The sequence below is a fragment of the Aythya fuligula genome, chromosome 1, assembly GCF_009819795.1.
Source record: "Aythya fuligula isolate bAytFul2 chromosome 1, bAytFul2.pri, whole genome shotgun sequence".
Classification (NCBI taxonomy): Eukaryota; Metazoa; Chordata; class Aves; order Anseriformes; family Anatidae; genus Aythya; species Aythya fuligula.
In genome coordinates, this window is record NC_045559.1 from 69,190,162 (window position 1) to 69,478,519 (window position 288,358).

Sequence of the window (288,358 nt, forward strand, 5' to 3'; positions counted from 1 at the left end):
GATTATACCTGAAGAATTTGCAGAACCCACAGTTTATATACATGCATATGGACATGCACATGCACATGCACATGCACAGACAAATATGTGTGTATGAATTGATGTATATCTATGTGCAAGTACACACGCAAACACACAGAGATGTTTTTATATTTATTTAGACTGTGTTGTTGAGAAGACACTAATATCTGTATTTGTCAGCACACTATGTGTTCCACAAGACAACTTCTACCACAGTGTTTAAAAGAAATAGACCAATTGATGATGAGCAACAGACTGCTTGCATGATTGTCTGTTTATATGGTGGGAAGAAATTCTCATTCATAATTAGTCATATGTGCCAAATACCACCTCAACTTTCCTTTTTTTTTTTTTTTTTTCAGTCAGTCCAGTTCTTTCTTGGTTTGATTTTATCTAGGTATTCATAGTTATTAAAGAAAAAATAAATAAATTAAAAAAAAAAAAAAAAAACTAGTCATGGGAAAATCTGAAGGAAAATGTGTTTGTGCTTTGGTGAAATGAGACTATCATGACAACTTCCTATAATAAATACAGTTGTTGGAAAGGCGATAGTGAGATTATTTCTAATTCTTGAAAAAATATTTTATCAATAATACTTGGAGAAACTATTTTATAGTGTGCTTTTTGGTAACCAGTGCTTTTGAAAACTTAACAATTTATACGTTTTTAATTTTATGAAAATGAAATGTTTTTTTCCTGACTAGTGTTGGAAAATGAAAAATAATCCATTAGTCCATCCACCTCTACCACCTCCAAGTCTGGGCCACCATAACCCTCTTGGAATTTAATAACAGAAATTGTTGAAAGACATTTTAACTTCCAGCTTTCAAAATAATATCTGAAATAGACACTAAAGTTTTGATCACTAAGTAAATGTGATTTTAAAAAGAAATGGTTTACCTTTGAACTGAAATTCAGCTCTGGCTATTTTTTCTGTTAAATTAGTTTTGCATTACATTCATTGTCATTGTGTAGCATGTCACTATTTACAGTATGCTTGCACCTTGCTACCCTCCTGTTGTACTTACTTGTAATGGCAGTCAATATTAAAACACCACTGTTCTTCTTCCCCCCCCCCCAAAAAAAATTAAAAACTACTAACAATTATAAGGAAATCAGCCCTCTTTCCCTGATTTCCAACACTCCGTGTGTGTGTGTGTGTCTAAATGCATTCATATGTTCCTTCATGAATACATAAATGTCAATGTTTTGACCAGTCCTGCCTTAAGACACAGGTATAATAGATGTATTATTATACACATATGTATGTATGAATATATACACGTATATATTTCTGAGTAAAGGTTCTTAAAAATGAGATTGTTGCAAGGAAGTGCAGTCACTGATTAACATGGGAGTGGTGAACCACAGAAAATAACATTTGTTCTCAGTGCTGAGGTTGACTGATTCTGCTGTGCTTCTGCTGAGCCCTGGAAGAAGGTCAGATTTTCCTATGATGAATCTTCCTGAAGTGTTGGGGAACAGATCAAGATGCAGTAGGACAGCTAAAGGAGATGTGTATGGAACTGGTGTTAGCTTGTGCTGTGCATACATGTATACATTTAAAAACACAATTGCCGCAGCAGCTAAGGGAATGGAAATGTATTGATTTCAGGCTCTTCCAAAGCAGGTAGATGGAAACATTTACTAGACTAAAACCTTAAGCACAGTTTTGTTATTGTTGTTGTGTTTTTTTGTTTGTTTGTTTTTCTTTTCTGAAGGTTTCATAGCAGAGACCTCTGAGGGACATGGCATTCTCTTTATCTATAAACATACTGACAGAGTTTCTGACCTCAAACCTTGAGACAGGATATAGAATTATAGAATCATAAAGGTTGTAAAAGACCTCCAAGATCATCTGGTCCAACCATCCCCCTACTATCAATATCACCCACTAAACCATGTCCCTAAGCACCATGTGCAACCTTTTCTTAAACACCCCCATGGACGGCAACTTTACCACCTCCCTGGGCAACACTTTTCAATGCCTGACTACTCCTTCTGAGAAGAAACGTCTCCTAATTTCCAAACTAAACCTCCCCTGGCTCAACTTGAGGCCATTCCCTCTAGTCCTATTGCTGGTTATCTGCGAGAAGAGGCAGATCTCCAGCTCACCATAACTCCCTTTCAGATAGGGTCTCCCCTGAGCCTCCTCTTCTCCAGACTAAACAACCTTAGTTCCCTCAGCCACAGGGAATTCCGCTCTGCTGGATCATGTTCAGTTGAGCATTGACCAACACCCCCAGATCCTTTTCCTCTGCACAGCTTTCCAGCCACTCCCGCCCCCCCCCCCCCCCCCCCCCCCCCCCCCCCCCCCCCCCCCCCCCCCCCCCCCCCCCCCCCCCCCCCCCCCCCCCCCCCAGGTCTGTAGCACTGCATGGGGTTGTTGTGGCCAAAGTGCAGGACCTGGCACTTAGCCATGTTGAACCTCATCCCATTGGCCTCTGCCCATTGATCCATTCTGTTCAGGTCCCTCTGCAGGGCCTTCCTACCCTCTGGCAGATCAACACTTCACCCAACTTGGTGTCATCAACTTGGTGTCATCTGAACACTTACTGAGGGTGCAGTCAATTTTCTCACCCAAATCATCAATAAAGATGTTAAAGAGAATTGTCTCCAGCAACCACCCCTGGGAAAACGCCACTCATGACCAGTGGCCAGCTGGATTTAACTTCATAAACTACCATTTCCTTTGGTAGCTGGAGAATTTTGGCTATTGAAGTTGCCAACCATGAAGATTTTTTTCAGAAAGAAATACTTTTTTTTTTTTTTTTTTTTTTTCCAGAACAGGAAAGAGTAAGAACTTTTTTCAAACAGTTCTGAACATACATGTACAGCTAAATAGCTCTAAACAGCTCTAAATAAACAAAACAACTTTCTAGCTACTCCTGCTAGAAATCACCTTGTCAAGGTGGTTTCCTTATCTATCTTACTGTGCCATTGCTTCTAAAACAGCCTTGAAGACATTTTGAAGTACACTCAAGTATTTGTCTGAGTGTATGAATGGTTTTGGCAATCCCCAAAACTGGTAGATTAAGAGTTTGCTCAACAGCCTGAAGTAGTATGTACACTTTTTGGAAATGCCTATAAAGTAATATTAAAGAAAAAGCATACTGTATTTCTATAGACTTTTAAACCTTACAAATGATGTTAACACCAAATGTAAAATAAAGCCCTTACCTTGTAAAGCTAAGAATTTGGGGAATATTCTCAGATGGAAATAGTAAATTGTTCCAGATATTGTTTGGGTTGTTACCAATTTTTCCTTGCTGAAGACCTGTCCCTACCACCTTCTGTAGGGCACGTAGCTGAGATGCTCCTGTCCTGGTTATGAGTGTCTGAATTAAAGTCTCACCATCATTACTTTTAAAAGCTGGGATTTTTCCTTTGCTTATTTCCTATCCTGGCCTGTGCAGGAGGTTCTCATGCTGGCAGCTTCTTGTAGGTGTAGGTGGCGATGTGATTCCACAGAGGATGGGACCCAGGCAGCAGCATGGTATAAATCTGGTACAGATCTGGCTCAGATGCAGCCTGTGCTTAACTGCGATGGCCAGCAAGTAACCAGCTCCTTTAGCAACTAACATAAACTGATGCAAAATAACCACAGTTTTAAAATATTTTGTTTTATTAAATGTTTAAAATAACATAAACATCATAGTAACAATTTTATGGCTGAGGTTCTCACAATTTTTGAATTTAACATTTTATCTGATTTGAGAGCTCAAAAGATTACACCTTTACATTAGAAACTGTAAGTAAGATTCATAACAGTAAGTTGTCTCATAGCTAACAAGAGAATAGAAATATTAGATAGAACCATATAAACTTTGGACAGAGTGAGAATATTTTACTATAAACTAGGGTTTGCCAAGATTATTTAAGAACAAGTAACCTTTTATAGGCAGTTTCATGTTAATCTGAACAAAACTCAATTCACAGTTGACTTTTTAGCAACAGAGAAGAGCCAGATAGCACTTAGAAAGAAGTGTATTTGGGGAATAATTAAGTTGACTCAAGTAAGTCTATATCACCTTCATACCAATAGTTAGCACCATATAATGGGATATTCACCATTTTAACTTATGGGGAATGTACAGTATATTACTTACTCTGAACTAGAATAAAGGGTCCAATTGTAACAAAAATTCACCCTTGCTTTCTGCAGTAGAATATCAATTCTGGAAGAGCAACAGCATGCTTTCAACCATGAAGCTGTAGCTTATTTACAAACAAAAAGATTGCCCCCCCTCCCTCTTTTCCCAGTTGCTTATTCATGATAATGATTTGATTATTTAATAGTACTACAGGTTTGGTTTCCTTTACATTGGAAACTAGGATAGGTTTTATCACTTCATCTTAAACTGAATTAGAAAAGGGCATACCAAACGAGCACAGCCGGCATTTCAATATGAGCTCCACTATTTTACACTCTCTGTATGTTGAATGAGAAGAGTAGTGCAGGAAGATGTAAATACATGTACACCGACAGACAACTATGTTTTCGTGTAAAAAAATGTAAAATAAGGAATCTCTTGAGGAGGTGGGTAATGTGCCAAGAACCAGTATAATACTGGCATGTCTGTTACTCAAGAATTCTTTTTACCAAGAAAGAATTGTGTTTTTCTTAACAAAGTTACTGAAGTGTCGGGAGGGGGTGAGAAATTTTATTTTTTATAACAGACATGCTGGAAATAAGCAGCCTTGGTTGTCAGTCAAATAGCTGTTTAAACTCCGATTAATTTTAGGGATTTTTTTTTGTTGTTACAACGATTTAATAAAAAAAAAAAAAAAGCAACACTTCTTAATTGCAAGCTTATGCTCATTGCTCTTTGACAATGAAATGCTATTCAGTGTTTCATTGCTTTCACACAGCACTTCATAGCTATAGCCTACAGACTAGCATGTGTGTGCATGGTATTAACAAAACATTAATACACTGGATTCAGCAGTAGTCCTTGTTATTTTTGTAGCAGCACTGCAGGCTTCCAACACTATGAGCACGTAACTACAATGCAAGTTCATAGGGTACAAAAACGATAGATGATAATCTCATTATACAGTCTTGTGGCAGATATTTTCTTTTATGGTTCTGCAGAATGACTGTCAATACTGTTCTTTATGCTGCCTATTGCTTGTTGGGGGAAGGACAGGGGAGCCTTTTAATTCATCCATCTTAATAGAAGAAACCAAACTGATGACAAAATGCTGATGGAGCTCTTCCCCTGCCCCTTGGGAGGCAACCGTGGGCTATCTATAATATCTCTAGCCTTCAACCATGAATAGTATTCACTCCTGAATTTTTCATGTTAATTTGTCAGTACCTCTGATCTAACTTAATAAATCTATTTTGCTTTTCTATTGCAAAAAGGTTGTGAGTATAAATGAGAGATGGAATATGAGAAAAAAAAAAAAAAAAAAGTATCTGCAACTCGGCATTTTCTTTTAGATATCTTCCCCAAGATTTGGATTTCTTCAGAGCACATACAAATACACTGAGAAACACAAATTAAAAATGTCAAAGGTAAGTTACAACTTGAGGTGAGAACCAGTTGTTATGCCAGGTCCAACTTTCCATTATTACTGTCAGAACTGGCAGCCAAATGCCATTGCCATGTGTCAGTTTCTGCATTGTCTTTTTTTCCTTTTTTTTTTTTTTTTTTTGTGTCTGCTTTGCTTCAGACAATCACCTGAAAATATATCAAGCCACAAGAGAAAAGATTCAAACTTCACTGCATGTTATGTCTGTGTTGAAACAAGCTGAAAGCTTAATCTCCCCCATAGGCAAGGCTAGAGCTCTGCAGCCAGCTGCTGGCAATGGTGTGTGGCTACAAAAGATCTCCAGAACAGCATACACCATCTGCAGTATCTATGTTTCTGCAACATTCCAAGCAGTGCCTGCTGTTTTTCAGGGATGAGTAGTAGCTTTGCTGTGGCTGTTACCTTCAGCAAAATGCTGAACTGCTTTAGAATGTGATACCACTACTGTCTAAGTGAATCCCAAAGTGTCTTTCTGCACATACAGAAGACAGGTCCGGATATGTTCAGAATAAGATACTTCAGACTTGCTGGGACAATACAGCCTGTGCAAATAACTGTGAATGCCTGCAAGCATATTTGAGGGATGCATGGAGTGACTAGCATTGGTGAAGGGAAGGCAGAAAACTTCACTCATAGCCCAACAATAGTAGGTCTGCTCTACATCAGTCAAGTGTTGTGGGTAGGTGTAGCAGGCCTGCAGTATTTGACTTTTCTGTGACACTGAGCGGTTTTGTCTTATCATGTGGACAGCTTAAGACATATGATCCCCTTAGCTGTTGTTTCTCTTTGCACATAAGTCTGGCACTTAAAAGACTTCTTGGATATGAGATAGCTTTTTTTTTTTTTTTTTTTTTTTTTTTTTTTTTTAATGAAGCTTTTTCAAAATAGTCTGCAGCTTTCTTTTGTTTTTAAGCCTTTCACATAAGAAGTCTGGAAGCCGGCAGATGACCTGATTATTTATTTGAGGGAATGCAGTCTTTTTAGAGGCATCCCTATGATGACCTGCTTTGTGCTGTTAAGGTAGCCACAGTCTCTGCATAGCCCAGTTAGTCAAGGATAATGCAGCTGACCTTCACCATACGCACTGCTAAAGTCAGTGTAAAAGAAATATCTGAGCACCAGCACTGAAACCTGTACCTCCTAGTTTCCCAGGCAGTGACACCTCACATTAGTGCAATGCACAGCATGCACTGCTCACTTTCTGGCATTGGAAAGCATATAGCTAACAACCAGTACAGTTTAATTTTGAAAATATGTTTTCAAGTCAAGAGCTTACAAAAATTGCATCTTTATAAAATGGGTGCTTGACTTAATTGAACACAGATCGGAAGTAATGTGTGACATAGGGGCCTTTGCTAGGGATCCTGCCATTTTGGACACCGTGCTTCTGGTCAAGGTCTGCTACAGGCATCATTTAGTAATGGTTTAAAACTAGACCTCTGGGGCATACAAGGGAAGATTAATTCCTTGAAACTTTAGAAAGACTTCTGAATCAGCTTGGATGCACAAGTAAATATATACACTGTCATCACAACTTGCTCTTGCCTTCACTGCCAAAACCAAGTACAACTTTTAAAGAATGCCAGCTTTGTAGATGCTATTCTCAGTTCTCAAGACAGCACTGTCTTTTTTTTTTTTTTTTGTGATAAAGCGTTCAGACAGCTAGTATGACACAAGACTAGACAAACTGGATGTTGCAATTGTTTCAAAAACTAGCTGTTTTAAAGTCTCATAATCTTAAAGTGCTTATTCAGTGTAATCTGAATAAAATATATTCCAATATTACATTTTACTTTGAAAATCTGATAGCATGAAAAAAATTGTTGCACTAAGTGTAATTGCACCAGCTACTTTGAAGAAACTTCTTTCTCTTTCTCCCTCCTCTTCCAGAGGAATCTATATTTTACTAGGTAAAACAAATATCTCCAATAGCCTTGAGCTTTAGGAAGATCCCTGGATTCCTTTCTAAAATGTAAAGTAGGACAAAATATTACCTTCATATTGCATAACTGTTTTTATTCAAAAGTCAATAAAACCTCTCTTAACTTCAAAAAAAAACCAAAAACACAAGTTTTAGACTCTAGTTCCTCATGACAAGTGGTAGCAGAATTGGCCTGATAGGATTCCCTCAATACATACCTGTATACTTTCTTTTGCCTGTGCAAGTGCTCAACTGCAAAGTTATTTTGCTGTAATGAAATCTTGAAGGACAGTATCAGGCTGTTTTTGAACTACAAGCAGATAAATGGAAGGGGGAAAAGGACTCACTCAAAAATAGTAACAAGTTTATGATTTTTTTTTTCTTCAATCTTGTAGGAAGTCTTCTTTTCATCCTTTGAGTAAATAGAGCATTTTACAAGACAAAGAAATGTTCCAAGCAAAAGTGATAAATGCAAGATCAGGGCTGTTTGGTAGAAGATGATCTGTAATCTTAACCAAAGAGAGAAAAAAATGCCTTTCTGTAAGAAAACAGTTTGTGAGTGAGAACAGTTAACACAGGTATATGAATGCTATGTGTGTCTTCAGTTATGGCTTGAAAGTATCAGTCCTCAGTAGCAATATAATTCAAGATCTGAAAGCTGTTCATTGTGTTCACTGGCCTAATGTAACTGATTTTTCCCCCTTTATGTTTTGAAAAATTGAAAATGTAAAATCATGATTTTCAATAAAATACAATTTCACTGAATGAGAATGAAGAAATAAATAGCTTCTTTATGAAGACCTCTCACAGGTTAATTTCCTTTAGCCTCTTTATGAAGACCTCTCACAGGTTAATTTCCTTGACTGGTTCTTCTCTGATGGCATCCCTTTCTTCTAAGGTTCTAAGCTTTAAATTTGCTTCCTTTAAAAAGGAAGATTGAATTAAGATAGCCTAGATAGTACATGGGAAGACTGTAACTTTGGTTAATCCTTACTCTTGCACATTGGGCTCTGGATGAAAGGTTCCAGCTTGATCTGTTCCTAAAGCTTTATGGCTTTAAAAATTGGTAAGGTCCTATGGAAGAAAGACCACCATGTATTAAAGCATTAGTTAAAATTAAAAAGGTGAACACGTAACTGTGCACAATAAATGCAGGCTGCAATTAGAAGAAGTGGATTTTTCTGCTACTTTCAGACCCCGATGCCCATAGTTGCTGATTAGAAGGGATGGAGGTCCTTCTGGAAGAGGCTGGTTGCTGATGGATGGCTTCAGTGCCTGAGGGTGCTGGATGCCCTGAAGTAGGAAAGGAACTTGTAGCAGAGGCTCACCACAAAGTACCAGATGTTTCGAGCCATCTGTGACCTTGCAATGAAAATGCGCCAGATGATCACAAGGAGGGTGGTGTTGAATGCATATCGGATATTCCTCAGTCTGAGAAAAGAGAGAGACATATTACGGAGGAAGACAAAAGCAACAAAAACTTTAACAGCTTACTTCATTTGCTACAGATAATTTTCTAAGAAATCTTGTTTATAAGTGGCTCTTGGGCTTTTTACCTCTACTATTTTAGTAAAAATACTGTGTCTAAGATGTCTCTACCAACCACCAAGACTGTGTTGAAGTTACGATGTAGTGCCTAGTTAATATAATAGATGGAATATCTGTACTGTTAAGACTCTCTTGCTCCATGAACTCTACTTTCAGACCAGAATAGATACTGAAGTCATGCTGAGAGTTTTTTTGTTTTGTTTTGTTTTTTCATGATAGTGTAGTCCAATACCTTCTGCTTTGATTTGGTGTATCAGTTATTTTTGACTATGTAGGATTGGTGACAAACTGGAGGAATTTTACAGCTGATAAATGAGATTCTCTTATTTGTATGAAACCTTGCATTTAATGCTGGGAAATTATTCAGTAATCATAAAGGTCTTCACTTTTGCAGTACTGCAGCACTGTTGATTAGTTGTATTTTTGTTTGTTTTCATGTGTTGTTTTTTTTTACACCATATATTTAAACTGAATTACTGGCTCTTTAAGATGCTAGTTATATTGTCCTCTGTGTCAGTCCAAAGGGACCTAGACAGACTTGTGAGAGGGCCTATGCAAACATGAATTTCAACAAGGCCTAGTGCAAGGTCCTACACCTAGGTCAGGGTAATTCCAACCACAAATGCAGGCTGGGTGGTGAATGGAGCCCTGAGGTGAAGGACTTAGGGATATTTGTTGATGAAAAACGCAACATGAGTTGGAAATGTATACTTGCAGCCCAAAAAGCCAACCATATCCTGGGCTGCATCAAAACAAGTGTAGCTAGCAGGTCAAGGGAGGTGATTCTCCCCTCGTACTCTGCTGTATCCTGTGAAGTCAGGGTGAGAGTTGGGTTTGTTTAGCCTGGAGAAGAAAAGGCTCCAGGGAGACCATATAGTGGTCTTCCAGTACACAAAGGGAGCCTACAAGAAAGGTGGAGAGAGACTGTTTATCAGGGTAGTGATAGGACAAAGGGGAAATTTTAAACCAAAGAAAAGTTTTGATTAGATATTAGGAGGAAATTTTTACTATGAGGGTGGTGAGGCACTGGCACAGGTTTCCCAGAGAAGCTGTGGATGCCCCATCCCTGGAATTATTCAAGGTTGGATGGGGCTTTGAGCAACCTGGTCTAGTAGGAGGTGTCCCTGTCCATGGCGGGGGGGGTGGAAATAGGTGGTCTTTAAGGTCCCTTCCAACCCAAGCCATTCTATGATTCCTTGCTCTGGCAACAAGATGTTTTCTACTTCTAGTATTTTCAGTGCACAAGAATGGTTTTCTCAAAGGAAAAAACAAAACTCCAAGAGAGCTGTGCTCATTTTGCCTACATTCCTCAGTAAAAGGACTAGAGAAGATAGGAAGAGCTTTAACTGAAAAGGAGGAGGACAATCTCATTTAGAAGCTCATAAAACTTTCACCAGGGCCTCAAATACATAAGTTCTGAATAAGTTTTGGAGTTTTTTCCATTTTGCATCTTCTCTCCTCCTAAGAAATCAGAAACTTCAACTTTAAATGAAATTCAAAATTGCACTAGCACTTAAAGTTTTTATGCAATCCCTCTCTGTTGGAAAAAAAACAAGAAACCAAAACAAAAAAACTATCTAGGAGTTTCATAAAATCTAAATTTGACCGTTAGTTTTCTATAATAATTGTGAATGACCAGGAACTTCTACATTCATAAATTCCTCTTATGTATTGCAACTTCAGTATTTGGTTACCTGCTGTGAAAGCATAATGTTTAGCCCCTGACTGTTAGTGTCATCAAGAGTCCTTTTTTCTCACAGGATGAAAACATGAAGTACCAACAATGCTCTATCATTAAAAAAAAAAAAAAAAAAAAAAAAAAAAAAAAAAAAAAAAGCTATGCTATATTTATCTCCATATTATTCGACAATAACATATTTCAATGCAAATAAGATAATTTTCCTCACACTACATTCAAGATAGCCAGGAGCTCTGGTCCTTGTCACTGGGTATGACTTACTTTCGTAAGTGCTGCTTTGCTGCTGGGATGCCAGACATGTCTTCATTTAGCAAATACTTCTTAGCACCTAGGCAGTAGCTTTCAATGTATTCTGACCAGTGCAGCTGACGAACATCAAAGTTGTATAACTGGGAGATAAAGACAAAAAGCAGCAGTTTTATGCCAGAGTTCAAAACAAGTTCACTTTAAGCCTCATTCTTCACTGACCTGCTCCTGACAAGGCCCTCTCTATTAAGTTCTTAAAGCCACTAAGTTTCAAAGAAGACATGGACACTTAAAAAACTATATTTCACAGCTGTCAATCAGTGAGCTAAACAGCTGAGAATTTGGGCAAAGAAATTAGAAATTTAATGCTACCTGGCAGAAAACAAAGGTAAGTTTGTCTTTCAGGTCGCCACTTGTACATTAACACATGTATGGTACACGTATGGTACACATTTTTCTTGGAAGAAACATGGCATTCCACTCAAGCAAACATACAACTGAAAGCCTCCCTGCAGGTTTTTTGCATGTCACTAGAATTAGGTGTAAGTAAATGAACTGGACATTGAATCAACAGGAACCTCTGCAGTGGTTACTACTCTGTGCTGTGCTCCATTTTCTTTCATCATCTAGATTGATAGAAATCCAAGGAATGGGTTATTCTGTTGTTTGGCATCAAGAAATCTCATTGCAGAGCTAAGTACCCCAATTAATTTCAAAAGCTGATATTGGAAAAATTGATAGCAAGCCCTCAGGTTGTTGTCTGTCTACTAGAGCAAAGAAATGATTTGTAAAGAGGAAGTGGTTTTGCTGTGGAGTGTTTTTTTTTGTTGTTGTTGTTGTTGTTTTTTTTTTTTCTTTTTTCTTTCTTTTTTAATGAAGCAGTGAAGTGAACAGTGCTTCTTACTTACAAGGTCCTAAAAGGACGGATACTCAGAAAAATACCTTCTTTTCACTCTCATGACAAGCCAGGCTGGTTGGTTTGGTACGAGAACTTTGGTATCAGGACAGCAACAACTTGAGTGAAGAGGGGTTACCTAACTATGTCAAATGCAAAACGTTAGCTACTGTCCAGATCACCATGGGCATTAGATATGTTTAGAGAACTGTGCTGCCCATACCATACCTAGCTTGTCTACTTACTTGCAATGTACCTGTGGCAACATAGGATGCAGTGCATACCAATAGTTTTCATAACCAGCTTGGTAAGCATGAAAAACTGTCTAGCTTGCACTGAAGTCCTTGCTGCTGTGACTTTTTGTTTATCTGCATCAGTACAAGCTCCTATATTACCACTTATGTTCCCTCTACATCTGCTATAGTCACAGCAGTACCAGTGCCCTTAACCATTCAAATTTGTTGCAAACAATACCAGTACAGACTAGGGAAGAAACCTCTAGACTTTTGTGCTGGGAATCTGTGTGAGAATTTTATGATGGGAGACCAATTTGATGTGAATGTCTAAGTATCTCTTTGCAAGGAGATACTGACCAAAAGTGCATTCAAGCTTTTCAGACCTTCTGCCTGTATTCCTTCAGTCTTTCAGTTACAACCCCATTCTTAAGGAGTTGTATTTCAAGCCTATAAGGACTACAACAGAACTTGACACCGTGCAAATAAATTGCTGCCTGGGAATTTAAATCAAACATAATTCTTTTTCATATTGTTCAGGCTAAGACAGCATGTATTAACTAAACGTGCCCATGCAGTACCCATTAAAACTAATGTGGAAGAAAATGCCAAAATCATTCAAGTGGTTTCCTTCCAGATCACCCAGCAAATTTCATACTGCCAGAGGAGATGAGGGAAAAGGTGACACAAAGGAGCCTTCTAGCTTTCTAAAAGTGAGACACTAAGAAAATTAGGATGAGAAGCTATTGAGAATGCTACACAGTTATCCAGTGATTAGTTAGTTGCAATGAAACTAACCTGAGCACATAACTTTATGTTACCATTGATATTGTCTTTCAGAAGTAACTGTACAGCACAATTAGTTTACATGGGCATATCTCCCCATGACAGGTGATGCCTGAAATTCTTGAGAACCAGAGCTGTAATATGAAAACTGGAACTGACCATTTATTCTAGAAATATAATGTCTGTACAAAAAGGAGTGCTGTTATCCGTCCTACTCCATTGGGTATTTCAGTCTATGGTAATAAAGTTGCCACCATTACATATGATACCATTAACTCCTTCAACTCAACAGGCTGAGTACAGCTGGTTCACTGAGGATATAAATTTATGTTCCTATATTGGGTTGATGTGGCAAGGGTTTGGTAGCAGGGGAGCTGCAGGAGTGGCCTCTGTGAGGGGCTCTAGAAGCTGCTTCAAGTTAGATCAGAGCCAGTTCCACACAACTCTGAAAGGAATCCACTACTGGCCAGAGCACAGCCAGTGAGCAATGTTGGTTGTGCCTCAGTGAGAGATTTAAGAAAGGAAAACAAAACAAAACAAACAACCTGCTGGGCAACAGCAGCTGGGAGAGAGGAGTGAGAACCAGCCCTGCAGACCCCAAGGTCAGTGCAGAAGGAGGGCAGGAGGTGCTCCAGGCAGGCAGCTAAAATTCCCCTGCGGCCTGTGGAGAGGCCCCTGGTGGAGCAGGCTCTCCCCCTGCAGCCCATGGGTCCCACATGGAGCAGATCTCCATGCTGCAGCCCATGGAGGAGCCTCCAGTGGAGCAGGTGGATGTGGCCTGGAGGAGGCTGCAGCACATGGAGAGCCCCCACAGGAGCAGGCCCCAGGCCGGAGCTGCAGCCCGTGGAGAGGAGCCCACGCAGGAGCAAGGGGTCTGGGGCAGCTGCCGCCCATGCGTGGGGGACCCATGCTGGAGCAGTTTGCTCCTGGAGGATGGACCCTGTGGTACGGAGCCGTGTGGGAACAGGTCCTGAAGAGCTGCTGCCTGTGGGCAGTCCCCGCAGGCGCAGTTTGGGAAGGACAGCATCCCGTGGGAGGGACCCCACGGGGAGCAGGGGCAGAGAGTGACCGTGAAGAAATGGCAGGGATAAAGCGTTAGGGACAGACCACAGTCCCCATTCCCCATTCCTCTGCACCACTTGGAGGGAGGAGGTAGAAGAGGGTGGCTGTAGGGAAGGTTCTTTTTGTTGTTGTTTTTGTTTGTTTCTTTTGTCTGCTAGTGATAGGAAATAAATTATATTAATCTCCCTGTACTGAGTCTGTTTTGCCTGTGACAGTGAGTGATCTCCCTGTTCTTATCTCAGCCCCTGAGTCTTTTTCATTGTATTTTCTCCCCCTTTTCCTTTGAGGAGGGAGAGTGAGAAAGCGGTTGTGGTAGGGTTTAGTTGTCCAGCCGGGTAAAACCACTATAGCTCCCTTTGTGCAGGCCATTTTGTCTGTGAAAGCAAATCTAGGTTATTTATATGCCAAACAGGAACTTGAGAACAAAAGGCAGAGAGCTGCCTTGTTAAATGGAAAGACTTCACTGACTGAACTCTCAGAGAAGAAAGAGTAATACATCTCAGGAGAAACCATCCTCCAAAATCTTCCAAATGGAAGGTTCCTGATAAGTTCTTTAATAAAACAAGGAGGAATATATCTTTTCAGATCAAAGTCAGTACCAGTCATCTAGGCAGATGCCATTCAAAGGCTGAACACAGCACAAAAAATAATTGCTGCAGATGAACAGAGGTGGAGTTCAACAATCCATACGCAGGGCATACTTACCTTTCTGTCCTCTGTGTTAAGCTGACACATTAACATATTCATATTATCTGAAGACCAATCCCAGGACTGGGTGGAGAAATACTGCAGGAGCATCATAGATTTGTGCAGTCGATTGATAATCTTCATCATTCTAAAATAGAGGAGGAGAGTCAGAGATGAACTTGAAGTTTGTCCTTACACAAAAACTGGATTTTTGATGTGTAGATGTTTTCACAGGTGAATAGGACTTGCAAAGCCTGATGAGCCCTCCACTGAAAACTAGCTCAGCAAGAGTCTAACAACTGCTCCAGCTGTGGTCCTGAGCCTACAGCTGCTCAGCCTTTATTTTTGTTCTGAACATGAGTGCAAACAAGCACTCTCCAGGGCAGGACTGAGGCTTAACTTACTGTCCTGAACTGCAAAAGGGTAAGAGGCTACACTACCCATGGTAGTGTGTGGTGAAGAGCCCATCTTAACCAGTACAAAGTCTGCACAGCAGATTACAAAACCACAAAGGTGTGTTGTTTGCCTCACAAGGCAGATAATTCTCTTTCTACCACACAAATGTTTGTCTGTTCTCAAGCTAGAGTTGACTCCTGAACTGAGGCTCTGATTTTGGAGTTAGCCCATACTGAGCCAGCTCTAATTCAGAGGTGACTGCCTCTGCAGCATGGACAAGATCTTAAGTCTATTGCTCAACTTCACTTTTCAGATAATGGCATCTTTTTCATGTTTCATGAAAAATCATGAGGTTTCTCTGATCTCTCCATTTGACTTAAAGGCCACCCTTTTCCCTGTGCAATATACAGTGGCAGTTGGGAGTGATTTTTATGTCCTTCCTTACACAGGAAGAGCCTAATAGCATTGCAGTCCTGGTGGATGACCTTGGAAATCATCGTACACATTATTTTGGTGTGGGAGGAATGGGAGGGCACAGTGAAACTATCTGAATATCTTCCTGAAGCATCCTCATAAAGATGAAAGCTGATTCAGGGCTGCTAAACAGGAACTTTGGAAATGTGGGTTGAGGTCTTTCATGTGTCTTGGCCTTTCTTTATGACTCATGTTTACATAAAAGGGGATGACAATAATGCTGTCCTACCTCAGGATTATTTTACAGATATTCCAATGGTCATGAGTATGAAAGGCCTGTGGGAGGCAATTGTTTTAAAGTGGGATGTGCAGTGCTCAGTCCATTTTGAGAGAATGCCATGTTCTCTCAGACTGGATAAGGACAAGGGAAAGGATTAAAAGGCTGATTTCTGGGGAAAACAGAGCTGTTTTCACTAGGAATTCTGAGCTGCCTAGAGGGTAACAAAGTCAGTGTGACAAATAAAAGGCGGCAGTCTGTGGAAGAATGGTGCCAGGCTGGCCTCTCTCTGTGCAGATGTGACTGCCACTTTGATAAGAACCAAGCACAGCAGAAAAAGACACAATGAGTACATCAGTTCAGAGGAGAGCTGTGCAGCTTACTAAAAGTGATTTTAAAGCACTCAGAAACCTTACATAGACACTCCTACTCAGAATTAAAGTGGCTCTCATTTTAGAAGCAATACAACAGATTTAGGAAACTTTCATTCTGAATAGTTACGTGCATATTGATTAAATACAGTTTATCAAAACTACTTTAAAATTGCTTCAAATTAATCTTCCTGGTTGTGCACGTGTAGGCAAGTATGACAGGAAGAACTTTGTGAGTATTTTAATACCTTTTAGAAACTTGGAAAACAACGTATTAGATTGCATTGCAAAGATCGAGTTGCCTCTTAAACTGGCTCTTAAAAAGCCATCAGTATCTTTAAAGTGCTTAGGGTTAATGGAATCTATCAGAAAAAAAAATAAAGAAAAAGAAAGGAAGAAAAAACATAAAGGAATTAAAAGTGTATCCCTGCTTTTGTTTTGAAAATAGGCTGTCACACTTGAAAACAAATATCCTATTGACATGGCCTCCTGTCAACGTGGGCAGAATGAGCTCTGCCTGTAGATCTACCCAAAGCAACTTATCTCAGTAGCTGGAAGTATTCATCAAGGAGATAAATGAAGGCATCTAAACAGAAATGCACAAGAACTGCATTTTTCACTGTAACGGGTTCAGCTCAAATGTTGTTACCATATTTAAAATATTTACTAATTTAGATTAAGGATTGCCATGTTAAAAAATATCAACCAAGGAGATAAATGCATTTTTGCACTCTGTGCAGCTATAGGAAAAATTTTGTTTAGAATATCTGTTTTCTCCACTGTGGATGAATTGAGAGGCCAGGATTACCTGTCACCAATAGCCTTATTAGTTACACTTCAGAAAGCCATCTTGTCTTCTAGAAAGCTGTTTACAGAAATTATTTATTTATTTTCTCCCATACTGAGCCTAGCATAAGCAGATTCTCAGGTGTGACAGGTTGCCTCAAGAGACTAGTATATAAACCACATTATTTTTCTAAGACGTGGATGGATGTATAGCAATAAAGATAATCCATTTAGGGCAGTTTTGCTAGACACCTAGCAATTTATGTGAAGTGAACTAACAGTGAAAGTAAGATTCTCAGGAGTGGCAGAAATAAAAGTCTAAAGCTGATGGAGATGGATTTTGTCGCAGCCATGAAGATGGCTCGTTCTTTGATAGGTGGGAGTGACAAGTGGGAAGAAACTTAAGTCCAGGAGCTTTCTCAAAGCAGAGGAAAAAATATGGAGGGTAACATTAAAGCAGGTTCATTGACACATTTTATTTTTGTTTTTTAATAATATTTGAATATGGTTTACTGCTCTTAAGGCATAAAGACCTGATATTTAGGTAGGTGAAAAAAAGAAAGAATGAGCTGTTACCATTCTCTATCTCACATTATTGCAGTACCTGGATAAGCTTAAGTAGCCCTGTAAAAAGAAATGTGAATTATAAAGAAAAAAAAAAAAAAAAAAAAAAAACAAGACTTAGTGAGGTAACAAGTTCATTCCTGAGCCATGTTTGCTTAGGTCACAGATCTGAAAGTGCACAAGAAAAGATTCTTCTCTGCATGAGTTCATGCTGAACTCTACTTGAAATTCAAGTATGGTTTTATGGCCAATAACCACTGGCTACCTGCAATCAACTTTATCAAAAATGTCAGTTGTAATATCAATAGCAAGATCTTACTGCTGCCTGTTTTAACAGAGCACTGAGATTCCAGCCTGTTCTTCCTCATCCTCAGTTTACCTCTATTTTTATGGAAATTCTTGCCTACTAAATAAGTGGAAGTCATTTTATAGACCAGTTTCCTTCTGTAGCAGACAATCAGAGAAATCAGAGCAGTGCATCAGCCAGGGATTTCCCTGCAAACAGCCAAAGCCAGCTTTCTAACTAGCAGTTAGTGTACAGAGGCTGACATGGAGCAGAGCACCAGCACACTGCTCTGTTCTTTCACAATAAATTTTCCTCCGTAATGGCAAGGAGTAAAGAAGGAAGCTGGCTGAGTTGTGTTATTTACATTAGGATTCCTTCCACACAGGACACAGATAGCTATGTTCCTCCTAGCCGTGACACTGCCAAGGCTCAAATACCAATTGCAATGGTAACCTGTCCTTGTAAATACAATTTGGAATTTATTCATACTCAGAAACAATTGTTATGCATCCTAGATTTCCAGTTGTTTGGCCAGTGCTGTTAACTGCTAATTATGAATCTGATTCATGAGAGAAAAAAAAAGTTACCTAGAACTGTTCTAAACCTTGCCAGTCTCAAGTCCTTACACAAGCTTGATTCCTTACTCATAGCGGCAATCACATCACAAAGCTGCAACAATGAGAATCTTGGAGGACAGAACAACTAACAGTCTTTCTTCTGCTGGCTTGGGAACCTCTGAAGTGTGCAAAGCTGAGTTTAAAACCTATGGTGTGCCCTGAGCACTGGAAATGTTGGGAATGCTAGGCTATCCTTAACTATGGCCATTCGGTTCCTCTTCTTTTTGAGTAATCTCAAGACAAGGCCTGGAGTTGGGAGGAAGACCAGGAACTCCATGCTGGGGCAGCCAGTTCTCAGGAGTTGCTGGACTCTCTATAACAGCAGCTGATGCACAGATAATTGAGGGTATGCAGTTTCTTACCTGGGCTTTCTTCCTGTCAGCCTCATGTACAGGTCATAGAGTATGGCTGGAGCCTTGTGACTGACAGTTACCCAGTACTGGTTTATCAAGTAGTTTGATGTCAAGTGAGCATTGGGTGTTCGGAAGGCCTGCTCCAGTGGGTTTCTTTTGAATGTGGACATGACATACTGTTCTGTAAGAGAGCAGGAATTTAAAATCAAGCACTTGGCTGAGTTGGGAAGAGCCATACCAACATGGTATGATAAAATCTCCGCCTTCTTGGCATCTCCCGTTACCCTCCTCGTTCAGCAAGGACCCACATTATCCCTAGTCTTCCCTTTACTGCTTACATACTTAAAAAAACCCTTCTTATTATCTTTTATCTCTTTTGCAAGCCTCATCTCTAGGTGGGCTTTAGCCTTCCTTGTCACGTCCCTGCAGGCCCTGACAACACTTCTATACGCCTCCAAAGAGGACAGGCCCTTTTTCCACGTTTCATAAACCTTCTTCTTCCTTTTGATCTCATCGATGAGCTCCTTGGTCATCCACGTGGGTTTCCTGCCCTCCTTCCCCGATTTCCTACTCTTTGGGATGCACTGATCCTGAGCTTGGAAGAAGTGCTGTTTAAATGTTGCCCAGCTCTCACATGCACCCTTGCTTTCTAGCAACCTAGGCCATGAGGCTCTGTGATTGCAACGAGATCGTGGCCCCGCAACCGAACACAGATCTTGAGCTCATCCTGTTTATTTCCCGTGCTCCGTGCATTGGTATACAGGCACTTTAGGGAAGCAGTAGGCATAGTTACCCCTGGAGGGATGCAAGAAGAAAATTCCGGATGGGTATCGGGATCATTACCTTCTCTGAGGAGCCCTCAGCCAAACCTAAGGGACAACTCAGAGGTTTTTCCCTATCTTCAACAGTGACAGCAGCGACAACTTCCCCCAGCCCTTCTCTGTCTCTTTTAGCTCCCCTCCCTTCCCCCATCAAACCTAGTTTAAAGCCCTGCTAGTAAGTTCGGAGAGCTTGCTCCCCAACACAGTTGTGCCCCCACTTGCTGATTTGAAGTCAGTCAGCAGCCCACATACCTGGCTTCTCAAAGGGCTGCCCAAGATCAAAATACCCAAATCCTTGGCCCAGACACTACCCCCTCAGCCAGTCGTTCACCTGTCCCATTCTCCTCCTTCTTCCTGGGTCTCAGTCACCCAGAGGGAGGACAGAGGAGAACACTACCTGCACCCCTGATCCCTTCAACAACCTTCCCAGGGATGCAAAGTCCTTTTTAATATTCCTCATTTTTCTAGTTGCAGCTTCCCAGGATCCAACCTGAATGACAACATGAGGATAGTAATCCTCCAGTTTAATGAGCTGTGGCAGATCCTTCCTAACGTCTCTGACACATGCCCCAGGAAGACAGCACACCTCTCTGGGTAGTTTATCTGGGCGCCAAATGGGAGCCTCAGTGCCCCTCATCAAGAACTCTCTGATCACTTAGACTCTCCATTCTTTTTTTGTGGCACTGGTTGTGATGCACTGCTCTGCTCAGCCCCGATCCCTATGCTCAGTATTTCCCCCAATCTTGACACGCTTCACAGGCTTGCTTCCCAGCTTCAGACTACTGCCCAGACCCTCAACCTCATCCTTTTCCTATCTGAGAAGGGAGTCACCTACAATTACCCTTCTGTCTTTCTTGGTGGAGGCAGTCTTGAGGCGTGGAGTTGACTTCATCACCCTAGGCATCCTCCTGAGTGTATTTTCTACCTCAAGCTCACCCACCGGTCTCTCAAGCTCCAGGGCCTCAAATCTGCTGTGTAAGGGCACCTGGGAAGGTGGGGCCGCGGGTCGCGGGTGGGGGGGGGGGGGTGCCTGCAAGGTCAAGCAGGGACTTGTCTCCATTCCTCCTCAACGCCCAGGTCCCCTCCCTCAGCCCAGCTGCAACAGGGCAGGGGGTCCACCCCCATTTGGGGTCTCTCACCCCAGTATCTCTCCTTCAGGCCCTGCAGGGAGTCACTCCACCAGTCTATCTCCCGCTCACACTCCCTGATGGCCCTCAACCTCTCCACCTCCTCCTTGAGCCCTGCCACCAGGAAGACCAGGTCATCCACCTGCTCACACCTCACACGCACGGTGTGTCTGCTTCCCTCAGAGGGCAGCAACAGGCTCAGGCACTCCCTGCATCCAGAGACCTGAACTGCCGCACTGTTGAGCGGGCAGTCAGTCTGGGTAGTTACAAACTTCCTATAGAGAAGCTCTCTGCCTAATGTAGACCATTGTGGCCTAGCTAGTGGTATACAGCCATTAGATGAGTTGTTCTTACGGGCGGGGGGGATCGCTCTGCCCCGCCTAAGCGCACCCTGCTCGTGCAAACTGCCGGCCCCGCCCTGTTTGCCCGTCCAGGTCGCCGCGCTCCCCAGGGGCGGCTTTTGAACGGCCGGGGAGGGGGCGCTGCCGGCTCCGCCTACGCCTCGTCAGCCTCCCTCGCGAGGGCTGCCGGGCCCTGGCGGCTCCCACGGCTGCCTCGAGTGGCCTCGGTGCCGGGAAAGAAGCCCTGCCTGTCCCGGTACCCCGCTCCGCTGCAGAACGCGTCTGCCCCGGAGCCGATCGCCTCAGTTCCCTTGCTGGGGACCGCTGATATTTTTGAATTGTGATAGTTCTGATATTGCCTGCATGGCTCAGTCTCAATTCAAATCTTGACGTTACTTTACCACAAATCTAGTTTTCAACTGTAAACTGGTTGTGGAGGTGACCTTTTGTAAGACGTTAAAGATATTGCTGCCTTTGTTTTCTCTTTGCATTTTTGGCAGAAAAAGCAGAAAGTACATCCCGTGTCATGTCAGACCATCAACCATGCACAGAATTCACTCAGATCAGCAACACCTTTCTCATTTTAGTTACTTAAGGCTTGTACTGAGAAATGCAGCTGTAGTACAGCAACAATATTATGCTCTTCTCTTGGTGTGAGAAGAAGCTATATCAAGAACAGATGAGATACTGCTGAAAACTCAAGAAAAATTCTGGAAGTCAGGAATGAAAGCAATGTTGTTTTAGAAAGCAAATAAGACAGAAGTGAGACCAGTCTGAAAGACTTTCTGAAAGAGTTAGGAAAATGCTAGTTTTACGTAACTTGGAACAGTTAATCCTACAGATGTTTTCTCTACAAATCTTCCCTATACTGGCTTGCACCAACTCAGCGCAATGATGCTATCTCCTAGTTTTTGGGAAAGATTCAAACTTCACAAGACTAATAATAGCCTTTTATACTATGACAGTTTGTTTTTGGAGAGAGAGTCCAACAGACAGACCAGGCAAGCAAAGAATCCTGATCCAGAAACACACCACCTCTAGGAGCTACTGAAATGACAGTGGGTGGTCTTTCCTCTCCTACCACTGCATGAAAACGCAACAGAAAATTCTACAACTCAAGGGCATATTTAGCAGGGGGAGAATCAGACATGGGTCTCTCCTAGACAGACCACAAAAAATTGAATTATTTTTTTTCCCCACACACTGAACACTATTTTAAAGTATACTTTAAGAATTTGTCTTGAGCAGAAATAACAAAATGTGCTTTACACAGTCAGACTAGTAAGACTTACACTGCAGCAAAGTAGAATACACTTCTTCAGTTTAATACTCAGTTGTCTGGCCACATTTTTGTAATAGTGGGGAGAATAACTGCAGTAACAGAAGACAAAAAAAAAAAACCTGAAGGCATAGCATTCTTTATAGAAGAAATAAACCAGCTAAAGATCCTTTTAGCAACAGAGGTTTGTTTTTATCTGGAGATCTACTGAATAAGCTGTTCTGCAATGTATGTTTCAGCCTAAGCTCTTACTTAGACTTACATATTTTTCAAATAATTTTCTTTTAGATCTTTCTCTTCCTTCTTTCCAAGTGCATCACTCATGTTCTCATGCCAGTCTTTTCTGTTCCCTACCCAGGGCATCCTCAGCCCACTTCAGTCTCAATTTCTCTGTTTTGTCTTTCTCTCCTTTCCTCCTCACCAAAGAACCATAACTGTGTTGTGCTTCCTGTTATTCCTGCAGTTTGTCCTGGTGTAAGTCTCAGTAACCGGGTGCTCGAGCTCATTCCCTCTTCAAACTCCAATTTAGATTTGCACTAAAATGCTCAGTCCCACACTAGATGACCCCCAGTCCCCAGTCTTGTTTCTTCCAAGTTCACTCTCACAATCTTCCATCTCTACGATCAGTTGCCTGCCTCCATGACCTGATCTGGAGGTAGACACCCAGCTATAACATTTTCAACCTGCAAAGTGAAGTATTTGCAGATCTAAACACAATTGGAAATGTGCTTTCAGAAGGGGTAACAACTTGAGTAGCAGCAGATGCTGCCCTGTGTGTGCAAAGGAAGGAACTGACAGGTGAAGTTTGGTTGGTCTTTGCAGGGCCTGGACTATATGGTGGAAGCCCATAGTTCAGAGAGAGCACAGGTCTAAAAAGCCAGATGTGAGTTCATGCCAAAAGAGTGGGTGCCCAGAAGCCAAACAGTGAGTATATAGAGAAATATACCCCTCATACCCTTCCACAGCCTGCTGATCACAGTGTCACACAAGGAGAAAAGATTGCCTTCAGTCCAATCACAACGCTGAACTGCTTTTGCAAGCCTCTGCTGTGCTCAGATGATTTAATTGTTAAATTCACAGTTACAAGCAAAGTAACTTAATAAGATCAATCACAATGCATTAATACACCACCACTTTCATCAGCAAAATTATATTGAAAATAGATTAGAAAAGCAAATCTCAGGTGGCAATATTATGGTGGCTGTTGCCTAAAGTAACAGCCTGTAAGCAGCTTTCCATTTACTCTTGTGAAAAAGACACAGAAGATCTGAATTTACAAGTTACGAGGCTACATTTTCAAAAAATTAATTTGTGATGCTTCACCTCTCTTAGACTGTCAAACCACAACATTAGATATCTTATTAAAAAAATGTCAGGAACCTGGTTTGATTTTTTCACAGCTCTACCAATTGGTGAAGCCTCTTCCTTGCTAGATCAAATTGCATGGTAGGACATTAGTAGTTTTTTTTCAGATAAGTCTTGTTCTGAAAATGCACTTATGGTCTGATTCTCTGCTGACTTAACAGTTTGCCAGTTAAATAATGCAAAGCAAAGGTTGAACTGTGAAATATCACTGTAGTGATTTGCCAGCATCCTGCATTTTAATTGCAAATGTGAATGATTGTATAACAGAAAGCATATCAGGCTATATACATCTGTCCGTGAGTGTAGTGAGTCTACTTGGTATTTCACAGTATGCAGCTGGGCAAATTCTGCTACTTAGCCTCAGTGTCAGTTTTCAACTGAAATGGTGTCAGGATTTGTTTCCCTTTGTTTCACCCCTGCCTCAGAAGCAGAGACATTTGAAAAAGACAACCATGCAAATCACTTGAATTCTTCCACTGACAACATTCATCACAGAATGGCTTGGGTTGGAAGGGACCTTAAAGATCACCTAGTTCCAATGCCCGTGTCATATGCAAGGATGCCACCCACTACAGCAGGCTGCTCAGGGCCTTGTCCAACCTGGCCTTGAACACCTCCAGGGATGGGACAACCACAATCTCTCAGGGCAACCTGTTTCAGTGCTCCTCACCATTCCTCTGAGTGAAGAATTTCCTCCTAATTTCTAATAAAAATCTCCCTCTTTTTGTTTATAACCATTCCCCCTTGTCCTGTCATTATCTGATTGAGCAAAGAGTCACTCTCCATCTGTTTTTTATAAGTCCCCTTTAAGTACGGAAGAGCCGCAATGAGGTTACAACCCCAGAGCCTTCTCTTTTCCAGGCTGAACATCCCCAGCTCTCTTAGCCTTTCTTTGTAGGAGAGATGCTCCAGTCCTCTGATCAGCTTTGTGGCCCTCCTCTGGACCCATTCTAACAGGGTCCCACATCCTTCTCGTGATGGAGGCTTTCAGACATTGGATGCAGGACTCCCAAGTGGGGCCTCAGGAAGGCAGAGCAGAGGGGGATAATACCCTACCTCAACCTGCTGCTGGCCACCCCTCTGTTGATGCAGCCCAGGATGCAGTTGGCCTTCTGGGCTGTGTAAGCACGCACTGCTGGCTCATGCCGAGCTTTTGGTCCACCAGAACCCCCCCAAGTCCTTCTCCACAGCTGCTCTCAACAGGTTCTTCTCCCAGTCTGTCCTCATGCCTGGGATTGCCCTGGCCCAGGTGCAGCACCTTGTGCTTGGCCTTGCTGAACCACATTAGGTTCATGTTGGCCCACTTCTCAAGCTTGTCCAGGTCCCTTTGGATGGCATCCCTTCCTTCTCTTGTATCGACTACACCTCTCAGTTTGGCGTCACCTGCAAACTTGCCGAAGGTGCACCCAATCCCACTGTCTGTGTCATTGATAAAGATAATGAAAAACACCAGTCCTAAGACAGATCCCTGAGGGACCACCGTTGTCACCAGCCTCCACATGGACATAGAGCCATTGTCCACCACTCCCTGTGTGCAACCTTCAAGCAAATTCCTGATCCACCAATTAATCATTTGATTCACAATCAAAAGTCAAACTGTTCTTGAAGCATATCTGTCATTTTAAACTTTGCCTTCTCTGGTCTACACAAACTATTTCTGTTTAAAAGGTTTTGCACAGAAGGAGGAAGAAAGGCTATTCTACTGCCTTAATATACTAGGTTGTTCTGAAAGTTAGAGCTTTTCTTCATATTGATGCAAGAGTTCTACTATTGAGGTTCTCCAAGAGATTTCAGAGCACACACACAAAAAAAAAAAAAAAAAAAAAGAAACACAAAAACCCAGTAACCAGGAAAGGAAAATATCTAGTTACAGCTATGTAGAACACCTTCTTCTACAATTTAGTGACTGGTTCCCTATTCCCTTTTCCACCACATTATATACCTTAGTTTAGCAAAGCATGTACTTTGCTTGGTTGTTACATGATAATGCCTACAGTGAAAACAGAATAAATGCTTTCGTGAGCTGAATGCCCAGCACCAGGAGGTTTTGCTTACAGGACCTCACTAACTACAATTGTGCCTCCCACACATGGTGTTGAATGACAGATGCAGAATGCCATCTAACTACAGGAAGCCACCTTTCCAAAACCCTGGCCAAGGAATGCTATTGATGGTTGACATGTTCTAGTTTTAAATTATACCTTACCCATTTCTCCCCAAAAGAAAGGGTTGATTCCACCCGTTGTACAGTTGTACACCAACATATTTTTTGGCCTGGGAAAGAGAAAGAAGTATTATTTTAATGAGTGAAGAAAGCACACAAAGATTTACTAATGGAGCATAAAAACTAACAGCCCAAGTAACAATAACAACAGCTCATTAAAAAAATTGCAGAGGAGGTAATTTTTCATAACTATGAAAACAATGTAAAACACGAAGTTTTAATCAGATTCACTCAGATTCTGAAGAGCATTATTTAGTTAATAAAGACAGATGGGACTTAAGATAAATTATCCATATATCACTTATCTAAAATTATAAAAAGCATACATGCTAACAAGTTTGTGATTGTTTTTAATAGTTTCTCTTAGTGTACTGTAAATAATTTGCCCAAACCAACCACAGGGAAACAATGTGCATTTTACAATCATTTACTTAATGATTATGATCTGCAATACTTTTGAAGTCCATTCGTCAAGGTGGTGACTATAAATCAATCATTTTCAACAAAATTCTCAAAGAAGTTAAACATTTTTTTTCCATTCTCCACCCTCCAGCTGAGTTAGTGGTCTTGGTAGAGCATAGAGCTTCTACAGTATGTAATGCAGACTGCAGTTCTCTAAGTTTTAGAATTCCCCCCAGCAATATCACTTGCCCTGAAGGATTTTGACTTTCTAACTAGACAATTACAAATAAATAAATAACCCATACACACTATCATTTGAGACAACACCTAAATGTGAAACTCACTCAGATAAATCAAATTTACAGAAGGCTCAGGCTTTTTTTTTTTTTTTTTTTTTTTTACATGATTTATTAACCTTGGGGTCTTGCTCAGCTAGCCAAAGCTTTAAATCAAGTTCTGCACTTGCTCCTTTAGCCTAACAATTACTTGTGTGGGATCAAAATAAAAAACATGCATCTTTTGCCAACAAAGAGTCAGAAAAAATGGCACTTCTACTATGGCTGAAGACAAGACTTCTAGATATTTTTCATTAGCACATGCTTTTTTTCTTTCCCAGCTTTTTGGGCAGGCTGTAGCCCTCTTAACCTGGAGGTTCTAAAGGGTTTGTGTATAGGAAGATATATTTTCCCTACTGTGATACTTTGTCTGTTGCACGTGAAAAAGGAAGAAGCTACAAAAGAAATAAATCTGAAAAGCTGGTGAGCTGCCTTTTAAGATCCTTTTAGGATCTCTGTATTGAGGTTAATGTATGATAATTTTCTCCACTCTCAGTTCAGTGGAGAGCTCTGTCCTTCAAAGTAAAATACTTCTGCACTTATTTGCTTAGTATTTCTCAGTTGCATAAATGTCTAGAATAATTCATGTGCTTTACTCTGTAGCACTTCCTACATAATGATCGAAGGTCAGAGATGGAGGCTCACAGAAAAGAACTTAAAACCTTAATGTCACTTATACATACCCTTCTCAACAAAGCAAAGAATAGGAGGTTTTAGTTCATCTCTCCTATCATACAAGTCTATAATATATATATATTTTGCACTATTTTCCAAGGAAAACATTCAAAATATTTTCACCAAGAAAACTCCAGAAGCCGGTTGAAAAGTAACTCAATGTAGCTGCATGAGAATGGAGGCATTTAGAACAAAACAAACAAAACAAACACTTCAGAAAGGTAACTTATGAGAGAGACTTGTCAAGTGAGCTTACGTTTTACTGAGAAACAGGTATTCCCTGTAGCTTTAGAGATTTCCTGACTCTAAAGTCTACCTTCATCACTTCTGTATGCTCTTAATCCTTGCCAAAGCTGGGGGAGAAAATGTGAACCAGAAAATGAATCAACAAAGCTTCATTTAGCTTCTTTCTAGGTTCTTCCTGAAGTCCTGGTGCAATCAGTAAATGCTTAAGCCTAGAAGAAGCAGAAGTGCCTTCCCACCTGTGCACAGCAGTGTACCACCCAGCTGCAAGGGTGAGGTTGATGACAACATCTACTGGAATCATATCGGCTACTGCTTCATTGTTGGCAATGACAGTCCTCAGAATCCCTTTACCTGCCTGTGGGACAAGGGAAAACAGTCACTGATAGTACCACCACACAAACATTTAATTAGCTTAGAGCATGGGTAGACCTTCACTTTAGCACTTTTCAACACTGTCACCTGATGCAGAAGATTGCTTGGTTTCTGTGAAAACAAACATGGATCTCATGTGATCCCACTGTTCTGCATTTTCAGAGGAAGTCTAAAGCATGATGACATGTGCTGCATATAACAAGAAAATCAGTCACTTTTAGTTAACTCAATATGAAAGAAATACTTTAAGAAATAAATGTATTTGAATTAACTGCAATAAAATTCCCAGTGAAGTTCCATTTTCCTAAATAACCCAGGCAGATTAAGGTCTGAGTATCCCTCAAAGACAAAAGTTTTCTTCCTTTCCTTTGGATGTACTCATTGCACTTGCTACTTAAGGGAGTACCACTTACAACACTGATTTAATTTTCATGAGCTAAGGCTTCTGAACTGTTACATCTTATCCTTGGAGCAGCTGGTAGGGGGATCACAGACAGAAAGACTCAGATACAAGCAACCATGTAATCTTCTCCAAATGACTCCAAACATCCTCCTCAAACCCATGGCATGCACAGTTAATTTCTGCTGTCTTAACCTGAACCAACCACAGTTATGTTTAGACATGAAAACCTTTGCTTGCAACATCACTACTTGCTGTTTTTGTAGTTCTTATTGTTCTTACGGCTACTTTCAATGGAATAAAAAGCAATTAAAAAGACCCAAAGCAGACAACGAAACTCAGCTGAAAATTTTCAGCTGTTGTGAATGCATGCCCAATAGAGACCACTGTGTGATCCACTATCCCATTTTAATAGGTAGAAAAACGGTTTGACTTTTTTGGGGTCAGGTTTCTAAACCAGGTATTTTGATGGATGTAATGCAAACATCTCTACTCAGAGCAGCATGTGATGGTTATACACACAAGAATGAATTGGACATTTAGTATATTCTATATTTAGTACAGACTGCAGGTTTAAATGTTGTAAAGTACTTTTAATATTTGAAATGGTTATTGGTTGTGACTTGATTTCTACTTGTGGTTACTTTTTTTTTTTCTATTTAGTGAAATAGAAACTACTTCAGCTGAAGCCTTTGAAACCATTTGCCAACTTGAGTCTGACGTTTTATGACAGCCTCCCAGCTGAAGTGCTTTGGGGCCAATTGCTATTCAGAACATAATTTAAGCCATGGTTCTGCCCTACAGCTTCATTACCTTGCACGGAAGAAAGTCTTTACATGTAATATGGAACAGTGAGACAAAATGCCTTAATTATAGGCCACCAGAAATGTAATTAACTTAATTTTGTTTCTCCATCAACAAACAAAGCTTCTCTCTACAGCAGCTGAACAAACTGTAGGTGAAGGAAACTAATTGCACTATTATTTTGGGTAGACCTGTGCGGTGTCAAGAGTTGGACTTGATGATCCTTAAGGGTCCCTTCCAACTCAGGATATTCTATGATTCTATGATCATGGACATCTTGAAATCCCATATTTCATTAATATTTAAAAGAAACACTTTATTTGTGGAATTAAATGATGAATAAGTCAGACTCAAATATCATAGTGACAGAAGAAAACGTATTCCAAAGTTTGAAGTTCAGATTATACCCAAGTGAACCTAAAGATCATCTGAACAAATCTAAACCTGTTTTTTTTTCCTCCATGTAGGATGAGCTTGGGTTAGAATTTGGAAGTGAATATTTTCATATGGGAGGACATTTAAAAAAATCAAACACCAGAGCTTCTCTGCTTTTTCTATTCTTAATTATCACCTTTATTGGTGATAATTAAGAATATTTCAAATTTCAATTTGAAATAATTTCCAAATTTCCAATAAAGGTGATAATTAACCTACTTGACTAATAAATACACTTTGAAATACAGTCAACCCAGAGAGTTGTTTTTAATCAAACATTTCTGAGATAATTAAACTAATGCATAACACAGATATTCATGGGCTAATTTTTTGAACTACCACAAAGGAATTAAATACACCACATCCAAGCACATTAATTCAAACACGAATGTTCCCTCACCGCAAAATACAAAAAGTCTCTTGGATTCAGTAATAATAAATGCCTTTCACTTCTAGATAAGTAGTACCAGTTCAACTAAAATCAGTAGCACCTGGAGATGGTGCAAGACAAACACTGTCTATCAGCACTGGCAATCCCCTCTCCCTTTACATTACAGTATCTTTGCCCCAATTCTTTCCAGCTAACACTGCTGCTCATGGGGCCAGAAAACCACCAAACACCCTCGTCACTACACCCAGGATGTACTGCCTTTGCTTTTTCTTTGTTTCTTGGCTAATCTTGATATAACTATATTTCACATCTTTGACTTTGAAGAATGGAAAATAATCACTACTTGTATGAGTGGTAAAGGATAAACATATAAAATATATGCAAGCTTTGGCTTATGTTCAAAAAGTAGCCACTATTATTTAAAACAAAAACCTACAGTGATGTATGATCAAAATTTTCAAATACTTAACCATTAGGCGTTATTTACTTGTTGATTATAACAATAAAAAGCAGGATTTATTTTTTTAACTTAACAAAAGATCTGATTGGAATGTTTTTATTCGACTGAAATCATATAAACTTTAGCCTATGTTTCATAATGTATTGGCATATGATACATGTATGACAACTAGCTGCTATAATTTGTCACTTAGGTAACCCACTTGTGAGGATAAAAAGTAATGCAATTTTTTTTTTTTTTTGTATAACATCTTCTTTGTAAACCGTAATTATAGACAAATTCTTGTGGCAGATTTTTAATGCTCAAAATTAATCATAAAAATTCAAAGCTCACAGATAATGTTACAGAAGTTAGAACCTGTCACACAAAAAGTAGTGGATCTGCAAAATTAAGGAACTGCATAACTTTATTGTGGTGAAGACATGGGAACACTGAAAACAGCACAAGATTCTAGGAGTAAAGCAAAGAGAGGTGATACAAGATTTTGAGCAGTCAGCAATGAATAAAAGACTGATAGATAATTATTTGAAAGAAACTATCATATGAATAGGAACTAGTAACACTTTGTGAACATAATTTGAGGGCTTTTGAGAAGTGTCTGAAATGTGTAACTGGGGTTTCAGATGAAAGCATTAGCTAGGATAAACCCACTATTTAACTAGTCCTGCGGATTCCAGAAGTAACTGTAATAGTTTCTATTTATATTGTACTTAACATACAAATGAGGTTTTAAAATGAGATACATATATTTTATTCTACTCTCCTATGACCGTAGACTACTCATCCTTTTATACACTGCAGAGGGTTGATTAAAACATAGTTTTACAAAGTAATCAAGTTGGACAAAACATATATGAAAAATATCTGTGCATAGCTACACAACATAATGCATTGTTAAGGCAGTGATTTTAATTCAGAAAAAATAATAATATATCTAAGCCAGAAGAAAAGACATGCAACATTACTGTTATCATGAGATAAACTGTAATTATAGTTTTCATATTGAGGGAATATTTTTCTCAAGTTATTCATTATTTATTTATTCTATTATTTATTATATAGATTTGCTCATCACCATTATGCACCAGTGACTATTGAACTCCTGCACAAAGCAATGTCAAGCAAGACACAGAATCTTTGTTACTGTAGAGTGGTCATAAACTGTAGCAGTGGACTTAGCAATAATATATATGAAGATAAATCAAAGTATAAGTAATGCTGCCTCAAATTTGTGGCATGGTATTCCAGCCAGAAAGTTAAACTCTGTTAAAAGATTCAATCTCTGACATCTGTGAATTACACCTCGTTTCAGGGATGCGTTCTATGCCATTTCTTTGAAAATTTGGCCAAATTTCTCCAAATCCCTGAAAACTGAAATTAATGTTTAGTGAACAACATGCAACATGCATACTCTTCCAATGGCCTTTTTCAAGAGCAGCATAAATAGTATGCTGTGTGCCATGTGCACATAGGTGCACGGCAGGCATGTGACATCTTCCTACAAGATTCAGGAAGTTGCTATGACAGTTTTTTTTCCCCACACAGTTTCTAAGCAGGACTTCAGAGTATCATTTAGAGTTGCTATTTTAGTAACTAATTCCACTTTAAGGGAACTTTAAATAGTACTAGACATACCGCAACAAATATTCCACTTGTCCCATTGAAGCTGTCAATCCAACCCTGCAAAAAAGAAGGATGATTATTCTTTATTGCTATGATAGGTTGCTTACACAGTCTTCAAAATGGTTATAATGCTGTGGTGTAGATAACTGTTGCCTCATTGCTTCTTTAAGACAGATACCAGCCTATCTAGGACAGTTGCCAGGAAGCTAACTGGAATGAAAGTATCTAATTGATTTTAAATATGGGATGCTTTGCATGATACCTCATACTGTCTGCAATTTACCCATCAACAACACAGACTTTGTTTTTTAGAAACCACTTCTTTCCTCCAGCAACTTGGCTACATGAATAAACTCTGGCTTTAAAACACCATAGTGTCTTATTGCTGTCAGACTTGCTGAAAACTGTCAGCATGTTATATATCCACCAACATAAAACATTCAGATGCCATTAAGACTGATTTGATTACTTCAACTAATTTCTAAGGCAAAGAAGAAAAACAAAACAAAACAAAACCAGCCAATCAACCAAAACAAACAAACAAAAATTTTGAATCCCATCCTATTCCAGCCCCTTGGGGGAGCTGGAGTTAGAGCAGTGATGAGCTGTATGACCTGAAGTGGTTTATAACACCTAGCAGAGTTCAGTCTGTCTTTATGAGATGAGGAATTTGGCCCAGAGCCTTGACTGTATCTCAGCCATCTTTGGCACAGTTCAAGCTTTATGACAGGCAAAGGTGACTTTATGCTGCCTTTCCAATTTGGCCGCAGTATTAGTGCACATTATTCCTACTGGTATATTTAGCCTGGTGAATTGTTTCAGTCCAGAAGTACAGCTGCATTTAATTACTGTGCCTGACACATTTGTATCTGCAACAGGCCCATACAAGAGTGAATCCACTGAGTTCAACAACTACCAAAGTAAGACAAAGATATTAGTAATGGCACATGTCATGTGCCATTATCAAATGTTTTCAAGGACCATGTGAAGTCTAGGGTGCTCATCAGGGCCTCATTAACAGGCTGTCTGGAACATGGGAAAAATTGAACCATAATGCAGCATGACTGTGACTAACTTTCAGATTTCCTAAGTGTTTCCCCAAACCAGTACAGAAACTCTCCCATGTGTCTGCCTGGGCATAATATTCTGCGTATGACTGTCAATTGCAAGTCCAGCATCTTACACAAATACTATTCTATCTCTTCTTAGTATTGCTTAAATGCATTCTTTCCACACACAGACAAAAATCTGTCAAGATGTTGAAGAATTACTGTTCTAATTCAGCACGGATCCTCCACTTCTCCCATATGCTTTCCTATGAACTGGGGTACCTGTTTCTCAAGTGGACACTACCAGAAGTAGGAACAGTTTCCATGCAGAACTGCAGCTGCATCAAACGACTCTCAGCAGGTAATTGCTATGGATTAATGCTTACTGGGAAAGGCTCATGCCAGCTAGCTCCCACAATGGATGGCCTGATGATAGCAATGTTCAGATTTCCTTTCTCTTGCTGAATCAGGTATTCTGACAAGGCTTTGGTGTAGGTGTAAGTGTTGGGCCAGTCCCCAAGCAGCTTGGGTGTGATGTCTTGAATGATAGATTCATCCAACCACCTACAGAAAACAAGAAGGATAACATCATTATCTGTCACACAGAGAGTATACAGAGGCAAAAAAGACCAATTAAGACAGGAATCCTCACCTGAAACAAAGTCAAAGACATTTAAGACAAAGCAAGGAGTGACTGAATTTGGAGTTTGCTTAATAGCTCTGTGGGAAAAGGTTGCTTTTGTCTTGGAAGTACAAGATAACTCTGAGCTTCATGTTGTGATGTCCAGCTGAACTACACATCTACACTATCTCATTGTAAAGCAATCTCACGTGTTTTATGTTTCAGTACAATCTGTTGAGTACCTGTGGTTTACAGTTCCTTTGATGGAATGTTCCAACCTCGCATTCTAGCTAGGTAGCGCTCTTCTTTAGCCAATACAGTCCCTATAAGCCTCAAAGTACATTTCAGGGGATTCTTGGTAACCTTGAGTTACTGAGCAGAGTACCATTGCAAAGGTTACAAAAGCTAAAACTAGGTACTACAGCAACAGTACTCCACTTGCACTATTTAAAAACGTTAGATGCTCCTTTCTCCTGGTTTTCCACTGATTTATTCACACAGAAAATTTCAAAATTGTCAGTGTTAGCTTCTTTAAAAAGAAAAAAAAAAAAAATCAACCAGATCACCTTATTAAGGTATTCAGTTATTTAGTCCATCAGAAACAGTTCCATATATACCTTTAAAAATGTGGTCCTTACTACCACAGTGCTGTGGTGAGAACCTAGGGCTCTTCCCTGGCCCATCAGCAATACTTTACCAGTTCTGCCAGCATTTAGGTCTAAAGGACAGGAACTGGCTGTACTTCCACAGCTCTCACATGCTGCTGCCAATCCAGGACAGGTTTTCAGTAGGCTGATGCTGCACCACAAAATCAAAGATTAACTCCTATAATCCAATTTGTAATTAAGTCAATGGACTTACAGCTCAGACTGACTGGTTGTACTCTTCCTAGGGGCACTGCAAGGATACTGTTTCCTGCAGATCCTCAGTTCACCCCTCCTTATCTTGAATTTCCAAAACAGGTGTAGGTCATGAGGAGAGGAATAAGGTGGAGATCGTCATGCCTGGAGAATTACTTGATCACATCAACTTAATTGTGGAAACACCTCTGTTGGCACGGTGCTTTTCAGATGACTCTGACTGGAGTCCTACCACAGCCGAATATATTACAGTAAAACTTGTATTAGAAAACAATGACTGTTTGAAACAGCCAGTTTACAGAGAAGAGCGAACTTCAGTGAATCTCTCAGTTGCAGAACTAGCTGAAAAGAATCTGACATTTTTAGTATATAGAAATTAAATCTTTTAAAGAAAAATCAAAGCCATATGTAGACACAAATATTTTCCTTTGCAACCTTAATCCCATGTTCTAGAAATAAGGCAGAAAAATTGTTTAATTGTTTAATTTTTATTTGTTAAAATGTTTAACTAAGAAGAGGTTATAAGTAGCACACAATATTGACTTAATTTACAAAGGCTGTTTAGACAGTCATGGAACTTGGCCTCTTCAGGGTTGCAGCTAAATTGTCATTGTCTGAATCTTTCAAGTAATTAATTAACAGTCTACCAAAAGAAGACATCTATTTCTTCAGATTCTGGAGGAAGTCTAGGTTGATTCATGAGCTCAGATTGAGCTGCATACAAAGATTTTTTCTGCCCCTCTTCCTATTTAAATTTAAGTTGATTAATTAATTTATTTAAATAGAGACTTACAGGTTAGCAGATGTCACAAAGCAGACAGGTGTAGAACTACAAGCAGAAGAAATTTCCCCTTTCCCTCATCCTTCCAGACAAGCCTTCACATTACTTTAAGTGGTCATCAGTAGGACCACACCAGGTGATTTGATCTACTAGCATTACCATCACAAAAGTGCTGTGCTGACTGTTCAGAAAGGCAAATTGTTCCTACTCCTTTCTGTCTTTGGTGACCTACTTTGAAGAGCCTGAAATGCTAAATCATAAAGCTACTGCTTTCACTCACAGTTAAAAATGCTCCATAGAAGCAAGAGATGCAAACAATACGTAGCCCCTTCTTCCACCACATACAAGCACTAAATTACCATAGGAAAACATATCTTACTGTGTTAATTGTTTTGCAAAGACTCTCTTTCTTGTAAGTGATGACAGATCTACATTTTCTGCAATAATAGTAAAAACAGTTTTGCTTCAGCCCACACTTCATTGTGTACTGTGCTTCTTACCTCAGCATACTCTTCAAAGCTGATTTCCCTCAGCTTTAGATTAAGGCAAACCTTTCTTGATGTGGCAGATTATATGTTTCCCTATCAGTCTGGCAGCACTTAGAAGAATGATTTCTGGTTTACACAGATAAAATCTAAGGTTTTCAATGCAGAAAAAGTATGAAAATACTGGAAAGGAAGGATATACCAGGAGAAAAAGAAGAGAAAAAGAAACAGCTGGGAATTGTGTATAGGATTTCACCTGAATACAGAATCATAAGCACATACCAATTGCATGGCCAAAGCATCATTGAACAGATCTGTTATTTAGTCCAGTTGTGGGGTCACAGCTTTTGATGCTTTTGCAGTTCTTTTCTACTTGTAGTTTCATGATGTAATTAACCCCTAAAAAAATGACACTGGCCAGCACCTGTTCTATTCTGCATGTCTTTTCATTACATTACTGTCCTAACATCCCAGAGGCCTTCTGCTTCCTGCTCCTCCATGCATCTCCCTAATATATTGATTTGATCTGCAGAACACTTTCTGAACCAATGGCCCTTAAAACAGTGATTTTCAATGGGGACTACCTGATTTTAATGCCTTTGAAAGCAATGGTTGTCTTTGCTGTGAGTAATTATACCTCTATCTCCAAACACTATAAATGAACAGATGCCATCCTAGTTGAGGGCATGCTGTGACTTCTATCTCAGTAGAATTATCAGAGGGTGGCGAACTTCTGAAGTAAGGACACAAGAAAAACTGTAAATCACAAAAGCTAAACAAAAAAAAGGCAAGAAAAAAGTATCTCTAATTACGTGACTAAGAAACAATAACCAAATGTACTGCCAAGAGAAACACGTTGAAGGACACATTTGAAAGTGCATCCTCTGTCACTCAGCCTGTCTTTTAGATGTCATTCTGTCTGCAGCATATACGAACTATGATAAATGAATTTTTACTGTCTTATGTCAAGCAGATGAAGTAGCAACCTCTGGAGTAGCAAGGAACTTCTGCATGTTTCTGAATAGCATAATTATATCTGAGCCATCAATACTAATTGTTTCCAAAGTTGCAAGTGGTGATAAGCTTTTTGGGGCAGTGAAAGGTAATATTGATGGTGATGAACTCCATATGACCTTGTAAAACTGAGTCAAAGGGCAAAAAGTTGGCAGCTGTGTTTCACTGTAGATAAATGGGAGGTGATATGTTTAGTGAAGAGCAGGCAAAACGGGTCTTAGAGGTTGCTGAACCCAGGACTGGCAGTTAGAACTCAGCAAGAGCTATTGGGAGCACAGCTGATGTCTCTATGAAATCTCCATGTCAACAAGTAGTAGCCAACAAAAAATTCACTGAAGTACTGGATATTATCACATAGAGAACTAGACAAAGGGTGCCATTTTGAAGCTATTTAAATAAAACCTTAGGTGCCCAAACCTTCAGTACTGCACACAGTTCTCTATGGCCCTCACCTTCATGGAGAGAGAGGAGTTAAAAAAGGCAAAGAGAAAGGGACAGGTAAAATCAAGGAGACAGATCAGCTGGCGTATGAGGAGACAGCAAAAACACTGGAACTCTACAGTCTGCCAAAGAGAGGATACAGAGTGAATGCAATACAGTTTTACCAAACTGCAGAGGGATTGAATAGGGTAAATACTGCAGATATTGCAATGCTACAACTACAGGACAAGCAATGAAACCATTATTATGACAGTTTGAAACATAAAACAAAGCTCATCTTCTCAGAACAGTTAGTACACTTCTAGAACTTGCTGTCATAGGCAAGCTGCAGAGCCAAGGTACCAAAAATTTCAAAATGGGATTAAACAAATTCAGGGCTTCAAAAATGGATATAAAAAGAATAGAATATAAAAACCCTCATACAATGGTTCTAGTTTCTGGGAGGCTACAAGGGGAAAGGATCACAAAGAATATCCAGGCTCGTGCAATTACCATTGCCACTGTTGAGGGCAATATACTGGGCCAAGCAGTCCATCACTCTAATGAAACAGGGCATTTCTTACGTCTTTATCATGCTCCACTTGCTGAATAAATGACAAATGATAGACAACTCTAGCTGAAAGCAAAAATATTCAAGACTATAGGCTACAGGAAAAATTTTAAAAGAAAACAAAGATTCATACTACATTTTCTGGAGTAGTACTTTGTGAAGTAATTTCTTTTGACAAGAATCAAGGAGAAGAAAGAATAAGTACCAGTTCTTTGGGTTACTAGTTCACAGGTTAGTTGCTTATATCACACAAGTGGAATAGCACTAGAACACAAAACAAACAAAGTTATATCTGTGGGAAAATTGTAAGGGGAAGGCTTACTGGGATGTTAAACATCAGATTTTGCTATTCTTTGTAATTATTCTTCATTTTGGTAAAGTCAATTAAACATGCATTTTTGTTATTCTGTTAAATTCCTAAATTTTCACACTGAGCTGTAGTTTTCAACAGGGAACCACAGAATGAGAATTTCCGTGGATGAACAAGTAAGCCATGTGAAGACAGTTATCCTGTGGAAAGCAGTCATTAGGTGGTGAACTCGGCAGTCTTAGCTGCAGACCTTGGAGCGTTAGCATCTCTTGGCAACATTTTCAAACTGCTTCTAAAACAGCCTGTTTCTTACTCATCAACACACAATTCCAGCTTAGCATTACAGAATTCTTGAAATAAGTAGAATTGATGTTGAGAAGCTGGAGAGAGAAAGAAGTGAATATAAGGTATAAGAAATCTCAGATCTTACTAAGGTAACAACAGAACTGACAACTTTAGAAAGAAGCACAACTCCATTCCTGGTAGCAAATGCACTGTGCATAACTTAGTGCTGGACTCTCATGAAATCACAAAGTCTTTTTTAAAATGGTATGTGGAAAAATGTGTAGGAGTAATTGAAATCACAGTCATCAAGTATGGCTTATGTTATTTTGTAATTCTTTTGTATTTGGAACTGCATTTGAACTGCATTTTGTATTTGGAACTGTTAAGCTCAATGAAATGATTATCAAGTGTAACTTCAGCAGCTCTCTGGATAAAAGTGCTTCAACCCAGAATCTCTATTTCTTTTTATTATTTTCAGAAAACTTCAGTAAAGCTAGTTTCAAGAGAAAATACAGAAAGCACAGAGTTACAAGATGAGTTTCTGTGGAATGCACATCTCAAAACAACACGGAATAAAAGCTTTCTCTTCCTTTGGTCTCCCTCTCATTATGGACAGCATTTCTTGCTGGCATGAGTGTGTGCAGGCAAGGCAATACAACAATAACAGCAATAATGAACAAAAAATCTACAGTATCAGTAATGTGAACAATACAGAAGTCTTCTGCGGAGTGATATAAAACTAACACCAGAAGAGGTGATGCTGTTCCTACTTACTCCACTAAATCGAAGAGCTTCTTGGGTTCAGCTGGGGGTGGGTAGATGATTTCATCTATGCATTTCCGGACACAGTTTGCATAGGCGGTGGAGATGTGTATGAAAGCCTCCAGCTTCTGCATCTGCCGGGCCAGCTCTAGAAGTCTCTGAGTGCCCATTGCATTCAGTTGCAGGGCATGTCTGAAGAGATCAAGGGAAAGAAATAAAATGCATTTCATTGGAAAGAATATATCAAAGCTAAGCAGTACCCAAAACCACTTTCCTGGCAAATAAGGAAAAGGCAAGTAAAGGAAAAGAAGGGATCACAGCAGAACAGAAAGCTTCAGAGAAATGCAATGGTTAAGTCAAGTTTCAGTGCAGTGCTATTGGATCCACTGTTCTGTCCACAGAATGCAACTCAAATACTTTTCCAGTTCAAAGGATCAGAGGTAACTGTTGTGGTTTAACCCAGCTGACAGCTAAGCACCATACAGCCATTCGCTCACCCTCCACCCTCTCTCTCTGGGACTGGGTAGAGAAACAGGAAAATGATGCCTGTGGGTTGAGATAGAGACAGTTTATTAGGAGAGAAAAGAAAATAAAAAAAAATGATAATAGTACTACTAATAATAATGTGTACAAAACAAGTGATGCACAATGCAATTGCTCACCACCTGCTGACTGATGCCCAGCCTATCCCCGAGCAGCTGGTCCCAACTCCCCGGCCAGCTACCCCTATATATTGCTAAGCATGATGTCAGATGGTATGGAATACCCCTTTGGCCAGTTTGGGTCAGCTGTCCTGGGTCTGTACGCTCCCAGCTCCTGCTGCAACCCCAGCCTGCCCACTGGCAGAATAGAGTGAGAAGCTGAAACGTCCTTGGCTTAGTGTAAGCATTGCTTTGCAACAATTAAAACATCAGCATGTTATCAACATTACTCTCATCCTAAATCCAAAACATAGCACCCTACCAGCTACTAGGAGGAAAAATAACTCTATCCTAGCTGAAACCAGGACAGTAACATTTCACTAAAATCTCTAAATCTGACATACTTTGCCATCCTCTCCTGGAACAAACAATTCCAACACACATGGCCACTTAGGCATTATGGCTCCTGTAGGCCCCATTCAACTTTTTCCTTATGGGACCACTGCTAAACCAGATAAACACAAGGTTTCAGCAAAGGGTTTTTGGGCCCAGAAAAGCAGATTAATACTGAAAGAAGCCACAACAAGAGATAATAACTTAAATTACCAAAGAACAAAAAAAAAATGGATTGATAAGAAGAGGAGAAAAAGACTCCTGGTTAGCAAGGTTGATCATGAAGCACCCACAATAGCTAGAAGTTATCCTAGAGATTATCTGCAGTGGATCTCAGTGAACAGATGCTCAACTTTGTCACACACTTTGTACTGGAATAAAGACACTTTCAAATGGAGAAGAATTCCATCTGGAGAATTCCCTTAATGTATTGCCTGTTGATGCCAACAATTCATTTAGTTTATTTGCTACTGCTTTTTTAGTATCCTCATAGCACTGCTTTTGTACTCATTTACCTAACATCTCTATGTATTCTGTGGTAGGCTTTGATTTCTCATGTGTTTAAAATATATATAGATTTTTTTGTGTTAGAAAGTTGCGGCTCAAAACTTTTTTGAGCTGCAGTAATATTCTTTCATATTTAACTTTCTAGAAATATTTTTTCTCATTCAGACAAGAATCATTTAATTCTAACAAGTTCACATATTTTGTCATTTAATCATAGTGGATTTTCCTTGTTCTCATAGAGAGATTTTGACGGATCATATGCAATCAGCATTTAGACAGCTTCTACACTGCCCACAAGCAAAGGACCATTTAAACTTTTTCTTTTAATTTCCTTCTAGCTATCTCTCTTATTAAAAAATGTACTTACCCCTTGATGTTATACATATATGTCACTGTGGTGTATTTTTATAGGACATTCATTACTGTATCAATTTAAGAACATTTATGGATATTAATGCAGTGCAGTGCTTTGCTAGTTATAACTCCAGCCAGGTTCTATTAATGGAGCTGCTTACTTTCTGGTGGGTTCTCTAGTAACTTATTGCAAAAAGTAATTATGATGGACACCGTGGATATCTGTTTACATGTAGCCTGCGAAGGAGTCAATGAAGAGCAAACATCAATAACTGTACTTTCTATTCTCACAGCTCTAGTGTTTTTCATAAAACTGGGAAGATTTGGTCATTCGGATCATCCACCTCAGCCTGTTGACCTTTATATTTTGCACAGAAACATGCACATCTCATCTTGATTTAGTTGCTTAATTCTGTTACTCTGTTTTAATGGAAAGCCTGCCTTGACAGGGTCTCCCAAAGGAGTTCCTTCAGAAATTGAAGCATTTATTTTAAACAGTTAATTACACTGAATATTGGATATCTTAAAGCTTGTGAAAGGCTGTTTTGTTAAACAACATCTCATTTCCCCCTTCAGTTGCTCATTGACAAAGAAAGGCCATTAACACTAACTTTAGAGATAGACTTAACGTAATCTCACTTCAAGCTGTCTCCAGATAGTTCTGCCAAAACATGTCCCACTTGATCTAAAATACTATCCCAATTCTAAGTCATACTTTTCTCTCTTACTATTTTACAACCTAAGCATGCAGTATTTCCTTATGTTTCCATGGAAATTTGCCAAGTTCACTTTTGATATGCATACACACATGACATTTTCAGAGCATTTACATTGCACATTCAGAGAAGAGCTACATTTCATGAAAATGTTAAATGGAGAATTATTACTGCAGGTACGCAAGAGATGCACTGATACTGTAATATGGAACATTATGCATTCTGAATCATGTTTAGCAAATACAGAAAGCAGAACATACTTTCAAGGGTTCATCAAAAGCGTACTGTTGCTGCACAGTGGAAGACAATATTGACTCGAGTCAGAAGCTCCTCCTCATCTTCAGCACTGATGGCCAGCTTGGGCTGAGTGAGTTCAGCATTAATAGGCTTAATCTTCTCGTGGAAATTAGGGCAATCTTCTCGAACCCTGTCAAAGACCTTGAAGCACAAAGAAACATACATAAAGAACAGAATTAGGCTACTGAAATCACTTTGATTAGTAGCTGGTCCGATTACATCGATCAATGAAAATTAGCACAAAAGTGAATCCTTGTTTCTTTCAGAGATGACATAAAGGTGAGATTTAACTTGTTTCCTTCCAAGAAAAAAAACTTTCAGTGGAAACAGAACAAAAATACAGAAGGTATTGTATTGCCTCCAAAAGATCAATGAATCTTCTCTAGACTGCTCATTTCCTAGGGCATCTGCTAAAATTGCTGTATCTCCACATCTCCTGCAACCAGTTTTTATTTGACCTCAGGGGCTGCTTACAGGACCATAAAGGAAATTAAAGAGGAGGAAAGCAGAGTACAGATTGGGAAAGCCCATGAACCATTAGCTCTAGTAATTTTCTTGATTGTTCTACAAAGAACTTGAGGAGAGAAGATGAGTTAATGTTCATTCTGGCTCCTGCTCTTTCTTTACTGCCACTTTCTGCCTTCATTCTTCGTTCATGGTAAGATAAGTCTATTTATGGGAAAACTGCCTTCTGAATGGAAAGACGAGGAACTTCAAGAATGTATACTGCTGAAGTAACATGATTGGACAAACATGCAGCTGGTTGACCTCTTAAGCTATCTTGCAGACTTTTTTTTTCTATGACTATGTTTTGTAGCCCTTTCAAATGCATGTTTTCTTCCCAGTCTTCTGCAGAATGACAATAGTGTGCATCTAGTGACTAAAAAGATCCCTATATTTCCATATACTGTCTGTTGGATGACTTGTTCAAAAACATTTGACATCTTGCTTTGACTAAGACCCAAGAGAGCAGGTACCCTGAACAGCAAGACAGCTATGTGCAACCCTTCCGAAAGGAAAAGAAAATCAAAATTGTCATAATCTGAAAAAAAAATCTGTATAAAAACAACACTTTCCTCAGGTCCCATTCCTATTTGTAAAGTAATTACATTTACTCATTACCTCATATTCATGATAACAGGTCATATACCAGGTCTGGGTGCAGTTGTGCTTGTGACCTGAAAAAAGGCAGTACTGCATGGTCCATCTAGAGACTTTTTATTTGGTAAAATTACACAAGCAAAGGTGTGGAAGCCTGAATGTCAAAACACTATCATTGAATCACCGAATCCAAGGTTGGAAGGGACCTCTGAAGATTATCTAGTCCAACCCCGTGCAGAGCAGGATCGCTCAGAGCACATGGCACAGGATGGCATCCAGAAGGATTCTGAACGTCTCCAGAGAAGGAGACTCCACAACTTCTCTGGGCAACCTATTCCCATGCTCTGTCACCCTCACAGTAAAGAAGTGCCCCCTCATATTCAGGTGTAACTTCCTGTGCTTCAGTCTGTGCCCATTGCCTCTCATCTTGTCACTGGGCACAACTGAAAAGAGACTGGCTCCGTCCTCTTGACACGTTCCCTTCAGATATCCATATACCCTGATGAGCTCTCTCCTCAGTCTTCTCTTTTCTAGGCTAAACAGGCCCAGTTCTCTCAGCCTATCCTCATACGACAGGTGCTTCAGTCCTCTAAACATCTTTGTAGCCCTCCTTTGGACTTGCTCCAGTACTTCTATGTCCCTCTTGTACCGGGGAGCCCAAAACTGGACACAATAGTCCAGGGTGTGAATTTGTTGCAGTAGGATATGATAAAATTATATTGGGTATAATAGGGCAAAACTAAAAGTGTCTATTCTAAGGGTTTTGTATTGCCAGCCAATATCATTGTATCTGGGCAACTTCAACTGAAATAATAGTAACAGGTACTTCATTTTGAGGGCAGAGTGGCAACAGCAAGGATAGAAAGAATAATTAGAATAGAGAGTCCGTGGGATCTCAAGTGGTATAAACTATATTTCAAAGGATAATCACATTTCAAAGTTAACTAGCCCACTGATGGGAATGACTAAGTACTGAGACATATCACTGGAATAAGCTGTGGGGCACTGCCTTTGGATGCATTTGAGAACTGTCTAGATTAACATTGTCAGGAAAAGCAGGGAATAGCTAAGCCTGCCTGAGGGCAGAAGGACTGACCGCCTGACTTCTCGGTAGCTCTAATTTTTGGTTGTTTTCCTCTGCTTTGTAGCCTACTCACCGGTAATGTTGAGCCTGTACATCTCTTTACTATTATGATCATGTTTTCCTGAAGATTGCTTTATCTTTGATTTGCCTGGTGTTTATGTAAAAATGGGAAATTGAGCGTCACAGATTAAACATATTAGAAGAAAAAAAAATATATAAAAGATTAAATTTTTACTAATAGCAACATTTTATTGTTTGACTACAGGAATATGATCTTTCTGCTTAGCTGAGAACCAAATTTAGATAAACCTTTATGTTCTTAGTGATAAAGAAAAACATCAGTCTTTCCCCACTAGGCAGCATATACTGTGCACTTTGCCACATATTTTCTTAACACGCGTAGGAATGTCCTTCATTAACCTGAAACCTTAGCAAGTTAATGGAAGGTAGGACATGATAATGTCATTTAATTTCTCTGAGTTGCATCCAACTAAATACATACTCCAGAAATGTAGTCTAGGCCAGACTACAGATTTCTAGACAGGGGATGCTATCTACGGACAAAGATGTTGGTATGAGCCAGATAGACTGTAGTAACTCAATTTCCAATGACTTATGTTCAGAACCAGGTCCTAGAAATATTTATGTCCTTAAAAACTTGTCTTCTAACAGAAGGATGCTAGAGTGGCTTTCCAAATACAAGTCATTGTTTGAGAGGTTACACATGAGCAAACTCTGACACAAAATGTAAAGGATTCTCAGAGGACAATCTGAGAGTTACTTAAATGATAGTTATCATTTAAGAATTTTAAGAACAATTTCTCATTTGTTTGTTCTATTGCAAAGAGAGTGTAAAACTGCACTAAGAAAGAGTTAGGATTATACTTGTTTTACTTTGGCATAAATAATGCAAAAGCAGAGAAAAAAATAAATCAGCTCTTTCTCCATTTCAGCTATGCTATATATAAATAGAAGAGTAGCATTTCTGCAGTGCCAACCTGCCTTGAATTCAGACAAATATATTCTGCCTACACCCCATCTCCTCCTGAATTTCCCACTGCAGATAATATCCCTCTAGTTTCTGTGCCTACTGCTAAGTATTGCTTATTACTATGCATCCCTCCACAGCTGTAGTTTCTCACTCCCTCCCAATGATTCACTGTATTCCTCTGATGGAGTAGGGCAATTTTAAAATGCAAGCTCACAAAGCAACATGCTGCTTTGGAAAACTTCTGGATCACTAGAACATTCAGTTCATCATCACTATTAATTCAGATAACAGGAGCAGCTGTTAAATCAAGTCTGCTGCCTCTTTTATGGAATCTGACGATTTAAGTTTTGTCAGTGCTTTATGGGAACGTGCAAGAAGATTTTAAGACAAAACAAATACAGCTTATTCTATGCTGCTTCCTGTACCTGAATGAATGCCTAACATAAAGATGATGCTGAGTCTATAATAACACAATAACGACAACTCTAAATTCTAATTAACTAATGGACATCATCTATGATAAATCCCCAATAACTTAAATCCCCAACAACTGCATGAGGACTTAGGATTGCTCCATCTTTTCATTTTAGAAGCTGTCTGCCCATACAAAATAGATATGATGGATAGAAGTGGGCTGGTATGTTGTATTGTTGGAACTGCATGAAAACACTGACCCAATCAGCAATACTGCAGAAGTGATATATTAATTATCAAAAATTATACTGAGGAGAAAGGAAAATATGTTTGAATTTAAGTTGATCAACCATGTCCAGTGTTATGTAAATGGAGGTAAATCAATAATAATGTATCCTGTTTTCAGTGTCTTCCATAGTATCCTAATGCATTCCAGTGGCAACACTGCTGCCTTGGCTAAATGGAAATAAATGAACCCAGCAGAATCTATTCTCATTTTAATCCTTATGAAAGGACTCAGCTTCTGCAGAATTTGTGCTGCCCTCAACAGAGATGAGAATTTCACTCTGAAATTTGCTGATTTCTTCCTACTTTATAATTAGGTATTCCCACTTATAAAATTAATCTGTGACTTCAGTTGTCCTGGTTTCAGTTAGCACAGAATTAATTTTCTTCCTAGTAGCTGGTGGAATGCTGTGTTTTGGCTTAGAATGAGAAGAGTGCTGATAACACCCCGATGCTTTAATTGTTGCAGAGCAGTGCTTATACTAAGCCAAGGACATCTCAGCCTTTGCTCTGTCCTGCCAACGGGCAGGCTGGGGGGTGCAGTAAGAGCTGGGAGGGGACAGACCCAGGACAGGTGACCCAAACTAGCCAAAGGGGTATTCCATACCATCTGACGTCATGCTAAACAATATATAGGGGTGGCTAGCCGGGGGGAGGGGGCCGGACTGCTCGGGGTTAGGCTGGGCATCGGTCAGCGGGTGGTGAGCAATTGCATTGTGCATCACTTGTTTGTACATACTATTATTACTTTCGTATTATCACCATTGTATCATCATTATTATTATTGTTATTATTATTTTGTTATTTTTTTTTCCTGTCTTATTAAACTGTCTTTATCTCAACTCACGGGCTTCACTTTCCATTTCTCTCCCCCGTCCCAGAGAGGGAGGGGGGAGGGTGAGCGAACGGCTGCGTGGTGTTTAGCTGCCGGTCGGGTTAAACCACGACATCAGTTTACATTATCAACTCCTTATTATGGAAACAGGACTTCTAGAATTTATCCCAACATAATATTTCAACATGTTTGAGGGGCATCTCTTTCCTGTTCCTTCCCACTTAAGGTTTCACATCTGTAACTCTCTGTTCTCTGTTTTTGCCTTAAAGCATGTAATAGTTCAGAGAGATTTCTCTCCATCAATCTTTCAATCAGATTTATTTATTTTTTATATATCTCAAAGATGTAAAAACCTCCAAGAAAGAGCAAATTGCACATCTGTGGAATGGCACGGATGAAAGATACAGGAATCACTGAACAATGTAAAATGCCAAAGGCTTCATTTCTTGCTCAGGAGACATTTTCAGTGAAGCAATGACAAAATAATTAAAAGCTGAGTGCCTAAACCATGATCTACTTCAAAAAAGAACTTACATGAGTTTGGTAAAACCAGTGTATTATTACTGCTTTTTAAAGAAGCCTGCATAGTCCTTCCTTTTTGGGGCATACCAGTCTTCAGCACTGAAAGACCAACGTAGCAGGCACTATGCAGGATGGCACTTCACCGTGTAACTCTGAGAGAAAGCAGTATTCCTATTTGCTTGGTCATGCAATTATTATTAATATATTATTATTAATATAATTATTTCTTGCCCTCTCCCGTGATATGAAGGATGCATCTTCCAAAGCGCTGTATAAACATCTTATGCCCCAGCAATGCAAACTGTGGTGAAGGTCAGCTACTATTCTATGTCCAGCTGCTGTAATAGCAGGCACAGCTTTTCCTCTGCAAGAGACTCCTTACCCTGAACGCTCCTGTTGACATTAACAGCTCTTTCAGGGAGCATATTTAAAACCAAGTTTCTGCTTGCTCCCTTTGCTGGATCAGGACCAGTCTGGTGACCAACCCAGAAAGCATACAAAGTTTTTTGTATGGCCTAGAAAGGTAACTTTTTCTTTTCTCCTGTGGTACAAAAATAATGATTAGTTGAGGCATGCAAATTATACTATTTTAACTATTTACCAGATGTTGCACCAACTTTTTATTCTTATTTTTATTTTTTTAGTTCTTGACAAGACCAATGCAAAATGGTGCACAGTGGAATCAGGTGTGTTTAATATTAATTAATATTAATTAATAATATTAATTATATTAGGCTGGAATATTAGGCTTCTCTAAGAGAATTAGTATTAAGATGGTAATTTACATTATAATATGCACATTTTAAGTTATTACTTTAAGACAACACTTAAAAAATCAGAGAATTCCTACAAACTGCGTCTCCTGTTTGAGGGATTACTGGGAGGATTAAAGTGGAGAGAGTTCAATTAAAAAACATAACAAAAGAATAACAAAAACAAACAAACAAAAACTTCCATCTTTCCAGACAAAGAAATGGAAGGGGTTGCTTTTACACAATTCAGGAGAATATAACCATGTATTACTTCTGTAAAGAAAATATAAATAATTTATTCCAGGCAAAACATAGGCCAAGTGGTAAAAAGTTGTGGTAACAATTCCTTTGAAGAACAAGGTGTCCATCAGTGCATGGAGCAATTTTCAAAAGGAAGCAATTGAAGTACCCTCTTCAGAAAAGAGCATCAGTGCATAAATGCTAGGGAATGTTCTCTATATAGACATACATAGATTAACGCCCTGGTGTATACACTCCTCTGTGATTTCAATGGCAGTGTCATAAGTGGACACAAATAACTAGCAAGAGAGCAAACTCCTGATGGTACCTGAGAAATGAAAATAGCTCTGTAAAAACCTCCTGATCTCTGCAGTTTTCATCTGACAAAAGAACTTATCAAATACATTCTGGTCATGTTTGGCACTGATAAAAACTATCGGCTACAAGCTTGAAGAAAGGTACATGACCGCTTTTAGAATTGCCATTGTAATAAATCTGAGAAATAACCAGCCAGCTTCATGACATAAAGTAATTAGCCAGCAATTAATTTTTATCCTGGAACATTTTCAGCAGAAAGCACCAGGATTTTTCAGTCAAGAAATGTGTGAATATGAATGTCAAGCAGCAGTAATCAGGATAGTCTCTTTTTTCCCTTGTGTACTCTCCGTTTCATTTCCTCTTCAGAAAGTTGCATTTAAGTATGGTTCTTCTCAAGGCAAATAAAGCATAATTCACATAATCAGTTAGAAAGCATACAGCAGAGTGTTCTTCATTAAAGGAAAACAAATGGCTTATGCTTCAATCTAGAGTTATTACTTTCCCCTGAGTAGAGCTAATGTAGTGGAAATACAGTACCCATGACCAACATCTAGTACACAAACAGCTGATTATTTAAAGATAAAACAACAGAAACAGATGACAGTAAATTTCGATATAGGTCAGCTAAGGCTAATGTGTATAGCCAGCTACTTAGGATGTGGTTTTAAATGGCCAATTTCCTCGAAAATTGGCTGCTGACAAAGCCTTCTGTTTTCTAGCAAGACTACTCATGTTACATGTCAGTTAATCTGGAACAGTAAAAAGAGCTCCTTCGAAGACTGGCATTGCAGACAGGAGTATTAAAGACTTGACAGACATTTCTGTGGTCTATAGTACCATCCTATAAGTGGGTGGACAAGTCACAGAAAATATGGACATTTTTTACATTCATCACAGATATTTCTTTTGCCTCTGTTGTATTTAGACAGGTATCACTATCAGAATTTGATGGCACGTTTGACATTTTACGTAAGGGCAGAATTTAAGCACAGGGAAGGAGAATGGTAACACTTCAAGCTTTTCCTACAGGAACTAATTAACATAGTTCTTTACATGCATTTTCCAGAACTGTCTACCTTCTCATCCCTCCACCATAGCTACACTCAAATGTATCAGGAGAAAGGTGCAAGGGGAGTCAGTTACCAAAGACTGACCAGCCAGAGACCCATCCATCTCCTCTTCCTCAATTTCTGCCATGTAGGATTCACTATCAGTTATTTAAGATGGATGTACTTGGAAGTGTTAAAAAGTACAGAGCTATCAGGACATAGGATTTGAATCTGCGTTTTCATACCTATAGATCTTTGAAGTTTCAGTGTCAGATTTGCGTGGGTACTAGGGAACTTTAGGAGCATTTGTTAAGTCTCCAAAGGCTAAACAGCCAGGACTAAAGGCTGTGATAAACAGCCTACTTCTTGGAGCCATTAAAAGAGATGACTAAGTGTCTTCCCAGTTTAAAGTACCTAAGATCAGGTCGATTTTTAGGAATTTATAGAGATTGGAGTACCTACGAGCTAGACAGAGTGATCTCTAGTACAGTCTCATTTATAATTACATTAGATCTTGCTATATATTAGAGATGTAGAACTCTGAGGTTCCTCCCCTCTGAAAATATAAGATTCATGCTTATAGTCATGCAATTGCCATAGGGTAGGGTTTTGGAGAATTGGGAGATCAGATGTAGCCAGCAACTGCAAAGTGTACTTTCAGGTATTACTACTCCCTTTCATGAGAACAATAGTGGGGAGAGACAAGTCAGACGCAGCTACCCACAAACACACATCTGGTTGACCAGGTATGCCTGGCTCGTTAGATCACAGAGAATGAAATAAGATACACTGCAACCCTGCAAATGAGTGAGATGTCCTGGATACAGAGAAGTCACTCGCAGTTGTGATGCTTCAGAGAACTGAATGATGTGAAGCAGAGGTGTCCATCACAGACCAAATGTATCATGATGGCATCCTCAGCCAGCTGTGAAAGAGATGACCCAGAACAATGTAATCAGCTGCCAGGGTATGCTTTGCACAGCAGACCTTGTTTATACAAATGACCATATCATCTAATGACTGAAACTGGCTGAGTCCCACAGAAGTCTTAGGGTCTGCCTTCTGGTATTTTTGTGTGTTAGACCAGACACAGTAACTCACACCGTCACTTTTCAGTGAAAACAGACCTCTGCCAAAAACGTAACTGAGGGATCCCCACATTCAGGCAACCTTATTTCAGACAGAGCCTTAGGGTACTTCTCCATCTGCTACAACACTGCTCCTAAAAAGGACAACCAGTCATATTAGTTGTCACACAGATATTGCTCAGGCAGCTACTGCATAACCTGTACTAACACACAATGCCGGCATGCAATTCAGAATCTTGTTGCAAGGACAACTCTATGGATGCATCTGGGCCCTACCAGAGATGGTTCTCAAACCTAGAGAGATGAAAATCTGGGAAATGTGTATGTTAACCATGAAGCACGCTTTCTGGGACACAAGGAATGTGCAGTCAGCAAATGGTAAGAGTCTTGTGCTGAACTACTGATATCCAAGACAGCCAATGATTTCTGTGGAAATGTCTATACCTGTAAATTAAACTGTGGCAGGTTATTCCTTGGGCTGAGGAGTTAGCACAGTTGAGGAGTTATCCTAGGCCATAGGGTTTTCTCACATGATAGCACATATGTGACCATGATGTTTTAGAAGGTAAGAAATCTTAATGAAATGAGCACAAGCCATTTCATGTCAGCTGGTCTCAGTCCCTGAAATTCATCTCAAGAACATTTGATTTTCACCTGGGACGGAGCAACCCTAAATATATTCATAGACTGGGGGACAAGAGGCTGGAGAGCAGCCACGCAGAAAGTGATCTGGGGGTTTTGGTTGACAGCAAGTTGAATATGAGTCAACAGTGCGCCCTGGCAGCCAAAAGGGCCAACCATATCCTGACGTGCATTACGCACGGCATTGCTAGCTGGTTGAGGGCTGTGATTGTCCTGCTCCGCTCTGTGCTGGTGCCACCTCACCTTGAGTACTGCGTGCATTTTTGGGCACTACAATATAAAAAGAACATAAAACTATTAGAGAGTGTCCAAAGGAGGCTATGCAGATGGTGAAGGATCTAGAGGGCAGGAAGTATGAGGAGCAGCGGAAGTCATTTGGTCTGTTCAGCCCGAAGAAGAGGAGACTGAGGGGAGACCTCACCATGGCCTACAGCTTCCTCATGAAGGGAGTGGAGGGGCAGGTGCTGAGCTTGGTTCTCTGAGGACAGCGACAGGACCTGAGGAAATGGCATGGATCTGGGACAGGGGAGGATCAGGCTGGGTGTTAGGAAAAGGTTCTGCACCCAGAGGGTGGTCAGGCACTGGGACAGGCTCCCCAGGACAGTGGTCACAGCACTGTGCCTGCTGGAGTTCAAGAAGCGTTAGGACAATACTTTCAGACATAGGGTTTGATTTTGGTGTGGTCCCATGCATACCGAGGAGCTGGATTCAATGATCCTTGTGTGTCCCTTCTAAATCAGGTTATTCTATAATTCTGTGTTTCTGTGATTATAACTTATGGACCTTACCAAACAGTATGATCATTTAAACATGAAACCTTTGCGTTTATCAATGCACCATTTCATCATTTTTCTTTGGTGTCCAGTGTGTGCTGGTATCTATTCCCACCAGCCAAAAATATAAATAATTTAGTCTTCTTATGCTATTTGACATACATTTTCATTATGTTCATCATGGCAATAATTTCAACCAATACAATTTTTTGAGCAGTGCTTAAAAGCACTATGTCCAGGTACCTCAGGCCCATCAAATATCTTCTTTCTTGCTGTCACTTTACTGTAATCATATTTCATATTCATAGGTAAGGTTACGTGCAGCACATACAGTAAGTAAATAACCTGGAACATTTCTGGGAGTTGATCAGAAGGCAATACAATTTATGAAACTGGGAGGATAGCAGGAATACTACGGGAAATGAATGCACTTGTGAAAAAGAGACTGAGAAGAGACTGAGTCTAGTGAAGAAGAAAACAGTCACTATTCTAAGAAACATCTAAGAAAAGATGACCTAACCATTACAAATTGATTTTATGTAGTGTCATTATTCCAAGTAAGCAAGGAAGTATAGAGTTACAAGTAATCCTTGATTTCCATCCAAGGAGCCTTCAGCTTAGGGAATTAAAAACTTCCTTAAGAAGATAGAACCATCTGTCAAAATACTGTCTGGCTACTTACAACACCAACTGGCTCTGCAAGTACCACTTTTAGCAGAGACCCATTGTAATTAATGTCTCTGATTATGGCTAGTTCTTAGAAGAATCCATGGAGACACTTCAGAAATGGCTGCAGAATCACACATGTAAGTCTGACAGCTGGATTCACAGCTCACACCTTTGTTCTGAATTCAACCTCTTTGCATGTTACACAAAACATGGACTGTTCTATTTGAGCAGAGTATTTGAGACCTCTTCTGACAGTGTTTAGATTGGTTCTGCCCATAGTAAATGCTCTTAAAATTTACTTCTTCCTAGCAGGGGTAGAAATAAAACATAATTAGTCTCACTGAATTCTATCAAATTATCCCAATGTAAAGAAAAGGCAAATCTGGGCCATGAATTCCATGCTAGATTTCTGGTATGCATACTCCCTTTTCCAGTAGCTTGGTCTGATAATGTAGGAGGTGTAGTCTTATTTCACAATAAAGGTACCTGTTGTTAGGAGGGCAAGCTACCGTCAGTATGTGATAGTAACACTTTTCTGAGGAGCAGATGTCACTCACTTCCCACTGCAAAGATCAGAGTGTTGCCACAGATGGCTCAGTTACACGATGTGAAAGTTTTCTCCCTCACCTGCCATCGCAGTTGTACCTGACTAGAATGCTTTGACAGCACTGATGGCAAGAGACAAGCCAGCTGATGTTTCACATGATCTGCAAGGCTTTTCATGTTTAAGCAAAAGATAAGAATTGTATTTGCAGCCAGATAGGAACAATAGGATTCTCTCTTTCTCCCTCTCTCTTCTTTGGTAGAAACATCCAGGTATTTCAGTAAAGAAGAAAATGCATTTAAAGAGGATCAGGAAAGCCTTATCAAGTGTTCTTAAGCCATGTTGAGGTTCTAGCCCACTCTGGTGTCTCTCAGAGGCTGTCGGAGGGTAATCACCCATTATAACCCTCACTTACCATCTCTGGCACTCTTATTAGTTGTTCAAGCTAAAACCATACTGTTAAAAATTTCTGATCTGTGACTCAAGACATCTTCCATATTGACATGTTCATCTCACTCATAAAATACATGTATAAATAGAAAAGTTAGTTTTCTCTGCAAGTGCATTTTCAGCTCTTACTCCTTGCAATGGAGACCAAAAGGGATAACTCATGTGAGCTGAAATGGCATTGATGTTTTCTACATTCATTGCCCTTAACTTCTAGAGCTAGATTTCAACAACTAATTTTATGCTCACACAAGTCAGGAAAGTGAGCAGTTGGACCAATTATGTTTCTGGTGTTCACACTTGCCCATGTGTTTCCAGAACAAGCCACATTTTCAACTAGTGGTTGAACAAAAAGTTGTTTGTACACAAAAGTCTCCCTTTGTGTCTGAGGAGGGATTACCATTAATGAGCCTGTGTCCTTGGTCCTCTAGGCCTATCAAGTTCTATATTACTTTAATGCTTTAATCTACTGGTGGAAAACTCTGGCTTAACAAGTGGAGAGGAAAAAAGAACATACCATAACCAACTACCTGTAATGAAAGGCATCTCTCATCCCACATAATGGTTTCACAAATAAGAAAAGGACTTATAATTTGGATATACAGCCTCACGCAAAGGACTACTTGCATTTTTAACTGAGGGAAGAAGGGCACATCCCTACATTAAGTTGCCATGTGCTCTACCATTTTCTGTAAAGGCAACCCATCATTTTCCCAGATTCCCTTGGTGAAATAGACAAACAAGCAAACAAAAATTACTCCAGTGCTTAAAGATCTGACCCAAACTATAAGGTCTGTGAATTTAGCAACTTTGGGGCATACAGCTATCTATAGATGTTACTACAGTGATAAGGTGTAAGCAGGAAGTCCTGCTGTAGCACCAGGCCTCATAATGAGCTAAAGTCTCTGCTGGGAACCAGGAAAATGATGAAGACAACTCAAAGACAACAACACTGCATAAGCACAAAACTGAAGTGGCAAACACGTTACTCTGGTTCTCTGGTATGTACACTGTGCAGAAGATAAAAAGTTGCTTAACTGGTACTAGGTAGAAGAGTCTTATATTAGATATACTAGGTATACCTATACTAGGTATACCTATACTAGGTATACCTAGGTATACCTAGTATACCTAGTATAGGTATACTAGGTAGAAGAGTTTTATATTATAAAATAAACTGTTTTGTCTTATTGAATGTATATGGTAAACAGTAGGATGCCAGTATGAATTGGGTAATTGCAGAGGTGTGTTGGGGTGCAAAGTCTTGCAAAGTCACCTGTACCCAAGCAACCATATAAGTAATACCATGCAAAGTCAGGATTGCCCCAGTAACAGCACTGGAAACACCAAACTTGAGCATGGATGCAGCAGAAGCAGGAACAAATAGGAAAAAAAAAAAGTAATGTGGGCCCATGTTTATTTGAGGGCAGTTTGGATGGAAAAAGAGAGAAACAAGAGTGGTGAAAAGGTGGGTTTAGTAATAGAAAAATGGGAGATAAGGTACAGAAAAAAGGGCAAGCTTTTTTGACAATAGGAGTGTGGACGCCTACCAAAGGTGATGAAACTGAGCTTTGCATCCAAGTCCACAAGAATGCCAGAGGGATCACAATTAGATAACCCACTGGAGACTCCATCAGGCCTTTGTCTGAAAGACTTGGACTTGGTGTCCAAGAGTGGAAAAAGGATAGATGGACTTGCATCTTGGTACTAAATAGTGGGAAGGAAAAGGAGATAGTGTTGTAATTCAGTAATAATTGGGTGTGATTCTTAAGACTTAAAAGTGATGATTAGTAGCTTCATTGTTGTGAGTTTATTTAGATTAATTATCTTTTAATTGCTCTATTAGTTTTTAAGTAGTGTATAGCTTAATTTAAAAACATACTCTCAATTCAGTTATGTCTCAAGCCTACAACCTGAAGGAGAGAATCAGACACTTTAAGCAACATACAGCTACCAGCTTTGGCTCACCAGCCTGAAAAAACAGCTATATCCATTAATCAACAGGGGCAGCCTTCATCCCATCTCTAGATAGATGCTCAGCCTCCCATCCAATTTCTCTCTGCCTCCATCCTCCCACTGAATGATACCTGCAACCCAAAAGATCCAAAGTATTTTTAAAGGAATAAGAAAACATTGATGTTTCTGTTCTCTGGCTTGCTGTACTCAGCTCAGGATGGTTAGCTTTTGTATAGGAAAATGGCAGACCTACTGGTGATTGTGATCTTAAGAGTTTAGCAAATGGCTTCATGGTGTCATCCCTGTGAACCTAAGGAAACCATGACAGCATGAATAGATCTTCTCCCCTGCATGCATAACTGTGGTAGAGGTAATCTCATGTTCTCTTGGTTCCCTGCTCTCCCTCTTACCTTCCTTTTGCAGCATCTTTTTTTCTGGTGCTGCAACATCACTTCCTCTCCACCTCTTTGGGACCCACGTATCACATGCAGCTGGCTGGCAGATCTGTGATCCACTGATCAATTACATTGGATGCCAAAGCAGGAAAGTAGAATCATTGCTGTGCTAAAGCTGTGAGAAATGGTCTTTGAGGTGGTGCATGCCTTAATGGTAAATTTGTGTCTTGGATTCTCCAATAGTATGTGAAGTTAAGACCAAATATCTCACATGCGTATCCCTCTATCTTCAGAGGTATGTTTTTGACACATTTTTTCAGCAAAAGTGTTTTTAAATCATGAGGTTCGTGGGGTTCTGAGGAATATTCAAGTTAATTCAATTTTCCTTACATTGAACACTTTATTGTAGCTCATGCATTCCAAGTGAAAAACATTCAGTTTTGGCATCTTCTCTCCAGGCATAATAGTACAGCTATCATCTCCCCTTCATTTACTCGGTTCATCACTCAGAGCATTGCAATTTTGTTTAATTCAGAGAGAGTAAAAATGTACTAAAATGAGAATATCTGCCTTTTTACACTGGAAGAGGCAGCTCTCCAAAGCACCATGTTTCCTTCCTTCCCACATACCAAAAAGCATCTCCTGAAAAGGTCAAATCACATAATAGTTTTTGATCATTAGTCTCTGAACTAAGAAAAATAACAGCTCATGAACAAAAACACTAACAATGTTGAATGCACCTCTGCCCTATGAGGTATGGAGAGCAGCTCAATGCCATTACAGAAAAAGAAACTCATGAGATCATTTCTAAGATTAGAGTCCACTTTTAAAGGGATGCTAATCTAACTTTGGGGTTGCTGCTTTTCATAGATACATGCATTTTCTTGTACGTTGCTCAAAAGTCCTTGCCAGTTTAGGGTATAATTTTACAAAGCCAGATGCCAATTCTGAAGCATTAGTGCAGGCTGTTTTGTTTGAGTAGCCTTTTGCTCTGTAGTTAAATACCTGTCATTGTAACTAAGAATGGTTCAGGGAACATACAGTCATTTATTCAAAAAACTGACATTTGTACTGCTACTGTGACTAAGAAAATAGCCCACAGTTCACCCATTCAGACACCCAGTGACAGAAATTGCTCTGTGTTGGTCATGGAAGTTACTACCAGCACTGGTAATGAAACTATATCCTTCACAGAGTAAGTACATTTTTGATAACACTAGAGAACTGAAATGAACTTAAGAATTTGCCCATTTTTAGTGTGAATATTGGTGGGGCTACAGGATGCATTCTGAAATCTTTCTTTATGCAAATGATGGGATGCTCCATCCTGGGCAGCTGCAGAGAGGGGCAATTTTAGGCCTGGCTCCCAGGCAGTAAATGTCCCTCTCTCTTTAATGGTTTCCACCACTCTGTAGCAGAATGCATCTGAGACAGTCATACAGCACAGTCTCCAGTTGTCTCTATTCCACACACATTTGGGGATCCACACAACAGGGCAGTCATCTAGTGAACAGATCAGTGCTGCTGGTGGTAGAAAGCTGTGCAGGCAAGACAATCACATCTGAATCCTTGCCAATGGCTCAAAAGTACCTACTGGTCATCCTAGATGTGATTTTATTTTTTTTTTTCTCTCAAGTTATCTGGAAATCATAAATACAAAGCATTTTTATATTGACCTCCATCAGAAATTCTCTCTGGTTTCCTATACCACTTTCAAACAGATAGAAGCATATCTATAGAGGAAATTTTTCTGTTTGGGCATGGTATTTCATTTTAATTTAATGTTTCAAGGTTTTATTTGTTTGTTTTCTGCCCTGCTGTGCTCAATAATAAATAGATCAGTATTTTCAAAAAAAAAAAAAAAAAAAAAAAAAAATGCCAGAGAATCCTCTTCATAAGACAGCTATTAAAGAGACTTTCTTTACCAGAGAGAAATATCACTATTAAGTATTTAATAGACAGCATTACTTCACAATTCACTTTCGTGTTTATATTATGGTTATCTTTCATATTTTTATCCTTCAGTAAATCAGCTTGATACATTCATTCCTTTTTGCGAGTTGGTCTTAGTCACCAGAGTCTGTTCACCAAGAACCATCTGTTCCCCAAGATTTCCCTCCTACACACCAAAGTAGAATTACACCTACAACGAGTTTCTTCTATTATAAAAGAAATTACTATAAAAACTAGGTGACATGAGTCCCTAGGGAGACAACACAAGTACTCACATCTTTGCTCATAATCATTTTAAAGCCTGCAATACCTGCTTCTCAAGGACCAACTCTGGAGGGTAAGTAAACCTGTTGGCCTTACTCTCCCAGAGTCATAATTTAATCTTAATCATAATTTAACAATGCTTTAAACAACGGAGGTATCATCACAAGCAATGGATGAGGAAATCTGTCCAACTTCTGTTTGCCAGTCACCTGAAAAATATTTTAGAGAGGAAACACCATTGTTTTTATTATCTTTCCTTCTCTGCATCATGGAGACAGTATGATCTCACAGTCTGTGTCAATGTTCAGTCAGTGCAAATGGGAATAGCTCTGCTGATGCCATGCATTTCATCTGAGGACATAGCTCCTTATTTCTTTATATGATAAAGTTCATACCGAAGGATCCCTACTGTACAATACACAGACTTCAATACAGAGAGGGCAGCAAGCCCAGAGTTTAATCCACTGACCTGGGATTTGGACATGGATTTCCCAGCTTCAGCTCCCTACTCTGTACTGTCTGCTGATTCTCACTTCCTCGCTACACTACTGAAAGCTCCAGACATGTGCAAGAACTTGGAATAGGGAAGGCATGGATGGTGTTGTGCTACTCCTCCTTCCCCAATAACCCCCAACACAATTTCATTGACTGTGCTAGTTTAGAGGTGATCCTCCTCAGATTCCTTCCCTCTGCCTTTTTGTGATCTTATAGAAATCATCTAATCTTTCCAACTCAGACTCATCTTGTCTACCTTAACTAAGTAAGTTTCTGGGAGAGCTTAATCGGATTAAGTTGAAAGAGCTAATAGATCTGCTATGAATGTATCATCTTCCATCAAATCCTTTACAGCTGCCAAATAATATTGAAGTATGGGGCCTCAACCAAAGCACAGGATGTAGACGACAGACTAGAAGCCAGGATACAGCCTGTGCTATGTCTTCATGCTTCACCAATTGCCAGGCCAAGTACACCATGGGTAGCTGTCACCTTCATTTATGTTACTCAACAGAGAAAACAAATTGCAGGGGAAAAGAGAATGTAAAAGTGCATGACATGCCTTTAGCTGAAAACAACCCATGGAAGAATGAGAAAACCAGTAGCAGTTTTCAGATCAAAAGGGATCCTATAGAAGAAACATTTCTCTTGCACTGTACTGTGCAGTATTTCCACTCGGTCCCTAAATGACCTGTTGAACCAGCCCCCTGGAACTGTGCTGTTGGCCTTAGAGAAAATCTAATCTCCTTTAATAAATTATTAAGGTTTTCAGAAGAGAAATGGCATTTATTGATACTTCTTTTTGATATTATAAGCTTAGGAGCGCTAGTATCTTACCAGTGTAGGAGGCTCAGCTATGCTTTTGGAGCTGAAATTGATCTAGCATTGCTGCTAGAATGAAAACTAATATAAAGAAAAGGTGTTCTGGGGAAATTAAATGCTGAAGGATAATTCCTGCTGAAGGACAGGAACACCAAGCAGGGTGTAGCTAGAGAAATTATACAGGTATGCAAGAAATACTATGTAGCAACAGATGTAAGGTGCGTTTGTTCTTAGCCCACACCTGACTCAGATGCAAGGGGTGTTTCAAAGCAAGATAAACTTGGCACTGGGAAGCTGGGGAATCACGTTTTAACAGTTAGACCTCATCCTATTTTCTTAGGAGGAAGGGACTGCTTTAAGTGTTTAAATCTGTGATACAAGCCCAACATTCTATACATACATGTATTTTACTCATACTATTTTTTATTCATTGGAATGCTTAGTACAGCTTGAAACCTCATTTCATTGTCTCAGTAACAATATATACAATTAATTTCAAAATCCAATTGTTCTTCAGTAACATAGTCTTTCCTTTTTCAGTGTTAAATCTACTTTTACTTTCACTGAATATCCCCTTATCTGGGCATTGACTTTATCTTATTTTGGTTTTATTTATTTTCAGCATAGATGTCTTTGGCCACTCTAGTTTCATTTTCTGCTGATTCTCCTGATACCAGGGATTAAAACATCTATTAGTGCATGATCAATTTGTCAAGTATACAAAGCTGATTGCTTTCCTAGAGAGTATCAGCATTCAAGGAACTCAGTGTTTCAGTAGGTCCACAGCCCATGACAAGGCAGTTTTTATTTTGTTGTTTTGTGTGTGTGTGTTTTTTTGTTTGTTTTTGTTTGTTTTGTTTTTTAAAGAGGATGCTTTCAGAGTTATAATATGAGTGGCCAGGGAATAATATTGCTTGATGTTCCTGAACCTTCCAGATTGCATTTGACACAGAAGGATAACTAAAGATCTCTAGATATGTCTTTTGGACTGCAAATAGGTTTTGGTTAACTATTCCATTAATACGTAAGTATTATGTAACCTTTTTTTTCAGTAAGTTCTTTATAAAGAAGACCCATATAATTTTTCAGAGAAGGAAACAGACACCTACCTTTGACATGACTTAGCCAAGGTCACATCATTAAGAAGTAGAGGAACTGGGAAGAGAACCCAGCTATTCTAAATACCTTTTGGAGGTCCCACTCTTTCCTTAACTGTTACCTTCACAAGAACTGGCATTTGAGAGCTATGTTAACATTAAAATTATGGCACAGACTCAAAATCAGACCATGTTCACACAAAAAAATAAATACCCACACTGTGCACACATTTTAGGATTAGGAAAATTATTTCTTTGTAGCTGGAGCATACGAAATCATGTTTAATAAAGGCAGGATACATTGTACTGAAGAGTAACAAACACAGATGACAGACCTGTGAAAGAACCTGTTCTTTTCATACATGTGACAAGCTCTCTACTTCAGATGTGCATTGTTATTTTGCTGATTGTGAGGAGACCACATGCCTCCAGGGAGAATAAAGAGGAAAGCAAATGGGTGAAGCTGAGCAATGCAAGCCTGAGAGAGTACTAGCACTCTGGGGAATACTTAAAGGTGGTGTTAGCTGGAGAACGCCTCCACAGCCCTTTAAGCAGGCTGGGAAGATAGCTCATCCCCAATCCAAGTTCATAAAGAAAGAAGATACAAATCACTGCCCTACTGGATTACAGGAAGAAGAAATGGGGGAAAGGGATGGAGTAAGCTACAAAGAACCTGCTGCATGGTGTTGAGTATGCTGACAAGTATGTAAAGAGAAACAGGAAGGTACAAACAAGTTTAATGTGCAACTTTCCTATCTGCCAATTAAGCTCTAGGCAGAAAGAAAGTTAAAAGTTTGCAAATACAGTTCATGGAAGATGCATGTAACCTCTCCTACATTTATACCTTGCTCTTTAGGCCTTTTAACCCAGTAAATGAGTTTCAACCTATTCTAATAATGAGCTAACATTTATTTGGAGGAAAATTGCCTAAAGGCAGAAATTCTAATGTGTCCTGCAGAGGTAACATAGCTAGAAAATGTGAAAATTGACACTAGGTGATCCAGCGGTTTAATTTAAAAACAGGTGAGAATGGTGAAAACTGTTGTCAAAGGATGACATGGGAGAGAAACTAAGGAGAGACCAATGTGTGACTGAAGCATACACTGGCAAATTAAATAAATATATGTATACCAACTTAGGCACAAAATCAGAAGAATCCTCCCTGTAATTCACATATCAACACTGAGGCTGCTACGTCAACTCTTATTTCATACAGTATGGATCGCAAATCAGCACTGAAGTAGAAGTGCAATGGTACTTGAAAAACAATCTCAGATTTCAAAAGCATCCCTTCAAGAACGTTTCATATTGCTGATTTTGTCTAAATGAGCTGGTAGCATGCAATTGGATTAGGCTAAATGTGTGCCACTTCTATAAACAGCAGCAGGGAACCAACGTCTTAGGACTCACAGAGCTTGTTCTTTCATGTCTCTTTCAGCAGGAGGTTTACCTTTGCACTTTATTACAGGCATAAGCAAAGCTTCAGTTTAGCCACACCTTTGGGCCTCTAGAACCAAAAATGTTTGCTCGCTTTTGCAATAGTTGCTCAGCCTCCACACTCTCATGCCAAATAACAAATCAGGTACGTTCTCTCAAAGATCTTTCTGGAACCTCCCCAGGAATCTTGCCATAAATTTTATTTTGAAAAATTACTTATGAATGCATATCTTTTGCTATTGATCGCATCCTGCACAAAAAGTCATTTAACTTCATGTATTTCCATGTAAAAGCTGTGACTTCTACTTAAATAATTTGCTTTCTCCTATTGTCAGCTGGGAAATGTTCATCTTTGAATCAAAGATAAACAATGTACAGGGTCAACAAACAAACATAACCACATTTATGTGCACCTACTTCAGGTTACATATTGCTATTTAAAATACAAAATGGCAGACGTGGAGAGGTAATACCACGTACAATTTGTCTTTTCTGTTTGTCTTTTCTGTTAAATTTAAAATTAAATATGATCAGTTTTGGATTTCAGCTTGGTTTCCAAGGCAACATTTCCAACTACTGGTGTTGGTGGTTAAAGGATGAATGTCAAACCCATGATTTTCTTTGCTCCTGGTTCCCCAGTTTGATTTCTTGTATCATCCAGTCTTCCCTAATGAAATACATGCTAATACAGGGGGAAGGACTTCTTTATACATTCAAAATAATATATATTTTCCTCCAAACAACCTCCCTAAATGAAAGGCACTCAAAGAGGTGTAGAAGTAATTAAAGGAGAATAAATGAAGTTAACATGTTTAAATTATTTTCAAATATGATATCCAGATTTGTATATGTACAAGTCTGCACAATGTTGATAAATATCTACTGGAAATAATCTACAATTTTACTATTTATCGCTAACAAGCAGATGGGCTCCCACATTGCCATTTTCAGGAGCAGAAACACATTTCAAAACCAAAATAAAACGAGGAAGAGATCAAGAATAAGTGTGCAGGTTTTTAACCAAACATGCTGTCACTAAGATGAGATTTTACAACCCATTCAGATAGCTGCATTTTCTACAATTGCAGCATTATGGGATGACAAGGACTGCAAAAGAGCAAGAAGCAGTGCCACTGCTTTCTGAAGACAAGGGGCAAAACACACCAGAGAGCATATAGGACAGGAAGCATGTCCCAGCTCCATAGGTAGGGTCTGATCCAGGTTGGAGGCCTGGTCCCTTTGTGATTTTATTTCTTACTAAAAAAAACATGGTTGGTAAAGAGAGAGAGAGGACAGATATACATTTGCATGCATGTAGAAAGAAAGCCTTAGTTGCGTTGTTTAATGGAACTACACAGATTCAAAGGTATATCACTGCTGTTGCTTCTACTTTTGTCTTTACTCTTTCTTGTTGCCTTTGCAAGCAAAATATGGGGAATCATGGTTGTTCCCCTTCTCTTTCCAGCGATAAGGGGGTTGGATCTCTTCTTCTTCCGGGACATTCACATGAGTCTGGTCACTGTATTTTTGTTCCTCTTTTATCTTTTCCAAAACCTCTGTAGTGGCAGAAGGCTGGCTATAGCTCTTTTAAAAGACACTATTAATAGTATCCTTTGGACACTAGAGAAGATTTCTAGGAGTTATTTCCTCTTTGCCTAAGTAATACCCAGCCTCCCTCTTAAATGATGTCAGTCATAAAACAAGAACGTACAGGAGCTGCTTTTTATTAGTTACAGTTCATCTTCCCCTGGGCTGCAATATGCTCCCTTCAGAAGTGCCTTGCACTGGAATTGCCCCAGCTCATTCTTTCTACCAAATCTAACCTACTCCCACCTAAGTTGCATACCAGTAAACATTTTCATTTGCTGCGTATAGATGCCTTTTGCATACACTTGATCAAAAACCTCAAGATTTCTCTTCCTGAGCTATATGCAATGCGTTAGTTACTTTAATGTCACAGAGGCTGCCCTACAACTGTTTTTGCATTTCCTGGATGGGGTGGGAAGAGAAGGTACCTATGAATGTTCCATCTTGTCCTTCCATTGCACTCTCCAGAATACTCCAGAATACCTTCAGCTCACACATCCTGGAATGATTCAGTGACAAACTGTGCCTAACAGTTTCAAAATTAGAGACAACCCTTGGCTGTGTAAAAGCACAGACAGCAACGCTACTATGAATTGAACCTGACCTTGTGAAATGACTGACTTGATTCTTACAGAGCACCATGTACACTCTGAATTTTGCCTTTAGACATTCATAATTCAAAAAAGAAAGCTGCTGTGGCCATTCCCCTCAAATTTGTGCTCTTATTTTTTATTGCTGATATTCTCAGCTAATGCTCTTTTCTACCTCTTTCCTCATATGATATGTAAACAAATTTAATTTCTGGAGTCTCTACTAAAATGAAGAAAATAATGGAAAGGGAGAAAGGGTAATATTCATTTTTTTAAACAGCTTTCTAGAGAAATAAAAGTCTTCCTTTGAAGCATGGTTCTAGATACCAAAGGAAATGCAAACAGAAATGATCTGTGCTCTCAGAAGGATGGCTGAGAATGAATGCAGGCTGGTGGAGCTGGGGGTGTATCTGATGTCACAGGATAATGACAGAACTAGCATATCACTATAGTGTAGACAGCAGAGAGGCCACATCTGGAAGCAGCACTTAAGGAAGGCTGCTTGTGACCTGAATGGGGATAATTTCATGGCACTACCTCTTCTTAACTTTTCTTGTCCTGACTGGAGAACTCCATGGGCCAGGGAGACTGTGATCTTACCAGTAATCCCTGCATGCCCCCAGTGCTGCCTATCAGGTTACACAATCCCACAGATCCTAAAACCCAGAATGCTGAGGTCTGCTCCTAGCACCCTCACTTGCAGGCAACTGTTATATTTTTTTCTATTCCAGGATGCTCCTCCCTTACTGTCCTTGATACTTCTTTGTTTTGGAGGTAATAAATGCTATTTTATTACCCATTTCCTTTGCAGCAGGTGTGTAATGGTGCTGGAAAGGCACAGATGCAGGAGGGCTGGACATGAACAATATGAAGTGAGGCATTGCTCCTGTGGTTTAAAGGCAAAGGAAAAAGCCTTACAGACAGGTTGGTTTACTCCCCCCTTTATACCACTTAACCCTCACCTTTAACCCAGATGAAGTCTTTTTTAGAAAATGGAAAAATCTCACAGTTTATGTAGGCTTCTGGAGTTTTCCTTTCTGAACAGACCAAGAGATTCAGAAGAAGCTGAAATATAAGACTGTTTCTCAGTCTGCTCACAGGAAAAGACTGAAAGCATTCCCTTCACTACCAAGAACATAATAGAAGAGTTAACAGTGCACTGATTGATACAGGCACAGCAACTGTACAGGTAAAACCAGATACTGCCACGTTAGTAATGTCATATTGTCAGGGTTTCTTTTTCTTTCTTTTGTTCCCACTGAGATGTTGATTAGAAACCTCTTCTCTTTTAACTGGCATCCTTACGTTATCACTAGCAGCACTTACAGCTTGATTTGTCCCTGGTCACACAATCCATTTTAAACAATCTAAATGGGTCTGGGGACTAATCTATCAAATTTTGATACAGCAGCATGGTAGCATAATTAAAAATAGAGATCCTGATACATGTTAACATTTAACATTGCTCTAATTTTATTACAGTATGAATCCATTTAGAATGATCCAATTTAGATCACCTGGGATAACAGCAAACTTTTCCAGTCGTGTCATACAAACGTGAACATTAGAACATCATGAGGGTTCACCTAAACTAAAAATTAACTAAACTTGATGCAGATATTTCAATGGTATGGATAAAGTAGTGATAGGATATGAAGAGTATAATCAATTAATACTAGTCAGTACTGGAAATGCTATAGAAATAAGCTCTCATTTTGCTTAAACCATGCGAAATTTGCATGGTTGATAGTGAAGCGAATATTACAAAGGCTCATTTGTTTCATACATCTTGGTTCTTAGTGTGATGTACCTTTTACTTACAAACGTGAGCGCATTTGCAGTGTACATCAGAAGATGGGAACATGTCCATCAACAAATTCCTTTGTAGTTTACTTATGGTTAATATTTTACAGCAAATTAACATTAAATACACTCCTGTCCGATAAGATAACGACCTGAAGGCAACACATTCTCTTTCAAGGCTCTTAAGGAAATGATAACCTTTGAAATGTGTCAGCTGTCTAATGTAAAAACTGAAAACTGTCTACATCAGGCAGTTTAACAACCGATCTATATCTTTATTACTATAACTTCTCATTGCAGATATATATAACACCTAAGCCACTCCCTGAAAAACAAAAGAAAAGTTGTTCTAGGCCATGAAGTAGAGTGAGCTCAGCATATCAAGTTATTGATGTAGTCCTACTGGAAAGTCTTCTCAATTGGACAAAACTCAAAACACAGAATTATTATATTATATATAATAATATAATCTATATTGTAGAATATGTGTTATAGATATATATTATATATAGTATAGAATTATTAATTATTATATAGCTACTCTACCTGCAGCACATCTGAGTTGTATATTTGACCTACTATTTTGCTACTTTCTTTTCTATGTGTCAGTAAATTTTACAAGTGCTAGTCACCCCCTTACACCTCCCCTCCCAACTGCTAAGGACTCTCAGACTATGGCATTCAGATTAAGTGCCAAAGTAACTCAAATGGGGTAGACAGTAGCCCCAGTGTACATGTGTCCTTTTTAGGAAAAAAAAAATAAAAAAATTCACACATAGAAATAAAAAAAATCAGAGTAGGAGGAAGGGACCTTATAAGATCATGCTCTGTCCCTGGTGAGGTATCAAATTCTGACACTGTTGAATATGGCGTTCATCTTGTGGCTGCAGTTGGAAAATACAAATGTACTTAAGTTGGTTATTTTGTTGAGATTATGATGCTAGCACAGAATTACATTGTCCTGAAATATCAGTATGCATGCTTGTACTATTTTGTGAGATATATAAACGCAGGAAACGACCAGTTCAGGGAAGTAAGATAGCCCATAACCAAAGCAATCAAAATATGAACTAAAATAGAAGAACAAAAAGGAAGGTGAGAAATGAGAAATAAGTTTCTAGCATGGCTGTCCAAGCACTAGGAAGAAGGGCACATAGAAAACCCCTTACTTGAAGGAAGGGGAAAAAGGGAGAGCAAATATCTAATCCCATTTAAGAAAAAAAGAAAAAAAAAAAAAAGGTAAAGGATATGTATTATACTGAGAGGGAGACAAAGCAAACAAAAGGGTATGGAAAAAAGAACTTTGCTTCTTAAAGACAGATGGCCATTAAGGTCAGCTAGCCAGGTCCTCCTGGACATTAGTTCTTTGGGTATGAATTTGATTAATATCTATGAGAGTAAGCATGAGATGAGTTAGCACTGCCTTACAGAAAGAACATACCTGAGATAGCACTAAAAATACAAATTTTAGACTTTTTTCTTTAAGAGACTGCTGCTGAACAATTGAAGTATTCCACACCCACTCCCCCCTGTGAATATATTGCTTTATTCGAACCTCAAAAGATATCAGTAAAGGTAATGGCTGCCTCTTTCTTTGCAAGCTAGGCTATTTAAAGCATTATTCAACACTTGCCAGAGCACAGGAGCATAGCCAAAGGAAACAGAAGATAGGTGTCTTAGCAAGGTGGACAGCGCAACGTGTACAGACAAGGGAACAGCACACTGCTCAGCAGCACATTTAGTGCCATTGCTCTGTTGCCTCATTTCAGACGTGGCATATGTCCAGCCATACATGCACAGCACATCAGCTTAGACAACTGCCAAGATATAATTGAGCGCTCTACGTGTGAACATCCTTGTTCAGTAGCTCCAAAGACACTGAATAGTCAGAATAGCTCTTTGGGAAACACTCTGGGGCAGATGCACTCAGACTGGCTATCCCTAAACTAATCAGTAGAGGCTGTGAAAGCTCCCTAGCCATAAGCACTTAATGAAAGCTGCTTTACTTGCATGGTCTGGAGAATGGGAAATAAGTGAACAAGCAGGTACAAACCGTCACCTGCTGTTCATTACATGCATTTTCTAGTTTAAACCCAAGATACAAGACATATACTCATTTCTTCTGAGTTTCACAAAGACTGTATGCAACACCACAGGCTGCTGGTAGGAAACAGCAACTCTACCACTGTGTTTAAACTGAAACCTCCAAAAGTACCTGTGTTGTTAGTGAGAAAAACAAGCTGCAAAAGCCCAGGCTGATGAGGAAAGGGAAACAGGAAGCACTGTTGGCTATCACCCAAATGTGTTGACTGCAGTTGCTGGAATATGTGGGAGGAATGGGTGACCTGGCAACACTGGCAGCTGAAGGAGACATGGAAAAGGAACTGAGCAGATGATGGCTGTAACACTCTACAGATCATTACATGGAAAATAGAAGTAGAACTGGGCACAGACTTCGCGTCAGTGTTGACTTGGAAATGTAATGGTGCAGCCAGAATGTTAGAGTGATGTAACCAAAACTTTCCCTGAAAATTTCTGGGGCTAGGGGAAAGTTCTAGGAAAATATATTTCTGGACCCTAAAGCAGCAAACCCTGCTTGTCAGAAAGAAACAGAAGAAGTAATAGGGGAAGGATGCATACTCTTCCAAGATTCAAAATGAAGGGCTGAAAGGAAAATTCTTGGAAGGCTGACAAAATGATTTAGTGGTTCCATGCGCCTTGAAGTTCAAGGCCTCTGCAGTGTTAAGAATGGTTACAGTCCTCTCACTCAATGTACTGTGCACATGGAAAAAAACTGACAGAGAAGAATCTAATTACCGTGCCCTAAGGCTCAGAGAATTTCCATTGATAAAACTTCAAAATCATAAAGCTGTTAAAAATTCTGAACTGCAGTAAACTTCATTTATTCTTTGTTTCTTTGATATTCAGGCTACAATTGCTGTGCCCTGATGCCCTTTTGGACATCAAAGTCAACATTTTGGTAGTGATCACAGTTTGTATTTCTGCTCATGCTAGAACAGAGACAATCAGATTCAGTATTCAGAATTTCTAGCAGAAATCAATCTTTTAAAGGATCAGATAGATTGGGTTAAAATATTAGAATGAGAGAACATGCCACAGTATTTTTTGCATGTGCATTTAAAACAAAAGATTTATTTTTCCTTTGAACTTCCATGCTTTGACCTCTCGCACATCCTTTCTTAGTGTAAATCTGTCAAATGTTCTTTATGATAAATAACTACTATTTGATGCTTGAAAGAGATGCTAAATCAATATTTTGCCATACATTTATGAAGTGATTAAAACATTATATTAATGCCCCAGAAAAAAAAAAAAAAAAGTCATTTTGATATTTCATATGGAATGCTAAGGACTAACACTTTAAATCACCGTAAAAATCAGAAATCAAAGCCTGGCTGTACTTTAATAAATAAGAGCATAAGCCCTGCACAGGGACAATGCCTTTCTTTAAGATCTTACATGATGACAAGCTGGAGCAGATGAATGAAACAAAAGGATGGACACGAAGAAGACAGTCTTGTCTCTCAGTCCTTTCAGCAAGTCTGTATTTGTTCTGCATCTCTTTCTGGATATGCCTAGACATGTTCAACATCCCTGTCAAAATTCTTATCTACAGTACAGATTATCACTGTAGGCAATTTCTAATCTTTCCCACTTTTTGTGACACAGAACACAAGTATGGTTCTGTGCCCTTTTTGCCACCGCAAAACAAAACAAACAAACAAAACCAACACAAAACCAAAACCCCACAAAACAAGAAAACACCCTCAATTTTTCTACTACCTTGAAAATAATATAAAAGTAAACACAGTTTTCACAGAGGAGTATTTGCATATCTCAAAGACGACATGGTGTGGATCTAAGCCTAAAAACTAAATCTAAGTCTAATCAAACTAAATCTAAGCCATTCTGACTAAACTGTACGTAGTTGCTTAGGTTAAAATCTCATGCGTCATTATTGTCTCTGTATAATTTCCATAACACCACATGGCTTTGAAGGACAGATCATCCCAGCCTTCCTAGAAGTCAAAATGAAAAAGGATACATATTTACATATTGTAAAGATGCAAGCCTGGAAATTCTTAATGCTTCTCTCTTTCCCTAGCAAAACACAAATCCCTGAATTTATGTTCTGGTCTCCTAGGATCATGCATATAGAGATTGTTTAACATAGTAGGTAGTCAGGAAAAATGGTGATAATATTTTACAAGAAGTTAGTAGTTACCATCTCTATGTTCTTAGAAACTTGGTTAATATCCTTTGAATAGAGTACCTAAAAAGCTGAGCTGCACCTTGTATATGAAGTATTAGAGAGAAAGCAGATAGCAAGAGAATATTTGAATTAGCAGTCACACAAATGAGCTCTAAAACCACATTCTGGTTATCCTGGGACTGTGCAATGTGGAAATCTGGTGGGTTAAAAACTTCTACCCCTAGAATATGAAAAGACATTCACAAAAGACATACTCTTCATGGGTGTACTCTTCTCCAAGACTCACATACTTGCAACATCTTTTCTAACTTTAGATGTCTAAAGGCTCAGCATTCAGTCTAAAATGCTTCCCAGATTGGGCTAAAGACTTTGAACTAAGTGCATGTGCACTTAAGCTACTTTAATTTCATGTGAGAGCCTGAATCACAGTCCAAATTACCACTGAAAGTCCAGCCCCTCTCCCATAGCAGCTTTCTGTCTGCTAGCACCAGCCTTTGAAAGCCGCATCAGGAGATGGACCAGTACAAGGAGTTAAATTTTCAGCCAAAAATGGTTTTCTTGCTATTGGTGTCAGGTTTGGGGGTTCTTTGTCATCTCTCCCCCCTTCCCTCCCCCCCCCAGTGGTTAGAAAGAGTTGCCTGTGGATTTTCAAGCAGACCAACTACTTATCTGATTTGTTATAATATACTCATGTATAAGGGCTAACAGCAGCATATAAAAAGTAGACGGATTATGTGGCACATGGTGAAACCCATGCTTTTTGTTGGAGCCACCAGGAACTTTGTTTGGCTCAGGTCAACCACAAAACTGCACCCTTTAAGTAAATGCCTCTTTTAGAAGCTAAAGCTAGGGAAGATTAACCTTGCTATTAAAGGTCTTTGGGTTAAAGCCATAGATCAGACCTCATGAGATACAAGTTCCAGTTCTTGCTTTGCCACTGATGGGCTCTGGTACTTGGCACTTGCCTCAGTAAAAGGCCTAAGCAGGTATTTTATTTAAAACTAATTCACTATAATGGAAACTCACATCAAGTTTTGTATTAGGTCTGCTTTTGACACATAAGGTCTGTAAGTTACACACCTATCTCCTCCCTCATTAAAAAAAAAAAAAAAAAAAAAAAAAAAAAAAAAAGAGAATAATATTAATTTATCAGACAAAGAAGTGAGAGAATGAGATTATGGTTCAGCCAGTTACTTCAGTAGATGTCCTAAAATCCTAACAGTACAAAGTTCTGGTATGTAGCTTTCACATTTCTAAATTAAAGCAGGTGCATAACCCTTCACTGAATTAGACCTTCAATTACAACAGGCTTCCAAGCATGTCTTTGACACCTTTGGCTGGAAGCTGTATGTTAGTATTTTTAACTGCACTGCATCTATTTTAATCCTTTTGCTGTCCACTTCCTTCACTATCACCAATTGCAGTAATTCCTTTGACTTAGAACACACTGAAAGGATATGCCTGATGCTCTCAGGAGTGCCTGTCCAACTACAGCTTGTTTAGGAAGTAGCCTCTTGCACACAGAAACTTCTTTGTACTAAACACTGCACATAAATTGCAAGAGAGAAAAAGCAAAGATATATATGAAAAGACTAAGGGAAGCTACCAGACCTCAGGATGGTAGACAAGCAGAATAGTGTTATTTCCCCATTTCTCATTTCCATCTTCTTAAGTCAGATGTTATTTATAAAGGCACTACTGGTTATATGTAGTCTAACAGAGAGAATGCAGTATTGCCTGGAGACTTTTTTAAAAAAAAAAAAAAAAAAGTATTAAACAGGGCAGGTCCCAAGACAAACTCCAAGGCAATTCTACTTATAACTGGATTCCAGGATTCCATGATGATTAATCACTACTTTTGCAGTATGACTTGGCCAGCCAGAATTATTCCCCCACATCTTGTCTGTAACATCCCAGTCTGGATATTGGCATACTGTTGGGGACTATGTTGAAAACTTTGCTAACAAGGTTACCCTCCCTTCATCTACAAATTCAGTCATTTTATCACACTACACAACGAGGTTGGTCACCATTCCCAACTGTCACTTTCTCCTTCACATAGTCAGAAATGGGTTCCAAGAAAACACACTCTGTGATTTTTTTCCAGGGACAGAAATGAAACTGCCTGGTTTACAGCTTCCTGAATTGTCCTTCCTGACCTTCCTGTTGACGGGTGCAACACTGTCCCTTCTCCACCCACAAGTGTCCTCTAGAATCTAGAATATCTAGAGGCTTCTCACATAACTGAAATACATAGATTTTCATACTCCTTGCTCCTGTAGAAAATATATTTGCTATAAAAAAATACTTAATTAAAACAAAACAATAACACTAAAATGCATTACTAAAATACAGATTTCCAGAGGTCATGGTAAGGACACTAGCTTGCAAACAGTTCACATACAATTGGGAGTCAAACATTAAGGAGACAGTGTGCCTTAAAGCATGAATACAACATACTAAAAGTTCAGATTTTTAAAAGGTTAATTCCTTTATGCAAACAGCCTCTCCAAACAGAAATCAGAAACATTAAAATGTTTTTCCTGCTCCTCTGTTGAAAATTCTCATACCTTGTATTAAAATGCCCTTTCTGATCAGCTCTTGAATTATTTCCAGATGGATAATTTAGGTGGCTTGTTACTTGGGTGTGGGTTCACATACAATACCAGAGCAAATGCAGTAGTTGTACAGTTGCATCCTCCTGGTATTGTGAAATGTGACCTTACCACTAGGTACAGAGGTGGTCACCACAGAAATCAGTATGAGAAAACATTTTATTACCATGCCGCACCCCTGCTGTATTTTCTTACAGCCTATTTCCTTATTATTTTTTTTCCTTCCCTACTTGGAAGACACTGACTGTTTATCATAAACACTACATTATATATATCATACATATATGTGTGTGTGTGTAATACTCCCAGTATTATAAACAACTGTAACGCCCAATAAAGTTCTACTTGGAGCCAGACACAGGCTCTTGTTTTGTTGAGCTCTTTTGTATCATGAAGGCATGAAAACAGAATATAGGGTTTTGCAGATAGGAAAACAAAGTAAGAGACTATGCCCTAAACTAAGCTCTGAAACCACTTTTTAAAAAACATGATGGCAACAAAAGAAGACAACTAGCAGAATAGACAAGAGAGATGTGACTAAATACATGAAAATGCAGACTAAATGTACACACGCAGCTAGCTAGCATCAAAAGTTTTTTATTTTTTTAAAGCAACATGTAGATGTTATTATTTGTTATTTATATTTCAGCACTGTCCCATCTAGAAATCAGTACACCATGCTGAGTACCTACCTTTAAACCTTACATCTTGGTACAATCAGACACAGACAAATGAAAACTATTGGAATCAGTAATTTCTGCTCTCAAATGCACACCTCTAATCCAACAAGCTATGGTAGAAAAATGATGACCACAACTGTTTGGTAAATTTTGCTCTTCTAGCGACAGACCCAGTATCTTGCTGTTATCACAGATACAACATGCTACGCATTGCAGGTATACTGAAACACAGAATGGTTGAGGTTGGAAGGGACCTGCACAGATCATCTAGTCCAACTCCCCTGCTCAGGCAGGGTCAAACCTCTACCTTTGTCTGTCTGGTGTCTTCATCCTTTACTAATTCGTCTTGGTGCATCCTCTGTTCATGTGCTCTTGTCCTGTTCTATATTTTTGTAATCCTGTGCTCTCTTAAGTATTTCAAAGTGTTACCACTATGGGAGCAGATTAGCACTGGCATCAGTGGGTTTCCCAACTTTGACTTTTTCTTACTGCCTCTAATGCTAAACAAGTTACTGATTCTCCAGCCTCAATCTTTTGACCCTACCAGTTCATCTTCTGAAAAATCTGAACTCTTCCATCATCATTGCTCACCAACAGCCTGCTGGGGGATATTTTAGGAATATATCATTTATATTTCATAAATCCTATCCTAAAGTAATGAGCCACATATTTGGCAAAACTCACCCAATTCAGTCCGTATCTACACAAAACAAGATTACGTTAATGCTTCAGCAACATCCAGTTCAACATGACCTTCCTGAATTTAGGATAATATTGACCCAAACTACAGAACAAGAATGACGTGCCAGTGAGAAACACACCAAATCCCTCCAAAGAAAACAAATACCACAAGGCTCATAAAATATTTCTCATCACAATACCCAGACTCTTATTCAGGTACCTGAGTATCACAGCCTCCACCACCATAAAGCCCTAGATCAAATCAGACTTCCTTAGAAGCCACTACCACATTATTTGCTGCAGATTCCCAGCAGATTTGCTGCTATTTTAGCTTTTTACTGGTTAGGTGAAATGAACTCACAGGACACAAGAAAAGAATGGAAATCACATAATTCTATCTCAAGAGAGATACAGACACAAGCAGTGACAGCCAAGTAGGGACAGAGAACATGAAACCCTGCCAATTAATCAAAGTGCTACCTGACATGGCATGGTGGTGCTAGGGGCCGTGATGTAGGAAAACATTCAAACCCAAAAGTAACACTTGGAATCAGGTGTCTTATCATTAGGATTTTAAAAGTGGAGGTCTATATTAACTAAACAAATGTGTCTGCTGTTAGGATCAAAATCAGTCTGATAATTTTTTAACAAAGTGCATGAGGCATGTGTAGACTTTAAAAAACAAATAAAAACTCACCACCAACTAGCTAGAAGAGCAATCCTTTCCCTTTACCGACTCCAGAACAAACACAAGTTTGGCCACAAATGAGCTCTGGACAGCTACCTCCACAATCCAGAGTGTGGGAGTGAATGACACATTTTCACAGAGTTAGCAAGGTTCCCTTTCACAAAATCAGACCAGCTTACTCTGAATTTTGGTTGCCACCAATCACTTGGTGTTTGTAATCATGTCATCATTCACATTTAAGTACAAATGGAAGAGCTGCTTTGCTGCAGCAGTTTTTCTTTCAAGAAGCCAAATTAATTTACAAACAGCTAACACTGATAATACCCTTCCCCCTCTCCTTCCATTTCCCTTAATGGAAAATAAAAAACATAATGCAATCCCCAGAAAATTACCAAGAAATGATTTTCCCACTTGGGCTCCCTGGCATAACTCAGACATTTTGATTTGCATCTGCAATGATGTCAATCAGAACTTCACAGTTTTTAAATAAATCATTCTCCCTAATACATTTGGCAGTCCTAACGGGTCTGGTAAATGAAATGAAAAGAATAGGCTAGATTTTGTAGGCTAAACTGCAGTGGAGGGTGACCTTCAGACAACTTTTAAGATCTCTGGTCTTGTAGGGGATCAATTCTGGGTCAGCTTTTTGGTACTTCTTTCAGCCATCAGTACCTGTCAGAAGGTGACCTTATGATCACCTTCTTAGCAGCCACAGAATTCTGCTGTACAGGACTACCCTATGACTGCTTTCACTATTTCAGTCATAGTGCCAGGGAGTGGGAGAAGGGTGATGAATATGCAAGTATGGTGGCTCTGCATGAGCCAGCCACTTTGCTCTGCAGGCAGGAAGCCTGGAAGATCAAATACTCTGGACTGTGCATTTCAAGATGTATCAGTGTCACAAGCAGGAGCTCTTTCTAAACCTTACTTACGTTGAATATTCTCAGCTTTAAGGACTCTTATCTCCCCTCTGTTTTAACAACCTTATTTGTAGAAAGCATTATCCAGTGACCATATGAGAGAGCTTTGACTGGAAAGGCAAAATAGAACACAGAATATTCTGTGCCACTGTATCTAGGGTTTGTTCTTAAACTGTACATTTTTTTTCACAATAAGCTTTGTTTCTTTTTAAGGCATTCTGGCATAGAACTGATTTTAGCATCCATCATTCAGTGAGCTGGCAGATAATAAAAAAAATAAGTAGAAAAGCCTACGGTTAAATTTAGGAAAATGGAAAAGCTTTCTTTGAGAAAATCTGGAAGGAGCAGCTTGGGTCAGAATGTAATAAATTGGACATGAAGGATGAAACATGATAATCCTACATTTTGTTGAATGACCAAATAGCAAATTTTATTCCTTGGGTGCTGACTGATAGGTGCATTACTGACCCATTTAAGAAAAAACATAAGCCTTTATTCTTAATTATGATTTGCAGGCCAAGATGTTCCCAACAGAGGTTGCCCCAGGTTAGGTGTCCTTATTCAACCTCAGTTCAATGCAGAACACCCAAGCCTGCATATGAGCTTTAGTACACGAGCAGCTCCATGGGTGTCCAGAATAGTTCTGAAGTGCAACAGCCCAAAAAGGAATTGTGCCAATTCGCACACGTTGAGAGCCAAGTCACAGGCTCCGGCAAAATGACAAACATTGTTTAAAAACATGTTAGCTGAAGGCCTAATTGGTGAACAGGTCACTTGGCAAAATTCTGAACACAAAACATGCTGTGCAGCAGCCTAACAGCTCAGCTTTCCTATGTGCCTGAGCAAAACACGAACATGGGAGAAATCTGAAGGTTACAAAGGATGCCTGACAGGACTTCTCTAATGATGTTGCTCCACGGCCTCGAGGCCAGCACAAGTTGCTGGGAAATAGTCCTACTTCTGTTACTGATGTAATCACTCAAGCCTATAAAGCGGAGCTTTTCTCTTCAATGCTCTTTGTGCTTTTCCTGTCCTCTTGAAAACTTCACACTGAACACTTTACACTCACCTTCAACTGTGCCTCTTTCATATCTCTCATGCACACTCTCCCACTTCCTCAACTTTCACTGCTTAGGACATGCAGACAACAGTACTGGTGATACTGAAAGCTTTCTACTGGCAAGGAAAGCGACATCCAAAAACGGATGAATTTCTGGATGGAGAGATCTCTGACTAGCAGAGGAGTTAATTTATTGGATTACAGAATCTAAATCTTCCCTTTACTCTCCTGAAATAAGTTAAACATTAGGATTGGATTTCCATTTTCACCACTCTGTTCTCTTCCAGAAAAATTACACTGAAGGGAAGCCAATTTTGTGCCTGTATGCATTTATCGGGACACCCTGAGAAAAGAGACCCTTCATCCCAGGCCCTGGTACACACACTACAGAAAAACAGATTAAGAAATATTTGAAAATGCCCTGGGTCATGTTCAGACACAACTGTGAGGGCAAAAGAAGTGGATGAGAGTACCGATAAAAATGTTGCATCTTGCTTTTGGTTCCTTCCCAACTCAGACACTGCCTATCTTGCCAATGCTCCAAATGTTTCAAGGCTTTTGGGCTGGAGTCAGGCAATGTTGTTTTCTCAGGTATAGGAGAATGATTAAATGCATTTGCATTCCTGTATTAAGCACTTCTTGTTACGTTTAAATCAAACTCAACTGAAGTTTTAATACTGGCAGTAAAATCAAATGCTTTTTTTTTTTTTTCAGAAAGCAAAAAAAAAAAACACATCCAGAACAAAAAGAAAATCCACCACCACTACACATAATTTAAAAGACAACTGTAAGTTACTTCTCTCCAAGGTTTCCTCTGAAATCCACCCTTCACAAAACACTTAATCCTTGGTATTTTTTCATTTAGCTTTGGAAGTTCCACTGATTTCAGGAGCTAGGCCTGGGATGCAAACCAAAAAGCATGCAGGCATAAATGCAAACTCAAGCAATGTTATGAAGATCCTCTAAAGTTGTAATTCAACTGAAATCTTAGTTTGCTACATCTTTGGTGAGATTTGGTGATGAAGAAAGAGTGCTGTGACTCTTTGGCCTGGAAAACAAAAGACTCAGACTCAGGGGGATCACATGAATGTGCATAAATACCTGATGATGAGAGCAAAGAAAAAGGTGGAGCCAAACTCTTCCTTGGGATACCAAATGACAGGATAAGAGACAATGCACAAAGAAACAATGAACATCAGAAAGTTTTGTGAGTTGTTTGTTTTTTGTTTTTTTTTTCTCCAACCTTGGAGATATTCAAAATTCAACTGGACATGGTCCTGGGCAAAGTGGCTCTATCTGACCTGCTCTGAGAGTGGGGGGTCTTTCCAGAGGTCCCTGGCAACCTTGATGATTTTCTATGCACCTTTGCACAGATTGATAAAGGGAGAAAGGAGTGTGAAAACAAGTTAGGAAGGAAGAAGTTTTGCATTTTCATGTTCATAAAAAACTAGCTGAAACTGCAGCAAATAGACTTGTTTTTAAAATAATATCATCTCTGTAGTGTTCTTTGTCAGATTCCCTACTAACTAAATTAGGAGATGAAGTCTTCTGGGAATGGCTACTATATTGTGACTGTATCAGAGAATGATCTTAATTAGAAGACAAGAAAGAGACTTCATTTTCCTCTCAAACTGGAGAACAGTACCTCTTTCAAACTCTTGATATTAGTGACTGGGAGGAACAGAGAATTACTCAGACCACATGAATGTCTTCATGATATCATGACAGGTAGAGAGCAAAGGGAATAGAAAAGTTAACTGGCTAAAGGAAAAGGTAATAGTTTAGAGCTTGTTCTGCAAAATAACATATCTGAATAACTTTCTAGAACTGCAGAGAAGATAACTACTGTAGAGAAGAACTGGATGGGTAGTACTCATATGTAATCTCTTCTGTTCAGCAACATAATTAAGACCAAGGGGTAAAGAATAACTTACGGTTAGTTTAGTAGATATTCATCAACAACTTATTTTTTTTTTCCCAATAAATGACCACAAAAATTTAAAAGTAACATTTAAGTGGAAGACAGAAGCCTTCTTTCTGGAATACTTCTTGAAAAGTTCTTTAAGCTTCTTGAAAACTCCTCTCCCATACTCCTAAAAGCTCAGTGAAGATGAATGTATTTGGCATAAACTGAAATAAGGCTGAAAACATTGTCTTGTCTTCTTGAGATAAGAGAACTGATGAATTCAACAGAGCTATATGACAGGCATAAGGGTTCCGGTTTTAAATCAGGTATAATCCTTTTTGTAATCCAGAAATTGTGATATTGATTCACTCTGACTGGCTCTCTCATTATCTTAAGCTACTTCTCCCATCACCCTAAACTACTGCTCTCCTTTCTACTTATGACCAGACTTTTCACCAAAGATTTTTAGTGCAAAGACCTGTGTTTGCATACCTATAGATCTTGAATGTCAAAATAAGGTAAATAAAACATATTACATTGATTTCAGAAAAGAACGATGATTCCTCTTCTCCCTCATCCCTATCAACATCTTTTCTTGTTTTTTTTTTTTTTTTTTTTTTTTTATTATTATTATTATTTTGTTTTGTTTTGTTTTTCTCATTTTGTTACTTTTTTCCCTCTTCTAGATCCTCAATCCCATTCTCTTCCAGATCCTTATGCTCTCACTAACAGTAAAGACTCTTCATAATTTTTCTGATGCTTTTTACATTTTTTTACCCATTTTCTGATAGCCCGTGCAGACCTGCTCTCTTTTTTTTTTTTTTTCCCCTTCTTGTTATTTCTTCAGGATCTCTAAGGTTTCAATTCTATTGCAGCCTTTTTAATTCCGCATCTGTACTGCTTTTTCCTCATTCTTAATATTTCCATTGCTGTCACCATTATGTCATAAACTTCTTTACTCTTTTGATCATGACCCATTTCTCCCTCTCTCTCTCCTGTCTTTGAACTTAGCTTGCATCTCTTCTTTTGTATGTCTTGATGTTCACTGTAACTTCTTAAAAAAAAAAAAAACGTAAGTCCTTTCTTTAGCAATAGCACCAACTCATTATTTAACTGCTTCCTCTTTGTCCCTGAACACTTAATTTGCATCACAATCCTGTCACCTATATTTTCTCTCCAGCTTCATTAGAAAGAAAAAAAAAAAAAAGAGGGTATAGATACCTCACCAAATTTTTTCTTCTTTACCAGCTGTTGTATGTTTGAAAAAAGAGAATGGACATGAAAAACATTTTCAAATATGTAAGCTGACCAGTGTTTTCAGAGTCATTGTTGATACTGAGGGACTCCATTTTCAAGATTAAGCTAAAGTATTCCAAAGGGAATTAGTCTACAAAAGGGCACCAAGATGAGTCAGACTCACCAGAAACAGTTTTTAGCAAAGAAATACATTATATACAGAAAATTATAGTTATTAGTTACAAAACTGTCACTAATCACTTGCAGAGTTTTGTTCTAAATCTGTAATTCTAATGCATCTGATCAACTTACAGTGTGTGGAGAAGTTGTAAATTACTGTGCAGCATCCATGTACACTTGGAAGCAGCAAACTGCACTCTGACTATGGAAGTGTGAGATAAACCTGTTTTCTCTGGGAATTTTCTCAGTCTCACACACACAGTCATTCTTCCTCAGCTGATCACAGCTTGAATTTACCTGACTGATGCAATGGATGACAATTTCAAACATCACATTTCTTTCCCTTTTTCTCTTTTCACGGTTTCTCCTCTGATGTTTGAGCATGCATTAACAATGTCTTTTCATTTCCACGTAGCTGCTCTTCCAGCACTTCCAGACTACAATCTGTGCTGACAGCCTTGCAAATGCAACAGAGCAAGGAGCTGTAGGAAGCCAAGTTCTGCTGAAGCTAATTGATAATAAGATGGGCCTTTATGATTCTCAGTTACCCTCCTGGTACACATGGATTTTACAACAGAGAACAGATGAAACAGCAGGTAGGGTTGCCAGATCTCCCAATGTAGCTGAAAGCTGCTGGGTGAGATTCCACATCCTGAGTCACAATATGGGTTGAATGTGCATCAGGTGAGGAGGAACTGTCACCATACAAGACTGCAGCTTAGCACTCACTTTATCACAATAACCAGAAAAATCAGTGCTACTGCACCTGGCTTGTTCCAGATGCCCAGGGTCATGCAGAGCCTGGAGCTAAGGAGCAGCAGAAGCAGCAGGGCTGCAAACATTCAACAGCAGAAAGCGACACTGCAATCACACCAGTGAGCTGTGTTTTTTGTTGTTGTTGAGTGTGAAAGGTTATCTTGCTGGAATCACCAGCTGTTTTTTCCTTTTCTTGTGCTGCATGAAACAGTCTATTAGCTGATTACATACAAAGACCTGATTATATACAAAGAAAAACCTCACCAGCCTTATTCTTCACAAACTGGAAAAATGAGAAAAGAGAAAATGAGAAAAAGAAATGAAATAGAACAAGGTGGCAGATAGTGTTAGCTTAGGAAAGAGGCACAGAATGATTCAAGACCCTGGTCTACATTCATGTCTGTTATGTTAGCATCCCTAAGATTTAGCTCCTCTTTACCATATGTTTTACAAGTCATGGAGTCAGCAAAATAAATAAATAAAAACAATTTTTTGTTCAAGTCCCCTCAGTATACAAATATCAAAGTTATGTCGGATAATCTACTGACCAAAATGAAGAAAAGCTAAATAAATAATAAAACAGAAAACATCTTCACCCCTGTTGCACACATTAGCAGTTTCCACACTTCTTACTGAGTGAGCGGAATCCTGCTCCATCAACCAAAAATCTCATTACTCTCTTCCAGGTACTGATGCATACCCCATTGCAGTGGCCACAGCAAATCTAGGGGACACTATTCCAGAGGGAGTGCCACTGCAGTGGTTTTACATGGAGAACTTCAACAGCTTATGGTGATGATCAAGATGCATGAGCCCAGGAGTGAAAGTAGGGACACTCATGGGAAGTGGAAGAAGAGACATCTGCCATGATTTGGCTTAATTTATAGGACCGGAGTTCTACTGTGTATTTGCTGATAAATATAACATACTTGATCAGGAAGAATGGAAAGGTGTCTGATAATGCTGGACTTGTGTTCAGTTTTCAGACTTGAATCATAACATGGGCTTCCAAACAAATCTTTGTAAGAAAGAGGCACAGGATAGAAACTCTCTCTGCAACTGTTGGCAGTGCGAGGGTAAACTGTAGTTAGACAGTATTAAAAAGCAGTAGCATTTTATAGTATTTCTGGATATATGGATATATAGTATATATCCATTTCCTATACTATATATATAACTATACATACTATATATATATATATGTATATGGTTATATAGTATTATATATATTATACATATCCAGTATATACTATAGTATATAGTATTTCTGGATATAGCAGATATCCTGCAATACCTGCTTCCCCTTTTCAACAGCTTCTGAGCCTCTCCTTCTTCCCTTTGAACTATCAGGCATGTTAGCAAGAGTCTTTTCCACTCCCTGCTTTAACTGACCGTTCCAACTAGGAGCACTGGATGAAGAGACCTGAGAAACAGCCCAGCAACTGCAAGTGACAGAAGTCTGATGCATGCAGGGCATGCTCTGCTCTCCCTTGCTGAAAGGTACAAGTGACTCAGCATTAGCTCAGTAATTGTTCTCCATGGAATTTGAGACATCCCACTTCCATGCATTCCTGCCTATTTCAGCATGAGGAGGAATCAGAGACAAAGAACACTCAAACATTGCCCTACCTCTGATAAATATACACCTCCCATCAGCTAATGAATAAGACATCTGTCAAGCTTTGCCTTGTGATCCTCATCTATGGACACAATCATTGTTGTTGTTGTTTGTTTTTTATTTTATTTTTTATTTTTTTATTTTATTTTATTTTGTGTGTGTGTGTGTGTTTAATAGCTGTTGCCTGTGCCACAAAGACATGGCATTTCATTAAGCACGGGGTAATAGCCTGATTCCCTTGGAGACTTACTACTGGAAAACAGAACATTTCCATTCATAAACAGGCAAGGTCACCATGCACCATACATTCCTCAATGCACACATTCATTTTGGAATTAATGCTGAGGTAATTAAGGATCTGCTCATTATACATTTCATATTAATGCAATAACACAACTTCATATAGAACTAATTTTACAAGATCTGAGAAAAATCAGTATTCTGTTACATTTTAATGCCATCTGTTCATCTACTCCAGAATACATTGCAAAAAAAAAAAATCTGATTTCTAATCATTTTAATATATAATTTTATTCTTCATGTTTGATTTAGAATTTGAAAAATTCCAGACAATAAATATTTTTAAAAGAACACACTAAGGTATTTGGTTCCTTCACATTGCATCACACTTTCATTACTTATGATTGTTTTTTTATTCAGCAGGAGTTATCTTCCACCATATGCACATTTACGTACTATGAAAAAGGCAGTTTCACAGGTGTAATGCCTCAAAGCTTAAACCCCTATAGATATAATAGATATATTTATTTTTTCACAGATTGTGCTAAGAGATACATGAAGAGAAATAAAAAATTAAACAGTGTTTTTGAAATAAATTGCGTAACGTACTACCAGAAATCAAGAATCCCCAGAGGACATTACCTGAAGAACCTCGGCATTAGGCAGTGCAACTCATTTGTAACAATCTAATTCTCTACTTTCATCTTATTTCATCCTAAATAATATTTTTATCTGCTTGTCCAGAATATTTAGAAGCTGGCAACCTGGTTTTCTCTGGTTTGTCTTTCCTGAAAAATTTATTTTCTGGATGTATAAATTAGAAATTCCAGAGGATAATATGGGTCAAGGCATAACGTAGAAGAAGAGTTAACTTTTAAAGTGGATGTGTGATTGGTCAGTAAATAAGATTACATATAAAAGTAGAGAAAGTATTTTCTCCTAAGAACATATACAAGAAATGTATTGCATTAAATCCAACATAATGTGGAGCAAAAGAATAATGATGCAGAAGAGATCAGAAATTATACATACATAAGGAAGGGAAGGATCTTAATTCTAAATTTTCTGTGCATACTCTAATACACGCATTCTTCATCAGTGATTATAATCAAGAACATCAAATGCAAATGTTGCATACAGACTTGGAATAAGCTTTCTTGCATTTTTATTTGATATGTAGCTCAGAGGTTTGCCGAACTGGAGAATGCAAACCAAAACTGTAAATGGCAAGTGTACTCTTTAGACTGTGAATAACTCATTATGTGGTTTATAGACATGCAGATGACTTAACTGGAAACAATCTGCAAAAATGTTAAGTTAATGCTTCTTGCACTCTTCACCTACCAAGAATGAATTTCTGTAACTAACAATATAATCTCTAGAAAAGAAAAAAACAAACGCTGTCAACGTTTCCATATGGAAATTGTCTTTGACAAGTCAGGTTTCTGCTTTGGAGAAGCATTCTTCCTCTAAATCCTGGTTTCTACAAAGCCCGTAGCTGGGATCAGCACCAAAAGCAGTTCTTACAGGTGGAGTCAAGGGGACTTGCAGAACTGGGAGACCAGCCATAGTGCTTTGTGGCCTTCCTCCTGTCATGATGGACTTTTCTGGAACCATTTCCTGATTGGTCCCTTCTGGACAAGACCACTGAGGGAAAATACACTGCACAAACGTGCAGTAAACTTCACCTCAGGCCTGACTAAATGGGATCTTTAGAAGCAGTGTGACCCTTACTGCAAGAGACTGTTGAGATGGTTTAATTGTTCAGTTCTAAACGGACCTAAACTTTGTTATTATTATTAGTTTTAAATGAACATTTTAAAGTGCCTGAGCCTATATGTTTTCTCAGCCTGTTATTTTGGTAAGGGCCATCCGTGTGTACACATATACATTTCTGCATACTTTCCCCAAGGAGGACTGTTGTACTTTCCTATCCCATGCATGGAGGAAAACTATTCTTGAGGTTATTCCATAGTGTTTTGAGCCCCACCACTGTTCCTTGGACCACAGCATAGCACACCTGACCAATTCACAACAGGAGTTCAAATTTTTGGTTGCGTGAGATACAGACCCTGTAAACTGAACCAGTCTGCTAAACAGAATCTGCTGTTCCTTGAACTTACAATACCATATTCACACCCTGCTGATTAGCTGAGGTCTACTTATACATTAACCATGTATAACAGTGCCTTAGCACTGGGGAGCTCACTTCTATATCAGTAACAAAAAATGCAATTATACTAATCAAAGTAAAGATGCTCTCTTCTTTTAGAGACTATTCAGGACCTAATCCTTAACAAGAATCTTTCTTGGTTTTGGACAAAGCCCTCATGTAACATGCTATATCTCTACAAAAGACATAATATCTAGGTACGTAGAAGAAATGTAGAAGAAATATGAAACCTTAACTCTTTGGCCCTCTCAGTCTTCCTTGAATGGAAGACAGCTGTGTTCTCACAGGAGCCAGTTATCTTATTGCTTTATTTTTAAAAGAATAGCATCAAAGATGCATCCTTCTTCCTCAGGGGTCCTGGATGAGTTGTGATCATACCCACTGAGGTTTGTTTTTTTTTTTTTTTTTTTTTTTTTTTTTCTTCCTTTTGAAGGCCTACACACTTTCCTCTTCCTTTTAGTTGTTTGAAAACAAGTAAACTTGAAGGCTCACTGAAGCTGTCTGACAAAGGTTCAAGGAGAGGTTATCAAGTCCTGTTTGCTGTTGGCATGCCTAAAACTGCTGACACATGCTAGGAAAAAAAAAGGGTACATCTAGTACAGCTGCATCAATAAAACAGCTACTAGGGAACATCACCTAGAGCTAACAACAACACTAAGATGTACCGACAAACTGAAGAAAAAACAGTAATACTTATATAGAAAATGCAAACAAAGCATGTAGAAGTCCTGGAAAATAGCTTGGTTCCTCCTCATTTTCTAAGTTATTTGAAAGAAAGAAAACCACCACCACAACAAAACAGAAAAAAAAAATATCAAAATGCAAAAAACCATGCAAGCATGACATATTTGGGACTTTGCTGTTTGATGATGAAAACCATTACCCACAGTTGTCAGTGATGAAAGCTGAAAATGTTCATTGAAAGGAAAAGTACTGAAAAACTGTGCACTTGACAGACTTGCAAAAAAGCAACTAGCATGATGGTTTCCTTTTATAGCACTTATGAATGCAAAAGTTCTCTTAAACAGGAAAATAATCTATCATCTGCTGAAAATACAAAAAAATCAAACTGTTGTTGGGCATATTAAAGATTTTTCTAGTTCATTGTTTGGATGCCTAAATACAATAGAGAAAAAAGCCTTCTCCAAACTCTACTTGTTTTTTGTTGTTGTTGTTTGTTTGTTTGTTTGTTTTTTAATTATTATTATTTATTATTATTATTATTATCTATAAGACCTGTTTTGCCTCCAACTCCAGTAGAATTGTTTTTCCAGTCAAGTTGTACTCAGAATTTTAAAGCAATGCTCTAAGGATATGTTGACAAGTCTTGGATTAATTTCAAGTGATTTCTTGCCTCCTAGGGTCCGATCTGTTCCGTCCTCTCATTCCACATTGTCTACATACAAATTCACGCTAGCAGGAAGCATTAGCATGAACTCTGCCACTTATCACAGCTGGAGGAGTCTGAGCAAGTTCATGACCTAACCACTGGCTTAAGCTCCTGAGGACCCGGAGTCCACTCTAGATAACTGGTCTACCAGTGTCTTCTTACACATTTCTACATTTAATGCAACAGAGGCTTTTGACATCCTTCTAATACTAGAGATGTGGTTCTCACTGGAGAGGGAAGCCACGTGGGTGGAAGTCATAAAAGTCTGTACTTCAGTTCGCAAGGCAGATTAACTTATGCTGTCTGCAGCAAAAGACCAGAAGTTTGGAAAACTCCCCCCTGCTCCCCAAAACATGACGGTATTTTGTCATTTCCAAAGTGAGGTGAAACTATAGCTGACTTTAGAAGATAGCAGATGCCCTACTGTACTGCAGCAAAACACAGACACTATTTGTTGCCCCTAGGCTTCTTCTGAAGCAAGTTTAACACCTTAAGTGCAAGGAAAAGGGTGTAATGGGCTCACTCGGTTTCAATATTGGAATATTATCATTCAATTATCATTCAAACATAAGTTTTGAAAGTGAGGAAGGAAAAGAGCTAGATAATGAAAACAAAATGCCACTATTTTTTGTGCCAAAAAGGACACTTCCTAACATGGCGTGTTTTCAGAAAAAAAAAAAATCTCAGAGAGCAATACAGAAAAAGGAAGAAAAAAGGTATATCAGTACAACGTAAAATCCTGTATCACACATCTAAATGAGACAGATTCAGATTCATGCATGCTTTTCATTTTATAGATAAAACAAAAATTATGCAAAGATTACAGTAGATTGTATTTTGTTCTTATAAATTGAGTAAAACAGAACTCCTATAAGCATACCAGATTAAATGGATTTCAGACTAGATTTAAGAATAAAATATAGAAACTTACCTTGCATTTCAACATGTTGGCCACTCTCTCTTGCATTGATTGTCCAGCCTTTGGCCTTACAAGAATATAAACTGCTTTCACTTCAGGGCTGGAGCGCAGAAGCTTTTCCACCAGCACTTTGCCCATGAAACCTGTGGCTCCTGTGATAAGTACGGTCTTTCCATTGTAATAAGCGGAGACCGAAGACATGGTGCTTTCTTTTGTTGTCCTTCCTTTAACTGCCTGCAGGAGGTACCTGAGAAGATACAAAAAGCAGGCTTTTGAGATAAGACAGATCAGTTATTAGGGAATTGTAGTCAGAGATAGGTTTTCCCAGTCTGTCAGCTATAACAGCTCATAATAGGTCAGTCAATAGTAATTTTAAAGATGAGTTTTTTCCAAGCCTTTGTTATGAAGAGAAACACATTTATCTCATTCATTGTTAAGTGCTGGCCATGAAGATATGCAGTTATCCCTATGAGACAAAGTAGGAATCTCCTCACAAACACTGCAGGCTCAAATGCTGTGTTTTCCTGTGGAATTCCACTGTGCCAAGGTACTGAGTTTGGTACATGGCAAGGCTTTAGTAGCATCAGGGCTGCGGGAGTGGCCTCTGTGAGAAGAGCCTAGAAGCTGCTTCATTAGATCAGAGCCAGTTCCACACAGCTCCAAGAGGACCCAACTGCTGGCCAGAGCTGAGCCAATGAGTGACATTGGTTGAGACTCTGTGATAGCAGATTCAAGAAAAAAAAAAAAAAAAAAAAAAAAAAAGAACAAAACACACACACTGCTGGGCAACAGCAGCTGGAAGAGTGAGGAGTGAGAACCAACACCGAGGACCCCAAGGTCAGTGCAGAAGGAGGACAGGAGGTGCTCCAGGCAGGCAGCAGCAGCTGCCCTGTAGCCTGTGGAGAGGCCCCCTGGTGTAGCAGGCTGTCCCCCTGCAGCCCATGGGTCCCACATGGAGCAGATCTCCATGCTGCAGCCCGCGAAGGAGCCCCTGGTGGAGCAGGTGGATGTGGCCTGGAGGAGGCTGCAGCCCAAAGAGAGCCCCCACAGGAGCAGGCCCTGGGCCGGAGCTGTAGCCCATGGAAAGGAGCCCATGCAGGAGCAGGGGGCCTGGGGGGAGCTGTTGCCCGTGGGGGACCCATGCTGGAGCCATCTGGGGGATGGACCCAGTGGTACAGACCCATATCTGGAGCAGTTCTTGAAGAGCTGCTGCCTATGGGAAGCCCACGCAGGACCAATATGGGAAGGATGACATCCCATGGGAGGGACACCACGTGGAGCAGGGGCAGAGAGTGACCGTGAAGGAGTGGCGGAGACAAAGTTTTAGGGACTGACCACAGCCCCCACTCCCCATTTCCCTGCACCAGTAGGGAGGCGGGAAGAGGAGTGGGGATGACACAGACACAACACATACTTATTATTAACAAGTAATAAACATTACTTGTTAATTACTTGTTAATAATAGGTAACAAATTACATCAGTCTCCCTATGCTGTGTCTGTTTTGCCCGTGATGATAATTGTTGAGTGATATCCCTGTCCTTTTCGTCATATTTCCTCCATTTTCCTTTAGAGGAGAGGGAGTGAGAGAATGGTTCTGGTAGAGTTCAGCTGCCCAGCTGAGTAAAATCACCACAGCCAAGCAGCCTCATTTCTTGTCAGCTATCGCTTTGCAATGTGCTCAGTCTTTCCCTATTGTCATTGCTTGCAATGAATTCATGAAGAACACGCTTTTTCATGGAAGACACAGTACAATGACATTGCTCTGCAAGACTGCAGTATAGACCTTGGGCATAGGTCATCACCTATTTGATTGTCTGTTAAAGCCAAAACTCATTCCACTAAACTCTAAGGAACATAAAAGTCATATGTTTTCTTAACAATCCATGAACAGTTTAGGTTTGAAATGCTTGCTAGAGATCTTTGACCCCTTCCACTGACTATACAAGGGGGCTGACATGACTAGGCTCCCACACGAAGTGTCCCGGTTAAGTATTTTTTTAATTAGATACAATTGTCTTAGGCCTGCATGTCACCAGCTATGCTGATTCAAACAAGGCTGAAATCTGAAATGAATCCTGATGGAATAGCCATTCTCTTTAATAGGCTAACTCATGAAACCCCCACCTATCTTTGACGTGCTACAGAATTCACAACATGTTCAAAACACTTCCATTGCAAGTGAAAGGATCGCATAAAATAGAAAAATGCTTTGAAACAAACCTACTAAATTCAAAACAGAAACAAGAGGAGTCACTCAAGTGCCTGAGAACCATGACAGCCAGCAATATGCCCTTGTGGCCAAGAAAGCCAACGGTATTCTGGGTTGCACTGGGAAGAGTGTTGCCAGCAGGTTGAGGGAGGTGATCTCCCTCTTCTCAGCCCTGTTGAGACCCCATCTGGAGTACCATACACAGTTATAGGCTTGCCAGTACAAGAGAGATGTGGAATGACTAGAAAGGTCCATTTTAACCTCAACCACCATCTGACAATTTCCAGGTCTCCCCTTCTGTAGGGGAGACCTGGACAACTGTACACTAATTCCTCAGCTGCAAAAGCACAAATACATAGAATCTGCAATGTAGCATTTGTTGCACTTTTGCAGTCTGCCAAGATTCCATTTTCTCACCCACTGTTCTGCATTTCTGAGACCTAGTAAGCCATTCAGATACAGTTAAATAACTGAACTTAGAGCACAAACTGCGAGTCTTCATGCAGAAACACCTTATGTGATGTATGGACCAACATAGCTGAACAAGAGCAAAGAGTTTAAAGCACCCTAAGAAGTTTGAGAACATGTGACGGTAGGTTAAATTCCCTTTATCACATGGGATTGTGATAGAAATGTGTCTTGTCCACTGGCCCACACCTTCTGACATCTTCCTAAGGAACAAGTGAGGTATCTCACCTGGAAAATTCACCACCATTTATGCGAACCACGAAGGACAATGCAGATCATCCTTACAAGGTATACATTGTTCACTGCAACAACTCAGGAATGCCTTTAGCTGGATTGTTTTCCCAAAGACGTAAGCACTCTCAACAACAAAAAACAATCCACAATCTGTGTTAGTGTGCTGTCATTATCCACATCTACACTTGGTGCATCTACCCATATCTGACTTTTCATTCTGCCAGTTTTCACAGTAACTGTATAGCTACATGTAAAACACTAAAAACATATTTCTAGTAGGCTATACTAGAGACCTAGCGTCTAATGAAAATACCCAAATTTCTATTGAAAGAAATCTAACAAATCATCAGGTGTACCCCCAAGTTTAGAAAGTGGGTCAAGAAGAAAAACTTCTGAAGGACAGTATTTTACATATTATTAGCTGTGGGTATTCTGGCTCAGTGAATTCAGGTATTAGCCTACTTTCAGATATGACCTAGATCACAGCTTAAATGAATGTAACAGGCTTGTACAGGCCTATTAAAAACCTGTTTCTATCAAAGACCTGGCCACTTGGGAAGAAGGATAAACAGGTTAAACTATTAGATAATTATTTATAATAAAAAGTCATCTCATTCAGGTTGGGAAAGACTAAGTGATATTGGAAGACAAATTTAAAGAACCTGAAAGCATGTGGAAGGGTGTGCAATCCAAAAGTATGTGCTAGTTCAGGCAAATAAAGATGGAGGTGACAAAACACTTAAGAGTATGACATGTCCTGCAAAGTAAACAAATTAAGGAGAAAAGTCCTTAATCTCTACAGGCCATAAAAATTCTACTGAGCATAAGGAAACAAAAAGAGGAAATGTAAGACCATTTTCAGTCGGAGGATACTTACTTTGAACTCACTTTCTGAAGATAAGATCTAACCTAACCTCAACCTAATAATCTGCTGGAAAAGAAGGCAAATTTTTGAAGTACTTTCCATGACAGACTTGGAGATTACTATAATATTTAACAATAATTGGTCTCCTTCCCACACTTTAGTAGCACAGAAGATTTCCAAAATGCATCATTACGTGTTAATTCTTTGTATTACATTTACAGACTACTGCAAAAATAGCTGTTGAAGTTTCCAACCGTGGACATAAATTTATTATGTTGTTTCATGGGGGTTCTCTGTTTGAGTTATCCAAATTGGCTTTATTTGTTTTGGACAGATGTTTGCTGCCTTCTAGAAGAATAACGAAAGAAGAAATAAGTCATACTACTACAAAGCATTACTTAAAATTAGCCCTGCACCCAGAATTCTTTAATGATTTCTGGAAAGACATCTGACAGGTATTCCCATACAGTATAAGACCATCTAAAATGTCTGTCTCCAAAAAAAAAGTCAAAAAAATAGGAAAACACACACAAGTATGAGCATCTTCAAAAACAATTTTGATATTATGGCAATGGAAACAGCAAACAAATCTAAAAGTGAACTTCTAGAGCAGATTGCACTTAGTTATTTGCTTAACCTTGTAGGGTTAGAAGAAAAGGTAAGAAAAAATAAACTTTGTTTTCCATAATAATGCAGTCCAAGTCAGGCAGCATATAGTTACCAGAGCCAACTTCAGAGCTGAATCAGGGTGCTCAGGACATCATCCACAATAAAAATCCATGAGGAATGCAATCATATTTGCTTATTACAGGATCAGGTTTATGTCTCCCCTACTACTTTTTCCCCTTCCTAATTTAGATTTAGAAAAAAAATAAACAAAAACAAAAACACAATTATCTTGCACCCAGTTGATGCCACAGTAATCAAAGAGAGTCTTGTATTTGCTTAATCTGCTTGAACAAATTGATGTTTTGAGATCATGACACAAATAAAAACTACAATTCTGCAATCCACTGCATTCAGGCAGATCCCTGAATCTCCACAATTCTAACAAATTTAATGAGGCTTTTTTAAAGAGGCTTTTATTAGGTTCCAAATTCAAATGCAGATTCCAGTTTTCTATTCAGGATATGCCCTTAAAAAATAAGTTAATTGTCTTTCAATGTCAGGGAATATTGATTTATTTTTTTAAGAGTTTTATTTTTAATGTATTTTTAAGAGTGTGATTTCATAGCAATATGTATTCTTCTCTGATTTAATGGATATTGTCTGTTCTTTATAAAGAGAATGCTAACAAAGTTTTAGAAATTTTAAGAAACAAGGGTATTTCTAGTGTCAAAAGGTGTGATTTAAGCACTGCCTGCTGAACCTTTGGATGCCTATTTCAAAGTACAAAGAACTGCTTACATTCCTTTCGGATTTTTCTATTTATTTGAATGTAATAATAATTATATATATACACACACACACGTTTCCTGCAGAAACTTATACTTTCTTCTTCATTTTAAGGAATAAGCAATCAACACTGGGTATTAACTATTTCCCAACCAATTAAACATGTGGTAAGAGAAAACTATTTGAAGTCTAAACCATAGTCAGGAGTTCCAGTGAGCTGACCCCATGGAGCTGAAGAAGGAGAGCCTGGGGTTCCTGTTGCTTCCAGAACTGACTGGCATTAAGAAAGCCACTAAATTGTGGCAAATAGCCCACACACAGACTTCCTGAAGTCCAATTCAGGTGATTAATTGCAGGCAACTCATACAGTTTAGGCACTAATCAAAGTAGGACAGTAATCACTGGTGCCATGCCATTTGAATTACTGAACACAGCATCTTTGCAGCAGTAGACATCTCACGGATGCTGACTCATTTCAAACTATAATGTGGAAAAAAAAAACACACACCTTTTAGACACACAGCTAAGAATCACACAAGATCTCCTGTAGACACAAGTACAAAAGCTGCTCTAAAGGTAAAGCTCTGTTACTGATACCTGTACCAGTCTCCTGTACATGAGACATAAAGGTTGATCTGCAGCACTACATTACAAAGCAGTCTTATGCCAAGGGCATATGCCAAAGGGTGAGACAAGCAACAGAAAAAGATGGACTCCTATTGACCTGATACTTTGCTCCTGCAAAAGAAAAACCCACACAAACTCAACAGAAGCATAAAGTAAAGCTTCGCCCGCCCCCAAGAGTGGATACAATTGAGCTGATATTTAACAAAACAACTTATATCCCGTGCTTCCTGTACTTTAACGATGCCAAATCTTAGGATGGTGCAATGCCAGAAGTTAGGCTGTTATCAAAGCGACAGCAATACGAAGGGAAATATATATCTGAATCTCGTTCACCGTTGCTACTCCTGCTGCCCAGAGTAGGTCCATGGCTACAGAATATTAAGAAGAAATGGCAAGATGGAGCACAAACAGCAAGAGTTAGTTATACCAGGTCAGGCTAATATATTTCTCTATGGTTTTCAACACTAAGATTTCCATGCCCTACTCAACTTGGACAGGGGCTATCGCACAAGCAAATCTGTTAAGATATTTGCCTTTTCAACTCAGCAACACAAAATGAAAATCAAAAAAGAAAAAGGAGAGAGCTCAGAGCAAGAGCAAAGACAGTATGCAAATCTATGTATGTCTAGACCCAAAAGTGGTCTCTCTGCATCTCTTTCTATTTAGTCTGGTTTAGAGGAGTTTTCTCATGTCTGATGCACTTTCACAACTTTACCTAGGGATGTAATTTCTATAAACAAGAGGGTCAGAATATCAATATTAAATTTTTAGACATATAAAGTGTGATGAGCCATCTTTTAAAAATGTAATAAGAAGCATTTTTAAAACAAAAATACAGACAGCATGATTCCTTCAAGACAAAATATTTTTGGTCACTTCTGAATATAATTTTTTAATCCTGAAAATATCCCATCATACATAAGACAGTTTTCTTTAATCAGGATTCTGGAGGATTCATAATTAACCTGGGACATTCAGAGAAAGTAAAATTCCAGTATTGCTTCAGATAACTTATACAGCTGAGGTCAGAAGCAGCAATACAAAGTGGACACAGACTTTTTCAATCTCATCAGTTTGCTTCCTTAGTCTATTAACCGTTTTATGAGTTTAAAATGGACCTAATACTGGGAATGCCTGAATAATGTATCTTCATACAATTGCCATCATCGCCCTCCACTCCCCCCCCCCCCCCGCAATGTGTGACAAAGACTCCACAAAATCTACACGTAATTACAATACATAAAACCAATTATTTCTAATGTGCATGCTGTCTAATGTGCCCGAAAACATCTGTGTATAATTTATTGCTAGTTAATCACCAGCAAATAAAGAATCCCATGATTATGACTCGAGCAGTTAGGAACAGCTTGACCTTTTCACTTTGGTGGTCAGTAGATGCTGTACTTGAACAACAAGCAGTTTTCCTCCAACATTAACACATAAACAGAAATTACATGGTCTGAAGCAAATCAGTATAATCCAAGAAGAACATGTATATGGATGAAGAAGCAGAAATAGCTGAAAGTTAGACACCTGCACACCAAGTCCTATGGAGCAAAAGACTGAAAAGACTGAAAGAAAGCAACTTTCTAACCGATCGATTCCTTCAGAAACACAATTGTCTGTTCTGTGCTTAAAGAACAAACATTAAAAAGACAAAGGAAAAATGTAATAAGCATCTACATATTTTATTTACACACTTGTTCTAGAAACCATAGGATGTAACAATGGCTGTCAATTCACAATGAAATCTTGAGTGTATGCAAGAGCCTCTGTTGCGCATGCTCTGTCATTTGATATGTTTTATATGGATTTCAAGGTTTTTTGATTACCAGGCTCTACTTCAGAGATTTCACAGATTATTTTTAGCTCCAAGACATCTGGAAATAATAGAGCATGCTATGGTCTTAGAGTCACACAGCATGGTCCCATACTGTGCACGCTAGCAATATCTGAAGTAATGACTTGCTTTTCATCATAGTGTCTTATCTCCTGGCTTCTTGGTAACACAAGGAGTTAGTTCAGCCACTCAGCTCCAATGACTTGATTTATTTGGCCAAATTCACAACCAGTGTAGTACCACATCAATGATGAATGTTTCAGCTGGGATTAATGAAAAATAGTTCTGATTTAAGCCTTTACATTAAGAAGATTTTCTGCATTTTCAGTAACAAATAACAGTATCTCAGAATATGATAGGATGTTAGTTCAATGTTGCACTCCATTTGTGACAACAAATGATGTTACATAGTAACAACAATGATGCGCTGAAGTTATGTAATATATTGTTGAAGGTCTTTAGATACATTAAAGTTTGTGACACTTGATGTCTGCAAAGAGATAGAGGAGATTTTAGAAAATGAGGCAAAGATGATGTTAAAATGGTGTAGGAACAAGTTAAAGAATACTTATGGGTTGCTGAATCTCCATAGTTAATAACATTATTAACCAAGAAACAATAAACAGGCAAAGATAAACCTTCTCCCATACAGCTACAGAATTAAAAGGAAGGGCATAATCCATCTTGTGTATAGGTACTGATGATGCTACTAGAGCTCAAAGAAATAAAACCCTACAATTCAAAGATAGGCACATTCACAGCCAGACTGAACTCCTGATGATAATCCTCTTTACAAAAGAGATTTTGCTTCAAGCAATTTACACCAAATATGAAGTGTTGTTGCTAGCAGCCTGAAGGTTAAATCACTTTTCTCCAGCTAATATATTTCAAATCATTTTTTGTTTGCCATTAGTACTGACTCAATTCCATAACACTGTAACCAAGTAGCAACAAACAATAAGAAGCTCCCATTGCTCCTGGGAACCCTTCCCAACTTGAAAACTGACAGCAGGTTTGCCATCCATTTCAATTTATAAGTTAAATCTAAAGAGACAGGGCAGTGTAACAGCATAGTAAAGAGCTGCAGACAATAAGCAACACACACAGTTTGCAAACTCCCGAATGTGACATGGCACACGGACACACTTTCAATCCTTTTGAAAGCACTGAGTTGGGACTTGTGGGCTAGCAATCTGTAGTAATACCCAGATATAGGACTAAAGCTTGAACCTCCAGATTTTGTCCTTGCTTAAGCACTACCTGCACAGTTTCACAGATTATCCGACTCTCCCAAGAAGTCCTAACTCTTTTTGACTGCTGTTAGGAACTAGAGCAGAACAAATAAAACACAAGGATCACTGATGTGTTAAAACCCAGGAACAGCCTCTTGACTTTTCGGAGAAACCTATTCATCTCTCTCAGCATTGCAACACCCTCTCTAAAATTAGTGAAAACTGAATACAACTTACTAGGAGCAAAATGATAAAATGATCATCAAAATGCTGACCCCTTAGTGACAATGTTTTTTTTTTTTTTTTTTTTTTTTTTAAAGAAACAAAAATGAATGCTTATCTAAGCCATGCTATTTTCCTTTTTTTTTTTTTTTTTTTTTTTTTTTTTTTTACAGCTATATGCAGTAGAAGCTGTAAATAAAAAAGATTAGTATCTTTGTACTCCTATGCAGACTTACAATACATTCCTGTTAATGTTAAGCTTCAAAACAATGCAAAACAGTGAAATGACTGAATGACACTAGCTACAAAACAACCAAACAAAAAAGCCTGTAGGAATTCAAACACACAGGTTTACCTCCTCTAGTGTCTGATGACCTTAGAATCCCCTATTCAATCTGTTTGGATTTCCAAAGCCTTTTTAAAGGCTTTTATGATAAATACTAAAGAAAAATCTTCTTTAGTATCTCCTTTAGTAATATGCATGAAAATGTGCATGCAATGTAAACACATACTTTTGTTTAAATATGCACACACGCACAGAAAACCACTTTTAGGTTGTAGACACAACAATCTTGTTAACTACATTTCTCCTTTAGTCACAGCCATTTAGGGGTTATCAAAACCACAACTATCTTTTACATGCTAGTAGATCTACAATACCTATTACAGTAAATTTTCAAACTATAACTGAATACTCCTTTTGCTCCACCCCCCATCATAATGTCCAAACTCACCAACTACTCCCCTATAAGACATAGGAAGTTACTCATCAGCTGAGAAGCTCTTGATACGTTGTCAGCAGAACCTCTTGATGAGCTTAGATATTATAGTAGCATAGCATATACTGCTTAACAGAAAAACAATGTGAACATACGAGGAACTCTAGCAGTCCTGTGACAGCAAGATAAAATGAAATTTCACACTTTAGATCTCAGATCTATCAGCATGTAAAAATTACGTGCTGTGTTTGGCCTCAGACTTAGGTTAATTAAATATTTGTAATTTTTTTCTCTTTCTGAAAGCTAAGCTCAGTATTCTGAGCATTTTGATATTCAGATTTTATTGAAAAGGACAGCTAGAACCCTACTCCTGCCTCCATGGAAGCTGAATGATGAAAATGCTTGGAATATTTCACACACACACACACGTTTTCTTAAAAGAATGATCAGAGGAACGTGAGAGCCTACACTATCAATTTCATGACACAGCACGTATACACATTTTCAAAACCAAAGATATAAGATACCATCTTCAAATAATCTTTTCAAAATAAAACCAAAACTGTGATATTTACCTTTTAATCTGTATGTCTTTTACATCATTTGTTCATCAAAATTCATATAGGCTAAACAGAAATGAGTAGTTTATTTTCTCCTTTCTCCTACTTTTCTCTATTGCTCACACTTAGGGCATTTGATGGCACCTGGCTGAGAGAGGGAGTTAGGAGAATCTTATCAAGTAGAGATAGAGTGCTGACAGCATTAAAATAGGATGCTACTTAGTGTCTTTACTAACTATGGTGCATTGTGAAAATTAACTAAAGCAAGAAGCCTTCAGCCCCTTACCAAGGTCAGTCTCCTAATAAGAGTGTGAGCCTATCTTTACCTTAAGAAACTATTAGGAACTGGTCCTGTGGATGGACAAGAGCCAAGGAGCAACTGAGTTTGCACAAAAACAAGAGGTCAACTAGCGGTGACGAGGAAGATTCAATCTTCATCCCCACAACCCCTGATGACCACCACCAGGATACACTGAGCAAGTGCAGATGGGAGGGTTTATGGAAATGACTTATTGGGACTAATTTAATATGAAGTGGGGACCGGTTGTGAATATTTATAGGTGCATTGTGAAACTTCATGCATATGTAACTCTGCTGCATATACCCACAGCAAATTGCTGTGTCAAGTGCGCACGATGTTGGTGGGACTACCCCCTGTGCTGCCCAGCACTGAATAAACATACCTACTTTACAATCTTATTGATCGTGGATTCCATTTTCTGCAAGTCGCAGCCATCCCACAGACAACAGTATTGGTCTCATTTGTTCCATCCAGCTATCGAAACAGGATAGAAAGTCTCTAGGTTTGTGCTATATATCACTCTCCTGTGAAGTGAAAGTTCTCAGTAGACAGAGGAGGATAAAGCCCTTCAGGAACAGGCAAGAAACACAACCAGAGAAGCCCATGTGGGTGTTTACACTCTTTTAGTGCACACTGTTAAGCCACCTTACTCTGCAGCAAGATAGAAAACTGGAGTGCAGCAACAAGCTCTGCAACAGGTTGCTGTGCCCCCTGTTTTGTTGAAGATAATTCTGCCACTATCCATATTTCAACTGTAGTGCATTGTTGATGCATTTTCTGCCACAGTCCTGAACACTAAAACAATGATCTTGCAGCATACACACCTATACTAAGGCAGCTACAGCAGCTAACTCACAGCTGTGTCACCGCATGGCAGGACACTGCCACATTGTTATTCTCATGGAACAAATGCCACAAATTAATATCTCATTCTCCCAATGGAAATGCATAGAAACCAAAGCAAGGGAAAACTAGCAAGCCTCCTACAAGGACCCACATGTACAGTATTGAGAAGGACAGAGGAAACACCAGTATGGGCCCTGCATACTTCTGGAGAGAGGGTGAGGAAAAAAGAGCAAAAAAATACAGAATACAAAACACATACAAATATAAAGCATCTTATTTCTTGTGACAGAAAACAGGGAGACAGAAAAGAGACTGAGTCTCTTTCAAAGAGACTCAGGGATGTTTTTGCCTCCCATCATACCATTCGGGTACACTTCCCCTGCTTTATCTGACTGCCCCTATGGCAATGCAAGCACACTCCTGACCTCATTAATCCTGGAAGCTATTGCTTCTAACAAGACAAGGGAAGCATGAAGTGATGATGCATAGTTGATTGCCTCTACTGCCCCCAAGGCTATAGGATGGCTTGTAGCCAGGGGCTGAAATCCTTGGAGGCTGGAAGTGCACAGGGGGACTACTTGACTTGTCTTTGCTTCATCTGACAGCAAACATCAACCCAAAAGATAGGAAATTTTTGGGTTTTTTTTTTATTTGTTTTTCCTGGGATCAACAATGCAGCATGAAGGCAGCATGAGCTAAAAAGGTCTTGTTTTCTCAAACAGGGAATGTAGAAAAGCCCAGCTTAGCCTAAACTCAGAAGCTTCACTAACCATGTGAAAACAAGCAGTGTATATAAATAGATAGCTCTATTAACTTGGGTGAACGTATCTTGGATGTTAGTTTGCTGCTACCAATAGAAACAGGAAGAAGACACTACAAAATATACCTTCTTTCCAGAAAATGTGAAAATGGCTTCAAATCAAGCCAGCAGCAAAGAGAAATGTTTGTAGGTCTCTCCATGATTATTATCTCCAAGTCACTCTCTTTAAGTAGAACTTCCCATTCAGCTTTTATCAGCAGGCCTTCAGCTCTCAACAAAGGAAGTGTGCAAATCCAGGAGACCTCCTTGGTGTGCTATGTCCCAGAATACTCACAGCAGCTTACAATTACTGTATTTCTGTGATCTCTAAATGTGCTAAGCCAAAATTCTCTTGGGTGATAGTCTACCCATCTTCATCATTGATGGAATAAAAACTGAACTCTTCTTTAAAAAAAAAAAAAAAAAAAAAAAAAACTTTCCCTATGACCAACAGGAGACCAATAGCCGAAAGAAATATAAAACAACTTAAAGGGTCTCCTAATGTGCCTTTGAAAACTAGTCACTTCTTGTGGTGTTTACCAATTGGCTTGCTGGTAACAGAGTCTACTAACATGGAACATGAGTAGAGCTCACAGAGAAGGTAGGCTTTTGTCGAGTGAATGCTAGTTCAAGAAAGGAATTGGACTGAGACCCCATCATTTCTTGACATCTGACAACATAAACACTGCCAGTCCTTAGAGTAAGCCAATGAAATATTTTAAGATTTAAATTTAAAAGTGCATGCAGTGCCATTCGTAAGGTGTCAACAACATACATGGTCATATTTACTGTTAGAAATACATAAAAATATGTTCTCCCATCCACCACTCTTCCCTTACATGAAACCCAGCTATGAGCAAGCAGAACTAATACTGCTAAAATACAGTGTCTCAATGAGAACATTTTCACAAAATCTTCCATAATTCAATGGGCTGCACTCCTTATGCTAAAGGAAACTTTTACTTCTTTTCTGAAGGTTTGGGTACTCCTTAGCTGTTGGACGCTATCCTTCAGCAATGCTAAAGAGACTGAAGTGAAAGGTCAAATACAATGCAAATAATTCTGTCCAGGGTGGGGAAAGTGGAAAGCTTGTATTGCCATTTTGAAATCTTTTTTTTTTTTTTTTGATATTAATCTCAGCTAACGTATTGACAACTCCTTTGCAGGGAAATTCAGAGAGATGAATATTATTCACTGCTTTATGCAGAGACAGTATTTTCAGTGCTTTATTAAGAAAAATAAGATTAGTTAGAATATTGTTCTGGCCACATTCCCTCAGCAGAGAGCATCACTGTGTGGAATTATCTGGATCCTTTATGTCTTGCTACCTCTTGATCCTTAGAGGCTTTTTAGAAGATGTTAAGGATTTCTGACTCTAATTATTAGATCTCTCCCTCTTCTACCACAAAGATAACATTTTCTTTTTAGTTTTGTTTCTGTTAAGTGAGCTTGAGTATACTTTTAAAAATAGGGATAGAAGTAATATTCTGAAGCAGAGATATACCCCCAGCAGAGACTAAAGATTTGCTGCATCTCAAGCTCTATGGGATGGGAAATATGCAAGCATAATGGTACCAGTCAGAATAAGTCTCTGATCACAGCAGTCACCTAAAAGTTACTGGAATGGAAATATTTTTCTAGATTTGCATATGTAAATCAGTAATACAACAGTCATAGCAAACACAGCATAGCCACATTAATCCATTGCTTACGTTCTTATGCAGTGGTTTTACTCGAGTGGGCAGCCAAGCTCCACCACAACGGCTCTCTCACTCTCCTTCCTCAAAGAGGAACGGGGAGAAAATAAGATGAAAAGGGCTCAGGGGTTGAGATAAGGACAAGGAGATCACACAGTAATTATTGCAATGGGCAAAACAGACTCAGCATAGGGAGAAAGTAAGATTTATTACGTATTAGTAACAAGCTAGAGAAGTGAGAAACGAGAAACAAAGGAAAGAAATCAAAAGCACCTTCTCCCCACATCCACCCTCTTCCACCTCCTCCCCCTGAGCAGCGCAGGGGAACGGGGGAATGGGGGTTATGGTCAGTCTACAGCACTTCTCTGCCGCTCCTTCTCGGTCACTCTCATCCCCTGTGCTGTGGGGTCCCTCCCACAGGATTCAGTCCTTGATGAACTAATCTGACATGGGCTTCCCACAGGCAGCAGCTCTTCAAGAACTGCTCCAGATATGGGTCTGTAGCACAGGGTCCATTTTTCAGGAGCAAACTGCTCCAACCTGGGTCCCCCACGGGCAGCAGCTCCTGCCAGGGCTCCTCTCCACAGGCTAAAGGTCCACCCTGGAAAGGTCTGGCCTGGAATCTGCTCCAGCAGGGGTCTTCCACAGGCCGCAGCCTCCATCAGTGCAGGGCCACCTGCTCCACTGTGGTCTCCTCCACGGGCTGCAGCATGGAACCCTGCTCCACCGTGGTACTCCATGGGCTGCAGGGGGACATCCTGCTTCACCATGGTCCTCACCACAGGGGACTTCTGCTCCGGTGCCTGGAGCACCTCTCCCCCTCCTTCTTCACTGACCTTGGTGCCTGCAAGGCTGTTCCTCACTCCTCTCTCTCTCCCAGCTGCTGTGTATCACAGCGTTTTTTTTTTGTTTTTTTTTTGTTTTTTTTTTTTTTTTTCCCCCTCACTTAAATATGCTCTCACAGAGGCGCAAAGCAACATCGCTTATTGGCTCAGCTCTGGTCAGCAGTGGGGTCCTTACCAAACATGGGGTAGCTTCTATATCCTTTTCACAGAAGCCACCCCTATGGCCCCCCACTACCAAAACCTTGCCGCTTAAGGTTGCGTATGACATCTTAAAAATTCCTTCTTTTGTTATTAATGCATTCACTCATATACTGTTTTATACATATTAACTAATGATCTGAAATACCCTAGAGAAGCTAAGTAGATGTGTATTCTGTTATTGCCATGATTAGAAGTGAGGGGATTCACAGTGGCTGTTAATGAATTTGAGTTAATGAAGCATTGCCAAGCATCCACTTTTTTGCTTTTTGTAAGTTGTATTCAGTTATTTGAGATTGTTTAGGTCAAAGGGGGGGGAAATAACTTCTGTTTCACAAACCGAAGAACAAAACAGCAAGAAAAAAAAAACATGGATATTGTAAAAATATATTGCTTTCATCAAAATAATTGCTTCTGTACTATAATTTCATCACTATTGGCCATATCTAAATATGAAAGCCTTAAAAAAAAAAAAATAAAAGATTAAGAAGTGACTAATTTCTATCCTAAAGCCTACTTGCACTTTTTTTGGGTACTTTTTCTTTCTCATACAGCTACTCCTCTTGTGTGCAGTCCAGACTGTGGATTCCAGGAGGGTATTGACAATGCTATGTAGAAGCAGCCAAGCTAGAATATCATAACAATACTTTACAAGTTAGATCTTCTCAAACCACAAGTGAAATGCGCTCCTTAAATCTCATCACTTAGTTTCTGTAGAAGATAGGCAGTACAGCCTGTAGATTTCTCTCCCCACAGTTCTCGAAAACAAACAAACAAACATTTACTCTTCAGATAAAGGGAAAACAGCAGGAAGAGTAAACTGAAGAAAATTCCTTGGAGTTACTGAAAGCTGTGTTAAAGGAACTCTGGTCAGCACATCAGCGGCTCTGAATAATCAGGCAGCAGAGAGCTCTGGAGCACTGGGAGTCTTTCAAACGTGCTTCTCTAAGAAGACAACAATAAAATGTAAACAGAAAATGCCTCTTGGCTGGCACATACTGGCACAGAGGAAAAAAAAAATCTCCATTTCCACATACAGAGACTGATTCCATCCCCCCCCCCCCCCCGCCTGTTTTCCTGTATTTAAATGATTAAAAGATGACAAGGCACATTTATAAAAGTTCAAAAATCCGATATTGCATATAACATAAGTGCAACAACAAAAAAGGATAGTCAGATTGTACTAATGTTATCTAATACAACCCGTGTCTTGAAACAGAAGGTAGATTTGGGAAAGAACTAATTCCATGAAAATACAGTTTCAGATCTTCTAAATGTTCAAGAAAATTGAGCTTAAAGCACTTGAATGATCCTGTTGAAATCAATACCAAATTCAAATTAACGCACGTTTTTCTGCATCACAGAATACCTTCTACTCCTTAAGCTCTCCATTCAAAACTTACATGCTCCTGCTCTGAATAGAATGCATTTTTTTTCTATTTTTTACTTCCAATGATCAGTAGTTAAAATATTATTTATTTGATAAAAATATGTCCTAAAAACTAGATGCATGTGCTGACTTTCCATAGCTCATGAGATTCATATCCCTGTGGAGCAACACCCAGCCAGCCTCCTGCCACCAGGAGGATCCTTGCCCCTCGAGCAGGAAAATGTAACACTATACAACCTGCGTACTGGCAAACATTATAGGTTGATTAACATCCATCCATCCTCAATATGCATAAGACTGTCCAAAGCCGTGAAGGTTATACTATTAAAGCTTGATGTGGCAAAATAGAGCTACAGGAATACGTGTACAAAGGCATATGACATGTTTCAGATGATGGATGTCTGGTATGCCCAGATATTTCTACTGCAGCATCTGATCTACACACATGCTGAGCCTTACAGTTAACCGTCTGTTCAAAATGAGCAGCTTTCTCTCAGCACTCTTCTGCTAACATAGATGTATGTAGCTACTGATGTTTCAGAAAGTTAGTAACAAAACATACCAGAGAAGCAATATCTCAAAATAGTTGGAATTAACTAACTCTTTATGTTATGTGCACCAGTGGTCTCGAGCTTTGGTACAGGTACAGAGTGACTGTGACTTTAAACTATAACCTTTTTTAATTTCTTATTTTGAGAAGCCTTTTCCCCCTCTGTAGCAACTGTTGTGCTCCAAGGTAAATTAGCCCTATTGTGACTATTAGCATTAGCATTTGATCAAATATCTCAGTAGAAATAAAGGGCCACTGAGGACCTTCCTAGATAGACGAATTTATCTATATCATTGAAGAAAAAATAACTTACTACTCACTTCCTATTTATAATTTCTTATCATATTTTCCAGGAAATTATGCGCTTTTTGACTTTTGTATGACCTCACGATTTTGGAGACAAAGCTGGCAGATTATAAATTTCAAGTAAATATTACTAGTTCTGAAACTCTATTAATGTATTGCTTGGTTTTTAATGTAGTTGCACTGGAACATCCAGAACAGGCTCACCTGTTCTCTACCTTACATGTCTCTACTTTATGTACTTTAGTTTTGACATTCAGAATAAGCCCAACAGCCCTCTGTTAATTAATTTGTGCCAATCAGAACACAAAAGATTTACATCTCAAGTCAGATCTGTTAGGCCCCAGGTCTTCGCAATGCACTGAAAGTCAGTCCCACGTGGTTTCTGTCCTCAGCCCAAACCCCATAGATGCTGTGAAAACATTAAGTGACTGTGTAACAACATGTGCAAAGCAGGCTACCTCTCAATAAACAAACTATTATGAGTCTCTTCTACTCTAAACTGGAACTTAAGTGTATCACAAATTACGTAATTGTCACAATTCTTCAGACACAAGCTGGACTGTACAATCTCCAGAGTTCCCTTCCAACCTCAACCATTCTGCAATTAAAGTTTCCTAGTTATTCATACAATGAATGGCCTGGAGATGTATAGAAAATCATATTATTACTTAATCTAAAAGTATTGCCATATTTGCTGGAAACCACCCAGTCTAGAATTTTTACTGCCTAACTTTGGTCTAGATAAGAGTCCTATTAAAAAGGGCTGAAGTGAGCAGATTTGTAGATTGCCAGGCTTGAAAATTTAAACCAATATACACCTTAATAAAGCAGGGAATGTGTTGCATGTATTCACTCTGGTCTTGGTACAAGAAAGAAAAAAAGTTGTCTTATTTAACAGCCAAGACACACACACTGACCTGCCAAAAAGTAAGTAGGACACTTCCTGCAATACAGAGATAGTTACCAAAACAATCACACAGAGTAAGGCTCCAGCTCAATTACACATTTTAGGAATATTTAGGAATAAGGTTAAAATATTCCCTTTTTTTTTTTTCTTTCCAGTTTAATAGCTTAAATGTGGTACCACTCTTGGCTGTGAAAATGATGCAAAACAGAACAGGAGAGGTGTTTCACTCTTTTCAATAGTTTATTTCTTAAAAATCTCTGTAGCATAGAATCTTATTATAGGAACAACTTCCCCCCCTTCCCCCCCCCCCCGGTCAAAACAGCCCCAAACTCAGCATATTCGGTTTCCTGTGATTTTTTTTCTGGCTGAGTACTCACAGTCTAAGAGGGTCTCCATTATAATTTTTGCCAATTCCTGTTCCTGACCCCTTTACAATAGGATGACTAGGGTGAAAAAACACATGGCAGTAAGAGATATAACGTGACCTATGAATCCTCAATTCATCAGAATAGTGCTTGAAGTCACAGGAAAAAAAAAAAAAAAAAAAAAAAAAAAAAAAAAAAAGAAGACTGAGGCTGCCTTAGTTTGTACTGGAAACCAATACATAATTTTTGCAGGTTTTAGGAGATGTAATGATTTTGCCACCACATCCACCCCCTTTGATCTTATATCAAACACACACTGAAAAAACATGGATCTTAACAACCAAATGGTAGAGACTGCCTGGACTAGGTATAGCCCTAAGCAAGCAGAAGAGAAAAAAAAAAGAAAATCATGCCTGTGTATGTAGCACCATTCTTTCAACAGGAGGAAAATTAATAAAATTAACAACAGATACAGTTGGGACGTGGTAGGTGATTCATGACTGGAGAAAAAATAAATTTTAATGTTATTTGAAGATTATTTTAGTTTAACTCTTTAAAAATATATGATAAAAAGGCTGCCATCATGACAGACATTTCACATATAAATAGAGGGACTGAAGACTGTGCCATATAGTGACGTTGTGTGCCCAAAACTGAAGTAGCATTTTAATAGTTCAGTAGTAGTTAAATTGAGTATTTCATAGAACAAATAGGTCATCATCAGAAATTGACTGAAAATGAAAACTAGGAAGAATATCCATGATCTAAAAGAAAGGGGATGAAATAGAAAAGAAAGCAAAATAAAAGCACCTTTTCAGAGGCAGGCTTACCAGTTGGCTGTGGGATAGACATAAGACAAGTTCAGTTAGCCAGGTGTCAAAATCTCCACAAAAACTATTTGAGCCACTAACCCCTCTATATATACACCACAGAGATGCCCATAAGCATCAGACCTCTTAGATCTTTATGCTACAGGAAAAAAATTTTTTTTTTTTTTTTTTTTTAGCAGATTGATCATGCCAAATTCACACCTGAAGCTTAACTGCAAGGCAGAGGCTGAGCCAATCATAAGCCTTAATTGCAATATTTTTTCAGTTCTGACAGCAACACCAAATCAACCAACACAGTACATTTTAGAGGGGAAAGACATTATTAATCCTCAATTGCTCTCTTTCACAAATTCCTGGAGTTGCACTGTGGCTAAATGCAGAGGTTTTGGCAGCAGCTTCAGGATTTATGTATTTAAATTATTTTTATTTTTAGAAATTCTTACCTTTAGCAACTCATTCCATATTTTCCTTAAAGGGCATTCAACTTGTGGAGCTTAGAATCTCATGGCATCAAGTTGTGAGTTAAACTGATTTGCAGCGCACCTTACAGAAGAGTTGTGTCAGCACCACTGAAGGTGGTGTGAGACAATGGTGGGATGATAGGCAGAATTTGTTTATCCTGTATTGGTGCCAAATCCTTCACATTGAATCTCTAGCCTCCTGGCAGAAACATTTCATCAACTTTTTTTTCTTTTTTTTTTTTTTTTTTTTTTTTTTAGGGGGGGGTGTTACTGGGGGCAGACTTCAATTTTAGACTTCAGCAATTTTAACAGTTATAAGCAACTTTCCCCATTATTTGTATGAGGTCTCAGCTGAATTATTTCAGGCAATCTTTCGCTTCTAACAGGTGTTTTGCCAATACCTTGCAATTTCTTTTCAAAGCCTTCCTTTCCCCTTTCTATCTTTCCTTTCTATTTGCCATAAGGATAGCAGGAAGCAGAGAAGCCATTGCTTATTATGAAATAAAAATGCTCCAAGGTACAGACACATGCAATCATGACATAGCATATAAAATGGGAGAGCTGGAACAGTTACAGACAAGTTGACACAATAGCTAAGATGAGCCAACAGCTGTTTTTTTATTTTGACAGTCCTTTCTCGAAGGTATAGCCTGCTCTTTACACAACAGATGCATCATTTTGGTTAATTTGCAGTTGAATGGAAAGATGAGTCACTTATCAGAAAATAGCAGCATATTTCAAATTTCTGTCCATGTGAGCAGAACTGCTACGCACTATGACACAATCTATAAATACAATTTAGTTCTCCTTTCCTAACACCTAGGAAAAAAGGTGCCCCTTTATTCCAGAGTTCATTATACATTTTCACTGAAATAACTTAATATGATGCTTTCATGTTCATCTTCATGAAGAATTTCCATATCAAAAGGAAGAGATTACAGGCTGTAGTACCTTCTCATGTCATAGCCTAATGACAAACTGATGTGTCTAGTAAAAAAACACAAAAAAAAAAACAGAATATGGGAAAAGTACATGAATAACCTCAAAGGAGTAAAAAGGTCAATGTTCTCTGCTGTGGATCTCCTGCTTGTTCTGCTCACTGGTGCGGAGCAGAACTTCCTTGCTCAGAGGCCCCAGGAAGGGGCCTTGTTTCCTATGGGACTCCCTTTACCTGGCTGAACACTGGTCTACTGTATGTTGAGGGACAAGTTTTAACCAGTTCATTGTTCTGCATCCACTATAACATCAAATTCTGATGTCAGGAATCAGTTTAGCCCACAGGCTAAAAAATAATCAAATGCTAATTTGATATCATTACAATATGACACCCGGGGTAAGCTAATTGTTTTCTTTTCTGTTATTGTGACTCATAGAGCAGGTGTTTTATAGACAGCAAATGAAGAGAAAAAAATCACACAAGCTACTTTGGAAGCTTTTTTTTTCCATCAAAATAATATAAATATCATCCTGATTAAATACCATCTAACATGATTAAATATGCCTTTCACAGATGCATTCATTGCAAGGTAACAGCCATGCTGATTTGGAGATCTTCATGATTGAGGTGAATTAAACCTGAACTTTATGAAGTGTTGCCTAAAGACCCTGCTTCTCTCTCTATAAAACATATTTTTCATCCCGTTAAGCTTCAGTAAGCCATATCACTTTTGTTTTTCTACCTAGACAACCTCTCGTGATGAGGTTTTCCTATGAAAACACAGAGCTTCCTAAACTTTTTATAGCCCAAAAGCAAATGTTATAATACAGTTGAAACAGTGACTTTTCTGAAGCTACATGTACACAGGAAATCATGTTTGGGAATTTATGGGTAATTTCTCATCTTCCCTTTATTTTACCAGCATGTTTCCATCATTTTTATTGATGTATTTAATTTTTCCCCCACCAAAAATATTGAAACACAATGTTTCTCTTGGAGTCAAGGTCATTCAGAATCAACTGAGAATAAGTCATTTGTTCAAGTCTTTTAATCATTTTGACATTGTTCTGCATCCACCTTTATTACCATTATGCCAAAGGGTAACTATAGCTTAAGTAGTTCACACTTTCATTACCACTGTCAGCAGGTTCTCTTGATACACCATATCTCCCAAGAGACCCACATATGCTAATCCTGGCATATGCTGGGACCACCACTCTGCTAGATTTCCCTGGATGCAGAGCAAGAGACTTTAACATGATTCACTAGGTCAGAAGTGATAAGTCAGTGACCCCAGCTGATAATGAGGACACCTCTGAATTGCCCTCTGTAGAACTAAAAGCAGTGGAGGAAGTTATAACAATGTGAACATGGTCTTAAAAAACAACGCCCTTGCCCTTTTGAAAGTCAACATTTTTCATAACCCTCCATTCTGCAACAAAACTGAGATTTTTAAAATTCCTATCCTCTATAAAGATAAATGCTGAAGCTAACAGAATTCCTCAAGGGTAGGAAACACCCTTAAACACCTTTAAATCAGCTCTAGTTATTACTCTTCCTCCTTTCATCTCATATCAGCACTTGAGGTGTTCCACTATTAAATTTTTCCCTCCATATCTTTCCCAGCCAAATATTTTACTTAAGCTGTTCTTTAAAAGCTCTGTTACCAGAGATAGATGAGATAGAGCATCATGACTCTCCCTCGTGGGAGAGTCATAACATCTTTGCCAAAATATATAAAACTGCCTCATGTTCATTTTGCTTCTTGCTGTTAGTTGCTTAGGCACTTCTGCTCAGTGGTTATTGAGTACATTTATGATAAATCTGAACTTCATTTATTATCCACCCTCAATCATTAACTTGGAGTGCATAGAAAATAAAACTGTTTTAGGTTGCTCATAAAACCTACTGTTCATTCTCCTGAAGAACTGCCTCCACTCTTGTGGCAGGTAATGTTGCAGAGCCTGCAGAATCCTAGAATAAGAGGTACTCTGAGCATCACATTCTCCTGATACAGTGTAATCACAAAGGTAATCTCCCTTTGCAGTTCTGGATTTTAAGAAAATATCGCTTTAGAAATAATAAATAAATAAATAAATAAATGAAAAACTTCAGGAGGATTTTAAAAATCAAGGCAGGTTTCCTGCAACTTAAAGGTTAAATAAAATGCACCGTTTTGCAAGATTTTTTAGAATAACTTCATACCTACAGAAGTGTTTATATTTAAAATATATTGTATAGAAATGCACAATAAACAATTTATCAAAGTCTTCCTTTCTAATTACCTCTTGTTTCTTTGTTTCCCATTGTTGTTCTGCTTTTTACTTATGCACAGTGACAGCTTACACGTTGCATTCTAGTATAATGGCAACCTTTAAAAAAACTGAAGAGGTAACAAAATTTGTTCAGTTTCAGGAGAATATCTAAAGTTATTTGCACGAAATATAAAACTCTAATCAAGGGGAGCTGAGAAACAGAAATTCCATCAATTTATTATTTAGTTTCTTGATTAATTACTGAAGTCTTGATGAGGGTACATAGATATTTGGATAGCAGATAGTAACTTCAGTAGAGAAAATATTCAAAGTTAGACTATGTAGAAAATAAATTTAGTCTTTACTTGCAAATTCTGCTCTCAGACCTCACAGGTGTCTGTGTTTCATGACAGAGTCTGAGGGAGAAGATTAACATCCCTGCTAGAGGAAGCTGATGCAATAGATCCAGGCATAGCAGATCTATACAACTCCGTGGGACTGGATGGGTTACCTCTAAGAGGGTTGAACAAGCTCAGTGATGCTATCAGGAGAAAACAATATATTATTTTGGGAAGGTCATGGGCATTGACAATCCATTATTTTTGGAATGTCATAGATATTGACAGTGTAGTCATGGGCAGTAAAAAGGCAAATGTCAAGAATATCTTCAGGAAGGGCAATAAGAAGGATCCCAGAGAAGCTCAGTCCAGTCAGTTTTACCTCAGTGGCCCAGAACACTTTTGGAAGCTGTTTGCTGGCACATGAAGTGCAGGAACGTGACTTGGAAGAGCCAGCTATAAACAAATCATACCTGATCAACCTGACCACCTTCCGTACTTAGATAACTAGCTCCATGAATGAAGGCAAAGCCACAAGTGTCTTCTACTTTGACTGTAGTAAGGTTTTCAACACAATTTCCCTTAATGCTGTAGATAAGTTAAGAGATATATAGTAGGGGTGAGTGGACTACAGGCCAAAAGAGACCTAGTCTCTTTTAGCTAAGTTATTCAATGTCTCTGTAATTATTGATTACTATGGTTATAACTACATTTCATATCAAGTTTCCTTCAAAGAAGACAAGGAAGAAGAGATCAAACATATCAAAGGGGGAAGGAGACCTGAAGATTACCCTGTCTTTGCTGTACTGGTGTTTTACCTGCTATAAATGGTATGCTAGCCTCCTTCAATAAGTATTCCCACAAGTGCGGGCCTTGGAAACAGTCTTCATTACATGTGGAAAGAAATAATAACTCAGTATAAATTATCTTGCAGTTCAGGCAAAGATATCAGATATAGATAGATGTAAATGCAGTAATTTTTCCAAGTTGTATAAAGAATTCTTTATGTAAAGTAACAATTCATTTAAAATAATGGAGTTTTATGGAGTTATGCAACTTCTCTATATATTTTTTTCTTAGTGCGCTAACCAAACTAATTTTCTTAGTACAACAAATCCTGATTTTGGACAATAGAATTGTATAGAGCCTAATAACTATTTTGGCCAGAGAGGCTTTCCTGAGATGTTTCTGTCTCCTTCCTCAGCCTGCTCCCCAGTAAACACTTCCTTCTCATCAAGGGAGCACTGACTGCTTAATGACAGGCTTATGAAAACCCAGATGAAATATTCTTATCTTTTCAGCACTGGGAAAGCTTCTGAATAACTACTGAATGACTAAGATCAGGGAGTATTCAAGCATGAAGATTGATTCAGAAAGAAAAAGCCTTTGCTTTCACTCTCCAAAAGACATAACCTGTGACTTGTCTTGTTCTGTCTCTTTCACTCTGGGTAACTATTTACACCCTTCTGATATTCCATTTTATCAGAATGATAACCCAAAATGTACTGACTACTCCAGCCACGTTTTTATACAAGATTGCATGGGAAGCTAGAGAAGAGCATTGGCTCCTTCGCATATACAACCAATGCTCTTCCTTATCCTGGCTACCTGTCTATGACTGCTTGCTCCCTCAAAGTCAGTGACAGGACATTCCCCAGAACAAAAGCAACAAAAACTGATGGATAAACAACTTCCCATCTCCTTGTTGGATATTCCTCTCTCCCCTAATTGAATATACCGGGAACTAGAAGTGTTGGCCCCTAACTTTTAAAATGCATGGGTAGAATGTCTATATTTTACTACTTTACTGACACTTGTCCCAGAAGAGCCAAGTGAGAATGGAAGAGTGCAAAACATAAGAAAGGACCTCTGGGCAAAAAATCCCAGGGTTCAGCTGTGAAAGACAGTTTCAGCCTCAGAACATTTGCAATAGTCTCCCCTGTTCTGCCTGAGCTTCTCACTGAGAGATGGGAAAGAGACTACACTTGTTCCTCGTTCAACACACATTCAAAAGGAAAGATTTTTACTGAAATGGAAAAAAGAACAAATAGGATTTGGCAATAAGGAAGTCTTTTCTGTAAAGGTAATGCTATCAACAAAACAGCTGAGGAAGTCTGGCCTCTAAATGTAGCAGACAGAATAAATTAATTTTCACCTCACCCAAAGAAGTGAGATAAGTGAATTTTCCTGTGGAAAGTTTGAGATAGACAATATAAGAGATTTAACTGAAGATATTCTTTCATAATAAAAATTTTTAAAAAATCAACAACAAAGAAGGAAATGTTCAGCAAATATTTTCCTAAGTAGTCCTGAGATTTTATTTTTTAAAATGGGAAAATAATTTTCCTGAATAGTAAAACATAAGTGTATTTTTTGTTTGGCTTGTAAAATTTTTACGGGTTTTCCTGGTCATTTTCCATCAGCTGTTATACTTCTGGTGCGCTGGGCATTTCCACAGATCTCTATCTCCCCAGTGTTCTCTCTCCCTTAGCTCTGTAAGCTATGTAAGATTCCACATTTAAAATAAACAGAGAAACTACTGCTTTTTTGAGCACTATCAGTGGCAGCTGTATAGGAGTTTCAATGAAATGCTGCTTCCTGGATCATCAGCCTGACTAGTGGACTTTTTCTTTCTTAAAAAGCCAGAAAAGATGCAACATTTAAAAGTCCTGCAAAGTGGAAACCTGTATGGTTGAAAGCGAGAACTCCTCAATTCTCAGTGAAAGATTACTGTCAAGAAATGGTACTAGGATAAGTTATAAAAAGTGAATTTCTTGATAGGCTGAATAGTTTTGGTAGACCTTAATTGAATTAAACTACAGAAAATGCAACTTTGTTGTTAAGCGCAAAATATGTACTAGAATGAGACTTATATAGAAATTTCCAGACATTCCATAGCTTCAAGTTTTTAGCATCTGACTTTTCCACATATTCTTGGGAATTTCATAGTTAAGGAAGATATGCTTATCTACTTTCAGAACTGCCCAAAGCTAAAGGTGCAAGAAAGTTGACTGTATTTATCACAGCACATACTGTAACAATAAATTCAACCTCATGATACAGGCTTCTACTTCAAGTACAAGAACGGTTTCTGGTAGACTAGACCCCCTACAATGACTGGACTTTAACTCTATTCATCACGTGCTTTCTAGACAACTTTACATAAAACCTAATATACAAACCCGTGTGATTTTTACCAAGTTTTCCTCTTTGTTCTTTCCTAACCCAAGGAAACACAAACCAGTTTGCAGCATTCCACATTACTGTAAACTAGAGAAGTATTTATGTACTTAATTTTGATTTAGGCACTGGGAAATTAAGAGATTTAGTCAAAGACGCAAAGACGTATTTGAGGAGATGGCTGGAAATTGAGTGGGAGAATATGGAGCAGGGAAAATCTGCTCCTGTTTTACTCTTCCATAGGATCCATTCAGCGCCCAGAGATAGATGAGATAGAGCATCATGACTCTCCCTCGTGGGAGAGTCATAACATCTTTGCCAAAATATATAAAACTGCCTCATGTTCATTTTGCTTCTTGCTGTCAGTTGCTTAGGCACTTCTGCTCAGTGGTTATTGAGTACATTTATGATAAATCTGAACTTCAGGTTGGAATGTAGATGTACCTGCTTTGGTATGTATTCCCTTTGATATGTTAGGAACATTGTAAAGCAAGAAAAATCTGCAAAACATATGCAAGAATTCTTGGTTGTTATCCCAGCTACAAATAAATCCTCTTTCTTAGCTGCTCAGAGAAAATAAAGAAACAGAAAACAGCTGCTGGAGTAGCCAAAGACTCAGAGATTGTTGGGTAACATCCTGACAGCAGTTAAGATCAGGATGTATTCTACGTGCAACAGAAAAAAAGCTGGGGAATGAAGTGCATGAAGAACTCAAAATATGGTCCTCTGTGTCTCTATTACCAAATTTCAGCTAAAAATGGGTCCAGAGAAGATACCTGACATTAAATAATAATAAAATAAAAATTTCCCCAAACTGGCTATAGAATCAGCTCCACACTAATTCAGAAATAGCAACCCATCTCATCTCTGAATTTAAGAAGTATTTTAATTTTAATTTGTGATATTAATAAAGGAAGGAGCTCATTGTTTCTTCCCATAGATCTTCCAAATGCCCAATGTCTTTTTTTTTCTCTCCCCCTCCCCCCCCCCCCCCATCACAGAATCATCTAGGTTGGAAGAGACCTTCAAGATCAGTTAGTCCAACCTCTGACCTAACACTAACAAGTCCTCCACTAAACCACATCACTAAGCTCTACATCTAAACATCTTTTAAAGACCTCCAGGGGTGGTGACTCAACCACTTCCCTGGGCAGCCCATTTAATTAAAATTATTATTTTTTTTAATTTTCCATTTTATATGATTGAAGGAGGTCATCTTAAGCCATACGGGTTTTGATTTCCTTACAGATTCTACAAGAGGAAGGAACTTGCCCTATTAAGAATAATTTTAACTTATGTTGTCCAGTTACTGCGAATCCAGGCTTCCTGTTATCTGTTCACAGTCCAGCCAGTAGACAGAGAGAGGATCTGTGAATGTACAGCAGTAGTGAATGATACTGCAGAAAACAAAGATTTCTGGAGAGAGACTGAGGTTAACAACCTATGGGGAGGATGTGGTACAAAAGAGGGATCCTTTGAACAAAAAAGGGGCTGGAGATCAAGAAATACATTTTTAAAGAGGAATTCCAGTAACCTGGAGAAGGAATGAATCTAAGTGAGAAACAGAAGACAAGGAAGAGTTAAAAAGGCAGATAGTTTAACATACCAGCTGTGTACTTTGGGAATCTGTGAATAGAGAGAATAGAAGGCTGTGGAATGAAAGAAGATAAAGAGGGTGAATGTGAGTGCTGCAAGAGGTTTCTGGGGACTAAATAAAGCTCTGCAGCTAAGGAAAAGTAAAGCCAAGTCACTGACCTCTGAGAAGGCTTTAGAAAAGTAGCATTTTTCTATGCACTTGAAATGCTGATTTTTCTAATTAGACCACTTTTTCAAAGACCAGTTAAAGAGCCTACCCTACAAAGTTAATATGCATCATTAAGCTTGTAGGCTTTTATCATTTTGGATCTCTTTGGAGGGTGGAAAATAGAAGCAGGATGATACTGTGACTCATGATATTCCAATATTAGTTACAACAACTCTGTAGCTGTAGAGGCTGAAGCTTGTGTAGCCTACTTTTAACTCTGAAGATGAAATAGCCCAAATTACCAGTACAGCTGGACAGGCTACTTACTTGTTTCTTTGTTCTTTTCCTAATGCCACACTTAGTTTAGAAAGGTAACAGATATTGGCATTCAGTTTCAACCTACACTGAGTTATTATAACCCAAGACAGAATTTCCTCAACTGTCCTTCTGACTAAGATGTCACAGTTGGCAAACATTACATACACTTAAACCCAGACATCTAAAATAACATTGCATCTGCAGCTTACTCCTCCAGCAGGCTGTTTGTACTCCCAGATACTTGGTATACAAACGCATTTCAATCTTAACCATGGCAGAAGAAAAAGTTGTAGATATTCAAAAAACAGCGCTAAGGAGCAGTAACATCAGAGAGAGATTTCTTTCAGACCACTTGTGGCATCAGACATGCTGCTTGGCTGCAGGCAGGCCCACTGCTTCAGTGGGGAACAAAAGCTTAGCTGAGCAGAGGATAACAAACGCAGACTGCATGGTGAAGAAATGCATAACAGAAAACACAAGTGGCTCAGCTGCATTATCCTGGAAACACGGTAAGGCTCAAAAGCCTGATGTCACTGCACAGAGGAGCTGATTCCGAACTCTCCCACGTGGTATATCCTCCATCCAGAACTGAGACCTGGGTAGGCCTAGGAATGCTCCCAAACATTCAGAACTTCTCATATATAGGAGTAAGAATTTGTTGGACAACCATCTGGTAGATTCTGGGAATAGCTTCAAACTACCTTCACATGTGTACTGAAGGTAGGACTGGAGACATAAGGCTTTTTCTATTACCTCATATATTATTAAAAATGTTGGTTTTATATTTTTTTGGCAGTATTAACAGAACAGTTCTTAACAACCAGATTAATTTAAGGCTTTATATAGGAAGGGTTAGTTAGGGAGCTCCTTGAAAAATCTGATACAATGTAAATACTAGATTTTAAAGCAAAATTATTTGGACCTTGTTCCACTATTCTCAAGCTTAGCAACTACCCTATAAGCTTGCAGAAACACAAGAGCTATAAAGTTTTATCCCATTTCCTAAGATATCCAAGAAACTCCTACACAGGACAGGTATTTAGCAAGCATTTGACACACAGCAATACATGCAACAGATTTTGTGTTCTAGACTTTCCATGCACACCAGCAAAGGTTACTTCCACTCATGGATGTCAGTAGGATGCAGGAGGTGAGATCTGACAGCTGGAATTCACAACAAATGTTCATTCTATGTCAACACATTTAAGCCAGCCATATATCATTTTACTACAGTGAAGGAAAGATGAAGTGGTAAATATTATACCGTTAAGAAGTAGATCATTTTCTTAAGCTTTCCAATATTTAAAGCATTTCTTTAAAAGCAGTCATATGCTGTCTATTTCTGAGAGTACTGGTCCTTTCCTTCACTGTAGTAAAATCCTTAAATTCCTCTGATCCAGTTATCTGAATGAAGTATATTTATGACACTTTCGCTGCAAAATAAAATACTCATTGCCTCACCAATACAATCTTCTTGGTGGTCTAGAAATGGATAAAAATAGGATAAGATCACGAGAGGCCTGCCACTCTTACTTATTCTTTACTCTTACTTATTACTTATAATTAGGCACTTACTATATTTCATGTTGATTAAATTAGAATAACGGTAATGGAACTTTAGTTCCTATCCTCAAAACTGTTGAGTCCTCTGACATGAAAGTTAAAGTCATTAAGTGTGGTGATTCAGTCATTATCTACTCAAAGAGGCCTTCCGAATTTGTGCAAAGAACATCTCTTCATGCAAGACAGCTTTCCAAACGTGTTTGTCTGGCTACCCTAACATATACGTTTTCATCCCCCACCCGCCATCAAAGCTGCATGTGTCCAGGAAGTTCATGAGAGAAAAATAGTCTTGCCTTGGAGGTGCACAAGGACAATAGTCAACTGTAACTGCAAATATTAGTAATACTTTCTCCCAGTCCCTTTCTGAAACTAACAGAGTGGCAGTGATACAAACATTGTATCTCCAATGGAGCCAATGGTGAAAGGACTACTTCTTTCAACAGAAGACCAGAATCCAACAGAATTTGTACCATGCCTCACAGCAATGTGACGTTTTTCACCACCGTGAACTCTTCTCCAGTCTTTTGCAACTGCTTAGAAAAATAAAAGGTGTGGATTTGTGTGCTTTTAGTTGCAACAGTCACCTAACTGGGAGGCAATTCAAAATCTTTGTTGCCCAAGACATTTCATGTGGCATTTGAAGGTATTACTTCCTTCTCTTTGCTAAGGCCCTCCTTAATCCACTGTGAAGTGGAATTAACTGCACTTTCAGCAGAAGCACTTTCTAGCTGAAATAGTTTTCTGTCACAGTGTTCCTTTGCCTCATCTCACACAGAACACGTTCATTTTGCTAAGCACCAACTGCACTCTTCAGAAATTTGCTGTCACCTAAGTAGGCTGAATTGCTACAGTTCTCCACAGTGAACCAGCTGCTGTTCCCCACATTGTGAGAGATGGAAAGTCCTGCGGAACTGTCTGTGACCATATTGATTTAAATAACACTGGCCAGTTTAAATCATTCATATAAATAGAAATGCAACCATTTCATCTGTCCTCTTTCTGCTGGCAACTCTGCCCCCTCCTATATCATACTTAAAATCTTCCTCCTACTTTCCCAATTATTACACTTTGTCTGCCACAGCTCAAAATGCAGCGGGGTATGAAGCAGAAGTAGCAGGAAGCACTCAGGAACCCTGTGTGATTGCAGAGCCCAGCCCACCAGGCAGCAAGGAGGGCATGAAATCCTCCAGCATCAAACAAGGAATATTCTATAGTATTTCTAGAATACAGACCGAGGAATGGAGAAGACTGGTGAAAGCTGACCTTGCCTTTTCAACTAAATCAGCAGATAAACAGGGAGGAGTGATGTGTTTGCTTTCAAAATAGTAAGATACAACCAGCATGTATAATTCCACATCCACCATCCTTGACAGCTTTCCCGCACACAATGCTCTTCTGTTGTTATGCACAAAAACAAACAAATCATTTGCTGTTCTTTTTAATCAAAAACAAAATACCAGTGCAAGAAAACAAACCACCCCACCAAAACAATCCCTCCTCCTCCCAAAACAAGAGTCTCCAAAGGCTATCCATTTTCTTGTCCTATAACACCGGTACTCACCAAAACTAAACAGCTGGCTTTCTTTAGAGCTGTGTTTACCAAACCAAATTATAGCACCAGAACCAGCAGCCAAGATAAGGAAGAAGCTATACCCTGCTGTAATAGGCACAGACCACACCTGCACCTTGCAGCTGAGGACTGTGGTGATGCCCAATCTAGCTGTGACCCAGCAGTCCAAGAACTGGGAGTGATAAAATCAACTCTAGGCAGCTCTGCATCTCACCTCATTAGTTTTCTCCTGTAAGTCACATGCAGTGCTGCCAGCTGACAACCTGAATGTAATTTTGAAAACATAAGCTCATAATATCCCACAGCACTACTGATCCAGACACAAGTACCAGCTCAATAACTGCTCTTTACACTGCCTTCCATCATGCAGCAGAAACGTACTTTAGATGCCTTTTTTCCTCTTGATCTTGCAGTCATCTCCACGTAAGGAACAGAATACATCTCAGCCAGTAAACACCACCACCATAACAAGACTTACAGAAAATTATTCTGCTTTGCCTGAAGTCAAGCACAGCAGGGAAGATTCCAGTGGATTTGGAAGCAAGCACCATCATTTTGGATGTGTGAAAAATACCATGGCAGGAAAACAAGTAGATGCCATTTGAGAGAGAGAACATAAGTGTGAATACGTGCAACTTTTGGGGCTGCAAAAGACTGAGCTGATGTCAGTAGCTGACTATTTTACATCCAGGGAAATGTTTCTTTGCAACAGAGAATTTCTCATACAGACAAGGAAAACTCTGCAGATCCTTAATTTTTCATTTTTATTTTATTAAAGCCATACACAAAGCTATGCTACCCTATGAAGGTATTAATATTGACTCCATGGCTCTGCCACCTGCAGGGACTACTTGTTGAATATCAGTATGCCCTGTTCAGCAGGGATATCAAAGTTTCATAAAGATAGTTTAAAAAAAGTGCATACATTAAGATCTTTCCAGATTCTACTAAAAGTGGTATGTAAATTACTAGGCTGTTTCTTCCTCCCTCTTCTCATTGTTTTGAGATGTTTTGCCGTCAATTCAAAGCGTTCAAATAATAAAGCTTCATTTAGTTTAGTTTTGGTTTTATTTAAATCAGGGAAGTGTTCTGATGAGTTAAAGTACATAACTACATGGGTAAATTCTGCCCACTAAGAGAAGTCTTTCCATATGTTTACAGGTGTTTGCAATAGCAATGGCACAGGTACTAAAGACACTCACAAGGAAAACAAATGTAGATCAAACAAGAAGAGAATAGTTGGGAGAATGGATTCAAATAAAAACATTAATACTAGAAGGGTTTTCAAACAACCTAGTCAATGCTCTTACATTGTTTTTGTTTAAGGGATGTTGGAAAACCTACCCAATGCCTTTTCATATTTATTTTTAAGATAAAATTATTTGAATTTTGGTGATTTTCCCATAACCAAATGAAAGGTAGAAATTATTTAATTTATGTAATATAGATCTAGAGAGAGCTTTCCCATCTGAAAGGCTGCAGTCCTCTTAGCAGCAGTGGGAATGGTGTCATTGTATTAAGACTAAGATAATGTATATTTGCAATGATAGAGGTCAATGACAGCTCATCACTACAGGTGGGCTGTCTTAATGAGGGCTCTCCCTAACTTTATTCATCTGCAGAAAAGTATATCCACTGGTGAGAAACCTAAATAGATATAAAGCTGATTCTGATGATAGAAATCAGTTTTTCAACCACTGCACACTAATACTTACCAAAACTGAACTAAAAGTTTAGGGAAAACTAAACTTTTCCCTAAATTTGCTCTAAGGAACCAGTGCCCTTCTCAACAAGCAGGAATTCCATAGCAAAAGGGTGTGAGAGATGAAGATATAATGAAGTTTTGCAAGAAAAACGGTGTAGGAGCAGGAAGATGACTATGAAGAACACCATAATAAATCATTCAGGTTCAGGGAATGAGCCATATAGTCCAATACTCCATTTGCAGACAAACATGGTTCCAGCCCCGAGGCTAAGACTGTTTCAAAAACAGCTAGCTAGCTATATAGGAAGTTTTCCCAAGCTGAGGAGAATTTTCCCTGGGCTGACCCAAAGGCCTCAAGGAATTGCTTGAAGGATAGAATTGGTGATGCTTATCTGCTGGGTTAAATCAGGTCTCCAAGCTTGATGTAATGCAAGACCTTCACGATGAATTTACTAGAGCAGGTATGGCACTGATATAGTGTGGAAGGAACACAGACCAACTTGTGATGCTCCCACATATCTGCCTCTCAAGCAGAAGTTAAGAAACAAATCAGAATATAGAACAAATTTCAGAGAGTTATAATTTTGCTTGCAAAGCCAATGAAAACAAGGGTCTAAGGTGTTAGAATCATAGAATCATTTAGGTTGGAGGTTGGAGAAGACCACCAAGTTCATCAGAGCACTTCCAAAGCCCACCACTAAACTATGTCTTTTACATATCTTCATCAATGGTGACTCAACCACTTCCCCAGACAGCCTGTTCCAAGGCTTCACAACACTTTCAGCGAAGAAATTTTTCCTAATACTCGAAATAAATCTCCACTGGCACAACTTGAGGCTATTTCCTCTTATCCTATTGCTTGTTGCTTGCAAAAAGAGACCAACTCTCACCCTTTGAGGTAGTTGGAGAGAGCAACAAGGTCTCCCATGAGCCTCCTTTTATCCAAGCTAAATAACCCCAGCTCCCTCAGACTCTCCTCATATAAGACTTGTTCTCTAGACCCTTCACCAGCTTCTTTGGCCTTCTCTGGACATGCTCCAATACCTTGATGTCCTTCCTGTAGTGAGGGGCCCCAAACTGAGCAAAGTATTTGAGTTTCAGCCTCATCAGAGGCACATACAGAGGGACAGTCACTTCCCTAGTCCTCCTGACAATGCTTTTTCTGATACAAGAAGGCTGTTGGCCTTCTTGGCCACCTGAGCACACTGATGGCTCTTATTCAGCCAGCTATTGACCAATACCCCCAGGCCCCTTTCCTGATGGGCAGCTTTCCAGCCACTCTTCCACTAGCCTATAGAGCTACATGGGGTTGTTGTGCCCCAAGTGCAGGACCCAGCACTCAGCCTTGTTGAACTTCATACAGTTGCCCTCAGCCCAGCCTATCCAGATCCCTTTGTACAGCCTTTCTACCCTCAAGCAGATCAACATTCCCGCCTAACTTGATGTCATCTGCAAAGTTTGAGGGTGCACTCGATCCCCTCATCCAGATCATCGATAAAGATATTAAAAAACTGGACCCAGTACTGAGTTCTGGGGGACACCACATTCAACACAACTGTTTGGACCCAGCCACCAAGCTAGTTTCCCCCCCAAAGTATACACCTGTCCAAGCCATGCACAGCCTTTTTTCTCCAAGGGAATGCTGTAGGAAACTAAACTAAATGAGTCAGAGAGAGATCAGGTTACTCAAGCAGGACCTACTTTCACAAACCCATGTAGCAATCTCTGTAAAAGAAATGGAGTCCACACAGTCTTAATTACATACCATAGATTAAATATTCTGGAGTGATGAAACAACTCAAAGGCTAGGGAGAAGGAAGATTTTACTAAGCATGTGATCCTAGAACACTGCAATGGAAGAGGTCCCAGTTCAATTACTATAGACAAGTGGATATGGTGGATGATGGTCTGCAACATGGAGCTACATTCACAGCCTTTAGACTCTTTACCCCAATTTAGTCTCTTGATGTGCTCAAAATACACTTAACTGTGGGAAACAGGCTGCTCATACAGTTATTATACCATAAACACACAACACTGAGTTTCAGATGTGTTGCAGAGAACAAAATATATACACACTTTGAAATAGCATCATTTGACCTGAGCTCAGGCATCTTAAATGTAGGAGTAGACAGATACACCCAATGACTTCTATCTTTTCTTATGAAAGTTACAGGGAAGTGTTATTAGAAGCAACCAAAAACATTTGGCTGAAATTTTCTCAATGAAAAATGAAGATTTTGGCAATGTCAACATTTTTGGAGTGGCAATTTGTGTTAGTTTCATTAAGTTACTAGGAGGATGACAACATAAACTAAACAGTTTAGGTTGTGTATCTAGAAAAGTTTTATTCCTTATATTCACATGCCTGTGTTTTTCCCCCTCTGATTTTTCAGAGTTAGCACTGATCCAGATACTAGTCTGATTTCTTCAGAAAGAAAGCACCAAACAATCCTTATTCGATGACTGTACCTTCACCTGTGTAAAATACCAGCCCAGAGATAAGCCATTTTCTTTCATGTTAAAAAAAAAATAATATAAAACACCCTGCATAATATTTGCTTAGGAAAGGAAAAGGAGGGCTTGAAGGAGCTCCTCCTTTTCACTTTTTCCAGCTCCCACAGACATTGGCAGGAGCAGAACTGGGGGGTGCTGGAGTGGAAACATATCCATCCCGTGCCATAGCCACCAGCATAAGGAGATGAAGCATGGATACAACATGGTGCTCAGCCCTACTGGTTTCAGATCCACACTGCTGTTTTTTCTTGCCTGCAGAAGCTTGTGCTCTGTCACATAGGTTATATCATGCAAAACATGAGATCAAGTTACATACTACAATATGTTCTCTCCTCCTTTCTGTATAGGTGTGAAAATCAAAACATGGGAGAACTGCTTGGGCTATGGCTTCTCCCAGCTCATCTGCATAGGAATGCAGACTCTTCATTTATCTCCAGGCTTATATTATCTGGTAGTGCAAGTAGCTTAGTGGAGCAAGGTCAAGGACATCTAACAAACAATCCATAATAAACCTCAATCTTTAAAAAAAAAAAAAAAATGATGTTATGAGAAGAGACTTTTCCCTTGCTGTATGTACTAAACTTTAATTTTCCTAATATGAAATTTACATACTGTATGCTATTTCTTCTGTTATTTTAGCTTCTTGGAATAATAGGCATATATGTACCTTGAACTCTAGTGTAAGGCTGTAGACCCTCCAAAGATCCAATTTTAATAACAATAAAAATTAAAAAAGTAAAGCTCTGCTAATCATGACTTCTAGGATGTTATCCTTAAGTATTATTAACATTGCATTTGTGGTATCTCTTGTTGCACAGGTGGCTCTGGGTACTTTTTGGCTCCTGCACATCTGGCTGCATGCTTTTGTCTGATGTGAAAGCCATAACAGCACAACTCACCTGAACCCTCCTTGCCTATTATGTATGTACTCATCATCCGGAAGAAAAAAATATTTCCTTCTTAACATTTCTGAATGTTCTGTTAATCAATGAAGTGACTGACACAGAAAGTGAGCACTGACCACACACATATACCATTTTAAGAGTCCCCAATCCCTTCCTAGTATTTACATAGTGACTGAACTGCCATCATAGCACCTCACTTTTGTAACATCATTGTTACACCCCCACCCAACAACCTATCCGTCCAAAAACATGCCATGAGAGACTAGTTACTTTACAGTCATTGTATGAGAACCATTGCTCAGACTAGATGGTCTCCGTTACTAAAGAGAGTCTCATGAGGATACTCCCAGTATGCAGCAGACTCCCAGCCAAGTGAACCTGTGCAGACCTTGTGCAAACCTGCTTCCTGGAGTGCACTGCAGAGATGCAGGGAAGCCCAGTACATAACCATGTGAGAGGCTTCAGCTGGTTTTGGACATATTTGCCAGGCTTCACTCAAGAAGACAGTAGTCTCAAAGACTTCAACAAAGAAATGTCAGTGATGGCAAATGCCAGGTAGATGGCAAAAGGATACAGGGAAGAGGAGACAAAAAAAAAAAAAAAAAAAAAAAAAGAAAAACACACACACACAGAGGGATAGAAATCAAAGTAATTAAGTACAAAAACAGTTTTCTCAAGTAATAATCTGATAATAGAAGAATAGGACTCACCGCTCCACTGAAGCAAGATAAAGTTTAATACATACCCATACACAGGCACTTGTTTTGGCTTATATGTTGATTCCAATGGCTTAACACACCACAAGAGAAACTCTTTTTCAGCATACATACTGACAAGATTATTGCAAGATAAAGTATCTTCTCACAACTATTCTATCCAATACCTGGGAAACATCTGCTGAGCAAAGTGTCCAGCTGGCTACAGACCATCAGAATATAGGTCTCCTAGCAATTTTTCCTCACCTGGCACAGGTCTCCACAAGCTGGACATTGTAACAAGAGGGACATTGCCATAGGTGGCTGCTGGAAAAAGAAAATGCTGGAAGTAGGTTCCTTAGCTTTATTGCTGCACTGTCATGATGCTGAAACATAGCTGGTGAACAAATACCAGACCAGGTTGAATCATTCACAGGGCACGTGGAAATATGGAGCAAGAAAGTGATTGTGGAACTGCCTTGAAAAGTACCAGTAAGGTACAGACACTGCTCCAGAGTTCATATACAGCATACATTACTTGTTTGGTCTGCATATATTTTACAGTATTTGTTACTTCCTCAAGATTTTCACAAGTGCCCCAAATTACGTTAGGAACTGGGCCCTATCATGGCTGTGTATTGCTGCACCCACAGGAAGTGGATGGACAGAATTTTATTTTTTAAGTGATCCCAAGATCAGTGGACTAAATCCATACAACGTCACTAATGTTTACAGCACACATTCCAATGACAATAGCCTTGTCTTGCCAGGCAGCAATGATAAGCAGCTGCTTCCTGACAGATCTATTTTCTCCCCTCATAGAGGAGGGATAACAAACCACTGCATCTTGTGTAGGTGGTAGTTGTTGTTACAAGAGCTACTTTGAGGCTACTGCCTCAAGGCACAGCGGTTACCTTCCTCTAAGTTTGCTTGTCTCTGTACTGTAGCATGACCCCATGTCATACACTTTACAAGGAAAGCACTATGCCATGTGTAGCGTAATTAGCCTGAAAGATGTAACCAAATAGAATGATAACAGCTATGCTGCAAATTAACATTTTGAGGCTTATAAATGGATGTGATTATAATGGCTGATAAAAGGATAAAAGTAGTAAGTCTGTGTGTAACAAATGGTAGTGCATACAGATAGGCAGAGGATGACAAGATGAAGTGTTTATCACTTTGTTGTTGCTGTTGTCTGACATCAGGAGGAAAAAGGTGGAATAATGTATTATAGATACCTGATACAATGCATGGCCTCTCCCACTTTACACCCCCTGCAACTTTCATTCTTATTTACTATTACTTATTTACCTGATTTATCAGGTAGGAAAGAAAAGAATAGTTCACAAGCAAAGTTTGTTAAAGTTTTGTTAAAGCAAAGACTTTAACATGTAGTCTTTACTTGAAGGGAGGAGAAACACATTTAACTCCAACTTCTGTGCTTTTTTTTTTCCCAGTGATTTAAGGATCTTCCCTTTTAATAGTTTGGTATTTTGTGCACATCAGCACCTAATGTAGGGAGATAACTATGAACCCAGAAGTGTCATATGTGTGATTTAAGACTGTGATTTCTTATAGGTACACTTACAGGATTGAAAGTACCCCTTCCAGTGGTGAAAGGCACAGACCTCACCTAAGAATACACACAAACAAAAAGGAAGGAGATGGCATTATGGCAGGCAGAACTGTTCCCCTCCCTCCCCCCCAAAGTTTATGCACTTGGTGCAGAAAACCAACAAAAATCTCCCATTTCCCAATTCACATTGCAAAGCTGCAACCATGTGCCCAGAACCCCATCACTTAAGTTTGCATCAACCAAAAAACACAACAGTTCTTGATAAGAAAAACTTGACTGTTTAAAACAGCAGCCAGAAGGATGCTTTGACTACAGAAGTATACATATCTGGAAGGAAATCTGTCCTAATTAGCTTTTAACACCTTATAGCAGGAACAATGCTGGCCTGTTAGTTTTTGGAGTTTTGACACACTCACTGTGACACAGTATCAAATTGTCCTGGTTTCAGTTAGAACAGAATTAATTTTCTTCCTAGTAGCTGGTGGAATGCTGTGTTTTGGCTTAGGATGAGAAGAGTGCTGATAACACCCCGATGTTTTAATTGTTGCAGAGCAGTGCTTATACCAAGCCAAGGACATCTCAGCCTTTTGCTCTGTCCTGCCAACAGGCAGGCTGGGGGTGCAGTAAGAGCTGGGAGGGGACAGACCCAGGACAGGTGACCCAAACTAGCCAAAGGGGTATTCCATACCATCTGACGTCATGCTAAACAATATATAGGGGTGGCTAGCTGGGGGGAGGGGGCCGGACTGCTCGGGGTTAGGCTGGGCATCCGTCAGCGGGTGGTGAGCAATTGCATTGTGCATCACTTGTTTGTACATATTATTACTTTCCTATTATCACCATTGTAACATTATTGTTATTATTATTATTGTTATTTTGTTATTATTATTTTCCTGTCTTATTCAACTGTCTTTATCTCAACTCACGGGCTTCACTTTCCATTTCTCTCCCCCGTCCCAGAGAGGGAGGGGGGAGGGTGAGCGAACGGCTGCGTGGTGTTTAGCTGCCAGCCGGGTTAAACCACGACACAAATGCACTTTTTATAATAGTTACATGGAAAAAAAAAAAAAAATCATATTTGTAAGTACTATGTATTTACAATCTTCTCTTGCTAACAGGAAAATGCATAGAAATGAAAGATGTATTTAATACATACCACATCATATAAAGAGCCACAAGCTACTAATCTACAATACATAGGCTTCCACTTAGGATGTTGGGGGGGGGGAAACAAGGGAAAAGCTTTCTGAAAATCACTTTTATGCAAAATATGGCATTACCAAAACAAAAAGTCACAGCAGGATTCTTTCCATTTCTCAGATACCCTTTGTACCTGGACATAATTAGGAGTCACATAAACAGTAATTTTAAAGACAGATTTATGCCTTGTTACAGCTTCTAATTAAGCACCCCACACTTCTACTGTATTGTTATAAAAAAAAAAAAATCTTATAACAACATTCAACAAATACCTCCAGCTGTCCCTGTCTGGCTGCTATTTTGGCTTCATCTTTCACAGATGTAGTCTATCTACCATGGACAGGAACTTCTTGAAGTTTAGCTCTCAAGGTTAAGAAAGTAATCTCTCATTTTCACTGTCAGCTGCTGGGCAGACATGACAGGTGACAAACTTTTCTTCTTACCATCTACAAGAAACAGATTAGTTGCATGAACATCCTGAACATTAATGACAAAACTCAATGTAGGAGTCTGATATGACAAAAGAAGAGGCTCTGAGCAGCTGTCTCACCCTTCAATCTGCTCTGTTAGAAATGACTTTACATATACCTTACAATAAATAGGTTCTCCACCTATCAAATCAGCAGACAATAACACACCTTTCTTGTATGACATCTCCCCCTTGGGTTTCCACCACTGCTCCAAATCCTCTAAATCCTCTAGTCTGCAGCCAAAGACTATTCCTAGGAAGGTATATGAATGACTGCCAAACCTAGGGGCCTTTACCCTTCAGAAATAATATACAGAAATGAATATATTTTAATTTTCACATATTTAAATAAGATTGAGAAACACTGCTTATGCTAATTTGATCAATTATCTGCCTGAGAAAAGAGTGAGCTCATACTCCATGCCATACGAAGCATCAAGACTAACAAGAAAGGGAGCATAGTATCAGGTACCAACATGAAGACATTACATGTACAGGTGCCTTCTGCTCTTTTCCATATCATTCTAGTTTGGGGTGTCAGGAAACATAAAATAGCCAACAAATTCATTAAAGAAAAAAATCCTTGTTCTTATTCAGACTTCCCATGTCTTTACCTTTAAGTTTGATATTACAATTCAAGGTTGCTTTCATATTTGCTTACAGAATTTCATTTTTTTTTCCTCAGTGTCCTGAGACCTAGTCAGGATACAGAAGTGAAGTACAGAATGAAAGCACAATGGGAACACTTACTATTACCTACTGCTTTCTCTCTGAACTCCCAGTCTCTGATCACCAGCACAAACATAAGCCCTCACGTCTAACAGTGAAACCAAAACAAGAAGAATTATGGAGAGCAGAGAAGGGTAGAACCACCAAAATTCCCAACAGCATGGGGATGCCCTCTCAGTTTCTCCATTGCTTCAGACAGGGCAGAAGTGACAGAAGCAGCCTTCTTACTTTCTAGAAAGTAACTCATATGTTACACTCCACAGCCTGTAAAGGTGGAAAGGTCATTTTATATTTCTCCAGTCTGTCCAATATTCATGTATTGATGAAAGACACTGGCAAGAACAGCCATGGCTGTAAGATTAGAAGTTCAGCACATGGAACAGGGGGTATTTAAAGACAGAAAAATTACTTTGAATCTGTGGTGGTACAGCCCCCCAGTATCCTTAAGCACATACCTATGTGCTGTATCCATTCTTTGCTTTTCAACAGGAAAGCAGCAAGAACTTTCCGGACCCCGGGTATAGTTTCAAAAAATGAAAGTGGTAGAAACCCAGCCTCACCACTACAACAACCCACCTCTTTCAAAGTCCAAGGGCACCTTGTCCACATTAAATCATTCCCAAGGCCCAGAATGGACAGGAAAGCAACACCTTTCAATGAAAGCGTTCTAACAAATACATCATTCCACCAATTAACTGTATTATGAAAATTATGCTATACTGAATAGCAGCAAAGTTGTTCTAATTTTCAGGAGTAACAAAGCAATGAGGATAAAACTAGACATGCATCATTAAGGTCGTGCCAGTATTTATTTTCTCATAGTACCTGGGTACCTTCTATATTATTTATTCAGTAATACAGAGAACTATATTGCAAACATGGAATTCTTACTGAGTATAGAGAACAACTGGAGTGTTTCTGATGGTTTAATACTTGCTAACGGGAACTTTCTCCTTCTGTTACCATAAAAAAAAGTCTCACAAGCCCTATAATATGGAACCTTTCATTCTGTGCACATCTGAACAAATGTTGAGTAACATGGAGCTGTATTTAGGATCACAGCATAAAGTGTAATAATACTTTGAGATGTGAAGGGAAGCCCTTTAGTGCTCATAGAGAAATTCTTGATCATGACTCTCCAGAAAATAACCAGGTACTGAACAGCCTTCTGTGAAGATGAGATCATGTAACTGTATCATGAAGAAAATAAAAATCTGAACAAGAAGAGTCCAGCTAAAATCCTCACATGAAATTCTGAAAAACTGAAGATGAAATTTAAGGAAAACAATGCATTTGTTGTTCAGTGCTGAAGGTCTGAATTTGAAATCTTTAGGTTCCTTTAACCAAAAGGTTTTATTCCTATTGAGATTAGACATGTTAATAAACAAAAGTAATCCAGATAAGTGTATTGGAATTTGTACACAAATGTGTTAAGAAGCTGTGGCTATCTCATCTTTTCCTCTTCATCTTAACTGTGAATAACTATACCTATTGATTTTTATTTATTTATTTATTTATTAGTATTTAATGCTAGCCATACTATTTCACATGCATCTGTCACTCCTACATACTCCATCTAAACATGATCCTCCTGAAATTTTCATACCAGGATTAACAAACACCAATTAAAATATTTTTCTTCATATTTTGATACATACGGAGTTTTGGTACATACAGAGTATGTGTGAGAAACATACACCAGAAACAAGAGGTTAAATCGGAACCCAATGTGGAAAAAAAAAACACCAGAAACCAAAAAAACAACCCTGCTACCATTAAATATAAACAGTGATCTTTTCAGACTCTCTAGCAGGGATCTTACAATGACTTTGTGAGAAACACTCCGTAGCCAATAACTTAGGCTCAGGCGAGGATCTCAGTGAAGTAGTAATTTATTCGCGATTGCAATGGCGGGCGCCCCACAAGCAGGAGAGAGCGCATCTACTAGTTCCAAAACACAGTTTATATACCTTTTGATGGCAGGACCCTCCCCTGTTTCCCCACTGAGTGGGTAATCCAGATTCACAATCTATCTGATGCTTCACAAACAATGCATGGCCTTCAGTCGCCGGCCTGTTAACTTTCAAATTTCTTTTGACATTTTTACTGCTTGAAGTGGTAATGTTTCTTCACTTATCTGACTTGACTTGACACCGTGATTTTCACCTAATTGTCCTAAGGAGTCTGATTGTCTGCATTTTACAAGGTCGCCTGCTAAACTTTCTTATCACTGTAAGCATATCTCAGTACCACATTCCCTCCTTCTAAACAATGTAACTCTGCAAAAACAACATTTCTATTCCCACAATTCCCCCCTTTTCTTTTTTTTTATAAACTGTTGATTTTTGCAAAAACTCTTTTTATTTTTATTTATTTATTTATTTTAAGTGTAATTTGGTAAATATCTTCCTCTTCTTCACTTTCTTTGCTCTCCATTTCCTCTAATATCATTTTATCTGAGTAGGGTGGTGGATCTATGGTCATTTGTTTCAATAATGTGGTTTCAATTAACCGCTGGACAAGTCCCCTTACACAGGGGATAACGCAACAGCCAATAGCTGTCAAAACTCCTGCTACTATAATCAAGGATGTAAATATGGACATTACCATCCCTTTCCATTTACCAAACCAAGATTTCAACCATCCTGTGATGGAAGTGTCTGCTCCCGAATTTTCTGCTAATTCATTGGCAAGGGTGGTAAGCCCTTGCAATGCTCTTGTTACTGTGCCATCCGGGGCAGTATTGTTACGGATAAAAGTACAATGGTTGCCCAGCATCACGTATACACCACCCTTCTCCACAAGCATCATATCTAATGCTATCCTGTTTTCCCAAGCCATTTTGCTGATGGCATCTAGTTGTTCAGCGATTCCTCTCATCGCATCCTTGGTATAATTGATGAATCTCTGCTGATTATAATAGAAATAATTAATCCAATCCACATTTTTATTGATTGTTACCCACCAGAACAGTAACTCAAACCCTGCAGCAATTTAATTTCTGGCTTTATATTCATCCCGAACTCCTCTAGGTACCCCAACAGAATCTATGTATACTCTATCATCAAATGATATTCCTAAGCCTCCTTTACTTCTTCTGGGTATTTGTGATGTTTCTCTTTCAAATGCCAGGGTGAAGGGTATAGCTGATTGAACAAGTGCACAAGTGCCTTCCCAATTAGATGGTAGGGTGGACCGTAAGATCTTCCCTCCACTGTACCACCAGAGATCTGCCCTGGGGATCTCTAGTCTTGAGCAGTTTCCCATCAAGTCTTTGGTAGCACAAGGCAAATTCTCCCAGATGCCAGGTAGCACTCACACCCTGCTGTGAGAGGCAAGCTGTATGGTTACCTATAGCTGTAGAGAATGCAGGGGGAACTGTGATATTGTTATCATGCAAGAAACAGCAAAGAGAGACTTACAGGCCTCATTTCCCCAGGCAGTCTTTTCTTGGTACAATGCAATCATACATCGCATCCCTTGGGAGTCTTTGGTCCACCCCCATGGGAAGGGCACTATCTGGGCAATCGGTCATCCCGAGGCACAAGCATAGCAGTAGCTACGATTGAGACTCTGGACAGTATATTTGACCCATTCTATCCAGGCATTCACATCCCCATACCCTGTTTGAATCTCAAATGTTTGAACTGCCACATTTCAGAGGGCCTCCTGTTTACTCTCCTGTTTTCTCCTTGAGTTTCTCCCTTTCTCTGATGGCAATAGAGGATTGTTTCCATACAGCTATTCTCAATCTGGCTGTTGTGTCTCTCCCAGTTATTTGTTCTTTCTGCTCAATTGTCATTGGGCATTTAAATCTCCACAAGCTAACACCTCACAAGCATCAAACTTGATGGCTTGTGGTACATAACCCTCTGTCACAGTCACCCATATTTTGATGGGGTATCCCGTTTTTGCTATTATCTGGTCATGCCTTTTCCAAGTTACCAATTGACCAAGGCCTTCTCTGAGGCCTAGAATCACTAAAAACAAAATTAGTAATCAATTTTTCCCTGTCATTATTTTTAAACCTTAGGTTTCCAAATAATTATCAATACAAAAATAAGATGTACACTACTACTATAACAACCCCCCCCTTGGGAGCACTGCAGTTCACTATAGGTCTGTCCTTTCTCTCAATCACAAGTCACACTCATTAGTTACCTGTGAAAATAAAAGGTTAGTTTACAATTGTAAGCTCTTATCCTGCTCAGAGTCCACTACGAAATTTTTCTCTTCAATTTCAACTTCCAACAAGTCTTTTGTAGGAACAGCTTCCCAGGTACTAGCGTCGACAGATGCCTTCACTCGAGTATAGTGAGTCCAACCTTTTTCCGCAGTTCTTACGGCTGTTTCAGTGGTCAGTAATTGTCCTTCCCATTCAGGCCAGAGTTGACTCTTTCCAGGTCCGAATCAGGACCCAGTTTCCTGGATGATGGTGGTGAATGGGGAATTCCAAAGGTGGGGTTTGAGCCAACAACCCACAGGTCCTGAGAGATGACAAAGAAGAAGACAACCCCAGAATACAGCTCTTAAGGAAACTCTCTTATTTTGAATTGTGGTATCTCATCCCTTCTGCCCAGATAGGGCAATCTGAACAGCATCTCATATGGTGAAATTCCTATATCCTTTCTTGGTGCTGTTTAAACCTGTAGGAGTAAGCATTTTACCAAAGGAAGTTGGGTTTCTAACACTAGTTTAGTTAATTGCTTCTTTAATGTCTGATTCATTCGCTCCACCTTCCCAGAAGAGGAGGGGTGCCAGGGGCTGTGAAAATCCCACTCAATCTCTAAGGCCTGCTTTAACCCTTGCAGTAAAGCTTACACCCATCTAGTCACGTGGTCAATTAGGACAAACAAGTAACTCAGTAAAGTTTACCTGTATACTTTGGAAAGGTCAAGCCCCTGGCTCCCGTCCCCCTCTAGATGGGTTACAGAACACCTTTTTATTTACCTTTTGACATATGGTACACCCGCTACATATGTGCTTCCCTAAAGTGTATATTCCTACACAGACATACTTTCTTAGCACAACATCACACATTGCTTGCACCTCCTAATGACTCTTCTGATGTAAAACAGTTAATATTTGCCTCATTATCACTTTATTCAGCATTTCTCTCCCATCAGGGAGTATCGATTTTCCTTCAGACTTCATGGCTCCTGATTCCTTAAAAAAATCTTTCTTTTAAAACTTTTTAGTTCTTTCTTAATTTTCAACAATTCCCTGAATCCTCTCTGCATTTATTCTGTTTTCCTTCAGACATTAGATGCCTTAAATACCTGACTTCTCTTTCTCCATATTGTAATTTATTTATTTATTTAGTTATTAATACTCCCAAGCCCTGCTTTCCCAGAAAGTTGAATAGCTTGTTAGTAGCTTTCTTCACAACTCTTTTCTCCTGTCCTGACAATAGAAAACGATCCACATATTTGTTAACATTAATACCTCCTTGGGAGGTTGTAATTGCTCCAAAATCTTTTGTTATTTAAACTGACCCAAATAGATAGGTGGCCCTGTAAACCCCTGAGGTAAAATTGTCCACCTATATTGTTGCTTCCGCCCCCATTTAAGGGTCTTTCCAGTCAGAGGTGAATATACATGTATGTTTGCTCTCAGGGCCAGAGAGCACTCCATTAATAACACTGTTATTCCAGTCTAACAATTTACTATTTGAATGCCCAATTTAATCATCAAATCCCTTCCCAACAAATTAGTCCTTGCCTTGGGTACATACAATAATTACCCAGTGATCATTTTATCCCCTAGTCTCAGCTTGGTATCCCCCCCAAAGTGGCACTGTTATCCCAGCCCCACTTTTTAGGGTTTCATTAGTTAATTTAATCCCTGATACTTTACAGGTCAGTAATGACCTAGCTGTTCCCCAGTGTATTGGGTTTGATGGCAAGGTTCGGGGGCTGTGAGTAGGGGGGTGGGAAACTGCAGTGGCAGCCCCCATGAGAAAAAAAAAACCGGAAGCCTCCCCGTGGCAGATAAGGGACAATTTCATCTGGCCTTAAGGGGCCCACTGCTGCCCAGAGCCAAGCCATGAGCAATACAGTCCGTGCCTCTGTGAGAGCACATCCACGAAAACAAACAAACAAAGAAACAAACAAAAACCTGCTTCTCAACAGCAGTTGAGAGAGCGAGAAACCCCCCCGCAGACACCAAAGTCAGTGCAGAAGGAGGGGGAGGAGGCGCTCCAGGCGCTGGAGCCGAAACCCCCCTGCGGCCGCTGGAGAGGCCCCTGGTGGAGCAGGCTGTTCCCCCCTCCCCGATGCTTGGGAAACTGACCAAACACCACAGCAAATATGCAAATATACCATAACTTCTAGACTGTTACTTAGATAATGCCTACATCCTCTTTCCCTGCTCATTCAACTTCAAACAGCTCTGTTAAATATTACATGCCACACCTTTAACACCTTCAGCAACTCTTTTAACACTTCCTTTATCTTTTTCCAGCCTGTACTTTTCTAATACCAGCACCAAAGGCTCAGTCAGGGTCCAACTTAATTCCATACCTTTTCCCTCCAAGATACTGAAACAACATATCAATATAGCATATTTCATCCCATTTTTCTTCTTTCCTCCTTCTTCCACTCCAGATATTCCCATTCGAAGTGGCCAGCCTGGCCACACTTAAAACATCTTATCAAAGCCTGTCTCTGCTAGGACTCGGGCCACAACACAGGCAGCCTTCTTTGCCTGCCATTCCTTCATCTCTCTTCCTCTCCTTTCCATCCTGGCCCTGACTCCCCCTGAAGATTTTCTTCATCTTTCTCCAACCCTCTGCCTCACTACCCGCTGCACTGTCAATACCATTAGTTTCGATCTTTTTTTTTTTTCTTTTTTTTTTTTCCCTTCTTATCTCCCCTCCAGACACACCCCTCCAGGGCCTCCCGCAGGAGGGTCCCCCAGTGACTGTTCACTACATTCCCCCACCTTCTGAAGCATTTTCTGCGTATTTTGCAAGGCTTTAATCACACAATGAACTTTCAAGAGCCCTTGGGATACTGGGTCCTCAGGTCTCATCCCCAAGTACTTTCTCATTCTAACCCGAAGTCTCTCATATGATTTCTGTGTTGCACACTATTATTATTCCAGCCAGGATTGGCAAGTGGGTATTTCTGCCCTGCCGGTATTACCCCTGGTCCTGGAGGATGAGCTCTTTCCCATTCTTGTATAGCAGCTCTCCTCCTGATCATTCACATTTCTTTCCCTGTAAACAACATACTTATAGACATAATTCCCTCCCCCAAGAGTATAAATCAGGTCGTAGGAACTGGTCTAATTGTTCAGCTAGGCTGTTGGGGTCCTTGAATAAAGACTTCCTCTCCTTCTTAAAAAGTCCTAACCTCTCTGCTGGTAAGGAGGAGGGGGTAGTTCACCTAAGAGGATACACAGTTAGTGTTAGTACTGTTAGTATCAGGGAAGGCAAAATTCTCAACATATCTTCTACCTTGTTCTAATTCTTGCCAGAGCCTAGAGTACAATCCTTCTTTAGGGACAGTGTTAATTACAGTCCCTGTCTCCCTTCCCGGAGTGACTGCTGCTGCCACCAGCTCAATATTAAGATTATAGGGAGCATAACTTGGCTCCTTCTCTGAAAAAGGAATCTTCTTGTTTACACATAAATTTAAAGCCTGAATTTTCATCAGACCCGTATTTTGGCCAAAATACTGCTGTTTCCTTAATTGGTTCTTTTGTCCAGACTGATACACAATATTTAACCCTTTTTTTTTTTTTTTTAATTATTTTTCTTTTACAATCCCTCTAATTTTGGGATTATGTTTCCAATTTCTTATCATTCTTCAGGAAGAACTATTAGTAGGCACTCCCCCAGGGATATCTCCCTGTCCCCTGGAACTCATATTTTCCCATTTTTCCTAACCCTCGCCAGTATGTGCTACAGAATTTTCCCTTCTGCAGTGTACCACACACCAACGTACTGAAAAATGGGGGTGTACCGCAAAGCACTTCCCCGTGCAAGCGTTACCGCACACCTATGAGTTTACCAGATTCCCTGGAACTCGTACTTCCCATCTTTCCTAACCCTCGCCGGTATGTGCTACAGAATTTTCCCTTCTGCAGTGTACCACACACCAACGTACTGAAAGATGGGGGTGTACCGCCAAGCACTTCCCTGTGCCAGCGTTACCGCACACCTGAGTTTACCAGATTCCCTGGTGTACTTCCAAGCACTTCCCCGTGCAAGGATTACTGTACACCAGATTCCCCTGGTGTAGTGCCAGCACTTCCCCGTGCAAGGGCTTACCATACACCAGATCACCCGACCCCCAAGGCAATACTTAATATTTCTTACCTTGGTCTGTGCACAGAGTTACCGGATCGATTCTTAAAAACCCGGAGTGCCTACCTTCTTCCTTTCCCCACTACTTCACGGATCCTGCCTCTTTAACCAGTCTCGGGCCCTCTGTCAGCTTTCCGCAGAACCGCCACCGTCGATGCACAGGACCGCTGAAATCAGCGGGGCATGCCTTCCTGCTGCTGCGGCGGTGGGGCTCCCCAGTAGGTGACTGGATCCCGGACGAGCCCCCAAATTGTGAGAAACACTCCGTAGCCAATAACTTAGGCTCAGGCGAGGATCTCAGTGAAGTAGTAATTTATTCGCGATTGCAATGGCGGGCGCCCCACAAGCAGGAGAGAGCGCATCTACTAGTTCCAAAACACAGTTTATATACCTTTTGATGGCAGGACCCTCCCCTGTTTCCCCACTGAGTGGGTAATCCAGATTCACAATCTATCTGATGCTTCACAAACAATGCATGGCCTTCAGTCGCCGGCCTGTTAACTTTCAAATTTCTTTTGACATTTTTACTGCTTGAAGTGGTAATGTTTCTTCACTTATCTGACTTGACTTGACACCGTGATTTTCACCTAATTGTCCTAAGGAGTCTGATTGTCTGCATTTTACAAGGTCGCCTGCTAAACTTTCTTATCACTGTAAGCATATCTCAGTACCACATTCCCTCCTTCTAAACAATGTAACTCTGCAAAAACAACATTTCTATTCCCACAACTTTAGTATATTATCACCACTGATGAAATTCTGATGGTGTTTCTATTGTCACATGCAGTTTGCTTCGGCTGAGTCTTTAATGCTGAGAAACTGCATACACATTAAGAACTGCTACTTTTCACCGGAAAGGTAAGTTACCATTTTTGTAAATTACCCTTTTTGGCAGCAATTAAAATACTTACTGCATAACGCTTAGAACAAAAAACAAACAAACAAAAAAGTGAAATATTCCCTCTCTTCTTTCTTTCCTCTTTCTATGGTGAAAATTCTAAAAATACCAGTTAAATAGGGCAAAAATTGTTGATCGTCACTTATGACAAAAGACTATTGTACCGATAAGCATAAGTCAAATATCATATGACATTCTCAAATAAAAAAATTGCATACACCTTGCCTAGTCTATTCATCCCTTTTGACTTTCATAGCAAGTACATTTCCACACCTGAGACCTGCTAAAGTGAACCATGTGGGAGGATAAAGGGGCAATTAAAGTTTTATGAGGATTAAGAAAAAGACAGGGTATACCCCTTACTGCACAATCATTACTAAAGAATAGACAGAAGTAGTACAAAAGCCTGAATATAGTTATGCTTGTGCTAAGGAAAGAGGTATATTTCTTATTTCCAATAACCATTAACACTAAAAACCGTTCAGCTGAACCCCAAACCTTTATAGTTAAAAAAAACAGGGGTTACAACACTAAGCAGAGCTGTATGGGGGGGGGGGGGGGGGGAAAAAAAAAAAAAAAAACCACCACATGTTTAAGCCTTTATTCTCTGGTGTGTGTATACATTGTCTGCTCTGCTCAGTGCTGAATTGCAGTATACTCCTGTAGCTGGATAAATAGTACTTGTAATTCATAGGCAAAGACTTCTTTTAAAATTATAAATAGCTACAAATTGTTGTAGTATTCTTTTTTTTTTTTAAAAAAAAAAAAAAAGTACTAAGCCCTGTTCCTTACTGCTACTGTATATTCACAATAAGATCTAGGAAGCAGAGCAGTTCTAAGAAGACACAGTGTCCTTCCAGGGAAACTAACACACGGTGCAAGTAATAGCAAAGAGTAAACAGTAGTATATCTTGAGACTGAAGTCTGGGATTGTGACTTCACTAGCACTGTTGCATTTGCCTTGCAAATTTATCAGTAGTTCTGACTTTTTTAATTTTTAGTCACAATTCCTGTCCCAGAGAATCACTTAGAGACAAATAGCACTCTGTACATTTACTACAACTTTTCCACAAAGCAATGCAACCACCACAACACATTAAGATTAAAAAAAAAAAAAATCACCAATAAAAGCCTTTTAAAATTATTCCAAACATTGGGATTACCTGCAAATTCAGTTTCTGACTCAGTGCACTCCTCCCAAGAAAAACCTACAGACACCACCATACAAATGTCAAAGGTCCTCAGCAAGGACCCTTAAAGCTCTCTGCAACTGAAGGTTGAGGAATTTTTGCAGACTTGAAGACTGAGGCCAGAGCCCCACCATGAGCTGTGGCACCCACATTTCATCTCTTTCTATGACAAGAAGCCTAGCATCTTTGGGTGCAGGTTCCATCAGTGCTGACACAGCAATAACGTTCAGTAGCTGCGGCTGCTGCAGAGACACTTACATGAAAGTGTAAGAGATTGGAATAAAAGTTCCCCTTGCCATTAAAGTATTAAAGCAAAACAAAAGAAAAGCCTAGTTTTTTATGTAGTTGGCTTTATTTACAAAAGAACAGTTCAGGGGTAATTAGTACTGCCACAATTCAAGGTAGGTGAATCAATAATATATTCACCCAAGATACGTAACATTTATTGCTTTATTTACGTAATGAATTTTAGGGTACAGTGTGCAGCAGTCTTCCTGGAGTGAAATACAGACTTTATTTTGTGCTTTTATTTAGCTACATTGTTGACCATGATCAAAGAACAAGAAATTATACAAATTATGTATGTTTCTTCTAAAATAGTTGAGACATTTTCCAAGCTTCACAACTGCTAGATTAGCAAATCAAGTAATTACTCCAAGCATGCAGTAGATTATATTCCACAGCCTACCAATTAGAGGAAAAACCTAAAACCACTACACAAAGCAAAAACTTCACCATCAAGATAACTGGTTCCACAGCAGAAGTGAGCAAAATATTGAACAGCAACAGGTTTACCTCAGGAAGTTTGATGAAAACCTTGTGGCATAAAGCAGAAAGCTGTTTCCAAGAGCATCTTGAACATTTAAGCTTAGCATTAATAAGTCTAAAACTCTCACAAGCAAGGCATGTAAAAGCCTATCCCACAATTCATATGGGAATAAAGCGACTGGTCTGTCAAAATGGGTACCAGTGGATATAATTGGGAGTAGTACTGCCAAAGTGTTCACAGAGTACTTTGCGAATATTTTTTTCAGTTACTGCACCAAAATCATAGGTTTTACTAACCTGGCTAAAGGAAGATTTCTCCTAGAAATAGATATGCTTTAATTATAACCAGAGAGACTGTTAATCATGTTTAAGACAGATGGCATTATACACAGCTGCTGTAAATGCTCCATAACTAACTGTTAGAATGGCTTTATTTTCTTCACTGATTTCTTTTAAAGGAAATGATGCACCTGGATTTATTATTAACATCTGCAGTCCACATTAAAGGAGATTGGTTTTGAGCTTTCTATGAGCAAGGAGTTTAAATGAGTTAAGGAGTTTAAGAATTCCTTACAGAAAGGACTTATTAGGAAACCTCTTCAAAGCAATGATTGAGAGATTTAATAACATCTTTTGGACACATACTTCCTCTTTACTCGACCATCCCTCAAACTACACATTAACTTAACTTTATTAGCTTTGCATCTGAAAAGTCATTTCTAGACTTTCAGAATTAATGAGTTGGTAAGGGGATTACAAGGACATAAGATACCATAACATAGCAAGTAAGTCAGGATGACCTCATTAAATCCATGATTTTGTAAAATTCTCCTATTCAGGACAGTATCTAAAACACATGCTTCTAGCGGAAGCAAGTTATAAAGTTTTAAAAACGTTACCACTTCAAAGAGATTTAGAATTAGATGTACCCTGTTTAGACATTAGGACTTCACTTTAATAGGTGTATAAATCACAGTTGTAGACAGAAGACATTCAAGAGCCCAAAACGCTTACATAAATATTTATAAATGTCATGCTGTCATCAACTCTTGCGAACATTCACATTTTAAGAATTATTTGCAAATACAAACGAACATCAGCATCTTTGTACTTAGCAGTTAGAGTACCACAAGTACTTGCACAAGTCTGTGTGAAAAGAACAATGTTGACATTCCAAAGTGGAGAGTGCACAGCAATGACCAGTTAGACCTTTCTTTTTTCTGCTGATGAATGCATGCCTGCTCTCTTAGTTACCAAGGTTCATCAAAGAGAGAGCAGGTGTGCTCATCATGTTCCAAAACATTCACTGGGGTTGTGGCAAATAGCCAAAACAAAGATTATATCTCTACATTACAATACAAATTCATAGCTAAAAAAAATTAGTTTTTTTAAATGAAAAAAATGTAAATTAATTATTTTGTAAATCAAAACACTATCTTAGATGTGTTAGTACTTGTAACAGAGAAGAATCATTCCTTTCTCAGAGAAAAAAAATCCCCTCAGGAGGTACTTGTACCTAAGACTGACAGATTTTAAACTTTAAAATTCACCATGCCTAGGTTGACACCTATGACAAGGCACTATAAGATTAGTTAAGATATAATCAGCAGCAGTTAACCGGTGTTTATTAGAAAATAAATTTACACAATTACTACACCCTCACACCTGAGGCCAAATCAAGTTAATGTGCTTTGAACTGTTAACTACCCAGACCAAGTTTGCTAATATGTGTTCAGACCTATATAGTTTCTAACTCTGAAGTTTACAGATGATTGTCACATGAAGCTGAGTTTAATTTGTTAAATTTCCCTTTCCATCTTAGTCAAGATTCAAAAGACAAGCTCAAAATGAAAGCTGAGGAAAACAAAGAATTGCAAGAAGATATATTAAGGTTCTTGGTTGTCATACATAAACTAGTTGGCAACAACTACCTTATCTCCTTTCTTCTACTGCTGACATAAAATGAACCAAAGTCTATGATGCAAAAGAGCAGTTGACTGCATGCCATCAAATAAATACACAAAATTTGAAGGGCAGAAGAAAGTTATTTATAGTATTACCTTTAAGCTTTCATTGATGATGCAAAGAAATGTTTATACTGTGCTCAGAAGAAACACAATGTTTACTTTTCCCTAAACCAAAGGAACCAGAATGAACAAAATGAAAAGTATACAGGGAATAGTTCAACCGTCCCATGTTGTGATTTCCTTGGGTTAGTATTTTGCACCAAGCAGTTACCCAGGAGATAAAATAAGCTACATTTTCAGGCACCTTTTGTACCCACAGCATAACAGTTCTTGCAATAAATGTATTTTTGAGACTTCAGGGACTGCTTGCTAAATAAAAATATTTTTCCTATTAGCAAAATGAATTGAGAGCTCATGCATGAAGAAAGGTGCACAATAACAACCAGAAGATATTTTCCAAGACAACATTCACTGTAACAGACACTTAGCTGTAGCCACAGTCTATGCCCATAACGTAACATTCCTGTCCTTTGCAATGCTACAACAATCCTTGGAGTAGCGTTTTTGTTGAGTAGCCAGTTACTGGATTCACTGATTACTTATTACATGTGAATTTCTACTTTTGCAGCCTTGATAACTGCAGAGAGATGATTAAGTATAACAAATTCAAATATTTGTATGTTTGTCCTACTGTTTGCTTATTCAATAGCTTTTTTTATTTGGGGAGGGGGGGGGAGGACATGATTAATGTTTCCCAAATAGCTGAGCTCGACAAAACTGGTACCACTTGGGGATAACAGCATCCAAGGACAATCACCCTTGAAGCTAAATCTAAGTATCTGTGAGTCAAGACAGAGAGGAAGGGTTCCAAGGATGTGTGTTCCCAACTCATCTACTCAGTTTATATGCTTCATGAAACAAAATTTACAGTACAGAACTTTAAAAAGAAAGGGACTGTTTATTGCCCAGTTCCATGGCATTTTAAACTCTTTTTTGAAAATGTTTAATTTTCTACATCAAAGATGTTAAGAAACCCTAATCAGCTACAAGTGACATGTTTAATACCTCAATGAAAGCTATTGCTTGAATCACTTAATCTCATCCAGCAATTAAGTATATTTTCCTTCTAGATTGCAAAATAGTGGAACTATTACCTACTAGTATTTGAAGGAAGTACAAGGTGGTTTTGACACATTGACTCTATTTAATTAACAGGCAGGACAGTACACACCCTTTCCTGAACAGTTTAAATTACTCAGATATACAAAACAAGCCAGCTTCCTTCTCAATTATGAGATTTAAGATGACTGCAGACTAAGAAATACAAGGAAAGTTTTGCCTTCAAACTGCCCAGCTGCACTTTTGCAGACTGTTACACAAGTGTGTTACACAAGAGTGATTCCATTTCATCATAGGATGTTAATGAAATACAGATTGCTGGTCTAGGTGGTTGGAGACCATTTTTAGGTGTGTTTTGCACATAAGTTTTTGCCTGCAAATACTGGGTTATACCTCGTAATCCCATGTTAGTGTTTTTATAACACTTCTATTATGATCAGTGTTCCACATATGGAGTTGACTATTGTGCATATGTGCAAAGTCCACACTGACTCCTGTGATAACTTGCAACCAGATTAACTACAGGATTCAGAGAAACTGGTGTTTCTGATGTCCTCAAATACCCACACAGAGCTGCCACTACTCACAGCAGTCAGCTTTATTTTAAACAAGTTTGGGTTTCAAAAACATCTGTGCAATGTGATGCTCTTTGATGATAAAGCATCTGTCATACGTTGCACACATTCTCCTTCTCTCCAGAGATGCAAGCAGTTTTACTTCTCTACATGTTTTTATGACCTAACAATGTAGTCTCATTCTTCCTTATAGTCCAGGATGCCAGACAGAGAGAGAGGTATCACTGGAGCTATTCTGCACAGGCAATTTCAGGAGAGGAGCAAGTGAGGCTTGCACAACTGTTCTCAACAGCACTTCAAAAAAAGAAAGGAGGAGTGGGATCATATCAGAGTCACTTTGATACAAGGGACCCAGAAGCACTACTAAACTATGCTACCCCTTCAGGAAACTGTATCCATGTTACATCTTGGAAACCTTTTATCTTTCCAATAAAAATCAGTCCAAAGTGGAATTTAAAATAATCCAAATCAACAGGCCGTGTATTACAAGACAAACAGAAGCAATAAATCCAGACAATGTTACAGTTCATATTGAAGCTACATGCACATTGTTTGTTACCACAAACCCTGCTGGGGTTTGCAGGACAGACCACTTCAAGGTGTGATGAGACAGATCACATCCAAGGAATTCACAAGAGAACTACCAAGCCCATAACAGGTTTCTGCAGCTGTTTTCATAATACAAACCTTTCATCTTGTGGGTCAAATCATGATTTAATGTTATACTCCTACCTTAGGTGCCATCCCTCCATGATTTAAAATCATTTCATAAATGCTCTTGCATAACATATTGTGTTGTAATCAGAATCAGATTTATATAATTCTACTTTCTAGGAGTCTGGGTGTTTATGGGTAGTCTAACCACCAGATTCTGATGCTCTGGCAAAATATAGATACATTTCAAGCAGTGTATCCAAGGTAATACATAACAGGCATGCTGTAGGCAACAGTCCAGTCACCCAAACAGCAGGAGGGGCAACACTTGATGAGCTAGCAAACCCAGCCCAACAGTCTGGTGCTGGCTGAGGTGACAGCTGCTCAAAACTCTGACCTGCTGAAAGACACTTACCAGATACAGCTCCCCAAGCCACAGCATGGCCGAGATAACATTGTCCCCAGAAACTGTAGCACACCACAGAAGAGCCTGAATTTTGCAGGTTGGATTTGCTAGTCCCACTGAAGGCTGACTGCATTGGTTTGCCTGGATCTATACAAAACAGCTAGAGATCTGTACTTTGCCTTCCCATGCCTCAATGTGGAGACTCTCCAGCTGGTAGAAAGCTCCTGGCTCAGACTTCAGGAGAAAGCTGCAAAACTGCTTTTGGGCTAGAGCTAGCACTGAAGGTTGAGCAGATGCATCAGCATGGCACTGCACAGAGACCAGCAAGCCTCTGTGGCACAGTTAATCTGAAACTGAAAGTCAAGTAAGAAATTCTTTGTTGTGCTATTTATATTGCCACGGCATTATTGAAGCACACAAGAAAACAGGCATTTCTCAGCAAAGTTATCACTGTCTGGGCCTCAAAAATATATCTCAGAGCCCTGGTGAAGACCACAAGAAAAAGAAGTCCAGTCTCTCAGCGCTGATTTGCTTCCCATGCTCACTATTTACACAGGTCTGTGCATACACTTTGCACTCGCTTCTTCTATTTCTGAATTGAAAACAAATATGAACATACACACAGACATAATGACATGCAAGTGTACATAAATATTTTTCAGGAACATATTTAATGGAGAATATATTTTCATTATATCCAATATGTAATTTTTTTTTTTTTCCCCCCAAATTTGTCTTCTCAGAGATCCAGACTAGGTAGCTGTCCTGGTTTCAGTTAGCACAGAATTAATTTTCTTCCTAGTAGCTGGTGGAATGCTGTGTTTTGGCTTAGGATGAGAAGAGTGCTGATAACACCCCGATGCTTTAATTGTTGCAGAGCAGTGCTTATACTAAGCCAAGGACATCTCAGCCTTTGCTCTGTCCTGCCAACGGGCAGGCTGGGGGGTGCAGTAAGAGCTGGGAGGGGACAGACCCAGGACAGGTGACCCAAACTAGCCAAAGGGGTATTCCATACCATCTGACGTCATGCTAAACAATATATAGGGGTGGCTAGCCGGGGGGAGGGGGCCGGACTGCTCGGGGTTAGGCTGGGCATCGGTCAGCGGGTGGTGAGCAATTGCATTGTGCATCACTTGTTTGTACATACTATTATTACTTTCATATTATCACCATTGTATCATCATTATTATTATTATTATTATTATTTTCCTGTCTTATTAAACTGTCTTTATCTCAACTCACGGGCTTCACTTTCCATTTCTCTCCCCCGTCCCAGAGAGGGAGGGGGGAGGGTGAGCGAACGGCTGCGTGGTGTTTAGCTGCCAGCCGGGTTAAACCACGACAGTAGCCTCTTGTGAAAATTTATCCAGCAGAGGCATAGACACTTACCAAGAATCTTACCAGCAAAACAGCTACAAGCAAGTCATGATGCTTAAGCTAAAATGCTATAAGCATATTAAATGCTGACAGTGAAAAAATTCTGGTCACACCTAGCAACAACTTCACCAAATTGATAAATTTCCTAAAAGTAAAATGGTTTTGTTGAAACAAACAAATTTGAGGTTTGTGTGGGGAATTAATATAAAATTGAGTATTTACTTTATTTGACATTAGGGCATTCTATTTCTTGATAAATACAGATAAAATTTACCACATAAACTGTTAGTGGCAACTTTTGTAATTACAGTCATGGTTTGGAGGGAAGTGTTGCTATAGCAATACCAACCATAGGAAGGAAATCCACATCTACTCAGGGTGTTATTTCTACATATCATCTCTTTTTATGGCATAGATCTCTAGCAGAAAAGGGTGTACTAAATCGATAGCAATACCTATTTTAATCAAACAGGCACAGCTTGGAAAAAAAGTATTTCACAGAAACACACTGAACAAGGAAATGAAAGAGCATGACCACGTGTTTAGCAAGGTTTTGTTTTAGTTACTTCAGTGTTGTTCCCTGGATCCACTTACATCATCTGAAGTCAAGAGGTCAAATCCATGCTTTCCTAAACTGTCTCCTCCTGGATTCAGAGTATTTATTTCTTTTAATCCTATTCTCTATGCAATCATAACAACCTACGCAAGATCTCAAACTGGTTTATCTCCTAGCAATTTCAGGGCTGCAGAATTTCTTGGTTCAGGCATTAAGTGAAAGAAATAAAACTGGTTTGGGACTAGAATCAGGCCTGAAGTAATATAGCCACATTTGCATATCACCAATGCAACTGGCATTGATAATGCAACTGGGTTAATCTGGAACTCAGAAAGGGATCCACAAAGGACAACCAACGTATGAGTGCAAAATCTTTCCCAAACAGTCCCATGGGAGGGCTGGTACCCAGGGTATACTCTCCGTCATTGCCACCTACAGCATTCTTGAACTGGGACTTCAGCTGTGGGTTTGGGAACTGAAACTTTGGGTGTTCCTTTCTTTCTTGTGAAAGGATTGACCCCATTCTGTCTGTCTCCACTCCTACCTCAGATTACTGATAATATCTTACTCCCATTTATCCTGGCTTTTAGTTATTTTTTCCTTTATCCCTTTCCACAAGTTGGGTTCTTCAGTTAAATGTTACAGCTCTCACAGTCAGATTTAAAATGAAACAATTAAATTGAAAAGAAAACATATCATGAACACTGTTTTTTGAAAACAAGTCTATTATACTCCTGAGAGCTGATTTTATCTTGTCTCTCTACCTGCATCTTATTTTTGACAAGTTCAGACAACAAATTTCTATACATTTCTACAGCTCACAGCTCCTAGCACACTTAGGAAGAGGAAAGAAATAGTTAAAGTAGATGTAATTCTCAATAAGTAACCTTAACTCAACTGAAATAAAAGTTTCTTAGATTCCTATGGTTTTTTTTTTTTTTTTTCCCCAAAGTCAAAAGAGCATAAAATTTGAAAATGGTTAAGGAAAATAAAAACACATTATATGGAGTTAAGGAAGTCTTGAGCACAGATGAAATTCAAGCTGATAATAGGAAGGAAGTCTTTTTAGAAGAGGAGCTTCCATTGTTCATCATTCCATGCCTACCACTGCAGACAGATAAATGTCACAAACTTACATAATTCCTCTTCCACATTGCACGGTCCTGCTGCTCTGGACAGACTAGCTTGATCAGACCTCTTTGAAGTTTGAAACACAGAAGCTAGCTGGAAGGGACCTCTGGAGATCACCTAGCCCAACTTTTTTCTTGAAGAGGGACTGTCCCCAATGCTAGATCAGGTAATCCACAGCTTAGGCCAGCCAAGTCTTGAAAACCTCCAAGAAGAGATTCCACAACTTTCCTAGGAGATATGCTAAAACTCCTACACTACTCCCTGGTTAGAAACTTTTACCTAACTGCCAGCCTGAACTTCTTGACTGTAACTTGTAGCTGTTTCCCCCTTATTATTACTACTTGCCACTACTGAGTTTGGCTCCACAGACATTGCAGCTTGTTCCTGTGGGTCCAACAGCTCCCATCACCTCAGTAGTCCTTTGTTGTACCCTCTCTCTACTTTTTAGACATCCCCCTTCTTATTTGAGAAGCCTGAAAACTGACTGCAGAATCACAGTAAGCAGCAATGCTGAGGGGGGTGATAATTTCCCTTAATCTGTTGACCATACTTCCAATGTAGACTACTTTGCTGTTTGCCTTATTTACAATGAAAGCACATCATCAGTTCATTTTCACCTTGGTAGCTGCCATAATATCCCATTACTTTCCCTATAGATGTTCTATTTAGACAGCTATTCCCCAGCCAGTACTGTTGCATGGGTTAATCTGCACAAGCACAGAATTTCACAGTTACTATTCAAAGAATTACAGAATGTTTAGGATTAGAAGGGACCTTGAAAGATCTAGTCTAATCCCCCTGCCAGAGCAGGAACACTTAAATCACATCACACAGGGACGCATTCAGGAGGGTTTTGAAAGTCTCCAGAGAAGGAGACTCCACAACCCCCCTGGCAGCCTGTTCCAGTGTTCTGTCACCCTTACTTTAGAGAAGTTTTGCTTCATATTTAAGTGGAACCTCCTATGTTCCAGCTTGCACCCATTGCCCCTTTTCCTATCATTGGATGTTACCAAGAAGAGCCTGGCTCCATCTGCCTGACACTTGCCCTTCGTGGGATTTCAGTCAGCTCAGGTCTCTCACAGTCTAGCTGAATTAAATTTCTACCACTTGGTGTATTAAACTCTCTCTCCTGCCAGTGTAATTGGAACTAAAAATTTTCTCAGGGTATATTCTTTTTCACCATCTAGGTAATTGCGAGAGATAACGCTACTGGTCCAGTCTCTCACAGGCCACTTCTTATTGATCTCTAATGAGACACTGAGCTAGTGATGGCTTGGAATGCAGATATCCAGTCATTTTTCAGTACATTTAACAATCTATACCCTCCAACCCACGCTTCCAAAACTTCTTAAGTGAGAGACCATAGAATCATTAAGGTTGGAAAAGACATCCAAGATCATCTGGTCCAACCATCACCCTACACCAGTATCACCCACTAAACCACATCTCTAAGCACCATGTCCAACCTTTCCCTAAACACCCTCAGGAACAGCGACTCCACCATCTCTCTGGGCAACTCATTCCAATGCCTAACTCCTCTTTCTGAGAAGAAATTTCTCATTTTCCAACCTGAACCTCCCCTGGAGCAATATGAGGGCATTCCTTCTTGTCCTATCAAGAGGAAAATTATAATAAACACCTTGCTTAAGTCAGTCAGGAAATGCTATATCCACTGACATCCACTCAAGTTGGTCAAACATGACTTGCCCTCGGTGACTGGGAACAGCTAACCCAGATGTACATTCTCATCCTCCACATATTTGGAAGAAAATTCCCTGCAGATACAATTCATTATATTTCCATGGATTTTGATAAGGCTGACTGTCCTATAGCTGCCTGGATTCTCCTTCTTACTCTTCTTAAATAAGGGTTACGTTTCACTCAATTTATAATCTTCAGAGAACTCTGCCATCTTTTTTCATTAAGAACTGCATTGCAATTACATCACACATGTCTTTCAGCACCCTAGCTTAAATCGTATCCATTCAGATGGATTTGAATGCAGTTGGTTTTTCTAAGTAGTTCTGAAGAATAAAAAGTATTTTCACTTCCTGAGTGGCAGTGCTAGATAAGGTTCTTTTAGGCGAATGTTTTTTTTTTTTCTACAAAACCATATTTGGAATTGGAATTTATCATGCCTCTCACTCGGTGGGCCACATTACCTTTCTAGCAATCTCTTGCCTATACACTCAATTCCACACCACTTGGGTGCTGAGAACGTGGTATTTATCCTCATTTCATCTTTTTAAAATATGAAAGTGCTCTTGTCCCTAGTCCTAACGGGCAACCATCTAGTAATAAGTACTTCTCACAAGCAGACAGTGATATTAGAAAGAGAAGGACCCAAATCTGCAGATCACTAGAGCTCCAAATACTGATTAAGGGAGAACAGAGACCTGTGAAACACTACTGTACAAAGAAAACTTCTGATCCTACCCTTAACAGTATCTCTAAAGTAACTGGAGGAATGAAGAATAGCTCACAGTTCTGACATGAGCTTATACTTACTTAACAGGACTAAAATTATCAGTTTCATTTGGATTCTTCTAGTATGTTGTTCCCTTCAGGGAAGGAGGGAAACTGACTAAGTTTCCTTTCACTGACATTAGAACAGTTAGCACTGTTGTCTTGATAAACCTGCAAGATAAACTTCTTGAATGTTCAGTGCAAGACTTCTACATATCCTTACAAACCTAGTTCACCAGGGACTCACCAGGGACTTATGATCTGCTGCTGCAGACTCTTCCCTGCTTGCTTCTGACTCAAGAGGATTCACTATAACACTGCCTTCCAGACATCTTCCAACAAAACCCAGTTATGCTGTTCCAACAATCAGTACTAACTGGGAACAAGAGAAGGCAAGCCCTTTCCACCACACGTTAATACAATACATTTATACTTAGTTAAAGATAATACTTATTGCTCACAGTAAAGTGGGATACACAAGTGCAAAACACTCTCTCTTCTTCATTCAGCATGTGGCACACTGGCAGACCTCTATATCTGTGACTTGAAACCTATCATATTGCCTGATTTCCACTTTCTCTTTGCACTGGAGATTATTACTTGGATCCTTTGCTTTCAAGTACTAATACCACACTACTAAATGGGAAAAGCACATCTCCAATGAGCATATGAGCAAACACAAAGCACAGATGAAGTAAACTTAGAAGTCAATAAAACCAATGTGTTCTTGCAGAAAACTGTCTCAAGATGACATAGACAGTTCAGCTGTGGCCCAGTATATCCTGTTCTCATATCACAAAATTCTGGTGGACATATATTAGACTAAACATTAAAATTACACCAAGACACCAGCACTTGTACCCTTGTTAACACTGTATCAAGGTGGTGGTTTTTTTGCAATATTTTGAAGAGCTGATTTAAACAGGGAAGAAATGCTCAACACAGAGAAGTGGCTTTTATAGTTGTCAGTTTACAACTCATGCATCAGAGGACAAATGAAGCAGAAAGCTGATATATTTTAGCTTTTTTTTTTTTTTTTAAAGTCAGATTCTTTCAGAAGTTGCTTTTTTAAAGAAAAGATGAAAGTTTTTTTAAAACCGGACATAGTAATGAACTTGATTGGAGACATAACTCTTAGTGAAAGGGCTGCAAAAATTAAGTATGGAAAATATGGCACTTCAAAAAAAAATAAGGCAATGAAGTATGACCCTTACATCACAATTACAGTTATTCTTAATGTACTTTCCTCTTCCTAATCTTTCTGATCCTTCTCACTTCAAAAGTGTCAAATACATGCAATTGATATAAGCACATGTGGTTGATATAAATAGGAAGTTCTGATATAAGATTTTGGCACCACACTGTAGAGAAAACAGAACAGCTACCTATGGGATATGTCAGTGAACATATATGCTTTTTATGTAATAAATTTAAAGGAAAGTACTTCCAGCAATTAGGAGCACTTTAGATTGAAATTTTCTCAAACCAAAACTTTTACACACTATGTTTTACATGGACAATACACAAGGTTGCACATAGCAGATAAGAATTTCAAAGACAAAAAGAAAAGGAATGCAAGGAAGTGCCAGTTAGACTTATAAATGAACCAGGAGTATAGAGTAATATTTGTACAAATTTCTAAAGAGAAAAGCATCTAACAGTGCTGATGCAACTCTAGGGTGACAATGTAGAGGACGCATTGAAAACATATTTAGAGCAGACACAAGGACTTGCATGCATACTATGAAAGAAATCTGATTAGCTTCATCATATCCATCCATCAGACACAATAAATTTAGCTTACTCTCTTACCCATGAGTTTGCTGCTATAAATCTAGGAGTTACATGAGACTAACTTCTGTGATTCTACTTTTGTTTGTATAGCAGTTTAAGGGCTCACAGTCTCAATCACATTAGGTGTAGGTGGAAAATAAGAGAACTACTCTCTTTGAAGGCACCCTGTCATTTAACAAGAGATAGCTTTACTTCTACAGTATTGTGACTGTATTGTCACGTTTTGAACACATGAACCTTGTATCAGAATCAAGTTCTTACAAAGGGCTCCTGATCACCTCACTTCATCTTCCAGAGGAAGAGCTACATAGGTTGCCATGGAAATTAAACATCAGTGAGAATTAGAGTACATGGTTTGATAAACATGGATTATGTTGTTTCAGAAGGCAAGAACTTGTCTGTCTTCTAGGAGTCAATCTAGTGATGGAAACTCTGGCATCGCATATTACTTTTCAACATGACTATCCAATTTTTAACATAAACAGTTATACATGCCAGCCTATTACCAGAAAAACTGAGAATTTAAAGTTGTATTTAACTTCAGAAGCAAGGCAGAGGCAGTCATAAAACAATCTATCCTCCTACACGGCAGGTCTGAAGAAAACCTAGCCTTTTAGAACAGATGACAGAAACGTATTCAGAATTAAATATCAGCTTGATTATGATTGATCAGCAAAAAGGTGATTATTGAAATATACAGTCATGTATTACTTGAAAACTAAAGCTACAGCAAATATAACAATAGCAGTCATCAGTTTTCTGAGAGGAACCTGAGAAGGAAGACCTTCCCCCCATGCCTAGGTGTGGTGATATGAGCAGCTAATGCAGCTATATAACATTGCCTTGCTGCCAGATCAGAGTCTAGTTTTGCATGTCATTGGCTTACCAGTATCACTGTGTTGGTAGAGCTCAGAAACCTCATATTTAAATACATTTTATCTCATCATCTTGAAAGCATATAGTTTCATCTGATCCCTGAAGTTGCCTGCTGAAAATTGTGTGGAGGGTTCATCAGCTGTAAACAATGTCTAATCAGTTCTTGAAAACCCTTGAGCTAGCAAAAACAGTGGTAGAGGATTGTGTTACCCTTTGCAAATAAAGAAATGGTTGCACGTCAGTTGTATTTGACTCACTACAAAAAATTCATCAGAAAAAATGCTGGACCAAAACACTCTCTTCTATATATTGGGCACTGAGGAAGCAGGAACTGAACATTTCTTCTCATATCAGCTAGTTCGGACCCTGTAGCAAAGAGCAATGCACAGGATTTGAGCTAGGTGCCTGTAAAGCATTGGTTTTAGCTTAAATACAAGATACTGCAGAACTTGGTGGACATGGGTTAAATTCTTTTCTGGGTGACAGGGATTAATATATAGCTAGCAGTTTGCCAGATATCACATAGCAGTGGTGGGTCAGCAATAGGCCAAAATGAAGGCAAAGCCATACATCTCTGACAAAAATCAGTCTTTAAGAACAATTAGCCTTCTCATCTCCTCTGTCAGCTTATTGATGGCAGAACTAGGTAAAGGAGCAAAACAAACCAAATGGGAGATAATAGAGTTATTAGAAAATAAGGGAGATGAAAAAATGAAAAAAAAAATGAAAGAAAAAAGATGAAGAAAAGACAGACATCAGGATCCAATATCTCCCACCAAATCAATACATTTAGAAGATTCAACCTGCCCTGAATTCAAGCATGTAGCAGCACATAGGCTGCTCTGAGGAGATGTGGGGCAAGGCAATAACCACTAAACAGAAATGTAAGAATGAAGAAAAATCAGAACTACAGCTAGACATGGCTTTATGGCCAAAGTCACTGGTTATCAGAAGAACCTGAAGCTTGTAAACTCAGTGGAAAACCTTTAACTACTTTATATATATACAAGATTTAATGATTGTTTTGAAACATACAACAGTGCATGGCACAAACACCCCGGCTTATTAATGATCTGGGGACCAACAGACTCAGTCTTTTCATTTTTTATTTTTTTTTGTCCAACAGAGGACTTGGATGCTTTACAGCAATGACATTCAATTCAGCAGCCAAAGACAAAATAGAACCAGACCCTGAACCGTCATGCTCCCCCAACATAAAGCTAGAAGCAGCAAAGAAGCAGATGTCAGTGCATTCAATGGAGATTTTGCCAAGGACTGTTTCTGTAACAAAAGTTCTTTCACCCTGGAAATTGTCCTTTAAATTATCTTTAAATAAAATCATACATCCACTTCAGACCAGCTGATAACAAAAATAAGTCCCATTCATGGTACTGTGAGTTTGAACAACATCAGAAGGAGTTTTAAGCTGAGCACACAAGTTCTCTCTCTCCCCCTTCCCTTTCCTCCCACCCACTACCTCAAGAGAGCACAATTCTAAAGCCCCCTACTAGAGCTATGGACATATGATTAGGGAATTTCAGAAGAATTGTACTTTATTTTATACTTAAAGATTTTTAATACTAATTCAGAATAATAACATTGTGAATAAGCAATGACAGGTGGTAAAAGCAGATGGTTTTGAAAAGATTTGCGGCAGCCCCTGGCTCCACTGTTCTACTGTCTCAGCAGGATGCTGGCAGAGAAAGCAATTCCCCACCTCACTCAAGAAAACCAGCAGCAGCTGACCTCACCGGCTGCCACAGAGCCAGGATAGGACCAGCAAAGTATACTTGTTCACATTCTTCATCCCACCTCCAAACCTCTGCCTCGCTACAGAAGCCCTCCCCATTGTAAGCCACTAATGCAAGCAGACCAGTTGGGTGATGATCTGACAGGAGCCACAAAAGCCCACAGTGTTTGCTGGACCAGGCACAGATTGGGCATATCTGCTCATTTAGCCAGTACAGCACTGTAGATATTCACTGCAGATCATGACCACTTTGCTTCTGGAAGACGTGTCTGGATGTGTTACTTGTGACCATGCTGAAGGAATACATCTAAGAATGATTGATCATCCATTAACACTCCAGTGCTGAACCTAGACCCAAACACCCAACTTCCCTCAGACCTGTGCTGAAAAATCATGTGCTCTACCTTCTGAATGCCTTGGCAATGGGTGAGACCATACCTTACCTCAATGTTTCTGCAGCATGAAGAAAAAAATCCTGCACAACCTAACAAGCTTTCCACAAGAGGTGGATAAACTTGTGTCATTACTTAGAATGATACTGCAATTGAGAAGAAAACAAAGATACACAATTACTCACATCAAATCTCAAAACTGCAAGATATGGAAAAAAAAATCATTCACATTACAATGGGAACAGTAAAAGAAAAGGAAGTTTCCAAATCAGTGTTGTGTACTTGACCAAAACTGCCAACAAGTGCAGCTACAACCTTCTTCATTACTTGAGCTTTGGGAGACTCACTACGAGTGAGTAAACAGTGCTGGCTTGAGGCTGTCATTTTCTGCACATCACATCAGTTGTAGCACACCAACAGTTAAGTCAGTTGTAATGAGATGCCTCTTATTTGAGGCATCACAGTTACCTATAAAGATGACTCAGGCAAATTCATATACAACTGATGAACCATTAAATTGTACCAGGTTTGGCTACTATCAAACCAATTTGTATAACCCATTTGTATAACCCATTGTTAACTCCATGGTACAAAGAATCTTTTAGAAAACTGCTGTGCTTTGTTAATATCCACACATTTTATGAATAAATTAAGAATCTCTTCCAGGATTTACTAAGGTGTATTGTAGGAACTATGTTCTTTTAAAGGGATGGCACCTTTTCTACATAGTGTCTCTGCTCTTCAGATTTTCCTCAGAACCAGATCTGTTTGATATAATTTCAGCACAGCTCTTATTTTTGTTTTCTGTTTCTTTAAACAGTATAATTGTATACTTTGATGAGAATCTTTCCCCTCTTTTTTTATCTATAGCATTGTTTACAAAGTTCCAACCAATTTACACTTCCATAATTTCATTCACAGTATCAAGATAGTTTGAGGGAATATTCTAGAGACAGTAGTGACACTAAAGTGTATTTATGTTCAGTGTCCCCTATATAAGAAAAATCCCTCCTGAACCATCTACTGCAAAATAAATCGACATCCTTTACAGGATCAGCAATGAAACTGGGGAACCTTTCTTTCCTGCAGTCAACAGGTTTGTAGTTAATTTCAGGTTGTTGTCCCATGTCCCGTCCCATCCCCTATCTTCCCCCCCCCCCCCCCTTTTTTTTTTTTAAACCTTCCTATTTCTTCCCAACTTTATATTGCATAATAGAAACAGTTGTGAAAACAGTTTTCTATAAAGGTAGACACAAATATTTCAAGCCTGAAGTCATACACATATATATTTTGAAGTACACACCACTAAAATTGCCGCTCACCTTTGGGCACAATAAACTATGTTTCTGAGCTTGGATAAAGGAAGGCTAGAAAGCAGCATTAGAAATTAGATGGTAAGCATTCAGATTTGTGACCAGTCCCACCCCTCTTACATGCATTAACAACCAGACATTAGGCTTTGTGTTTGTTCTGCAAACCCCTATAGAACAACTCACTGCTTCTGAAAGAAGCATCTATAAGTGGCAGATAATGGCATAATGGATTAAAAAATGAAATTAAGTATTAGGAAAACCTATAATATGCATCTCTTATGGGTACAGCTGCTCCACAGTTACTCTCAGTAAACAGAAAATGGCGTTATACACAATAGCTAATTTCTGTGGCAGAAGGTATCTTTTTCTGTTAGCATAGATATAAAAGCAGAGCTCTATGTAATTTCCAGTCTCTAGTAACTGCCTAAGCATAGGTACACACCAAGAAAAACACATATACAAGCAACTCCTGCAAAAGGCCACTAATATAAGCTTAGAACTGAATGCAATTATAGTCATATTACAGGTATTTTTGCTAAACATTTAATATGTGTCACGCTTTAACAAAAAAAATATGTATCCAAAGATTTGAGGGAGAGGGGATTTCCAACTCCAATAATTAGCAATAGAGCATTAATTATATGCCTACACACAAGATCCTACTATTGACTATTTCATTGTGCAAAGACCTAATTAGCTGTAATTTTGACACTGGGTGATATACAGATCACAAAGATAACTATATTTTCTAAAGGAAGCCTAAAAACACTCTTTAGATATGAGCTTAAGAATAAATAACATGCACCAAAATGTGTTAAAAACTTGAGATATAGGCTTCAATGCAATATAAACTTCACTGTGAAAGCAAATGAAAATGAAGTTTTGCCAGCTGTAGCTGTGTATCAAGGAGGGCTGTGATGCTGATGGGTGCAAAGTGACCTATGGTGGCAGTACACAACTGCCCATGGGAACTGATTTGCAGAAATCCAGGATACCTCACAAGAGAGCAAACTAGGAACATGCTTCCCCGTGACTGCTTCTATGGCTCTGATCATCACTGATAAGTGACCATCATAGACCACAAACATGAACCTTGTTAGTACCAGCCATGTACAAACACAAAACAAGAAAACTAGACTGTCACTAGTTTGCGATTTCAATTTAACATGGGCAGATTTGGAAGCAACAGTGGCAGAACTGACCCAAAACCAAAATTCAGAGATTGAAATCCTTTGCAGAGGGAGGCAATGTTTATTTAGCAAGCCAGAGTAAGGCCTCACCTCCTTCAAAGATGCAGGTATTTAAAAGAACCTTTTGTCTTTCAGATGTCCTCTTTCTTTAGTTTCATCAGTCCCTCCCAGAGTATGTCTACATAGGTGACCAGAGGAACACAGGTACTTCTCCTCACTCTCCTAATTGGCTGGATATAAACCAAACCTAATCTGGAAGGCATGCAAAAGTGTTAACATGGCACTGGGTGAGCTCATTATACTGTAGTGCCACTGTCTTTTTAACCTGGCACAAATGGGATTACTACTGAGTACCATGAGGATTGGCCTGTTCTTCCCCCAGCTGCATGTCTCCTCAGTGCTGCTGACTCCTTGGTGCATTTCAGTCACACATTGAGTCAGACCCAGGAATTCATCCAACTGAAAACCAAGCCAATAACAACAAGAACGGATTTGCATTTGGCCACAAATTATAGTATCAGCACAAGTGAGAGATCAGGAATTTGTAGCCAGAGGTGAGGCAGGCAGGCTAACCCTCTGGCAGCAGCCCACATTTGTGGTAATTTAAAATGACCACTGAACCTCACCCTTTGCCTTGTTGAGAGACAAATATTGGTGACCTCCAGCAACAGTCTCACATTAATGCAGGTGAACTGCTCCCAGGCAAGAACTGCCTTTGCATAATAACATTCTGTGTGCCAGGGAAGTGAACGTGCTTCAATCAACAGTTATTTCTAGGTATGTCTGTAGATGCCTGACTCTTTTCATGATCTACTGCTAATAACTTAGATAGTGTTAACTTCACTGGACAGCTTTGCTACATTAAAATTCATTTCTTAAGCCTCCTTTGTGGACCTGGGAGCCTTAGGGAATAAGAATGCTATAGTTTTTAATAGTAATAATTGGATAATATTGCAGTTATAGAGAAACACTATGATTATCCCCAACGTCTCCTTACAAAGGCAAGAAAGCCAAACAATAAAATAAGCAACAATTCCCAGGTTAGATAATCACTCATCAGCAGAGTTTCCCCTGGACCCGTGTTACTTCCTACAACCCTTCAGCTTCTATAAACTATTCAGCTTCTTTAAACTATTCACACCTGTGTTAACATCAAGGAAGTTGGGTCTTTCCTCCCTTTCCCATTTCAAAACATGTATTTTTCCCTCCTTCACTATACTGTCATTTACATGATCCATCCATTGGAGATAGCAAAGTTATCTGCCATTGGGGAAAAACAAACAAACTGCTAAGTGATAAGGATTTGTAACTTCCTATGTGGAATGTAAAAGAGAAAAATGAAAAGTTTCTTACAATGACAGTCTAACATTGCAGACTGCCCTACTGGAGAAAGGATCTACACTCTGCTACAGGAACTGAAAACAGCAGCAGTAAGATTAGCAGCAGAGAGATTACTGAAGAAACCAACTGCTCATTAATTTTCCCCCACTGTACCATACAGGCCAAATGCCAGTTTCACTGCTTTTGGTGATATTATCCATATTCCCTGCTATGTGCCTTCCACCCTGCCATCACTTACATTCATACCAGCAAGCCCACAGCTCACCAGCCACCCACTCTGCCCTGCTAATGATCCAGATCTGAACTGACTTAAGAGTAAAACATGGGAAGTTTATCTAAGCTGCCAAGACAGAGCTGTTAATTTTGTGCCTCTGTTAGCAAGCCATTCCCTACCACCTTTCTGGCAGTCTTTTTTTTTTTTTTTTTGTCAAGATTACATGTTACAAGTTTTATTTACTCTTAGGCTCTTCTTACATGATCTTCAAGATGTTAAGCACTCTTAGAACTCCATTTCCTCACCACTGATCTAAACAAACCTTAATAGGGATTAGAACTGAAATCCAAATTGGCAGAAATGAAAATGTTGCAGCTTTGTTACAATATCAGATGCATCCATCAATATCCTCTAAATATAGTGAAAGGTTAGCCTAACTCTGCTATTGCTTCATGTTTAATTCAGATACCTTTGAATGAGTGCATATCCTTCCCTCACCCAAGTCTTCTATTCTCATCACCTATGTAATTCTGAAGAATTTAATCTAGAAAAACACCCCAAAACATAGAGGAAATGTTTTTAAAATGTAATTTCTACAAAACTGTATTTTATCAAATGAAAGATTAAAGAAATGGAGATGAAAACACTAAATCATAATAGGGATTCTACAACTCTTCTAAAGCAATCATCTGTAATTTTTCAACTATGTAATTGCTTTAAAAAGATGAGTACGTTATACAGTCAAGAACAAAACTTGCATTTCTCTATTTAAGAACATTACAGGTAAGCAGAAAATTATGATTTTGTTGAAACAGTAGATGCAAATGAAAACAAACTCCAGTAGCATATCTCTGAACTGCCATCAGCTCCCTATCAAACAGGTGAAGATTTCTGGAATGCCAGTTCACACAAAGTTATTCTGTAAAGAGATGTGGGCTTTTGGATTAAAAGTTTCTGAAAGGCCATGCTTTTTTTTTTTTTTTTAATATACCTTTGGGATCACATCATGTTTCAATTTTATTCTTACTTTAATACACATTCAAATAAATCAGACTCAGAGAAGATATGAATTTTGGACTAGATTTCACCAACCTAATAATAACCTTTACTGGCATCTTAAATAAGGCCAAAAAAAACAACAACAAAAAACACTAATCATTTGACTGAACCTATGGCATAATATTTCTGGGTGAATCAACTCCCATTTAGTTTCATTGCTTCCCACTGCAAGATAATGGTCTGTCATTAGTTATTTGTGTCTCTAGTTATGCCCTTAAAAGGCTCCAAGGCAAACATATAATGCAAAATTGTTCTGAATAACAACATTATTGTAAAGGACTGTATGAGACCAGGTCACATGTCTAGCTTCTAGAAAACCGAGGATATCCTCACAGGATCCTGCAACAAAAATTGGGGTAAATCTTTGCGGTGCCATGTGGGTGGATGTCATGAGTTATCCAGTAATTTCCCAATCAAGAGATGGGAAACAGCACCGAGGCTTGGAATAACCAGACCTCTTCATACAACCGCTGTCTAATACTAAGCCCATTTGTATTTATTTATTTTAATAAAAGGCCTAATAACAGGGAAAACAAGACAACCCTCCCCTCAAAGCGCATTAATTTTTCCCCCTTTTTTGGGCGGTGTGCATGGGGGGAGCTGTAGCACCGCCCTACCCAAGGCAAAGCAGCGCAAGGACCTCTCACCGCGCTCCTCATTCATAGGGCTGCACTCCACCTTTAACTTTCCCAGGAAGAAGCGGGGGCATCAGCTGGACAGGGTCGGGCCAGTGCCGCCGTTTCTCCCCCAGGGCATCGCCCGTCGCTGGGGGCCTCACTCCCAGCCCGGCCCGGCCCGCCCCAGAGCCGCAGGCAGCCCGGCCCCGCCGCCCTCCCTGCTTCCTGAGCAACACCATCCATCCGCAGCGTGGCCTCCTCGTCCTCTCCCCCATCTCATTTATTTTTCTTATTTTTGTTATTATTATTTTTGTTTCTTCCCCATGCCCCGCGGCGGGTCGTTACCTTCATTTACCGCCCTTCCCACCGATTCGCGCCTCCAGACCGCTGCCCCCACCTCCCTTAGCACGCAAGCAACTCCCGGTGAAGGAAGAGGAGAGAGGAGAAAAAAAAAAAAAAAAAAAAAAAAAAAAAAAAAAAAAAACGGAAAAGAAAAAATACAAACCTCTCCTCCTCTTCTGGGTTTGATACTATATATCCGGCCGGGGGAGGGAGGAGCAGCGCCTCTGCTTTGCCTTTCCTTTCGGAGCCCACTGGGGATGCGGAGCGGCTCAGCCCACAGGGGCCCCACTGCAGCGGGAACCGCTGGGAGGAAGCAGCGACTGGAGCCACGTTTTGTAGTGCCGTAGGGCACCCGAGCAAACCGCAACAGTCCTCAAAGGGCAGGCGAAAAAAGGCTCCCACCCGCAGCCCCCTCTCCTTACCAGGATCCCGGGGCTCCGCTGCCGGCTCCGCCGCCTCCGCGCAAACCCGGGACGCTGCAGGGCGAGCGAGCTGCAGCGGCTCCTCAGCGCCTCCCCGAGTCCCTGCCCTGCCCTCGTCGTCCTCCCTACCCGCCTGGCACCAGCAGGGAGCGGGCGGTCGTGATTTGCGGAAGGCAGAGCTGGGCTGCGGCCCCCGCACGGGAGGGGAAGGGGAGGAAGCCGAAGGCTTCACAGATCCATGGCGAAGGGGCAGGGCAAGTGGTCCCCAGGCTTTCCTTCGAGGGTATAGCACCTCCTTCCCTCGTCGCTTTAAAGTCAGTACGTTCGGCTGTGTTTTTAAAATGATTAGGAAGAATGTTGCATAGAAGAATAGCTATAAAATCAGCACATTAACTACACAATTCGCGTTATAGGCTTTTAAAAACAAAGACCAAAACACAATATACCTACTCAGCCATGAATCCTGTTCTCGCTTCAACTACTGAAGATACACCTCCAGAAAGATCTTTTCAACCCAAGGGATAAACCAGCGAGAAGTGATGCTTTTATATCACTTATCACACAGTATGTAAAAGCATTAATTATTTTTACAAGATTGATTTCATCTGATTACTATCTTCAACTTATTAGCAGTGAAAAAAAAAAAAAACAGAGAGGTTAGGCAAGATGCTTATTGATGAGTAAATTAGTATCACAGCAGATCTCCAAACACAAAGGAATTAGGTGCTATGCCTGCAGCTGCAGTTCATTGGTACCAACCTTCATCCTTTAGATGATTAAAGGCTGCAGGTGGCTGACATTTCCATGAGAGCTTCCCAAGCATGTGTTTGTGTACCTTAGCACTAGTAATTAAGCTCTAGGACTAGCTCCAAAGCAGGTAGGCTTTCATGCTTTCACCTTATTCTCCTCCATGTTCTTACGATACACATCCCTCTACTCCAAATGCAATATTGTGCTGTAACCTGTGCATAGGGCTAAATATCCTGGTAGTCCAAAACAAAAGATCTGCATCAACAGCTCTCCACACCACACTTGCAGAGCTGCTGCAGGGTTATCTGTGTGGGGTCAGATAGAGCTGTTCAGGGAATTAATTTTATGAAAAAGCACATGATGCAGGGTACATTGACAGCATCGCGTATATAGATGGAAGATAGACTGCTGCTAGCATAAATAACTAGGTGCTATCTGTTTTGCTTTTTTTTTTTTTTTTTTTTTTTCCTCTCTCCTTGAAAGGAAAAAGAACCTACAAACTACATCAAAGAATTTCAGGATTAATTTATCAGAAATATAGTGGAAGGGAACTTCCAAGGAAAGAAACTACCAGAAGTGGTTCTTACCCAAGGAAGTCACAGCTCTTTGCAGAAAGTGACTGATGGTATCTCAGATAACTCTGGGTAAATAGAGTTTTGGTTGCCTACCTACTTCTCTGGCATATTCTTTAACATAAACATCTGCTTCAACAGACTGGACAGACCTCTGCCTAATTGAAAAATATGTGGCACCAAAATGAGGAACAGGTAGGCAAATGTGAATTAATATATAGGCAATCAGAAGTGGCTTTGTTGAAAGAGTTATCTAGGAGTCTGGAAAAATAACCATAAGGAAAGTTTCTGAGAAGCACAGAATTAGAGACAACTGTCATTTGTTTTGTCTTTCAGATTACTGAACAGAGAGCTTGATAAGCATCATTTTTGCAGAAACCGTATCAAGAGGCGTTACATGGGAGACAAAGTACTTTCAAATCTACAAACTTAGAAGATCCTTTGTGAACTTGGGAAAAATTGAGCAGGCTTGATGAACTGTTCACAACTAAAAGCCAGTTATAATATTGAATAGGTACCATGTTAGGGACAGTTCATGACAGATTCCAAGAAGTCTCTAGGAAAAATAAAATAAAAATGAGGGGGTAATGTAATTGAGGAGATGAAGAAACAATAAAGAATCATTAATGCAGTGCTAACCTGAGACAGCCACCCTTTGAACCAGTGAACTGAAGGTTGCAATGCAGCTCTCAAATTTGTAAAGGGGTGGGGGAACACTAGAGGCTTGGCTGAAAAAAAATGCTTTTAAAGGTTAGTTGAAGTAGTGCATCACAAATGCTTAAAAGCAGTAAAGAATGTAAACTCTCCAGAGCACATTGCCCTCAGGGACAAATGGGAGAGATTAGCCTGCATTGTTCTTTCTTGAGTAACCATCTTAATTCCATCATTAATTAAAGTGACTGAGTTGGAGAAAGCTTTTGCAAGCCTGGGTCTTCAGCCCATACCACAAGAAGGAGACATGAACAGAAGAGTAAATATTTTCCAGAACTCCTGAGTCCATAACTGCTCTCACACTCTGCTCTCCTCCTCTCCCACTTTGTTTTCCCTTGTTGTTCTTTAACTGACACTGACAATTAATATGTTCTTGTTTGCAAGTGACAAAAAGTTCTCCTAAGCCTGAATTTGAAACTGAGCTTGCAAAAGTTTGCACAAACCTGAACTTCCATCTTAAGCTGTATAAGGAAGACATAAAAGTAGGAAAGATGATTTTTTACATTGAAAATTGTTAACCTATGCAATACAAAACTGCTTAAGGAAAGTTGCCTGACAAGGGCCCACAAAGCCAGCACCAGAAGAATCAGAATAGCACTTCCCTCACTTCCTTTAGCAGTGTTCCCTAACTGTAATGGATGACTTAGGGGCAGGAAAGCGATGTGAAAGAGTTGACCATATATAGAAAATACTATGAAAAGGGTTCAAGGGTTGAGACAAGGACAGGGAGATCACGCAGTAATTATTGTGATGGGCAAAACAGACTCAATATAGGGAGAAAGTAAGATTTATTACCTATTACTAACAAGCTAGAGAAGTGAGAAACAAAGGAAAGAAACCAAAAGCATATTCCCCCCCATCCGCCCTCTTCCACCTCCTCCCCCGGAGCGGTGCATGGGAATGGGGGTCATGGTCAGTTTATAGCACTTCTTCTCCGCCGCTCCTTGTTGGTCACTCTCGTCCCCTGTGCTGTGAGGTCTCTCCCACAGGATGCAGTCCTTGATGAACTGATCCGGAGTGGGCTTCCCACAGACAGCAGCTCTTCAAGAACTGCTCCAGATATGGGTCCATACCACAGGGTCCATTTCTCAGGAGCAAACTGCTCCCACCTGGGTCCCCCACGGGCAGCAGCTCCTGCCAGGTCACCTGCTCCTGCGTGGGCTCCTCTCCACAGGCTAAAGGTCTGACCTGGAATCTGCTCCAGCAGGGGTCTTCCACAGGCCGCAGCCTCCATCGGTGCAGGGCCACCTGCTCCACCGTGGTCTCCTCCACGGGCTGCAGTGTGGAATCCTGCTCCACCGTGGTACTCCATGAGCTGCAGGGGGACAGCCTGCTTCACCATGGTCCTCACCACAGGGGACTTCTGCTCTGGTGCTTGGAGCACCTCTCCCCATCCTTCTTCACTGACCTTGGTGCCTGCAAAGCTGTTCCTCACTCCTCTCTCTCTCCCAGTTACTGTGTGGTGCAATGTTTGTTTGTTTTCTGTGTCTTAAATATGCTCTCACAGAAGTGCAAACAACATCGCTTATTGGCTCAGCTCTGGTCAGCAGTGGGGTCCTTACCTAACATGGGGCAGCTTCTAGATCCTTCTCACAGAAGCCACCCTATGGCCCCCTGCTACTAAAACCTTGCCATGTAAATCCACTATACCATCTGAAATTGAGGATTGTTGGGACTGCTGGGCCTCAGTATAACCCCCCCTATCTTTTAATGGATGATGAATTAAGGAATTTTACAAATGTTTGAAAAGTTTGAGCAGCTTAATTCCTACAATGTCTGTTAGTACTCTTTTCATTACTATTGCAGACAGACCTTTACCAGACACAATGAGGGCTTACTGTAACCTATGGACGTAGTCTTACCCAGTGTCTTCTTTCAACACAGCATAAACATCACATGTTGAGGACTTTTCATTTTATTTTATTTTTTTACCCCCCTTCCTATGCTGAATTCAGGTGTATGATTTAGTCATAAAAATTTTGTTTAGAATAGCCTAAAATTCAATATAAAGTGTATCCTTTTTTTATACTTAACAGTACAAACTATCTCATTAAAAAAAAAAAAAAAAAAAAGACTTTTTTTCCTTAAGCTTTGTTTACACACCTTTACATCATTAAAAATTTGGAGACTCAAAAAAGCCTTAGGAACGTGAAAACAAGGAAGCTCTTAAATACAGTAACAATTCAAATACCTGACAACAAACCTTGTGTCATTACAAACCCCAAGTGAAAAAATCCTCACTTAGCTAGGATCTAGTTTTGTCTCAATCTAAGTGAAGTGGCTAATATGCTCATTTAAACAAGTAAGAGTTGAACACAATTTCTTAAAAATTACAGTAGTTTGTAGTCAAGTATCTAGCATAATTGCATTTTATCTGTGGTATACTTTAGTCTCCTATACAATAATCAGTATAAAAGCCATGCTATGACACAATATATACTCTGATGCCTCTTAATAGGTGAAGCACTAAAAAGAACCTCACTACTGTTAAAATAAACATCAGTGACAGTAACTCTCTATGGTGCCCACACTTGGCTGAACATCTGAAACCAATTTAGTATTCATCCTGAGTCTTAAAAGATGAGGTAGAACACTAGTGATCAGCTCTTGAAAAAATATTATTGCTTATTTTGATGTTAGCTATTACACTGAATGTGGAATTCAGAAAAATATTTTCAACAATGTTGAAAATAATGAACACGAATAGATCATTTTTTTGGTTGATATTTTTGTTTGTTTGTTTTAAATTCAATCGAAGTAGCTTAACCTGAAGAAAAAGCACAAGATCGCAAAAGATCTATAAACAGGAAAAAAGTCCAGATTCTTCATATCAGAAATCATTGCAATGAAATATCAAAATGCATCAAGGAAATCCAAAGGAAAAAGTTTGACAGACATTTTAATGTTAATGTTTATTTTTCTAATAGAACTGCTGCTGAAGTTGTCTGGCTGCTGAAAATTATTATATTCCTGATGTTTAGTTGTATTCAATCATTCTTAAAAAACTTCTGTCCTAAGCTTGTCATTTTCATGTCTTATTTCAACAGAGAGTAATGTTTTTATTTTACTGATGGCTTAAGAAAATGTAGCTGGGTTGCTCTTTTACTTCACAGGCTTAATGAAGTGTTCCACACAGCAACGTGGATCTCAAAAACAAAACAAAACAAAATCAAACAACAATAACAAAACAGCAGAATTTGGGATCTTCACCTCTTAGTTTGTCAGGACGATCTGATGCCCTTCACACCATCAAAATGTATTAACATTTGCATTTCCACTCATTAATATCTATGTGAATACTCTTTGTTACATCTGAATTTTTCTTGCTTACCCTAACTGAGACAAGACCAAAACAGAAGGGACCTCAACGGTAACAAGAACATAATCGATGAAAGAAATGTAAACTATTTTCCTTTCAAGTTCGGCTACATGAAAGTATGAAGGCAGGTCAGTTCAGACAAAGCCTTCAAATTGTGGCTTAAGCTGCAGTGCTGACCATGATGACCTGCATTACCATAAGTACAAGGGTAACCACTCTGGCTTTTGATCTGAAAACAAAACAATGATTTGCTTTATCTGGGCAAACCCCCACTCAAGAGAAAGTTTACAGGTAGATGCTGTCTTGGATTAGATTATGTTGTCACCTCTCTAAACATATACTACTTGTACCATGAAAGAGCATTCAGTTTAACATGTTGCATACTTGCAGATTAAGGAACTATCCCAGTGAAAGGTTCATTGACTACTAATAAATAGATGGGGAAATCTTGGGTTCACATGTCCAGCAGCCCAAACAACTTTCCATTCTCATGGAACACACTATTAGAAAAGGCACTCACATCCAAGATCAAGAGATAGCCAAAGAACATCTCAAGCAGCATGTGAGACATTGTGAGACAGGAAGGATTAGGCCATGCCATAAAACTCCTCCTGTTTATTGAATATGCACAGCTCATACCATTCCAACTCCTCATGGTTTTCATGAATTGTTACCCTCTAGGCAAGAGAGAGACCCACACAACTCTCAGAGCCTGTGCAAAACAACCTTCCCTCTTACTCTAAGCCAATGGGGAAAGAAAAAAAAAAATACATTGTTATTTTTTATTTTTATTTTTTAATATTTGCTTAGGTAAGCATGGTTTATCAGAATAATGACTACACTGAAATTCAGAAGGAATGATTGATAAAACTGGTAAGAGATTTTCTTCCTAAGGATATCTGACGCTTAATTTTGTGGTCCCTCTTTTAGTTAAAAAGACTCATTTAATACTATCAAATATATGCTGTGAGTACCATTTTGAAAACACCCTTTAAGAAAATTCTATGAGTCTGTTTTCACCTTGTGCTTCCATCAAGAAAAGTTTTAATGCCTTCCTCTCATCAAAATGATTCTTCTCAAAGTCTCAAGTAAAACAGAACATGGAGAAAGACTCGGAGGTCAGGACAGTTCCAGTCAGAGCTTGTAACAGAAGTTTCTCCACCTGTGGCAGGGGGTCTGGAAAGGCACGTTTTTCCTTTTAAGGAAAAAATGACTTTTAAGTTCAAAACCTTACCTGAGACTAATCAATATAGTTCTGTCTGTTAACTTTTACTACTGTAATATAAAAAGAAGGAAGCAAGGCAGCCATCAAGATGACTGCAGCATAAAAACACAAGTTACGGGGACTGGTGTTGCCATTGTAGTGACACTTACTGAAGCAAGACCACCTTATTTAGAAACATACAGGAGATACTGAGCACAATGCACACATGCAGTGCCTGTGTTGTGCAGACCCTCATGCACAGCATTCATTATGGGCTTGTTAGGATTACCACTGAGCTTTCCCAGCTGATGAAGAAAGTCTTTTTAACCAAATGCTTAAACAGCTGTGCCTGAACATATTATTTCTTAGTGTTCACATTATTTAGTTTTGTCTATTTGTCATTAAAATATTATCTCACTGTTCAATTGTCTCATCTTGTGTCATGTGGTTTGGCAATAACTATGATGGACTATTAATTTTCTGCTCTTTCTTTCCTGATATGTCTCATTAATAATGCCAACTTAGTGCATTTTTTTTTTTCCTAAGAATAACCTAACTACAGCCATGCTTGAAAAATTTGCATTTAGCTGACCTGAAGACAGAAGATTTTGATGAGCAAGCAACAGCTGTCTGGGAATCTTAAGAAATTGTTAGATGGCAATAGAAAAGATAGGTGAGGAGGCTGAAAATTAGACATTTTCATGAAGCTTTTGTTACTAGCTGGAAAAGAGTTAGATTCAGTTGTAAATTTTCAAAACAAACAAACACACCAAAACTCTCTCAAAGGTGTCAGATAAATGTTTTTCTCTATTGTCATTGTGACCTTCTCCGATCACATGGTTGTATGGCAACAGATTCAGCTGTTTTAGAGTTTTGCACATGCTGAGTAGCCAGCTGGCTGATACCTCTCCAAATAGATAAAGGACTAAGTAGAGGTCCATATTTGGGATTCTCACCTTCACTTAGCTGCTGTTGGTTGTTGTATTTTTGTTATTGTTATTGTTTGCTTGTTTTTAAACTTATAGAAACTTCAGAACTTTGCAGTCTCTCCTACACATAAGAAAACTTAGTCAGTGGTTTGCAAGACAAGAAATGATCAAATGATTGCATAAGTTCTTTTATGTTATTTATTTATTTATTTATTTTCTGGAGGAACTGAAAAAATAAACCAAATTTGATAAATATGAAACAACTCAAAAGTATGATGGTCAGTGTCAATCAGAAAGATGTTCATAATTTATACATGTATATTCAGGAAATATTTGAATCGGTCCAACCATAAATTTGATACAATTTTAAAGGTATATATATTTACAAAATATGTGTTGTTCTATCCCAACCACCAAATCCTTTGGTAATTTTAAGATGGTCTAAAGCTGACATAATTCTTGAATATTTTAAACATCCATCAAACCCCCAATATTGTACTACACTAATCTACATTCATAAACGTTTCATTTACATTCATAAATACATTTCTACATGAATCAATTTGATTTCTTAAAGCCTGCATATGCAATCCCTATCTTTATTTATAAAACAAAATTACAAACAGTTATATACATTAATGCTTTGCTTGAACTCACAGAAACTGCTTGTCATAGATCGCTTTGTTAATTTTATTGGGGCAACACCACTTTTTAGTATTTAAACCATAAAGCTATATTTACCATATTATACTACTAAATTAGCATTATACTACCAAGTTAACCATATTTAAACCATATTACACAAGAGGTAGCCGAGCTGTGCATGAGCTGAGGAGCAGTGAGAACAGGGCTATCGTAACATGGTTAAAACCACAATACTCTCCAATAAGATGATTTTCAAAAAGCCTGAGGAAAAATCACTAGCATAGTGTTAATAGTTCATAATGAATATGCTCATTTCATTACAGAAGTTCTTTTAAGTAGTTCTGTAATCCATCATGTGCAAGAGAAAATGGATTTTGGAAGCCAGGAAAAGAGGACAAACCTAAAATGGAAGAGATTTCAGAAAGGGAGGTACATGTTTGCTCTAAAGAAACAGCATTTAGTACATCTTACTGCAAATGACAAATAAAACATCCATTCAATTTCACAGAAAAATCATCAAGGATTTATTTCAACTAAATTTTCATGGTCCTGGTTTATATCAATTATAAAATATATTGCTTGCTTAGAAAACTACAACATCTATAATAGAAGTGCTTTACTTTGAGATTATAGTTCTGGCTCAAGTAAAAATCCCCAAGAAAGTATAACAAGGTCTCAGATATGGCTGTTCCATGTGTACTTTCCAGATGCTGATTGGCTTAAGAGATAATCCATCTGAAGTCTTGTGGAAGTGTTATATGCTTTTTTAAGTTAAGATGGACAAGGATGAAGAGACTGAGAACAATATGGACTCCAACATCTTCAGTTTCCTCTAAAGAGGTCTGCAAGTACTTTAAAACACTGTGAAACTCCTCCTACAGGTTCTCAAAACCCTCTCAGATATCAATGTGGTTTTTGCTGTTGTTGTTTTGTTTGGTTTGGTTCTGGTGTTTGGTTTTTGGTTTCATTTTATTAAAAGACAAACTTTCTTTGGCTCCTTTCCAGATATCAGTATTTCTCTGATTTTTTTGCCAATGAGACCAATTAAAACTTTGTGAGGTACTCTGAGAAAAGCAATTGTTTTCTATTAACTATACAGAGGAGAAAATAAATATGTTATGAAAGAAAGCATACAGAATTAATTAACTTTGTTTCTTCCTCAGAAATTTCTACCTGTGGCTTTAAAATTTGCAGCTTGACCTATGATACTCATATTGCCATGAGATTAGAGTTGTCCCATTACCACTGCAATACAGAAAGGGAACTTCCAAGAACAGCTGTTTTTAAGTAATATATAACACTAAAGTTATCTTTCACTTGCATTTAATATCATTCTGCTTATTTAGATGGAGGTTCTGGAACATAGCTAGCAGGATCACCAACTCCAAGAGTACAAGTATAAAACAGTCTGCAGAGTAACACAGAGATACTTTGGCTTTCCTGAAAAGCCCAGCTGTGAGCGGAGGCCTATGGAATAAACAAACGTATTTAAAAAAAAAAAATAATCAAATCCTATAACTATTAAGTTTATTGTAAACCTTCAGTGATGATGGCAGAAAATCGTGTCTTTAGTAATTTTAACCAGCCACTGACTCCTACTTACAGCTCGCTAACTTTGTTGACTCAAGGAACTGGATTGAAATTTCTTTTACCTAATGGTTATTTAGCAGCCAATGTTAAATGAATGCCTGTTTTCTTTATGGTTTACAACATGCAATTCTGATATTAGTGAAAGGTTGATTACAGAATATGATCCAGATTAGTCCACATGCCCTTGTTATTTCATATCAACTGACAGCCATGGAGCTTCACAAACAGCTAACTAACCAATTTTGCAAGTCAGGTTACTCTCTGATCTTTTCTTGCATACAGCTGGATTTTGAAAAGCCACATTATCTGCTGCTTTTATAAAGCTCGGGTTACAATATTGCCGGTGTGCACACACATTACAGAAAATACCATTCAATCAGTTTTTACAATGCCCTTAATACCTTTGTTGTTGTTGTTGTTGTTGTTGTTTTTGTTTCTAAAGGTTAGAGCCATGATCAGCATTGTTGAATGATAGCACAAATTAAGCAAAATTAAGACAATAAAATTTGTCTTAGGATCTTCTGTGTTCACCTGAATTTCTGTTCAAAGTGCCCTAAACTGGAAGCACATTACAGAGTTTCCTGTGCCAGACCAGATAAGTTCTAGCATGAATTTATTTCAAGACTATGGGGACTTCAGTCAGCCTTCCCTAACACGAAAACTCTCTAGATTGTGGCTATGCTCCAGTTCTGCGGATTTTATAGCAGTCACACAGATGCAGAGCCCCTTTCTCCTATCAATGCTAAGCCAGGGTATATCAGCTAATCCTCAAAGTTCATATATCCACTTCAATCACTTCTATATTCCACCTAATATACACCAGGTGAATGAAGCAAACTGAAAGGACATGGAAGATCAGGTATTTTTCAATCATCTTTTAGAGAAACACTAAAATTCCAATTAATGGAGTAACAAACACTTGAAAAGTAAATAGTCAAACACTGAACAGAAGATTTATTGCTATATATTAAAAAATAAGATTCAAAACATCATTCTGCTACCAATATGCATTGAGATTTTTTATTTGTTTATTTTGTGTGTGGAAGAAGGGAGGGAATTAAGGAATTTAGGTAATGTTGCCTTTTTTTTTTTTTTTTTTTTTTTTTTAATGAAAAAATCCACGTTTTGTAGTTTCTCTCTCTTTTTCCCCTACTAATTTATTATTCTTCTCTCAAGACATAGTTACATAGTTGAAGATTAGAGACTCTGAGAAGAAATTAAAAAAAAATAATTTTACAATTAAATGTTTAAAAGTAAGAGGAAGATAATAAGAGATCTTATCATCTGTCAGTCTGACTGAATTTATTTTGAACTTCCTGATGAGAGAATCATAGCAGTGTAATGTTACCAAGAGAATCTGGACAGATTTATTTCTTAACAGTAATCTATCCTATTTTCAACTTCCTCATGTGGTTATAATACATGGACAGATAGAGAAGATGGAAAGCTGTGAGTGCAAATAATAATTAAAAAAAAAAAAAAAAAGTTTTGAATAATCCTGCTAGCACAAGAATTGCAGTGCATAAAAATATAATGGTCAAAAGATTTCAAGAAAAGCAGACATCTGAGAATGTCAGATTAACATACTGTGGTGCACTTGAAATTAGCTGCTGTTTTTCACCAGCTCAGTGTCAGCACTGAGTAACTATACTGAATAACCTGCAGTAAAATGTCACAGCACTGCAAGGACTTAATGAAATACCTCATATTTTCAGGTCAAATTATGAGTAAGCAAATAATGCTACTATGCATGTCTGAAGTGACTTATATCACAAAATGTCAACCTATTTCGCATAACGTGATTGATTCCAGCCAGAAATAGGCTCCTTGTCATGAGTCTTAATCCTGTTTTTTAAACCATAGACCTTACAATGTTTGTATTGTAATCTTTTGACTAATACCTTTCTCTTTGGGGTCCAAAGGTGGAGTGGGTTATTTCCTGGTTGGTTGATCTATAAATACAACTTCCATGTGACAGATGCATGTGAACAATTTTCTGCTTTCATATATTTTTGATTATATACACATATTACTTTGGTCTTTACAAAACAAACAAACAAACAAAACCAGTATGATCTGGAAATCTTATTAATATTATTACTATTTCACAGAAATATGAGCTGAAAACATCCCAATGTTTCCTGTGTTTCAGAAAAGACACTGAGCTTCAGAGGCCCTACAGAATCCAAAAATCAGTTCTGGGGTATGCATCTACCAGGCTTTTATTTATTTATTTATTTATTTATTTATTTATTTCCATCCCTGAATACAGTGCTATACATGTTACAGAAGTAAAGTTACTACAAGAGGACACCTAGTGGTATTTTGTAGAAGGTCACGGACATGCACAAGCTTTTTTGTACATATTAGGCACTCTTTATATGTGAGGTCACATTATTCACTATTTCCTATTCCAATCTAGGCTACAGTAGGGGATACTATTCCTTGGTAATACTACAGAAAGTGTCAGATACCCTGGATAATAATCCAAAGAAAGCACAAACACAACTTATTTATACAATTAGTACAGAATATTGTACCATACATTCCTCTGGGCTTGAAGAAACACCTATAGAGATAAAGCATTATTCCATCACAAAAGGGCTCAGTGTACAAAGCCACTATGCACTGGTGAGCAAAACTGAGCCCAGTTGTGAAAAAGCCACAGCTGCAAAGCCACAGGAGCAAGGGCAAGACCATATAACCTGTGGTGAGCTACTGTGTACACTTCATAGTTGCAGGTTTGGAAGAGAAACAGTGATGAAACTAAAGATGACTCTGCATAGTTAGGCAAGGAGGTCTTTGGCAGAGATGGAGCCATCAACTGTTTCAGCACAGCAGAATGTACAGAAGGTAGATATTTGATCAAGTCAGAGAATCAAATAAAGGAAGCCAATGGCAAGATAGAACAACACAAACAAGTGTATCATAGTACGATAAGCATTCTGGTATCAAATCCATGAGGCCTGGGAGGCCATGCAAAATAGTTTGAATGCACCTTCTCAGTTATTTGTACTACTTATAACACAGTTGTAAAAGGCAGGATGAACTGGAGTAAATATTAGCACAAAAGACAGTTGAATTTAACTGCAAAAACAGAACATATCAGAACAGACATCTTGCTTGGAGCTTGGCAGAAGAACAAGCCTGGAAAAACTACCAGAAACTTACATTCAGTAAGAACATGATTCAAAGACTAATTGCTTTTGCACATTTGAAGTACATCCACTAGCATAGATTTGAATTAGTACTAAAAAATCCAGATCCATATCAGAAATGTGGAGCTATACAACAATTTAAATATAAAAAAGAAAAAGTGTTAAACATGCTCATTAATTTGATTTGGTTTTGGTTTTGTTTTTGTATTTATTTTGGTAGCATTTATTTCTTACATGTGCATATGTTGTTTCTTCGTGCAATTTGCTGGAACAGATTTCTCCTTCAATTTTTTTTTTTTTTTTTGTACCTTATTGACATTTCTTCCTGATAGAATATTGCTGACTTGGCATGAGTAGGGAGTTTCAGAATTTCAGCAAAACACTTCAGAATGTGACAAACTTATTAAGCCATTAAAAGCAGGGTTAAAACCCAATTACGATTTACTTATTGATATCCAAAACAACTATAAATTTCCAGATCAGAAAACTGTTGAGTGAACTACAGCATAGGGGCTACCCTAACCCTGACCATTAGCTCTCTTCAGAGAAGCACAGGTTGTACCACCTTGGTTAGTTTCACTGAAAATAATAATAATAATTAATTTGTTGACCTGTAGAATAATGTGCTATGCAAGATTAGAAAAGTGAAAATAAAAATGTAAGTGAAAGTGAGACAACAATAGTGACTTAAAAGAAAATAACATGGAAAAACGTCAAATCTCGGGCTAAAACATCATAAAGACAGAAGGAAACTCAGAAAAACTTAGGATAATCTTCTTTCAATAGCACGGGCCAGCATTTTTCCACCTGCACATCAACTGCCCAGCCAGCAGAGTCAAGAAATACCTTCATGGGAGTGATAGGCATACTAGTGCTCAGGCCATTATCACAGTTCTAGCTATCTACCATAAGAATTAACTCATAAATGATTGCTTTTCACCTGAAAGTATAATACTACTTGTGGGGACTCTGAATATACTAAAAGAGGTCCAAGTAAAAGTGAGCAGGCAGTAAAGGTTACAGCAGGGAGATCCTGATCGTGGAACAGTCAAAACTATTAATAGTAAAGAGTAACTGTTACTGAAGTATGACAGTCAGTGGCTTCAAAATTTACTTTGAGATATAAACAACCATGACAAGGTGATGTTATTCATTTCCATCTCAGGCCACCATGTGCACATGAAGTAATGGAGCACTGAGCCCAAAACAACACAGAACTGGATGTGTGCATGTGTGCTGAGGACTTTCAGCATTTCGTTTGCCTACTAAATTCTACAACCTCTTCAACTTCCTGTTTAGTGCTGGTCAGATTTGTGATAAGCTTTGTTACTCAAACTCCCATTTTGACTACATTGTTGTTACAGTGTTCTGCTCTAACACTGAAGTTGATTGGATGGCACATCAAGTCACAATGAGTCAAAACTTGACTAAGATAACACAAGTGAGTTGTTAGTGAGCAACCTAGCAAGGTGTTAAGTAGCCATTCTCATGAAGTAAGGGGAGAGAAACATATTAGACATCTCTATTCATAAATACTTTCTCACCAAGCACTTCCTGGTTTAATTTGCAACTTGTGCTACTGCTTTGTTTGAAGTACATGAGCATCCATTATTTAAGATAATATGGTACTCCAAAACCAAACCAAACTAAACCAAAACAAGGTAAATATAGATTTTAGAGAAAAGATTCTAGCTTTATCTAGTTAAAAATAGCATACTGAAACATTAATCTAGCATTTTAAGTTTGAAATATTAATATGGAGTAGAGAGTATCGTTATGTTGACAGCGCAAGACAGATGAGTAATGGTGAGAAGGTTTATTGAAATGTTTAAAATTAAGCTTTCTTCACACATGCTATTTTAAAGATTGAGTCCATGCGCATGAAATGATACCACTGCTAAACACTTATCACTACTACTTCAATAAAACTGTGAGGGTTCAGAGCACATCTGTGATGTTGCAGTCCAAGGAGGAAAAAAAAAAAATAAAATGCTAATGATCCTGATGCTCCTGATACTTTTGAGGGAAGAAAAAAGAGCATTCCTACCATGACTTTAAAGTACAGTGAAAATACATGCCCTGTCTATTCACCACCAAAGAATTTCAAAACTACATTAAAAAGAAATCTAAAACCTTTTGCATGTCATCTTCAAAGAAAAAAAAAAAAGTATTTCACATCATAATGCAGAATAATAAAAATGCATATACACAATGATTGTAAGTATACATCAGGCGATGCAACATTAAATATGTGTAGCAAGGATTCATTCTGTTGGTGTCAGTTCATTAGGAGAGATGAACTTGGCAACCCTTCTACTGTTTCCATATCAGCATTTCTTTCATTTCTCTAAGGGAGTGCTGTCAGGTTCGTTTAAGGTTCAAAAGTAATACTATCTTGATGCTGTGGTGAAAATATGCCCTTGGGGTTCACATGCTTACATAAGAATTGCTTCTAATGTGCCTTGTCTGCCAATTAGGCAGACCTTTGATCACTCTAGAGCAAAGAGAAAGAACCTTTAATATGATGAGTATGCATGCAAAGTATCTTGTTATTTTTGACTGTTATATATTTAGAGTCATAGAACAGAATCATAGAATAGCCTGAGTTGGAAGGGAACTACAAGGATTATCGAGTCCAACTCCTGGCTCCACTCAAGTCTACCCAGAAATTCAGACCATACGACTGAGAGCACAGTCCAAATGCTTCTTAAACTCCAACAGGCTTGGTGCCTTGACTACATCCCTGTTCCAGTGCATGACCACCCTCTCGGTGAAGAAACCTTTCCTGATATCCAATCTGAACCTCCTCTACTTGACTCCTTTCCCTCGGGTTCTGTCGCTGCTTACCAGAGAGAAGAGATTGGCACTTGCACCTCTGCTCCCCCTCGTGAGGAAGCTGTAGACCACAGTGAGGTCTACCCTCAGTCTCCTCTTTTCCAGGCTGAACAGGCCTAGTGATCTCAGCCATTCCTCGTACATCTTCCCCTCTAGGCCCTTCACCATCTTTGTAAACATAAAACCATTTATTATGGTCTCATAACTTTGTTTCATTTAAACCTCAGTTTATCCTCTGAAAAACTGATATGTTAAAATATATTAGTCTCATAAATGTGACAGGAAGATTAATCAATCTGCCTTTGCAAATATCCTCACCTGGAACACGACAGAGTAAGAATTCTTGAAATTTTTTTTCTTCCATAAATATTTTTCTTCTTCAGCCATTCATCTGTCTACCATTTTCAACTGCATTGCTCCTGCTTTTAAAAAACATTTTATTTTATTTTATTTTATTTTATTTTATTTTATTTTATTTTATTTTATTTTATTTTATTTTGTTTTGTTTTGTTTTGTTTTGTTTTGTTTTGTTTTGTTTTGTTTTGTTTTGTTTTATTTTAAGCTGCAGATAATTTAAAGCAGAGGAAAACACTAAAAATATTCTCAATGTATAAATATAGCCCCTCAAAGTTTATTTTCTTAGCTGTATTTACTAAAACCAGAGCACTTTGGGAATGACATAAAAATTTACATGAAGACTTTCAGACATTTTCTAACATATATTCTTCCTGGCAAACAGAAACAGTGAGCCTTTACAAGTGCATTACCTCTACAGTTAGCTCTAACTTCATGTAGATTCAGAAGTCTGTTGGATGAACATCTGAGTTTTTTTTTTTTTTTTAATAAATTTGCTATAAATAGACAAGATTATCTCTGTTTTCCAAGAATAAGATCTATGTTTAGACACAAACACATAGATTTTCAACATTTTGCAAAAAAGTATGAAAAATCTCATTTCCCTTATTCTTTCTAAAACTCAGTGGAATTTCCACATAAAATATAGTTTATGTACAAAATACAGTAAACATATGGACATGCATGTCACAGCTGGGCTCTAAAGAAAGCTAGGTAAAATTGATCTTATGATTTTAGTAGAAATATTAACAGAAGGTAAAACTTAAACATTTTTTCTAGAATTGGTACTTTAAAATCTTGGTAGCTTTGGCAGCTTAAAAATGAAAGATTTTTGATACAGAACTGAAAAAAGAAAAATATTGCCCCCCCACACCTTATCTAGTGGATTAAGACAAAATAAATAAATAAATGAATAAAATATGTACATCAAGGAGAAAATGTGGTTTGCTAAAGACACTTTTTTGCACAATATCTAATAAAATATTTAAGTGACTAGCAGAAATTAGACAGAACTGTTGTGTAGAAATTGGAATTATCCTGTATGCTTTGTACATGTATGCAGAAGCAATATGGAGAAGCAGGACTTGGTATTTGGAAGCAAGCCAGGAAGCTGTGTTATTTGACGGTAAAAACATGCCAGTTAGAATATTAAAGCACACCTTTTTGCATGTTAGTTTCTAGGCTTTGCATTCATCTAGTTATTTATTTATTTTACTCCTCAGAGAAAATGGCCATAGCCTCCCAAAATTTTATCCGTTGAAGAAAAGATCAGTAGCTTCAATGAAATTGTGTTGTTTCTTCTCCAAGGCAGCCTTTCTAGACTGGCAACTTTCTAGAGTTCATGTAGCCCTCAACCTGTCTCCACTAAGCAAGTTTTGGATTCTACGGCTAGCCTATAGAGAAGACCTTGTTTCAAGGAGGTTTTGGAGTAAATTAGAAAATCCAGCATGGAAATCTAATGACCAGAGAATCTAACTACTACTATCTAGCTACTACTGCTGTGTACAGTTAGGTGACATAATGGTTATGTTAAAATGCTGGTCACTGAGCTGTACCTTAGCAGACCTGCATGGGTGAAGAAGTGAGCACACAACTGTTATTAACATAGGTATTTCCAGCAAAGCTGGAGTTACGTGGCATTCAGCATCTGGTGTTGCATGAGGAGCACTTAAAGATCTTGGGATGCTGCATCTTCTTAGGCACTGCCAAACACTGACCTGGGCCTCCGCAGTAAGAGTTGTTCCCTCTTCCTTTGCACCTTCTGATAGCATTGGGGGATTGCTAGGCTACCCTTCCTGTCAACTCAAGAGCTGAACTGTGCTGCTGCAAAGACCCACCTCCTGGTAACCATGACTTCTTCACCCATCAGAAATCAGCTAGCAAGAGCAGAGCATGGGGAGACTATTGCCTGGCTAGGTGAACACAAAAGGTGAGTGGATATAGACAGACAAAAAAGTCATGGTATAAGCAAGAGATCTTCACTGGTGAAGATTACCAGTCCATGCATTCGCACACCCAAATGACATGCCAGCAGGCCCTAAAAGGAAATACGAGATAAAGATGTTGTTTCAAGTCTTGCTGTAAGTTTAAGGGAACAGAAACAAAGTGAGTTAAATATTCCACTGTCAACAAAGGTGTTTAATCATATGTTTTGGTGACCTTCATTACCACAAGCTGCATCACATTCTCGGAGTCAAATTTAGTATCTTGGTCTGGAGCTGTATCTTCTGCCTTCTGAGCCCAGTTTTTCTGGAATCTGTAGGGAAGATACTTTGCTCCTCTAGATTGGTTTGGTTGGTCTTTAAATTGTTCTGTCTCAAAGTTAGATTACCTCAAAGCAAAGCTTTTGTGACTCACTCATTTGTATATTTTAAGTAGAGATGGGGGGGAGGAGGGGAAGGTAGGTTCATGAATAAGAGGCATATATAAAATGTGTTGCTTTATTTGACCTTGAAATACCAGATTAATATGTGCTTGATCTAGTTCTTTTATTTGTCTATATATTAAATACTTTCATAGCATTGTGTTGAACACTGTTAGTTTGTTTGTTTGTTTTTACCACTGAAGACATGCATCCCAGTGTAGGTTATTAGTACTGTGATGGGAGTTTTAAAAGATCAATACTATGAATACAAACTTTTTGAAAGAGAAAAGATTTCTTGTGCATCACTCCTGAATATATTTAACTTCTATAAAGCACCTGCCCTAATTTGGAATATATTTCTGATTCATTTCTTGAGCTATCGTGTTTGAATAAAAACTCTCTCAGTACATGTAGTCTTACTACTTAGCTGTACTGTAACCTCTAGACCAATAAACACAAAGACCTAGAAATCATGATGCTGCTTTCTGTTCCCAGCTCTGCCATCATCCCAGCAATCTCTGCTGTTTCAATTTCCTCAGCAGAGAAGGGAAGGGGTGACAATATTTCAAATATTTAAAGCAATTTTTACCAAGCCTGTGGTTGTTATCAAACTGAAAAAGGTCAGCTTCTATTTTATATCTTATCATACCACATTCCAATTTATCTCAGAACATCACAGAACATTTTATAAGTTATAACTTTACTCTAACTCTTCTGTGAGATAAAAGTCAAAAGGGATCCCATAAGATAGCTCTACAATGGAGAGCTCTGCAGAGATTCATAGAATGATAGAATGTCTTGGGTTGGAAGGGACATTAAAGATCATGTAGAGCTCACCGAATTTTGCATTGCTAGTTTATCATTAAATTTTGAAATTTCTCTTTGTTCAAATTGGGAATGAGAAACAATTTGTGGAACTGGTTTTCCTTTGTTTTATTTCTGCAGAGCTCAGATAACATCATTAAAGAAAATTGCTGTATGCTATCTGCTATTTTTAAAAATGCAGTTTGAAATATGACTTGTCAAACAGATTATAGTCTTCTAATTATTATTTTATATTTTTAATTAGTGACAGTTACAACAATAGTTGACAAGAGAGGACTGACCGATGTCATCTACCTGGACTTCTGTAAAGCCTTTAACATCGTCCCACAGGACATGCTAGTCTCCAAATTGGAGAGATATGGATGTGAAGGGTGGACCCTTCACATGGATAAGGAGTTGGCTTGAAGATCACACCCAGAGAGTGGTGGTCAGTGGCTCTGTATCCAAGTGGAGGCTGATGATGGGTGATGTACCACAAGAATCTGTCCTGGAACCGGTTCTGCTGAATATCTTTATCAGTGACACAGACAGTGGGATTGGGTGCACCCTCAGCAAGTTTGCAGGTGACACCAAGCTGAGGGGTGCAGTCAATACAAGAAAAGGAAGGAATGCAGTCCAAAGGAACCTGGACAAGCTTGAGAATTGGGCCCATGTGAACCTAATGAGGTTCGACAAGGCCAAGTGCAAGGTGCTGCACCTGGGCTGGGGCCATCTCAGGCATGAGGACAGACTGGGTGAAGAATTCACTGGCAGCAGCCCTGCAGAGAAGGACTTGGGGGTTCTGGTGGATGAAAAGCTTGGCATGAGCCTGCAGTACGTGCTTGCAGCCCAGAAGGCCAAGTGCACCCTGGGCTGCATCAACACAGGGGTACCTGTGGGAGTATCACCATGGGGGTCTACAAGGCCCATGGTTGGTGATAACATCGGACTCTTAACAATGAGTCCATGAGGAATGTAAAGATTCTAGAAGGAACAAAGAAGGGTGATTCAGGAGGTACCTTGCTTTCTCAAATTACTTGTACTCTAGCCATTAAAACATAGAAGTTGCTGGGTGTTTGCTGTTTCCAGGCAAAGTTGTTGACCAATGAATTGTTAGTGGAAAAGTACTTCTGTAGAGCTAATGGTATAAGGGAGGCTGTCCTCAGTAAAGTTAGTTGAAGTCATGTTATCAACAATGAGTTGAAGTTATGTCCTCAATAAAGAAGATGAAGTTATGATCCTTAAAGGAACCTTGGCCTCTCTGTGGTCATAATGACACAGGTGGCCAGCAGCAGGTCGAGGGAGATGATTGTCCCCCTCTACTCTGCCCTTGTGAGGCCCCACTTGTAGTTCTGTGTCCAGGTCTGGAGCCCCCAGAACCAGAAGGATGTGGACCTGTTCGAATGGGTCCAGAGGAGGGCCGTGAAGTTGATCAGAGGGACGGAGCACCTCTCTGATGAAGAAAGGCTGAGAGAGCTGGGGATGTTTATCCTGGAGAAGAGAAGGCTGCAGGGTGACCTTATTGTGGCTTTTCAGTACTTAAAGGGACCTTATAAAAAAGATGGAGAGTGACTCTGCTCGATCAGAAAATGATGAAAGAAAGGGGGATGGTTTTAAACTAAAAGAGGGGAGATTTAGGTTAGAGATTAGGAGGAAATTCTTTGCTTAGAAGGTGGTGAGACACTGGTATAGGTTGCCCTGAGAGGTTGTGAATGCCTCATCACTGGCGGTGTTCAAGACCAGGTTAGATGAGGCCCTAGGCAACCTGATCTACTGGGTGGTGTCATTGGCATAGGCTGGGGTGTTGGAAACTAGATGATCTTTAAGGTTTTTTCCAACCCAAGCCGTTCTATGATTCTATGATTCTATGATTCTATGATTCTATGATTCTATGATTCTATGATTCTATGATTCTATGATTCTATGATTCTATGACTAGACTAAAAACATTATTGATGACCTAACAATATGACATAAAATAGAAGTTTTGTTGTTTTTGCTGTTCTTTGTTTTTAAGATTTGGGTATTGTTATCCCTTAAAAGTGGTGGAGAAATCTTCTTCCCTGAATCAAAAATATTTTGTTAGCCCTGTCGTTACTAGTATTAATACAATGTGAAGGTACAAGTGCTTGAGTGAAAAAAAAAAAGAACCAAAACCCAAACAAACAGACAAACACACACACATAAAAATAATAATAATAATAATAATAAAATAATAATCTTTAGTATTAATTTGCTACAGTGTTTAAGTATTTTGTGAAAAGGAATATTTCAGTATTACAAAAGATATTCAAATGACTCGATACATTATTAAGATAGAAATCGTGCAAAAATAAAGCCACATCAATGAACAACAAAGCTATTTCTGAAGTGAATATGACTTGCATTAGACAATTCTGTTGAAATTTCCTCTTTATCTTTCTTCCTCAGTACTCTCTAATAACTCATTGAAAAAAAATGAATAATTTTTTCTTCCATTCCATTCCTTGCTCAAAAAGTCTTTCCTCAGCATGGCATTCTCACCCAGATTCTCACAGGTAATTGTCAAATATATTTTTTCAAGTAGGAAAACTCATGATGATATCCAAGCCTGTCTGCAGCCACCTAATCTCATCTCTGACTCTACTTTCAGCCTCTCTTTATATCTTTTACCACAGTAACTTAGTATGTAAGTAAAACTATTACATTACAGAGCACTAAGAAAATAGCAAAGTCAACTTTAACTATATGTAGTTCAGAAAGAGTTCATATATGTTTAATGTTTGTAATCACTTGGATAAGATGTTCTCTTGACTGAACATGTCTTACAACAATGTCTTTTGTGTGATTTGCATAAGGCCAAAACAAACAGAAAACAAACAAATGAGGAAAACAAAGTAGGGCAACAGTAACAGTGTTTTCCTCCAATGGTTATTCATTAAGTAAATAAAAGTTTGCATTTAGATAATCTGTGAATAAATTGTTCCTCTTCAGGAAAGGATGTGTGTGTGTGAAATTTCTTTGAAGTGCAATGAATTATTTGGATAGCAAATAATATATTCTTTATTTATTTATTTATTTATTTTTTTTCAAAAAGGGAAGCTTCAGAGAAAATAAACCTGTGTTCACATAGTCTTTCTATAGCTAATGAAAGGAGTTACTCCAGGGGCTGATACTCAGTGCATCAATTCAGTCCCAACTTACAAACTAAATAAACTTCCCTCTGTTTCCTCAACCATAAAGCAATAATCTCATCCTGTGATCCAAGGGTGATGCAAAGTGTAACTAAGAGCAGCAAATGTTTACATAATATGCTTGAATTCAGTTTACCTGAAGTAAAAATTTGTTAAGGACTGCATCTAAAAGAAATTTAAAGTCACTGCACTAGATGGAACCTAATAGGATTGTCCTTGCAGATCTAAAGTTAGCTACTGTGAGAAAGCCCTAAGTACTATTTTCCACTTTCAGGCTGTGCAAGCTTAATCTACTGGATTAACTGTTAGGTGAAAATTTAGATCATTCTGCATCATTGCACTACATGGTCTGGTGCACTTACATAAGCAGTTCTAGGATGCTCCCAGTTATCAATGTTGTCTTCCTTTTTTATTATTTTTATTTTTTACCATTTTCAGTTTATTCCCCTTTGTTAGACTCTTTTATTTCCTCCTCTTAAAAAGATTCTTTGCTGCCATCTACTTGGCACAGACATTACAGCAGCATAAAATTCTGCCACAACACAACGTTTTGGCATCTAACCTCCAATTGGAGGAGGTGCAAAGTGGTGGTACAGAATGTTTTCATCTTTTCTTTTGCTTTTATTGAATCCCTTTTAATTATAATTAAATTCACTCAGCACAAAACTGAGGTAACAATGCTGCTTTCTGTAGCTCATAAAAAGAAGTGTTTGAGTTTGAGAGCTAGGCACACCTCCTTTGCAACCTATGATAATTTAAGTTGCTTCATGCATTTTGATTTAGGGTGTTTTTGGTTTAGATTTATTTTTCGTTAAACTCATTTAATGAAATTTAAATGAGTTTCATTTAAACTCATTTCATTTAAACTGCAATGCTACTTGTATGCTTAGATTGTATAGCAATCAAAAGCTCAGTACTTATACCTCCCAAACAGCTCACGGTAAGGCTACACTTCTGAGATACAGTCCATGTTCCTTTGCACATGCAAGAAAGCAGCCAAGCAGTTTTGCAAATGCAGGATGAAGAGGCAAATGCATGTATGAAGAGCAACTTCTTTTTGATGCTAAGGAGGACACGCATCAGAGGGGTGTCTTCTCTTCTTACCTCTTAACATATGCCATGTGAAGTACCATGTGCTCTCTTATGTGATCAGGAATTATGACATCAAAACACATATATGGAATTATGCTACATGCATGCCTACATTTATATGAATAGTTACAGTCTTCCAAGGTCACAAGAGGCTGAAAAAACTGTACCAAGATGCAGCTGTCCAAAGAGATTTTCTTCCAGTGAGGCATTAACAGAAGAAAAAGCACCATGGAACCTCTCCCTGTTCAGGATGCCACATATCAAGAACAGCCCAAAGTCTGAAAGAAGTCTTTGCAGAGGTACAAATATGGGGTGGGGGAAGCAGAAAGGCATGGGCTCCTGCCAAGGGGATCTTAGTGCTCAGGGCCTTCAAAGCTAGGTAGACTAAGAGAAACAACCAAGTCTTGAAGAAAGCCAGCTTGCATTGCAGATGAATACACAATTCCTCTGCACAGCCGCAGTGCAATGGGTGAAATAGAACTATACTTTCAGCAGTCAACGTTCTCACCTGCAAGGCTGATGGATGCTAGGTCTGCTCAGTTGGCACTAGCATTAAGGTTTATATCACACGACTTCTATATCTGTGTGGGTATGTATGGAACCTTGCTCTCAGAGAAACTGATAAGATCTCCTTTGGAGCCATGATAAAGCCAAGATATGCTTTTTTTAAAGAAATTCATAGCTTCATTTACTATACTAGCTTCTCTTGCTAAGCTTATAGGGAAAAAAATAAAGTCTTATGCAACTGAATAACATTGTAAAATAATAATTAATATATAAATAATATATACAAGATTATATATGATAAATAATATTTTATTGTATATCATATTTTAGGATAAAATTGAGTTTTGAACAAATCAAATCAATTATATAATTTTAAGGTTTTATACTTTAACTGGTATTTTGGTATATTAAAAATACAACATAAATTCATACAACAGAGATAAACACTTTAACTCTGGGATTTGTGCACAGCAAAAAGATGTATATTAAGCAAAGACGTAGTTTTTACCATTTGTTATAAGAGAAAAGCCAAGTCTTAGTAAGCATTTATCAAAAGAAACTGGATAAAATAATGAAGCTTCAAAGACATATTTTTTAAATTATTTTTTATTTATTTATTTTTTAACAAACAGAAACAACCCACAAATAACAAGGGATGAACAAGATTAATAAAAGGCACTGTACCTTTCACTAACCATTTGTAAAGCACCCTGAAAGTGAAACCAACATAATTACAGCAAGCTCAAAGAAGTCCCAGTCAGACAGGCAAGGAAGTAAATGAATGAGGAGGTGGGGTGAATAAAATGCCTCCAAGTAAACATAACATGATGTAAAGCCACTTTTCTATTTGAGTTATATTTGTCTCTAAAATCATCTCAGTGTTTCCCAGCAACTGGCAATCAGAGTCAGTTTATTCAAATACTAATCCTATAAGTGGAAATGGAACATTGCATCCCTTAAGATTATAAATACCTAGAGTGCTTCATCCTGAAACATTAAACAACAAAACATCCTGAAGTATTAAACAACACACTGCCATTTCCTGAAAAAAAAAAAAAAAAATCATGGAAATTTTAATTTAAGTATTAAGTTTTTCTTTTTAGAATTGCTTAAAACATAATCACTGGGTGAGATACCAGTCTTTAAATGTATTTATAAGTGGAAGAAGAGTCCTGTCTCTTATAGAGGCCACGGGGAACTGCAGAAATAGTAAATGTTAAATACTAACTGGAATCTGCATAAAGGAATGATTAATTAATGGCCCAGCAATACTGTTTGGAAAATAAATGAAAAAAAATAAAATACTGAAACAAGAATAAAGAAAGCAAGATGACACACACACGCAAAAAAAAAAAAAAAAAAAAAAAAAAAAAAAAAAAAATCAATTAACCAACCAAACAAAAAACACAAACAGTAAAAGCCATATATTCAACTAATTGAATCTGGCTGTGTCTGTGAGAGAAAATAAAAAGGGTTTTTTTTAGATATGTGAATGGAAAAAGGAGAACTAAAGAATACATAGGGCTGCTCCTTGATAGGGAAGGTCTCCTCACAGACGATGACATAGGCAAAGCAGAGACGCTTAACGCCTTCTTTGCCTCTGTCTTCAATGCCGATGATGGGCTTCGGGACCCAGGGTGCCCTGAGCTGGAGGACCGGGACGGTGGGGATGACGAACTCCCAACCGACCCTGAACGTGTGCGGGATTTGCTACTCCACCTGGATCCCTACAAGTCCATGGGTTCGGATGGGATTCATCCCCGGGTGCTGAAAGAGCTGGCGGACGTCATCGCGGAACCTCTCTCAATTATTTTTCAACGGTCCTGGGAATTTGGAGAGGTCCCGGTAGACTGGAAGCTGGCAAATGTTGTGCCGATTTTCAAGAAGGGTCAGAAAGAAGACCCTAGCAATTACAGGCCTGTCAGTCTCACGTCAGTGCCTGGTAAAATCATGGAGAAGATGGTTCTCGAACTTATTGAGGCGCACCTGGGCGACAAAGCAGTCATTGGTCCCAGCCAGCATGGGTTTGTGAAGGGTAGGTCCTGCCTAACTAACCTGATTTCCTTTTATGATAAGATCACCTGTATGGTGGACCAAGGGAAACCAGCTGATGTGATTTTTTTGGACTTCAGCAAGGCTTTTGACACGGTTTCCCATAGGATCCTACTGGACAAAATGTCCACCATACAGCTAAATAAAATCATCATACGATGGGTGAGCAATTGGCTAACGGGCAGGGCCCAAAGGGTTATGGTAAATGGGGCTGCGTCAGGCTGGCGGGTGGTCACCAGTGGGGTCCCTCAAGGCTCCATTTTAGGGCCAGTACTTTTCAATATTTTTATAAACGATCTGGATGTAGGAATAGAAGGTATTTTGAGCAAGTTTGCTGATGACACCAAACTTGGAGGAGTTGTGGACTCGAATGAGGGTGGAAAGGCCTTGCAGAGGGATCTGGATAGGTTGGAGAGCTGGGCGATCACCAACCGCATGAAGTTCAATAAGAGCAAGTGCTGGGTCCTGCACCTGGGATGCGGAAACCCTGGCTGCACGTACAGACTGGGCGATGAGACGCTGGAGAGCAGCCTAGAAGAGAGGGATCTGGGGGTCGTGGTAGACAGCAAGTTGAATATGAGCCAGCAGTGTGCCCTGGCAGCCAGGAGGGCCAACCGTGTCCTGGGGTGCATCAAGCACGGCATCGCTAGTAGGTCAAGGGAGGTGACTGTCCCGCTCTACTCTGCGCTGGTGCGGCCTCACCTCGAGTACTGTGTGCAGTTCTGGGCACCACAGTATAAAAAGGACATGAAACTGTTGGAGAGTGTCCAGAGGAGGGCTATGAAGATGGTGAAAGGCCTGGAGGGGAAGACGTACGAAGAACGGCTGAGGTTACTGGGCCTGTTCAGCCTGGAGAAGAGGAGGCTGAGGGGAGACCTCATCACAGTCTACAACTTCCTCGTAAGGGGGTGTCGAGAGGCAGGAGACCTTTTCTCCATTAACACCAGTGACAGGACCTGCGGGAATGGGGTTAAGCTCAGGCAGGGGAAATTTAGGCTTGACATCAGGAGGGGGTTCTTCACAGAGAGGGTGGTTGCACACTGGAACACGCTCCCCAGGGAAGTGGTCACTGCACCGAGCCTGTCTGAATTTAAGAAGAGATTGGACTGTGCACTTAGTCACATGGTCTGAACTTTTGGGTAGACCCGTGCGGTGTCAAGAGTTGGACTTGATGATCCTTAAGGGTCCCTTCCAACTCAGGATATTCTATGATTCTATGATTCTATGATAAATATTTTAATAGTTTTTTTTTTTTTTTTTTTTTTTCACATCACAAACACTGTGTAGTGTAATCCAACACAATAGCAGTACTCTCAGCAACGCACACAAGAATAAATGCATAAAAGAGAATAGGTTCCTGTGTCTGTATTTATTTTGCATGTTTAAGTGTCTGCTCCTCAGATGTCATTTTGTTCTGCAGTTCTTTTCACTTTGAGAAGCAGCGGGGTAGAGGCTCACACACAACTCAGTGAAGACATGCTCCTTGGACAGCATGAACAGAAACTCAACTCTGACTTTCTAGCACTTACAGGAAGCACCCAATTTGCCAATAACACCTGGCCCTAGATTTTTTTTTGGTCATAAATGCACACCAATCAGCTGATCTTTCCCACAGCCTTTACAAGAAGTGATCTCAATGAATATGGGCCTGGCGAAGAGCAAAGTCAGGACCCTGAACTTTGAAGAGTAAAATTCCAGCTGTTTAAAGAATTAGTGGATGAGATCCCTTGGGGAACTGTCCTTAAGGACAGAGTAACTGATCAGAGCTGGCAACTCTTTAAGACACTCATCTTAAGAGTGCAACAGCTCTCCATTCCCATGTACAAGAAACCAAACAGTGAAGGCAGGTAACTGGCAAGGCTGAGCAAGGACCTGCTGTTTAAACAGGTGTAAGAGGGAAACGTACAGGCAGTGGAAGCAGGGACATGTGTTCTGGGAAGGATACGGGTATGCTGTCCAGATATATAGGCATGGGATCAGGAGCTTTCCAAAGGATGCAAAGAATAGCATGAAGGGATTCTGTAGGTACATTTGTCAGAAAATAAGGGGTAAGGAGAATGTATCCTTCTGATAAATGAGAAGGGAGAACTGGTAATGACAGACGTGGAGAAGGCTCAGATACTCAACAAGCACTTTGCCTCAGTCTTCACTGGCTGTCAGGTTTCCCATCTCTCTCAAGTCCCTGAGCCTCTAGGCAGGGGCTGGGGGAGAAAAGTCCCTCCCACTGTAAGTGAAGAGCAGATTCAAGACCATCTATGAAACCAAACAGATACAAGTCTATGGGGCCCAATGACATGCATCCCAGGGTCCAGAGGGAACTGGCTGATGGAGTTGCCAAGCCTCTCTCAATCATATTTGAAAAGTCCTGGCAGTCAGTTGAAGTCCCTTGTGACTGGAAAAAGGGAAACAAACATCACTCCTAATTTTAAAAAGGGTGGAAAGGAAGACCTGGGAAACCTCAGACTGGTAAACCCCACCTCTGTGCCTGGGAAGATCTTGGAACAAATCCTCCTGGAAGCAATGTCAAGTCACAAGCATGACAAGGAGGTGATCTGAGCCAGACATCACTGCTTCACCAAAGTCAAATTTTGCTTGACCTATATGGTGACCTTACATGATGGAGTGACTGCATCAGTCAACAAGGGAAGACCAACTTATGTAATCTACTTGGACTTCTGTAAGGCCTTTGGCATGGTCCCACATGACATCCTTATCTCTAAATTGGAGAGAGATGGATTTAAATGGGGGATTATTCAGTGGATAAAGAATTGGATGGATGGATAGATGCCAGAGAGTTGCAATCAATGTCTCCATGTCCAGCTGGAGGCCAGTGATGACTGGTGTCCCTTAGGGATCCATCTTCATACCAGTGCTCTTTAATATCTTTATAAATGATATTGACATTGTGATTGAGTGCACCCTCAGCAAGTTTGCAGATGACACCAAGCTGAGTGATGCAGTCAATACAACAGATTTACAAAAATAAATAAAGAATCATGCCTGTCCAAATTGGTAGCCTTCCATGATGAAATGACTACTTTGGTGGACCAAGGGAACTCAGCTGTTGCTATTTATCTTGACTTTAGCAAGATGTTTTTTCAAGATATTTATCTTGACTTTCACCACTATTTCCTATAATATCCTCATAAAACAACTGATGAAGTACACACTAGAAGTGAAGAGAATTAAAAAACAGATGAGATATTGGGTTCAGAGGGTTGTGGTCAGTGGCACAAAGTCTAGACAGAGGCCAATGACTGGTGGCATACCCTGGGAGCTGATAGTGGGTCTGATATTGTTCGTCATCATAAATGGCCTAGGCAATGGCCAGCAAGCCTGAAAATGATGCAAAACTGTCAGGAGTGACTGATACACCAGACGATTGTGCCTTCATCCAGAGGGGCCTTGACAGGCTATGGAAATGGGCTGAAAATAATCTGATGAAGATCAACAAAAGGATATGCAAAGACCTGCCAGTGAGGAATCACAGAATTGTCTAGGTTGGAAGAGACCTCCAAGACCACATAGTCCAACCTCTGACCTAACACTAACAAGTCCTTCACTAAACCATATCACTAAGCTCAACATCTAAACATCTTTTAAAGACCTCCAAGGATGGTGACTCAACCACTTCCCTGGGCAGCCCATTCCAATGCCTAACATCCCTTTTGGTAAGTAAGTTTTCCCTAATATCCAACCTAAACCTCCCCTGGAGCAACTTTAGCCTATTCCCCCTCATCCTGTCGCCAGGCGTGTTGGAGAATAGACCAATCCCCACCTCGCTACAGCCTCCTATAGGATAAGGTCGCCCCTGAGCCTCCTCTTCTGCAGGCTGAACAAGCCCAGCTACCTCAGCCGCTCCTTGTAAGACTTGTTCTCCAGACCCCTCACCAGCTTCGTTGCCTTCTCTGGACCCGCTCAAGCACCTCCATGTCCTTCGTGTATCGAGGGGCCCAAAACTGAACACAGTACTCGAGGTGCGGCCTCACCAGAGCCGAGTACAGGAGGACAATCACTTCCCTAGCTCTGCTGGCCACACTGCTTCTTATACAAGCCAGGATGCTGTTGGCCTTCTTGGCCACCTGAGCACACTGCTGGCTCATATTCAGCCAACTATCAACCAATACTCCCAGGTCCTTCTCTGCCAGGCAGCTTTCCATCCACTCATCTCCCAGCCTGTAGCGTTGCTTGGGGTTATTGCGCCCCAGGTGCAGGACCCGGCACTTGGCCTTGTTGAACTTCCTACAGTTGGCCTCAGCCCATCAGTGCAGCCTATCCAGATCCTCCTGCAGAGCCTTCCTACCCTCGAGCAGATTGACACATACACCTAACTTGGTGTCATCTGAAAACTTACTGAGGGTGCACTTGATCCCCTAATCCAGATCACCGATAAAGATATTAAAGAGGACTGGCCCCAGTACTGAGCCCTGGGGAACGCCACTAGTGACTGGCCTCCAGCTGGATTTGACTCCATTCACCACGACTCTTTGGGCCCGGCTATCCAGCCAGTTTTTAACCCAATAAAGTGTACGCCAGTCCAAGCCACGAGCAGCCAGTTTCTTCAGGAGAATGTTGTGGGGAATGGTGTCAAAGGCCTTACTGAGGTCAAGGTAGACCACATCCACAGCCCTTCCCTCATCCAACCAGCGTGTCACTTTATCATAGAAGGAGATCAGGTTCGTCAAGCAGGACCTGCCTTTCATAAACCCATGCTGACTGGGCCTGATCGTTTGGTTGCCCTACAACTGCCACGTGATGACACTTAAGATAATCTGCTCCATGAGCTTCCCTGGCACTGAGGTCAAACTAACAGGTCTATGGTTCCCCAGGCCTACCCTCCGGCCCTTCTTGTAGATGGGCATCATGTTTGCTAGCTGCCAGTCAACTGGGACCTCCTCTGATAGCCAGGACTGCCAATAAATGACGGAAAGCGGCTTGGCCAGCTCCTCCACCTGTTCTCTCAGTGCCCTCAGGTGGATCCCATCCAGCTCCATGGACTTGCATACATCCAAGTGCTGTAGCAGGTCACCAACCATTTCCTGGTGGATTATGAGGGCCACATTCTGCTCCCCATCCCCTTCTACCAGCTCAGGGTACTGGGTATCCAGAGAACAACTGCTCTTGCTGCTAAAGACTGAGGCAAAGAAGGCATTAAGCACCTCAACCTTTTCCTCATCTCTTGTAACTGAGTTTCCCCCCGCATCCATTAAAGGATGGAGATTCTCCTTAGTCCTCCTTTTTGTGTTGATGTATTTATAAAAACATTTTTTGTTATCTTTAATGGCAGTAGCCAGTTTGAGCTCCAGATTAGCTTTGGCCTTTCTAATTTGGTCCTAGCACAGCCTCGCAACATCCTTATAGGCCTCGTGAGTGGCCCGCTCTCTTTTCCAAAGATTATAAACCCTCTTTTTTTCTCCTAAGTTCAAGCCACAACTCTCTGTTCAGCCGTTTTTTTTTTTTTTTTTTTTTTTTTTTTTTTTTTTTTTTTCGTGCCTGCTCATCTTTGGGCACGTGGGGACAGACTGCTCCTGTGCTATTAAGATTTCCTTCCTGAAGAGTGCCCAGCCTTCCTGGACTCCTCTGCCCTTCAGAACCGCCTCCCAAGGGACTCTGCCAACCAGTGTCCTGAACAGCTCAAAGTCAGCCCTCTGGAAGTCCAAAGGTGTGGTTTTACTGATCCCCCTCCTGACTTCACCAAGAATAGAGAACTCTACCATTTGGTGGTCATTCTGCCCAAGACAGCTCCCGACCACCACATCTCCCATCAGTCCTTCTCTGTTTGTGAACAGAAAGTCTAGTGGGGCACCTCCCCTAGTGGGCTCACTAGCCAGCTGCGTCAGGAAACTATCTTCCACGTTCTCCAGAAACCTAGACTGCCTTCTCTGGGCTGTGTTGTGCTTCCAGGATATATCCGGGAAGTTGAAGTCCCCCACGAGGACAAGCACTGATGATTTCACAACTTCTGCCAGCTGCCTGTAGAATTTCTCATCCATCTCCTCATCCTGATTTGGTGGTCTATTAACAGACCCCCACCAGGATGCTTGCCTTGTTGGCCTTCGCACTGATCCTAACCCACAGGGACTCAACCTTTCATTCGTGGCCTCAAGTTCCATGATATTAAAACACTCTCTGATACAGAGAGGCACTCCACCACCCCTTCTGTGCTGCCTGTCCCTTCTGAAGAGCCTATAGCCAGACATTGGGGCGCTCCAGTCATGGGAGTGGTCCTATCACGTTTCAGTGATAGCAACCAAGTCGTAGCCTGCCTGCTGCACAATGGCTTCCAGCTCCTCGTTTGTTACCCATGCTGCATGCATTAGAGTAGATGCACTTCAGTTGGGCCATTGTTCCCCCTGGCACACCTCCAACAAGCCTTATTTCAGCCCCGTCCCCTTTCTTACCTAGTTTAAAGCCCTCTCAATGAGCCCTGCAAGCTCCTGGGCTAGGATCCGTTTTCCCTTAGAGATAGGTGGGACCCATCTGCGGCCAGATTAACAGGTGGGCTTTCTGTGTCCTCTCTGTACCACTCCCTGCTATTGTAGGGATGGATGAAAACACTACCTGTACTCCCACTCCATCCACTAACCTTCCCAGTCCCCCTAAAGTCCGGTTTGATAGCCTTCAGGCTTCTCTCTTCAGTATTATCACTGCCAGCCTGAACTATCAAAAGAGGATGGTAATCAGAGGGGCAAACCAGGTTGGGAAGCTTTCTGGCAACATCCCCAACCCTGACCCCAGGGAGGCAGCAGACTTCCTACGGGTAGGGTCAGGCCAACAAATAGGGCCCTCTTTTCCGCTAACGATTACCCTTCTATCTTTCTTGGTGGAGGCAGTCTTGAGGCGTGGAGTCGACTTCATCACCCTAGGCATCCTTCTGGGTAGACTTTCTACCTCAAGCTCACCCACCAGTCTCTCAAGCTCCAGGGCCTCAAATCTGTTGTGTAAGGGCACCTGGGAAGGTGGGGCCGCGGGGGGGGGGGGGGGGGAGAGGGTGCCAGCGAGGTCAAGCAGGGACTTGTCTCCATTCCTCCTCAACTCCCAGGTCCCCTCCCTCAGCCCAACTGCAACAGGGCAGGGGGTCCACCCCCATTTGGGGTCTCTCACCCCAGTATCTCTCCTTCAGGCCCTGCAGGGAGTCACTCCACCAGTCTATCTCCCGCTCACACTCCCTGATGGCCCTCAACCTCTCCACCTCCTCCTTGAGCCCTGCCACCAGGTGGACCAGGTCATCCACCTGCTCACACCTCACACACACGGTGTCTCTGCCTCCCTCAGACGGCAGCAACAGGCTCAGGCACTCCCTGCATCCAGAGACCTGAACTGCCGCACTGTTGAGCGGGCAGTCAGTCTGGGTAGTTACAGACTTTCTAGAGAGAGCTCTCTGCCTAACGTAGACCATTGCAGCCCAGCTAGTGGTGGACAGCCATTAGAGGAGCTGTTCTTATGGGCGGGGGGATCGCTCTGCCCTCCCTGCTCGCCCTGCCTGCACTAACTACCACGCCCCGCCCTGTTTGCCTGTCCCGGTCGCCGCGCTCCCCAGGGGCGGCTTTTAAACGGCGGGGGAGGGGGCGCTGCCGGCCCTTGCGAGGGCTGCCGGGCCCCGGCGGCTCCCTCGGCTGCCTCGAGTGGCCTCGGTGCTGGAAAAGAGCCCTGCCTGTCCCGATCCCCCGCTCTGCTGCAGAACGCGCCTGCCCTGTAGCCAATCGCCTCGGCAAGTGGTGCAGAATGGTGGAAAAATGACACCCATACACCAGTACACAATGGGGGGCACCCAGCTGGAAAGCAGCTTTTCAGAACAGGATCTAAGGTCCTGGGGACACCAAATTGAACGTGAGCCAGCATTGTGCCCTTGCTGTAAAGAAGGTCAATGGTATCCTGCATTAGGCAAAGTATTGCTCAGCGCCACACTTGGAGTAGTGTACAGTTCTGTGCTCCTCAGTGTAAGAGAGACATGGGTGTAATGGAGCAAATCTTGTGGAGGGCCCCAAAATGATCTAGACACAAGTGCATCTGCCATACAAATGAAGACTGAGAGAGCTAGGACTGTTTTGCCTATGGAAGAGAAGACTCAGGGAAGATCTTACTGCTGTGTAAAAACACCTGATGGAGAGAGAAAAGAAGATGAAGACATGCTTTTCTTAGGAGTATCCAGTGATGGGTCAAGTGGCAATGGGCACAAACTGAAATAAAAAGAAGACGTAATTAAAGTAAGGCAAAACATTTTTATTGTGAGGGTTGTTGAACACCAACTCAGGTTGTCCAGAGGGGTTGTGGAGTCTTCTTCCTTGGGGACATTCAAGACAAGGCTGGATGTGTTCCTGGTCAACCTGCTCCAGCTGCTCCCTGTACCACGACCCCACACACCCTTCCCCTCTCCACCCCCACCCCCCAATAACATTTTAAAAATATAATTTTAAAGTCTCTTTCTCTCTGATTTGTTGGTGGAAAAATTATGTTAATTATGTTGGCATCTGTCTACCACCTTCTGTGATAACAATTATACTCCTCAAAGATTATTGATATCAATTTCTGAAGTTCTATTATCTACCCAAAAGTGTCTGCTCAGGGAAGATCTTTGCAAACTACTGCTCCTCCTGGATTTCTGTGGTGGTTTTACTCGGGTGGGTGTCCAAGCTCCATCACAACAGCTCTCTCACTCCCCCTCCTCAAAGAGGAACGGGGAGAAAATACTATGAAAAGGGTTCAAGGGTTGAGACAAGGACAGGGAGATCACGCAGTAATAATTGTGACGGGCAAAACAGACTCAACATAGGGAGAAAGTAAGATTTATTACCTATTACTAACAAGCTAAAGAAGTGAGAAACAAAGGAAAGAAAACAAAAGCACATTCCCCCGCCCATCCGCCCTCTTTCACCTCCTCCCCCGGAGCGGCGCAGGGGAATGGGGGTCATGGTCAGTTTATAGCGCTTCTTCTCTGCCGCTCCTTGTTGGTCACTCTCGTCCCCTGTGCTGTGGGGTCCCTTCCAAGAGATGCAGTCACAGAATCACAGAATCACAGAATTTCTAGGTTGGAAGAGACCTCAAGATCATCGAGTCCAACCTCTGACCTAACGCTAACAGTCCCCACTAAACCATATCCCTAAGCTCTACATCTAAACATCTTTTAAAGACTTCCAGGGATGGTGACTCCACCACTTCCCTGGGCAGCCTGTTCCAGTGTCTAACAACCCTTTCGGTAAAGAAGTTCTTCCTAAGATCCAACCTAAAACTCCCCTGGCGCAACTTAAGCCCATTCCCCCTTGTCCTGTCACCAGGCACGTGGGAGAATAGACCAACCCCCACCTCACTACAGCCTCCTCTAAGGTATCTGTAAAGAGCAATAAGGTCACCCCTGAGCCTCCTTTTCTCCAGGCTGAACAAGCCCAGCTCCCTCAGCCGCTCCTCGTAGCACTTGTTCTCCAGGCCCCTCACCAGCTTCGTCGCCCTTCTCTGCACCCGCTCAAGCACTTCGATGTCCTTCTTGTATCGAGGGGCCCAAAACTGAACACAGTACTCGAGGTGCGGCCTCACCAGAGCCGAGTATAGGGGGACGATCACCTCCCTAGCCCTGCTGGTCACACTGTTAAGTCCTTGCTGAGCTGATCCGGAGTGGGCTTCCCACAGGCAGCAGCTCTTCAAGAACTGCTCCATATATGGATCCATACCACGGGGTCCATTTCTCAGGAGCAAACTGCTCCAACCTGGGTCCCCCACGGGCAGCAGCTCCTGCCAGGTCACCTGCTCCTGCGTGGTCTCCTCTCCACAGGCTAAAGGTCCACCCTGGAAAGGTCTGGCCTGGAATCTGCTCCAGCAGGGGTCTTCCACAGGCCGCAGCCTCCATTGGTGCAGGTCCACCTGCTCCACCGTGGTCTTCTTCATGAGCTGCAGTGTGGAACCCTGCCCCACCATGGTACTTCATGGGCTGCAGGGGGACATCCTACTTCACCATGGTCCTCACCACAGGCCACAGGGGACTTCTGCTCCGGTGCCTGGAGCGCCTCTTCCCCTCCTTCACTGACCTTGGTGCCTGCAAGGCTGTTCCTCACTCCTCTCACTCTCCCAGCTGCTGTGTGGTGCAATGTTTTTTTCCCCTCACTTAAATATGCTCTTACAGAGACGCAAAGCAACATCGCTTATTGGCTCAGCTCTGGCCAGCAGTGGGGCCCTTACCAAACATGGGGCAGCTTCTAGATCCTTCTCACAGAAGCCACCCCTATGGCCCCCTGCTACCAAAACCTTGCCACGTAAACCCACTACAATTGCAAAACTCCAAACTTCAGCTTACTTCTGAAAGGAGAATTGTCTGCTCTTCCTCCTTACAGACTTCCGTGGCTTTCTGCTCTTCATTAGGAGAATCATCACATACTAGATCGCTCACAGTCATTACTGCTCCCAAGAAGGTTAAACAAATTTACATCTTTTCTCATGTCAATGTTCTTGCTGCTGTCATTGCAACAGATGAGTGTAACCATTCACCAAGGTACCTTTAGGTCTGGCTGCCTTGTTTAAGACTGCAACTATATAGCTACCTGAGCTTTATGACCTCATTAATTCTGGAAGTACCTCTGATGTATCATAAAATGAAGAAAGGCAGACAGGTATTTTAGGCCTGCCTGTTGATCCTGCTTGCTCTGTTCTATGAGATGCCAGCAGCATTCTTCCTCTCCTGGAGTTTTCTGAGCTTCCTCATGTCCTTCTGGGACACATTTTGCATCATCAATTCCATCAGCTAGGAGGTATGCTCTCTGGAAAAAATACTGGTGAAAACACTGAGAGAAAATACTGGCCCAATTCATCTCATCATAATTAACACTTACTAAACACTACTTTAGGATAAACAGTGAGCTTTGGGAGGATTTTATCTATCTATCTATCTATCTATCTATCTATCTATCTATCTATCTCTCTATCTATCTATTTATCTGAGGTGAAAGAAATAGTATTGTCCATATTGCAAACATTAGACGTTAAGTGCTGTTTTGCCAATATCATGCAGAAAATCCAAAGCATAACATGAATTAAACTCTGCAACAATCACAGAAACATCTGTTGTAACACAAGATATTAGGCTCCTAGGGGAAAGGCATGATAGAGATGCAGAGGGACTGCTATTATATAAATTCTCTTGTAGCTTCTTCTTGCATACCAGGCAGCAAATTGAGTTATTCAGCTCTTTCAAGTGAAAGTTATTGGTTTAAGTGCGCCTGCACATTTAAATTGCATAAATCTTATCTTTGTTTTGCACATCAGAACAAAAAATAGATGAGTGAAAATATTGATCAGAATCATCATTATATCTTATTTTCACTTTTGCTTATCGAAGTCCTCCATTGTGGAATTCCTGCTGCATTAAATGAATGAGAAGGTTGTGAATAAGTGAAAAAAATCTAGCTACAGTGAAGTGTGGAAGAACATCTGCTTGAGGCATCTGTATGTTTGGATCCTTCTTTTAAAAAATGGAGAAAATGTCTGCTTGGTTATAAATGGAAAACTAACAAAAAATAAAATAAAAATAAAAAAAATAAAAATAAAAATAAAAATAATAATAATAGAATCTTTTTATTTTTCTTTCCCTTACTACACAATTGTATAAAAACATTCAAGATGGTTAAAGAAATTCAAATAATAAACATCAGAACGCAGATATGGTTCTATACTATTTAGTCAATTAATTATTTCATTTTAAAGTCACTGTAAATTGGGTGTGTCCTTTATACTTGGGGAGCTGGATCCAAGGTCTGGTTTTCCTGCCACACCACTGCCAACCTTTCACTCTAGAAGACTCCACAGCACCAGGCCAGCAGTGATGCTGGAAATGCTTCACAGAGAGTGTTCTGACCTGAAAATGCAGACCCAGGGTTCTCTAATGAATCACCACATGGCCAGTCCTGTACAAATACCTCTAGCTCTCCTCTCCAGCCACAACTTACTGTGCCTTCAAGATCACTAAAACCAAGGGTCCAGCCAGTCCACTCTTCTTTTTCTAACAGTGCTGCAAAGCATAGACCAAAGCAAGGATGGAGATAACACTCTACCAAATTTTTGCAGCCTACAAGAGGTATTTTAAGGGCTTCCTCAGCAGAAGGTTAAAACTGGAAAATACAGATTTAATTACTCTTTTGAGGTCTATTCTTCATGAACTTATCTAGTTTCCTTTTTAACTGAAGTATAATTTTGGCCTTCACAATGTCCTGTGTCAATAAGTTCCACATTTTATGCTGTTTGTAAAGGAGCATTTCTTTCTGTTTACTTTGGCCCATGTACCTGCTAATTTCCTGGGGTGTTCCCTACTTCTTGTACTCTGAGAAGTAGCAAACAATTATTTCTGAATTATCCCCTTCTCTGTCACCATTAGACAGGTATTTGTCATGTAGTATCTTTACTTCTTTTCCTCTCATTGCCGTTCCAGAATGAAAAATCCTAGCATGTATAGTTTTTATACATCTAGCCTATGTTCTAGGTTGATCTCTCATGGCAACTGGAAGTATATGATGGCCAGGTATCAAAAATGTTCCTTCTTATGGTATATGTGGAGCTTTTCCATTAAAATTCAGCCACTGCAAGCATTCATAGATAGGTGTGCAGAATGTCTAAACGAGAAAATATACGCAAGAGTCCAAATGGAGATCAGATCCAGGTTTTGGGGTATCCTTTCTGTCACAGGCCAAACTCTCCTAGCAGCTTACTCTGTCTTCCCTCCATACAACCATGATCTTATGCCCATCTCTTTCCACTACATTGCCACATCCTGCTCCTCTGCCTCACTCCACACGTCCTGTGCTTCCCAGATGGTGGTATCATGAGTGTGGACTGAGAAACGTGGACAGAATAGCCATGATGACTTAACTGAGATGAAAAAGAAATAAGGCTGTGCTGGAAAGCATGAGAGTGTGTACTGAACGCGAATGTAGCCATTATTATTACTAAGATTCCTAGTGATAACCTTTGCCCTACACCTTTATGTTTCTTTGCTGCAAAAAGACAAGATTTAGCTATGAATAAGTTTATCAGTTTGAGAACCAACTGGTGCTTGGATGGGACAGCTCTTAGGCCATGGTGGGCAACATATCTCTCAGCTGTACACCATTAAAAGGTATGCATTTGCCCTGAAGAACTGTAACAGGGATAATTGCCTAGCAATGAGACACAGCAGAAAGCAAGCAAGAGCTCCTGGAATGGCTGCACTGCAAGACAGTAGGGATAAAAATTGTGTATATTGTGAGGATGCAGCTGTTAAGGGAGCACAAATGCTTCTTTAAGGAGGAAGTTCTTTTTCTTCTCTGACAGCTGAAGACAAATATAAGCTTTATTCTATTATTATTATTATTATTTTAATCCCTCTGTGTCCCTGTATACAGAAATTGCTCCTTCATGGCTGTGAAAGCAGTGTTTTAGGAGCTTTGGTCCAGCCACAGTTCTGTTTGTGATTCAAAGTTACTTAAATCTTAGCACAGTCTAATGGTTTATCTTAAGAAGATCAACAGTTGCTGTTGAAGTTTTTTCTCAGCAAGAAACAGAGTGACCTCCCGTTCTGCTGGGCTCTGAACACCTCTCGTCAGCTGTTGACTCTACCTGTGCACCATATTTTCTCCTTAATTAAAAGAGGAATATTATCAGAAGTAGATCTCCCACAAGTATTAGGGATATATCTGATTTATAAATCCTTCATAGGGTCTTTACTTTACCACATTTACTTGTGGTCTGGACCTAGACAACTGCCATTTGCATAATGCTACCCTACAGCCTGACTCGGTTTTCAGATGAACTATCTGTCAGTGCTGTATAAATAAAGCACCATGGATTCTTGTATTTAAGTGGCCTACACAATTCTTTGAGTGATGTCCACCCAGTATTATTAAATGTATTTTTCTCTCTCTGGACACAGATGCTAACGTTTATGTTAGTTGGTCTAAATTTTCTACTACCATTTATCAGGAAGTGATCATTAAGTTGAACGTGGGAGCAGTTCCAACTTCAGCCAAGGCAGTTTATTTTCCAAAGAAAATACTGTTGACAATAGAACTGGAGTTTAGAGACTGGATCTTCTAAATGCATATCCAGATTCAGAAGTTGTTCCCTGAAATATGGAGCAAGTACACTAACTGGCTTCTGCATACTATCCTAACATAGTCTCTGTGTATTTGTGTACATTAGACTGTACTTTTTTTTTTTTTTTTTTTCTGGCGCTTTTCAAAAAGGCTTGAGGTGAGGGATTTCAGCAGTTCACAAGGTTTAATGTTGCATGGCACAGTCTGATGTTCACAGGTTTATATTGGCCAATATTTATTGAATTTTATTGAAGAACTGTATTTTGTTTACATTCTGGCTGGAATTTTGAGATCCCTTAGCCAGACACCCACAAATACCTTACTACTTCTAAAAGTACAGGTTGTACAAAGAGAAGCAATATGCAGGCTGTCAAAACCACGTTAAAGGAACAGGCTGTTTCTGAAACTCAAAAAGATCCAAGGAACTCCCTGATCTTGTGATTCTGGCAGCACTGAGGGGCTTTGCAGCATCTACTCAACCTTGGTCATTTAGCACAGTCTGTAGGAGAAAAACCATTCAGCTTTCAGAAGTCTCTAGGAACACACAAAGGACAAAATAGAGCAAGACTATAGTCGAGAAAAGACATCTACTTGATATTTACACACTTTATATTTAACCCATAAAGAATGGCAAAAAGCCACTTGTATTTGGGAATTTCTCAAGGAGAAAAAGTATGGTAAAACAACAATAGGAAAAGAGCCTGAAAACGTGTTTATTTCTTAAAATAGCTCTTTCCCATGTGCCTGCTCCCTTGCCCTGCTCCTCATTTTTGGCAGAGAAATGGCTGTAGCAAGTAATTAAAGAGAGACTTTCATGCTTGGACAAACAAGCAGAAATGAAAACATTTTACGTTTTTCTTTGCCAGTATGTACATTTCTCAGTAAATATTATTAAAGATACTTGCATTAGCAACAGAACTTCTCTTGGAAGCCAAATGTCTTTTTCTGTTTTTCTTCTGCAGCTAACAAGGTCATGAACAACCTCCATCTGATCAGAGTTTTACTGATGGAGTAATCATTCTCTGATAAAATTCAAAGGCAAGGCTTCATTTTACAGTCATCCATGAAAGGTGGGAAGGGGTTATGCAGTATATATCAGCAAGAGCTTTTGTTAAATGTCAGTCATTGCAACATATCACAAGGAAGGGAAAACTGTCTTCTTCTTTTTTTTTTTTTTTTTCTTTTAAGACTTGACCTTGGCATATTCATTTTTGATTCTTATTTCACTTTTGTTTTGAAACAATAAAAAACTTGGCACAAAAAATAAGGTTTCAGAAGACTTTTGAAAGCAGCATACAAGCTAAAAATCCTTTTCAGAAAGAACTTTGCCTGGATAGGGGAATCAGGACCAATCCTGGTGAGACTTATGCCAGAACTCTTCAGAATGATTAGTCTTCTCAAAGGATTTCCTTTATTTCCTTTATTTTCATAATGTTACAGCACATCCCAACCTTCCAGTTTAGCTTACTGCTTTTTTTTTTTTTTTTTTAATGATGGGAAATGGTCCTTGCAAACAACATCACCAGCTCTAATTTTGTAAATATAAATCTGCATAATCAAGATTAATATTTATAAAAATATTTATATTTCTTCCTCTGTGTTAGGAGAGGAAAATTATATTTTATAATTAGGCAGCGGCAACAAACAAGGTGTGTAATTGCGTTATTAGCATGTGTGAATTCAGAATAGGAAGCCCTGTGAAACTTTGCTTGGGAAAAAATGTCCTGGGTTTGCACAGTAGGTGACTGTTAACTTGCCAGCTGTTTGTCAGCCCAAATACCAAGATTTACCATATTAGTTCACTATGGGTCATGTTCAATCCTCAACAGTGGGCGTTTAGACATTAGTTAAATTTCACAGAAGCCTCTGACAATGAAGCATCAGTGATCACTAAACTCTTTCCATGTGATCTTCTAAGAGACATGAAAAAAGGAAAATATAATTATAGAAAAAAGTATATAGGAAAAGACTTATTTCTTCCCATTTCTAAAACCTTCCAAAATCAATTAAAAAGATTTCTACTTACATATAATATATAGATATATATGTATATGTTCACCTACAATTACACACAAAATATTCACTGATTTTCACAATTAGCTTTACTGAAGATACAAATTAATTCACCCAGAGGGAATAAAACACCTACCAAAATATCCTGTCACAAACACTGAGAGAACCAACTACGAAGGATGCCCTCCCTGTTCTGTTGTTTGAGAATAGGGAAGACCTTGTGGGAGAGGTGATGGTAAGTGGCTGCCTTGGCCACAGTAATAATGAAATAGTGGAGTTCAAAACTTTTGCTACAACAAGAAAAAATCTCTGCAGAATTACCAGACTGGACTTTAAGGGAACAAACTTCAAGATACTCAGAAGCTAGTCAGCAATATCCCCTGTGAATCTGCTTTGACGAGTTTAGGGGTCCATGAGAGACAGTCGCTTTTGAAGAACAACCTTTTAAAAGCCTGGAAGCAGGCAATGCCATTGTGCTGCAAGTCAATCTAATGGGGCAGAGGACTTGCCCGACTGAACAGGCAATGATGACCTCTGGCTTCACAGGGAGAATACAGAGCTGCAGTTTACATCTGCAAGGAGAAAACAAAAACAAAAACAAAAACAAAAACAAAAAGCCAAGGCTCAACTAGAGATGACACTGTCCAGTGTGGTGTAAGACAACAAAAAAAGTTTCTTTCAAGTACGTCAACAGCAAGAGGAAGTCAAAGGAAAACATTGGAGTGATACTTGTTAAGTGACCACCTGCACCAGGTAAGGATGAGAAAAGGTTAAGGCATTTAATGCTTTTTTTTTTTTTTTCCATCTGTGGTCACTAAAACTGTAAGGCAACATCTGTATCAGCTGGATATTCACAAGTCCATGGGGCCTGATGAGATTCACCCTACAGTGGGAGTTAGTGGATGTTATAGCTGGGCCCCTCTCAACAATATACCAAAGGTCATGGAAGGTCCCTCCTGACCGGAGGCTAGGCAATGTTATACCCATCTACAGAAAGGGCACTAGAGTAAACCCAGGAAACTACAGACCCTTTAGTCTAACCTCAGCCCCACAAAATGCTATGGAGAAGATCATACTGGGTGATATTGAAAAGTAGTTAAAGAACAAAAAAGTTATCCAGTATAGTCAACAGAACAGGAGATTGGACTTGGTGATCTTTGTAGTTGCCTTCCAAGTGAACTGTTGTATGTTCTATTTCTTTATGGCTGAATTATATTTTATATCCTATAACACAGCAACTAGGATTAGAGAAAAAGTTCTAATTAATTGTCATTATTTTGTGCTGCACACCAAAAATATGGTTTCTATCCATTTCTCAGAGGGGGTCAGGTGTCCAAGGCATGAGAAAGGGAAGAAGACAAAGACAAGCTATGCTAGACTGCCTTTAATTTCTAACTCTGCAACTTGCAGATCATTTTGTCTCACAAAACCACAGAGGTATGGACAAAATCTCAATTTATCACGGTAGGGGGCTATGGTTTGACAAAGTAAGAAGAACATTACATTATCATATTTAAAAAAGTGTTAAAATTTGAGATCATTTGACCCTCTGTCAGTCAAAATTTTTAAGTCCTCATTTTAAGTTTTATTTCTATTCCCATCAGGCAATACACTTTGCACATGGACAGAATTAGACTGATATTTAATTGGTTTGCCACAGCCTCCTTAGACAATTAGTCCCAACATAGATCTGATCACCATATGCTAGCATATTGCTGTATAATAGGGACTTGACTGGGTATATACTGATTTAACTAGAACCAGCTGGTCTGCTTGCTTTCCTTAGGCACCCTGCCTTGCTAGCCATCTGACTGGCCCAAGTCAGTCAACCAGTCAGAAAGCCTGTTAGCTCCAGCAGGGATGCTTAGGCTTGCCAAAGAAAATGTTCAAGAATTTTCATCATTTCAAAAAGAATTAGAATTTTGACTTTTTGTCCAAGCATGAAAAATATTTTATATAACCTGGAAACTTCTTTATATCTGTGTCTTCAGAGATGGCCTTGATTTAAGGAGGGGAAACAGCATGATTTCCCATTGTTTCAGCACTTTAGAGAGAGAGAGTTTTCTACAAATTCTTTTCTTGGCGTTAGTACAAATGTCCAGAGGCTTTCCTTCCAGTCTTCCTAAGTACTCATAAAATAGTGGCTTTTATCTGTAAAATATTTATTTTAACAAATGTAGCAAATAGTAGGATATAGCAGCATATGTTAATAAAAACTACTAGACATAAATAGGTCATATTGAACCTCATTATCAAGAAGACACAAGAGAAACCAGAGGGTGTCAGCCTATGCTGTAAAACATATTGAAAAGTGTGTTGAAATATTGTGAATGTATTGGGAAAAAAAAAAAAAAAAAAAAAAATAGCTAAATTATACAAACAACAACAACAAAGGCATTAGTTTCTCAACAACAACAACAAAAACAGCAAACAATACTTTTAGTTCCAGTTATGCTACTATACAGCTTTATCATTAGTCACTGGAAGCTCATTTCAAGCATATAAAGCATAAGATAAAAGCAGGTCCTTCACATTAAAATTCCTGGACACAGCCTCTTATGCAATAATTACACTGAGGTTCAGTCCTTTGATGCTGCTAGCTTGAATAAGCAAACTCAAGTTTATTTAAGCTCTTGCTTCACTAAGTGAGTTTCAGGACATGGTCTGGAACCTGCATAAAAGTGGGTGCTGGTTAACTGAGGTGTACAGTTGCTCTATGTGGCAATATGTGTTATTTCTGTTCAAAAGGCTTTTGGTTGTTTATTAAAATTTGAGAATTTTATATCTTTAAAAGACACCAATATTCCAAAATTCATGCATTTTCTGACTTTACAGAAATGCTTTTGAAGTCCTCTTGTGAAGTATTAATAATTAACAAATGACTGCTTCAGCTGAAACACACCACCATTAATAGGATGCAGCCATTACAGCAGCTTGTGGATACCATTGCAGTTATGATGCTACCACCCTTGGACCAGCTTACATAGATCTACGTTTGTGCAGCTCCCAAAGGGCAAGTCCTGCCCTCCTCCACTCATAACATCAAGAAAACAGCCTCTCTTGTGGTATTTTTATTTATTTATTTTTTTTTCCAGAGCTGTAAATCTGTAGTGCAAACCCCAGAGGCACAGGGGGGAGTTGTGACAAACCCACAGCCACTGTCAGTTTGGCACAGAAGGAAGCATATAATAGCCTCCCATCTGATCCCTCTGCTCAGTTTGGTGGATAATTATCTCAGTAGTAAATCTGGTGTGGGCTGAGTGAACTGTGTGTGTGCATGGGTGGCAATCCCTGAATCCCAAGAGAATTTGCTTTGGCTGCATCTGCAGCCTTTTGTAGTATCCACATTGACACCAAGTGAGAGGGACACACCAGATTGCATGACCACTGCTGGTGACACTTGCCCAGTGTGCTCCCTTGTGAACCTTTCAGCCTGATCTGCAAATTCACCACCAGCAGTGTGGGATAGCTTCAGCCCCAGTCAGACCATCTGGCTGTTTCAGAGGCCTCAAACAAATCCTTTAAATCATGCATCAGCTTTGGGCCAGACATCCTGCATAGGGGTAACTTGCAGCATGCAGCTTTCCTCTGCTGGCCTTGTTCACCTTGATATACCAAGTACACCGAGTATCTCAAACCTTCAGATATACAGGAACATCAGCCCTGTGCTTATTGGCAGTATGTCTGACCACCACAGTTGCAAACAGCTTCAGCAGTGGACATGAAGTTTCTCAGTTTAATTTGCTGAGTTTTCAAGTTTTTTTTGTTGTTTTGTTTTGTTTGTTTTTTAGGTTCTGCCGGCACAGGCAACATGTTGTTGACTTGACCTCTAACATTTAGTAACTGCATACACATATACACTCATACCACGCAGAGATACTGGTTCTTTTTATGACTACATTGCATTCTACCCAGATTTCAACACGATTCTGGTTACTTTAATCCTGATGAAAAATACACTTCTAAAGAACTGCCACAGGAGGGCTCCCACGCTTAAATTTTCCAGACACGAATGCCTGTGTGGATTAGAAATACGTGCAATGGGCTTTATTTCCCTCCCTCTTCCTTTTAGCTTTAGTGACATCTCGCTCAGACAAATCCAGGGGTAAACAGCTGTATTTCGAGCTACTCATAGTGGCTACTATGAGCAGTTATTTTGATAGATCCCTCTGAAGCTTGTTCTCCCTGTCTTTCCTGTCATATCATCCTTCTCCTGACCTATAGAATTCCCCATTTTTTCCTGGCTTGAACTCCTTGGAAGGTAAATTGAATGATGTTCTTAAAGAAGTGTTTGATGGAGTCATCTAAAATGAATTTACCTAATTCATTTTCACTGGCTCAAGCAATTTTTCTGCCCTGGGCAAAATAAATGCTATTTGCCTTATTCCTTCAGTCTCCCCATCATATAGGACTAAGCATGCTTATCACTTGGAAGCAGCTGAATGAAGCAGGAAGGAGATCCATAATTGCCACAGCCCACTCTTCTGTTCAGTTTGTCCATAGCATAGGAGAACTCAGCCATGTTGGAGGCTCTGGGCCAGGACCCCCATGGTAAAGCTTAGCTTCATGGAGTGATTTCTCAAAACAGTGTCTGGTCCAAAGACATAAACACTAAATACCTTCTTTGGAAAAGAGCCATTTGTTTCAAGACTAGAAGACAGAAAGCAGAAAATAGACATGGAAATGTGAACTTTTTTCTTTTTTCTTTCTTTATAAAAACTTCTAGCACATCTTAAAACTTTTAACACAGGAGCTTTTTTATTTCTTTCTCACTAAGTCATTTTTTCTCTGGACTCAGCAAAACAAGCTCTGTTTATTAATATGAGCTTGTCCCAAGATCTGGTTTTGCCAAGTCTTGAGCATTAAAAATCCCCTAAAAATCCTTCCTTTCTCATCCATCCTCCTAGCCTTCCTCTCCCACAACATACACAAGGCACTTCCTTCAGGTTTGCTCTGAGATCAGAGTTTCCTCAGGATGTTCAGCCTCAAAGTTTGAGAAACACTGTAACACATTAGTCACCTCCATCACCACAGTTCCCAAATACAACAGCAAGCCAGACTTCCAACTGATGCAATTCATCAGCATTACTCTGTCAAGTTTCACCAAAGCCCCAATCCACGGCATCCACCACAGCAAATGAGCACTACATGGCTACTTGCTGGCCTATTTCTGTTGGTAACTTGAGAGACACCATGACCAAAACAAAAGTGTGGGAAACCCACAGCATACTCAGGGTATTCAGGGTACTCTGAATATTACATTTTTGCTTCTAATTAGGTATGGATAAAAGGAAGTGAAGTTGTATGCCTATTACTGAGAGCTGTAGAAACAAAACATTATTATTCTGTAGCAGTATCTATTTGCCTCATGTCCCTTGTTACCTAGTGATAAGATAAGCATATGCACAAAAAGTCAACACAGTAAGTATGTACAGAATAATAGTTACTTTTTATAATCATGTGATAGAGCTCTGCATTAGATATATCTCATCCAAAAAGAATATATATATGTATGTATGTATGTATGTATGTATTATAACCAGCCTTCTCTGGACCCTTCTGTGGAGTTCCAGGCTTTGAGTAACATTTGAAACAGGACCTCTCATGTGGCAGACTTGGTGGGGAAGACCATGAAGAAGGGCAGCTCCTGCACCTCAGAGTACTGACCAAAAGGAAATTACACAGTGACAATACTCACATTGCTCTAAGTAACAACACATCCACATTCACAGTGCACACCAAAAGACAACCCTAATGTCATGGCAAAATTCTATCTAGCTGTGGTGTCACTTAAATCAGTGCAAGGGAAGAGTGAAATCAGGAGAGCTACATCAGTATTAATCCAGTGCGGTTGAAACAGGAATCATGTCCTTAAAAAACACTAGTCAGCTTCCTAATCAAATCACAGTGGTGTTTTCTACTCTTATTTTCAACACTGGATGTGAGGAAAAATGTATTTCTAAATAATTTTTTCCAGAGAAGTTTTGTTTTGTTTTCCACTTTCACAGAATGGTTGAATGGATTTTCCTCAAACTTTCTCTTCAGAAGCCACTGGCTGAGCTCAGTTTATGGAAATTTCAGCCTAGAAAGTAGAACCTTTCAGAAACACAGGAGCAAGGGAAAACACTAGACTTGGAGCAGAAGCTGTTTTGCAATTTTAACTACAATACTACGTCAGCTTCCATGTCAATGTTACGATACAGACATAACATTGATTTACAAATGCAATCTTGGAAGATGAGGCAATCAGTTATTTTATTGACCAGTAACTCAAGAAAAACAGAAGATGCACACAGCTGGGACATGCTACTGGCCTGATTTGACTTAGTTACTCATCAGACATTCTCAGGAAATGCTTGAGCGTGTTTCATTCAGTAGGTGCAGCCGGCATGCCTGGACATAACATACCTCTTCTGTTTGATGTGGCTGCATGGGGCTTGCACATCCCTTGTAGCACATAGTCCTGTGTGCTCAGGGCAAAATAGAATTAGCTGATGACTAGATGGTAAGCATATGCTGTGACACAATTCAAACATTTTCTGATACTATAGTAACACACAAATCAGGGCACTGGTGACTAATTTCTCACAGTTCTTAGCCCCCTGTAGCCACATGATGACACATAGAATGAGAAAGGGCAAGCCCAAGGCAAGAAACTTCATAAAACACGTGGAATTTATTTCTCTGCAGGAACACCATTGTTCATTCTCTGTATGAGAATTAGGAAAGACCTAACTTGTAGATGCAGCCAGCAACATTACTGGAAGACGTCCTAGTTATGTGACATTATGCAAATCATCCTTTCTGTTTTGCTTTTCACCATCTGCGAAACACCTATGTTGACATGTAAGACTGGGCTTGTCAACACAGCCTTAGAAAATTCTATTACAGTGTACACTGAGCAATGCCATTGTTTCATAGGAAATAACTCTTTAGGCTAATTGTGCAAGAATAAGTGCACACAATGAAGCAATTACTGTGTCCTCCTATCCTGTGTGACAATTTTTGCTCCCTTAGCGCACCAGCAGCAATTCAGGAGAAGCTAACTTGTTGCTGGTACAGTTTGCCACAGAATTACCTAGTAAATAACCTAGGCAGAATCAGCCTAAAGATAAGCTTGTGCATCTGTCTATGCCTCTTCGGTGGCTACAGGTCCTAGGTTATGGCTGGGACCAGAGGATGCCAAGACACTATTTAGCCTTTCAGGTTGGTGAACTGTTGATTGGATTCTGAGTAGAAGGTGAATGTTTTCTGTAAGCTTTGATCAGCAGTGAAAAAGATTTCTTCTTTGTTTGCACTTAAGGGGTTGAATGTCTTGCCCTTCCTGGGAGAATAGGAAAGGAATTTATTCTTGCATAATGATTAACAAAAATAAAGAAGAGAGTATGTATGTTCCCAGCTGTAGCCGCCTGTGGTCGTTCTTACTTCACTTCCATTAGAGGGTGCTCTTGATTCAGAAATCCCCTAACCCAGCGTTTTCTGCCATCAGAGTTCCTTTTAATGCAGGTCTTCAAGTTAGGTGGTCCAGTCCAGTTGCTAATTCTTAGCAAGGTAGGAGATGGCATGATTAACAAGATAGCATTTCTTATTTTCCTTGCTGTACAAGTCAGGAGCACTGAGGACATTAAAAGATCAAGAGCAGCAGCTGTGTAAAAACTGTTCTCTTTGGAGGGGCTCTCATTACACAGGACCCTGCACAGAGCCTCACTAATAGATTAAAACCATTTTTCACAGTTTTATTCTTTCTCCCTCTTAGAAGGAAAGAGGTAAAAACGACTGTTTACATTTGCATTTAAAGTCCATTTATACAAATGCATTCCACTTTGGACAGAAGATTGGAAAGATAAGCTGGAATCTGATATTTATAGGACTTTATAAGTAGGTGCATTTTAAACAACCCAAAATAAAGCATCAACAAGCACAGGGTGGGTTTTTTCTACTGTTATATTGGCAATAATGACTCAATGCAAGCTATTCTCTGCAGGAAAAGGCGATGCTTGACCTCTGCAGTTGTCTGTCCCAGTAGCTTCCTTCCCACAGAACCTTTCCAGCTAGAAGAAAACAGGACATTACTTGGAGAAGATGCTGGTGCTTGCCTAACAGGCACAATAACACTGTTTGTTACTCTCTTCCTGTGGCAACTCATTTCTATGCCAGTCTTAACTTTCATCTTCTCTTCATTATTTCTGCAGGTCATGAAAATCATCCTCCGTAGCTGGCCTTCCTCCTAGCCCTGGTGCATAGTGTCACTAAGTCTGTGGCCCAGCACAATCCTGACAGTCCACATGGATGCATTTTTTAAGTGCTCAGACTTGAAAGATTTAAAAGAAGATAGCATCAACACAGGTTCCTGGAATTACAGTGTTGCTGAATACTGTCAATATTTGAGAATCTTACAGCTAAACATGCCTGCATCTGCCTCTGAGGAGAGATAGTTGACCCCTCAGGCAGCAGGGAAGCTCTCCCCCTGCCCCCCCAACAATCCAGCTGCAGACAAAGAAGAAACAAAACTCTTCCACTACTTCAGTTGCCAGACTGCTGCATTTACAACTGACACTCCTGGCTATGATTTTCTACTAGCATTTAGCAGCAGCGTGCCCCAGAGGGAGCTTCACTTTCTATTTTAAAATCAGTGAAATTGGGAGCATATGGGGTCTATAATTTACCATGTATTTCAAATAATAAAATCCACTCAGTGGTACATCAGGCTGTAACTCTACCCTGGAGATGCTTTGATCCCTATGAGATACTCTATGAAGACTTAATATACCTGATTATATTGGGTGTGTGACATTCTCTGTAATTTCATAGCATCAAACAGTGCGCAGCATATCACACAAAAGCCTATGCTATACAGTACTAGGCTCAGAAGCCAGTAAGTGACAATAGTGCTTCATTCAGTTCATGAATAGTAATTACACATGATAGACAGTTACCTCCAAGGTACCTTCTTATTCTTGTTACAAAGATAGTTAATGAAGACAATATACTTAAATTCATAACATATTTGTGCATTCAAATAGTCTGTGCCTTTAAATATATCTATGTTTTAAGTAGATCTACATTTTCAGGAGGCAACTATTTTGAGCTAAAAGACAAAACTAAATAAGAGAATTAGGAAGATAATTTAAGCAGTATATGGCTAGTCGTGAGAAGAAAACTCAAATAGCAAATGCAGGTGATAAAAGTTTTGCTTGCTGCAAACAAGAAAACAAATCTTTGGGACTAACAGAGTTGATTCATGTTGTTTTGTTTCTCCCTTTCCCCTTAAAACCAAGACCAATTTTCTTTGTTTCAGGATAGGTCTAAACATAATCTGTAGGTCCATCAGAACTAAGCCTACTCTTAGCTTCTCTAATCTTTGAATTGGAAGGTCCTTGGGTATTGTATTTTGAAGTTTGGAGAGTGATACTGATGTATAATTGGCATGAAAAGCTATGATGGTAAATCACTCAGTGTAAGGTCTTCAAAGAAACACAGAAGTTTCACAAATGAGCTTTTCAAGCACCTTACATAGGCAGGTAAGCAACTAATTATACACCTGATATTCTGGAGCCTCTGGTGCTCTGATGTGTGTAATTTTTTTTTTTTAATTGTTTATTTTATTTATTGCTAAAGGACTTTTTTTATGCCTACTGCCTTCTATGCATGAGCTTAAAAGACCATCCAGAACTTTCTACAGATGGATTTCTACTTCCATGGGTGATTAAAAGACCCTAAGCAGGTTTATGGATTTGGTTATAAATAATTTCTGTTTATGAATATTTCTGGACTCTTAAGGGTTCCCATATTTCACCCATTTTACCTATTATGATTCAATGAATCATATAAACCCTTCAAGGTTTCCTTCAGAGGTTGTCCATCCTTCTTTGAAGTGCCAACAGAGATGAGTTTCCTGAGATGCCTCTGAGCTGTGAAGAAACCAGCTCTTGAACAGGCTTCTCTGACATTTTCTATGTATCTGCTACTGAAATAAATCATTAGGCTCACAGGCTTTCTTCCTTTTGGAAGTATTATGTAAATTAAAATCTAGCCAGGTCTCCAGGAGCTGTGTATCCAAGCATCTCATGATCACCTGAAGTATAGCTCATAAACTACAACTCACTACAATTAGATGGGATTGATCTACTTTAATGGCTAACACAAGCAGCAGTTCTTTCTGTAGATGTTTATATTATGTTTCCCAGGAGTGTTTATATTATGTTACATTATAAATATTATTATTTCTGCCTGGGATGGGGCGTAGAGAAAGGTGTTGTAAAAATCCTGCCTACCCACCTGTGTAGAAGTTGTTGCTTGACATATCTGATTTATACTTTCACATATTACAGACTAGACATAATATTCAGAGTGACCATTTTAGGGCATTAAAACCTAAGGATCTGTGAAATTATTGCTTTGATTCAGCAGTGTAAGGACAATTGAGATGGGGAATAAGTTCTGTCCTTTGGACTATGACATCCTGACTGGATGTCTAGAGAAGCTTGCTTAGCTACAGCTAGCTCGTAGGTATAGAGCTAGCTCGTAAGTATACAGAGAATCCAGAATGTAAGACAGAAAACTGAGCTCCTTTCAACAGCTTTTAATTCATGTGAAATAAAATGACATTGAATAGAAAAGCCTGGACCTTGTTGGCAAATGCTGGGCAATGGGACAAAAGCAATGAGAACAATGTGGACAAAACTACTGAGCTGAACACCCAATGCCTTGGAGCCAGAATGGTTTTCCTTGTGTAATGTGCATTACAGTAAGCTTCCAAAAATGCAATTGCTAATTGGTTTAACCCAAAGGTTAATTGGTGTGAAATAAACAAATCCTCATAGCATCATATCTGGCTTCTGCTCTGCCATCAAGTTCTGTATGTCTTATCAGCTTCTCCTCTTAAACCGTTTCTGACTTCATCATTTGTTTTTGTTTGTGCTTTTACCTTTCACATTCAGCCAGCTATCTGTACAACTCACCATTAATAACTATCTCTGATTAGGGCAACACCTATTTACAAGGGCGGTGCTCCTCATTCACAGCCATCAGCTGAACTAAGCAAACAAGGCCCTGGAGAACCAAGCACATACTTTAGTTTTTAGATCATTAGACTATTCTCCTCTAGTACTATCCAGCATAGATACAATCTGCTCACTTAAAAGACAGAGCTGGAAACTGAAAAGCAGCTTGGCTAATAACATCCAGTACTTGAACCTGCTTTGGCAGGGGATAGACAAAATTACTTAATGGGGCTTTTCCATCTCTAGATCTGAATTCCCCATTGCTTTCAAGAAATGGTGAGTCAATAAGCTAGCAAATACTTCTGTTTGTCTGTTTGTTCCTTTATTTGCTCTGTATCTCTTGTTTACTCTGGGAGGAAAAGAAAACTTCAAATCATGTGATGCAAATAGGGAAATACAGAGAGATCAAAGCCAAATTAGGTTAAAAAAAATCTTATAAAACATTTCAGAAGATAGTGTCTTCTGAGCTGCTCTTCAGTTTGCCTGGGGATTATGGCTGAAAAATTATTACTTCTTCCTGAACAAGTCATAAGGGTCAGAAACAGAGGTTTTCAAACATACAGAATGCCCACCATACCAAGACAGCAAATTGGCTTTCAGACCTTAAAGATAGCATCCTGCCACTAGCTGGACATGCAAGAGGATTGAATGATTTTTATTAGGTAGGGTAGGAAAGTGAAGGATTAGCAGTTGGAGTTAGAATTAGTCAAAGCCCTGGGACAGTCTGTGTACAGAGATACACACGACCTTGCCAACACATGAGAAGCTTTCTTGAGGTGTTTGAAGCCTGATGCATTCCTACACAGAGGTTACCAATTGGTTTCATTTCTCTGATGAACACAAACCCACTAGGAGCTAAGGAGAAAGTAACTGAGTTATTTTCACCTTTTGACCTGAGGTAGAAGTTCAGCTCAAGTTTCTAGCATTGAATCAGTCTCCATGCAGCCATCTTCTGTGTCATGCTTATAGTGATATTCAAAGAAGAAAAAAATAAGGCACAAAAGCCCACACTCTCATAAAACACACTTTCAGGTAATTAAACCCTCTGGTGAAACAGAGAAGGATAAACCAAGATTGAATATTGGGACAGAGGTTTCCACATGTCAGTACTGCAGGTATAAAAGAAAGAAACCAGATGAATGCATCCGTTTCTTATCTCCTCATTCATAGGGAGAGGCTCACACTCATGAAGCAGTGAAAGAATGGAGTTATTGAAAAGGCTGAGCAAAACTGTGAATGTGGACATCTGCAGCAGACAAGGGAGCACATAGCAGAAAGCACCAAGCCGCTCCTGTCAAGCTGGCACATCAGCATGACACAAAGCCTTTCTGTGATACTAGACCAGGTCCAGAAGTACAGCTCAGCAGCTCTACCTCTTCTGCTTGTTCCATGGCGCAGTGAAAATAAACCCATTGTACCTCTGAGGCTGAAATGCTGAGCCATTATTTTCTTTCATAGTGCCTGTTTCCAAGCTGGCTATGCTTCTGTGCCAGGGATAATGTGGGTAACATTCACTGTGAAAAACTGGCAACGGCTTAGTTTTCTAGGAGGTTTCTCTGTTGATTGGCAAAAAGAAAATATCTCCTTCACACCACCACACATGCCTACCAGAGGAACAAAGAACAGAGCAGTGCCTTCTCCAAACATACATTTGCCAGGTCAGCCCTTAAAGGGCCTGCAAGTCCCAGGAAGCACCAAAAGCTCTTCCTTAAACACCACATACATACTAGATTACAAGATTGCAAGATACATCCATGCTTGGAGGTGCAGTCCTCCACCGAGATACCTGTACCTGTAGCCACTTTTGAGAACCCATCCCAGAAGGAAACAGCTTCTGGGCTACACATCTATCAAAAGTAGTGAACAACATGGTTTGACCTTGCCAGGGAGCACCAACAATATCACTAACTGGCTGAAAAAAAAAAAAAAAAAAAAAAAAAAAAAAAAAAAAAGGCTGCAAAACTTGAATAGAAAATAATATCCCTATCTCTCCACCTTATCACTTTCACACCTGTCTCTGACCTTGGTATCATCTGCTCAAAGCCAGTCAGGAGAGCTTGGTTTTGTTCTACTTCTCAGAGTAGAGACTGAGGAGGGAGGGAACTGCTCTGCACCTCTGCCTGTTTTGAAAGACTAAACAGTAGGCAATAATAGGCTGTTTGGTTTCCCACCTCCCTTTGTACAAGTAAATTATATCTAAATGGCTCCTGAGAGGAGATACAGACTTCAGTTAAGTTAAGGACTTAACAGAAAATAAGCAAGCAAGCTCCCTATCCCTTTCCCATCCTATGTCTGCCTCATAAATGTAAATTTTCAGGAATTATCCTTTTTAAGAGATAAAAGGGAGAGAAGGAACAGAGAATGTGATTGTTCCTTGCAGCCAATTTGAGAGGGGAGCCGAGCTGGTCTCGGCATAATGCCAATTTGCTAGCTCAAATTTCACCTGTAAAAGCCCTGTAGACATTAAAAAAGCATTAATTATCCACCCAGACACAAAAAACTCATTACGCTCTATTTTTCCAATCTTGCTAACTGTGCATGAACTATTCCTGCTGAAGGACAGTATTACCTGCTTCCTTCAGATTACTTGCTGATCACAGCAGCTCAAAGGGTTTTGTTTTTAGTGAAATGGCAGGTTCTTTGACTGTACTTCTACCAAATGACCATGTGTAGATTCGTGGTTCCTCTTTGAAGAGTTCAGCTACAAGCATGAGTCCAAGGCCTGATCATCTCTTCCACTTCTTGGGACATTCACACCCAACAGTCAAATGACTTGTTTCCGGGTGAGACACTTTCTGCCATTTCTGCATATAGCAAGCTGGGTGTTGACCCTTTCAGAGTACTAAATTTCTTCTGCACTGTCCTTTGGCATTCTTTTTGTGAATTTGCATTCTATATGTTATAGGTCTATCTTGGATTTAATGATGAATGTAGACATTAGTATTACAAATGTTATCTGAACCCTGTAGGTAGATATTATTTAATTTCTACATATACCTGTATTAGCACTTCGGCTCAAGGAAGAAAAGTGTTGTAGCTGCCATTTAGCCATGACTTTCACAGCTGCTAGCACAACAATAACCTCTAATCACCACACTTGGTCCTTTTTCCTAAGCAAAGACAAGTATGTATACAGAGGTCAGATTCTAAGATAAGCTTTGTAGTGAATTAGCAGATGCATTGAGCAGGCACTGTGATGGCTCCCTGCCAGTTATGTAAAGTCTGAAACCAGGATCCTTGTGTTCTGAAGACAGCAAGTCCATCAGATTACCCAAGGGAGTGTGTATGCAATGTATCTGTGTACACACAGCATGGCTGCCACCTGGCTTTGTTTTGGTTAGATGACTAGTATGACATTTCCATTCAAGTTACACAATTGCAAAATGCCACCATTGTTCTGCGGCTGTTATGCAAAATACTTACTACACTAACAGAAGAGGAGGAAGTTTGTGGTGAATGACAATGAATTTTTTCTGAGGCTGGTTTCCCAAAGTCAATGTATGTCCTTATCTTGTGAGCAGCCAAATGCCTCCTCCTGCTCAGGCGTATAAGCAAAAACCACTGCCTGTTATGGTGCCAGAACCAAGTATTTTCAGAAACACTCACTCTAAAGAAAATTGCAGTTTTCCCTGAAGACTGAAAGGTAATTTGGGGCCCCCATGTTTTCTAAGGAAGGTGACTTCAGCTTGCATGCACTGTTCTGTAACCCCCCTATTTCACAATACCAGGCACTGGCAGTGATGTTTAACAAAACAACTACATGAAGCACAGGTTCCCACAGATTGAAAGCACATTCTAGTATAAGAATAGAGGGCTAAGACAGGCTTTTCTCACTGTGACTAAAGGAGGATAGATTTAGACTAGACTTAAGTAGGAAATTCTTCACTCAGAGGGTAGTGAGGCACTGGAAGAGGTTGCCCAGAGAAGTTGTGGATGCCCCATCCCTGGAAGTGTTTAAGGCCAGGCTGGATGGAGCCTTGGTCAACCTGATCTAGTGGGTGGCATCCCTGCCTATGGCAGGGGGGGGTTGGAATTCGATTATCTTTAAGGTGCCTTCCAACCTGAGCCATTCTATGATTCTCTGATTGTTTGGAAGAGACAAGGGTGGTAGAGGGACATCATCAGAGGGATAAGGTCAGAGGGACACAGTTTTGGTAGATGAATTATCTCTTATTTGAAATCCTAGGTCCCAAACTGGACCTTGTTAATGATATTGGTGGTGTTATTCCAACAGATATCATTCCACAAAACACATGCACTTCCAGAAACTATGCAACAGTAGCCTCTCAAATAGCTTTAGTCTCAGTATGTGAGTCTCCATGTATTGCAAGGTGTAGGGCCTATGTCCTAAGCAATAATTTTGGTCAGACAATTGCAATGTTCCCTTTCATCCAGACTGGTCACATACAGGTATTGCATAAAACTGCAGCCAGAGGCATCATCCATTCCAAGGGGGATCCTTTGAACAGAGTCTGCTCCTGCTAGTAGGCTTTACATGAGCTCCCATGAACCTGATGGCTGGAAGACCAGCTGGCTCCATCTGGTGTAGATGGTCCCAGAGCCAGAGAGAAGCTGTAGTGCACTGCTAACTGCATTGTGAGCCCTGCGATGATGGACAGTGAACCAGGAGCTAGGTAAGTGAATCTTCAACCAGAAACTGTGAAGCTTGGCGGGTCAGGGATGCACACTGCAAAACTGTTGCAAAACTGGCCTGAGGGGACAGTGGGGTGTATGAAGGATCTTGTATTCTTTGTGCTTGCTAAGACAACTGAGAACCCACCGGCCCCAAACTGTGTTATGTTTATGGTTATTGAAAATGATAGATAAGCTGTATTTAGAAGTAAAGACAAAAATGCAATAAACTGAATGTGAAGATCTGATTGCTCTCCCTTAGAGGTCAGTGCCTCTCCTATTTGGTGGCTGGATTCTTGTTAAAGCAATAACATGGTAAATCTTTGCATGTACTTGGACCATGTGTGACGATTAAACCAAATGCTTTTCAATCCCATATTTATTTCTCAAAAAAGCAAGAAGGAAAATAGCAAGAAAAATCTTGAATGGTGAGAGGGGTTTGGAACAGGATCCCCTGCAGACATTTCCAGAAGTTCTTTCCCTCCTATAGCAATCTTCTCCCACAGTTGGCCTTTATCTGTTTTTTCTCTTGATCCTTAGCATATATATATACATATTTTTCACACAAGTTCCCATGCTGTATGCTTTCAATACTTTAAGTGCAGGAGAAGATAATTCCTATTTTTAGTTCCAACATATAAAATGTTATCTAGGGACAGCTCATTTTTTCCTAAGTGATGAAGCAGGAAAAGGATATGGCAACAAATACTACCTTAGAAAGGATACTCATGTGGTTAAGGCATTAGCCTGTTAATTCTGGAGATTTGTGTTCCTTTTCTGGCTCTCATACAGACTCCGTAGGCCCCTCATGGGTTAATCTCTGTTCCTCACTTCTCTTCCTATAATATGGGGATAAGGTTAACCTATCTAACAGCTTGGTGCAACGAGGATAAATTAATTACTGTGTGACAGATTTTCAAACACATCAGTGATTACTGCCATAACAGAGTCTTCTGTGTAAACAAATACCCTGGGAAAGCAAGAGATGGATTTAAGTTTGCTTTTGAGGTAAGTTCTTATACCAGCACTCCCACCATGGGCACACCCATACCAAGGAAAGAATACGACAAATGTACAGTGTCATGCTTTAAAGATCTTGAAAATCAGCCAAATCTGTAAAATGTTAAGGAGACTTAATGTAATACTTATACATCCTGGGGCTAATTCTCAGGAATGCTGAGTACCCTCTGCTCCCCACTGACTTTGATTTGTGGGCACTCAGCAAATTCAGTTGTAAAATAATCATTTGGTGAACAAAAGGCATTTGAATGAAGCCTGATCCCTCAGTCTGCATATTTTTATTAATGCAAACATGCCTATGATAAGAAGTTCCACCAAGCCTGACATCTGTACCCTCTACATGAGAGGTTTGTAACTTGTGGGTTTGCAGCTGAAAATGCCAACTGACAGGCATTACCTATTTTCTCCCTATCTGATTGTTCCCCCCAAACCATGAAAATGTCCTTATGTACCTCCAAGAAGACAGCCAAAAAGGAAAAACAGGTGAGGATTTTTCCACTAACTTTCTGAGTCTCTGGAATGGTTTTGGGACTCACCATCTCTCTCATATGCACCCTTGAGTCCCAAGAACTGCAGCAGCACCTGAGCACACTCCAAAAGCCACTGTCAGACAGGCATCCTGTTTTCTTGCACCAGCTTTCCTCCAAAAGGTACTGGGTGCTGCGCAGAACTCAGTGCCATTATTTTCCAGCTGGTCAAAAGCACTCTGACAGCTTTCAATGGTGGAGGTGTTTGGTCCTTTCTTGGAAAAGCAGATGGTTTGTTTCTACTTGAAAATGGAGCTTAATTCCTCTCTGGGCTGAGACAACTTTTTAAACTCAATTAACAATAACACCTGGGTTTTGGGGATGTGATTGAACCAACACTTCCCTGTCTGAAAACACTTAGCCTTTGAGGAAGTTAGCATTCAGACCTGCACTCAGTGTATAACCATAGTTAAATGCTTCCTTTGAGGGCCTGTGGAAGTAGGTTTTTATAGGTGCAGAAGAGGTACCAAGGTGCGATGGTGTGAACTGCTAACCAGGGAAGCAGTGTATGACTGGACTTGGCCACACAGAGGCTAGCGGGTGCGCAAGCCAGAGTGACAACACAGCGGGGTGTGATGTGTCACCACTCCCCTCACCAGCGAAGTGCCCAGCCAAGCCCAGGAAGATCAAAACCTGAAAAACAAATCAAAGCAAATTCCAGCCTGAAATGCACACAAAGCTCATGCCCAGTATGCGAGCCCCCATCCTTCATCCACGCATCATGGAACATTTGCTCATAGCAGCATGCTCTGAGAAAGCAGTGAACTTGAAGGGAAATACCTGAGGGGCAGTCAACACTGCACTCCCTGTTTGCCAACCAGGGCGCGCTCCTTCAGACTTGGCCCCGTCGCCGCTCCTCACTGGTGACCAGCTCGCCTCAGACCCACCTCAGAGCTCCCTGTTTTCTTTGGCGGGGCCTGCGACCCCGGGCAACCCAGCCCAGTGTCTGAGCCTTGCCCAATGTGTTGCAGAACAGAGAACACATGTTTTTTTGTTTCAAAGATATTGCTTAAAATAACTCAATTTCTAGAAAGTTGAAGTTGGACCCCTCCCCCCTCTCCTTTTACCCTTGCCCTCCCCTCTTTACATGGCTGTGGCTCCCATGAAGATCCAAAGACAGATGTGCCATGAGGATCTAGTTATCATTCCTCCTTCCCATTCCCCTGTCAAAAAAAAAAAAAAAAAAAAAAAGTGTATAAAAGTGTGTGTATATATATATATATATTTCTGGGCTGCTGGACAACAGCAAGCGCCTGTGAGAAGAAAGGGGGAAGGAGAGCATTGGCTGAAAAACATCCCCTGCCTCCTTTCCCCCCTCCCTGTCATCCTGTTCTCTCTTCAAACACGTTTTTAAACATACCATCTTTGGTCTGGTTTCCTGGATGGCACATCTTCATGTCTAGCTGGGCTCCATCCATTACCTCATGAGACAGGGTAGGACTGAGGTGACAAGATTGATGGAACATTTTGAGCAGGGGTATGGGTGAGGAAACCCTCCCAGGACAACAGTGGAATTGGGGCAAGGGGGCACTTTTATATTTTAAAGTCACTGAGCAAATCTGTTGCAAGAGGGAAAAGATAATTTATATTCTAGAGAGACAATTTGGCATTTCCTCTTGTTTGTCCCACTAAAATGATGAACTGACTCATTTCATTTATTTATTTTATTTATTTTAATTCATTACCTGATTTATTTATTTATTTATTTATTTATTTATTTATTTATTTGTGGTTTGGAGGGGGGTGAGTTAAAATGCCTGCCTTACCTAGAGTTCAGAAGTAACCAAGTTACTTCCACTTCTGGAGGGTCCTATATTTTATTCCAAATTGGCACAAGATCTGTTCAGTTATTCTTAGCCTTGCAGACACCTTTTTGCTTTTGTTAAATTAATGCATGGATGTGAAGAGGGAAAGGACTCAGTTCTGGATCCTGTTCCACTGAGCTGCTAATTCACATTAAGAAAGGTCAAATCTAATAGAGCACTGCCTTATGTTGAGGCCAAAAGAAAAAGGAATTCATTTGAAAACTCACTTTCCAGGTGTATTAACCCCTTCAAGTGCCATTAGGCTGCATATGTGTCACAGCAGCAGCTCTTTTTAAGGAGGAGCCCAGATAAACTGGCTTTCAACTCCAGTGCTCCAAAGCTCAGATCACAGCTCTGCTACAGTTTCTACTGCTGCAAAATCTGTCCTTGTATCAGGCTGTTGGCAGCAAGGGGCAAAGACACAGACACTCCTGTCTACTTGGATGTGTGGTTTGTAGTGGTTTGTATACTTGTGTAAATTTACAAGAAAGAGCGAAAATACAGCACTAAGTCATCAAAACTTTTTTTTTTTTTTTTTTTTTTTTTTTAAGGTAAATGCAAAGGTGAGGGGGAGGAAATTTGTTCCTTTCGAAAAGATGGAAGGATGAGGAGCTACGATGCAAAGGGAAGTCATCTTTGCTAATTGTATTGCAGTGCAATGTACACTAAAGAACCTGAGTAGACTAGAGGTACTGGTTTCTAAGGGTGTCTGCCTGCAGCCCAAAATATGTGGTTGCCAAATACAAAGAAGAAAAGGAGAGGAAGACTAACTGGCTGCTTAGAAAGAGCTTAGGAAGTTGGAAGCAAAGTTTAGCATTTGCTAACTGATAGACAGAATCACATCTGTTTATCTTGAGCACAGGTGAGAGGTATAGGGAGTGGAAGAAAATTTGCTTTTGTTAAAACAGAGAAATAGAGATCATGATCAGAGACTGGCCACATCATACATGTAAAACTTGAAGCTCATTTGAACACTTCAGGAAAACAAAACTCTGGGCTCAGCCTCAAGGGATAGAGCAAGTAATTTACTTTTCAATCTATCTCCATTCAGACCATGTTAAGAAACCCTTTCCTATGAGAAGTTTAAGATGTGATGAACAAAAGAAAGTGAAAAGCCCACTCACTATCAGGCAGTGTAGTGCGTGTGAATGTGCAGCTAACATTGGCTTGTCATGCCCAAATTGTTAAATTACAAAAAGTCTGCAAAAGAAAATGAAAACAAAGCAAGAGAGATATCCTGTCTCTATATGTCCTATTCTTCCAGAATGTTTACTTCTGAATGTCTACTTTTATCTACGGAGAAACAATTTCATTAGGTTCAAAATAATGCATTTTCAAATCTTCCATTTTGAAGAAGAGCTACCTTAGTAATGGATTTTTACTCTAAACACGAAGAGTTTAATTTATGTTACCATTGAGACTATGTGTGATATAGGTCAAGGTTTTAGTACATATTTCTACAGATATGCAAACATAACAGCTTTTGTAACTTTTACTGAAAGCTGCATATGATCACTTCTAAAGCTTCTCTGGGCAGTGGGTATCTCAAAACACAGAACTAGCACTAACTTAGATGCAGTACAGTGGAAAAGATTTGCCTTTCTTCATGAGCAAGGCAAGGGCAAGAGAGAAACTACTCTGAACAGGTGATGTGACAGGAGACACGGGTGACACTGTGGAAATGTCACAGGGGAGCAAACAGACAAATCCCCAGCCCACAGAGCCCTTGGTTGGTGCTGCCTTTTTCTGATGCCCTGTGAGGCTGGCAAGTGTGGTCCCTCCAGGAAGGGAACTCCCTCAGTGTTGGCTGGGAGAAGAAATTCAGGTCTTTGCCCTGTGTCCTTTGAGAAAACAAGAATCTCTCAGTTTGTGTTTATGAGAAGATTTCACATTTCATTCCAGCTGGAGGGAAAAGAGAGAGAAAAAACACACCCTCTTCTTAGCCAGGCAGGAGGTTGTCTGTGTATACAGGCTAGGCCCCACACCTGACACTGTGGGTTATTTCATGATGGTTTGCGTGAACCCTGCTGCCCACCCTGCTCAGAAATCCTCAGCCCCTGGGGAAAGCAGTACTTTCTGTGGTGAAAACACCCTGGAGGTGGTGTTGGGCTGAGGCAGGCTTAGTGCTAACCTGTTAAGCATGGCAAATGATAAGGTTCCCCTTTGACTTGCCAAGAGGAGCCATTGTCTGCAGAGCATCTTCAGTGTGTAGTTCAGCTGTGATAATATGCATCTTCAGAAAGTCAGGTCCTCCATCACTGGTTATTGGTTACATGAAGCTCTGCACAGAATCAGAAATACTAGAAAGAGTCCTGAAGCACAAAGTAGTTCAAGATCTGGTCTGTCTTGGGAGGAAGAAGCTGAGTTCAGGCCATTACCGAGGGAGGATGCCAAGTCTGGATCCATACCCAACTTCCTGGGAAGGTCTGGGATTGCAGTCTATTCCATGAAGGAAACAAGAGTGAGATAGGCAGTTCAAGTTTTATTACACCTGATGCATTCAGCTCCAGGTCAGGCCTCTCTATTAAAACAACCAGGGACTCCACACGTGCTGGGACAGGACATGAGACAATGGTCCAGCTGCTTACACAGCCCCACTAGCTTTGAATGGCATGATGTGCTTTGAAGGTGGATATTCCCCTCCCACAGCAAAAACTCAATGAGAACCAAAGTGGACAGCAACAGTGTAGGAGAAGAGAAAGCAGGAGGGTCCAACAAATGATATCCTAAAATCCCAGTTCTCCCTGGTTGACCTTTATGTGTGGCTGTGAGTAAAATTCCTAGAAAATAGCATTTGGTGTCACCCCTCTCCCTCGCCTCTCCTGGGTAAGAAGGGAGCGCCTGTTGTGGCAATCTCAGCTGTACTGGTGGGTGGGTGGATGGTTTCATGGAGCACCGACTGTGGGCTCCACTAGGATTACATTTAAACTCCTGCACTCTGCTTTCTTTGCCTTCTGCTGTTATCCGGTATTGCACTGAGGCCTGAGGCAGGGGCAGGAAGGCAGGTAGGATAGGCAATTAGATTCAGAGTAGTAATGATCACGATAAGAAGAAGAACCGATGTTGAATGCAATTCCCATTCCTCATTACTATGCTACTGTAGCTATGGTTTGGCTCATCTCCTGGCCTTGGCAAGCACAATCCACTTCATCTCCTGCTTCTCCTGTTGGCCTTGCTCCCATCCTCCTCTTGGCTCCTGCAGCCAAACTCCTGGCTGGCTGCAGTAATCCCACATAATATTTCACGCAAATTTATATGAAGCCCGTTACAAAGCTCAGCAAGGAGACACTGTTTCTTTTTCTTGATACAATTAATCATTTGTAGCTCTGCTCTAAGGACCGGCCTGTCTCATATATAAGGGCTCCTTTCTGTCAAAAAGACTGAGAAAATGCAGTGCCAAGCACTAGGGACAGGGTGAAACCCGTCTTTCCCCATCTCTGTCTCTCCCCTGTAATCCCAGGTAAAACCATGCTGACTTACAAAGCCTCCCAGCCTGCCTCCCCCTGTGCTGCTTTGGGCAGCACCAGAGCAAGCTGCTAACCCTGCGGGCAGCCCTGCCAGCACTGCATGTCACCCTCTTTTTTGTCAACCTCAACCTGGGCATGGTCTCCTGGATTGCCCTCCTATCTGCACAAAGGCTTGCTGTGCACTCTCCAGCCACCCCTATTGCTCATCTGGCTGGTGGGAATGCGTTACGGGGTTGCCCTTGCCCCCTTCACCTCCTGCTGTCTTGCACCCTCTAGTTAATTTTTTGGTACAACTTTCTCCTCTCTTCTTTCCACCCCTGTTGAAGTACAACACCATTTCCAGTGTTGTGGCTGTTTTATTGGAAAAACAGAAAGCTAAGCCACAGTATAATGTTTCTGTGGCTAAACAGGAGACCCAAGTCTCTGAGCTTGTCAATCCAGGACCTCACACCAGTACTGACATTCAGAGAAACAGAAAAAGGTGATCTCTTTTCTGCTTGTAAATGTGGGTGTCCACCTCTTCACTCTATTTTTCTGCTTAAGTCCATCTGGCACATCTGTCAATTTCTCCTCTTCCTCCTAGTCTTGAGTATAACAACAGGAAGGCAATTAAGAAACATGTGTTTAACAAAAACCTATACCTCCATTTTTAGCATCAGATGCAGAAAGGGTTTGAAAGCTGCAATCTGTTTCAGTATCCTTTGTTTATTATATTCCTATATAATTGATGATAGTCTGGTTCAATAGCAAAGGAATTGTCAGTTTAATTATGTATTTAATAATTCTTAAATCAAACACAAGAAGAGATTACTTTATTTATTTTTTTGAATGCTAAGTATCCAGAAGGTCCCAATTTCCCTCTCAGAGCAAACTCAGGCCATGTATGGTAATGGGAGGAAACTAAATAAGAAATTGGCCTTTTTCTTTTCTTTCCCACCACACAGAAAGGATTTGCTCAGTTTCATTAGAGGAAAATGCTATATTTTCTGAAGCACAACCACTCATTGCTGTTAAATTAATTATTCTTGCTCAATAGCTGCATTTCCTCTGTTCAAAGCATATTTCCCACTTCCAAAGGAATTTGGTGAACAAAATTTCAATCTGTTATACTCCAGAAATCTTTTCCAGTTGTCACAAGCTTATCTGCCAGATAAGTATTTCTCTGCAGTAGACAATTATATTAAATTGGTTCTCCAAGCAATTTGAGATTAGAACTATAACCAAAATATTAGGAAGTGAGGTTATAGTATTACCTCTAAGGTAAGGGCATTTCTGAAGGTGCAGCTTGCATGACACCTTTCTCACACCATGTTTCTCGTAACATCATTTCCAGCTACATATGTTCTATATCTGAATGGCTGAACAGGCATCAGCAGCTGGTAGCATTTTTTTAAATATTGCGGCATCATGGTCTAAATAGGGTAGACAGGAAAGAAAGACTATGGAAAAAAGTCCTGGTATGAATCTGGTGTTTAGTATCATTTCATCCTCCTCTCATGAAATGTCTGAAATATTGATTGCCAGAGCATGGGATAGCATACCAAGGGAAAGATTGATTATAATTGGAAGAAATATGCACCTGTTTCTTATACCTTTTTTGTAAGCAGATATTATTGTCCACTGAGAGAGACAAGATACTGGGTCTGAGGGACTCCTTTGGTCAGTCTGATTTTCTTATTGTTAAAGCTAAAAAGCTGTGTGGAGTTTCATGATATTTTTCCCCAGCCAGCAGCAACATACTGTCAGTTGTCCTTTTTTCCTTTTTTTTTTTTTTTTTTTTTTTTTTTGAGCAATTAAGCATATATTTCATTTACACCATTTTCACATTTTGCAAATTTGAAAAAAAACAATATAAAAAAAACAAATAGCTATTTTGAAAAAAAAAAAAAAAAAAAAAAAAAAAAAAGCTTCTCACCTTCTATTATGTATTTACAGAGAACTTTTTACCACCACCAAGAAAGGCACTGGAGACTGTTTTTTGAGCAATTAAAACAGAGAAGTAATTTTTTAGGTCAGACTGACATAGCCTTGATAAAAGCAGGAGAAAAGAAAACTGAGATAGAGTCATATATAAATCTGTGTATTTACCTCAGCAACACTATTTTTTTTTTTTTTAAGATAATGATTTCTTACCAATCTTTCAGTAAAAAATACCATTCTTTACTTTAGACTTATACCTGGCCAAAACTGGGATTAAACTGCTTATGACAGGACCCTGAATCAGCCAGAAAATTGAGAGAGACTTTCCTGTATATTTTCCTTAGAGCAAGAATCCCCCCAAAACACTGGAAAGAATGTCAAAACTCTGGAGATTGGATTTCTGAGAACTTCAATTAAAGTATGGATCTTTTTACAAAGTAGAGGAATAAGATCTTCAGGTTAAAATGAACAAAAATAGAGGAATTTGACAGGAATTCTCACTGTTGGTTGTGCAAGGTGACGTTTTCCCTTGCTCACATCACAGCATCATTTTGATGTGCCAGCATTTGCTTCTTGGGATGCAACAACTCTACACAGATTTCTCTGAGTTCCTATGAACAGTCCATCTCTGTCCATTGCCTAGGAGGCTTGACTCTGTTTCCACTCCATACTCTTCTCAGCAGTCTACTATTTTCTTCCCCACTGTAGGGTTGTTGATTGCAGTCTTCTCTGCCTCCTACTAACTACAATCACTACCACCATCCCCTCACCTTCCCTCATTGTTGTATCATTTCAGATACTCTCAGGGAAGGAGCAAGCTTCTCCTTTTCTCTATAGTCTCGCAGCCAAGACAAGAGAAAGAGGCAATTCTCCTTTATATTTCCCTACCACTCCATCTTAGAGGTGTACACCAAGGAAGACTATCCTGTACTCAGAAATAATGTTGCTAATAAATAAATAAACCAAATAAAACAAAAACAAAATAAAATATAAAAAAAAATAAAATAATATTATGCTATGTATAAAGCCCACTTTGATGTTCCCCACTCTTTCTTCCTTTTCTAACCAATGTATCATATTCCAGTTATTCAGACCTTTGCAAGATAACTGCCTGGTAAGTGTTTTATATACTGGGAAATTCTTCAAGTGAGAAAACTGTACCACTGTCCATGCCCACCCTTCCAACATCAGATGCAAACCTGCAATGACATGTCATGGCATGCTGCCTTCCTGCAAGTAAGCCCTGAAGCTGGCCTCGCACTCTTTCAAGTGTGAAACACAAGAGGTCTGATCTTCAGGAAAGATTTTAGAATATATTGTTATGCTATTTGACCTTATTTATTTATTTATTTATTTATTTCCCTTCTTGTGTGGTAAAGAAAAAGATAGCATTGCACAAGAAGCTGTTGATCTCTCAGCTGGGAAGGAACAGTAATTGTCTTTGATCACCATGGTTTGGGCTCCTTACTTCTGGAGAGTGAATGTTGCCAGATGTGCTTGACCTGGACGATATATAGAGAAACTGAGGAGGGGCTCCTAAATGTAACCCACCCAGTACAGCATGAGAGGAAGTAGTTAGCCCGGTCTCTATTTCTGAGCCAAATGTGTGTGATTTCAGGGCTACCTAGAGATTTAGTGTAAGTGCTGTCTTCCATACATCAAAGATGTGAATGCTTACTGGATGATATAGAGAGCAATTGCCTGCAATATGATATATGTGTCCACTTCAGACATGACAGGAAGCCCATCTGTTTACTTAACTTTTTATGAAAGCAGTTGAGAGGAAGAGCTTCTATTTAACTGGGGAGTTCTTTTATTTATTAATTTGCTCATATTTATAAAAAATAAGTACAAATGATGTGAAAAATATCACTGGTAATAGAATTATCAATATAGAAGTTTTTCAAAGAAAAGTGTGTAGTAAAATTAATGACAGTGACACCACTAAGGACTCACAGCAGTTCATGACTCACCACTGTTCATTTATAGGGATTTACCGTTACAAATTGCACTTTCTCTTTCTTTTAACCCTTTCCTCCCCTGAGATCCCCCAACCCCCAACCCCCAGCTCCATCCCTTCCCCTCCCCTCCCCCCCTGAGACACAACCTAAGCTTTGCTATGTTTCCAGGATGCTTAAGAACAGGATACTGGAGAAGACTAGTAGCAGGAACACACATCACATATCCAAGCAATGAATAGCAGTGGAAAGCACAACAAATATACATATAGCTGTGACATACAGCTGTATGTCAGAGATAGTATCTGACCTCAAGTCATTTTGTGGGGGTGGACTCTGGTGGTTGAGAAGATAGAGTGGAGGTCCAGGGACAGTGGTTGCAGAGAACATTTCTGTCACCACTACTCTCAGTACAAAGCTCTTACTAGGGTAGCACATCACCAGCTGCAGTGTTGTGCTGCACCAAGTCATCTTTCTCAATATTCTGTGTGTCACAGACTGATTTTGGGCAGTTCACTGAATGCTGCAATGTTTTAACTTCCCATCGGTCTTTGGACACTGACAGGAAAGCCTTCTGAGAGTAAACCCTAGCAATTTGAGATGTTACTTCTCCCGTGGATGACCCATCCCAACATGGGTCCATCCCAACATTACCACCCTATGGTAGAGGTAAAAGAATGGGCTATAAGATATTATCTCACATCACCTTCATTAGCAATTTATTATACTACAGAAGAAGGAAAGTTTGCACCAATTTTTTTGGACTCTCAAATGAATAATCTGAGCCATGGACAAAATGTCCTATCCCACCACTCCCTTTACTTGGCAGTAAACTCTGCCAGATAGCCGTGGCATGCAGAATCCATCAGTGCTTGTAAGTCTGTGCCTTGAAAAAATAAGTGGTGGCAGCTGGCTACTGCACTGAATAGAATATGACAGTAGTAAAAACTGTAATGAAACAACCTACTTTTCTGCAATCATAACTGTCTCAAAAAAATGTTGTTTTTTTTTTTTGAAAAAAAAAAAAAAGTTTCTGCCATCTCTCCAGTAAGGAAAAAAAAAAAAAAAAAAAAAAAAAAAAAGGACTTCATTTGTTGATATGTAGCAGAATTTTGGCCAGAAAAGAGGTTGTAATTATTTGCACAATTTTACTTGTACAGACACCCAGGTACAGATGCTTTCATGGAAACTTTGGCTACATAACAGTATTAATTTTGGCTAAGTCCTGAGACTATTTTGAGAAGCTTTAAGAAATTTACAGGAAGTACCTTTCCTTTTTTATTTATGTACAGTGTTATTGTTATTTTTATGTATTAAACAAATAAGCAGAGATACTTTTACTTTGCTTCTACTAGATTTCATGTTAAGAAAGGAGGTGTAGTGGAGGGGAGAGAAATCTTGGCTTAACTATTTCAAAAACAAGGCTCATGGCAACCCAGAAGTTGAATGCTCTTCTAGAAAACCTGGTAGTAAGAGCAGTGGTCTCCTCTGAGACTGCCTGGCCTAATTCTTGTGTTGTGGCAAAATAAACAAACAAACAGTAAAGTAAAGATGAGAGGGTCCTCTGAGATTTGGGTCTCTTGCTGTCTCTTTCATGATTAATGAATGGGGTGACCGCACAGACTTGGAAAACCCTGCAGTGCTTGAATCTACTGCTGACTTTCAAGTAGGCAGAGTGCAGGACTATATGGGATTCACTGGCAGTATTAGGGAGTCAATTAAAGGGGCTTCAAGGTAAACCAGGAGTTTGTATTACTAATACACAAGGGAAAAGAGTTTAACAGCTGCTCTTTACTCTCACCATTGGTATGTAAGCAGAAACTTGAATTATACAGCAAAGTCCTAAAAAACTCCTGGAAAAGGCATCTCTCCTGCTTGGGTGTCCAGATCTGCTGTTTTGAGACCCTTTTATAACTATGCATCTAATTCTCATCAGCAGTGGAGAAAATCCTGTTCAGCAAGCCCACCTGAAGTGACCATATATCCCAAGATACTTTCCCATTGACTTGGGTGGTCTCAGACCCCTGAAAGGTAGAGTCTTTCTACTGAGAAGTGACACATAAGGTAAACGTAATGGATGTTAGCCATAATAATAATATAAGGTCTCCAAACACAAGTACGCTATGTTACACTGATCATGGCTCTCTATTCCATTTTCTCTTTGAGTTCTTTCAGCCTATTCTCAGAGCTATATAATTAAGGCTTTAAGGACTTTATGGAACAAAGAAAATTGGGGCTTTCTTCCATGATACACGAAGAGTCATGGAAAGAGCTATTTACTAGGTAAAGGGCATTAAATGCTGTCCTCTATCTGAATTAGTGAAGTTTTATGCCTCTTCTGCAGAAGGAGCAAACTTGGGTATTCCCGAAGATAAAGTCTGTCTATTTCTCCTATTGAAGTATGCCATCTAAAATACAATACAGTACAAATTTAGAGATTTAGGAGAGGAGAGGAGAGGAGAGGAGAGGAGAGGAGAGGAGAGGAGAGGAGAGGAGAGGAGAGGAGAGGAGAGGAGAGGAGAGGAGAGGAGAGGAGAGGAGAGGAGAGGAGAGGAGAGGAGAGGAGAGGAGAGGAGAGGAGAGGAGAGGAGAGGAGAGAGAGGAGAGGAGAGGAGAGGAGAGGAGAGGAGAGGAGAGGAGAGGAGAGGAGAGGAGAATTTAAAGACTACTGCAGACTCAGAAGGGAAGAAGCAGCCTTAATTCTGTGAAAGAAATGTGAAGTTAAGGTGGAACAGTAAGATTGTTTTGTGTTTCCTCTTGTTATTTCTTAGGCTGTTCTCCTTACATGCTGACACTGCCACCAGAGGAGAGGCAGTTCTCCCATTTTACTTGATATGTCAGCTGCATTTCCATTGAAAACAGGTAAAAAGTTCTGTATAGTTAACCAGGAGGAATTAAATCCCATATTTCTACTTAGTATGTCTATAACCCAATGTAGTGGGTTTAGGTGGCAAGACTTTGGTAGCAGGGGGCCATAGGTGTGGCTCCTGTGAGAAGAATCTAGAAGTTGCCCCATGTTAGATAAGGGCCCTGCTGCTGGCCAGAGCTGGGCCAATAAGAGGTGTTTTTTGTGCCTCTGTGAGAAAGTATTTAAGAAAGGGAAAAAAAAAATGCTTGGGAACAGCACCTGGGAGAGAGAGAGGAGTGAGGAACAGCCCTGCAGGTGCCAAGGTCAGTGCAGAAGGAGGACAGGAGGTGCTCCAAGCACTGGAGCAGAAGTCCCCTGTGGCCTGTGGTGAGAACCATGGTGAAGCAGGCTGTCCCCCTGCAGACAATGGGTCCCACGGTGGAGCAGATCTCCACGCTGCAGCCCCCCCATGGAGAAGCCCCTGGTGGAGCAGGTGAACCTGCACTGACAGAGGCTGCAGCCCTGTCAGAGCAGATTCCAGTCTGGACCTTTAGCCTGTGGAGGAGACCACGCAGGAGCAGGTGACCTGGCAGGAGCTGCTGCCCATGGGGGACACAAGTTGGAGCAGTTTGCTCCTGAGGGATGGACCCCATGGTACATCTGAAGCAGTGGTCTATCTGGAGCAGTTCTTGAAGAGCTGCTGCCTGTGGGAAGCCCATGCTGGATCAGTTCAGGAAGGACGACATCCTGTGGGAGGGACCTCACAACACAGGGGACAAGAGTGACCAAGAAGGAGCGGCAGAGAAGAAGCGCTATAGACTGACCACAGCCCCTATTCCCTGTTCCCCTGCACCACTCAGGGGGAGGAGGTGGAAGAGGGCGGATGTGGGGAAGGAGTTTTAGGTTTCTTTCCTTTGTTCCTCATTTCTCTACCTTGTTAGTAATATGCAATAAATGTTACCAGCTCCCTACTCTGAGTCTGTTTTTGCCTGTCACGATAGTTGTTGAGCGTTTCCCCCATCCTCTCAAACCTTGAGCCCTTTGCATTGTATTTTCTCCCATCTCCCTTTGAGGAGGGGGAGTGAGAAAGTGGCCATGGTGGAGCTCATCTACCCACCCAAGTAAAACCACCACACTCAACACCAAAGTCAAGACAGATCCTTTTGGACTACATTTTGTGTCTATGGCACTCTTTTCCCCTTTGCTGCCTTGGAAAAATTACTTGGATGTTGCCTCTGTTTCCTTATTTAAGTTCCTTCTTTTTTGCTTCATTGACTCCCCTGAGAGGGTATCATCAAAACTCCAAAAATCATGCTTGGATTTTGGATGACTCCTTGTAATCAGTTAAGACCATCATACACTCCTTCTATGAAAGTAGAAGATATTATCCTTAGCACAGGGAGGATTACAAAGTATTTGAAATAGTTGTGAAGATGGAAAACATTACAGAAGCGCCTTATGCTGTACAATTAGAATAGGTACTCTAAGAGTAGCAAAAAGGGAAGATCTCTGTCTCCAGTGCTGTCATGGTCTGGTACCTTTCATTAGCAGCAAATACATTTTTCAAACCACTATAAAGAGTAAAAGTCAAAGCCGATAAACATTTTAAAATATACTGTGAAAGAAAGCCAGATTTAGAAGCATACCATGAAAGAAATCCAATTCCCTTTGAAGCAGGCTACAGTATCTTAAAGAGGAAAAAGCATAAAGAAAATTTGAGAAAACTAAATCAAGTAATTCATGACTAAAAGAAAACCCAGCCCTGGAGCTGAAACAAAAGGAAGCTGCATGCTGAAAACTGTGCATGTCAAAAGAGGAATTAAAACAAAACCAAACAATAACTTTTCAGACTTCTCTACAAGCATAGAGCTTGTCCTGACCACATTGCTCTATTCTTGGTGAGAATGCTGAGTGTGTTAGAACAATGGAGGGCTCTGAAGATTGATAGCTGTTAAAGTCAAAAGGGACTTGGACTTTCCACAGAAGATAAGTTATGGATCCTCAGCCAATAACAGGCCAAAAAATGTCACTCAATACCAAGTGTAAAGTATAAAGACTGAGGTCTTAGTTTTGTTCTGTTTTCAACTAACTGTAAGTTTCTCAAAGGAAACTGGATAGCTAGATATAGGAAATTTACAATAACCAGGACTGTTATTTATGAAGTGAATCATAATGACTAATCCTGTATCCACTAGGCTGGCCTTAATCTTGTTTTCCCAACTGCGAATGGAAAGGATTTTTTTTTTATTTTTTTTTGTGTGTGTGGTCAGAAATATTTGGCACTCAGAAGACAATCAAAATTGCAGACTGTCATAACATTTTGAGACCAGATTTACTTTGTTGAAGATGACATTATATTGCAAGATAGTACTTTGAAGGGCTTCTTTTTCCCCAAACAGATTCACCTCACTGACTGATGAGCTTAGCTAAATGTTATTCATGTCTGTTGTGAAAGTGGAACCAAGGAATAGAGGATCTTTGCATTCCTCTTTCATGTAGCAATGGGGAACCTCTTATTATTGTGGAACAAATTGATGGATTGATTTACTTGTTCTCAGCTTCCAAGGTCCTCAGAGAGAATTTACTCAATGTAAGTTTGTGCAAAGACAGAAAAATAACCAGCTTCCTCAGCATAATCAAAAATTGTTTTCCTGAGAAGTCCTTCATGAAATGTTGAGAAAAGTTTCAGGAATATAGACATCATGATGTATCTTTGCGCCACAACTCCTCCCAGTCTTGCCCTTTCCTTGTCCTGATAGATGCATGGGCTTTAGGGTGCTGGAAATACTTAGTACTGGATGGAGATGGCTGTGGTTAAGCTGTGCAAGGATTTGCAGAGCAGCAGGCTGTATACTAGCTGATAATGAGCAACAGTTAAATCTTGAGTGCTCTGGAGGATGAAGAGTAGGCATAATTGTGGCAGACTCCCTTCCTTGAATAATGTGCTGGCATTCACAATTAGTAAGAATTCCAAATGCTCTCATCTCTGTCACTAATGAAAGGTACACCGTGGATTCACTATTTTTTTTTTTTTTTTTCTGCAGTGTTTCTATGACTTTCCACTCTCTGAACCAGCCAAATTCAGAAACAGATTTTTTTTTTTAATGTTTTCTGGCATCCATTCATTTTCACAGTTCCAAAGACTATCTCAGGTATAGATGATTTGCTCTGAAAAGTGGAATGTAAGCTTGTACTGAATCAACTGCACAACGCTGGTGTCCATATTACACAATTGTGTAATTGGAAAGGAAAGCAGCTTTTATTTCTTAGAGCTTTTTGACTGTTGTAAAATCTTGACTTGTTACACACATTCTCTACAATGAGAGCCCAAGTAACCTGACACTGTCACAAATTAAAACAAGAAATGTTACTTTAATTAAAACACTGGAGTGAATTTGTTCAATAATTAGCAGGACAGTAATTAGCAGGGAGGTGATAGGCTCTACTATGTATGTTCAGAAAGGGACCACAGGCTAACACATACCCTATCTCCCTTGAGAACATGAAATAAATTGATTAAGCAGTGCCACAGACTAAGATTTATGTCCAAAGTCTCTAACGTGTTTTTTTGAATGAAAGAATAATATCCCTATGGTTTTTGCTTCAAAAATTTTGGCAAGCTCCCTATTAACTTCACTCATATGCCAGCATGGTGGGCAGTACTGGGAGGGTACTTTATTCTAAGGTACAAAAATATGTGATTAGGCAATGATTAATGGCTCTCCTTAAACTGTGAAGTGAGGTGTTGTTGTTGTTGTTGTTTTTAAATAGGAGTATTTTTGGCTAGGCTAATTGAAGTAAAAGTTGACTGATTTATGATTTAATTTACAAAACCTTTTGCCACACCTTGAGTGATGAAATCTACTTCTTTATTTTCTTCTTTTTCCTTTTTTTTTTTTTTTTCCAGCAAGACATATTTTCCATTACTGTTATGCCAGTATGGCATTAGAAAGGCAGCTGCCATCTCTAACATCACTGAAAGTCTCCATTTCTTCTTGGAAGCTATTTAAATTATATATTTAAGCTGTTCTTTTTTTCACCTTCTTAACCCCCCAAACTGTCCAAAAGTTATTCCTAGAGCATTTTAAAAACTTTCAAGAAAGAAGTCTTACATTCTCTCTTACACAGAGAAAGCCAGTGAGATTAGGGCTTGTTTTATTCTTTTCTTTATGGCATACATGAACTTCTCATACCCTAGTATAAACACTTAAGATGGTTAAATCTAATTACCAACCTCTTTAACAAACTACTTCAAGCTTCTGTAAATGCATAACAAAACTCTCCTCCAAATCCAGCATGATAGAGACTACACTATCATCATTTAGTGATTCAACAATGATATTTCTGAATTGAGAGGAGGGTACAGGCCTGACACTAGGTGGAAATCTGCCAACTCCTTTGGTCTGCAAATGAATCTGTTGATTGCCAGTCTTGATACGGTAAATGTTCTACTAGAGAATGACAGTGCACTTATCTCTTGTCATCCCATTTCATGGAAGCTGAAGTGGGAAAGGATGTTGTAGAATAGAGGGTGCAATGATTAAAATCTCCTGCTCATCTACTTGAGTTGTGTCAAGTCTGTGTCTTCTGAAGAACTACCCAAATCTTTTGAAAATCTACCCAGTTTTGACTATGCTACAGGCATCTCAGACACTGTCACCCCTGCAATTCTGCAGAATGAAGCAGTTTCAAATACTGAAAAATATATAGTATTAGTAAAATTAGTGAGTAATAGAAGAATGGAGCAATTCTGCTCAAATCAAACTCTCTAAGATATCTGCAGGATAACTGATAATATATCAAAAAACACATTTGTCTATTACTATAAACAAAAGATACCAACAGTAGAGAGACCCTCAGATGATAATCTGATTCTGGGAATAATTACTTTTAACATACTTGATGTTTTCAGTAGTTTTTGGCTAGTTCCCAAGAAAACAGTATTGAAGACTTGAGAAAAGGAAACACAAATGGTATGATTTAAAAACTAAGCTATAAACATCTTGCTTGACTCCTCTAAGGAAAGCTCCAAGGCTGTAAAAAAAAGGGCCTGGGGGAGTGTTCAAGCCAGAGACTGATGGCAGAATGCCTTGCAGAAATTGTTAGAACCCACAAAACAACAACAACAATAAAAAGCACCAAAACCAAACAAAAATGCCACAAATAAACAAACACACAACAACAACAAACAGTGAATAAAGCTGTGACAAAGGTCATAGTCCAAGACAACTGGTATTTTGAAAAAGATAAATGGACTGTATGAGATTTGACTCTAAAAGATTCACATTGATGAGAGAAATTTTTTCATAGCAGGAATGGACCAGGAGCCTGATAATGAATTAATTTCTTAATGGTCTAGACAGAAAGACATTTTATCTTTCCAGTAAAGATACAAGGTAATGGCTGTTAAATAGGTGAAATTACAGGCTAAGCCACACTGATTAATAGCATCCACTAAAAGTAAATAGCTTAGAGGATAAAAAAAAACAAGCACTATTTCTAATATAGTTTGGGAGGAAAAATGAATGATGGAAAAAGAAGTGACAAGCCTTTTCATATCAGGGGACTGAACTTATGGAAACAGGACAGGGTAGATTTTCATCTTCTGGGAATAGGAAAGCTCTTTGAAGAGTATAGACAAGAAGGCAGGTGTCCCACATACCCTTTGTGACTATAAGGGAGATATAATAAAGGTACCATTTTAGATAAGATCATTTTTTCGCAAGTCAGAGAACTAGTGGAAGAATTAATAGAATTGATACCTAACCTGGTAGAAAAGGACAGAAGCTTTTATTTGCATACAGATACAAAATATACAGACTTCTATATGGAGATATGTCTTTGGAGAAAAGTCTGATGTCTATTAATTTTCTGTTTTCTGTGCATTTCTATGCTGACTACTGTTACATGGAAAACAGAGCATCCACCTGGGTGTGCATTAAGTTCCACTGTTGGACAGCTCTAGTGAGCTATTATGGTAGTAAAATACAAAAGCAGAACTGCTTGTGAATGTTTCCAGATTTGAACAGCACAAATAGAATTAGTAGATTTATTAATTGTTTCTGTTGGACTAAGATGACATAGATGTTTTCAGGTGGACCTGCAGGCATACAGAACTATGGAAGGTACTGCAGCAAAACTACTAGACAATGCTGAATGACGACTTGACTGGATATAAATATCTGGAAAGTCATAATGATATTTTTCATTGTTAGCTTCTGTTTTTGTCACATTTGGCTCAAAAATAAATATGGGAATACATTGCACCTTTACAAGGCATTTGGTGTTAAAGTAATGAAATCAGATAATTGAGACTTCTAGCACACAAGAACCATTACAGGTCAGATACTGAGTGAGACTGAACCGATGTTTATTCTGCATGTATCCATGCTATAATGGTTTTCTCAGCTGTAGTTGTCATTGTCTTATTTAGACAGGTAAGCTCAAAAACAACTGAACTGAACAACCTATCTGGTCTGAAAAAACTTAATACCTAGCAAGGTTCTGAAATCTGATTGTCTGGAAAGAGTAATCTCAATTGCTACACAATTATTTAGGAAAAAAAAATGCTATAAATCTTTAACACATATCCTTTAATAAATATATTTAGAAAGTGCATCAAGGATAAAGGTTAGAAATGCCTTAATGTGTGCCTTCAAATAATTATCTTTAACTCAATATGATAATAATGGAACTATTATCCTCAAATCAGGCATTATTTCAAAAATTGGTCTTTAGGAAGCAACAGGCCTTGGAAATACTTGTTTCAAAAATTTTTAAACTTCTTCACAGAGATAGTATGGTCCCTTTCCTATGTTTTGTTGTTGTTGTTGTTCTGTTTGTTTGCTTTTTTTTTTTTTTTTTCCATGACAAGGTCATGGAAACAGATTTTCTTCTGGCAAGAATACGAGTTTAGAAAATTTCAGTGGAGGAAATTTCAAAGAGGAAATTTATGAGCATCTGAAAAATAATATTAGAATGTAGTTTGGTGAACTTAACTAGTTAAGTTATACTTATAACACCTGTTATACTTAAGATGATAAGATTTACTTTATTCTATTTAGAGATTATTCTTTGTCATCACAGATGTAGGATGTAAGAGAAAAAGGGAGATACAGAACAGCAATGTTACAGGTTTGAATCAAAAACTGTGTAATTCAGGATACTTCAGAAACAAAGAAATATAATGCTGTTGGGTAGAAAACTTTAAGCTTGCTACCTGAGGAATCAGTGGAAAAATTCTCATTAACTGTCATGTTACTATGACTTCACTCTTTCTAGTCTACAGTTCTGCTCAGGTCTCAGATTCTCAGCATAGCTTTTGCCCTAGTTTGGTCTAGTTATTTTGAAAGTCTGTTGCAAGTGATGTACAAGCCAGTTTCTTAACCATACAGCAGTCATAGTTTTCTAATGTTTTAACACATTAACCTCTAATTGTAATAGAGGTTAATGCAGACACAGGTAGATATTTGGTGAAACTAATTAACATTGCAAGGAACAAGGATATGTCTTTGCCATCATTATTTATTTATTTTACAAAAGGTGTACTTACTATAAAGCCTAACTAAAGCTTATATTTTTATTAACTGTTTTTCAAATTTTACTGAGGGAACAGGCAACAGGACATAGACAGAGAAAAAAAATCCAATCATAGAATTTTTTTCTGGGAGAACCGATGATCAGTCAATACAAAGTTTTATCTTCAGTGAGTGGAACAAGTCATATACTTTCAACACAATAAATTCAGTTTGGGCTTTTAGCAAAAACTATATCAAGGAAAATGTTTATCAGAAAAACTCTTTTTTAATATTAATTTTTTGAAGTAATACTTCAATAAGTGAAAGCTTCTGGGATAGTAACTGAAAAAGTCTTAAGTTCTTCAGAGGAAACAAAAAGAATGCATCTTTTATCTGCACTTTTCACAAGAAACAAGTCATCTCTAGTAAGAAGCTTTCTGGGTATTCATGCATCTACAGTGATGTACATCCCCAACACGTAAATTTGGGCAGGCACAGGCAGATATAGCTTTGGGCAATATGCACATTCATATCAGAGGGCACAAGAATGCGCAGAGGCATTGGGTAGTGCTGCAGAGCAAGAATTAATGTTCCTACAGTCTCTGACAATAAATTCACAGCAGCGCTATTTTGCTCACTGTGGTGTTTGATGACACTTTTTCTGATAAAACACAATACAGTGTTCAACTTAGAAACTTCCTCCAGTATGCCTATTAAGCCTGCCATTACAGCAGATAGGCATTTCTGTCTAAAATAGATTTCAACTGGTCCTTGGAATGCATTGACTCTGATTTCTTCTTTCTTTTTTTTGGGAATATCCTACCTGCATTGTTGAGAACAATGTGTACAAATGTTGTGAAACAGATGAAAGGAAAAATGTTGTGAAACAGATGAAAGGAAAATCAGACATAGTCAACAATGGCAAAGGCATCTCTGCATTTGCAAGTAAGTGAAATCTGTCTGAAAGCTTCTTTGCAGACAGCTCTTCCGTAAAGATTTTTTAATCTTTCTGGTGAGGATTAATTCAATGGTAGCTTTTATTATGGTTGCTTCCATGTTTTATATGTGTTTGATATATGAATTTGCTGAAATCTAGAATCTGCTTTGGACATTTTAGCTGAATACTATTTATTAAACAGATTTCCTGCTGAGAAAGCTCAAAGACCTGCTCCCCATTAGTTTGTTAATACTATTAGCAGTTCCAAGGACTGTAGTCAGAAAGGCAGGCCCAAACAAAGCAATTTAGCAATCCTGTAATTTTAACATGCTATAATTCATTCAAGAACTATTTGTCAGTGGGCATGAATGGTCTGAGATGAGCCTGGTTTGTATTTAAAACAGGGATAGCTAACTTCCCATCTCTAAGCATGTAGGATTCAGAAAAGAGAAAGGATGATCTCAGAAATAGACAAGAGATCATGCAGGGAATGGATAAAGATTTCCAAATCAAAAAGGAAAGAGAATCAGGTGAGAACTGCTATCTGGTACCACAAGAACATCTCCAGAAGCAATTGTCCATGCAATTCTTACTCTTAATTAGCAAAACATTAGTTCAATTTCAACACTGTTAACTTCCACTGTTGGCTTCGCCATACTAAGAATTATTTCCACAGCTGAAGAAGTGAGAACCTTTATGTTAAAGAACTGAACACAATGGCATTATTTTATGGAGATGAATTAAAATAGAATAAAAGTGCTTTATGATGATCTTAACATATCAGAGAACACTCTTGCTAAAATATCTCTTCATCCTAACCCATTATTAGAGCTGCTCTCTTTTGATTCAAGCCTTAGTGAACTTTATTTACTCTTAGGCATTTGTATGACTCCCATTTGTGCAGTGTCTTAAGGCTTTGCCACTTTTTTCTGCATCATCTTCCCCACATTCTTTCTGAAGACAAAATTTATGATACATATTTTCTAGCTGGAAGAAAGGAGAAACCCCCCAGAAGAGATCTGAACCAAATTTTGGATAGGATCTTTCAGAAATGCCCAGCTCTGAATGATAAATAGATGAGCACTTTAGAAATTTCTTCTAGGGTTTTATGTGACTGGATATTATTAAAAACTTGGCTTGAAATAAAATGACTACAATTGGACAGAAAGGCTTTAGCAGGACAAGGCAAAGAACACAGAGAGTCTTCCATGTCCCTAACCAACTGGGCAATTCTTCTCTCCTGACATTATATCCAACAGAAAAGCAGAGAATTTTAAAACTTTTTCCTATATCTATCTACCTATATCTGCCTATGTCTGCAAGCTGGATTTATAAAATCTTGTTCAGAAAGTAATGAATCAAATACATCACTGCTCTACTTTATGAATCTGACAGATGCTGCACAAGGAATTATTCAGGCCCAATGAACTTCAAAAATAAATAAACAAACAAACAAAACACTGGTGTTTTGTTATTGTTTTTAAGCTTTTTTTTTTTTTTTTTTTTTTTTCTTCACCAGATTTTAATACAGTTTGGAGATGTGTCAGCTTCTTGCATTTGTGTCATTAAAGACAAAAAACTTCTAGGATTAGTGAGACACTCCCAGCTAGGTCGGAGAGTGTTATTATGTGTCAAAAGTCTGAAACAGCAAGGAGCAGTAATTGCTGAGCTTTGACTGCATCCTGTCTATGCTCTGGGCGGTTGGGGTGTGTATACACGTATTTGTTTTATGAATGTCTGTCATAACTTGCTTCAGGGATTCAACCAACCATTTGTCTGCAACCTGGCTTAGTAATAACTAACACAAGAAGAAGGAGGCTGGGGGAGGGTGGGAAGGAGGGCAGTGAAGAGGGGGAAAGGTAAGATTCTACAGAAGCATGAAAAATAGAAACACTAGAAGGCAAAGAAATTATTTAGAGAGCTTACACTATGGAGCAAGGATTTAATTCAGATGGAAAAAAATTAATGAAAAATTAGGAAAGTATTCCTGTCACTAAATGACATTTATAAACTGCTCTGGACAAAAGTATTGGGAAATGTACAGTATGAAGCCAATTTAAATAGATAGCCTGTTTCCTATGCAGCCTTTATTATAATTACAGAGAGCTATGTTGAAAACTGAAGGCCTCTTTCTTTCTCACAGTCAAACTACTGTCCTGCAGTTGTGTAATTGCATCCAAGTTTGCTTCATCATCTAGCCTTTACCCATTGCATATTTGCCTGTCAATCCATGTTATGGAAAAACACTGGTTAACATCCATCTCTTACCTTGCACAAAAAGGTTCTGTGGTCTAGTTGTTTTCAAACATGCATGAGACATGGAGTAAATACCCTGCATTTTTGCCTTCTGCTTGTCTCAGTCTTGCACAGGGCTCTTGTAATCCCTCTATCTCTGTCACGGCTTCTTTACAGCTCAGAACCTGTGCTCTTAGGCTGCTGTTGTCCCTTTTTTAGCTATTCCAGCAGAACCCAGTCAGGGTCTCGCGACAAGCAGAAAGCATGTGCTTTCTAATTTATGAACATACTCTGGTGAATATCTTTATGGTCTGGAGTTTCATTACCCCTTTGTTCATTACTGTATGCAATATCAAAATGGACTGAAAGTATGCTGGGAAAGTTGAAAAATCTCTGAAAGACAAAAGAGTAGACTCAGCCTGTCTAGCACAATACCTTGACTCCTCCAGTAGTCAAACTGATATCTAAGGAGGGGTAGAGTCCAATCCAAGGAGGAGTGAAGCCAAGTACAGTGACAAGTTCCCAGAACACTCTCCTAGTTTCCATGATTTGCTGCCCAGGGTTTTATTGGGTCAAAGGCGGTGGGGAATGAAGGAGCTCAAAGCATGTCTTGGAGAGACAGCCGATACAAGTGACAGTATTCCATTACAATTCCATTCCTAATGGAAGGGAGGAAGAGAAAACATGTCTTTCCTTACAACAAACAAAATAATTAAAAATTTGGGAGGTAAATGAAGGGAAAAGATGTGTGAAATGGTTCAGACTGTTTGCATTATTTATTTTCACCACTAGATAAAAAAATAATAATAATAAAAAAGCATATCCATGCATGCAGTAAACTGGTTCTTTCCGTAACTTTTTGGGATTTTGTTAGATTCTTTTTTTTCTGTAACTTTACACATAAGAGCAAGTGCTCTCATATATTTTAATCATACAAGAATTATGCTTCATTCTTCCTGCCTAGACAGTTCTTTATATGCATCATATTTTCCCCTCAATTTTGCAGTGTTACAGAACAGTAAGAAATTTTTACCAAATCTTTTGCAACCTCTACAATGTGCCTTGTCCAAATGCAAAAGTAAGGTCACCCTCTGGAATTACAAAGTGGAATCTTGCATAGATTCAAGTCTTCTCTAACTACAAATACTTGCCTTCTGATGAAAAACAAACAACAACAACAAAAACAAACAAACAAACAAGAAAAAGCAGTATAGAAAATTTCAAATCTAGGTGCTTTCAGATCTTCTTGAATGATCCAGGGCAAAAAATGTAGCTCTGACTCACCATTTATGCGACAAAAGCCTTCTGTTTCCCAAGTTGTATTTCTTACGTCTATATTCTAACAGAAAAAAAATCAATGTCTGGAGCAAAGCTCTAGTAAATTCATGGAAATAACCACAAGTACTTGATAAACGCTGCTAGTATACTTCTAACATAGATCTGTGGGAATCATCTATCTGTTATGTTAGTTGACTGAGTCCTAAGCTCAGAAGTTCAGCTAGCTGAGGCTACAAAAATAAGAAGAGAAATTAGCAAATGTTTTAACTACTGTGTAAGAGTTTCAGTAAAAATGTGACGTATCCTTGCGTATTCTGTAGCCTTGGTTAGGAATGTTATTGCTAGTTGTCAGATATTTGTAACTACTTAAATTAAAATTGCAAGATTTTATTTTTCTGTGCTTTTATAAGCATTTGAAAGCTTCTGAAGTGGCAGGTGAGTATCAGATATTCTCTTGCAGATATGTTTGATGTGGAGGTAATTCCCTTTAAAAGCAGACTGCGGCAACCTGAAACTGAGAATACTTGAGATGAAACCAAGACTGAGATAGATGGTGTTCTGTATTGATTGAGGGTGAGTAGTTTTCAGGTACTGGCTGAGGTGGTTGTCAAGCCTGATGCAAATGTTTTGACAGGGTAGGCAGTGGAAAAGGTAGCACTTAAATCTAGGATGCTGAGTCAGATTTCACACAGAATTTAACTCAGCCGCCTACTTTACTCAAAACACCTTAATATATCAATTGTTGAAATAAGAAAAAAGAACAAACAAACTTTTTATCACTTGTTCCTGTCTACATTGGCTTCTCTGGGAGGGCATATTCAACCTTCAGCCGTGCTTAATCATTTCCTAGGAACTTTACACCAAGCATAAGTAGATCCAGATGGTAGGTTTAAAAAGGGCAAGGGGAGTGTCTTCCTATTCCTACTGTGCCAAGAACACTTTGACTCCTACTGTTCAATAAGTAAAATAATATCCAACAGGATCTTAGCTTTCCCAAGAAGCAGTTGAAGGAACCTGAATATACACAAACCATTCTGCTGTTCTATAGGGCATGGTTCGCCTTGATAAAGCACCTTAGGATTAGATTGTCTGAATGGCCAAACCCTCTGTGAGCAAGTGGTTGGCTGGCAGACCCCTCAGCTTTTAGGCAAGTAAATTGTAGTAGCAGTCAATCATCACCATAAATATCTTTTCACTGTCTTGCAATGCATGAACATATATGTCATGACACAATGATGGCTGAATCAGTCCCACTAAGCAGTACACACTGAAAAGTTGTTTACTTTAAATCTTTCTCAGAAATAAAAGTTAAGAAATTAGGAAACATCATAATGAATCAGTGAGATTTTCTCATCTGTTTTCTTGACCAGAAGTTATTTATGACTTAAATCTGTGTTTACTGTCTGTTCAGCCCTTTTGTTTTAGGAGTTGGGCATATCACTGCTATGAAGTGTGTTTTTATTTCATAAAATGTTTTGGCTAGATATGGAAAAGAAAGAGGCAGAATTATTGAAGTCCTCCATGTAATAGGAAAAGTATTATTGATTATTGTTTCTTGTCTAGAATATATACCAGCTAACCTACTGAAGTGCAGGTAATTTATTGTGTGCCTCCCCGTACCCCAGGTGACTGAATAAACTCTTTTGCAAAAGCAAAGAAAAGTCTCCCAAACTTCCTGCACTGCCAAAAGCTCTCACTCAGTGGTAATTGGAACAACACCACAGATCCTTCACAGTATCACAGAATCACAGAATCACAGAATTTCTAGGTTGGAAGAGACCTCAAGATCATCGAGTCCAACCTCTGACCTAACGCTAACAGTCCCCCACTAAACCATATCCCTAAGCTCTACATCTAAACATCTTTTAAAGACTTCCAGGGATGGTGACTCCACCACTTCCCTGGGCAGCCTGTTCCAATGTCTAACAACCCTTTCAGTAAAGAAGTTCTTCCTAACATCCATCCTAAAACTCCCCTGGCTCAACTTAAGCCCATTCCCCCTTGTCTTGTCACCGGGCACGTGGAAGAACAGACCAACCCCCACCTCGCTACAGCCTCCTTTAAGGTATCTGTAAAGAGCAATAAGGTCACCCCTGAGCCTCCTTTTCTCCAGGCTGAACAAGCCCAGCTCCCTCAGCCGCTCCTCGTAGCACTTGTTCTCCAGGCCCCTCACCAGCTTCGTTGCCCTTCTCTGGACCCGCTCAAGCACCTCCATGTCCTTCTGGTATCTAGGGGCCCAGAACTTAACACATTACTCGAGGTGCGGCCTCACCAGAGCTGAGTACAGGGGGACGATCACTTCCCTAGCCCTGCTGGTCACACTGTTCCTGATACAAGCCAGGATGCTGTTGGCCTTCTTGGCCACCTGAGCACACTGCTGGCTCATATTCAGCTGACTATCAACCATCACTCCTAGGTCCTTTTCTGCCTGGCAGCTCTCCAACCACTCCTCTCCCAGCCTGTAGCTCTGCTTGGGGTTATTGCACCCCAGGTGCAGGACCCGGCACTTGGCCTTGTTGAACTTCATGCAGTTGACCTCAGCCCATCGGTGCAGCCTATCCAGATCCTCCTGCAGAGCCTTTCTACCCTCAAGCAGATCGACACACGCACCTAACTTGGTGTCATCTGCAAACTTACTGAGGGTGCACTCAATGCCCTCGTCCAGATCATCAATGAAGATATTAAAGAGGACCGGCCCCAGCACCAAGCCCTGGGGGACGCCACTAGTGACTGGCCTCCAACTGGACTTGACTCCATTTACCACAACTCTTTGGGCCCGGCTATCCAGCCAGTTTCTAGCCCAACGAAGCGTGCACCAGTCCAAGCCAAGAGCAGCCAGTTTCTTGAAGAGAATGCTGTGGGGGATGGTGTCAAAAGCCTTGCTGAAGTCAAGGTAGACCACATCCACAGCCTTTCCCTCGTCCACCCAGCGCGTCACTTTGTCATAGAAGGAGATCAGGTTTGTCAAGCAGGACCTGCCTTTCATAAATCCATGCTGACTAGGCCTGATCGCCTGCTTGCCCTGCAAGTGCTGCATGATGACTCTCAGGAGGATCTGCTCCATGAGCTTCCCTGGCACTGAGGTCAAACTGACAGGCCTGTAGTTCCAAGGGTCTGCCCTCCGGCCCTTCTTGTAGATGGGTGTCACGTTTGCCAGCTGCCAGTCAACTGGGACCTCCCCCGATAGCCAGGACTGCTGATAAATGATAGATAGTGGCTTGGCCAGCTCCTCTGCCAGTTCTCTCAGTACCCTCGGGTGGATCCCATCCGGCCCCATCGACTTGTGCACATCCAAGTGCCGTAGCAGGTCACCAACCAGTTCTTCGTGGATAGTGAGGGCCACATCCTGCTCCCCATCCTCTTCCACCAGCTCAGGGTACTGGGTATCCAGAGAACAACTGCCCTTGCCGCTAAAGACTGAGGCAAAGAAGGCATTGAGCACCTCCACCTTTTCCTCATCTCTTGTAACTAAGTTTCCCCCCGCATCCAGTAAAGGATGGAGATTCTCCTTAGTCCTCCTTTTTGTGTTGATGTATTTATAAAAATGTTTTTTGTTATCTTTAACGGCAGTAGCCAGATTGAGCTCCAGATGAGCTTTGGCCTTCCTAATTTTGTCCCTGCACAGCCTCGCAACATCCTTATAGTCCTCCCTAGTGGCCTGCCCACTTTTCCAAAGATTATAAACCTCTTTTTTCTCCTAAGCTAAACACCACAGATCCTTCTGTATTTAAACAACCTAGAGCTCTTTAAATCAAAACTGAGATATTCAATAGTGGGTATTTCATTATAATCACTAAATGATCCTATCTGCACTGCATCGTTTATTACACTGCACTGATTAAACTCTCAGAGTCCTGCCTAAACATGCTTTGAACTTAATTAGCAGAAAATGGGAGGAATTCTCTTGAGGGGTAATCATTTGTTTTTCAAAGTCACATTCAGGAATTAGAAAGACATATATTGTGAACTTTATGCTTAGAATAGGAAATAACCATGTAATACTGGTTGGAAACATATTTCTGAGGCACGGCCATGTTGTAGGAGTGGGGAGACAGAAGATAAGCAAATACTCTAGTATGGATTACTTTCTACCAGCTGAGGTGTCATGTAACATTGATGGCTCTCTGAAGCCTCAGGACACTTAATTAATTTGCAAAGAGCTTTGTAGAGCTAGTCATTGATTTTCTTTTTTTATTTCTTTGGTAAGGAAAGAAGGAAGGAGAACAGTAGCAGGAAATAGCCAGAAAAATGCAGTTTAACAGAATCATAGAGTTATAGAATATCCTTAGTTAGAAGGGACCCACAAGAATCATCAAGTGCAACTCCTGTTTATGCAGAATAAAATTATTTAGCAAAATGTCTTATTTATTATAAGTTCTATCTTTAAGCTAATGCCACTTTTTTACAGTTCAAGGGCCATGGCACATTGATACAGCACAATGAAGTCTTTTAAGACTGTTTCCACAGTTAAGCATGTAATGAAGGCCAAGTACCATGCATCCCTCTGGTAAATTCTTTGCTTCTGTGCATGTTAAAATGCCCGATATGCCACTGGCACAGATGAAGCAGGTTTGATAGCATCCGCAGGAAGGAGGCCACTTATTTTTTCATGTGTAATTTATCACCACAGGTATTTTTGCCTACCTATGTGTCCTCTGCTTAAACTCATGGTAGCACGTACATTTGCAGCTGGACGTGCTGTTGCTGTAGCAATCGTGCTCCACCCTTCAGCTCACTGGCAGATTCAGAAACAGGATGTCAGCATGAGGTGCCTCTCTGCAGAGCTACTGTCTATCAGAAAAAGACAGTCTTGAGACACCCTGTGGGGCACTTTTTTAGAGGAACATGGGTAATTACTTAGGATATTTAAGTATAACATTAAATATTTACTTCTCCTGAGAAAACATTTAAAGTGGCAGTACTTTATACGATTCCTGCAAATGCAAACTCACAAATTTGGCTGGGACATTTTTATCCATTTTTCTTTCATAAAAGCCAAGTTTCACCTCTCATTTCACATACACACACACACATTTTAAGTTTTTTGCTTTTCACTATCTACCTTACCATTATTGTTATTGTTATTATTGTTATTATTATTATTATTATTATTATTTAATTATTATTAATTATTATTAATTATTATTATTAGCATAGCACAGAGAACAGTTCTGAAGCCCTCTTTTCATCCCAGACTTGAACTTGTTTGTCAAACCTCTGTGAACTTTGGGGACTTTTGCTCCTGATCTACATGACATGCTTTTCTTTCTCTATGTTTTAGATGTAGATGTGTACACCTTATAGCTATTTCTGTTTAACTGATTTTGCTTCACACCACTATTTTTACCTTGCATTATCATAAAGGATCATGGGTCATAAAGACCACTTAAAACAAGATGTGATGCATCTGAAGAAAAATTTGTAGCCTTGAGTACGTGTGTATTTGCACACACCCCTTTGCTCCAGACATAACTCACTGTTCTTTACAAGACTAACCAGTACTCACTGTGTTCTCTTCCCACACATTCTAAGAACTTCCAGTCTGATGTGTTATCTGTTACAACTTCAGTTGCAAATGACAAAACCAAACCAAACCAAACCAACCAACCAAACAAAAAACAGCTGATGAGGAAGAATGTCACAACATATCTATTATGCACCTTCCTCCACCTAAGAAGATTTTCCTCCATCTATGTTTTTGGTGACTTGGCTTGTGTGGGAACATTTAGGGAGTGTTGAGACATGGAAAATTAAATCTCCAATTATCCAGAGGTCATAAGAGTCAGCCAAATTGTGTGCTTCCCTTTCCACCTCTACACCCACTATGCTGTCCTGCTGCTGACCCTGAAATGGAAAGACCACCCTCCTTTGAAATGAAATCAGATCCTCAGAACTTGCTCATCCTTGGGCCTCTCCCAAGTGCTCATGCTGCCAAACATGGCTAATTCAGCAGTAGTTTCATAACCTGGTGGGCTTCTATTCTCTTGCGACCTGAGCTGAGGTCATTGCATTCATTTCCATTTACGAAGTTGTCTTACATTTAAATCCATGTTGTCCCAGAGGCAAATGTGCGTCTGAGTTTTTCCCACTGCGTATGTGTTGCCCTCCTCACACAGATGAGGTTTTTCTGGCAGCTTTCTGTCATGTTGTTATGCTTTGAATAATTATTTTTTTTAAACTTCTCCAGTCCAAAGTTCACTTTTTTCCCTTCTCTCATGTTCTTTCCCCCCTCCCTCCCCATCCCCCCTTCCAGTTTCCAACTTTTCGACTCCATCGCCATCCTCTACCCCTCCAATTTATCTCTGTGTTATTCTTGGCCTGTCTAAGTGCTGCTTAGGAGCTAAGTTAATTTAGGTGCTTGTCTGCTTGCCTGTCAAATTCTATCAAGAGTACAAAGAATGGCAAGTTAATAAACTCACAATTATGTCTGGCTCAAAGCAAACTCTTATCCCATGCTGTTTATCTGGCAGCAGGTAAAAGAAAAAAAAAAAAAAAAAAAAAAAAAAAAAAAAAAAAAGACTAGTAAAAGGGAAGAAATACAGTCTTTCACGCACATGCACACAAACATTTTTAAAGGAAACCGAATGGTTGAGTGGTACTGTCAGGTGGCCAGAACAGAATTAGCTGGTGGTCTCAGGCCAGACGTTATGGGGCAGGTGTCTGCATTACAAAAACCACAAGCACCATTTGCAGGCTTCTTGGCAGCCACAGAACAAGGACTGATGTGTAGTCTCACCAATTCAGGAGAGTCACTTGGTGAGAATTTGGGGACAGGAATGGGGAGAAGGGGGCATGTTTCTCCTGCTGCCAGTCAGGTGATATTTATACTATTCATAAGAGACACATCCTCCACTGATGTCAGTCTGGCATCTGCCAGGAGAATAGGCCACGCTGAGTTCGCAGAAGAGAATGTCAAGGATACATGAAATTTGGAATGAGAGCTATTGTACTAAAAAGAAAAACCTCCAACAAAGCTATACAGATAGGGCGCCCAGCATCCTGGGAATTTTGGTGAGCTTCCTTCCAAAAGTTAAGCTTCATCAACATATGTTAGATTGCTCAAAAGAACAGTGTCTATTAGTATTAATTCTAGAAGTGTTCTTGGATAGCTTTGTTTGAAAGATAAAATTTGTTAGGAATAACATGCCTTTGGAAATGTCTAGAAATATATATATATATATTTTTGAGACTAAACAAACAGAAAAAAACCACAGCACAATCATCTGAATGAGAGGACTTTTCTTTTTATTTGATTTACTGTGCATCACATATGTATTTTCCTTTTCTCTTCACCATGAGAAAGCCTAACATCAAACCTCCCAAGCTTCAGGGCATGGTATTTCTCAGGCTTAAGGAAGAACTTCTTTCCCTTGGCAGGTGTTGTATCAGTCTTTCTTCACTCATACCCTCTTTCCCCACTTTTGCTCCTGGAAGTGAATGGAAAGCTATGTCTTTCCTTACAGCTTTCAACAAAGTGCTCAACATGACCTTGGATGAGTTTAACCTTTCTATTCAAAGAAAAATCGATGACTTCAGATGACCAAAGAAGTAGTATATTTTTATTGCTTCATTTTTTTCTCCTTCCTGTGTCTTCCCTTTTACCTGCGGTTATCCCAGGCAATTGACTTATAATGTTTTGGTCTGGCAAATAAGTGAAAACACTTTGGTGATATCACCATTGATGCATACAGCTTTTAAGGACTAAAGTTCTGAACAGGATCTGCAATCCAAGTTTCTGCTGGACTTAACCGAATGCAAGATCAGCACTTAACAGCTGGGTAGTTACTGAAAAATTAAAACCTTAGTGTTTGAGAAGACTTCAAAGGTTTGACATCAGTAGTGAGTGACAAAACACATAATTAATTCAAAGATCACAGCATGCCTTTCAGCAGAATTTGTGTTTGTGTCTGATTATGTATTTTATCTGTGCTTATATATGTTTATACCCATATAAATTAGGAATATATATTTATATATAATTGCTTACTTCTGTTTACAAGTGTGAGCGGGAGTTTTCTATAGGCACTACTATATTCTTGAAGTCACGCAGTTTGATAAACATGCTCAAATACCATCTAGAAGATTACACACAATATCATTGATTTAGACACCAGAAATACTCACTGAAAACAGAACTATTGTATTTAGTTGCAATGGACTGTTGAATACAAACAAGGAATAAAACATACATTTGGGTTTTATATATATATTAAGATCCTACATCTTAATAATATTATAATTAATATCTAAAACCTGTTACAGAATCCCAGAATGGCCGAGGTTGGAAGGGACATCTGAAGATCATCTAGTCCAACCCTCTGAGTGGGATCATCTAGAGCACATTGTGCAGGATGGCATCCAGGAGGATTTTGAATACCTCCAGAGAAGGAGACTCCGCAACCTCTCTGGGCAACCTGTTTCAGTGACCTGTCACCCTCACAGTAAAGAAGTGTCCCCTCATATTCATCTGGAATTTCCTGTGCTTCAGTTGGTTTCCAGTTGTGTCTTGTCTTGTCACTGGAAGCAACAGAAAAGAGACTGGCTCCATCTTCTTGACACCCCCCACCTCAAAGCTCCAGGTGACCTATAGTACTCCTAAGGGTAAACAATATTCTAAAGAGCCCTTTATTTTAAGTTTATGATTTGTGGCTGTGTTTTCTTTTATTATTATTATGCGTTGTTGTTGTTTGTTTGTCTAACTTATTTTTATTTAAATTCCTTATCTTTATTGATTTTCCTTTACTGAGTTCCCCAGTAATGTTCATTCTGTCATGCTGATATTTGTGTTTACCCACACCATTACTTGAAAATGAAGAAATGGTGTCCCCCAAATCCTCTTGATTTCAGGTACTGTTGTTCACTGTGACTACATATTTCAAGCAGTTCCATTAATAATACCTGTCTTGTGGAATATGTATTTGTTAATACAGCAAAATTTTCTCTGAAAGCTTAAGTGATGGAACAACTACAGTGAATGTCACTTTAGATGAAAATACAAACTCTCTTGGTTTTATAAAGAAATGTGATTTCTTTGTTCATGTCGCCTGTTCGTCCATCTACATCTTTCTAGTAACTTTTGAACCTACAGTCTGAATCCATCAACAAAACCTGACGGAGGAATAGTGGTATTAAAGACAAGTCACTATTTGTGAAAACTCATATATTGAAGGGCGGGAGGAGGCTGATAAAGCCTCCTGATAGAGCTGATAGAGCCTCCTCTGACACCCTGATGGAGCCTTACTGAAAAAAAGGGATCATCCTTTACTTGCTGACTTTGCTGTATGTAACAAGTTAGAATGAGCAGTCAGGAAAGCCATACTTTGAAACAGACAGTATCACCTGTCTTCTTCTGAGCTAGCAAGGCTACCAAAGATAAATAGAGGTTGAAAAGGGCTGAGGATTTCCAGGGTGGGGGAGAAAAGGTGAAAGGAATTACTGTCATATTTGGGCCAATAATTCAGGGTAATGGAAGAGGCTGAGGTTATTGTAATGTGAGGGTGTAAAGCATATAGAATATGCATTCATAAGAAATTGGGCATTATCAGCTTATGGATCAACATTTTCAAGCTGCTGCACCCCAAGTCATCACTGCACTATGGGGGGTGCTTGGCTTTATGCAGCTTAATGACAATGGTGGAATCAGTGGGATTGCTTTACTGCTTAACCACTTTCTGCAGAACATTGTTGTATTATGGCCATAAATGACCACAACAAAGAGCGGCAATGTATCCTACAGATAAAAGACACTAGTTCCACATGTGTAAACAAGCACAGTGTATCTTGCTTTGAATTCCACTCTTATTCAACATATCATTTGCAGCAACAGACCTCATCCCTGTGGAGCAATTTCTTTTCCACTTGGTCTGCTTCTGATTAGTGTAAAAGAATGACGTATAGAAATGACACTATAATAAAGATGATGGATATTCAATGAAGCAGCTGCATATTAGGCGAAAAGGAAGCTGACTACTGAAGTCTGGATTAGAAAAAGAAAAGACAAACAACAAAATAAGTTTCTCATTCTGCATGTAAAGCTTAAAACCTCATTTTAGTACTCTTACTGATATGTCATTCATAACATAGAGTAGCAACTACTATTCTTCCCTGTGGAAGAAAAGTATTTACATGCATGTTAGGGGACTAAATGTCTTTTAGATTTGGTTTTTAGATTAAAGATTTACCCTGAAATGTCTTCTCCTCTGAAATTCATAATTCATAAGGAATAGGAAAAAAAAAGATCAAACCATTTTGAAATAACAAAACAACATTCACTGTAGATAAAGCTTTTAGACCAGGGTATTAGTAAGTCTGCGGCTTCCCTAAGCTCATACATGGATTTGGTACACCAGGCTGAGTCAGCCTAGCGTGGGATGACTGGATGACTTTATATCCTTACTCAGATTTTGTGTGAATAGTTATTTTCCTTCTGTTTGCACCTGAGGAAAAGCTTACAAGTGTTTGCACCACCTTCTAAGCAACCAAATTGAACTGGGCAACAGCTGCCTGGAATACTTTACAAGACTTCTGATTCTGCAGGGATCTTGCCCTTGTTTACTTCATTTCAATTAGAAGTAGGCATTTGTTTTAGAAGGTGGTTTAGCATGCCATTTTGAAACTGGTGGAGTGAAATAGAAGAGAGGAGAAGGCTGAGGGGGATAAGAAGAAATTTTTATTTAATGAGTCAAACAACTAGCTGTCCAAAAGTTTCCCTGAAGACATTCACTTCTCCTGTCTGTGTGAACTCCTACAGAAAGGAATGGAATGTACCAAAGTTTTCCATAAAATGCTCCAAACACAGGATTAATCCATTGCCCTTTTCTGTGCTTCTCCTCTGGCTACAATAGTTTACGCTACTTTAAGGACATAGCCTACATATTTAGTTTATTGGATCTGATGTATGCTCATAGATGGACTTGATATTATGTTGTTTTGCATTTGAACTGAAGATGGCACCTCTCTCAATTTCTGCTGCTCTTTTTAATCCTTGTCACTGTACTGAAGGAACATAAAATCAATAACACTACAAGCTCCAAATGCACTGAAGAAGCAAATGTGTCTAGTCATGCAAAGCATTGACCACTTCATATTCAAAAGAAAAACACATGATAAGCATGAAAGGTGTAAAATTATCTTAAATAAATCTCTTTCAATAAAATGTTTTAGTGCTAGATAAAGAAACTGGGTTGGTGTCCTGAAGGTGGACTTCTGATTGAGAGTAAGGTATCTCAGGAATTATATTTTCAACTGCATCATGGGGGATACTACTAGCCAATATACCCCTTCTGTGAGTAGAGAGACTTCCTCTGAGACTGTAACTAATGTATTGTCTATTTGCTCTTTCACTTCCTCTTCAGATTTCTTACACCAGTGCAAACTGTTATACTAATGATATTAATACCAAGGAAGAAGCCTGTCTTTAAAGCAATTGTGCCAACATATATTTCAGGTAGCTTGCTGTACAACCATCATAAACTGCAGCTTTCAGTTCATTAGTTTATCTGAACTTAATTAAAATGTGGTATTTTAAGTTCCTTCAGTTTGACTAGTTAACTCCTAGTCCCACAGCTGTAATAAATTTTTACATTCTAGTGGTGTTTTGTGTAGTTTACAAATCTTCTGTAATTTCTTATTATGTACTCTAACTTGTTGAGGCATTGCTTAAAGGTTATTAGTGGTTTCTCTGTTATGATTTTTAAATCAAAACCAGTGCCAGCCAACGTGTCATGTATCTCAGCACATGCTACCAGTCCCTAAAGCAAATTGATCTTCACACTCTTGCATCCATGAACAATGTTACAACAGCCCTTGTCAGTTGGGAAGGACTCACTATTTCCAGACCAACACTTCAAGGACTGACTAGCATGTGTGTCCCATTGAAATAAAAACATTTTAATAAAGGCACACATACTTAGTTTCAGGATTCCCAAAGGCTGAGAACTGCTGAGAGCAAAAATAATCATTAATTATAACATCAAGACCAAATCAAAAATCTTTTGAATGATTCCATACATCATTAATGAGTAAAAGTTTTGTAGCCAAAATATCACTAACATTTCCTCATATTTAGTGATGGCTCTGGAATACAGAAATGGAAAAGTAGCTGCTTGTTTAGTCTTTCAGTACAGAGTTACTTGGTGCTTTTGCTGTCTTCTAATAAGAGTCAGAAATAAGGATATTTGTTTCAACCAGTAGGTCTATCAGGAGCTGGTTTTGCTATTAAATAACTTCACATGAAAACCATTGTAGATACATATTTTCACCAACCCACTTTATGTGTTTCTGTGTTACGTTGGTAAATACAGATAAACTTGAAGAAGCTTGTATAGTATCAATGTAAGCAGATTCCATAGTATTTACTTTTAGCAGGTTTCCTGTGCAGGGATGGAAAAAATATTTACTGACATTTTTCACAGAACATGTTCCTTTTCCTCAAAAGTGTCTTTTGTGTGCGTGTGTTTCTAATAAGAAGTAAATTTAAATTGACATTCTGGAATTTTGTAGACAGACACTCACAACTAACTCCATCTCTTCCAACATGGAGAATGAAGAACAGTGAAAAAAATCAATACGCCTTCATTTTCAGGAAGGTTTGAGTTATATCTTCTATCACTGCCTTGTTCTTCAGTCCAGACTATTTTGAATAGGACAGTTGGAAGATTTTCCAGAGTAGCTATAGCAGAATTTGACCCTGCCCTTTTGAGAAAAATTATTGCAATAAATCCTCTCACATAGTTCTGCAGAACCAGAAAGCATGAAGGTCTTGAATAAACTCTAAAGCTGTTGAAACAAATATTTCAGTGATTCTTTAAGAAATATCTTTAAATCTTTGTCAGGTCGTTCATAGTCTCTACTTGCCCATGTATGAGAAGAATGGAACAGATCCCAATGCCTCAGTCAGAAGTATCTGATCCTAAGTGATATGTTCTGTCTCATTTTCCTTCAGGACATATTGAATGTGTCATTGGCTAAGTTATGGGTACACCATGACTTTGGAAAGTAAACAAGAGAGCTTAACTTCACATTTTCTCATTATCATAAGAACATTAAAGTTTGACTCTGCACCTCCTGTACTACAGACTTACTACTACTGAAAACATAGAGTAATTGCTTAAAAAAAAAAAAAAAAAGGTCTTACCTTTTTATTTAAAAAAGGTAAGGCCATCAGTTTGATGTTTTGGAAGAAAATAAACCTGGCAATGAGGTGTTCAGCTTGTACCAAATGCCTTACTGCCTGCCATGTGTTCTTTAATGCACCAAGGTCACCAGCAGCTGCTTAAGAATCAAACAAATACAGTGGAAAGTTTTTTTAATATTTAAGAAACAATTGTATGCTTCACATTTTTGAAAACCTTGACTGATGGCTATTAGCAAAAATGTTATGCTCTCCATAAGGGAGGTGGAAAGGGTCATAACTTGGTCATCAACATTTGATGCATCCCAAAAGAGGACATAGAAAGGTCTCATACTCGGAGTGATGTGTTGTTGTTGGCTATCCTTGGCCACAGCTGTGATTGAAACTGGTTCAGCCTTTTAGGAGTGAGAATAAAAATGTAAATTGTAAGTCCCTTAGTCCCTTAGTCTCTTAGCTGTTTGGTGTTTGGTTTTAAAAATTATGAACTACTGTGACTTTCAATCTGAGATGAGACTATTTTGTCTATTTGATCACTTTGAGTAATTGCCATTGAGTGTTCTTTCAGTGGGAAAAAGACCATGGCAGATGTCTTATTCTACATATTTAGATTTAAATACAAAGTAAAGTAAGACACCTCTCTGCCATTCCAGACTCCTTGACATTCTCCATCTAGAAGTAACTTATGGGTATCAGAGCAGCCAAGAATCTGAAGCAACAAAATATAATCCATCCTTCCCACATCTTCTAAAACCTGACCTTTCCCAAAATTCTTCACCTTGCTTGTCTCTACAGAGAATAACAGAAAGCCTTGTTTTTCATTAGTGTCCAGTTTCCTTTGATGTATTTTTTTTTTTTTTTTTTTTTTTTTTTTTCAAGGAGATCATCTGAAATGATATCCTGAGTATATCCTCTTCCGTTCATCCTCCTCTACATAAATCCTTTTATCCTTTCTGTCCCTAATGTGTGGACAGGAAACTCCATTCTGCAAATGTGTCTTGTAAAGGCACAGACAACTTTGTCATAGCTGAACCTAATCCTCAGATCATGACCTTGCCACATGCATCGCAGAAGGTGATTTTATACATGCAACCACCTCTTCTTTGAAAAAGAATTGTGGGCATTACCCTGATTTCTCCATTCCCCTGATTTCTCCAATCACAGCCATCCATGAGAGTGGCTAAAACAAAACTGTGTCTGTTCAGATGGAACTAGTTTGAGGTTCACACAAATTTCACACAGACAGGCCAGTCTTCCGACTGTCAGTAACTTTTGACCTGTTTAAGCAAGACTTCAGTTAAGGTTTAAAGCTGAAATGTCTTCTACTCAATATGAAAGTCTTGTTTCCCTGACTAGCTCAGTTGTTGTATAAAAAATCTGGGATTATGTGGACTGGTGAAGTCACAGTGATAGGAGTTCAGCTGGGAAAAGAAACTGATTTATCTCAATTATTTGGAGCTAATACTGGTTCACAGATTCTCAGGAAACAGAAAAATATAAGCGACAAGATTCTGCTTAAAGATGTCTGTAGGACTAAAAGATGATGGGTGTATTTTTTTCAAAAGGTATTAGTACACTTACTCCCTGAAATATTCAGATGACTCAGTTGGCTCAATGGGCTAACTTATCTTTGGATAGGGAATTAGAAGGAGTAAGTAAAATAAATAAATAAATGAATAAATAGACACAGCTATTCTACATTGCATTGTCTTTCACATGTCACCTTGCCTTTTGAGGGATCCCCTAGTTCTCTATGCTGTATATTTTCTGATGAAGTCACTTTGTCCAGTCTATGTGACAGACTACAGCAGCAAGCTGTTTCTGTATAGGTCAAATTTTGCTATCATACATGATGACATAAATGCAGAGAAAACCATCAAGTTTCCTAAGGCTTCTTTCTATCTATTTGTTTATTTAGTTGATTGTTTTTGCAGCAGAGAACTGAGCTCAGTGGAACTACCTGCATTACAAAACACTAGTTCAGAAAATTCAGGAAAACAAACAAACAAACAAACATACTTAATTTAAAAATTTGAGTGAAATCTAGGGAGAGAAATTACAGCTACGATGATAACACCCTGGTCTCTTTGATTTAGAGATACTATAAGTTATGCTCAGTATTTGAAATATAAATTTTAATCCAAAAAAATGAACACCCAGGCAGATTTACTCTTTCTCTTAATAACACCCCTGGACCCACCCAAAATTAGGGTGGGTTAGCACCCACACAAAATTCTTTACAGTGTGCTGGAGTTTATCTAGAAGGCCAAATGATGACCTGTATTTAGTTGATTTGTAAGATCTGAAGAGATCCCGCAGTAAAGTGGAATGTATAACAAACTACTTTGAAAACTTTGACTTGAATCACAGAAGAAAGACAACCTGAAGATTGAGTATTATACATGCCGTAAGCACATAGAAATATCTTTTGTTGACCACTTCATCTGACCACCAACAATTGCCTCCTTCCAGTGGGGATAGGGCAGCAAATATTTTTTATATGTTAAGTCATGACAGCAGATGTAATGGGAGTACATGCATGGCTTTATGAAAGGCAGGTCATGCCTGATGAACCTGATCTCCTTCTATGACAAAGTGACGCGCTGGGTGGACGAGGGAAAGGCTGTGGATGTGGTCTACCTTGACTTCAGCAAGGCTTTTGACACCGTCTCCCACAGCATTCTCCTCAAGAAACTGGCTGCTCTTGGCTTGGACTGGCGCACGCTTCGTTGGGTTAGAAACTGGCTGGATAGCCGGGCCCAAAGAGTCATGGTGAATGGAGTCAAGTCCAGTTGGAGGCCAGTCACTAGTGGCATCCCCCAGGGCTCGGTGCTGGGGCCGGTCCTCTTTAATATCTTCATCGATGATCTGGACGAGGGCATCGAGTGCACCCTCAGTAAGTTTGCAGATGACACCAAGTTAGGTGCGTGTGTCGATCTGCTTGAGGGTAGAAAGGCTCTGCAGGAGGATCTGGATAGGCTGCACCGATGGGCTGAGGTCAACTGCATGAAGTTCAACAAGGCCAAGTGCCGGGTCCTGCACCTGGGGCGCAATAACCCCAAGCAGAGCTACAGGCTGGGAGAGGAATGGTTGGAGAGCTGCCAGGCAGAGAAGGACCTGGGAGTGATGGTGGATAGTCAGCTGAATATGAGCCAGCAGTGTGCTCAGGTGGCCAAGAAGGCCAATGGCATCCTGGCTTGTATCAGGAACAGTGTGACCAGCAGGGCTAGGGAGGTGATCGTCCCCCTGTACTCAGCTCTGGTGAGGCCGCACCTCGAGTACTGTGTTCAGTTTTGGGCCCCTAGATACCAGAAGGACATGGAGGTGCTTGAGCGGGTCCAGAGAAGGGCAACGAAGCTGGTGAGGGGCCTGGAGAACAAGTGCTACGAGGAGCGGCTGAGGGAGCTGGGCTTGTTCAGCCTGGAGAAAAGGAGGCTCAGGGGTGACCTTATCGCTCTCTATAGGTACCTCAAGGGAGGCTGTAGCGAGGTGGGGGTTGGTCTGTTCTCCCACGTGCCTGGTGACAGGACGAGGGGGAATGGGCTTAAGTTGAGCCAGGGGAGTTTTAGGTTAGATGTTAGGAAGAACTTCTTCACTGAAAGGGTTGTGAGGCACTGGAACAGGCTGCCCAGGGAAGTGGTGGAGTCACCATCCCTGGAAGTCTTCAGAAGACGTTTAGATGTAGAGCTTAGGGATATGGTTTAGTGGGGACTGTTAGCGTTAGGTCAGAGGTTGGACTCGATGATCTTGAGGTCTCTTCCAACCTAGAAAATTCTGTGATTCTGTGATTCTGTGATACAGTAGCTTCGAGAGACAGCAATAGACTATCCATGAGAATGTGTGTTCCAAATAAACACTGACATTCTCTGAGTTTTCAAGTGTGTTATTTTTTATTTTTTTTCCCCACTGGTGTGCATTGCGTTATTTGGAATGATGGAAAGGGAACATAGAGACTTCATATGGGAGCAGAATATACTGATAGGCTGCATTTGGACATTGTGCATTTCAGTCATGCTTCTTTCAGTTGACATGTCCAACTGGCAGCTGCCTTTGTGACCTCTTTCTTACTTTGCAGCCTTGTGTGCAAGATGTAGAAAAATCACAGATAAAGCAAAGAGCTACACTGCAGAGTGAGAGAAATGGCAGAGGTAATTAGGCAAGTACAGGCCCAGTTGCATGAGGGTGAAAGGTTGGAAGCTCTTGTTCAAGTCTCATTCCCCGTCACTGAAATCTGGCCATTCTGAACTGTACCAATGAAAGACTTCTGCATTGCTCATCTCTTTTGCTGTACTAATTTCCCCTGCTAGCCTCCACTGCCACACACACAATTTATCTTTGGAAACAGACACCCTCAAAACAGAATGTAACAGTAGGAATCAACAGCTACACTAGATACCTCTCTGTCTCTCTCTGTGTGTCTACAAGCATCCACTTTGCCTCCTGGACAAAGCCACGTGAAGGATGGCCCAACAGCCCAAAGAATATTCTAGGAAAGGAGAGCCACATTAAGAGACAGCAGGATGCAGACTGACAGTGTGTCTGTGCATTGGCTCAACAGCGCTTCTGAGCAGAAGGCAGTGATACAGCTCAAATGTCCACAAAGCAAGAGAGCATTCTCTAGCAAAGAAACAGCATGGCAAGAAGAAATGCAGGAAATTCCATCTCTTGGTAAGACTGCCATTAACTTCTGCAGGATTTTGATAATCATAGAATCATAGAATCATAGAATATCCTGAGTTGGAAGGGACCCTTAAGGATCATCAAGTCCAACTCTTGACACCGCACAGGTCTACCCAAAAGTTCAGACCATGTGACTAAGTTCACAGTCCAATCTCTTCTTAAATTCAGACAGGCTCGGTGCAGTGACCACTTCCCTGGGGAGCCTGTTCCAGTGTGCAACCACCCTCTCTGTGAAGAACCCCCTCCTGATGTCAAGCCTAAATTTCCCCTGCCTGAGCTTAACCCCATTCCCGCAGGTCCTGTCACTGGTGTTAATGGAGAAAAGGTCTCCTGCCTCTCGACACCCCCTTACGAGGAAGTTGTAGACTGTGATGAGGTCTCCCCTCAGCCTCCTCTACTCCAGGCTGAACAGGCCCAGTGACCTCAGCCGTTCTTCGTACGTCTTCCCCTCCAGGCCTTTCACCATCTTCGTAGCCCTCCTCTAGACACTTTCCAACAGTTTCATGTCCTTTTTATACTGTGGTGCCCAGAACTGCACACAGTACTCGAGGTGAGGCTGCACCAGTGCAGAGTAGAGCGGGACAGTCACCTCCCTTGACCTACTAGCGATGCCATGCTTGATGCACCCCAGGACACGATTGGCCCTCCTGGCTGCCAGGGCACACTGCTGGCTCATATTCAACTTGCTGTCTACCACGACCCCCAGATCCCTCTCTTCTAGGCTGCTCTCCAGCGTCTCATCGCCCAGTCTGTACGTGCAGCCAGGGTTTCCCCATCCCAGGTGCAGGACCCGGCACTTGCTCTTATTGAACTTCATGCAGTTGGTGATCGCCCAGCTCTCCAACCTATCCAGATCCCTCTGCAAGGCCTTTCCACCCTCATTCGAGTCCACAACTCCTCCAAGTTTGGTGTCATCAGCAAACTTGCTCAAAATACCTTCTATTCCTACATCCAGATCGTTTATAAAAATATTGAAAAGTACCGGCCCTAAAATGGAGCCTTGAGGGACCCCACTGGTGACCGCCCGCCAGCCTGACGCAGCCCCATTTACCATAACCCTTTGGGCCCTGCCCGTTAGCCAATTGCTCACCCATCGTATGATGATTTTATTTAGCTGTATGGTGGACATTTTGTCCAGTAGGATCCTATGGGAAACCGTGTCAAAAGCCTTGCTGAAGTCCAAAAAAATCACATCAGCTGGTTTCCCTTGGTCCACCATACGGGTGATCTTATCATAAAAGGAAATCAGGTTAGTTAGGCAGGACCTACCCTTCACAAACCCATGCTGGCTGGGACCAATGACTGCTTTGTCCCCCAGGTGCGCCTCAATAAGTTCGAGAACCATCTTCTCCATGATTTTACCAGGCACTGACATGAGACTGACAGGCCTGTAATTGCTAGGGTCTTCTTTCTGACCCTTCTTGAAAATCGGCACAACATTTGCCAGCTTCCAGTCTACCGGGACCTCTCCAAATTCCCAGGACCGTTGAAAAATAATTGAGAGAGGTTCCGCGATGACGTCCGCCAGCTCTTTCAGCACCCGGGGATGAATCCGATCCGGACCCATGGACTTGTAGGGATCCAGGTGGAGTAGCAAATCCCGCACACGTTCAGGGTCGGTTGGGAGTTTGTCATCCCCACCGTCCCGGTCCTCCAGCTCAGGGCACCCTGGGTCCCGAAGCCCATCATCGGCATTGAAGACAGAGGCAAAGAAGGCGTTAAGCGTCTCTGCTTTGCCTATGTCATTGTCTGTGAGGAGACCTTCCCTATCAAGGAGCGGCCCTATGTATTCTTTAGTTCTCCTTTTTCCATTCACATATCTAAAAAAACCCTTTTTATTTTCTCTCACAGACACAGCCAGCTTCAACTCTAGGTGTGCTTTGGCCACACGAACTTTCTCCCTACAAACACGAACAGCATCCCTGTATTCTTTCCATGACACCTGGCCCTCCTTCCAGTAGCGAAACACTCTCTGTTTCTGCCTAATCTCCATTAGAACGTTCCTGGTCAGCCACGCCGGCCTCCTGCCCCGCCTGCCTGACTTGTGATATTTAGGAATTGCCTGATCTTGTGCTTCTAGGAGGCATCGCTTAAAGAATGACCAGAACCCTTCTTCTAAACTGAAAGGAAAAGATTGTAGTCAATGTCATCTAAAATTACTGTCCTTACAGTTCTTTTTGACTTTCCCATCTCTTTTCAGTAGCTTTCCTGCTTAAAGAACACAAAGACCTTCAAAAATCAGATGCAAGTAATTTCTTCATATTAAAAACAAACAGAAATTCTGAAATTAATCCCAAGGCAGCAGCAGGCTATGAACTAAGATCTAGTTCAAAGACGGATCTCTATCTGTTAATATGGTCAGTTCAGCCAAAATAAATCTTTATTTTCACCAGATGTCACATGTGGCTTAAGTATTCTCATGCAACTGCGTTAGAATAATTTTCAGAGAGAAGACAGATCCTTCCCTGTACAATATAAATATAACTTCTGTGAACTGATCTTAAGATGATCCTTGATTTTCCTTTATTTTATGTGATCATCAGGCTTTTCAGGGATTAAAGTATTAAGCAAAGGTGGGTGCATCTAATAGACAGACTTGTGCCCAAATGGTTGCTAATCATAGTTCAGATGGGTTACACAGTGCCAGCTAACATCTGCAGGTACAGTTGAGTGAAGTAATGTGAAGTAAAAGAGAACTAGACTAACATTTTCAGGGCATTGATGCTTTATTTTTATTTTATTTTTTATTTATTTTTATTTTTTTGTTATGAAAGGAAAAATGTTCTGGTTTCACAAACACCTTTAAAGAATGCACAATGAGGGATATGTTTTATAGAGATGGTAGAGGATATAATTACCTGAAAAAATGTAATGCCCTATTGAACAGCCAGGTTAATAAAAGTGAAGGAGAAACTGTGGGCAAACTCTGTAGCCCTTCTGCAATTCCAGGATCATAGAAGATTTATTTAAAGGCTCAGTCTTCAGGTTTCTGTGTTCTCATGATAATCTTAAATTAAATTGAGAGCAATTCTCTTCAGACCATCATGGCTACATAAAAACCAAAACCAAAACCAAACCAAAACAACCAATCAAACAAAAGAACTAAAGAAAGCCTGAAGGCATCCTTAATTGGATGAAGATTTTTAAAAAATAATTCCTAAATATATTTTTCTATAAATCATCAGTTTCATAAGAAAGAAATGTTGCTTGCAGGACAGAAGGAGTGAAGATAGAACCTAGGAAAAAATGTGTTACTCTACATTAGAAATGTGTATGTTCTACATTATTAGCTGGAATGACATTCAGTTGTATTAAATAAAGTATCCAAGACTTCCTGCTTGTTCTGATCTACCTTACTAGTCCTGGACCTTCCCTTCTGAGGTGTCAACTGGCAGTTTTTGCTTGCTGTTTCACCACAGATAGAAAAGTATGTTAGCACTTCTATGTCACAGAAGTATGAAAAAGGAGACAAGGATCTCAGTTAGGCATGGAAGACAAAAAACATGATGAAAGCTGAAGGAGAGATAAAAAAGATTTGACTATTGTTAGGGGAGGGGTGAGATGTTAATATCACAGAGACTGTGCAGAAGGACACTCTTTGAAGGATGTGACCTTTGTTACCAATTTTAATTATGTATATGGAGATGGAAGGATGGACTTCAGAGTCAATCTAAGGAAAAAACAAAAACAAAAACAAAAACAAAAACAAACAAAATTTGATTGATAGTTTTAGCAGTAAATGAAAATCCCTAACCCTTCTGTGAGATGTGGTAACTGGAAAAAGTAAATATTAATGGAAAAGTTCGAATGAAGGACTTTAGGGAAAAGAGGTGGTTGTCATGTATTCAAAATGTCTTTCGAGTACTCTGAAACTGCAAGTTTCACAGTCCCCAAGAAAGACTTCCAAACCTCTAGACCGGCCCAAGCCACATGAATGCTTAGGGAAGTGTATGAAACCACTGCTTTCCTTTGGCCCATTCACCTAGGGTTCTTAAAGTTTCCTGCCTAGAGAAAAAGAATCTGCTACAGGGATTTCAGGAAAAATAGCTGTCTGGAACCACTATCACTTTTTTTTTTAAAGCTATAATGATGACCAGTTCACCAAAAAATAACCAGTTTTAACCAATAGTATTGGATTTCATTGATGTTCACCACCCAACACAAAAAAACACTGCACTTATTAGGAATGTTTTATAATTAAAAGTAAGATACTCCCCCACAACAATGACATGGAAATGAACATTTAAATCTAACTTTCTCACTCTTAAAATGTCATCTTTTTACCAATCACTCTTCCTGATGCTGTTTAGTACTTTACCATGCATAGGTATGAGTCCTTGCCTTCACAAATATGGATCAAGGAGAAGCTGGAAGTAACAAGGGGTAAGGAAGAGGAGAGATCTACATTTTTACTGAATATGATTATTTGCAGAAAGTTTTTCACACCAGTGCAATATTTAAAGAGACATTGCAGGAGTCTTGGTTGTTAAACCTGTTCATAAATCTCTATGGACAAAGCAGTCCAGTTTGCTAAACCTGTTTTTTTTTTTTTTTTTTTTTTTTTTTCTGTACAGCTTTTATATCATTCTTTCTTCTCGTTATCCAAACAAAGTTCAATGAAAACAGGGGATGAAGGTGATTATCTATGTTTTGAGATTACTTTTTTGTTTAATCTTCATTTTCTGATTCTCATTCTGTCTGGAAAGTTTGCCTTTTTTTTTTTTTTTTTTTTCCCGTTTTGATTACAACTTCATTTTCTCTGTTCCATGCCTGTTCCCCCTTCCTGCCTTCCTGAGGGTACACATCTCTTCCAGCTTTGGGCAGACCAGAATGTACTTTGGAAATATCCTTCCAAACCTCCTCCCACAAGGAGTTAAACCTAATATTCAGGGAGCACTTCAATTTTAAATGTAAAATTTTGTGGCATTCTGTCTGGTTTAGCCAAAGAGCCTGAAAGAGAAAGTTTGTTCAGAAGATGAGAGGCAGCATGTGATAGTTTTTGATTTCTTGCTGGGGAATGCATAAACTAGGTCTGAAACAGGAAGCTGCAAAAATGTGGCATCCTCTCCTCTATGAAAATCTTGTGTTCACTAAAGGGAAAGTGAACGAATTGCCAGGAGCTCCCAACTGGCTATTGATACGCAGTCAAACTTTTCACCCTCACAGTTCCACCACACCCTACTTTAAATCTCAGCTCAGATTATTTTTATTTTTTTTAAAAATAGCTCATGATTTCGTTGGGCCTACAGTTCACAGAGATTGTGTTGCCACTAAAAACAGATAGCTAAACATGAGCGGGTAGAATTCAAAGGATTGAAGCAGATATATTTATTTGTAATTTATTAAAAAGCTCTGAATGTAGATTAATGTTCCTTATTCAATACTTTTTTTTATTGTTTCACCTGCTATACAGTGGGAATTGCAAAGACTGTCTGGTTATCTAATCTGATTATAGCTGCTTGAACTGTCTGAGGATCTTCTGAGAAAACATAAACTAAGAAACCACCCACAGTAATACCTCCCAGCTGCCCTCTGAAGGTCAAGGCTCTCTGTGAGACAGCTCTAGGCTCTAGGACCCATTCAAATCACAAGCAAGCAACTTCCCTTGCATACATGCACCTTACTGATGTCATTCACCCCTTCCACTAACATTTGCCTTGTTTGATCAGAGAAGGAGGCATGGAGCTGTTTTGTCCTTCATGCAAGAAGTCTTTATACCATAATCCCCATAGCTGGCCTTTGAAGTTCTTGTTACACACATATTTATTTTTGGATACTCTGATGAATTTACTTTCTGTTCTCTGTGCTGTGAACTGGATCCTGGATCTGATGATTTGGGGGCCCAAAGAAGCAAGCTCAAATATGGTAGAGGAACTCTCTATGATGTTTTCATTTATCCCAGCAGGCACATGCAGCACACAGTGCAATATATACTGATTGCATCCCAACAGTGGGCCTTGTTTGGAGTTCTTTGTCAATTTTCCTGCGTTACGTTCTTGTCTCTTTCTTCCAATCTCTTTCTTCTTGTTACGTCAGTCCCACGTGGTTAGATGGTAGCTCTTTTATGACTTCTTTCTTTTTCTAAGAGGTTAGTGAACCTTTCCTCCCCCTTCCCCTTCTTTCCCCCTTTTCTACCTTCTCTCAATTATCAGAGCTTTTGTTGTATTTCTAAAGCTGAAGTAACCAGAATAAGATATACTATGTATGGTATGGTAATCTTATTTTTAGATATTAAAAAGTGCTGCACACAGAAATTGTTTTATTTTGTGAACCTGGGATGTGTAGGAAAAAGATTAATATTTCACTCCACAGTGACCTCTGTGTCTCCCCCACCAAAACACCTAGATTATTTGCCCACTGGGTATACATGAAGACTGTATATTATTTTTGTCTCCTAGTTTCAAGTGCCAACTGACACCTAGTAGCTGACCTTGTGGCTTGCTGAACATTCCTGGATTTATCTGGAGATGAATCATGATCAGACTCCCAGTGGTGAAGAGTATGTCTTCATTAAAGTAAGGAAATGTTAGCAATCAAAATCATTAGACCTCATTTCACTAAGGAAAAATAATTATTGGTAGAATTACATGTTGCATAGCTCATGACAGCAAAAACAGGTTTTCTGTTAACAGCTAGCAGCAACCTTTTCCATTTACACTGGACCTATATACTTCAACATTAGGCAAATTAATATTACAGAAAATGACTTAAAACTATAGCACCACAACTAATGAATTGTCATTTTCAGGACTAAGTTCTGTCACATCAAGTTAATCTATGTAGTGTCCTGTCCAGCCTGGGATTTATTTATTATTTTTTTTAATACAACAAAATAAGGTGTCCTATAAACTTTTGAACCTTTAAACTTTTTTTTTTTTTTTCCTTTTCAACAAAATATCTAAGTTAACAGGGGAAAAATACAGTTTCTAAATAAAGTCTTCCCCTAGGACGGCATTTTTGTCTTGCCAAATTAAACTAACCAAGACTTTTGTTTCTCCAGCAATTTAGCTTCCCAAGAAAAATACACCTGCAGCTATGAGGAGCCTTGCTTGAGCATGCAGGCCTTCTGTTTCATGAACAACATTAGAGGGCACTTCTGCATTGTGGTCGGCTTAAGCCAAAGAAAGGCAGAAGCCTGACCTTACCAGCTGAATTGTTCTTGAATTCAGAGGCAACGTGAAATCTGTTTCAGCCTCACCCAGATTAAGAATTTATTATGCAGACAACCTCTTTGATCTCATTAAAGCTGCTGCTGGACCTGCTGTGAGGGAAGCGGGGGACTCATTCTTTATGAGGAGGTGAGTGGCCAGGGCAGTGAGGCTGAGATGTGGGCTCCCCTCCTGCCCCACATTCCCATGTTCCTGCATCCAAGAAACCCTGTCCCTGTGAGCTCCCACAATGTGCTAGGGGTGCTGAATCAGAGGCAGCTGTGAGAGCTGTATTGCAGGATGCAACAGGCATTACAGTTTTGACAGCTTTACTGATTTTTTTTTTTAATTATTATTTTTTTTAGTCTTTCTGCATGTGATGCTCTTGTAGCTTCTGTTGACAAAGGCACGTGACTAGTTTATAATCTCTGCTTTCACTGAAAGAAAAACAAACAGCTTTCTAACCTGTGTAATTGTAGACAAAAGCTTGAAAAGGAGATTCTAAAAGCTTCAATATCAGAAGGTCATTGGGAGGTAAAGTAAAATCACAAGGTTTATTTGTTTATTTATTTTATAAATGCCATAATTTTTGAACTAGTTTCTTTATTTTAAGGGTGCTGACTCACATTTTAAGAAGGTTTCAGGTTAGCAGTGCAGACATAAGCAAACAAAAATCATCAATGTCATTAAATAGCTCTACTTTATCCAAAATCCTCTAAGCAGCCATTTTAATATGTGCTTTTCTTCAATGAAATGATCTCTTCAAAAGACAAACAACATTATCAGCGCATGCAGAGAGAGCTCATTGGGCTTATTTTCCTGTTTACTGTTCTCCAAGGCCTGGCCTATGAAGTTGATCTTCTGAACCCAGACTTGCTGAAATTTGATTACAATTTATCCTAAGCCTCTCCCTATTATGAGGTAGAATTTCACAATATGCCTCAAGAGCAGTCTTCAAAGTTTGCTATTTTAGAGACTATCCAGACAAAGCCTGCTTGGTTTAGGCATCAAGTTCCATTGTTTGCTTTGAAACTCCCCCTTCTCACTTGTAACATTAGGGAAAGGTTGTAGAACCTGTTAGAAAGTTTTCTCTCAGTCTCACTTTGGGGACAAGGAAGTGAAAAAAGACAGAAAATCAGCAGGGTATCATAAAAATTTCAGTCTTTCTGGAGTGAGAACTCAAAATTTAGACCTTAAATTATTTTGTGCAGTCCTATCCCAGGATACATAGCTTTCCATTTCATTTTCATTTCATAATTTTCGTTTGAAATTATGTGTTCATCATTCATGACAAAATTAATGCTTGGCCTCCTCTCCAGCTCAGCAGGTACAGCTAGAAATCAGGATCCTGTAAAGACTCCCAGGTAGGTTTTTATCTTGAGTGCTGCCTTATTTGCTGTTGGAGGCTACACCTCACCTTCCATCACTTGTGCTGCAACCATTGCATAAGTAGAGTGCAACTTGCTGTATCAGTTAACTTGATCTGTGACTTTTCCTGGGCAAAGATCTTGGTGTTGTCCCCATTCATACATATTTGCAAGTAGCAGTCCTACAGAAGAATGGGGGCTAGTTGTTGCTAGGGCTGCCTGGTATAATGCACATGCTTCCGTGGGAGCAGTAACATTTGTGCATGTGTTCACCCACCCCTCCACCCCATTCAGGAGCATGTTTGCCACGCATCTAGGCAGCTACTCTATTCAAGTTTCAACCATCTGATTCATGCAGCAAAAAGTCTCCCCACAGAAAACATACTGGATGAACTGCTTTGTTTTTCCTAGAGCAGTACAAACAGTTATTGCAAGGGGAATTTTAGGAAGATTGTGCCTGGCAAGGAAAACTCACTAAATAAATATGTGATGTTAATTATCCTTTGCCTATTTCAAGTGAACATTTCAAAGTGCTTTGCAAACCATTAATTAAGCTGCAATTTAGTACCATGAGGTAGTTAAATATTATTAACACTGTTTTCTGCAGGTGGGAGACTATGACTCAGAGGGTGAAATGACCTGGATGAAGTCTGTCAGCAGCAGATCTGAGAGCCAAACCTCCAAATTTCAGCTCAGCAGCTGCCTGTTCTTTAGACCTTTGTATTGGGAAAAGATGTGGTTACCTTGGGGAGTATGATGAGTGCAGGTCAGAATTTGAACTGCAGGTCCAGAAAGCGGGTAGCAGGTCACCCAGATGACAGAATGGTGACTGGTAGGAAAGGCGATTTCTGGGGCTGTGCCATAAACATGGCCTTGGAGCACCCCCAGTCCTTGGAGCACCTCTTGACTGATAGCAGGCTTAATTAGAACCATTAATTACAGCTGTGGTTCTGATCTTTTGCTAATAACTCTGGTGACAGATTTCATGAACAAGTCTGGCATTTAAGTTTGTTCTGCACTTTTGGCAATTTTTTGGTCTACTGTTTCTCTGAAATGGCTCTACCTGATTCACTTACCCCATACCACCTTTGCCCTCCTGCATACACTTAACCTTTCCTTCCTAGTAAGCAGTAGTGTAAAAATGTCTTGGCTGAAATGTTCACAGAGCACTAGGAGTTGAGCCTCCCAGACCATGTATGTTGGCCAGAGAGTCACAGCTGGTGGAGGACACATCTGAGGTTGAAGACTGACTCTTTGGAAAGAGGCACAGAGTGTTGTTTCCCAAAAGCAGGACATGGATAGTGGGGATGTTTTGCCAGCCCCTTGTAAGACTCATGTTTTGATATCCACTACTGAGTCCTGCCTGAGACATACTGTCCATCAGATACCCTGCCAGTTCCTACATTCTCCCACCCTCTTGTCTGATCTTCTTCCTTTGTTTAATCACCTTAAGCTTATTGTCAATGAAAATTCTAAATTAATGAAACAATAAATGTAACATAAAAGTTAAGAGAAATTAAGAATTCAGAATAACTGAGAAAAGGCTCACCTAAGGCAAATAGTGAACAGGAGCAGACCTGTGCCCTAGGACCTGTGTATCTAACACTGTTCAGGAAAGGGCTGGGGGTGTTGGGAAGGCTAGCAGGGAAGGCAGTTTGCAAAGTGCTCTGGCTGGAGGGTTCATCTTTGGGATGGACATTTACAGCAAAACCAAGTAAAAGTGCAAAATGTGGGGGCTTCTCCTATATTCAACAATCTGGCTTTTTCGCTGCTAGTACACATTACACTATTTTGGTATATGCTACCTTCCACTCCTTTTAAGAGATATAAATATCCCTCTTTTCAACTGCACTTGGCAACCATCATGATCTACTGGGAATGAGCTTTCTGAAAAGTAAGCTTTTTATGGTGTTGGGGTGTTGGGGTTTTTGTAAGCTTGGGGTGTTGGTGCAGACAGCCTGAAGCAGGCCGAGTTGGTGACAGGATCTGTACCCAACTACCCAGAGGATGGACTTTTCCCTATGTCTCAGAGGCTGGGCTACCTCAGCTCACTGCCACCGTAGGGTAAGTTTGTCCTACCTGAGCATGGCAGTTCTCAGGCACCTAAACAATGCCCAAGTAATGCCAAGTGTCATTTGAAATATGATCCATTATGTATATACGTGTGTGAAGCTATGCATTTTCTTATATGTATTTCTACATCTATGTATACATCTACTTACGCATTTTTCATTCACTACTTACGTAGGTAGGAGATATGGCCGATGAACAGAAGCAGTGAACCACTAGATGGGGCTGCAGGAGGAAAAAGATGAATGTGGGATGGATTATAGGCAATTCATCGTGATCAAGCTGAGTTGTGTGTTTAGTATCCTGGCTGTGTGGAATCTTTATTGAAAAAGATCAGCCATAATAGTAGCTTGCAGCACCTGTAATCTCACCACGGGAAGGGAAGCAAGCATGATTTCAAGCCAAAATGCACAGTATTTTACCAGGAAGAAAAACATGGTATCTCTTCAATTGTAAACTCTGGGTGAATGTGCTTATACATTCAGAGCATAAGGCAGATGGTAACAAACCACATGCTTGTGGATTATCCCACTTTTTCCACATTTGCATTCTCAAAACCACTTTTGGTGCCCGTGGTTTAACCTCTGTTTCCCTAACTCCTGTTTATGAGTTGAGTGGTCACATGTCATCATGTTGAGTGGGAAAGTGTGTACAGGGGATAAGGAGGTGGAAGTGATTCCATATGGTGAAAGAACCGACTATGCCAAAGTATTTAAAAAAAAAAAAAAAAAAAAAAAAAAAAAAACAGAAAGAGGAAAAAGCAAAAGTAAAATCTTTTGAAGAGATGGGGAAATGAAATGCTGAAAAAATCTGAAATGCTTTTGACTTCATATGAAGGAACAGTCATATGCATGTGAAAGGGAAACTTATGACTTGGAATGCTGATGATATAAGTTTTGGTGTTTGCAGCAAGGGTGAAGGTTAGACAGATTTACCTTCCTCTGCTCTGCACAAGATTCATGCTGAAGGCTGAGATTTCAGTCAGGAGACACTAGGCCCCTGGAAGACTGTGAAACTGCCAACTATATTTTTTCTTCTAATTTTAAGCTGCTAACTAGAATAAAAAAACAACAACACAAAACAACAAAAATTCCTTTAAAGCATTTTCTACAGTTCTGTTCACAATAGTATTATGAAGTAAGTGGGGCAATGCTAAGTATGTACTTGCACTTTTTTGAGACAATTCATTAGCAAAGCCAGTTCTTACGCTTCAGGGAAAGGTGAACAAAACACAGCAGATATCCTTTATTCAAAGTGGGTAACAGGGGTCAAATTTTTTTATACTACTAGATAAGACAGGAATTATCATAAAAATATGGAATAAACAATGAGATTTTTTTTTTTTTTTTTTTTTTATCCCAGGTTCGAATGAAAATCAGACAATATTGTTAAAAATCCATTGTTGCAGGATGAGGATATACAACTTCTGGGCTAGCAAAACCAGATTACAGTACCACTTTTGTCACCATAATCAGTTAATACTCCTAGTAGTTTTATTTAGAAAGATCGATCAAAGATGAATGGGAATACAACCCCAAAGCATACTTCTACAGTATAAGCTTTCATAGGTGTTGTGTGCTGTAAAAAAAAATCATAAATGAAAGGATGTTTTACCTAATGGGACTGAGATATTCAATTTTTTGAGTATACAACATTAAGCAGTTTTAGAAGGCAAGATCATCAGCTGCATGAAACTTCTTGAAAATCAGGTGTCTCTGAGAAATTTCTAGCTGGGCTCACAAAAGCAAATATATTTCTGAATATTTAGGTCAAAGGTCTTTGATTTTGAGAGTAAATCATGTAATCATAAACTAATCCCAGAAAGGGGTTCAAAGACCAGCTCAACTGGCATTCCTACTGTTCATTATCAGTGGTTCTCGGGATCACAGACTGAGTTGGAGCAGGTTTCAAAAGTCAGACTAAGAAAACAGCATGTGGTTCAAAAGCACTTAGCTTTGCCTTCAGGGGAAGCAGATAATCTTTGCCAATATACCAGGTGATGCATAGACACCAGGGTGAATTTCAAACTTCTCTTTGCCATCAGCTTCATTGTGGCTAGGATTTAAACACAGTTGTTTTAGGGACACATTCAATACTCATTTTATCAACTCAAAGGTTTCCATTGATTTAAATGTATGTGCTGTCACAAATTGGTTTACTCATAATCACAACTCAGGAAAAACTGTTGCAATTCATTATTTAAGAAATGTATGTAGAACAGATTGGACCTGGGGGCAGGGGGAGCAGAGAGGTTGAGGTGCGGGGGTCTGGAAATAAATGACAGTCAGACTACTCCAGCTAGCTCCAGAGTGGCAACATCAAGCCTGCTTCACCCCTTTGAAAGTGGATTGGATTTCTCACAAAAGGTCTGAAACTTTCCCTGAAGCAGGTTTAAACCTGCAAATTGTCCCAAAACACTTTCCATCCCAATAGACATCCTATCACAAACCTGTTCTATATTCTGTAAAGCTGACGGTGGGTGGCTTTCAGTTGACTTCCTCCCCACACACGCTCACTGCCCTTTGCTGCCAAGTCAGAGAGACGAAAAATCATATATGCTTACATTCACCAAGTGATCTCCAAAGCAACTTAATACCGGTTCAAGTCTTCCTTGTCTTATAAATTGGATTCGTTTTGTAGATTGTTTACCTACCACTTCTAGTGTGTCTCCAATAAATTAAAATCTGCTGAAGTGGTAAAATGTATGAAAGATATAGTGGATGGTCTGCAGGCTGTACAGTAGAACCATTATTCTAAGAGGAAGTAGGAAAGGCAATCATAAAATTTTGAAAAATTATGCAATAACTTTGTAGTTATTGCACATCTGTATAGATTACAATGATCTACTTCACAGACATATAAATAGAACTGGCAAGTAAAAGATGTGCTCTTTGCCTCCAGATGTAGTACTAGGCTTCAGCAAATGAAATTCAATTAAATACTTAAGAAAAAGTCTTATAAGCATTCATCAACACATGAAATCTAATCACCTCTCTTCCCCACCCCCCACTCTACGTTCTCCCTCACTTTCACTCATCCCCACTCAGGACATCTTTAGAAGAAAGATAACTAAATTTAATTGCTTCGTTTTCAGGGCAACCCTGAAACACTACAGGACTTAATTCTCAGAAGGCAACAAGCCCCATAAATCACACCTACTGAGTGCACCCATTAGAGCTCCAGTATGACAACTTTATGCCTAATACTCTCCAAACAAGGACCACACAAAACTAGGGCTTTAAAATCACTGTTGACTCACAGTGGCTTTTATAACATGCACTCAGCTCAAAAAGACTTAACTTATATGGTATTTAATCATGTTTGGGCATAGGAGACCTCTCTCTGTTTCAAGACAACATATGTTAAAACAGAAATAAAAGCAGGATATATTTGGCAGAGTTCTTTCCCTTGCAGTTCCCACAGAGAAAAATGTCAGTATAATGGAAAAACAATTGTTTCATTTTGTAAAGAAGGAATCCTGATAAGTGTGTCTTCATAAAAATTGAAAAAAAATGTGTGTTTCCATGACAATGGAAGAAAGGTGTGGGAAAGATGGTTTTTCTGGATTGATCCTCAACTGCCGTATATCTGTGCAAACCCAAGGGAGCAGCTAGAGCTGTACTCACCCACTTGGGAGGCTAAATGTTTCATGGGTAGATCGTGCTTCCAAGAATATTTGCACCACCAGGCCTATGAGTGGTGTACTAACTGCACTGTAACGATCCCATTTGTGTCAAATGTGAGCATATGCTCAATTGCATTGTCAAGCCACAGCGCAGTGCAAACACCACAGAGGAGTGAGCCCCATAGAGGAGCTGACTGATGTTGTTCATGGAGTGAGGTAAACAGCTGATATTAAGTGATGGATATACAAAAATATCCTGGCCTAGCTGCCCTGCAGAGCCTGTAGCCTCAGAAGCAGAGGCTGTCACTTCAGGCTTCTGCGTGAACAAAGGGCACAGAAGGGGCTTGGCAGTGGATCCAAATATTTTCATGTGTTTAAACCAGGGCTCCCATTGCTTTTCTCCAACAATGTGACATGCATCACTACGTCTGACCAAGAATCAGTTATTACTTCACACAATAGCATTTTTTCCTACCCTCCCTACGGCTACAAAAGAGACCAAGGGGGTGAATCTTACACACTGTCTAATGGACTTCCTTGCATTTAGAAGGCAAAACAAGGGGGGTTATATAATCAGGCTGACATGCAAACCAATAGAAATTACAATGGTACATCAGGGTACATTTCTTAAGTATTCAAACCACAGTGAAAAAAATACCCTCCACAAAACTACAAGGGTCTGACTGAAACCCACAAAAGCTGGGAAACACGGTAAGGTCTGACTGAAAGCCTGTCCTTATTTCACCCCTGAGGAAAACGAGAGAGTATAGATGGCATTGGCTGCTTTTTGGTGGGCCCCAAATATGCAGGAGAACCATTAAGACTCACAAACCAAACATAAGGCTTGCAGCTGTATCCCCTCTCTCATTCCCAGACAGCTAGCGTCTATCTCACACAATTTCAGGGCAGCACTGCAGCTGCCTTCCTTCTGCCTGGGTCCTTCACTCACACAGAAACCAACTGTGGAGCTGCTTCTCTGCTTTATAAGGTTCAAGTTAGCAACTGCCATACTTTTCACTCTGCTTACTCTATCTCTCACAGAAAGTGGTTTCTGCAGCATCAACAATCCCAAAACAATAGAAAAAAAAATGTGAGCAGAACAGCTCTGGATGCCTGTTTTCCTATGGATTTATGCCCTGTTCTATATTCTCCATTTCCCCCTTCTTTATTACACCCACAGCACTTCCCTTCCTTCCCCTTTCCACAGTGGCCTGGCATATGCCTTAGTGGTATGCATATGCTGCCTAGTCAGCTGGTTGCTACCTTTTCAGGTGGATAAGGAACTAAGTTGTTGTTGTTGTTATTATTATTATTATTATTATTATTATTATTATTATTATTATTATTATTATTACTCCACAGTGAAAGTGCTAATCTGAGTCTTCTTCCTCTACTCAGCTACCCCTTTTTTATGAAAATTCATAGTCACTTGTCTTCAGTTTTTTCTCTGCTGTCAAATTGAGCTGGAGTGGAACAATTCCAAGCTCTTTACCATCTTTCCAGTGTTATCTACTCTGTAAAGTAGGAAAGAAATTTTATTTTTGTTTCTGAGATGAAGAGCTAAGACTTGCAAGTATCAGAACACTAGTAAAGTATTTGTCATTTTATAGAATATTTAATTCTTAAGTATATCTGACAAATGGGGAGCATAGCCCTAAATCAAGAATTTAACAGAAGTTATGGAAATGAAAGGAGCTGAATGTAGTCCCAAATCCCAGACTATCATTGTAATTCCATCCTCCTCCAGCCATCCCTTAGTGACCTATATTGTAAATAGCTGAGGATAAAAATAAATAAATTACATATATATGGGGAAAGAGATAAAAGAAAGACAGATTTCAATTTGATTTGTACAGTTTTCTGGTCCTGAATTCCATAGTCTTAATTCACACATACACTTTAAATGACCTTGGAAAATTAGAGCTGTTGAGGAAGGCAAAGTCTATCTCATGCCCTGTATTATGAACTGATTTAATGACTACCTACGCCTTCCCTAGCCACTGCTATTAGAAGGATACATTTCTCTACTGAGAGGCAGTTTATAATTCTAAAAAAAAAAAAAAAAAAAAAAAAAAAGGATTAACACAATCCTATTAGAGTATACTTTTTTTCTGTACCTCTCTCTTCTGGATGGGAAGCAGCTTGCTATAAAGATGAGAGAAGCTTCAAACTGCTTACTTAAAGTTGGGGAATAAAACTGTCTCTAAAAAAAAAAAAATAAAAAAAAATTAAATTTGAAAAGCAATGCCTCTCATTCTTTATGGGTTAGCATGAGCCTGCAGGCTGATGGTTTGGGACACTAAGGCAATGGGTGCACCCCGTGAAAGACAAACCAAAAGTTCTGACACTGAAGCATAATGGTTAGGGCTATTAGGGCTATTCAAATAGTCCATCTGCTTTTCCTATTTTTTTTTATTTTTTATTTTTTATGAGTAAATGTGAAATACTTTGGGGTTTCTGTTTTGTGTATTTTTTTCCCCCTCCAAGCAAGAGAGGGTATTGTTTAGCTGTTAGACAACAGAGCTGGGCAATCTTAGGACACATGTAATAAATAATGCAGAAAATGGTATAAAGACGCATATCAAGTGTGGTCTCATCTACAATAATTTCTGCCTCATCAGAGATATAAGCTAGCTTTTAGGTTTGGAAAATCAGTGAAAAAAAAAGGATTATTTCAATTTACAGAAGAAATAAGTAACAAGGGGTGAAATAAATGCCTAAGGATGAGAGAAGAATATATAATATCACAGATGATCTTAAAAGGGAGAATTGTCATATTCAGGGAAGTTAAAAGGTGAATTACTTACATATGATGAATGCAAATGCTTTTTAACAGAACACATAATTGTCTGTTGCTAAATGAGGTGCTCAAAACAAAGAACTTAGTGAGATTTAAACAAGTATTATTTATATATATGATTAGCATCACTATTATTATCATAGAATCATAGAATGATTTGGTTTGTAAGAGACCTTGAAGATCACCTAATTCCAGTCCCCATGACATGGGCAAGGACATCTCTCAGAACAGGTTGCTCAAAGCCCCATCCAACCTGGTCTTGAACACCTCAGGAGATGGGGCAGTCTCAACTTCTCTGGGCAACCTATGCAAGTGCCTCACCACTCTCTGAGTAAAGAATTTCTTCCTAATATCCACGCTAAATCTACCCTCTTTTATTTTAGAACCATTTCTCCTTGTCATATCACTTCACTCAATGGTGAAGAGTCCCTTCCCAGCTTTCCTGTAGGCTCCCTTTAGGTACTGGAAAGCCACTATAAGGTCTCCTTGGAGCCTTCTCTTTTCCAGGCTGAACACCCCCAACTCCCTCAGCCTGTCTTCATAGGAAAGGGGCTCCAGCCCTCTGATCATCTTTGTTGCCCTCCTCTAAATGTGCTCCAACATCCCCGTGTCCTTCTTGTTGGCCAGAGCTCAATATGGTACTCCATGTGGGGTACTCATAAGAGCAGAGTAGGAGGGAAGAATCACCTCTATTGGCCTGCTGGCCACACGTCTCTTCATGCCACCCAGGATATGGTTGTCTTTCTGGGCTGCAAGTTCACATTGCCAGCTCATGTTGAGCTTCTCATCAACCAGGTCCTCCTTATCAGTGCTGCTCTCAAACCATTCTCTTCCCAGCCTGTATTTGCAATTACTATTTTTTTGTTTGTTTATTCATATGAGAGTTATGTATTGATACAAGAGTTATTATTTATATTTTTACTGATACAAGACATTATAGTAATATTACTATAGAGAAACATATTAATATATTTCAACGAAGCTGGTCAGGGGTCCAGAGAACAAGTCTTCTGAGGATTGTCTGAGGGAGCTGGGATTTTTCAGTCTGGAAAAGAGGAGGCTCAGGGGTAACCTTATCACTCTCTACAGGTACATTAAAGGAACCTGTAGTGAGGTGGGGATTGGTCTATTCTTCCACGTGCCTGGTGACAGGATGAAGGGGAATGGGCTAAAGTTGCACCAGGGGAGGTTTGGGTTGGATATTAGGAAAAAATTCTTTACCAAAAGGGTTGTTAGGCATTGGAATGGGCTGCCTAGGGAAGTGGTTGAGTCACCATCCCTGGAGGTCTTTAAAAGATGTTTAGATGTTGAGCTTAGTGATATGGTTTAGTGGAGGACTTGTTAGTGTTAGGTCAGAGGTTGAAGTAGGTGATCTTGGAGGTTTCTTCCAACCTAGATGACTCTGTGATTCTGTGGATCTGGTTGAAATGGAGTTAACTTCCCCCTAGCAGCTCGTATAGTTTTGTGCTCTGCACTTCTATCTAGAGCAGCCCTGGTATCACACCAATGTTTTTTTCTGTTGCTGAGCAATGCTGGCACAGCATCAAGACTCCCTCCAAACCCTTGAACCCCAAAGCCAAAGAAAAGGGACAACAATACTTTTTTTTTTTTTCTTTTTCTGTGCTTGTGTTATTTCACATTCTATGGAAATTAAAGTACATGCATACAGTAGATTCCCATCCCTCCTTCCCACCCAGGTTTTGTAAAGGTGGGAAATTCAAATCCTTGTAAATAGCAACCCACCCCCTCTACCAACATTACTTCCCATCCATCTCCTTTCTTCCCTGGGCAAGTGGTGAGCAAGTATTTACATGCGATCATCCTTCAGAACCTGGAAAAAGGCCCAGCTGCCTCTTACAGGGACAGAGCAAAATGCTTTAAGTGTCATGGTGTCATACTAATAAAATTAATGTTCTACAAAATAGCTGACGTTTTTTTGGACCAATTATTCTAAGCCCTTTGTACGACATTCTTATATCCTTTATCCCTCTTCTACATAAAACAACAACAACAACAACAACAACAACAACAACAACAACAAAAAAACACAACAACAAAAATGACTCTCAAGAAGAGTTTTCTGTGGAGATTGCCATGAGGAGAACTGGATTGTTAATTATAGAGAATGGTCTGCAATCTGAATGTGTTTCATACGCAATATTACAAATTCATGTCACTTACTTCAGTATTAAATTTAGGTCAAATTTACCAAAAGCTGTGCCCATGTAGGCATATTCAGAGTACATACCTCTCAGAAGGGAAAGCATAATTATGACAAAAAAGACAAAATGTTTACTATCAGCAGATATCTGAGTTGGACTGTATCTGATTTACTGAGTATTTGTATGCCTTTATTCCAGGAAGGCAAATAGACCTGCACTATCTGACAAAAAAGGCACTTTAATGGAACTGTTTTTTCCTATGCTTGTATGTAAGCATACAAGCATACAATTTCACTTTGAGGATGTTGCTTTAACCAAAACAATATGTTGTTCTTAAATTTTAGATAATAGTGAGTTATTGTTTATTATTCTTTCTTTATTGCACAACAGAGTTTTGATAGCGTTAGAGTTTTGTAATTATTATCAACCTTCAAACTACAAACAAGGTTAGGGAGTGGTTTGTAAACAAATAAATATGAAATACTTTGGGAGGTGTTGTACTACTATTTCTGATATCAAAGGTTGATAATCCCAAAGTCTGTCTGTGGAACAGTTGACTTTCAAGAGTTTTTAAGTATTATGCTTGAGGATTAAAGGCTATTTCTTTTTATCTTTGATCGTTATGAAATTATTTTTTCAAGATATTTTTGGATGATGAAAATCAAATATGTACTTATTTATATACTCATATAAAAAAACAAACAAACAAACAAACAAACGATGATGCTTGAAGTAGTATTCTTAACTAATTCTGCTAAAATAGGAACTACAATTGTCTGAAACTCAGAAAGACTCTACACTGACTTCAGTGAGCAAAAGCCCTTCATATCCTTCAAGGATTACATTAAATAAACAAGTCAGATACCTTATTTGTCAAGGTCCACCCATTTGAAAAGAACTTTGTAGAATTTTAAAACACTTTTTCCATTGAAAATGATATCTAAGATTTAAAACAGTTTTCAATTAAAATTTTCAAAATTAAAAATAAAATTATCAGTCTTCCTTGAAAGCTGGTAAATTCTATGCAGTTCTATGATCTTTCTATAGAAGATTGTTGTTGTGGTTTGAGTACTCAGTTTATCAGCAATTTATATGTTGGTGAGGAGTTATAATCAGTGCAAGTTCAAAAGAAATCTTGGTAAATACACCTTGTGTGTGAAACAACTTCTTTGACTGGTCTTAAGAGTTAGAAGATCCTATATTTCATTTCAAATATTTTTACACCAGAATTATATTCAAACAAACCTTCGTATAGATGACAACTAATGCATCATCTATTTTTGATCTCACACCTCTTCTTTGAAGAAAGTTGGAAATGTTTTATGAGAAAAACTTTCTGAAAAATCTTTCCTAGATTAACTACGTGTACTTAAACTCAGTGTTTTGCAAGCTGCACAGAAACATGTCATACAATTTACACTCATTTTTATGAAGCCAGGCATCTAAATATCCCAAGTGTGTTTGAAAAATGCATTCAGGCTTTTAACTGAAGACCTGAAGGCACAGTTTTTGTTGTTTGGTATGGAATATTGCAAGTTATACCAGTGTAGATAGCTATAGCCTTAGAGTCTGGGATTATTAAAGAAACAGATTATAGAAGTAATTACTGAAAAGTGCTACATAATTAAAAGAATATTTACTTCATTAGAAAATTTCATATAAAATACAAGTAAATACATGAGAATATTTGCTAGAACTCATACAAAACTCTTACAAACAGGACAGAGAAAATAATGGAATCAGTTAATTCCCAGGTTGACTTAATGGATCATGCAGAATGAACAACTTTTGAAGCAAATGGCATGCTTTTAACTACACTGCCTAGAACAGTTTTCTTCTAGCATGTCTTTACAGCTAGCAGTATGATGGTTAGGCAGGAGCCAAATATCTTTCACATATCAGAGTGAGAAAGTGTCAGTTTCAGCCATGCAGACTTGATTTTCAAATTTGAACCATTTTCTCTGTGTTTGCAACATTCTTTCTGTGATGACCAGAGTCCTGCCACAGTTTGGGAAGGAGTATTGTTACCTCATTGTATGCAATAACAGATTTGTATCAAGGCTTCCCCATTTTCCCCTTGATATGCATTATGATTTCATGACACTCTGGAACGATCCTTCTCTGAGACTCTGCCTTACTTCTTTTGCAGTGTACAAGGGTTGTGTTGTTCCCTTGAAATTCTGTTGGACAGCCCAGTAGTGAGCTTTGGATAGGGCCCCTAAGCAAACATGTCTTTCAGACATTTTGAAAATGTCTCTAATTTCTAGATATACTCTGCATATACTCTGCCTATACTGCCTGCCCTAGCTTAGTCAACTCTTCCATCTAGCACAGAAAAGTTCTTTTACTGGATTTCATTTGCTGTTCACTAGAAAGTTAAATAAAGTCACAAGACCAAGACTGAGCTGCTTCTCAGAAGCACTTAGTGGAAAGCTAGGAACTCCATCTGTTTCTAGAAAATTTTGGCTTACTGACAAGGACAGAGATATATGCCCCTTGGAGCAAAATAACTTCTTGCTCTTCTTGAAATTGTTTGCAGAACAAAAATAGATGTAACTAATGTCTTGACACTAATATTGTGGGAACCATCCTTTTTAGTCTACAAGGGAACACCTGGGAAGCAGTTCTGGCATACAAGGTTCTGGTATGAGTAAGTTTGTAAAACCTCATGAATGGACCTGAGATACTTCTGAAACTTTGGTTATGAAAATGAACTTTTGACACGTTAGAAGGTAGAGGAACCTCAGAGACATCTGTGATCTCCTGCATAATAGCATACCTTTCCTTTCAGTGGGACATTGGAACATTAGACAATAAATAAATAAACCCCACCTTTTAAAAACCTAGTCCATACAGTTTATTGCAGTATTATTTTCTGATACCTCTGACTGTATCTCATCTTTCATACTAAGGGTGGGATTTTTTTTACCAGGCTTCAAAAGCAAGGTGCCTCACTGGAACGCAATGACTTTGTGTCAAAGAACAGACCTGTATGTCCCAGAGCCCTTTTAGCTGGGTGAAGTATTCTAAGACATGAAGTACTTCCTGAGAATAACAATTTCTTCTCACTGAGCACAGAAAGACTCTATAAAACTTATCTAGAAAAGGTTCCTAACATAAAAATGGCAGTTTAGGCCACATAAACCATGTCTTTGACTTGAAGTGTGTTTGCACGTTACTTGTAACTTCATCTTCTAGTGGAAGAAGCTGTGGCATTTTTTTGCACAACCAGAATTTCTCTCTGGGTGTATTTTTTGTTGCTAGAAGGACATTATCAAAATCTGTTCTGCCTCTTGCCAGAGAACCTCTGACTAGAGGGTAGAAGGACCAGCTGTACAGGGCCCAGCATGAGAACAATCATCAAAATTAATTATTCTGTAGTGCCTGAGAAGTACTCCTTCACTTCTCATTCAGCAAAGGTCCTTCCAATGGGAGGGAGAAACTAATGGATGGAAATAGCAAACTTGGTACTGCCTCTCTAAAAGGTTTTTGACAGTGCCCCTAATTTAAGGTGACATGACTTTGTAAGCATGTGCATTTGGTGAGCATCAACACCCTTACTATGCCTCTTGTGGTTGGATCTATTCAAAGACTGGTACAAGGTGCAAGGAGTGCTCCACTGGGAAGACCTCACACTGAAGACTTTTCTGGTGAGCCAGCTCCTTAAGGTCAGTTCAACCTGCTTGCTGTCAAAGAATCAGTTCAGTAGCCAGACTGATCCGAGCACATATCTGTGAAATAATTAAGAGCACTGGTAACTGAAAAAAACATTTGCAATAAAGGGCTATCAAAATTTGAAAAGATCCAAATACTTACAAGGTGGGTGGTCTCTTTTTTCCTCAGTTATGTCAGGGGGACCAGGGGTGGCAGGATCTGGCCTTACATAGGTAAGAGCCTTTTTAATTTCCATTTTTTAAAAGAGGATTAAATAGGTTGGTCTTTTCCTCCCCATGCAAAACCATGATTCATCCATCATGTCAATAGCATCATATTCATAAATATACCACCATGCCTGGTGTTTTCCACTGAAATTGGCAAATGTGCTTAGAACAAAGTGAAATGAAAATTTCAGGAATTTCCAATTGGGCTTAGCAAGTTGTGAAAGAAGAGTGATGACTGCTATCGATGTAAAGAGTTATGAGCTGCCTGATTCTTCTGTTTTATGGAACAGTTTAGCCATAGAACATACCTACTTCACTGTGACTGTGGCCTGGTCCTGGCCATGGCCTTAATTTTTCTGAGGATGTTATTCATAAATGTTCTCTTAATCAAGCTCAGGCCCAGAATTTTACTGTTCAGGCCAAACTAATTGCCAGGATACATGAGATGCCAAACCCTAGAAGGTAAAGCTAAAATTTGTGTGTCCTGGCTCAGAGAGCCACTATATTTCAAACTTGAAATAAAAAAGTGGGTTTTTACATTTCTTAAATAGTTGATTTTTCCATTCCAACAATTAGAACTCTGTGTTTCTCAAAGAATTTACACTATTCGTATATCTCTTTCATTTTTTAATTTTACTAAAACAAAAATCTCTCTTTTTAAAGGTTTGTTGTTGTTGTTGTTTCTAAGAGAAAAAAAAAAAAAAAAAAGTAAAGATTATCTCTTTTCAAATTCAAAATTATCCCTGGCTAGTGTGCATGGTTGCCACACTGAAACAGACGGTGGTTTTTTGGGTGAAATGGCATTGCCACAGGTGCCAAGACCAACAAGAAAGGTATGCCAAGGACTGTGAAGATTTTATGTCTCTCCTGCCATCACAAACAGGAATGTTATATCTTTCAAGCGGGCAACTGGCAGGTTCCCCATTGATTACACCCTTTTACTGAAAAAGAGAGAGATGAATGATTTTCTTTATTCTTTTCAGATGAAAAAGACTCTAGAGGATTAGGAATCCCTTGGTTCTTGACCTAAACACAGACTCCAAAGCAAAAAGTTGTGAAACCTTGTAACATCTTAATATTATTTTCACTTACTATTCATAATCTTATATCATAATACTTTTAACCTCAGTACCATCAAGGAACTGAAATATTTCACTGAATTCAACAAGCAACATAACAACGATCCTGTTTTTTCTTAAGTTCAACATCTGATAGCCCTCACTTCCATGACTGTGGGAAGTAGCATTTTACTTTGCCATTCTAAACCACAGGAGTAGGAAGAAGTGAGACAAGGTGAGGTGAGATACAGTGTGTGGACAGAAATGTTGATGAATTTGAAAGCTTGTACATTTTTTTTTTCTGTATATATCATCATGTGATTTTATTTGATAAATAAAGATTGTGGCTCCTTAAAAGCCTTGTGTCAGGACCCTGACTGCATCTCCCCTTCCCAAAGAGTTTCACTGCTTGGGTTGACAGGAAGGTCAGATATATGCATGATATGTATTAGAACCATGTAATCCACTTGTTTAGGCTTGTGAAAGAATAGCTTTAGAGAAGGAGCTGTCTAGCGTTGTGGAGCCTTATTAGGGCACGCCTCTCCTTTGCTTGGGGGCTGCTTCTAGGATCAGGCCATTTTCCTTGCTGCCCACCTGAGCTATGTTTTTGGTACACCTGTGCCCAGTCTCCTACTCACTGATTCTGGCCCTGATCCCAACACACTGATTTGACTTTCTGATTTGATCTCAGACCTTCCTCATTTCTATGGACTTATTGATCAGGACTGTTGTCTGCCTGTGCTTACCAATACTGGGCCTGTTTGGGAACAGTGGGGCAGCTTGCTGGTCTTGATTTGACTCTTGACTCTTGGCTCACCTTGGCTCACCTTCCCTTCACAGAGGAGCCTGTCCTTGATGCTCCCTAAAGCTTTGCATCATTTTGTCCGTTGGTCACCTTGGTTATAAAAAACTGCTATGAAAATGTGTGGGGTTCTGTGAACTTTAATAATTGAATATTACAGAAGTTTCAGTAGTAAACATTTACATACTAACAATCTACCAGACAAATGCATGAGATATTTATCTACTACCATTTCTTCTTATTTTCACCTCAGATGAATTACTCCCACCTGCCCCATTCCTCTACAAGGTACACATGAAATATTACATTTGTCCTTCAGATTCCTGAAAGAGATTCTGTTGTGCTGGGCAGAAAATGTAGGACTCTGAAAGCTGGGTCAGATGAGGAAATACTGGAAGAGTTGTGACTCAGGGTCAGTGAAGGAAACAAAATCTATTAAGAAAGCCACAAAAAACACACCAACAGAAAACAACAAGAAATACTAATTTTATTCTGTTAATATAAAAGCCAAAAGGAATTTTGCCATAGACTTGACTAAGAACTGTTGAGTGT

At 39.6% G+C, this 288,358-nt stretch overlaps 1 protein-coding gene across 1 annotated transcript; it reads right to left on the minus strand.

Annotated features, from left to right (window-relative positions):
• Nucleotides 1-8,213: 8,213 nt before the first annotated feature.
• FAR2 (fatty acyl-CoA reductase 2) lies at nucleotides 8,214-161,770 on the minus strand. The gene is given in 12 exon segments (XM_032199490.1): nucleotides 8,214-8,911; nucleotides 10,989-11,116; nucleotides 14,655-14,784; nucleotides 18,710-18,881; nucleotides 25,840-25,907; nucleotides 27,752-27,870; nucleotides 32,013-32,057; nucleotides 33,436-33,613; nucleotides 39,172-39,351; nucleotides 42,027-42,208; nucleotides 87,529-87,763; nucleotides 161,558-161,770. Coding segments are annotated over 11 exon segments (1,554 nt in total). The 5' UTR covers nucleotides 87,718-87,763; nucleotides 161,558-161,770; the 3' UTR covers nucleotides 8,214-8,748.
• Between the last annotated feature and the right edge of the window lie 126,588 nt (nucleotides 161,771-288,358).